Raw genomic sequence first — 263492 nt, forward strand, 5'->3', positions numbered from 1 at the left:
TATTCTGACTGGAAAATGAAACAGAAAATGCTTGTGACCAAAACTGGGTTTGGTATTTATTACCCACACTGAAAATGTATTCTGCTGTTCTTTATGAAACATTCAAAACAGCATAAAATAAAACTTCGGAGATATGAAACAGCAATTTTCATTAAAAAAAGGTCCTCTAGTGACTCATCCATCCATCCATCCATGACTCAGTTTTCCAACATACAGTGTACTGGAACAGTGACCTGTGGTGCCTGTGCAGGATGTTTTCTGCTGAAGGACCTCCCCATTCCGACTCCTCACATGAAAGAAGCCCAGGCTGAGGATCTGCTGCAGAGGAGGAAGCTCTGAAACAATTCCTGTAAATAAAGGCCTCCTTCAGCAAAGTGCTAAAACATCAAAGTTAAATACACACTCAATGACTGCTCACTCCAGGCAACATCAGGGGTGCCAGACACTGTCCTGCAGGTGAAAGCCACTGCACTGTATTCATGGAAAGGATGGAAAGGAAAGCAGGTGGTGGGAGCTGCAAGGTGATGAGTGAATGAGAAACCTGGGTGAGATCAAGAATCTGGCTGTCATTTCAGTCCCCACAAAGTATTTTCTCTCAAGCCCCACCTTCACTGTTTTTTAATTCCTCTTGTTTCCCTCTCTCCTCCTCTGCACCCTTCTCTCACTGCTTTCCTCCAGGGCCACCCAGTTCGTGGTGAAAGCCAGCAGAAATGAACTCATGCTCTGATGGTGAAGCTGAGTGAGAAGTGTCAGGGAGGGCCCCAAAGATGGGCATTTTAGTCACACACACAAGGCATCGATGGTAATCCTGCAAGGGAGAGAGACAGGAGCTGTGGAGCCAGGGGCAGGCACAGCCTCAACACGACTCAGCTGAGGTCAAGCATCAGCTAAATAAAGAGAAGCTGCAAATTCAAGAAGAATCTGCAGGGGCCAGGATTCATATGATAAAATGGTCGCTGTGGAAATAGTGACTTCCTGTGTCATGCCACGATTTCAGGGCTTACATTCACCTCCATGGCCTGATCCCCTCCTCCTGTTTGCCTTGTACAGACTCAGATAAACTTTAAAAAGAAGGAAAACCAGCCTATTTTGCTACTTTGGAGCCACAGAAAACATCCAGCGAGGGTGTGTGTACACACGACTGATGGAAATCAAACCTCTGAAGTGCAGATTATGTTAATTATAGTCAGAAAAGCATGTAAGGTCCAAGTTTCAGCCAGATAGTTTCCATTCTGAGCTTTAATTTTGTAGTAATAAAAATACTTGAGTGCCTCTGTCTAGCTGAAAGAATAACAAGTTGTCTGGCTTGTTATGTCAGCTGGGACACCAGTAAGAATATACATAAGGAGAAATTATAACATATCTGTACAAAATAAGGTATTGCCAGCTCTCACTCGTGTGCTCTCTCCACGTGTCTTTCACTGTAAGGCAGCCACTGAAGGGACAGGTTTAGTGAACAGTGCTATTGATTGTTTTTCCCCCCACTACAGCCTGATTTTATTTGAAAAAGAACCAAACTTCTAGAGGTTTCTAAGAAGTGCTTGTGAACTTGCAAAACACACTTGACAAAAGTCTAGCAAGCGATCCTTCAAATTCCAACAGATGCAAGCAAACTACATTGAAAATTGGCTTTACCCTTTCCAACACGTTACACTCAGTTATAGTGAGAGCTCAGGGTATAATGAGTATTAGTAGCTAGATCACAGATTTGTTTCCACAACATATTCATTCTATTATTGACCTAGATTAGTGAAATGATGCAAGGATTAAGGCTTTGAACATCTTCAGTGGAAAGTGCTATTTTAAAATCAGACACATTTTGACAGTTTCAATTGCAGCCAAGATCCTCCAACCCTAATATGGTGTTTGACTGCCTCTCTTTCTACCCTAAGTGTTTTTTATACATATAAATGCTACTAAAACCACACCTTTAAACTCCATATAATGCTAGTTATTTTATACATATAAAAGCCTAACATACACCAAACTCTTCATATAGCTGTTTGCATAGATGGTTTATATTCCTTTCTGTTCTTCAATCTATTGTTCAGAGAAACTGGTGTTTCCTTTCACAGTTAAAATAACTTATTTACTTGAATTGTATGAAAGGCAAGGGAAGGAGAGAATACATCTTTCCCATTTTAAACTCATCTTCCACAGGCTAATTTGATAGTGTCATGTGAAAGTACAGAAATCTGAAATCTAGTTCTGAATGTCTTTTTACCTCTCTCTCAAGAGATATTACTCAGATTTAGTGTGACATTTCAAAATGTCACCACGCCTATCTCAAAACGAGATATTTTAACACAGAATAGATACCTACCTGCTTTAATTCAGAACCCAATCTATATGTGATCATATTCTAAGAACCTCTTCTAAGCAGTTCCTACTTATAAAGTAAATACTCATCATTCCATGACAAAGATCCTTATTTAGCTGGAAATAAAGACAGACTCAAACTTTGTTTTATTTTTTAATAAAGTTTAAATAGTTAAAGTAAGAGGAAAGAGTACGTTTTAAAGCCAAGCTATTTCTTTGTTCCATGCTAGGCCTTAAAGTCAGATTTACTGGCAAATACGGGCCATAAGAAGAGCTGTATACTTAAAATGCTGGTGTAGAATATATTAAAATAGCCAGTGACTCACTCCAGATTACCTTAAAACAAAGGAAACACAATCTTCTACAGTTTTTGAAATGTATTGCCTCTTATCCTGATTAATGGAAAAATTATCCCTACAAAAGATTTTTTTTTAATATGAAGACTCTACAAAATATTTGCTTTATCCATTGGCAGGACTTTGAAAATCTCCAAAATATTTAGATATGTGTGCCTAAGGAAGTTTATAAATGCCAATCCAACACTATAACAAAAATTCCAAACAGAACTGGAAATTAGAATAACTTAACCAAATCATCCCACCATAAGAATATTATATTTCAATTCTGCATAAACACAGACCAGCACGGTTTGTTTTGTTTTAAAAATTCTTCATGTCCTGCAGAATACAGCATAGGTTTGTTTCATTAGTACCTTTACCCTTCCATTTCCTTAATGCTATTTCCTCATTAATATTTAAAACAGTATCTAATCTGTCTACAGATTTTTTTCTGCCCTCAGGGCTCTTCTTAGCCTCAACCCTATCCTCACCCATGGAGATCCTTCCCCTCTAGCTTCAGAAAGAGGTTTTTGTTCATTTGGCTGATTCTCATTTTCTTCTTTTTCAGATACAGGTAAGTATCCTGCCATAAAGGGAGCATGGGAACGAATGGGAACAGCACTGGGAATTACCGGGACATTTACAAGCCAAGTCTGTGAGTAGGAGCTTCGACAGCCACTATTTTTGAAAGAAAAATATCATGCTTTCTTTATATTGGATAATATTTGACAGATTGGATAATATGTCTACTATAAACATAGTTTTGTGCCACAAACAGCCACAAACTGCAGACAAAGCAATAGAGCACAGTTTGATGAATTTAGTGTAGCACAAAAAAAAAATTGGTAGAGTTCGAGTAGCATCTGCAATAGTAACAAACATTTAGAAACCAAAATGATCCAATAATCTAAAAATATATCTGCTACACTAAGAAAAAATGTGTGCCATGAGATAAGACGATTCCAAATTCTGGACTGATTGCACAGGGACCACAGATATTAGAAAGTATTAGCTTGGAAAAGCCTCAGCTTTCCAAAATTCAAAATCATTAAAAAGCAATCTGTTCATCATTCTACAATTTTACTGTTTCCTAGTCTATGGGAATAAGCAGCAGGATACAATCCTGTACACAACATCCATGTAGCTTTTTAAAAAAAAAAAAAAAACTTTTAAAAGTAAATTAAGAAAATATATTCTTAAAGAAAAAAAAACTAGATGAGCACAAAGAAATGCCATGACGAATCCTGAGACAAATTATCCTACATCGTTGCTAGTCTATGAAAACTGGTTTGAATAATAAACACACTGGAGTATTCAGTGACAGCATACAAATCAAGAGTATTTGTAATTATTAAGTTGTGCATGTTTTTAACTGACAAAACATGCTCACGGGCTTACTTTAAAATCTCTCACTGCTTGTTATCAAAGTCAAAAGATCATTTGCATACCAATACATATACTGTAAACATGAACTTCTCATTAAGGAAAGATGGATTTACAGTAATTTGATCTTTTACAAAAAGCTATTGGTAACCAAATCTCTCAGTGTCTAACTTTCTAGAAAATTAAACCAATGTTTCCACCCTCAAAGCTGAAACACTACCTCTTTAGGAAACAGCCCTGTTTATTTGTTAATCAGAAATACAATCAAGTGGCATATTTCCATTTGCTCTTCGGCTGACAGTTTCAGCTTCATTATATTTTACAAGAAAACAGCAGACTTGCAGAAGTCCTGTAAATTCTTTCATATCGCAACTGATTTAATTACAGCGGTGAACAAACGCAGCAGTGATGCAAAATAAGATCAGCCCAATTGCCCTTATCTGATGATAGGATCTCTCTTCCTGTTTGGCTTACAGCAGTGAGGACTTCTTGTTTTGTTTCGGCTTTTTGTTGGTTTCTTTTTTTCTGGTCAGGCTGCCTCTGTCAAGACTGACAGAAGCAAGAAGTTGACATGCCCTTAGAATTCCATCTTCCAGAGAATGATCCTCATAGGAATATAGCTGAGTTTCAATCAGTAGGTCGGGGAATGATACTAATGTGGAGAAAATTATCTGGATAGCTCATATGTTCACTTAGCCACTGAATGGGTGTTTCCAGCATTGGCTCAATTCCATGAATCATCACTTGAGTCTTCTGCTCTCCATCTAATTCAAAGAAAAAGAGAAACCACTAGTATACCATTCAAAGTTCACAGGAAGATTAAACATTTACTTATACTTAATTTACAGTAGATATAACTGGTGTTACAGAGTTTAACATTTAACAGAACAAAAAGTAGGAAATATCAGTGTGGAGAAAGCTGAGATTTGTATCATCTACAACAGAACCTTTGAGTTAAAATTAATTCCAAGACAAAACTTAATGACAAAACTTTAAGTAAAACTTAATGAAAGTGCCACTTTTCTTTACTAGTTGCAAGAGGGGTTTTTTTTAACCCTACAGTGATCACCACTTGTTGTCAACCCAGTTAAGGCACATCCATCTCACCCAGCTGTAAGGCATATGAATTTTACACAGATCATGCTTAAAATGTTGAGCTTCCTAAAACATACTGGTAAGTTGTATTCTTAATACTGTGATCTCCTGAAAGAGCTGTACTATGTGTAATATAATACATGTATTATTCCTGAATTAAGTTTGTTTTGCTAAGAATAATTTACATAAATTACTAGCAATATTTCAGAGTTACTCCAAAGGCAGAATTGGCACTGGCTTTTTCTCACTTAGTTTCATCTCTTGGAAAAGCAAAGTTCACAAATTATTCCCAGTATAACAAGAGAATTTTCTAAGAATATTTCAATTCTTTTTATTTATACTTGTCCCGGAGGATGCAAGTACTTTGATCCTTTGATTCAAATGATGGGAACCAGCTAAAGCAACTGACATAACAGTCATGACATGAAGTAAAACAACAAAAAAAAGAAAATTTTTTCAGAGACAAGGGATGAGAAGAGCATATGAAATATGCTTCAAATAATGGTTTGGGGGGAAAAAGTAGGCAGTGACCTTTCACTCATTTTATTCTATACTATGACATTCTCACACAGACCTACCACAGTGAAATCCCCATTCAGTACTCAAAAGTATTACTGCATTCGCTAATTGGCATTTTATGTCCCCCTCCAGTGTTTTTATTACAGAACAAACCACCGTCCTCACCAAGAGGTGCATGGAAGAGAGCAGAATCTAGAAGTGTAGGTACCATTACTGGTTCCTGGTTCTTGCATTCAGCAGCCCCAGTTGTAGTGTAATTGCTATTTTATAACACAGATGAAATCACATTTATTTGGTAGTCAAAATGATTTGACAGCTGCCTGAAGAAGTTCGTAGTATAACCAGCTATCTACACCCACACAGCTGGTAAAAAAATCATCCTAAACATGTAGCTGACTTTATGCCAGTAATAATTCTTCCTGCAAGAGCAGACAGTTATGTTTGCTTAAAATAAAGCATTATACTTTTGTTACTTGTTACCTACATATGGTATATTCTGTTCAAAGTCTTGATTCTCTAAATGGCATAATACACACATTATCACACTAAATTAAGCATGAACACTTACTGGTTTCTGGTTTTATTGCAGACAAGTCTGAAGAACAAAGCACATTATTTAAAAACCAACTTCTGGTATTTCTAGCCAAAACAGGGTATTTATTGGGCTGAAACACTACCAGTCAGAGTGTCAAAAGAATTAACTCCCAAAGAAAAGATCTCAGAAAACCAGTTGTGGCAGTGCATTCATTCATTTACAACATCAGTTTTCCTTCTTCTTAGAAGTTAGGGAACATCTAAATATTTTTAAGTAACCTCCAAATATATGTATTTAACACTTTAAAATGAAAACCTACCTATGTCATTCCTTAAATTGGTGTGAGTTAGTGACTTTTTCTTAATGTTTCATAGTATTATTTAATTTTCAGAAACAACTAATTTACATAAAACCAGATGACAGAACACATCTTACTTTTTTTAGCCCAAACTTGCAAAAAATAAGATTAAAACTTTAGAACCCCAGTATAATTTTCTTGCCATTAGAAGAAAGGCTTATAAATGATAATAAACATTTTCTTTGGCTCTTCCATTACTGTGCAACTGTATGTGTGTGCATGTGCCTACTCTTGCTTAAAAATGAAGTGCAGGTAATCTTGATGTCTCCTTCCTTGTTCCTTACCCAGCTTTGTCCCTTTCTCATACAAGTCTTTTATTCTGTTCCTTGGCAAACTGAGAAAGCCTCAGAGGTCAATGAAGAATTTACCAGTTTAATTAAAATCTAAATCTCTGCATTAGCATTGTTTGTGCTTTAGTATTATCTCTGAGAAAGCATCACTTCTCCTTAATTCCTTTTCCCCTTGAGGCTTGACTGAAGAGATCTTATCTCCCAATTCTGTATTTACTGCAGCCTTCTTTCACAAAATCCATTGTTTTTACTTCAACATTCTTCTCTCCTTTTGTTACTAGGAACCACAAACTCTCACTTAAGGCACATTTACCCAAACTTTCCTCAACTTTCATGTTTTCCATCACACATCCGATTATAAATCAGTCTCTCTCATATAGACTCTTGTCTACTTTTTGTAGCAAAAAGTTGCCAACAGCAAATACACTAAAACAATTACTGAAAAATATTCTTATTTTGTCAACAGCTAATTATTATCCATTTCCACTGTGATCTGTGTCCTGAATTGTTTGCTAGCTATCATGAAAACTTTATCCACCTGTTTTAGAGCTACAATAGATTACTAGATTTACAAAATATTTTCTTTCCATGATTTTAGATGCATCTTGACACACCAACTCCTGTCCTCTTCTTCCCCATCCCACATTCTATGACCACAAGAAGCTTTCTTAAACTGACAAAATGCAACTACAAAGTGTACACGTTGCTAAACACAACATATACTTAAATTAGTGGTATAAAATTTAAACTACCTAATTACAAAGTAATGCCACTCTATATCATTTGATAATGCCTGTGAAAATTAGGATAAACTCTGTTAATGTGCAGTGCACATGGTCCAGATCTGATGATATCATTACTGTCAATACCCATTCTACAATGTTCAGTAACATAGTGAAAAAATGAACAGGATTTCCTCAAAAACATTAAATCAGATTTCCCATTAACCTAATCAACTTTTTTAATCCTCTTAAAATCCTGTCAGAACTGAGTTACATGTTACTTATCACATGACCTAATTTTTTTTTTTTTTTTTGCTTTGCTGCAAATTACTCTAGGGAGTAAGATTAAGTGGAAATACAAGAAAAATAAAAGCATAGCAATCTATGTTTTATAAGTTTTCATAGTGCTACTTAAAATCAGAGTGCTTCTATATTACTGAAGTGATGCTCAAGTAACAAACACTGTTTTGGCATTTACAACCCCCCCCCCCCCAAAAAACCTAAACTAAACAAAACAAAAAAAAACCCAAAGAAACCCTTAAAAAGTAATTAAGTAATCTATCAGAGAGGTCGTCCCAAGATTAAATTATTTTTTACTGCTTTCCTTGTGGAGCTGTATCAATAGAGAAGGTACTGTACCCCCCTCAAGTTACTAGAGGCAAGCTCTAAGCACAGATGGTAATGCTTTTTGGTAAAACTGAACAATATTCCATCTCCAGAAGGCAAGTAACTATGCTTATATGTTTTGTACTAAGACATTTTTTGAGATATTCACCTCACTTAACTTAGACCCTAACTCAAGGCTGCAACACTTAAAGTCTTGACCAGACCCACGCTAATTAATCATATCATGTAAAGTCAGAAGGGTTTTCCAGATTTGTACAGATGATGGAGAGAAACAAGAACCTCTGAAGTAAGGGCTTAAGAAGAGATTCTGTCACCTATAAGGTGGCTCCGTGCTCCTGATGAAACCACTACAAGAAAATATTGGCAAAGGACTCTATTTTGCAGATAGGCATCTGCTGGAAGGTAGCAAGAGAGAGTGGCCTGTTGCATCTCAAGTGAGTCCTTGAGAGAGTGACTCAAAGCCCTCCTCAACCTGAGGCAGCTTGAGCCCACTCTCTCTTCTTTAAGGGGAATGCCATAACTACAATATTCACTGTTGCTAATCCCCAGCTTCCTTTAAAACCTCTCAATATCCAGGAATCAGCGAGACACAGTGGAAGAACAAAGAAGAAAATCTGTCGCCTTCAGAGAAGGTGGGAAGATGTGCCATGTCATGGTATCATACAGTACATTTTTCTCTTTCTTTCAGCTATATAAGTTGTTGCTTGTAAACTAATCTACTCAGTAACAGGAAAATTAGCTTATTCAGCACCAATTCAGATTGTTGCACATGAGCACTGATGCATCTAAATAAATTTTTCTACTGAGTTACGTTATTATTTGAAAGAACTGAAGATGACATAAAAGATTGGTTTAGTTTTGAGACAGATTCAAGTGCCTGAGAACAGAATAGTAGGAACACACTACCTCTGTCACAGGTACTTGCTTCAGCCAGTTTTTACCCAGGTAAGTAACCAGTGTTGCAAAGATATACTCCCTTTCACCTACATGGGACAGCTCCTCTAGCCAGACTATGTGATGTACCACTTAAAATTCTTTAGTGGATGAAATACCTCCCTTCTGATTTGTGGCCTCAAGCAATCACCTGAAGAGCAATTTAGCAGGCTTAAATCCCTTAACCCATTGACAATACAAGATATTCAGGCTTTAGCAAAAGTGTCCCTGGAGTACTCAATTGGAATCCTCAGCATGCAAGTTCTCTGCATAGCAAGTCCTAGAATCTGCCTGTAGTCAGGGGCAGCACCACTTATAAAATTGGCTTTATAACCCTAAAAAAGGAAATCAAACCCGGTACTTTAAATTAGGGGCAAACAATGCATTTCTTCTATGCTACAAGGCCACAGGACTATAGACAAGGACACAAAAATGTATAAGGAGTAAACACAACCAAGTTTCATGCAGTAGCAGCATTTTAATAGTGTAACAGTACTGGATGCCAGCTTTTCCAGCTGTGAATTGGGCCATAGACATTTGGTTGCTTATCTTCAGAATATATCATATACTCTGGAAACATGATACTAAAGGTATTCCTGACAATAGGCTATGCCATATTGTAGGAAAACTCATCTTGGGACAGCATTATAAGGAGCAGAATTTTCTTTTTGTGACTATGGTGTGGCTGCTTTCCTCCCCATTTCTTCTGCTCCTCAGATTATCTGGCAGGAGAACAGCGTGTGCTCAGCACCTGGTGCCTCAGACATCTCTGAATCTGAAGAGACACCAACACCTTCACTGAAAGATTTTTATCTACCTCTGTAGGATCTCTTAGGAAATTACTTACAGAAACATAGCTTTCAGTAATGTGCTCTGGGTGAGTAATGTAGTGTGCAACCACCAAGTTTGTTACTGAAAGATATTGCTGACCCAATTTTGAAAGCCTGAAGCCAAAGCTGGGCAAGGCTAAATCTCCAGTAAGCAAAAGTGAAAATTTCCTGCTTGGAAGCTAGGCCTCTGGTCTGGCACCAAGGATCCCACATGCAACTGTGCACTTATTTACAAAAGATTATTCTATATTAGTAAGCAAATTCAAAGACTGTGTTCTAATTTGTAACTACATGTGGTAGGAAAGCACTGGACAGTGGCTGAAGTTATTCTTCCCTTCTCTAGGCACCTCAGGTTGGAAATTCTAGGACATACAGAAACAAGACAGCCCCTGACAAGCCTCATAGTCTAAAGAAATTCTCCACCAGTGACTTCAGCACTGGTTGCAGAAAAGAAACAAACAAATATTTGATGAACGTACTTCACTTTTTGCACTTTTAAGTAAGTAGCATCTCTAAAAACCCTCAAACCTCAATAAAGTCAGCAATGGTTTAATTTGTTAGCCCTGAAACTTGACAAAGAGCATCTACCTCATTTAACAGTAACCTCTCCAAACAGTTCCAATGTCTAATATTAAAACTGACAAAGACAAGATACCATTTACAAGAAAATAAGCTTCAAAATTATTTTCATTGTGTGTGCTACAAAAAAACCATGTGTTCATAAAATGCAAAAAAAAAAAAATTACGCTAAGGAGCATTTATGAACATTTTCATATCACTTCTGTAGTACTTACGATAGGCAGATACCATATATTTTTTAATTCATGGCAAAAATATTTATTTGCTCAGTGAGCAACCATAGCTACAGAATAAATTAAACTCATGTATATATTAAATATTCATGCTTTACTTTTCTCCAGTACCTTTAAAAAAAGTATTAGAAACTAACACATATTATTACAGGTTTTCCCATTCATAAACTCCAATCTAACTGGAATATCTGCAGTTTCTGGCATATGTATGTGTAATAGTGACCAAGGTACAGAAATACAGTGAGGTGCTCTGATTCCACAGTAATGACAACCTCAATATAATGGGATCAAATAGAAAAATAAATTTGTACACTGAAAAAATTGTACTTAATCAGCTGAGTACTAACAAGAGCTCAATACCTATGTAGTTTCATGGGAAGCACATAAAAAGTTGATTTTGGTGAAATCTCATGGTCAAATGATATTCTGCTCTTCGAATGAACCCAGCACAAGTACTTCAGACAGCAAACATGTTCTCTTTACTAAAACCAAGTATTTCATACTTAAGAAACTATAACTTCAAGTTCTAAGTTTACTATGTGTTCAACTGAGCAGGTGTTTTTTTTTAGTTAGCATTTAGAATTTTTAAACTAGGAATAAAATCTTACGAGCTTTCAGAAGCTTCACACTAGCCTATTTCAACCAGCATATCCCAGGCTGTCCTTACTATTCTGTGAATTCCATCTTGTGCTCAAACAACCCTGCTTGCCACAGCAGTAGGCTCTATTGCTTCAAGTAAGTCATTTTCCATAGCAATCTTAACATGCTTTTAACCTCACTTCAACCACACAAAGTACCAAAATCCTTATTCTCTTCCTCTCCCCAAATTTGGAATGATGATCAGTTTCAGGAGACACACAGATGATACACTGGATCACATCACCAGATATGCTGTTCAGTATCCTCTGACCAAGAGCAAGAACACACAAAGCGTTCTGCAAAGCCAACTCTACAATAGCCTAGCCACAACAAAGGTTCCTCTGACCTCAAAAATTTTAGATGCTGATATGTGACATGAAAGCATAGGACTGACTTTTCCTTCCTGCCTACATATCTCACCAGCACTGGGGAAAGCCACTGAAGCTGAATTCAGGAGAATAACTCACCCACAGAAATACAAGGTCAGTGCATTATTCAGTACAAATTTCTTTCTCAAAATGATTCTGTGTCTGATATAAGAACTTAACTATCAGCAACTAGACAGTATCACTCATTTTAACCACTTAGTAGTAACATGAGTTCAATTGCTCAAACTGAAGGTCATTGTTTTCCTAAATGTCTGTTTCCAGTTTGGGGTATGGTAAATAAAAGCTACAACTTTGTATTTTGTTTTAAAATCTCTTCTAAAATTAATATTAATTTTTAATACTTTACTGAACAACCTACAGATAACAGAACAATAGTGTTCAACCTATCTTTTCTAATTAAGTTGATTCTTTAAATTCTTCTCCAAAATAAAGAGTTAGAAACATCAGTCTCTCGATCCTGAATGTTTTGTCACTCATATTTTCTCAATTTAATCTTTAGAGTGCCTTCATGTCATCTTACCAGAGCCCCTCATGAGAACTCCTTGTCTAAAATGCTATGATAGAACTAGACCTGTATCAACTTCAGTGAACTCTATTCTTGCAGAGTACCTGACTATAAAAGCCCAGCTCCAGGCAAGATATAAATATGGACTGATATTAAATCCACATCCACTAATTTAGCTGTAATTATTGCTCTACTTCTTTACATGGCTTTGACACAGGCCAGTTGGCTGGTACCTTCGTGATCTTCTCGTGGTATAAACATCTCAACTTGAATTTAGAGATCTGTGATTTAACGGAGGGGATAAAACTTTCTTTGTCACAGTTTTTATATGATTACATTCCTTGGATTACCCCAGGCACCATCCAGCCTTCTCTATCCCCCAAACAGAAGTGCAATATTATTAAATGCAATATTACCACCATACATTAAATATCACTAAATACTGAGATTAATCAAATACTTTACTTGGCATCACCTCCTTCATAATTTTCTTTTCCGTGCAACTTTTCTCTTTTATTTCCTGTTATCTTTTACCTCAAGTCTATCCCCAGGTTAGATAGCCACATTTCTGAAACACGGCAAAAAAATCAGATTAAAGTAATCACCACAAGTAAAAGTTTATGATGCTTTAGAGCAGCAGCATATGAGAACTTGCCTTACACTTCTAACCTCATATAAGCCAGAAAGCACGTAAATGAACTAGAAAACCTTTATTCTAGTGCACTCAAAAAAATTTTAGAGAAAGTGAATTTGGCCTGAAACACCACTAAGCAGACTAAGCCTGAACAGACTATTTTTAACAATTTCCCAAAACAGTTAACACTGACAGAAACACCATGCAAGACAAGGGAACTTTTCCTTTTGTAAAAGACTTCACGCAACTCAATGGAAAAGCAGATAGAGGGTGGAAATGGGTTAAGCTTTACTTAACTAAACTTTGTTGTTGTTGCTTTTAAATTATTTTATTCTTGTATATTTCATAGAAGTTTTTAAAATGGGGTTCTTGGAATAAGTCCCAAACTAATTTATGACAGAGCCCTAAAATATTTTTCTTAAAAATCTAACATCTTATAGAAGACCTTACAAGGCCAAAGATGCTTCCCATCAAGCATCTAGCTTCAGGCAGAATAAAAAAAAGGTAAGACTAAACTCCCAGGGAATATTCTTATAACACTTCTTCCTTAGCATCAGTGTCTCAGCCTCATCTTTGAACTAGCAATAAACCTGTGGTAGTTTATAAAAGGCTGGGGTTAGCAGCTGAGGCTTATAAACCCATTTTCTTCAATGCATTAAATTTGGCCATTCACGTGTGAACAAAGTGAGAAAGTTCAGTGTAAATCGTGCTGCTTTTCCATGTAACAAGCAAGCACACATCACATTTAGATACATGAGGAACAGGCAGGGTGTGCATTAAAAGATAAACACTTGAATGTGTGACAAATTGAGGCCAACTTGTCCATTATATGTTTTCCATTGTTGAAGGAGAGCTAAATCACTTTTAAGAGTTGTGTAGCTTTTTTGAACAGCAGGCATCTTGACTTACCAGAAGTTAACCCTTTTATGCACTATGCCCTTAATTAGATTTGAGGTTGCCCTTCCCTCCAAACAGTGTAAAACTGACCTTCAGAAATTAGGACTCTCTCTCTATAGAGAGCAAAACATGATCAATGTGGTTCTTGGGAAAAAAACCCACAATGCCAAAAAATCACATTTGATAAAGATTTATTGCTACAAAGTTTGGTCTAAAGCAAATCAATTTGCTGTAAAAGACCTTGTAACTAATAGTTTGTGAGAACTTTTAAAATGTCATTGTTTTCAAAATGCTATTATGCCAAACAATTAATTAACAAATTCTCTATGCAATCATATTATATATCCCCTAAGCTTATGCACATTCATACACTTTTAAAGGTTTTTAATGACATTCTTCAACTTTCAACCTCAAGTTTACTTCATTTTCAAGTTACTATAATTCACATCATGCCTGCAAATATTCTGTGATCCTAATGGCTGTCCATCTTTTTATAAAGAACTTTTCAGCTAATCAAATGATGACCTATTCCTACCAAAGCACAGAAGGATTACTGTTTCTGAAAAAATCACTCTCAATACAGAAGAGACCAGCACATTCACTTGTTTTCAAGCCATAATGCTAGTTGCTAGTTTATTTGCCCAGTTTAATACATCAAATTCAGAAGTGGACATTGGGACATAATTACTGTTTAAAACCATTTGGCTGAAGAGTGATAAGTGACACATACAGATTCAAGGCTTAATGGCTGTTATTTCATGTTTTGTGCCTTCCCCTATTTAACTAGAGAAAAATAAACTGGCTTTTCCTTTTTAAAAATACTACTTCAAAGAATACTATTATAATATTTAACAAAGTAAACAACTTCACAAGCAAACTACATGTGAAAATTGAGATGAGCTATTCAATGATATTCAAAGTATGGACAGTTTTGTTCCATGTCTGACAAATTCTTCAACCTCTGCTAAGCTGATCAGTAAAAAGTCAGCTAATTGAATCCATTGATGTGAAAAACCACAGGCTCAAGTCTGTACTGCATACATCAGGCTGAAGGATTTCTGCTCCAGCCATGGCGGTAACAGTCAGTGGGGTCAGGTCAAGGAGGGTTAAAGTGAGTCAGGATATAACCAAAGGAATACATCAAACACTGATTTTAAAAGGGCAATTAATCTTAGACAGAAATGCTTCCTGGGGAATGAGATCTCAATCTTAAGAGCACACTACATGATGTAGCAGTAAAAATGTACATATACAAGCTTAGAGAGCTTTCATCCTGTGATCACAAACAGAAGGGGAGTGCTGTTTATCAGAGAAATACAAACCCTTGCTACAATACTTAAATTAGTGTCTTCCGGCCCTTACTCATCGAAAAATAAATTCTGTAATGAGCACACTGTAGAATTTGCACACATGAAATACCTTTTTTTTGGTACATGTACTGTAAGTTCTTTTGAACAGCTAGTAGACTGAAGTATTTAGAGATCTCTACCACAGTAAAATCAAAGAATCTAGCACTGAAAAATTCAGGAATGAGTGGTGAAAGGAGTAATGGATTACCTGGAGGACTATACACTGAACACTAAAAAAATGAACAACCTCTTCTCAAAACAGCTACGTGGTCAGACTTAAAATTGGAAGAAAGTTTTCATCAAAAGTTCTTTCTAGCTTTTCAATTCCAAAATATTAAGACAGTTAGCTGCAAAGCTGATAGACTATAATATAATCTTTATTTTTAATGAGAATTTGACTCATAACCTAAATATTTTTAATTTAGAGTTCAGAAAGTATTTTTCCACTTTATAGTAGAAAAATCGATCCATAAAGCTTACAGCACAAACATACAGCATTTACAAACAAAATTTGCTACATTAGTATCATTAATTAGTTAGCAAGATTACTAGGAATCATTAGCTGTGTAGACAAATATACACAGGCCTGAAATTAATTACCACAAATTTGGCTGCATTAGCTCGCAGCACTAAAGAGAACTGGCTTTGCAGCCATCTCTCCATCTGAGGATATTGATGCCCAACATCACAAGTGTCAGGAGGGCATCTATTTGTGTATCTGGTTCATACATTTATGCCAAGCTGGCTTCTTGGCTTAAATGGCTGGTGACAGCTTGCACAAAGATACTGAACATAGTGAAGTCTGGCAAAGCGTGGAGATCTGCTGCATTTTGCCATTGTAAATGTGGTGATGATACCATCTGGAAAAAGGACAAGGAGTACAAGCGCATTCAAATCTTCACTGACTGTAGCACCTCCTGTGCACAAGCCAAACCACTGCATAAGACTTTAGCTTCAGCATAAGGAAAAGTTTCACTTCTATCTTTAACAGATATTCTCCAAGTGGCTACAGGTGCAAAGTAAAATATAAATTTATCCACTGTTAATCCACTGATTGTTAAGTTATTAAAATTTCTGATTAAAATGGGGTATTCAAGCAGGGGACAACTACTGTTAGCAAGTACTCTTGAATCCTTAGAGAAGAGAGTAGGACACATAGTGGATTATTCTCCTTTACATTACTGGTAAAGCTGCTATTTTCCTCCTGATTATTTTTGTAGTTATTTTAGTTTTGCAGGTTCTATTTTTTCCAGCCCTATAAGAAGTTCATCTCCTGGAAAAAACAGGTTATACTTATACGCATGAAGGCAAAATAGAACCAGACTAAAAGAGAGAGATGCAAGGAAGACAGGAATGCTTTTACTCAATCAATCCCCAAAGACACAGTATATATACCTAATTTAAAGGTATAGATATAGTTTTTAAAATGGGCCAGAACCTACTCTTTGAACTTCAGGGCAAATGCCAGGGAACAGCTCAGCTAAATTATCTGCCCCTTTCTACTGCCTATTGAGAATAGACCCCAGACTGTTAATCCATGAACCTTGCTCAAATTTTCTGGTAGAATATTAATATGCCTTGACCAAAATTATGCCAAAGAACTGCCAATAGTCTTACAGCACAAACAACACATGTTCTAGCCCACTTCTGGTTACTAGTATAAATAAAAACTCCGAGACCACATCATTTAAATCTGTTTGCAGGCTGCAGCGTCCTGGTTGAGAACTTCACATTGTGGATCTTCACAGAGGTTTATTACTGTCTCCTGGAAGTTTTGAAAGACCCAGATCTCCAGTTACTCTTGCACTAATTACAGCACTAAAGGCATTGTCAAATTTTCAGTGAAACTAACCATAAGAAATATCCTGTAAATCTATGTACTTCATGTACTTCAGCTATTGCTGACATGCTTATTTCTGCGAGCAAGGATATATGAGAAACAAGAAGGAAGGTTTGGTTTGGGTTTCTTTATGTTCTTGATGGCTCACTCATACTGAGTGACCTCTGTGGTCTCTCGAGTAAGACAGACTAATTTAGATCACAATTCAAAAAAATCCAATTCTTAACTCTGCTACTGACCTCAGTGTGACCAGGTACAAGCCACATCACCCCTCTGTGCCTCTTAATTTCTCCTTCTTTTTTGTCTCTCTTCACTCATCTTTTATCTAAGTGATAAATTCTGTGGGAACACACTGCAATGTGTACAGTGCATAAGGAACCTGCGGTCTCCTCCTAAAACACAAAAAAAACCTCATTTTAAAACTGAAAATTCAACACAACCAAAACACACTGTCAAGACGCTTTGATCCCAACAGTTCTCCTAAAACTCACCTACATAGCAGATGACTAGAAATCAGGCAGATTTTCTGTCAGTAATTTTCCACAATCTTTTCTTAACTGCCTAGATTTCCAAATCTATATAGCACTCGGTCAGGAAATTGGTGGTAGGACACTGATGTTCCTGGGAAGAGCAGACTATTATTCTAGGATGAAAAACCTCAGCTCTCTTCTGGAGAGCATTTTAAGAAATGCTGGCTTGTGATTTTTAAACAGAATAAGCTAAATTTTGAAGAAGTTCTTTTGCTCTGTGGAGGATTTTACTTTCTCCATTTCATACTACTACTGTTAATGATAGACTTAAAAAACTTCTTCTTGTGTCTGAATAAAGTCATTTGCCTTCTGACTAATTTAAAGAGAATAGTCTGGAGTCTGATACTAATAAAACTTATTGGGTGGCCGGCAGAACAAATTCAGCTGAAGTTGAACAAATTTCCAAAGGCTTGTCCGAGAAACAGGATTATTTCCCTATTTGCTGTACCTCTTCCTACAGTCTACCATTCTGAATGTGCGTGCCTGTGCATGCCCAGAAACCACTTCTAAGTCACAAAGAAACAGCACATTACTCTTGTGATGTTAGCAAAGTTGCTGGATGCAACAGGAAAGAGTAGACTAGAATAGACTGTGGCAGTTGGAAGGGACCTATAATGATCACCTCATCCAACTGCCTGAGAAATCTAGGGCTGGCCAAAAATTAAAGCATGTTATTAAGGGCATTGTGCAAATGCCTCTTAAACACTGACAGGCTTGGAGCAATGCCCACCTCTCTAGAAAACTGTTCTGGTGTTTGACCACACTCATGGTAAAGAAATGCTTCACAAGGTCCAGTCTAAATCTCCCCAGTGCAGCTTTGAGCTATTCCCACGTGTCTTATCACCAGATACTCGGGGAAGAACTTAGCGCCTCCCTCTCCAGCTCCTCAGGAAGCTGCTCCTCACAGGACATGCCTTCCAGCCCCCTCACCAGTTTTCTTGCTCCCCTATGGAGGCACTTGAGTACCTTAGCAGCCTTACATTGTGGGACCCAGAACTGCACACAGCACTCCAGGTGAGGCTGCACCAATGCTGAATACAGTGGGATAATCACCTCTTCTTATTGACTGTGGTGTGCTTGATGCACCCCAGGATGTGGTTTGCTCTCTTGGCTGCCAGGATACACACCACAGCCTCATACTGAGTCTGCCACTGGCCAGCATCCCCAGACCCTTTTCTGCAGGTCTGTTCTCCAGCCACTCCTCTCCCAGTTTATATCTGTGCTCCACGCTACTCTGTCCTAAGTGCAGAATCTTGGCATTTGGACTTAGTAAATTTCATACCATTTGCCAACAGGAAAGGAGGAAACCAGTCATAAACTACCAGATGGATAATCCTTGTAGTCAATTGAGGTATAGTTAGAGAAACCCTTAAAACCAAGCTATGTTTAGTGTTTCCCAAGAAACTGTACGCAGAAAGATCACAACTAGCCCCACACACCCACTACGTTTCCTTTTAGGAGCAAGTGAGCCAGAACATTCTGCACATAACAGAAGCCCTCCCTGATTACATAAAGAGTTTGTTTAGAAATGAAGATGGCTAACAAGAAGCACAGTTGCCACATTATTCTCAGATTATCCGCACCTTTCCATGTGGTAATGACAAATTAAATCTGAATTAATTAATTCTGTAGTCATGACTATTAATTCTATAATCTCAAGCCAACCTCTGGACTTCAACCCCTTTTGATCAAAAAGGACTACTAAATCAAAAGGTATGCAATTTGAACACAGAAAAAAAATGTTTCCACTTCAACTTAAAAAAAGGCAACTGGGGCAGGTAGGTGTTTGTGGGTATAAAAAAAAAAAGCAAAAATCAAGAAGTCGGCAGTAAGATGAAAGTCAGATGCAGAAGGATAATCCAAGCAGATGGTCTAGTTAGGAAAACATAGCAGGCACAAATAATGACTCACACCAGAAAGGAGAAGTACAGGATGACCTCCTCCAACACGGAAAGCACCACTGAGTCAAGGACGCAAGGAGGGCGGAATAGCTTAAGCAGTGGTCTGAAGGTCAGTTGTGGCCTGCAAGATGACACCCACAGCAGAAGAGTGGTCTAGAATTCGTATCACTAGCAAGCTTTTAACCATCTTTTAGTACACCCCCACTCTACAAGACCTCTAACCCTTCACAATACTCTCATAGACATGTGGGATGAAAGTGTGGCTAATAAAGTGTCTAAAACTGCCCAGGGCTTGTTATATTTTTAAATTTAGGTGGCCTGGGAAAGTATTTCAACACTGTACCTCCACAACACTGAAAAGCAGACCAGTCTGCAGAGAGCACATGCAGTCAGACTTACTAGTTAGACATGGGGAGCAAGACTTCCTCAGTTTGCTCACCATAGAAGAAGCAAGGAATGGGATAGTGCTGTGCTGCTCCAATTCCCATAGTAAGCCCCACATCAAGCTAATTCTGACCTCAGGCGGAGCAAGCCCAGTCATATTTCATGTCTATCCAAAGACATTCACACTACATAAATTTACCACCTTCTGTTGCACAATTTCTCATTTGTATCAAAATTAGGAGTCTACATGGCAAATCTAATCTAAATTCAATTTTCTGTTTAACTAATTTACTGGAAGTCAATGCTTAAAAAACTGAGGGAGAACAAAAACAATTAATATGTAGTCTCTCATACATTATACATTAAAAAAAGCTGAGAGTTAATTGAAAACAGTTGATCCCTAATTTTACAAAATCATTCAGTACAGCAAGTCTTAAGAGAAAAATCCTGAAAGTCTTTTTGATCCTTGTTTTATTTCTGAAAGAACTAATGACACTGCTTTAGAAAGAGGTCAGTTCATGCAGCTTTTCTGAATGAACAACAATGCTGTGAAAACTGGGAATGATTGATAGCCTACTGTTTGCGTCATTATGTCCAAATGTTTACCATTTGAGCCTTCAAGAAAGCATGAGACAAAAATCAAAACAAGTTTTATGAAGACTTCAACAACACTAGTAAATTAAAATTGTATCCAGAATTGTTTAGACATGATAGCAGTGCAAGAAAACTGCTTTCTTTTGCATTACACTGTTTTTATCTTCGCATTATGCCCAATGTCTGAAATTTCTGGTGGGGAAGAGGAAAAGTCTTTCCCTCCCCAGAACTCTGTTTTCTATCATTTTAACCCTTTGCCTCTTCAAAGCATTCTGTTGAACTCCACACTGTTTCCCCTTGCAGTTGCTGCTTTGTAGTTATGTAAGATTATACTGTGTTCCTCCCTTTCTCCTAATAAGATGAGTCACTATTTCTAAATGACCTGTTTACAGTATTAGGATGTTCATTTACAGGAACTTCATAAATGTGCACTAAGCAAAATATTTTTTTTTCAATAGTTGTGAGTTACTCACTTTTTTTTTTCCAATTTGATAAATGGTGACATTCAGAACTGATATTACTTCTGGAAAAAAAGTCCCTTTAATTGGCAACAGGAATGCTATCACCAGATACAGAACATCATAGGGAAACACAGCATGGCTTCTTTGAAGCAACACATAGATAACACTTAATTTTATTATCTGTCATAAACAACAATGTTGCTGTAAGCAGGTGGCCTAATCCACCTAATCTGAGTAAAACTAAGAATTTTAGACAGTAGGGGAGAGTAACCATGGCACTATCTCTTTCAGGGATGGATAATTTTGTTATTCATCAGTTTAAGGAATAATACTTATAAGTAACATGTTCTATCATATCAGGTATGTTTCCTTATGCTATAGGTGCAGGCAACAACATGGTCTTAACATCCACTCTCCCTCACCTGCAAAGAAACTTCAACCACACAGTATAAGAGACCACAAGCAATATCAAGCTTCATCTCAGCATAGAGATAAATATGCTGCATAGTCCACTAAATCTTCCCACCAATAGCAATAACTCTGAAGTTATTTAAATGACTGCCTAATTTTCTGGAACTGGAACTACTGCAGACAATTGCACTTCACCACACAAAACTGTCCAGTTAAAGAACCAACTTTTCTCTGTGCAAGTGACATCCACAAGCATAGGAAAAAAGATCAGGCAATGAGTTTATAGGCTGCAGCATGAATAATCAGAATAATCTGATCCTAACCCCGATTCTAAACACTCATGAATGGGTGTTTCATATTAAAATAAAAAAGCCATCTGTCATGAGCTTAGATTCAAAACTACATGATGCACAGTCTACAAGAAGCAAAGCTGAAGGATTTTGGATTGTTGGCTAGAAAAGAAATATGTAAAATTTTTAGAGTGTAAAATGGTGAATGACAAGGGCGACACTGGACAACTTTATTCTGACTTCCCTGAGTAACTAATCAGGACACTGGTCATCTTGGAGGACAAATGTAAAGCAGGAGAAACTGGGAAATGGAATAGTGCTGATAGAGAGGCACAGTCCCCTAGGTATCAAAATATTTCAGATTTTTGTATCCAGTGATACAGAAATTTGCTGGTAAACTCTAGAATACTGAAGTCTAGCTAACAGAACACCACAGGACAAAAAGATAGAAAGCAAAAAGAAAAAACTAACAGAGTAGAAGTGACTGTTGACTACCCCAGAGAACTAGATCTATTCCTGTTAGGAAATCAGCTAAGGTCTGCCGCCTTTAGACAAACTGAATTAAACAATAATTATAGAAATACAGTAAATAAAAGTATACTAATACACAATATAGGTTTATCCATAGTAAAATTTCAGACTGAGGTGACTCTAATTTATGAACTGCTGTGTAACTGATAAAATACAGTTCAGTGACTAAACAAAAAAATATAACATGCCTTAAAGAAAGACTACAGCAGGCTACAATACAGAAGAAGTGATTATTGAATTAGTTTGAAAATACTGGTTTTAATATTTATTAAAGAAGACAAGAAGAACTTCATTGCTTCTCAAACTTTAAGCCAACACAGGAAGACCAGAACAAAGAAAATAACTGAAACAAATGAAATGTATCAATGTTCAATGGAAGGCGGTGACCTGCTCTTACTGTTCCTGTTGCCACATAACCACAACCACTCCCTATGAAGCAGCTAAATAAGGATCATGTAAAAAGAGAAAATATTCAGCTGATGAGAAAACACATGATTTAACACACTTGCTGTCTAAATACTTACTCAGACACAAAATTAGAAAGGGTTATATTAGATCAGTTCTAATCTAGCTTTCTAGAAGAAAGTGCTGCACAGTACTGCAAAGTGAAAATAAGTGCATCTTCCTTGAAGGTTCTCTGAACATTTCATTATTCTTAGAATTCTTAAACATTTCCAGTACCTAAAGGAGACCTACAAGAGAGCTGGAGAGGGATCTTTTACAAGGCATGAAAGTGATAGGAAAAAGGGAAATGGCTTTAAACTGAAAGAGGGTAGGTTTAAATTTGATATTAGGAATAAATTCCTCAGCAGGTGGTGAGACAGTGGCACAGGATGTGCAGAGAAGCTGTGGATGCCCCATCCCTGGAAGTGTTCAAAGCCAGGCTGGATGGGACCCTGAGCAACCTGGGATAGTGGAAAGTGCCCCTGCCCATGGCAGTGGGGTTGGAACTAGATGAGCTTTAAGATCCCTTCCAACCCAAATCACTCCATGATTCTGTGTTTGCTACTAACAAAGACAGGTATTCTCATTGTTGCTTTAGAAGAACAGGGTATCCTTTATAATCAAGATAATTAATGTAATTGCCAATAGTTTTAAGAACTACACTGGCTTCTTAGTGCTTGTTCTAATTCCATTGCTTTTCTTTACACTTTCTGACCATTACTACTAATGTTTGAAATGCTTGAATATTTTGACAAATGGGTTCCCAACTACTGTGCACAGTGCTCCAACTCCACTGCAGTGATTGAGGACAAGAGAAGATAAAGCCAACAATCTTTGCAATCTGAAGAGTCAGAGGATGGACTCTAAACAGAAGCCACTCTTTGCTTTTGGTATAACAATGCCCATAACAGTCTTTTGTCAACCAGTTTTTCTCTGATTAACAGCTTAAGTAGATGAAACTATTTAGCAATCCAGAAAGGTGAGCACTGTACAGAACTCATTAAGCAGAAAAAAAAATTTACAGACACATATATATATATATTTTAAAAAAGCATGATTATGTATATATATAATTGAATAAAGGACAAGTTTGAGGAGAGACAGAAAAGTATGGGTTGGGATAATAACAGTTCAAAGTTTTCATTTTTTACAGTACTTCAATGAACAATAAAAGCCTTGAATAAATAGTTTCATAAGCTAATTTAAATAAAATACAGTATTCTAAACAGTTACCCACAGTCTATAACCGTCCAAAATAATATTGACACAGCATTTTACAAAGACCATTTTCACTATCAATCTTTTAATGTCATTATTCAACCTGTTCTTTTGACGGTGCTCTTTACACCATGTTTCAACAGCTGGTAATCAATGCATATATTCAATCCACATATATATATAAAAATACATTTTTTAATTGAAACATTTTTCTCAGCACAGTTAAAAGGAAGACTTAATTATATCCATGCTTCCTAAAGCAAAGGCATATAGACACTGTGGGTGGTTCTTGAAACCCTTCCCTTCCCTCTTCTTGTGGTGGTCCCTAAGAATCTGGCAGCAGGAACAGCTCAATATACGGCTACAAATGCGGAGTCTGAAAACCATATATTCTCTGTGTTCCCACGGCACAAAGCTCAGTTATGGATGTCACCACAGACAAGCAACCACACCACAATTACCGTGAAGCTTCCAGTTGAATGAAAAGTCATTGGAAAAGAGAAAACCATAGAGGAAAAGGGGGGAAAAAAAGTCAACAGATGGAGAAGAAATGAAAGAAAAAACTCATATTGATTGCGTTGCACTGAAGAAAAGATGCAGTTAATGTCACCAGTGAATCAATTCACTAAAGAGGGAGGTTAAATACAGCTTGGAAAATTTTGAAAAGAAGAGTAAAAAGAATTTAAAAAACCTGCTTCACCAGTATCTATTATACCTTTAAGCATACTTTTGATAAGATACTACTTTTATCTCCTTTGTTCAGAAAAGTTAAGTAAATCTAAACTTCAATAACTGAATAGTCTGAAAATCCAGACATGAAAAAGTTTTTAATTATTTTCTAATAAACCTTTGATAATGTATTCTGCTTTATTATTTTAATGCCTCCACCAGAATAAGGTGTAGATTAAGACAAAACATACAAGTTTACAAGACAAATATTAGAAGACACTAGGTAAGGTCCAAAAAGGACAATTTTTAGTGTCTGACTACAATCTATTTTTCCTTTAGAAACCATTTTAACTAGAGTTTCCTGAATTATCATCATTTTAGAGATCACAAATTGAAGTTAATGTGATATTATAGCCAGAAATATTAATTTTTTGGAGGGTGGGACAAAAGAATAGTTATGAGAGGCCTAAACTTTACTTCAGAAAGTACACTTAAAGGCTCAGAGTTCTCACTGATTTCAAGTACAAGCAAGCAAACTGGTCAGCAGAGCACTCACACTGATCAATGGATTTTTCTGATGCCCCTTTCTATGCAATGGATGGATTTGTAACACTCAGCTTGCCTGTAATCACATATGAATGAATTCTCCAGGGAAAAAAATAATTAAATTCTGTTCCCAAAGGCTGTATTCAGCTGTCTAAATTATAATACTTCTTGAAGCACATTCATTCTTGATTTATCCTTTCAAGAACCAGGACTGAGATTTTTCACTACACACACCTGACACTAAAACATGCCCAGCCCGGGCAGAAAGAGAATAGTCTCACAGAAGACAAAGAGAGATGAGAGGCAGAGAGTGGTTATAAGCTGAATGGTAAGTATGTAAGGAAATTATGATTGTACAGCCAGTCTACAACTCTGACACCTTCTAAACTTCAAGTATTCAACTTCAAATGGAGACAACTGCTTTAGAAGTAAAACCTTTACATGTAGTATCCCAGGTTTTCAAAACATGCTTGCAAATTAAACTCTCCTATACCCATATCTCCTCTGTATTTTGAAATGATGGAACATCTGTTGATATAGGAAATTTGTTAAATTCTCAGTGATCCAGCATCAGAGAAAATTATTTCACTGAATGAGTTTCATGGAGACTTCAATAGCACAGATATGCTGTGGTTCCGCAGTCTTGGGAGTTTAGTCTACTTGATGGAAAAGGGTGACTCTTTTCCTGATTATGGCTGATAACACTTCTACAGGCAAAACTCAAAAGTGGCACTAAACAGTCTGGTGAGTTAGTTGGTTTTTTAATAGTTCAAAGCTGTATTAGGGCATGAACATTTAATATAGTGCACGTTACATTTGAATAATGAATGAGTGGATTTAGTCAAGCAAGAGAATAATCAAATTCACTTACTAGCTAAATTGAATAATCAGTGAACAGAGTATGATGACCTCTAGCAGTCAAGCCTAAACCAGCACTGTCCTCCCCTGTCCATGATCCTTAGCAGTAGAATCACTGCTGTCATGGGCATCCATCTTTTCAGGTCAGTTTCCTTTATGCCTGAATCTTTCTTGATCATCCCTCCATTTCGTTCTAATTCTGCTTCTTCCCTTTTTTCTTTCCATGTTGCCATGCCTAAATTTCTGCTTTGTATTCCTGTCTGCAGTACAGCAAACCCTGAACAGGCTTTCCTCAGTCCATTATCTGACAATCCCCAGCTCCACGTGACCACTTCTTCACCTGAAGCTTGTCATTCTGCCAGTACAAACTACCCTTCTGATTCAATTTGCTTCTCCAAATCCCTTCTTTGAACCACTCGGTCAGCAGGATATCTACTCACCATTCTTTCACAGATGCCTTGCACAAGCTCTGTGCATACTCCTCAAGCAATACACTTCTTTTTCTCCTTCATCCTTTTATCATCTCCTATCCCACTTACTCTGTCCAGGTGTTCGCACTTATTATGTCAGGTTTTGGCTTTTGCCCCAGTCTCTTTCATTCTGCCACATTGTTTACAGTCACTCTTCCAATCACATTTAATGATTCCCAGATCTGTCATTTTCTTCCAAATTACCTGCTCAGACTCTCACCCCCCCTCCACAGGCTCTGTGTATGTCTACCCCCACATCTCCTCAGAAGCCCACATTGTTTTCTGCATTTAGCTCAGACAGCTTCCCTAGCTTTCCAGCATACCAGAAGGGGAGAACACTCACAACACAAGAGGAACAACTGAAAATACAAAGCTGTGTTACAGGTGAAAATGTGCTGAGTTCTGGATAGCTCACACCCATGTGAGGGACCAGATCTATTAAACTCTTAAGTTTGCAAGTTCCTCAGTAAAAATTGGGCCAAATTTAAGCAGATGTATAAAGGAACAGACAAGCATATTCCAACACTTCAAAACCCAGCAAATTTCACGTCCCTCCTCGTATGTGTAAGAACAGTACCTGAGTTTCTCTTCTTCCAGCCTTTTTTTGTCCAGGTTGAATAAATGTAGGTTTTTTTAGCTTTTAACAAAAATGAAGCAAGCAATTAGCACAGCATATTTCTGTTCTGCTGTCCAAGGTTGGTGCTTTTGTCAACATCTGAAAAGAAGCCTACTGATGGGAAGCATCATCACTGGTATTCAGATAGTACTGTATTACATTCACACTTTCAATAAGGGCAGTTAACGAGCACATTTGCCTTCTGCAGCTTTGACAAATCTACATAAAAATTGTCATTCCTTAAATCCTGGAATAACTTCTACATAAATGCTTATGAGTTCCTCTCACTTCATTTATGCTCCACTGCCTTTCAAATTAAAATGCACCCATCCTTCTCACTGATTTTTTAAAATTCCCTCTGTACCTTTTCAGTAGGGTGTGTATGATACTGACAGTTAAGTACTTAAAGATGGTTAAACTCGCTGGTGCTAACATTCATGTATCTATCAGTATCTCCATTTATCTTTTGGACAGTTAGTGGAAAGCATTATTTTAAATAATTCTCCAAAATTAAAAATAGCTTTATGAAAAATGGACACATGGTTAGCAATATTCCATATTTTTCTCACCTTCTGTTATTTTTAAAATTGTTCCCACGTGTTAGCAAGTATTAAACAAAGGTAAAAAAAGTATTTTGATATTTCAGTGAATTTCTAAGATCCTGATACTGGGAGAAATCTGTGACAACTGTTTAATTTTGAATCAAGCAACTTCTGTGTATGACAAAATATTGCAGATTTTTGTATTTATTTCCAATTCAGTACTTCGCTGTCAAAAGATGCTGATACTACACCAGTAAATTCTGTGCCGAGATCTTCTCTAGAATATCACACATTCCTCTTAAGTTCCTCATTTACAGGTATTGGTAAGACAACAGCAAGAACAAATTAAAAACCTTTTGCATTAAATAATTTTGATCTTAATTTGCAGAGTACATAACTGTTACACTTATCCCTCCTAAAACGTGTATCACAGTTCCAATACTAATAAGCTTTGAAAATGACATCCAAAAAAGCCTATTTCCTGAATAAGTGCAGATCAACAAATGCTATTGTATGAAATAATACGCTACATTGATTGCTCACACAATACTAATTCGTAATCATACATAAACTATGATAGACTTATTAAAATCTCTTACTGGTACATTTTAAAAGGTTAGACTTCAAGAACAGAAAAAAGCACTCTGAAAACATCTTCAATTTCTATCAGTTTTGTAGTTTTACATATAAAAAGTTTTTGTAATACACAATTAAAGGTAACTTAAAATCTGCTGACACTTTCATTTATTTCTTTAGTGCAGAAAATAACGTGAATATTTTTACTACGACCATCATAACAGAAAAAGAGTACAGGAATTTCTGAATAAAATTTCTAGAGATTAATTTTTCAGGAGTGACTAAGGACTCAATCTTACCTTCTTGAAACCATGCAGCACACAGTAAAGAGCCAGGAATGAATGAAATCTGAAACTCTGGTACTGACATTTAATTCTCCCTCCAAAAACCCATATTAAAAAAAAAAAAAAACAAAAACAAAAACAAACAAAACAAAAAAAATTATACCAAAAAACCCCAATAAATCATCAGAAAAAAAATTATCTTATTGGACAAAATGTTATTTCTGCAGTACCTTCAGGGGTGATAGCACTAGGACACACATCTTTTAGCAGGTCTCCCAAAGTATGTAACTGTCCTCCTGAAGCAATTGGTCGAAATAGCTTCTGTATAAAAGGTCTCTCTGTTGTTGCCTGTTTCAATAAAAAATAATCAAACCAAACAATTTGAGGACCGTGCAAATATGTAGTATTAGCACTTGAGACAGGTACACGATAGGACAGAACTAAAGGTTGCACCAGAAGAAACATCTGGTATTTCCACATTCCCCCTGCCCCACACCTTGCATCTCATTCATCTCATGAAATGCAGGGAAGTTTTTGTTCACTAACAATTACAAGTAAGCTGTCACTCCCAAAAAACTGTGAAGATGATTCATAGATAGGGTCATGGATACAAGTGTTAATTTTTTTTTTTAAAGCCCCATATCTTCTGTTATGGGAATACAACCTGCTTTAATAAAAAACATTTTAATATATCTTTATTTAAAAAAAACAAGCAGTCATCGCAAACTTAGGAGTTCAACATATTCCTATATATTTTGCTAAGCCAAAGCAATATTCTACCCTTAGAGCTCAACAGGTGATTTTTTTCTCAGTACATTTCATATCAAAAATTCTAAACTATTTCAGCTGCAAGAACCACTACCAACTTACAAAAGAAAGTGTTGTGCTTTGATAGGCAACCTAGAATCTTCTACCTACTTAAGGAATCAGTCATGTGTAAAGAACATATATAGCCCACTTCTGCTGCAGATATGCAAAGGACTGCAGAATTTTTTCAACTATGCATCTTTCAGTTTAAAGCCATTCCCTTTATCCTATCATCACATGCCCTTGAAAAAGTCCCTTCCCCAGCTCTCTTGCAGGCCACCTTCAGGTACTGGAAGGTCTCTTTGGAGCATTCTCTTCTCCAGGCTGATCAAGCAGAACTCCTTATTCCCCATATGCATTAGCATAGTTTCCAGGACAATTTGCTCCATGATCTTTGTTGGGCACTAAGGTAAGACTGACTGGCCTGTAGTTACCCTGGTCTTCCTTATTTCCTTTTTTAAAAAAATGGGGTTACGTTTCAGTAGGAACTTCACTGGACTGCCACAACTTCTCAAATATGATGGATGGTGGCTTAGCCACTTTATGTGCCACTGTACTCAAGATATGTGGGGGTGTCTTTCGCCCAGTCCCATAGACTTGTGCACCTTCAGGTTCCTTAGGTGTTCTTGGATCTGATCTTCTAGAGTGGGCAGTTCTTTATTCTCCCATTCCCTGCCTTTTCCCTTTTGGGCAGTCTGGCTGGAATACTTGCGGGAGAAGACTGAGGCAAAAAAAAAGACACTGAATACCTCCACGATCTGGGTAAACAGGTCTCCCATTTCTTCTGGAGAGGGCTCACAATTTTTCTAGTCTTCCTTTATCCCTGACATTCCTATAGAAGCTTCTCTTGTTGCCCTTAATGTCCCTGGCCAAAATTAATTCTATCAGATCTTCAGCACTTATTTAACAACTGTGGTTCTGTTAAGGTAACTCTCTTCTTTGGGTATCTGTAAAAGCAGCTCCACGGCAGCAAGAACCTGACATTGCAAAGACAAGCAGTTCTTTTTCCTGATAACCTGACATCTCCACCAAAACTCAGCACCTGAGGCAGAGACTCTTATTCAACCAACCCAAACATTTTAATCTAGCTCCAAATTGTTGCTGACAATTTTCTGCTAGCAGCTAACTCCCAAAAGCAGCTGATGTGCCCTGCATTGAGGATGAATGGGCTCCAGCAAATGAGATTTTCGTCACATATTATCTTAATTGGAACAAGAAATACAAACTATTGCCCCTTTCAAATTTAGTTTCCTACCTCTCAGAAAGCGTCTCCCATCCTACTATGGTAATTAAAAAATAGAAACAACTCAACATCAAGAGGTATGTTATCTCCCAGCGTGGGTTTACATGCAAAAAAGCAATCACTCAAACAAATTAAGAACAACAACACAACTGTCACTCACAGGCAGGCAGAGTCTTTGCCAAAGAGTGGTACTCTAGCTCAGAAGTAATTCCAGGGCAGTACAGTGCAGAACTGTTCACACACAACTACTTGTTACTTCTTGCTAACAGTCTTCAAATATGGAAAAATAGTCTTTTCCCAGTTTTTCTCATGAAGACTGATCAGAAGTAGTTTCCTAGCTGCTCTTGTCAATTCTCTATGTCCTCAGGGTACCAACATGGGGATATCATCAGTCCTAGGGAAATATCTGAACATTTGAAAAATGATGGAGGCACACAGCCAGCAGGATGCATCCAGCTCAGACAGATCCACACTTGAAAAGTGAACTCTGGCACATTGTGTTTAAGAAACATACATGCAAAACATTAAAAAAAAGGAAAAAAAAAAGACAATCCCTCTAAAATATTGTTTTAGTCAAAACAATTTTGTACCAGGTTTAGTTTTTAAAAATAATTGGATATTCACATAAGGCCAGTCATAACTCCCAAGTGCTTAATGCCTGAAGTAGCAGAAGTGGAAATAAACAGAAGTATGCAGTCAAAGGTTGTTATCATCAACAGAATTTTAAGGTAAGAATTTCCCAAGTGTGTACTGCAGTTTCTCATTATTTATTAATAAATTAAGAACAATTTTTTCCCTAGCTATAATAATTTAATGCCAAGAGGGAAAAGACAAAGTTGTATTTTCTCAAGTCTCCCACATAGCTGCTGACTGCTGCAAACAATATCCTTAGCTGCTATCATGAAACATTATAGAAAATGAATTCAATTTTGCATTTTAAGTGTTAAGCAACACAGATGTGGTAAAGTAAATAAAAATCACTGGTCTTCATCAATGTTAAAATCATAAAAGTAACTGCATGTTGTTTATACAAAGGCTGTGGTTCACAAATCTAATCCTACAGGCAGAGTATTACCCCAGGATGCTTACACACTTCTTCCCTCACACGTAGCAGATGCTTTATGCATTAAAAGAATCAAAAGAAAAGTCCCATCCTACAATATTTATAGGATAACTTTCCAAAGTATATTAGTCACACAGGAGCATAGTTTTAGAAAAACCTTGCTGTCACCCTTTTTGAAGTGTAGCAATATAAGACCAGCTTGACTACAACTTTCTACTCCAGTATTGCCATCCCTGCAAGTCCTGGCCAGACTGCATGGGGCTTTGAGCAACATGGTTTAGTGGAAGATGTCCCTGCCCATGGCAGGTGGGTCGGACTCAATGACCTTTGAAAGGCCCCTTCCAACTCTATTCCAAACTATTCTATGATTCCATTTACTACAACAAGACATGAAGGAACAGCCCCTATGAATAGCTGCTGTGTTTTGTACAATATTTGCTTAAAAAATCATGAGAAAAGGTACTACCTGCAATCTATCCCATAAAGATATCACTACATAACTGATAAAGATTTTAAATAATCTACACCAGATCTAAAGTAAATATTCATACAATGTCTATATTTTTCCAACTAAAATGATTATACCTTCAACAGAAATTTGGAATTTAAAAAATTATTTTATTTTACAGTGTAGCCTCCATGTAGCTGTGAGCTGTTCAAGATTGTGGATGCAAAACAGGTGAAAGACAATCAGCAATTGCTAACCTCTGTAGAGAAAATGCCTTCCAAGTATATGAGCATATGAACACAATCACTCAGCCTAAATCTCACGATTGCAGAACAAATGAAGATTTTTTCTTTTTAAAAGAAAGTTTAAGCCCTGACATAATGATAGGAGAGTGAGGGTGAAAACAAATTACACCACAGTGAGAAAGATTAAAGTTACCTATTCAGGAATACTGGCATTGGAGAAGAGTTATAGGTGAGGGCAAGTTTCAAGAGGCCCTTTAATGCAGTGCAAAACCTCACAGGATCACAGACAAGCTATACAGTCACATACTATGCTAACAAATGTAACTCTTTCTTCCCTATCATCCAAGCAAAAAAAAAGTTGTCAGCTTGCCTGGTCCTTTTCAGAATCAACACAACACCAAACACTGCATGAAATCCACAATTTAATTAGTCAGATACTTTATACAGGATGCATCTTAAAATGAAAAACATAACTCACAAACCACTGGGTTTTAATCTGGAAAAATCACAGTTACCACTATTTTCATCAAGAGGAAGGGATTCGGATTTTCTGCCTAAACACTCAGCTGTTCTTCAATAATCAAACAAATAAAAGTTACCATACATACTGAACCCACAAAGTAATAAAAGTATTTCTTACAATTCCCACATGTGTATAGGCTGGCAACCTAAAACAATAAAAGCTGAGACCTCCCTACATATTCCATCATATTTTCAGTAACTTGTCAAATTCATAGTCTGAGCTGTTTTGTAATGAACAACTTTACATTAAAAAAAGCTCTCTTAATTTCATAGAACCATTTTGTTTAAACTCAAACTCAACCAAGAAGCTTTAGAAGTAACAAGAGTTTGCACAATGATGCAAGTTATTTTATATAAAAAAGAAAGGACAGGAAAATTAAATAGTCCCTGAAAATAAAATTATGCAAATATTTGCTAAAATATATTTTCCCATATATTTTAGATGTCTTCTACTTTGTAGAAATGTTTTCAATTAAGAATCTCAATGCACAATGTAAAAGTGACTAACTGAATAGCTGATGAGTTGCTGTAGTCACAGAACCAGCACAACACCATGCCTGTCGAAAAGCAAGATACTGCAAACCCCCATCTGAAATACCGTTCTTTCACTGGTGCTGAAATGTTGGGGTTTTGTTGGAATTTCAGGATGGGTACCTTTGACCTCTTTTTGCTTAATATTAGACCAGACTCATTGAGTATTTGATTCTGGAGAAGGTACAACAATGTTTCTGGGTGGGTGTTGATGGGTTTTTGTTGTTTTGTTTCTTTCCTTTAAAAAAAAAAAAAACTTTAAAAACCCTTCAGTCTCTTTCATAAAGATGATTTTCAGCTCAACAAGCTAAAGTACACACAAAAATGATCTTGTTTTATCTATCTGAAATCTGTCACCTTTCAAACTTCATTAATATTTTTGAGCTCCTATTACAAGAGGCATAAAACATGACTGTGGTATGTCTTTATCCTGCAATCAATTGCTCCTCTCCTCTGCAAATCTTCCAAGAAATAGAGAGCTTCTCCCGGAGAACTCACTGCTTTATTTTACACCTTTGATAATTTTTCTATTTCACTTACCCTTTAAGATGTTGGGACCAGAACAACATTCCAAAAAAACAGACTATTTCTAGTATTTCTTTAGTCTCTGCAAAGTCCACCCAGTAGATCTTCTAGTTATGATTTTGTGTACTTTGAATAAGGTTGGCATTGCTTTTGTTAGCATTCAAAATTTTGAAATGCTTATCTGCAACATCACATCATTGTTCAGAGAAAATGTACAACTCAATATAAAACAAAATTAATTAATTATTTTTAATAAAAGAAGCAAGTAATGCTTTTATATGTCCAACACATAACTAAAACCCATAAGGCAAAAAGAATAACAGACATTCTCAACAGACCTACCCAGAATTATCACAAAAATTGAGTAACTAACAGGACATGCTGTGGGTTGCAGGACTAGCTGCAAAATCAACAATAAAATCAACAAATGTGTTAAATCAAATTACCTGTTTTTCCCATACTACATTTAAATTTCTCTAAGAAATTAAATATTTTCAGTGGTTGTAAAAATTACAACATATATACCTGAGTTTAACCTATGGAAAAAAAAAATAATCCTTTCACTATTCCGGAGTTTGCATCAGAATTTCTAAAGTTATATGTTGTAAAAAGTACTCTTTAGTTTCCTCATTGAATTGAAGGCCTTAATCATGATGGACAGGAATTTTACACTCCCTACTATTTTTGAGAGGCCTGAAACAACAACGACAAAAAAAAAAAAAGATTCAATGAACAGGCTACACTTTATACATTTATTTAAATGTGTAAGTCTATAATGATACCTCTATAAAACTCCTTAGATGAGGAGGTAATCATTATATCAATCATACGTGTGGAGGAATCACAACATCAGGTGAAGTGAAAAATCTGTTATTCTTGAAAGCACTCCTAACAGTATTACACAAACTGAAAAACATTTAGGTGGTGTTGAACATAAATGATCACTGGTATTAAAAGCAAGATGAAAATAAATGATCACTGGTTTAAAAGCAAGATTAATTACATGATGTGTTTTCTTGGTGGAAGCTTTAACAGACCTTAACAATGACCCCCATAACATGTGGCAAGTATTATGTCAAGAATTGATGCAAGTAATAATGCTAAAATTATCTAGTATCTTAGCCAAAACTGTAGTCAAATTAAAGCCACAACTAGAATTATAAACACATCTGGAATAAGGGTAAAATTTTATGTAGTAGAGCTTATTACAGTTATGTCTAGACAATAATATTGAACAATTTTTGTTCGTGAATGGTTAAGGACTATTCTCCTAATCATTCATGGACAACAACTCGTGTCTTGATGCCTTTCATTAAACAAAGCATACTTATGAAGCAACTGCAGTTCTGTCCTAACTTTTTGCATAGCTAACAATAGTTTAGCATTATAAACCTACAGAGAAATATGGCAACTATTTCAGTTAATTCTCCCTTACATTGTTGAGGGCAATTACTTGCTCATCCTTAAAAAGATTAAAGAACCATTTAAAATATCACCCTTCTCCGTATTATTTAAACTGGCAGAGAATGCTTCCTTACAATCTTTTAGAAAAAACTTTATGTAATAGCAACAAAACGAGTAATTAGAACCATATAAAACATTTGAAAGTTAATGTCCTACCACATGTTCTAGTTATCTGAAAAAGATATGTGTAGTTAGAAAGCACCCCTTAACAAACCGATTAAAAATTTAACAGCCTGAGTGCATTGTGACACTTCAGAATTAGAAGAAGAATTGCTTAAGTTTCCCTAACTGTTCGTGTAGATGCATCATGTTGTCTACACTGATTTTGCACTCAAAATACTGTCTGATGTTCAGACAGATATTTATACACATTGATGAGATCTCCCCATCCCCAAATCTTTTCTTCTCTAGACTGAACAGTCCTAGCTCCCACAGCCTTTTTTCACCTCTGATGTTAGATTCACTAGTTCCTCTCAGTGGTCCTTTACAGTACTCTCATCCCATAGCTCCATGTCTCTCTTGAACTGGAGAGCCCAAAACTTGATTCCAGGTGTGGTCTCACCAGTGTCAAGTAGACTGGAGGGATCATTTCCCTCACGCTGCTGACACCTCTCATCCTACAGCAGCCCAGGATATCATTTACCTTCACTGCCATAGGTCCCACTGCTAAGGTCCTTTTATACCTTGTGGGTCATTTTTAACAAGAGTATGTATTGCCAAAGGTTCCAATTCCATACAAAAAGTTGCAGAAGTATCACTCAAAATGCCTAACAAATATGGCTGAATCACATTCTGGCTGTTGCCTGGTCTTTCAAATTATCTATTGAATTTTATTGTGCAGGGAAAGTAGCACTGTATTCTCTGAACAACTGGATTTGCATTACTTAATGTCAGGTGAATTGGACAGGTCCTAGAAGCAGAAGAAAGTCAACACTTGAAACACACAGAGCAGACAGCAGGCAACCATCATATACAGCCAGAAATAGCAGAGACTAAATACAAAAAACAGCTTCAAGAGGCAGTTTTCTTGAGCCTTGAGAAGACAAACACACCTACAACAAAAGCATGGCCTCAAAGTAATATATTTCCTTCCCAGGAAAGAATTTGTATTTGTAACTGGTAAAATATCAAGACATCTGAAGAGTCAGGGACAACAAATCGATAGTGCTCTTCACAGCTGAAGCGCTTTATGTGCACATGCAGACCTAAGCCTCACTTAAAAATTGAGCAATTGAATACTGACTGCCTATCAAACAACTTTAGAAGTGGATTTACATCCATAAAAACAAACACTTCATTACTTGCTTAAGAGCAGTGAAGAATACAATCTCTTTCATAGCTACTTCAAACCATTAAATCAAATAATTTGCTGTAGCTTTGTCCACTAATGATTAACTAAAAGGAGCTCCTATAATCAAGGGCAGCAAAATTTAAAAAAAATTGTTTGCTAATTCATATTGTATTTCTAGAGTGTGGTGTCATATCCCACTTCCTTACAGGTTTGTTCCATTCCACATTTGCCTGTACAGAATTTGCTTTTAGTCTTCTGGAAAATGCAATAGAAGTCTTGGTACTTTCCAAAAAAGAGAACACTTTCTGTATTTTCTAATGCTCAATTCTGTGCAAAAGTTAACATGTTTTAGTCACCTATTTTATTTAAAAATAAGTAAAGCTGGAATGCTGATATTAATAAGTCAAAACAGGTATTGTCAGTGGCTTTCATCTCTGCAGAGTTTTGCATCAGCATCATAGGCTAGCTAGGCTTAGTTCTTATAGGCATTGCTTATGTTGCAGAGCCACTGAAATAACCCTTGAAGATGATATTTCTCATTTCTCTGAAGAAAAAATTACATATCAGCTTTCTCCCTTTTTCTGAGGAAAGCAGCTCACCAACTATTTTTTAAAAATTTTGCTACTACCTCAGAGTACAAGAGCCAATCTCTAGGGAATACAGCTCCAGGTAAGCTTCAGGTAGGCAAAGTCCCTTTCCCCACAACATAAGAACCTGCCCACATTACACAGTATATGATGAAAGTGGCAAATCAGTTTGCGTTGACTACAGCAAGCGAAACAGAAAAGTAAAGTGATCAGCTTTAATGATCAGAGGAAAGGCAGCAATATACTAAAGAACACTGAAATTAAATTATAAGATCTGCAAGTAAGTGTACAGAGACCCAACTGAACTGAATTAATGCTTCATTCATTGTCTTCATCACAGCCTCTCAATGTATTGATATTCTTAAGAATAAAGATTCAAGGTTGAGATAAAAAGTGCAATTTTTAAAAAACTGCATACATACACTAAGTTTCCTAACAAATTTAGGATGATATATAAATCTACAAGGTTACCACTTAAATGAAACAGTTTAGGGAGCCACATTCTCATGGTTTAAATTCAAACTTGTAGCATGAACACTTACCCAAACTTATTTACACTCAACTCCATTATCATAGGACAATTCAAAGAAAAGACAACAATTGAAGAGTTTTATACAATACCAATTAGTTAAAAAGTTGCTACCAATTTGTAATTGGGAGGTGCATAAGAAGTAAGATTTAAGGTATTTTCAAATTGCCAGTGGACTTTTTCCCCTCACACAAAGTGTTTATTCTTCCATTATAATTCAAGATGTACTTTGACTTAATTTATTAACTTAATTTAGCAGGATTCTACTGTTTTTCATATGCTTAGATACTTCTGGGATTTACGGGTAACTTAAGTATTGCAAGACAAAAAAAGGATTAAAAAAAAAAATACTACCCATTTTACCCCTAATATGCAGAATTCAGTATATCCCTATTTTTTTTTTATCTAGGTATAATGTAACTCAGAACCTCAACAAACTCTTTCTCATACAAGCAAACTACTTTATTCATTGTATGCAAGCTACATCTACACTCAACCTGGAAGAATTACTGTAGCACCTAGTGACAGGCCTAAACTAGCTTAAAACCATCCAGAGCTCAACCACAGCTGAGAATCAACCCAAATCAAGGTTTTATAGCTCCATCTCCTTCCCTGAGCACTGTGCAACTTTTACAATAGCTTTGAACTAGGCAGATTGACAGTTTTACAGACTACTTGGGCATATTTAAGGAAACTTTAGTCACGTTTTGACAACAAATACGCTTTATCGTCTCAGAATTTTTCTTTGAAACTCTGATTGACAGCTCCCATGCTGTACTAAGATTCTTAAAGGCACAAAGCTGAACTTGCACATGGGTTCCTGAAGTCTTTCAAGAGAGCTGCATGAGCACTCCTTAACATAGAATATGTTTAAAAAGTCATCATTGGCAGCACTGTTTTGAGCCAGCTCATTTCAGTGTTCTCTGTGATGCATAAGAAAAGCTTATGCAATTACAGAACCTCTGGTGGAACTGTGGTGACAGTGACCTTCAACTCAAGGTGAGAACTAGTCAAATTGCTATTACTTTCAGCCCAGAAAAAAACAAGCCAGTTCAGAAAACGAGTATTTAAGGATCACACTGCCCCTGTGCAATACTCAGTAGAAGTACTTCTTTCTCTTCCCCCCTCCAATCATGAGGCATGAGGAAAAATATTTACCTAATAAAGCTTTTAAACTTTCCTATTCATAAAGCTTTGATTTTGAAGTAATTTAAAACTGGTGAAAGTGCGCTACTGTTTCTTTAGTACTGAACCATCAGTTATTAGAATAACTCAGAGTCCATTTGTTTCTCTTCAGCACAGAAATTCAGCTGAGTCCAGCTGTTACACAAATCACCATTTCACATGATTTTCCTATACACTCAAACTTCTTCCTTGTAAAAGAAGTTTTTAATAAACAAATTGTCTATTTTCAGCAGGTCCTTTATGAAAGCATCATTTTCAATAAATAAGAAAAAACTAAGATATTGCACACAGGTCTGTTCAAAAGCATTCTATACTAGCCAACAAAATGCTGAAACTTGCTGTGTTGTGTTGCCCTCTTCAGGTCAGCAGCATATTTTCTAGTTCTTTTCCTTGACGAGGTATTATTGTATTGCAATTTCTTTCATAACATTTTTCAGATCTGAAGTTTCAAGTGTAGCAGCTAACTTCACCTGTATTTCACCAATGCTTGAACCATTTTTGGTTTAATATCCTATAAAAGTTAACTTTACTTTTACCCTTTATGTCTCCCTAACCTCAATGATAATCTTGAGGATTATCAAACTATCAGCCAGCATTTGAAAAGATGACTAAAAGCCAACTTCAGTACTGATAAGAAAGTCTCATGACAAGAGGCTTAAAAAGCTCAATTGATTCAGCTTAGCAAAGAAAGCTGCTGATACCAATCCATAAGTGAATATGGGAGGTCAGAAAGTCACATGACTTTAAAGTGGGGTAAAGCAAAACAGAATCTAGAAACTGAAGTCAGACAAATTCAGACTTGAAATGCAATGGAGACTTCTCAACAACAAAAAAATTTAAAAATTTACTAGCATTAAAAGGTAGATTTATTATTACTTGAAAACTCTGCAGGTTGACCCAGTATCTTTCCAATCTCTTTTGACCAGTTTTTTTAATAGTTGTCATAATATGGGCCAAATTGCGCTGTTGATTTGCATGCTTGCAATGGGTTTTGCAATTGCTTATCTGAGCTCTGCCAATTAATGTGGAAATATGGATGAAACAGTCTTCAATTACTTGGAAATGGCCATGCTTGAGCTTCTGATTCACTTATTGCAGCAGATATTAATAATGTCTTAAAATATTTTATTTCTCACTCCCACTTTTAGAGGACAGGTCATGGTAAATATTTATGTTGACTTAGACATCTCAATACTGCAGCTTTGACATAAAGAGCAAAGTGCTGAATTTAACTACTATATTATTAAGTACGGAGAACTTCACTTGTTACAAAGGAAGATAAACATCCTCACAATTTGTGACTGTACAACTTAATCTCAACATCTTAAGGGACTTATGATAGGAAAATCTGTTCAAAGTTAAGGCCTATTATGTAATAATAAGCAATAAAATCAATAAGCTAATCAAAACCCTTAGAAAATGGAAGCAAAGGAAATGCTTGTTCAGTACCAAATAAAGGGAAACACAAACAATCGTAGATCATCCCTCCTTGGGATGGCAAACACAAAACAGCCAGCCTGCCTAAAGCAATTGCAACTCTAAAAAAACTCCAGAGAACTCGGCATGAAGAGTTTTCATTCACTTGCTTTCCAATACTTTTGTAATTTTCATCTCAAGAATGAAATACAATATACAGCTTTAAATCCCATGCACTCAGAGGGCAGATTGCAGAGAAAAGCACAATGAAGTGGGTGAGCATGACATGGGGAGAGAGCAAGAAACAAAAACTGGGGAATGACTACAAATTAAGTGCACAACAGCTGAGACTCAGAATGCTCCCAGAGCAGGCAGCAGTTCATCAGAGCAGTCTCTATCAGCATGTAGAGACTCCTCTCCTGACTAATATACCCTGTCACAGTGCCTGGAGCCAAAGACTGATGAAAACTTCCTGCCATCTATCAGCCATTTTGTTCAATTAGACTGTGAAACATCAGCTGGTCTTAAAAATAGGGGGAAATTCCACAAGACAAACTAGCTCTGGACATAAAAAGCTTGACACTTTGAATTCAAAATATACTCAAAACACTTGAATTCAAAATATTCTCAAAACATTACTATTATTTTCTTTCTTGCCATTAAAGAACAAGTACAAAAAGAATTCAATTCTACAGTACTATCAGATAAAAAGGCAAAAAAGCTTTTGTGCACATGTCAGTTGAAGACAAAGCAGCTTACACCTCTGAAGCGATGAAGTGGGGAACTTCTTTTTTGACACATCAAATTAAAAGTACCACAAAAATACAATATTATTTTTAAACTGACTCTGGTAGAAAGTTTCCACCTATGTCAAAGGTTTATCTAGTTCAAGTTCCCTATGACACAGCTAACAGAATATGACAGACAGCTGGCAATAAAATCGCCAGGATATCTTCACTAACTTTCAAAATTGCCAACAAGTTGACCCTTAGTGATTCTCAACCCTTTTTTTTTTTCATTATCTACTGTAGATTCCAGGATTCTGGTCCAATCTTAGCTGCTATACTTCAAATAAGAGGTGCTGGACAAGGGTTTTTAAAATTACCTGTGGTTAGTTTAATTCTGACTTACCCAAGTATGATGTTCATATTTTTGCCATTTCTTTCTCCCACACACTCCATCAGATTTGGTCAGCACACGAGGTATTATTCATATTATTCTTTAGAAATGTATTTTAGTAGACAAACTTTACAACTGAAAGAGTTTTGAGTTCTTAAAATAATGAATTCTTCAGTGAAAAAGATCATGAAATCACTTTATTGAATGCATTTTTTCTGCAGCAACTTTGCCAATTCACATTTAATTGCAGCTAAGACTGATTTGTCTTACTTGGTATCATAATCTAGTACATCTTTTAAGGAAAACAAGTTCATCTACCTCCTACTGCTAAAAAGAAGAAAGTTCCCTTCGCAGAATTTCCTTCTAATAATTTGGCATAATAGAAGGAATGGCGAATACAAGGAGGAACTCTCCCCATTGAAGGCAATGCCTCATCATTTCCTACCATCCACTTGTGTATCCTTTAGTACCTACAAGAGCACTGTGTGAAGACACACAGGGAATAAATATCCACTGCAAAATAAACTCAGTTTAAGTCAGGTGTTTCTGTAGAGATATACAAGCAACCAATTAGAATACCAAGAGGTCTCCTACCGGCACTAATGTAAATTAAATGCATTCAGGGTAGGGGTTAAATACATCTGAAGAACACTTTAGAATCAGTTATTTTTCCATATGCAAGTTTGTCACACTAACTCCTTATTTGGAATTAAATTATAATCTCGCCCTTTCTAAGGCTTTCTGAAAATTCCTTTAAACACATAGAGCAGTTATCAGTACACACACTAACAAACCAAATGAAAAAGCTACAGACATTTGCACCCACATTTTTAAAAAGACTGGAAATACTTAGAAATGTTAAGAGCAGCATTACTGAAAATAACATATACCAACCTTCTCAAAGGTTGTCTCAGCATCATCTTTATTTGTGTTTGGTCTTCAATTCTTAGATATTTTGGGTTTAAACTACAGCAAGTAAGGGTTTCCAATCGAAAAAGTAATGGGAATCAAGATAAGTACTACCGGTTCAAGTGATAGATGTTATTGATTTATGTATTTTTAAAAAGTTTTATTAGCTTGAAATCATGTGGTATCATAGAAATCTTCCCTCGTGCCCTAAAGATCTGAAAACTATTCAGAGAGCAAAACCTCTTTTTTGCAAACCCATTTACGTGATTTCTATGAAAAGACTTTAAAAAAACCCCCACACCTATCAGAGAACAAGAAAATAACTTAGTCACCAACCAAACAAATGCTGTGAGTACTACGTTTCCTGATACATATTTTTTGATTCTTATACAAACCTTGCCATCTGCTGTGATCTCTGACAAAATAACTGACTTCCGTTCTCAATCTACAGTTTCATTATGACAGTAAATGTCTTACATCTAACATTAAAAGCTAGTCCAGTCCCACTGTAAAACTGTATAGGCTTCTGTGGTCATTATAACCTGTTACGGAGTAGTATCAGAATATTCAGTACTACCAATAAAGGACTTTCTTTTCATAGCTATTGGTGCAAAATTTAAATATAAATAGAGTGAAATATTCCAACAGAGCACAAATGTTTAATTAACAGAGAGGTTACACAAATTTTTGTATAAGCTTTTAACCATACATAATTCCAATCTTCATTGTGACTATAATGCTATAAAAACTAATGAGATGTCCTTAGGATAAGAAAAAATTGTAAGGATTCCAAGGAATATGTCCCCAAACAAAATGCTGAGAAAAATAAAGTGCTGGTCTATTAAAACAGGAAAAAAAACCACATTCAAAGCTAGTTTTGGGATGTAAGTATACAACTAGAAGACAAAAGTAAGAACTAAATGCAAGACCTTTGCCATTACTTCCACCTTAAAATGCCAACAAAAAAAAGCCCATACAGTGGTTGAGGGAAAAGTATTGCTCCTAAAGTGTTTGGCTCAGACCTTTCACAAGGCATTTTGCATCCAAAGCATTCTTCATAGCGAGTAGCTATTTTAAATAACAGAATTAGGTTGTTGGACTGTTTTTTTAAAAAAGGACAACCATCATCTATATCAGCTGTAGCACATTCTCAAGTATTACACACTTGCAACATAATAAATGTTAATTACCTATTAGAATAAGTACAGTCTATTTCGTCTGTTAATCCATACAACTCAAGGGTCCAGCAAAAATGAGCATGCAAAGTTGGGCCATAATGCTAGAAAAGGAAACATAATTCTGAAAACAGATTATAATATATGACACCTCGGTGGAAGAGTTTGATTTTATTTTATTGTCTCATACCTGATAAATTCTAAATGGGATGTATCGAAATCCATTATCTTCTGAAGGATACTCCATGAGTTTTCGATTTATTGCCCAAAACTGCTCAAATTTATCTGTGAAGGTAAAATTAGACTTTGTCATTATCAATAACATTTTTTTTCAGCTTAAAGAGGTAAATGAGACACAACTGAAACAACATGCAAACTTTTCTTACAGAAGTTTAACCTGTATGAATTAATTTTTCCCACATTTCTCATCCCTATTCAGCCTGAAGCCAAAGGTAGGTCATCTGCATTCTCCTATGAAAACAGTGATGTAGTGATTTATTGAACTGAAAGAGAAAGCAACTTTAACTCATATCTTATCTGCCACTGTTAAGGAAATATTGGGCTATAAATTATGGTTTTCATTACCTCAACTAACAGTGCCTATATCTCCACTCCCTGCTGTTACTGGTCCATACTGTCTCACAGTCTGCTAAAAACACCTAATTGTTCTTAGCTATAACTGAACAATGGGTGTAAAGTATAAAGAAACTATAGCAAGAGAAATACTTCTTCAGTGGTTTACATTTGGCTATGTAGATCTTAAAATAATCTGCAACAATGCATGATATGATCAGAAAATATACTGCCAGATTCATGACACGACCTAAAAATAAGGGTTTATGCTTGTAACACATTTTTGTTATTATCCAAGTAAGTAGGGTAAATAGCCTGCACACCACTGCATGCTGTCCAGACATTACAAGAACTGAATAGTTTATTACATTTAAAATGTACTAATGATAGCATAGGTTTAAGAGTAATAAAGGCTTTTATACATGCAAATCAATTATTCAAATGAAGCAAATAACACCACAAGTGATAGAAAGAAATACAAAGAGCTAAGATGAATAAAGCTGCTGCTAGCCTTACTGAAGAAGGCAGCTTTAGAAGGGGAAGAGCAAGAGATCAAATTCCTCATAGGCCCTAACTCTCCCAAGATGCCAAATACAGCGGATGTTTCCACAGAAAGAACACACAGTCTCCAATTTTCTCTCCTCGAAACAATGTTCAGCCAAGTCTCAAGAAGCTGCCTGTTACAGAATATACCCATTACAAAATTCAGTCCCAGTGAAGCCAGGTAAAATTCAGAAATGTGTTCACAGGACAAAGGTTCTTCCTGCTTCCAAAAGTGTTGATTACACTTAAAGCAATTGCAGCAAATGAGTTTGAGATTTGCTTCACTCCAGCATACAGCACAGATGCCTGTCAGTGCACTAAAAGGCACAGGTTACTATATACTGCAGGGTTTATAATGCATTGCTTTTCCTGACTGAATGCAACACAAAGCAGGAATTTCCAAGAAACTGGGAACAAACTCCTGCCAGGTATGCTGTAGCAGCATTTCCTGATACTTATCTGAGAAAGTACTTCCACACCCTTGTTTCCTGATTAGCAGCAAGTGCCTCTTGACAGGCACTTACCTGAGCCACAGTCAGCACCACCAGGCAGGCACCTGCCCGGCATGAGGAGCTGCTTGGATGCAGGGTGTTAACCCATCATTCACTGGGCTGGGAGTGACAGCCTGGAGCAGACTGTAATCAAACAATCCCACATTTGGGAACCCCAGTCTACAGAGTCAGAGGTTTAGTCTTAAAACGTCCGACACAAAGGATGACTGTCTCCTCCTCAGAACTCTTTCAGAGGTAAGGTGAAGATTTAGCATGCTTCCTTCTTCCTTGGAGGAAGCACTCAGAATGACTTGTAGCTTTCACTACAGATGTGTGAATAGGCATTCCACATGCCTATCCAGGCATAGGCACTGATAGATTTATACTTAAATTACCACTTCTAACTCACTTGAGAAAACTGTCATGGTGATACACAAAACAAAACAATTCAAACTTACTTAAGCTAGTGAGCTTCACCGGACTTAAATAAGAAATCTCCATATTTGGAGACATCTGTCTTGGACAGAAATAAATCAAACATTAACTTGATTTACTTGTTTAATGCTCATATCACTGTAATTAGGAATGCTGGGTGAACAGTTTACTGTTCTCAAAATTCACCAGAAATAAGCAATACATCTTAAGGATCAGAAGAAAAAGAAACTATGAACAAATAAAACACTTATGTCAGAAGATTAAGTATATTAACCCTTGAGGCATGCAAATATGGCAAACAAGGTAGGCTCTGGATGAAAAGAAAAACTTTAAACAGTGGTAATGTGCAGTTAACTCACTTCTGTTCTTCATTCCCACTTCCTCAGCTCCTACAAAACATGCCAGAAACCAGGTAATCTTATTTAAGGCAGTTAAAATTAAAAATGTATACCCCTCTGACCACTTAATTAGAGCTTAAGACAATCTATTGCTCAAAGTTCTGATAGTTTCTGTGGTTTCCAAATATAACAGCGATAAATCTACAACAGTTGAATTATGAACTTGTTGCATTTTGTAATCAAGCATGTTCTGTCAATCTGATATTCCAGGAATTTTAGCTAGACATAATGGAGTCAGATATCTTAAGATCTCCACTGTGTACAGCACTGTCTGAAGACCTCTAAACAATTCCTCCTCACAACCTTATATTGCTGTCCAACAAACATCTTTCCAGGGATACAGTATTTTCACCACAGTAAACAGAGTTGGATGTAAGACAAATTTTTAAAGCAAGCAGGAGAAAACAAAGTTATCCAGTTTGCATATATATGACCTGATATATATATGACCTGGCAAGAGGTTTTATTAGTAGAGCATTGGCTGAATGCCAGAATCCTAAAGTTCCAAAAGTACAAAATCCGAAAGTGACTGCTTTTTAACAGAACCCTTAAGACTAAAAGCTTAAGTAAACAAACAAAAAACTGACAAATATCCACCCCAATCTCCTTAAAAACCTAAGTGAAAGGATTCTTCCTTCTCTAATTTTTATGTATCAGTAGCCCCTATTTTTGCAAAGTCTCGAGGAAGCTATTAGTGCTACGCTGAGCTGGAAGAACTAATTAGTTTATTGGCTAGACAGGACAAAGACAGAAGGTACTGGCCGGAAATTTAACAATCAAAACAAAACTGAGTTTTCATCAAGCCAGTAAACAAGGAAGAGTTCTCTACCTATCAGCAAAAGCACTTTACACACTTGTCTCCCTCCCTCTTAAAAAGCTTATGCAGTCTGCATGACATCTAAACCACCGTAACAGTCAAATCTGATTCCTTTTGTTTTTCACAGCTTGCTTGAAGTGTTAGAGAGTTTCTGTATTAGCAAAAAAAAAGAAGTACTTGCACAAGGCAGAAATCCCTATCTGAATAATATTTAAAATAATGACAATAAGATTTGAACAGAAGTGAGATTAATGACAGTATAAAAGTCTAATGATTCTACTAATCGTATTTCTTAAACAAGAAATGATGCTTCTACATAAATTTGCCTAAAATAAAATATAAAAACTTCTCTATGTATTTTATGTCAAAGATCAGAAAGTTAATGACCAAATAATTGAGAAATGTATCAGCCAAGTTGCTAATCTTTATAAGTATTTATTGCTTAAAATGCAGTTACAGAATGCCCAAAAGACAGACATCAGCCTTCAGTACTACAGAGATGCACAGAATCTATGAGTTGGCAAAACTACAAAGAACTAATGTCACCCATGATAATAATCTCAGTACACAAATTCATTAAGCAACAAAGCAAACTCAAACATAAATTTACAAATACAGTATGCCACATTGTGCATGTAGGGTTCAGAAACCTATCAGTAAAATTATTAATTCATGCCTTTAAAGTACCCATTTAAACTGCTGAAAAAATTAATGACATAGGGAAACACTGAGAAATGTTGTTTCCTCCATTAAACCAGATTGGAGAGCCTTTACCAGTCATTGAAATTAATCCAAATTTATACCTCGTTATGTTAAAAAGTTCTTGATAATGCTTTGTTGTAATCATACTTTGTTGTTAATAGACAGCAACTTCTGAACCTCTTACTGTTGAGTAGTGTTAACTAAAGATTAGTTCAAGCTAAGGGATAAAAGGCTAAGGTCTCTTTTGCCCCTGAGTCTCAGCCTGCAATGTTTTTCAGGCAACCAGAAAAGTTAGTTTCACTCATACTAGCCTCTTACAGTCATTTTCTGAAACTCAAGTGCTGTCACACTTCAAACAACTTAAAATTTCACATGGATCTTGAAGTTAGACACGTCCCCTTCACCACATGAGGCTCCAACACGATGGATCACTGAGAGGGTAAAGGGCACTGCTCAAGTGCTCACCATCAACATGTGCATTTCACTACAGCATAGCTTTAGAAAACAGAAAGAACTAATACAAAAATGAGGGAAAGACTTGAAATTCAGAAAGGAAATACTAATTGATGGCTCTTGCATTTCAGCATCTTTTTAGAAAGTCAAAGAAGTGAACAAACTGGTGTAGCCCTCAGGGTAGCACATATGCACAATTTTGTCTGGACTATTCATGGTTTCTTCTTAAGACATTTATTGGAATAAATTAAACAGAAAGCTTGAAATTAAATTGTATCTAGCTCTATGCAAGCAATACCAATTCGCAGCCTGCACACAACTATGTTCAATAGTTGAAAAGTTTAAAGTTTAAAAAAGACAAAACTTGTCCATTCTCAGTGGTTCACTACTGTCTAATAACCACATGAACCATGGAATACTTGGGGTGAGCACTGAGACCAAAGACTGACGTACAAAATGTACAAGAACGACAGAAAAACTTTTGTTTGGAAGTGTCTTTGGAGGTCAAGCTTTGGAATAACAGCTCCTCACCCTGCCCCAAAACAGCTGCCTTCACAAAGTTAAATGAGTTTGCTCAAGGCTTTGCCCAGTGAAGTTTGACTGTCTCTGTGGGTTTCCACTCAACCACTTTCACTCCACCAGCACACCCCACCCTCCCTTCCCCACGCACCATCAGACTTCCTGCTGTAAGTAGAAACTGTTTCTTATTTGGTAATTGGAAGCTCCGCTGACAGTGGAGACAAGAGTGAGAGGAGTCTGACTCCATCCGCTCCAGGGGCCTTCCTTTCAGGTAAAGCTGGTATTAAATCCACCTTCAGCTTCCTCCTCATCTTCAGGCTAAACAAGGCAGTTTCCCCAGTCTCTAATACAGCATATGCTCCAGTCCCTAAGAATTTTACCAGCCCTCTGCTGGATTGCTTTCTGTTTGCCCACATTCCTTTTGTCTTGGGGTCCCAAGAGGACATGGCACTCCCAGTACAGCTTTACAACTGCTGAGCCAAGTGGGGGGCCCCAAGAGCTTCAGTAGGTCCTCGGTTAATCTTCATTTGTGCAACACCACACAGGCTTTCAACTCAGTTTCTTGTTCACCATTACCCACTTCCAGAAAGCTGCTTTCCAGTCAGCTCCTAGACTGCCATGGACTTTTTCCTGTCTCTGGTGCAGGACTTGTGTCTCAGCTCTGAGAGGCTCCAGCCCATCATGACCCCTTCCAAATGGCAGATCTGCCCTCCAATCCACCAACTTTTCCTTTCACTCACAGGCAAACTCACTAAGGGTTAATCTGTCACATACATATAATCAAACTGGAGGGTACAGATAGCTGCAGCTGAAAGTCAAGGATACAAAGTGTACTTCCTTAACCTTAAAGCAAGCTTATTTTCTACTGACTCATGTTTTAACAAGCATTGCTTTTAACTGCTGTAGCCAAAAAGAAGTCTTCTCAAAATTTAGTATAAATACTACTTCTACATTGTTCCCAGGAAGATTAAGACTCTGCATGCATACATAATTCTCCTCACTGGTATTTTTCTAACCAATTTTATAAAAAGTTAAGTTATTTTGTGGTATGCCTCAAGCATGAAGGAGTTTTTGTTGATGAAATGACTATTTTGAACACTTTAAAACTAATTTCTGTGCTATTCAGAAGCATTGTTTATAGCTGATTACTATAATTTCCCAGCTATATGACGACTTGTCTCTAAATTACTTAGTTCACCTAAATTCATCATTCACATTCTTGTTTTATAAAAACACCAATAATTACAACTATCAAGGACTTCGGGAAGACTTGGTACATTTCTTACTCTCAATGACTACTACAGTTAGTGACAGCCTTTCTGAGAGCACAGCTTGAAATACTGGTATGACATTATTAAGTTATTTATTTTTCTCTTCCATTTTACACATTGCCACAGTTAAAATATTCTTGCTATTAAACACCTAGTTTACTTGGGCATTTTGAAAGACCATGGTATATTATACAAATCCACCACTGAAAAGGGAACACAAGTTTACTAAACTTTTTAGACTACCTTCATAAATGAGTCACTATCAGATACAGAGAGACAGGACCTTAGAACAGTTTTGACTTAATGTAGCAGAAGCCACAGAAATATGTGAAAATATTCTTCATGTCACAGACAGCAAAGTAACAACATTCAACATAAGAGAACATTTTGAAGACTATACATACAAGAAAGCAGCATGTCATTCTTCAGATTGTCTATCAGATCAAAAAGGCTTTTCCCTCCGCTCTCTTATAGTATACACAAGGGAGCCATACCTTACTAAGATTCTTTTCATTTACTAAATATACTCACAAACCAGAAGTTTCACTTTAAGTACTTTACACTGTTTTCTTATCACCACCTCCCTTCATTTCTAGGTCACCAGTTTACCTGGAAAAAATTTAGGCAAAGAAAGTCACCAAGATAGACTACTTCCTTTCTTTTATTCAAATAACAAAATGTATACATCCTACAAAATTTAAGCTTTCTCTATAGCAAAAAAGCAGGTGATTTCAGAAGTCCTGTCACTTAAACTGAAAGGAAACCTCTGATGACAAACAAGTGTAAGCCATTTTTGAAACACATACCCCACAGGTTGTATAGGAATCAACAGCAGGGCTTGTTTCAGACTTTCCTGAGTAATGGAAAGTAAAGGGAAAAGGAATCCTGACAATTTTATCCATCCTCCACCTCTCTGCTAAATGTCTAGGATAGCCTTGGAATTTTGATTTTTTCATCTCTAATTATGCTCTCTCTATATATATGAAAAGAGACCAGCGTAGCACCATGTAACTTTCTAACCCACGTTGCTTTCTCTGCACTATGTTTTTCCTAAAAAAAAAAAAAAAAAAAAAAAAGCTTTTCTTAAAAGTTAAGGAACCTTTATATAATGCATATTAATAAATTATTAATAAATTCAGGCATTTACTAAGAGAAAGTAACTTAGAAGCATTTCAAATTGCAAAATAAGAAATCCTCAACAACTAAAAGAATTTAAATTTAAAAGTGAAGTCTATTTTTTACAGACACTTTACTCTAAATTTTAATTAGACCATACAGATTTTTCAGGAAATGACTTCTTTTGAGAGGGAGGGGAAGAAGAAAAGCAGAAGGCAGCAAAAAGAGACCTTGAAGTTTGCTCCTTCAGAATGTACTGGTTTTCATTAGGCACATGGCCATCTACTACAAGAGGATGAAAATGCTGGAAACACTATCTCTACCTCATCTCTAGGCAACCTCCTCTCATAGAAGAGACCTCAGTAGGATGGGGAATGCTGTGTTACCTTTTGCTTTCCTTCCTTCTCTGCCTTCATATAGTTCTTGCCCTCCTTTGAAACCCACTGGTTCTCATTGGCATCAAACAGACAGACAGACCTGCTCTGCCCTCCTGTTTGAGAGCAGAGAAAGCCAAGGGGGGAAGGTAGGCTGGCATCAATTCCCCACCTCTGTGCCACAACAAAGGGCAGCTATTCAAGTAGACACCAGGCTAGCACAGAGGACAAACAAAGCCAAAAGCAGTTTCAGGGGGATGGCAGTTTAGACTCACAATACTTCACCCATGAGTGGAGCATTGGCTTAGACATTTGTGCAGAAAGGGTAACAATCCCATAAACAGATTACAGTGAGGTCTAGGTCACAATCCGTTACCAGAAAAACCACCACAACTAACTAAACCACAAACAAAACCTGCTGCTATGGAAAGAAAACCCAAAAACATCCCCAGGAAGGCCTGTCCTGATGCAGCTGATTCATTCTGCAGGTCCAGCCTGCTTGAAGCCAAACCCTGCTCAACACCAAACCAGCACTGGGCTGACTTTGTGCAGGGCTATCTGAACTGGTCTAAATTACATTCCCTCACTTCCATGGTATCAGCAACACCAATGTTAGATGTATGCCATGCTAACTTAACTCCAGAATAAGCAGGTACTGATGCTAGTTATAAAGCAACTTGATGCATTTTGGGACATTTTTAACTAAGGAAGCCCAGGAAGGTAACAATTGGGTTTTTAAAATCAATACACTTATTTTCAAAGTTCAAATGAATTATTTAATCTTTCTTCACAGTTAACCAAACCTTTACAGATTGAACATGGAAAGAACTCCCCATTTTGGTAGCAATACAGGGAAGAAGTAAACAAGGTAGCTTTGTGATTTAAAAACTAGTGGCTTTTTTATTAATTCTCCTGATAAACTCGAGAAGATTTTCTAAGCAAATTTCAAATGATGAGCTGAGATCACAGAGATTCGTTCAGCTACTAAAGCATGCTCACCATGGGGTAAAGGACAGCATTGCTTCCACCAGTTCTCTATGAGGAGGAGAAACATGCCCATCAAACCTGAGTGGGTCAAGTGTAGGCAGCACAAGAAAGGCTGTAGGAGACTCCCTTTTTTGCAGTTTTAACATTTCTAAAAAGAAATGTGGTAACTGAGAACAAACACAACTTCTGGCTCTCAAAAACCCAAGAACAGTTTAGATAAATTTTGGAACTAAATGCAAGACAACACAGGCCTGATTCTGTCAGTAAGGCAAGAAAGAGGTCAGATGCATTAAAAGCTAAAATATTGTATATTCTGAATGCTTGCAGGATTTTTCTCCTCTACTAAGAACAATTCAATATGGCCACTTAAGTTCTGGTAAGCCCTACAGCATGAATGCGCATTACATTCTTTTTCCATAATATTTTCAGTAAAATAATGACTTCATTATATTTTATAATATATAAAAGAAACCTTAAAATAGTTATGAGTTCTTACTGTTTATTTCTCCCACTCATGTATCAGAAATACCAAGTCTATTCTTCATTGGTTATAAATGATGCCTGTGAAAATTTCAGGGTACAGTTGCTTCTGTTAGTCCACAACTGATAAAAAGCAGATGTGCTGAATCTAAAACCCCTCATTTATCAGAACCATTATATACTGAAGTTATAGATATTAATTCTTTGAACCATGCAAAAAATACAGCTCTCCCCTGGAAACAGTTGGGATTTCATTGGTTTGATCCTGAGTCATCAGTAAGCCCATAGAAAGCTGAAAGCCTTTGTTTTTCCATACAAAATGCAAGAAGAAAAAAACCCACCCACTTAAAAATCCTTTTTATCCATGATAAAAATGGCTATAACTCTATCAAAGCAAAAACAGTAGTAACATTTTCCATAAATTCTGACCAAAGAATTTTAACAATTCATACAAGGAACAAAGGTCAGTATAGCTGCACAGTCTGCTTTTATCACTTCCCTACCACAGACAGACATCCATGGCTGGTCAAAAACATACCTGTCCCAAAGAAGAGTTCTACCTCAGAAATATCTGGTTTATAAATCAAAAATTGTCTGTGAAGAACAAGAAAAACCACAGCACAAAACAGAAGAATATGTTTTCTTTCCTGATTTGGTATCAGATCAACATAAAACCAGAAAAGGTGGGAGGAGGGATGTAAAGGTTGATATGAATAACCACCAGCTGTTACCAGCACAAGATTTTCCCACAAATTCACTATTACAGCTCTTCTCTGCCGCAACTTACAGCAACTGGTATGTTTCACGTGTTACCTGTTCAAGTAGCTGCTTCTCAGCAGAAACATTTAAACCAGATTACAAATTACTTGATAGTTATATTTCTCCAAATAAAACTGGATAGGGTTTTTTTTCAAAAATGTAAATTCAGGACATGTCTTCTAAGTAATGCTATCACTCATCGAACAAATAACACTTCCTGTAATTAAGAACCAAGGAAAATTGTTTGAAGTTGCACAGAAAAAACAGTCTGCAGATGTATCTTTACTTACAAAGCAGTTATCACAAATGCTACTTTCTTTTCTTTTTTGTGGTCATTTATTCTGTTTCACAAAGCGGTTTAAAATTATTGTATCTCAAACGAAAGCCTATAAAAACATATTGAAAGATACAATATGCTTAAAAAGAGTTTTCTTGGTTTCACAAGCTTTTCTTGTTTCTCTTTTATGAAGAGTTGAGAAATTAAAATTAGCATTTGAAAGTATTCAAAAGATTGCTTAAACTTCTCATTCAGGTGTCAGATTCCACAGGTGCAATTTCTCAACTTTGCTAGGCAACCCCTGTTCTTAACATTATAGAGCAAAACAGAAAAATTCTCCTTTGCCTACAACTGAAGATATTCTTAGATAAATAGTCAACTAAAAGATAAAGCCTAAGATAAGCACAGAAAACCCCATGCTGTTTATCTGTCCTCTTACCTTAAATATTGCATGTATCAAGGTTCTGTAACTTCTGGTTAAAAGAACTTTAACTTGTACTGTTTCATTTTGGAGGAATGCATGGGCTTCCTCGAGATCTTACCACTCAAATGGCAAATTAAGATAATGCCTTAATTTCTAACTCTCCTCCAATTAAATAAAAAATAGAAAGCAGAGTTTCTAATAACCATTTATCTTCAAAATTATCACTAGAGTACCTTTAATATGAAAGGCTGTACCACTAAACAACAACGAAAAAAAAATGACACATACCCACTAAACACACACATTAAAACAAACTTAACGTGGAACCTTCTGATCTAAACCAAGAGCGTGGTTCAAGTCTTCTTGCATTCTAAGCTTATTTTTCATTTAATTTTTCTTATACGGGAAAATGTTAATTCTAAGTGTTCAGTATTTTGTCTCTCAACACAGAATAAACATCCTCATGCTTACAGTAAAATGCTTTCATAAAAATAAATTTACTAGGGATAATATAAATGACAGCTTCAGGAGATGAGAAAAATGCAATGAAAGTCACATGATCACCCATTCCAGAGAGCAGTTTCTGAAATACTTACAAAAGCTTTTCAACTTACAGGCTCTACACACCTCAGTACAGAAGACACTAAAACAAAAGTTTTATTTTGCACTGTAATATTGATTCATACCATTTGCGCAAAGTAAGAACACTAATTAAAGGTCCTTCTCTGAATTATTTTGCTGACTTTTCCAAGTCAATACTTATGCAGAAGTCTTTGTAAAAACCATAAAGCAATTTAAAAAAAATGACAGAGAGAAGTAAAATTATTAAATCTACTGGACAACTTTTTTTAAAGTTTACTTGTATTGTTCATCAGTGACAATCCATAAGCATTATCTAGAAGACACAATCTCTTATGTATGGTCCAAGATAGCTAATACTGAATACTTACACCCCAGGTGTCTCCCAAATAAAGACCATCCTTTGCACAAAAGTACACTAGACAATATTTATCTCTTTTGATTTGTTGCTAGTTTTGGTTTGTTAAAACAGAGTCACGACCCAATCTAATTCCTTGAATAACTCAGGCACATTTGAATTATCACCAAAATTATTATTTTAATTAAAAAAAACTAAACACTATCAAAACCATCAATGCTTTCCATGACACTAGACAAAAATTTTGCAGAACAATGACATTTTATATCTCATGCAATAACTGAAACTTGAAGAAATCATTTATTAGCTTGTTCAACCTGAATGTAATTGATACTTAATGCATTGTATTTACCGTTCTGTAGTCCCATCCACAATTGCTTATGATCCTTTTTTTGCATTTCATTGATGACTTGACTTTTGTGCTTTAAAGCATCTGCTTCTTTTATACAAGCCATAAAATGAGCTTCAATCACATCCTTCGAATGGCAGTGTAGAAGATCCTTTTCTGGAAAATTCTACAAAGATAAATGATAGATCAAGAAAAATAAATGCATCATATACCTTGTATGATGAAGAATAAATGATAATTTTAAATAGGCATACATTTATGCAAAGGAAGCACACTGGAATCTTCTACTTACAGAAGAATGTAACAACCATTCTCTCACTCTGCTGACAAGGAACAGGTTGCAAGTGAAAATATTTCAGGAAAAATAAGAGCTCAACAACTTTCTGTAAAACCAGAATTTTAACATATTTTCAAGCAGATATTCAATCTCGGACAATACACAGCAGAAAATTATGAGAAGTGACAAGCACCTAATATAAAATGGCTCTCTATGATATTTTATCGACCATTTCTATGAAATTTCTTGAAAACCAAGCAGAATCACCCACATATATGAACTGTAGCATATCTGCCACTTACAAACATTTTCCTTAGAGACACTGGAAATCTTTGTCAGTTCTAGCTTCAACTAATACACGTGACTACTGCTTAGCCTGTGTGACTTGATTTTATACCCCTTTTTCTTGGTTATACTGGCACACAGCATTCAGCATTGCAGATGCACCACTACCACTCCTCAGGTAACTCTTAACCCTTCAGTAAATGACAATTACCTCTCCTAATGAATTTATTAAGGAGTTATAGCAGTATATCTCATTCATATCACAAAAAAGATTTCTTTGGACATTAACTGATCAGAAGTCCAGCCTTGTAAAGGTTGTGGGTTTCCTTCCCCCAGTTTTTCTTTTATCCACACCTACTATCAGTTACCATTTTATAGTAACACAAGCATTCACTACCACAAATCCAGTGCCTTTCATTTTCAGAAGTTTTAAAACCCACCTTTATTCCCTCCTTATTAACTTTATTTTCACAGTTGCTTATGACCATGCTGAATGGAGCAAACCTCAGAGCCAAACCAGAGCGATGGCATCATCAGTACTCCCCTTCCTAACAAGGGCTTGCCACAAGTTTATACTTGAATTCTCATGCTATACCACCAGAGACCCTTTCCTCTTAACCCATTACAAATGGGCACTTTAAAAAGCTTTTGTGAGGGACTGTCAAAACCATTTTTGAAGTACAAGTATATATAATGGGATATCTTTCAAAGGCTTTTACAACATAGTTAACATGTCAAAGTAGGAGCAACCTAATGCTGGAAAAATTCCTACCTTCACTCCCCCACATAACCCCAAGAAAAATAGTGAAGACTGCTTCAAAATACAGAAACCCAAAATATCAAAAAGGGAGCTGAGGATTGCCTTACCTGAAGGAAATTCTGAGGATAACAGTGATAGTTCCCTCCTCATTAGGTTACTGAGAAGAGTTGGAAATTAAATAATGGAATTTCATATAGCGTTTCCTCCTTATGACAGTGAGAACCCAAACTCTGGAAACTGTGGATCAAAAGGATGAGTATTTTCCAAAAACAGGGGCATAAAGAAAAGATTGCCAATATCTTTTCCACTAAAGTTTACATGGTCTGATGTTGAACTTGCAGAAGGAAGTGCAGTTGTTAGGAGTGGTGTATGTTAAGCTGACTTGAAAGCTAAGGACAGAGGTAAATCTAGTTTCTTATATGAGAACGGCCAAGTATAAAGACATTAAAGAAGACAGAACAATAAGGAAAGTTAAGGAACCTTGCTCCTGTTCTACCCTACAAAGCTGAGTGTCTCAACATAATTGGGCCCAAGATTACTAGGAAAACATTACTGGGACCATTACTTGCCAAATGACATCTGCATAGGCCTGTAAAATACTTTTAGAAGTTCAATTTACTTGCCCAAATAAAAATGTAAAGTCTCATAACCAATCCAGAAGAAACAAATAGACAGAAATAGCATACTTAAAGATCAAAAAAGTTCTTTACACACAAGAATTCAAAGTAAGACACTGGCACCCCTCAAAACAAAGGAAGAAACAGTGGTACGTACCTAATGCCAAATAATATAAGAACCTAGAAACTGACTTTCATTGTTAAAAAGTGACGTTTTAGCTAAGTTTATGAAAACAACAGTTTAGTTACAACAACTGTTTCACTACACATGTGTAAATATTGAACTGTGGGGTCCTTTTTTGGACATTCTTCTCTTTCTACAGGTGGACATCTTTCTGCTGACTTTTTTCCTATGAATTTCAAATTGCAGCTAATGTCACTCCCTGAATATGAGTTCCAGAAATCCTACACAGTGCAGTCTGCAGAACAGTATGGATCTATTTAAAATTGGTCAAAGCTAGTCAAGCTAGTGTAAAGAATCTAGGCACAGTAGTAGAACTAGGTGTGGCAAGATTAATTTTCCCAGCTTCTAAGCAGTAACACTGTGAAAGACTGGAAAACACTCCTGAACCTCAGTGCTGTGTGCACTTTTCTTTAGTAGGAAAGCACTGACACATTTCTATGAAGTTCTGTGAGTAGAAGCTGAAAAACCTAAGCATAAAAGTGACAACTTAGAAAAAAACCACTGCACACCTGCAAGAAGTATATGGAACAGTTTCACCTACATGAGACTGTCAACAGAAAACATGGCATCCCAGCAGATTTATCCATCAGAGTACAAAATAGTAAGTTTTATACTTAAATGTAGATCATGCGTGCTTGTATTTTTAAAAAAAAAATCTACTTGCCTTCTTTCTACCTGAAGAAATACTGATCAATCATAAGTAACTTTATTCTGTTCCCTGAAGAACGGGACAGTTGCAACCAAACTGGTTGCCACTCCTGGCTATACAACTAGGAGATTTGCAAGAAGTATTAACAGATGACATGAGTAGCTTTAATACAAATACTCTTAATGGCAGTGTCATACTCCCTCCATGTCCTGCATCTTTGAAAGAACAGTTACTAAGGGTTGACTCTGATTTTCTTAGAAAGCTCAAGGAGTTCTGTTTTTTGTTTTCACATACCAGTAGACCTTTGCAGTATGAACCGGTCACAAAGAAACAGGTACTGGCTGTACAGACAAGAGCACTAAATGACCTCTCGCATAAAACTGTACCAAAAACATCACTGGCAATTTCAACAGTCTGGTTTCATAACTCCATCCCACCCATATTTATCTGTCAGTTCTAGTCACAAAACATCTGTTTATCCTGTGGCAGTCTACTTGCATTAGACTACATTTACAGAGAGCATTAAAAACCATAAGGAATGTAGAATGTATCCAGTGGCAGGGGGTGCATCTATGTCTTTATGTTTAGTTACCATGAGTGGTCTTTTCTTTGAGTAGACTGATTAAAAAAAAAAAACAACACATTTATACTTCTGGCTTCCACAATATCTCCTAGCAGTTCCACAATTTATCCATATGCTACATGGAAAACTACTTCCTTTCCATTCCACTTGACCCAATCTTCACCTAAAAAAACACAAAGATGATGACTGTCACACAAGGACAGATGCTGCCTCTTCTACTACATCAGGTCATGGGTGGAGAGGCAGGCACCAGCAGACAATGGCTTCAGCAGAACCTCAGCATTTCCCCTGGCACACACGATTTCCTCTCCTCCAACAGTGCCACCAGCTTATCTACTGCCCAAAATCTGGAGAGGTAATTACCACACTGAGAACTGAATAGTGTTAAACAGGCCACAGAGTAAGGTGAGATGATTTTAACAGGAAGGGGTAGAATTTCTCTCCTTCCTGTAAAGCCACACCTGGATAACAGAAGTTACTTCCCAAGCCACAGCCTCTCATGATTCTTGGACCCCGGTATGCTGTTCAGCCTCATCCTTCTGCAACTATTTAATGCAACTGTTTCTCAACTTTACAAGGTACAATGCATGTAATTTCATTGCAAATCAGGAGTACAAATTAACAAACTGTTTCTTCTATGCTAAACCTAAGTGTGTTTATGATTTGGTCTGCATACGTAACACAAGAGGACAATTAAAAACATCTATCAACTTGAAACCTTTTGCCGAACACAAATAAGCCTTTTCCATGTTTTTAACTTCAAACAAAGAAACCTGATAGGGGGAGTCTGACTTTTAAAAAGAAGTTGAAAAACGCTTTTTACAGCTGTTTGAGTTATCTGTTGTTGACTGCATGCATTGGTAGAAGAAAGGAGACAGCCACAACAACAAAAGTTAAGCCCCATAAAATCTAACACTGTTTAATTAAGCCAAATAAAAATTACAACTCTTTGAAGAATAACTACACAGAAATGAAAAGAATACTCCAGTCAAAAATCCCACACCTAAACTATTCAGCTGTAAGGAACTGCAACACATGAAAACCTCTTCAATATTTTTACATACTTTGGTATCTTTCAGTTATGTTTTGACTTAAGGATTCAGAGAGGTTTTATTTAAATAAACGTTCAGATTTCATCAAAATAGGATGAGATTATACAGGTGCTAGCTCCACAGTATTATATTACTAAATTACATCAACCTTTAAAATAATACTACCTTAACAGTTAATTATTTCTGCTGATCTTTAATGTACACCTTTCAGAAAAACTGTAAGTAGCTGATCTTTTGGCAAGCAGCAGCATGGACATTGAAGCCAAATTTATGTTGCTCATTAAAAAACACTGTGGTGCTGCAACTTCTCAAGATGCCTCTACTTTGTGATGGCAACATCCCTACATTGCCACTGTTAATATCCCAGAGCTCTCAGAGCATAACAATTAAACCATGGTTTATGAAACTAGATGCCCTACATTTTCATCAGGACATTCTCAAAGTTTCTTCATCCCAAGCCTCTGCCATTTATCAGACAAGTGTACCAATTACAGTGTTTTCAAAAACACCCCAAATTTCAGATCTATTAAGTCAGTCACTTTAGAAGTTTCAACACGTATAAATACATATCATAAGAATGTATGCTTTCAGTGTACACTTCCAAAAAGAATCAGATTACTGTTAGAAAAAGCTTTTCTAACACACGTTTGAGAATTGTTTCAATGAAAACCTTCAACACAAGTGCTTCCCCAATACATTTTCCATTTCACTCAAATCCTTCAGTCACTAAAGTCAAGCCTATTAATGTAGTGTTGTCCTTCAGATCAGTTTTCCTATTGCATTGTTTCTTTTACAATGGAGAAATTAACATTTCAAGTTAAATATCATGATTCGTAGTTGTGCTTTTGACTTCAAAACATACTTGAAATTATTATCTCAATGCATTTCAGAGTATGCAAGAATCCTGCACCAAAGCTAATCTTGTTCCATTCTGAGCAATGATCAGGTGTGCTATTAAGCCATACCTAATGGGTTTACAATGCATAATCAAAATAATGTCTTTCCTGTGACTAAACTGTCACAAGACCAAACTCAATTCAATCAGTTCTCTAAAAGGGACCACCAACATTAAGTACAACAGCATTCCCTGACTTCAAAGATGTATAGAGCATCTCATATCCATGCTCATATATGCCTAAAAGCACAACACTTCTCGATCATTCCAATCTTCAGTGAACTCAAACCAATTAAATTAAAAACATTATAGAAAGTTCTTCTATTATTAGCCTCGTAACTTGTAAAACAACTTAGGATTTTGAGATTATAATAGAATAATTTTCTACAGAAAGTCCAGTAAAAGCACACACAGTCTCATGGAAGATAGCTGCAGATTTACAGAAGCCTTTAAATGCTTTCTGAACAATGGATATTCTCCCTTTCAAATCACACCATTCACATGTTTTATAAAATAGTTATGAAACCTTTTCCCAGCTTCCAAATGTCATGAAATCTCATGCTCACTCTTTCTTAAAAAAAGGGTCTATATCAATTTACCTTGAAATGCACTGTGATGCTCCAAGGAAGGGCTGTATTTGATGCATGGAGATCAAAGAGTAAACCAATTGGGTAATGCCTAAAAATGACAAGATATTAATTTAATATAGGAGCCGTGCATTTAATTCTATGTATCACAGTTAACATACCTGCATTTACACACAAACACACACAAAATAGCTGTTTGACTCCCACAGTTAGCACTCTTTACTTAGAAAAGTTATAGAGGCAAGTTTAGATGACTGACAGGCAGAATTACGTCTGGAATGTGTATGTTCAATATCTAAACCAGTGGTTTCCAAGCTGTGCCCACAAAACACAGCTACTTTTGCAACAGCCTTAAGTGGCCTACAACTGCTTTGTGGAACCTTCCAAAACAGTACTTTTAGTTAAAAAGCATCAGACCAGGAAAAGTATACATGCTTTCAGATGCCTGAGTGTCCTGGGTTTATACCACACTGACCCTTAACATCCTTTCCTTCTTCCATATGTCTAATACAGCGATGCAGAGAATAAGTAGAAGAATGAAGAAATTACCTATCTGTAAAAGGGCTGAAAGGTGATAGATCAAGATCAACTCTGTATTTTTACTATCAAATTAAGAAGAATGAAAAGGAAGGAAAAAAATTAATTGGAGTTTTGTATTTCAATGGCATTACAGGAGTTACACAAAAAAAGCTTTCTTCTGATGGATATTCACTTCTGCCTCATAGCTTTCTCTCCTTTAAATTCATAAGAATATACAGCCCCCAGCAGTATATGGAACACGTATCACACACACAAAACCTCCACAGGCACTGTAAAAAAAGCTCTTTTTTCAGTTTTCTCACACACAGATATTGGCAAGATTTTTGATAAAATACTTTTTTTTTATATTCAGCATACCAAGACCCATTCTCTTATCTTTCAAAAATCATAACCCAAAGAGCCTTACTAGCTTTTCATCCTACAAAGAGAAAAACACACGCTGAACTGTAAAGTCAGTAGTTTCACTGAACTAAATGGGACTGATCACAGGTCACAGACCCAAGCACGTACATAAGTTTTGAAAGTCCCAAGAGTACTAACCAAGAGCATTGCTTTAACAGCACCTGTGCCTAACCATTTTCCAGATCGGTGAAACTCTCACACAACAGAGCTTTAGCACCCTCTACGGGTGAGCCACCCCAAAGCTAAGACAAATTCACCGCAACAGCAAAATAAAAGACAAAATACTATTACAATTCCTGTGCTTACCTGAGAATAAAGAGGATGCATATCCAGATTTATCCTGATTCACTGCTAATGCTCAAGTTTTTACTACTAACTGCCAATAATGTCCTAAACACTTAACAGGGATTCAGCAAGAGTTCCATGAAAGAGTGGTTTTCCAGGTGAGATAAGTAACAAAAATAAGATTTGATAATTAGATGAACACAGATTTTCAACATGAACAATGATTTCCAGCTACTTTCAATTTATACAACAAAACAAATAACTAAGAAAAAAAAAAAAAACACAACAAAAAACCCATACAAAACCTCCTGCATCAGGTCTTGGCCTACATCCATATTTTCTAATCAGTTAAGATTACATAGTGAAGTCCATGTAATCAAATTCCTTCAGTAAAATCTCTGTGCTTTGCAGAGTTAATAGATACCTGATTAAATGGCATTTTGACCTTTTGTCTTCTGCTAATTTATGAACAGGAAGGGTCAAGCACCCATTCAGTTGGTACTAGAGAGCCACCTTTACAATTACCAGGGCTATAACACAACCCACACAAAAGAGACAAAAACTCCACTGAAAGCCATGTGCAAGTGCTCAAACAGGATGGAAACAAGCTGCAGGTGTCATCCCCTAGCATCTGCTGAAGAAACTACTCCAGCACAGGGGCATCACTAAGAGCCCTCCCTTCAGCACATGGAGGGCTCCTGAGAAATGCTGCAGCTCTCCAGGTTTCAAGCTGCCAGGAGAGCTTGGAACCTCTCCTGAGGGTTGGAGCAAGCAGAGGAAATGTCCTTGCCTAGAGGAGGTGCACATCAGTGAGGAGCTATGTCACCAAGCTAAGAAGCTGCAGGAAGTCAGGGGGCTGCACAGCATCAGGGAAGACATGGAGATTAATAGCATCTTCACCAAGATCGCACAGAGATAAGAATCTGGAGAGAAAGTGTCAGCAGTCATTGAAGTGGTCAGTGGAGACTCACAGGATGGGGAGAACCAGACTTGTGTGAACTGTGGTGTTGAGGAATCCATTCAGTGCCAGTAGCTCAGAGTGCAGCTGCAGAGGGAGCTGCAGGTTGAGCTCTGGGTGATGGGAGCCCCAAGGAAGAGGCCAAACCTGGTGCTGACCCTTTACACAGGAAAGGGCACAGGGACCTGTGGCCCTGCCAGGTGACTGGACACTCAGGGACACAGCAGGAGCCAATGACACAGAGGAAAAACCCCACACTATCACATACAGACTGTGAGGGTATAAAAGCCCAGGGGTTCCTTGGTTTGGGTGCCACCAGCTCAAGCCATTATTCTGTGGTTACACCGTGACTATGCTCTTTTAAGGATCCAGGTGCCTGAGGCTCTGCTATGGGAAACCGAGGGTCGAGTGGGTAAGGAAACCTTGTCTGGCTGTGTGGGTGTGGGGTGTGCAGGGAGTCAAGCCAGGCACCCATCGGTCCCTGGAGCCGCCTGCTGCAAAGGGGCCTCGTCCCAGCTCAGGTGGTCCAAGTGTGTGACTGCCAGAGCAGCTCCCGAGGGACAGACAGAAAAGCTTCCTTAACCTCTGGCCAAGAGAGAGCAGGCCTTCTTCAACCACTGGCAGTGCTTCAGCGTCAGACAAGAGGCTGGACGTTCTGAGGAAGCATCAGAGCTGTCTGAACTGCACATCCATCCACAACCAGAGGAAGCAGTCATAGCACTACGAGACTCCGTCCTACAGGAGAGAGAGCCTCATCTGCCAACTTCACCTGTTAACCTGAAGAGGTTTGCTGCTGGGTAAAAAGTTGCAGATTGGCAAAGTTGTCCTCTGCTTGGATTATTAGTCCTTGCTGTTTATCCACATGGGCACAAATTTTAAGTGCTGCAACAGAACCCCTGAGAGTATCAAAAGTGACTCTACAAGTTCTAGGGGCAAGGAGCCATCTCTACAATTTTGCCATTAAAGGAGATAGGTTCAGAAAGATGTCTGCAGGTCAGGAGCTGGTTATGCAGCTGGTGCAACAACAAGGACTTACTTGGCTTTTACAGACATAGGATCTCTTTAGGGGTAATGGACTGCTAGGGAGAGATGGAATCCGCCTAAGAAAGACAAAAAAGTATCTTTGCCTTAAGATTGCCCAGCCTGGTGAGATCTTTAGACCATAAACAACAGAAGTGTAAACAACAACTCAGATAAAAATAAATTAATGGACATGGGTGGATAGCAAGTGGTGAAAGGTGACAGCTGCAAGGGAGATGTCAAAGTGATAAAAGAAGGTAGGAGAGAGCCCACCACAAGTATCTACAGAAGTGTACATAGCTTGGGAAACAAGCACGAAAAACTAGAGTTGCACATGCTGTGACATTACTGGGTGAGTGTTGGGCTACCTGAGGTACAGTGAGACAGCTTGCACAACTGGAATACTGCTGTGGAAGGACAGACATAAGCTGTTTAGTAAAGGCAGACAGGGCAGATGAGGACAGAGAGTTGTTTTCCATGCCAGGGAGCAGCTTAGATGTATGAAACTTAATAGGACAGACAACAGGTTGGTTGAGTTCTGGTGGTTCAGGAACAGAGGAGGGACTAGTAAGGGGAACAGATCGTGCAATCCAGGTGAAAAAAAATTAAACAACTCAGTAAGTGTCTACATCACAGATCCTGGTTCCTCTTTATCTCTCACATCTGCTGGAAAAGCAACACAGTGGGATACAAGTAGTCAAGATTTCTTGATACAGACACTGTATGAACCAGAGATAACCCAAAGCTGAATCTGTTACTTATCTGCTAAGACAAAAGAGTTGTGATAACCAGTGGCAGCTTTAGCTGCAGTGACCATGAAATGGCAGACTTAAAAGTCCTGGAGAAAGGACAGTAAGCAGAATACAGACTTTTGACTTAATTTTTCATTTCCTCCTGGCGCCCCTACACAGTTCAGGCTCAGCCATATCAGATGCATGACTGGTCAACACTTTCTGTCCTTCACCTGCAGCCAGAGCACTGAACCTATGCCGTACTTGCAGAAATGCAGGTGTAGAAGGAACATTCATCCTGTTGCTAGAAGTCATAAACTTCCAGCTCTTCCAAATCTTAGGAGACAGTTTTCTAATCCAGTAATCACAGTCTTTGACTGCATCTCCTTCAATGTGGTTGCAGGTTTAGTCTCCTGTACCTGCAGGATGGTCTACAGTTTCATCCATTTCATTCTGTAGTCTCTAATGCTGCACAGCCTGATAATCTCTTCCTGAAACTCCTTACCTTGGTGACACAGACCTTCTCCCAGCACACACCTCCTGCAGGCAAAGAATCCATCTTCCCCTGTCCCAACACTCTCAGCAGGACAAACAACCCAGGCCCATGTAACTCCAGGCCTGGAGAACTTCATTCTCCTTTAAGACCTGGACCCATGTACTGCAGAGCCTGAAGTAGAAACTGTGCTTCAGACTTCCTCCAAAATCTCACTGGAAAATGCAAGAGCTGCATCTGAACAGATAGAGACTTCATCCCAACTAGGTATGAAACTGCACAGACTAAGCAATAAGACCTCACAGTGCAAAGTAAATAATTAGAATAAACATTGTTATTAACAAGTTCTATTTGATTCTGAATGCACAAGGCATAGCTTAAAAGATAAAAACATTAATGCCCTCTGTTCTCTCTACCAACTACTAGCTCAACCTAATTCTCAGGTCTGGTGTTTGGGTCTACCCCAGAAGAAGCTTTGGCTCTTTATGGGATTACCATTCTCCTAAAATACTGGTTTGCAAATAACACTTTCCTTAGAAAAACAGTTCCACTGAAATCAGTGGAGCTGTTCCTGGCAGAATAGGCTTCATTTTTCTGAAGGATGAGAGCCTTAATTAGCAGATCACCAGTATTCTATTTATTTTTCATTTCTACATTCAATGAATTTAGTAAGTCTTCACTTTATTTTAGAATTACAAACTACATTTTTAGTCTATACCCATATTGTACAGTTTTTTTATTCTAGTTTAAACATCATAGTATTTGAAAACTTACAGAAAATATACATCTATTTGTGGTTGAAGTACAAAGCCTCTCTTTCCTTTCTTGTTACAACTTCAGTGAAAACTAGTTTCCCCCCAATATTTATCTGGGATGAAGAACACACTGGGATGAATGCGGTACCTTGCTGTTTATTTCGGTAGTATCAATGACTCAACATTTACTATGGCATATAAGACACCATTTCTTGTTAAATTCCACATAATTTATTTGGATGTCTAAAGCTGGTTTTGCCAGTCAGATATAATAAAAGTTTAAAGAGATTGTTTTTATGGGTTTCTATTTACATATTTTCAAGGTTTACACTAGGTTGGTCTCAAAAAAACAGAAGACTACAAGACATCTACTGTATCACCAAATCTACAGGCACTCCATGATGTGATGCTTGCTAATCACAAAACAATCCAGGTTGAGTAAGATTAAAAAAAATCACTAGTTTTCTTTTGTTTGATGATACAAGAAATAAAAAGAGATAAAAATCTCTTCACCATTCAAAATACTAAATACCTTCTGGATGGCTGATGCTATCTTTACAGAACTAGGAAACACTGCAGCTCTCAAATTATTTTCTTTAAAACTCTTTAACAGCAAAAGAAGTAGAAAACCTGATGATAAGTATTTGTGAAAATTAATGAAATGAAACAATATCAGTCCAAGTCCCTAACCTCTCACAAAGAAAACCCAACAAACTAAAAACCCAAAAGAAGATAGTTTTAATAGACTACAGGACAAAATAAAAACAGAATCAACAGCAATTAGTTCCGTACACTTGAACTAACTGAATTCAGCAGATCAATATTAGATTTTGACAGTGCAAGCACATATGACACAGTGAACAGTGAAGGCTACTCATGTTTTATTATCATGATGCATATAAGCTATTTGCATTCAGATTCCAGAACTATTACTTGCTATCTGTGTTACTAGATATCTTTTAGGAAGGTGGAATACATTAAAGGAAGATTTATTTGGCAATTCTACTACAAGCAACGGTAAAGCCAAAACCACAACAATTCTGAATTATGGTAACAAGAAGAACAAAACCAGTAAGTGCAGCACAACACCTCTGCCTTATGCATACAGTAAAAATTCAAGCAGAATAAGAAAAAAATACGTTCAACATTAAACCTTTTGTTTTGCCCAAAAACATGCATTTCTTACCCTCCTCCTCTTTTGCCATCTTTGAAACCCAAGGGAGTGATCACTTTAGGAAAACTACTGACACTGTGCTGAACCTGGGAACTCTCTAAGTGATAAACTGCATAAAGTACAAAGTTCAATAAACTCACCATTTCAGTGGTGTACCTTCGTATTCAAACCATATTTCACTAACTTCCTCCTGTCTCATAACTTTCTGAAAGTGTTTCTTCACTTTGTCTGTTACCAGTGTCAAGTAGCTTATCCTTGGCAAAAGCAACTGAAAAAAAATTATAGAAGCTTTAAGTGTAAATAAAATACATTAAACTAATAAAAATCTATAACAACTATTTTCATGACCAAAATTCAGTTAGCATTCTTTTCTTTCCCTTTTTAAGGTGAGACAGTTTACTTTTTAATGGTCAATAGAAGGCTATAAAATTATGTACTCAGAAGATGCAGAATCCAATACAGAAGATTAAGTATCCAATATATTAACACCAGAAAAAGTAAAAAATTAAGTTCTTCATTCTTTCAGTGGGGTGGGGGGAGAACAGTGGACTTCAATTTCTGCTTTTCTGTATTTAAATAATGAAGCTTTAAACCTTTTTATATAAACACATAAGAAGACATTTATAACTTCTTATTGAAAAGAATGAGCAACTGTGTATCAGCTATTATTTCAAAATGGAAATTCCTACACAAGGAAAAAAAAAACCCAATGAAAGCTAGATGCTTAAAGGTTTGCTTTCCAAGTGTTTTGTACTTCCAATAGCTGTAAATTTCCATTTTCTTTGCACTGGGTTTGCCATTTTAACCTATTAGACAAAACTACTATTCTTCCACTATTTAACCTTCACCCAGCAACTAAAAGCAGAAAGCAAACTGTAAATATTTTATTAGCTGAAACAAGACACATTCTTACAGCTTTGTCATATACTATCTTCTTTTCTCAACTGTATACTATCCAAATCAGAACGCTGTGTTATTTTTATTTGCAACATCTTCCCTACCATTTTTTTTTAAAGATTTTTGCCCAGGAGTGGTTAGGCACTCTGTACCAATCAGTGAATTGACTGATGACTGTGTGGCACATTCACTAGCGATAAATCAATTCGTAAGCATTAACAAACAATGCTTTTCAGTATCTCAATGAGTAAAGATTAACCTCCCTCTAAAATATCAATTCACTTTAGAGCAGACATTTTAAATTAATAGTATCCATCCTGTAAAGTTCTGCTTCATAATTATTAATAAAATAGATGGGCCTAAGGTATATATAGATCATATTTTGCATGTTTAGAGAAAGATTTCTTTTCCAGCGTTCCTCATAACCAGTGTTGTTTCTTAAAGTATTCTCTTTATAGTCTATGAATAATACCAGGCCCTAAATGAATGTCTGTGGTACAGACATCCTAAACCATGTAAGGATATATTTTGCCTGACAAAAAACTTGATCTCTGCTGCAACATTCTTCCAGAATTTCTCTAATAACTAGACCACACTTTGATATATAAATCAGATAATATTTTGGCCATGATACTGCAATTTGTAAGTATCTAATTCAAAAAGAAGTATGGAGAGTACATCAAGTTCATGGAAGAACAGATTCATTCTTTTCATAATGCTACATTTGGTTAAATCTGTGACACAGGTAAATTTTACAATTTTATAAAATTACATAAGGCCAAGTCTCACCCCTGTCACAGTCATCATATCTGTTAACACTCCATTTTTCATGTACCATATGGTTTTCTTTTTCCAACTGATGCTTTTATTACCATCATCACATTGTTTCTACTGTGTTTCATAGGAGCAATGTAATCAAAACACAGCCTTCATTTTTAAAAGGTAAACAAACTCAACAAATTCAATGAAGTTATGTACACATTAAAGTAAGAATTGTTTGGTACTTTAATGAGTTGAATGACAACATAAGCTATACTTATTTACCTAATTCCACATATCTTCACTGATTGTTCTTGAAACAATACAATCCAGGCTACACCAATCAAACCCACCTATTTTTGGTAATAATTTCGTATTATTTCTGCATGATATGTACAGTTAAATTAATGCTGGTGTACTCTGATGAGACTTACTAGGACTCTTACAAAAGCCAATTTTCAGCAAATTGCATGTAGCACAACCATGCTGGAATTTATAAATATATTAAAGCATTATTTATTGCAACAGTGTTTCACATAACCCCTTAAACTGCATAACTTCCTCTGTAAAATACTTCCGTTTATATTGTGAAAGAACAACCCAGTTTCTACTTCAACACAATTAGAGAACACAGACAATAACCAAACAGCATTCAACCAAACAGCACTCTGAATTTAACAGAACGTGGCCAGCACTCCCAAAAGGCTTAAAAAAAACCCTGTACAACTGTACAAAACCCAACAGTTTATCAGATTAACAGGAATTACTGGTTTTTCAGAGATGCTGAGCATTTGTAGAACCTAATGAACTCTTTTTTTGGTCCCCTCAGTTCTTTTACCTTGATATAGTTATCCCCTTCCATAGGAGTGATGAAAGGATCCAATTCTACCACTTTTCTAGCTTTAATTTATCTAGATTTTATTAATCTTCGAGATTTACAAGTATACTAAATCTCTGAAGTGGGATCTTTAGGAGCAGTTTAAACACATTTTCACCTTGTTGCCCCTTTTAACATCCCTTTCCCACCCACTGAAAGATAACAAGATCATGGGTTCTCTTCTCTAAATTAAGAAAAGTAAATCTCCAAATACATCACAAAGCAGAATAAATCCTTGCAGCCATCCCTAAATGTTATCCCCAAAAACTACACAAATCGTAACACCTTCCTTTTGAATATTATATATTGCTACAGTATTTAATCACAGTAACCAGGTATGTTTTCTTATTAACCAGGAGGTTAAATGAATACCAAAGAGCTACTAATGCCTAAGTAAATGCTTGCAATATAACTTTGTGTAAAGACTACCTCTCCAGGTATATCCACAGGTTTTGTTGCACAGCGTGCAGTATTTTTACATGCAAAGCACTAAAACAGAAAAATTACAGCTTTAACAAGAACTGGACTGGTCAGATCACTAAAGTGTCAAGGGAGATGAAACAAAATATCCTAACGTGGAATGGCTTCACATTGCTCTCTCCTACAGATATCTTAACAAAATAATACTTTTGACACCAAGCAAGCTAAAGAGTGGTCCGGTTAAAGACCAGCCCCTTGGGCAGAGCATCATTCTAAGACTATATCCTGCTGTAATTTTGTTCTTTCTATATCTGACAAGTCTCAGCCAATGAGTCTCTGCTTCCTGTATACTCTTTCATCCTTTTCTTTCTTACTGTTGCTTGCACCAAGAGGCAAACAGTATATAATTTTAAAATAAAATGCATAACAATTTTAGGATGAGAGAAAAATCAGATAAATCAGCAGCAAAGGTAGTTCAAGCAAACTGTTCCTAAATGTGCTGCCACTCAAAACATAACCATCTGCATGAAAAACGCCTAAGAAAATTGATGTATCCATTTCCAGCATAACTGCAGAAACCTACCCTCCATGACTATATTAAGACACAGGACAATGTTTTACCAGAGCTGCCCAGTCTTTATGTCACCACTCTTTCCAAAGGACAGATTAAATTACTTGTCCTACCCCTGTGCAGTGCCAGAAGGTGATACACACGTGCTACAACTCCTGTGCTGCACTAACCCATCTGACAGACAGGGCTCTCCTGCCACACCACTCACAAAAACTGAAATCCATCCCACTGCCTCTAAATTGTTTTTCTAACCCCTCACCCCTCAAGTCTATGTCATCTTCATAAAGCAAGTTCCTCAGAGCAGAATCCTTTATTCTCTATCAATTTAATGATGTCAGTATTTCCTTCTCATTTATGAAAGGCAGTCTGGAATACAGAGGTTGTATCTAGACTAACAAGTAAGAGGAGACATGTAAAGCTGAAGAGCTGATGTCAAGGGCTGGAAATGTTAACTACATATACTTTTCTACTTTACCCATAATTTTAGGCATTTTGATGTTCTTTTCCTTTGATGTAGCTCAAGTTTACTCCCATACACCAAACATCCATTAGCAACTGAAGCCCATCTGCTCCTTCAGCTTCACATGAAAATTATTCAACCCATGGGCTGACTGCTCTGTGATGCCAACTAGGGCATAGGAACTGGAAAGGATGAAGACTTATTTCAAATGCACTCCAGATCTGAACAAAAGCATTAATGCAAACACACTCTGAAACTATCAGAACTATATCATGACTTAAAACCTTGACTGCTAGCCTGCCTTATACTATTATAAATCCTTGGTCCCTCCAAAGACACAAAGCTGTATTACCAGCTCCAATATGAACTGAAAAATTAAGAAGCTAAAATTTTAGAACTGTCATCTGTGATTAATCACATTTTGCAGAAAGAAAAAATTAAGCATTGAGAAATTTTGTGCACACTTTACATTGAGTAAATAAAAGAAATCCTATGACCTTAAAACTACTTCCTTGATTTAGAAAGGTGGCCACACCACGAGGATAACATGGTTTCATTCTTTCCAAGCCAATGTTAAATAGATCAAGGCTCTAAGCCTCTAAACTGAAATCCATAACTTTCAAGTAGCTCTTACACAAAGTGTGCAAATATATTTTAACTCATATGTTCTCAGACTTTTAGGTTGGATGTATTTGGCAACAGGTCAATAAATATGAAGCAAAGTGATTACCTTTTAGCAGTGATGAAAATAAAATATACAAAGATGAGCACTTTTTGCTGAACAAAAAGCACCAAGTTTATTATGTTTCAAAACAACACATGCAAATGAGAAACTGATGACCCAAAGATTCTATTGAAGACAGAAAAAAGAGATCTACCCAGTGTGGAATGCGATACAATAAGGCTTAAGAATTTCAGAATCCCATAAAAAATAGAAGTTCAAGATTTACCTCCCATATACTCGTTACATTTCAAATTTGCATTTCACTGAATCAGCTAACATTCTTTCTCAATTACATGTCTATTAGGTGCTGAAAGAATGAAAACTGATGAGAACACTATAAATAAAAACATCATTATAGAAGGCACTTCCATGTTATAATTCAAATACATCCATCATCCCTATTTTACCATCAGGTAGCCATCCCGTTCAGGTAGTGTTTAGCCATTATAGTTGCTTTTCTCATTTGTAAGCTAGATCTCTCACGGCTGCTGGACTTTAAAGAAAAGAAAATGCGCAGAAATCATCCACAGAGCCAGTGTTCATTAGGAGTTTGTGTTATACAGTGACCAACCTTAAACATTAAGATTTCATAAGTCTGACTAAATTATTTCTGCATTAATGGAAGTTCTCTCCCTTTGACTGGTCATTATCCAAGAACATACAAACTCACATCCAGCCTCCTTTACCTAGTCACTTACTGACTTTCTACGAATTTTTTCAAAGATCTTAATTATCTGTGAAAAGTTTCTCTCACTACTGACACAATTTGCTGTGAAGAAAGATGAAGTCATGCAGCATGGTTATATGTTTACTTTCAGAAGCTACCAGGCATCAGAAGAAAAGAAGGTTTTTTTTTCACAATATGCAGTAGTACACATGAAGAGACTAAAGGAAACGAATATAACCATGGCATTGGACTATTTGTGACTACCTCTGTCATACTCACATAGTAGGGTTCAGCTTCCCTTTCAGTTATCTCATCCTGATACAGAGTGAAACAGGTCGGTATTCGCCCAAACCACACATCTCGAAGTACATCTTTGTCATCTGTCATTCTTCCAATGGACAGCGAAGCACATGTAGATCAATTTGTTTCTTCAGCTACAAATGCAACCCATTCCCCCCCAGAGAAAACAAGTCAGGACAACTGCAAATAAAATACATCTTGTTGAAGGGTCTCCCATAACTACGTTCCCGCAGGCTGACCAACGCTGCCACCGGGGCATTAAATGCATCACTTGGTACAAAGAACGGGATGAATTAAGTTCCCACCTACAAACACATGGTGGATTAGGAGTGAAACATAAATGAGCATTTCCTGAGACTGCATCACGCCCCAGCAGCAGAGCCAAAAGGTGCCTTCCCGCTACCGCCCGGCAGCTCCCGGCACCCGAGAGGCCCCGGTGCCGGGGCAGAGCCCGTGGCCGCAGACGGAACACCGAAACGAGCCGGGCTCTCCGGCGGGGGCGGGGACCGGGCCGGGGGGTCACCGAGGCCGCAGGATGGGCCCAGCATCGCCAAGCGCCGCGCTGAGACCCGGGGGCATCCGGAGCCCGGACGGGCCCCGCGGGGTCCGTCCGTCCGTCCGTCGACCTCCCTCCCTTTCTGCCTCCCTCCCTGCCGGCAGCCTCCCGAGGTGAATCAGCGGCGCTCCCGCCCCACGGGGCCGGACCGGGCAGCGCCGCGGCGGCAGCGCCAGGCGCGCTGTCCCGGGCAGCGGCCGGGCCTGGGGCGGCCCCGCCGAGGGGCGCGGGCCGGGCCGGGCCGGTCCGGGCCGTTACCTCTGCCGCGACCGGCGACACCGGCCGCCCGCGCGCGGGGCAGGAACTGAGCGGCGGCCGCGCCCCCGCCGCGGCCACGCCCCCGCGCACGCACCGCCCGCCGCGGGGCTTCCGCCCGGCCCGCGCGCCCGCCCCCGCCGGCGCCGGAAGCAGGAAGCGGCGGGGCGGGGCCCGGCCGGCCCGGTGGGAAGGGCTGGAGCCGGGAGCCGGGAGCCGGGAGCCGGGAGCCGGTTTCGCAGCTGGTCCGGGAGCCGGTCCCGTGCCGCTCCGAGAGCGCTGTTGGTGCTGCAGCGCTGGAGAGGGAGAGCCGCAGGGCCGCAGCTGTACCGGACCCGGCCATGGGCCCCCTTCTGAGGCATCGGTGGGGCCGCTCAGCCGACGCACCGCGCATGTCAAAGTTTTGAGCACTTAATCTCTCTGTTTTCTCTTTCCCGAGTGTTCTTTTTCCTACTTCCCCGAGGAAGTAATCATAACACCAAGCCTCACAGAGTTCAAGGAGCGCTTGGACAATGCTTTCAGGCACATCGTGTGACTTTATGGGGTGTCTGTGCAGGGCCAGGAGTTGGACTCAATGAGTCCCTTCAAAACCAGAATATTCTGTGACTTTTTCTGTAGTAGATCTTACCCACCGTGATAGAGCGAGCAAGACCAGAAGAGGCCACAAAGTGAAGGACTGGAGCCCCTCCTCTACAAAGACAAGCTGAGAAAGGTGGGGCTGTTCAGCCTGGAGAAGAGAAGGTTGTGTGGAAACCTCATGGCAACCCTCCAGTATCTGAAGGGGCTTACTGGGAAGCCAGAAAGGCACTCTGCATCAGGAACTGTGGTGATAGGGCAAGGAGGAATGGGCACAAACTGAAAGGTGGGAAATTTATTTCAGGTATTAGGAAGAAATTCCTTACTAGGAGGGTAGTGAGGCACTAGAATAGGTTGCTCAGGGAGGTTGTTGGTGTCCCAGCCTGGCAGTGTTCAGTGCTAGGTTGGATAAAGCTTTGAGCAACCTGGTCTACTGGGAGATGTCCTTGTCCACGGCAGGGCAGACTGGGACTAGATAATATTTAAAATCCCTTCCAACCCTTCATATTCTATAATTCTGTGATTTTATACCATGATCACAGGAGGATGAGAAGTACCAGTTGCCACCAGTGACACCTCTTGCATACCAAAGCATCATTCTGGATTGGTTTTTATCAGCTCAGTAGGTGCAAGTCCACAGTAAATTCTACCTCTGCACTTCAAAGAACATCTTCCACAATTCTGTTGCTGTGCAAGTCCCCATCTCAACGTCCTACTACTGTAGGAGTGCAGGGGAAGATCAACACTCGTGGCAGGGAGCATCATAACTCCCAAGGAAGATATGTATCCTATTGTGCTACACACTAGCAGTTGTCAAAGCTGGGTTGTTCCGTGGCAAAATGTACAACTGCAGCGAACATCTCAGAGCGGGTGTTTTGGCTCATTGGGATGAGAGCTGACACCAGGTGGTTTCAGCGGATGCACGGGCGGCAGTTTCAGTAGTGCCACGTTCTGACCGTGCTGCCTTGTGGCCACCAGATGTCATGCAGTGGCCACGGCTGCTGAAGGAGTCTTCTGGCATTCGGGAACTAACTGCAGTTATTACAGACTTTCAGTGGGGTTTACCCAAAGATTGGCATTTTAATAAGTTTGTGTGTTGCTGAGCCAACAGTATGATTTGCAGAACTCTAGTATTTTTTCTGTCATCTGAAGGATTAAAAAAGTCTGAAAGGCTTATTTTAATTTTTTCCCAATTAAATAAGCTCATCATGTTGACCTCTTTTTGATAGAACATCATACTCCAAACATGAGGCCTAATGAAAAAATTATCTCTTTTACTACTGCTCTATAAGCAAAAGTGGCACTTTTGTGATTTGGGACATACACAAGGAAGCTTTCCTTGCCTTCTCTCTGAATTTTTCTGTGACACATTGATTTAAAAAGGAGGTGAACTGCTGTAAACCTGGAGAAAATGTAGTATTTGTTATGGCCTATCCCAAGGACAGGGAAAGAAGGCACAGAGCACAGGTGATATTGCAAGGGCTTTATGCTTTGAAGGGACTAGTTCCCTTACTCTCCTGAATATGGGCAACTACACTCACCTTGCACATGTTGGACATGATGGTGGAAGGAGAGAGGTTCCTCCAGAAGGAACTGCACTCACAGCAGTTTTAACTAGTGTGGATGGGGTGGAAATTATTGTTTTGCAAACCTGGAATGGCAGGAGCCGTGCACAGAACTGATCCCACAGTTACAGAGACATCCAACCCACAAGCATTGCACATTTACTAAAGATTTCTCTGTGTTTCTGCAAGGCACCCCCTTAATGTTGTTAGAGGTCAGCTGGAACCAGTCTCAGAAGGATGCTGAGATGCCAGCACCACTGGAAAAACAAACGGAAAACCCTGACCAAACAGACAAAAATACAACAAGATTTTTACAAAGATTTTTCCTCATTACATAATTTTCAAGCTTTCAGAAAGCTTTGCACATGTGGATGTCCCTACAGGAAATCAAGGAGAACCACAGGGTTAGTCTTTGCCCTTTCCTCCTATGAGCTCCTCAGAGCTCTCCTACAGAAAAGGGTGGTTTTGGTAGGATCTGTAGGCTGGCTGAAGGGTTTGACTGATCATTGTAGCAGCATCACAAAAGGTAATGCCAGGCCATTTCTTTTTGCACAGGCAGGCAGGAGTCTGCAAGTTATTATCAGTGATAGTGTTAGGATGTGACTCGATGCTGCCTGTGTTCACCTCCTGAGGTCTGTCTTCACCCCACTACTGCAGTTCTTGAAGCACAGCACTGGGCCAGCTAGACTGTGCACTCAGCATTCTGTTGATTACTTATGACGACTACTAAGCAGATTAAACATTAATTTTTGCATGTTTCTCTTGTGTACAATATAAGGAACATATGCACCTGACTCAGGTATATGGGTTCCACTTCATAGGCTGAAAACTGAACTCCATCGAGCACCCAAGGCTTTTGCTGGATCTAGATACAAGAAGCCAGGTGGAGAATAAAACTCAGTCAAGTTATAAAGTGAGATAACTTGCTACTTAAATTATCTTCCTATTTAAACATCCTGCTGGTGTAGTTACCAGACACAGATACAGCAAGGTACATTGTCCATGTGAGATTTTAAAGACAGTAATTCTGTAGGTGAATGAGGCTCTGCTACTGAGACAAAGTTGTTGTAGATAAACACATGAGATATAATGTGACTACTGAACAAATAAACTAAACCTGAAGTGAATGCTAGCTTTGCTGTTATTATGACTACAAATAAAGAATCCAAATCTAACATTAAAAATAACTGCTAGGATGTAATGTCAAAATAAGTACAATAAAAAGAGAATTACTTCTTCGACATATTGTTTTCCACATTGCTATCTAATGCTTCAAGTTGCACCATCACTCGTCACAATGGACTGGTCTAAATTGGAAGGGAAAAAGCTCAACAAACATATTTCCAATTCCAAAGATCCTCAAGCAGTATTCCCTCATTTTAAATGTCATCATCAGACAACACACAGTGAGTCATTGCCTAATGGCAGCTGAATCAAAATACCTGTTATTGAGTACACATGGAATGTGAAGATGCTTGTAACAAACAAGATTATAATTAAAGATGTGTTAATTCTAATAAAAATAAGAGAAATGGAACAGATGGTTTACATATTTGTGGGCAGTTATGTTTTTGTGTAATGGTAGTGCAGATGAAGATTTGTAAGCAGAATCAGTGTATAATTTACATGGTAAGGGACCTCTGGAGTTCTTCCTTGACATCTAAGCCAACACCCCTTCTCAGAACAGGAGTAACTACAAAGTTAGAACATATTGGTAAAACCCAGACTCCATTAGATCATTGGCAAAACACACAGATATGTGAAACTTTACTTGTTCCAGTGTTGTTTTATTAGCAAATGATTAGCAATCACTATTGCTGTTTTCCTTTCTCTTCCCTAGCAGTTTTCAGTAGAAAGCAAAATATACTTTAATTTTCTAGCTATTGTCTTTTGAGTGTGTAAACAAAACCACGTTGTGAGAATCATTAATGTACACCTTTTAATATGCAACAGTGAGTTAGAGTCAATTGAAACTCATAAAGCTGCTATTTATATCTAGCTAAATAGTTCATTGTTGCCTACTCCCAGTGAAGAGTTAATTTGATTAATTACATGAGAAGGTGATTCATTCATCTGACAACTTCCTGGAAATATTACAAGATATAATTTTTTCCAGATATAATTTTAATTTGTAAGTTTGTGAAAGCAAAAAAAAAATCACTTATCTAGATATAATTCTCCTTTCATGCTCTCCTCACTTACTAATATTTGTCTACTATAACAGCGAATGTATTTGTAAATATTCTAGACTGATTTTAAACTCTTTCTTGTCTAAATAACTGAGGTGTGCTGACAACTGTCCTAGCTTTCCCTCACAGTTGTTAACTCTTTTTTAATTTACTGATTTCATAGAATCACAGAATGATTTGCAATGGAAAGGGACCTTGAAGATAATATAGTTCCAACCCCCATTTCCTATTTTAATTCAAAATTAAAATTCCTAAATCATATTTCAGACTATCAAAAAATCTTTTACTGTTAAATCAAGTGAATGGACATTAGGAAATCCTAGTTCTAGGTCTGCCTCTTATTACTTACCTTGAACAAAATTTCTTGGTTTTGCAACTTCATTGTAGATTCATGAAGACATCTTGGTCTTAGTGAGGAGGAAGGTAAATATCACCTTTTAAAATTTCACAATATGTACATGTGGAGATTTCTTATGAACATAGATCAGATCATAAGCTTCCTTTTTTAAAATATTGAAAATGCCAACAGCCCATTGTTCACTTAGCCCATTGTTCACATTTTTACCCCTCTGCATGTTAATTAAGTAATACCTATTCTGTCAAGTATTCTCTCTTATCATAGAGGGGAATTCAAAAGGTGCTAGGATGATGATTCCCAACACATCTGTTTTTTCTGTTGGGAATACTGACAAAAAAGTTAATGGCTTTGTCAGTACTATCTCAGTATGGGACAGGTTTGGCTCTATCTATGTTTGATACATAAATTTAGCCATTTATGACTAAGGATCAGCACTAACTTAGTGCTGAATCACAGCACAGCCAGAAAGTAACACAAAAGTAGAAGGAAGTTAATACAATAATCCTGTGCTATTTAGAAATTGGAACACACTTTAGGTTGTTTACTTTTAGGCAAGAAGAGGTTTCACCAATAACCTACTTTGTTAATACCATTGAAATGTCAGCTGCTGAGACACGGGCAGTCCAGCCCTCAGTACAAGAAGACACTAAGCACCCATGTGTCACCCAGCACTTAGGAACTCCTAGAAATGAAACCAGAATTAACTGCTGCTTGTTGACGAGTAATATTTTATACCTTGGTAAGAACACTTCTTGCTGCACAGATCTATATTAAAATCATTTAATAAGGACTTCATTCCTTTTCTGTGTTACACTGTGTAATTCCAAGCTCTGAGTTAGACTCGTTACAATCTAGTATATTGGCTATATTATGAAACCTGACTTACTCTTGCAATAAAGTACCAAATATCATATGTGTCCATGGATAAACACAGTGCCAAGTGTGACACAGAGACGGCAGCCCATATTCCCTGCCCATCCAAGTCATCAAGACTTCAGAAAAGTAATTTTCTATTCTCAGTAAACATATGTGTCTTATTACATCTGATGTAGACCACAGTTTTTTCCTTAGATTTCTGAAAAGAAATAGTACTGGTTTGTAATAAAACACTGAATTTCTCTTTAAATTTTTTTTTTTTTAATATGATTGGATGATCTTCAGTAGTTTTACCCACAGAAAGAATTTTTCTAAAGTGATTAAAAATTCACTTTGATAATTTTGTAGTACTAAAGTGTTGATAACTCCAGTTCTGAAGCTCTGATATATCTTTGTTTCTCCACTAATAAAGTCTGTTATGAAGATTTAAATTTACAAAGACCTTTTAGTGAATTTAAAATCAATACTGGATGTAAGTTTTTCTGGTTTTCTTCTCCTCTTGGTTGTATTTGTACAACATTTGTTATGTGAGTTAGCTATTAAATCACGGATTTCTCAGGGAAAAAAATAAGAATAGGATGCATGTAAAATAGGAGTATGGGTGTTCAAGTTGATGGTGAAAAAAAGAAAAATCCTAAAGTCTATCTTATTCCATGAGAAGTATAATTACCAGTGGCCTCATCAGTGCTGAGGGAGCTGAGGGTTGTTGGAAATCTCTTCCCTTGAGCTGCTGTTAGACACTGTGTCTAACAGCCCAGTGAATGCTTGATCTCCTTGCTTACACAGGAGTATGCATTTGCCTCTCTTGAACTCCATGATTCTTGCACCCTCTTGTTTGCTGAGATTCCTGTGAATAACAGCTCAGCCCTCCAGCATACGAATCACTCCACCCTGCCTAGTTTTTATCACCCAAAACCCAAACAAATGTGTGTTTCAGCTCCTTGTCCAGTTCAATTATAAATGGGTTACATGGCTTTGTGATGGGTTGACTGTGGCTGGATGCCAGGTTCCCACCAAAGCCACTCTATCACTCCCCTCCTCAGCTAGACAGAGGAGAGAGAATGTAAAGAAAAGCTCATGGGTCAACATAAGGACAGGGAGAGATTGCTCACTAGTTACCATGAACTGCTCCTGCATGGGTTCCTTCCGTGGGTTGCAGCCCTTCAGGAAGAGGTTGCTCCAGCATGTGTTTGCTACAGGGTAACAAGTCCTGCCAGCCTTCCTGCTCTAGCATGGACTCCTCTCCACAGGACCACAGGTCCTGTCAGAAACCTGCTCCAGCATGGACTCCTCTCCATGGGACCACAGGTCCTGCCAGAAACCTGCTCCAGCATGGACTCCTCTCCATGGGACCACAGGTCCTGTCAGAAACCTGCTCCAGCATGGACTCCTCTCCACAGGACCACAGGTCCTGTCAGAAACCTGCTCCAGCATGGACTCCTCTCCATGGGACCACAGGTCCTGTCAGAAACCTGCTCCAGCATGGACTCCTCTCCATGGGACCACAGGCCTTGTCAGGAGCCTGCTCCAATGTAGGCTTACCACAGGGCCACAATCTCCTTTGGGCGTCCTCCTGGCATAGGCTCCTCCACAGGCTGCAGGTGGGGATATCTGTTCCACCACGGATCTCCATGGGCTGCAGGGAGACATCCTGTCTCACCATAGTCTGCACCCGGGGCTGTGGGGGAATCTCTGCTCTGGCACCTGGGGTACTTTCTCTCCCTCCTCCACTGACCTTGGTGTCTACAGGGCTGTTGCTCTCACATATTCTCTCTGCTGCTGTTTCTGCAATGGTTTTTTTCCCCTTCTTAAATCTGTTATCAACATCGCCGATAGGCTTGATCTTGGCCAGCGGTGGATCCATCTTGGAGCTGGCTGGTGTTGGCTTTGTAGGACATGGGGAAAGTTTACAGCACCTTCCCACAGAAGAACACTGTAGCCTCTCTGCTACCAAAAACCTTGCCATAAAAACCGAATACACATTGAATCATTAACCACTACTCTCTGATCCCGGCAGTCCAGCCAGTTTTTCACTATCCTTGCAGTCTACTCATCCAGTCCACATCTCCTCAGTTTAGCTACCAATACACTACAAAAGACAGTGTTGAAAATCTTGCTTCAGATAAGCTACATCTGTTACTCTCTTTTCATCCACAGAGCCAACCATTTCATCATAGAAGGCAATCAGGTTGGTCAAAGATGATTTAACTTTGATAAATCTCTGCTGGCTGATTCCAGTCATCATTCTGTCCTTCATGTGTCTAAAATGGGGAGGACTTGTTCCTTCATTTTCCCAGGAGCTGACCATGCTGTAGACCTTCCTTCTTGACTTTAAAAAAAATATTGGTGTGATACTTGTCTTTTACCAGCAACTGGGGAGTTTCCCCCAGTTGCCACAGTCTTTCAAAGATGACAAAGAGGAGTCTCACAAACACATCAGCTGTCTCAACTTCCATGGGTGCATCTTGCCTGATCCTATGTCCAGAAATACTTAAATTATTCCTAATTTAATCTTCCTGTAGGATGGGTAGTGCCTCAATGCCCACAATTTGCTACTAGGCTCAGAGACCTGACCTTGTCAGTAAAAAACAAGGCAAACAAGCACTCCAGTACTTTTCTATTAAGTCCAGTCTTTTCCATGCAATTTGTCACTATATCCTTTGCATCTTGCTTGCACTATTTAGCAACAAGTTTATATTTTTCTTCACCGTTCTTTCAGGGCTGCTTATCTGTAGAAGCTCTTCTTGTTGTCCTCTATGTTACCTGGTGGTTTTGACCCCAGCTGTGTGGCTTTCCTAGTTTGACTATTGAATGCCTGAGTGATGCTGCTACATTTCCTGGTAACCTCCTTTCTATGTCTGAGCTCAATTAGAACTTTCCTCTTCAGCCAATCTTCCCACTATATATCTGCCCATCTTCTTGTGCAATCACAATGGGCCATTATGGTGCTTCACAGAGATTTGATTTGAAGACCAACTCCTGTTTTTCTTTCTTGGTTCCCCTATGATTCCTGCCGACCCATTGCCTGACCAAGCTGAAGTCCATTCTCCTGAACTTCAGGTTTTTGCCATGTACCTTCCCTGCTTCCCTTAGCATCTTAAATTTAACCTATTTTCCCACTTCTTTTTAGGCTTTGATCTGCATACTTTGATGAACCTGCTTAGAAACCTTTCTCAACAGCAAGACTATTGGGAAAGGTGCTCTTGCCTTTCTTTCTTATGCTGGTGCCATCACTTCCCACTAGTTCTCACTCCCAGAAAATAATCCATGGACATGAGAGGCTCTCCTTGTGACTCTCCAAAGGCTCTCCTTGTGACACCAGCTACACTGGCTTTGATCTGCACAATACATCCTCTCGTATTAAGCCCATGTCCTTAATGGTAGGGTCAAAGAGGAACACCACCTTGGCTCTTTACCACAGCTCAGAGCACAGCAGTTACCTTTGATCTGCTCAAGTTCCCTTTTGGCAACAACACTTGTGTCCAGATGGGTAAGAAGTACACAGTAAGGGTGAAAAGGCAGTAATAGATAGCAATAACCCAAAGACACTCTTGGTCCTTCTCTTGTCCCGCACCAGGGCCCAGGACAAGCAATCATCCTCCTGACAGCAAGTCTGACCTGCAGATGGGTACTCTGGCCCCTAGAGAAGGAAGTCTTTTAAATAAGAATAATCTTATTAGAGAAGTTTAAGGAAGTCTATTCCTTGTTTTATCTCATATTGATTACTCTTATTCTTACTCTTTCTGTCTTTTTTTTTTCCTGAACCCATAATAGTGTAGTTTCCTTGATAACTTATTGGGAAGGGCATGTTTATAAAGACTTAGCTTAGCTTACGCATTCTCCCTCATCTATCTTTTTGTGGAACAGCTGATAGATAACTCCCTAATTATTGTTTATTAATGATAGAAATTCACTGACCCACATTCTCACAGTCACTCTCTGTGTTTGTTTTAAATATTACATCCTTATTCTCTGTAATCACAACTGATTATCCTGGGAAAAGCAAATGCTGACAAACAGCTCTACTACTTCGTGCTTCTCCTCCCCAGGACTCACAATAATTGGTTTGCTTCATCAGGCCGTTTCAACACCTCCTCTTTGGATAACTTTTCATGGGACAGTGCAAGGTTTATATTCATCTGGAAAGAGGGCAGAGTTGATGGCTGCACAGAGGCTGATGGTGTTCCCAGGATCTGTATTATAGACCCTGTGTAATATACAGGAGGAAGAAGTGACTGGTAAACACAACTATGAACAGACAGTTTCAATTTCCTAGTAATGCTCCTGCATTATCTGCAGATACATAAGTACAGTTATGCTTTTAATTATATCTGGTCAGCTTAATATTTAATTGCAGATTCTTTAGTACCCAACTAGGTTACAGAAGACTGGATAGCTGTTGGATTTGTCACAGGATGCTCATATCCTATAGCAATTTAATCAGTTGTGCTTACATTTCATTCTTTTAGCACATTGGCTCTAGACTGTAAATTGCTGAAGATAGAGAGGGACGTACCTTCCTTCATGCTTGTCCATTTCCCAACTCATCTGTTAGTCAGTATGAGCAATAATACACAAAAGGCAATTATGTATCTAATTTCCAGGGCTATTGATTTAGTAATATACCTACAATCTCTATGAAATAATTAATTTTAAATTTTCTGGTAGTTTCTGCCTTCCTTCTTAAAAATTAAAAGAGAAAGATCCTATCCTAACTTAAGCCATGCTGGCTGATAGATCTCCATGAGAATATGATGAAAATATAATAGAATGGCATTGCTGATTTAGTCAAACAAATTGAAAAATATTCTTTAAGGTGACAAATTAATTTCAACTTAGATAATAATCAAAAATTTAAACCAGAGAAGAACATGACCTATAGCTTTGCTTTTGGCTAAGCATGAAAGTATAACAGTACTATATGCACACTAACCAGTGCAAAACCAGAAAGCAAGAGAAACACAACCATAAAATATTAGCCTGGAAATATATACATTTCAGCCCAGCTGTATCTATTCAGGAAAACATATGCAAATCTTGATATTAAGCAGTAAATTAACAATTTGTCAGTATTATATTCCTAATGCTTCATTGTTATGTTAATTTGTGGTGTTTTTCTAATTGAATTAATTTATGGTCTTACTAGTATACCTTTAAATTGTGACTACAGGAGAACTGAGTGCTAGAATTCACACACTTTTTTTTTTTCCTTTTAATCAAACTCCAGAGGAGGCTGCAGCCCCTGATGCACAGAGTGGCACTGATGATGCTGCCAATCAGTGGCATTCTGCTCCCATGAGGAGCAGCATATCCCACCTCCCTCCTCCTTTCCCACTAAGATGGGAAAGAAAAAAAATGTAGCCACAACGTGGAATGTTCTCTCCTCTGAGTAGCATCTACATAATTTGTTTCAGATTAGTTACATAGCCTGTTTTCTCACAGCTATTTTATCTTCCCCTCTTATAGCTTTGAGGAGGGAAAAAATACTAACTGAAAAACTTCAGATGCCAAATAAACACCATATTGAACCAACCCTGACATAGCATACATAAAGTGTTTTACAGATATTAGTGCTCAGCTTGAGACCAGGCTCAAAATCTTTATTTTAACTCTTTATGCAAACTGGTAAGTCCAAAGACTGAAAGCTTTCAAGAAACTTTAAGTTGAAAAATGCACAGAGGAAACATTCATCTTTTACAGGTGCACAAAAGAACAAAATACTTGGATACTCAGAGCAAGAATGAACTGATTTGTAGGTGAGTTGTAGGTGTTATGTTGGCTTTGCACTGACACTGCACTTCAGTGAAAGATAGTTATTGTTAAAGAAAAGTAACATTGGATTGTTATTAACAGAATGAGAAAAGCACCTGGCAGGCAACAGAAAAGAAAACCCCTGAAAGAAATGGTTTTTTTGGGAGACTTTTTTTTCCCTGTCAGCTGATTGGAGAAGGAATGAAAACTACTGACATAGATGTATTAGAAAGAAAAAGAAGAATATTCAACCCTGGGACCTTCCGAACATTCCATAACTGATATCTATTTGGCTATCTGCCTGGACTTATGGGCTGAACCTAGCTGGCATTGAAACCAAACAGGGCACTCTCACTGTTAGCATCACAACGGGAGTCTTATGCAGCGGTAGTAACTGATGCAGAAGTAGTTCACTTGTATTAAAAAAAAACCTACAATGGCTCTGGCTAGCACTATAAAATTTCATGTTAAAGTCAAAGACCACATGCTACACCGTGGCATCGCTGTGAGACACTTCTAATGGGTCAGCACAGAAGTTATACAACCCCATGACTTATTTTGTTTGCTTCCCTTGAGCTGTAGGATTGAAATGCAAAGGACTCTTTAAAGGCCTGAAGATGGGCTGTATGACTCTTCTTTGAGTAGCTGATAGGAGGTGTGTGGGTAGCGAGGAGGTCTATATGGCAATTTTCATCTATGTGGATATATAAGCAACTCAGATAAATTTTTTGCATTCTACATAAAAAATAATAATAAGAAGAAACCATGCTGTTATTGAATTGATTAATTGAACATGCTAACTTCCCATTAAAAAATCTATCCACACCTATCTGCCGTGGAATACTCAGTTTACAGAATAAAAATCTTAGAGTATCAAAGAGTTTGGCAGAACTATTCATGAATAAGGGGGTTATAAATTAAACCCAAGCTATCAGAAAAATGAAGGTGAAATCTTAACCCTGGTAAGAGTCACATCCATTTTTTACTTATCTGATCAATAACTAGCACCTAGGAGATGGACATTTCATGCTTTCAAGAGAGGTATTAGCTCACAGATGAACCTAAACACCAAAGATCCCAAACTGAACCATGATGGGAACCAGGCAACTTAAAACAAGACCAAAAGCATACAACACGGAAATATAAATTGCTGCCTGAAATAATCGCACAGTGTGTACAAGATCAAATTCAGAGCATGAGGTTATGTAAATTCACCCCTGCTCCAAAATACCCTCAGAGCCTGAGGTGTTTCCATCTACTTGAGCTTCAGTGCCTGTGTGCTCCCCTGTGTGTCTCCCCAGGCAATCCAGCCATGCGGCCACCAGAGAGACCAGGGTAAGTCATGGCAACTGGCACACCAACAGTGATTGCCCGTGGAGCCTGAGTGATGTTTTGCCCCACCTACCAGCTACATAAGGCAGTCCCAGAAATGCTTGAGTTCCAAATTTACTTCTTGGTGGAAGCTCACATGACTATCTCTTGCTTCCAGATTTCTTAGTCCTATTCTCAGTCACGCTATTGCCATTTTTTCCAAAGTCCTCCCCTGTGACATGGAATTGCTCACCTTTGAGCAATTTGCCCTCCTATTTGTTTTAAGGGTCTCTTTGCTTCCCTGGCTTCCTACATACTACTCTTGCTACAATTCTGGCTGCCATATTCCTGAATTAATTTAGTTCCTAGCCTTGGCTCTTCCTGGTCCTAATATTTAGTTGCATTTTGCAGGCTGTCTTTCATCCCCAGGGGTGATCACCCACATCTCGCCATGTCTGATAATTTACTGAGGATATTAATTTATGCCTTTTTTTTCAAGGCATAGAATGGGACTCACTTCTCTCTTCAGGCCTGACCAGGGAACCTCTAGTCTCAGGCCAGAAAACAAACATTAGTGGTGATATGACATTAGTGGTGAGATATAATGTATTCTTGTAGGTGGGATATTCCTAAATTAAGGCTACCATTTCCATCACTATTTCTACAACATACGTGGAACTCCTGGAAAAAAATGGAAGCCAATATGGCATTTTGTATAGAGCCTGCTGTTACTGCATGAGTTAATTAAGATCCAAATATGCAACCACAGGGAGTCCCAGCAGAGATTCAGGCCAAGCAATACCTAGTTTTTAGCTCCTTGTCAGACTTTGGCAAGAAGCAGGCACCCAACACTCAGTCCCATGAAGACTGAGGCAACTTTGAGCATGTGAGGAAGTGAATCCCTAAGAACCTGGGGCACTTTCAAGACAAACAGGGAGGCAACCCTGGAATTTAAGTGCCCACAGGGTTAGGTGTCAAATGAATGTGGGATTTCAGGACCATAGTTTGGGACTTACGTGTTATATGTGGGACACAGGGAGGATTTTGGCCCCTGTGTACTTTATTGCTTTTTTACCACCAACTCCAAAGTGTGGAAATCCAAAACAGTCTTTATTCTGACAGTGAATAAGATTTTAGATTCTTTATTCAGATTCAGTGAATCTGAATCTCAAATGTTTGCATGCATGCACCATTTCTGAAGGATATTTCACACCTCTGTAGTATTGGAAAAAAAGAAAGAATATTTGATGACAAAGTTGATGATAGTCCATTCATATTTTTCTGTAATTAGTGTATGACCTTCAGATTGGAGGTTTGTTTGTTTATTTCAGAGCTATTGTGACATATATTGAAATAGTTTTATGTTAGAACAGAGATTGTTTCTGTTTTGAAACAATAAAAAGGGAGAATCAATTATTTAATTTAATAGTATTATCTCTGTGTGTTAGCTGATTTCTATAACAACTTCAAAAGTTTTGAGCCTGTATTTACTGGATTATCTTTGTACCTCCAATATTAGCATGTTTCAGGTTTAGGGTGGTTTTTTGTTCTTTTTTAAATCTCACATATAATTTGCAGTCAAGCAAGACTATTGAGTACGGTGAAGTCTAATCTAGATACTCAATCATCTTCTTTTTCACCATGCTGGAATGATACCAAACAGGAGAAGGATAATTTGTTGCATAATACCTTTCTAAGGTATGAAGTAGCATGAACTGTTGCAAAATTGTGTTGGTTGAGATAAAGCTAGACCGACTTGTTCTGTTGCATGTGTCTGGATTAAACTGACATAAACTGGCTGCTGACATAAACATGACCACCATTTAAAGTTTTCTGAATGACTGGCTAATTCTTATGAATGTCTGTCTTAACTAATGGCCTTAAAAATGCCTTTCCCAACTTAAGGTCCAAACCTTCTACATAAGACTGGTACAACTAAAAGTATAGGGCATTGACAGATCTGTTTGGATTGAAATCACACATTGTTCTGACACTGCCATATTTAACAACCAGACTTTAATTTTACCTGAAGTTTGAGAAACAACCAAAATAACCAAACCCCTTCACTTAAGTTTGTGTATCAGGATTTTTTAAGATATGTTAGCACTGAAGTACAAATGCTGGATACCTCAAGGCTTATGTGGAATGCACATCTCTTATATGTGTCTCTCCAGAGAGATATACAACTGCACATTTTCTGGGTACTCTATGGTGCTAACACTAATCCAGACCCTGCCAAAATAATGAAAGAGGATTTGAAAAAATGTGCACCTTGCATTTTTCCCTTTTCTTGCTTATGTCAGTTAAACTGTATGTTTTCAGGCCAGACACATTTGTTTTTTTGGAATGAATAACACAGGTCTGCTGAACATACCCTCATCTGCCTGGTCTGCTATCAACTCAAGGTATCTAATGGGTAGAGTGGCAGGGAGAAGACACACCATGACTGCAGTGGCCAAGACTCCTTTCTCTCCAGTGCTGTTTAGGTGAAGTGGTTGACCAACACCAATTAATTTACCTTTGCTCTGGCACAGCAGAATCCCAATTATAACTGACACCTAAATGGAAATGTAGCACACAGACACACTAATGTATTTATCTGGCTTCTTCAGTGGTTAATGTCAGAAAATGCCATGGTTATGTCAGTTGTGGTTCTCTAGTCAAGGAAATAGAAAGGAATAATTTTAGGCTAAAGTAAGAGAACAGGTATAGCTATTTGAATTTTTACAGTATCTACCCAGTGTCCAAAAATCCTATCCAGCTATAGAAGGCAGGACTTTGTTTTGTTCATAGCCATCCATAAAGGAGAGCATCTACCTGCCATCAGGTATCCTGTCTCTGTCCTCGGAGATACTTAAAGTCCACATGGATATGGTCCTGAATTGCCTGCTCTTGCTGACTCTGCTTGAGCAGGGGGCGGCACTAGACAACCTTCAGAGGTCCCTTCCCATTTCAAGTGTTTTGTGATTCTACAATTTTCATGCTGATATAGCTTGCTTTACTGAAACTGACTTTTATTCTCAATCCTTTATGTAGTTCCTAAGAGTACAACTATCTTTCCAGTTCTGCCCAATTTTGGCATGACACATACTTAATTTTGGGAGAAACAACTTTATTTTTAGGCTATTCTGTTTAGCTAATCACTAACCAAATAAATTACAATTCAAAAGAACTGAATCTGCTCCTCAAACAAGTGTACATATTTCTTGGGGTTAAACAGTAGCATAGGTAAGACTTAGCTGCTCTGACAGTTCCTGTGTATTTTGTGTTCTTCTGCCTTTTCTTCCTGCCATAAAAAAAAAGCATTACTTTAAATTCATAAATGTATGTAGTGTTTGTCAATTATTGGCTGAATATGACCATTGCATAACACACAATTTAAAGTTTTTCCAGAATACAGACTTCCTACATTTTCATTATGTCATCTTAGTATTTTAGCAGAGAATTATAATATCCAGGTTCCATCAGTAACAAGTAAAAATCAGAACCAAAACCACAAGAGCCCTAAAAGCTCCTTACATCAGACAAACGCATGCTTGTTAGACGCAATTTAGGACAGACGGTATCCGTCAGCGCACAACAGCGTTTCCTAAGGAAAGCTGGACCTCAGGGTTGTTTAAGAGAAGATTCCTAAAAGCACCGAGGAACACATGGGATCACGAAGTCCTGGCAGGGGCTGGTCACGATGCGACCCGACACGATCCTCCCCGCTGCAAAAAGTGTCTCAGCCTGAGCCTTCCCGCGGGAGCGGCTCTGCCTCCCTAGGGAATCCCTTCCTCGTTCTCCTCAGCCGGATAACGAGCCAGCAGCGCGGTCAGAGCCAATTTATTCCCAGGGAGAGGGATAAGCAGCTAATTAATTAATGTGGCGGGCACCGAGACAATAAAGCAGCGCTGCAAGGTTTGGGGTGTGTTGGCTCCTGAGCCCCTCGGCTGTACAGCTGACTTTCTTGATTCATGTTTTTCGCCTTAAATGAGGAGAGGCTGGGGGGCGGCCGCAGGAGGATGCGGAGCCCTCGGCGCTGTGCGGACGGGCGCGCAGCCTTTTTCCGCGCCTTGCACAAGTGCCCTGGGCACGGGGCACACCTCAGGGTTAGCAGAAAACAACAACAAGATAATGGCCCCTAATGCGCACCTGGGCACGGATCACACGTGGGCCGCTCCCTTCCTGTGCGAGCGGCGGGGAGCCCGCCTGCCGCGGCGCGGCGCGGCGCGCTCCGCGGGGAGGGACCGACGCGTCCGGCGGTGGGCAGGGAGGGAGGCAGGCAGGGAATCACCTTATTAAACGCATACACCGGGGCGGGCGGCTGCCACCCCCGCCCCGTCCATGCCCGCGGAGAGCCCGAGAGCGCCGCGCTCTCCCCGCTGCCGCTGCCGCTGCCGGCGGGAGATCCCCGCGCACAGCCCCGCGGAGCCCGGCATGGCGCGGCGCGGCCGCTTCCAGCGCCTCTTCGGCCGCAGCGAGTCGGAGGACTCGGAGCCCGAGGGGGCGGCCGCCGCCCCCCGCCGCCGCCCCTCCGCCGCCGCCGCGCCCAAGCGGCGCCCCGCGTTCCCCCACTGGCGCCCGAAGAAGAAGGAGCAGCATCCCCGGGAGGGCGGCGGTGCCGCGCCCGCCTGGACCCTGCCGCCCGCCTCGCACCTCGAGTCACCGGCCCCGAGGTAAGCGCGACACCCGAGCGGGCGGCGGGGGGGACTGGGGGCCGGACACGGCTGGAGGCCAGGGGTTTTTCTGTCGGGGAGGGAAGAGCGTGTCCCGCAGCCGCCTTCCCGTCCCGCGTTCGTCCCAGCCTGCTGGCGGAGCGGCGCCCGAGCCGTGTTGACAAACAGCAGCGCCCGTGTGAGTAAGTAACAGTCAGCCTGTGCCCGGAGCAGGAGGAGGCTTCCTGGCCCAAACCAGAATCCTGAGGGCGGCTGGCGTGTGTGAATGGCTTTTACTTTTCTGCAGCAGTGGACTTATTCTGTGCTCGCGCTTTCTGGACATAATAGAGGAGGACGATGAAAGAGAAGGACTTGACAATACTCTGCTACAGCGCTCCCCACAGCTGTTGCTCCCATAGCTGTAGCTCCCCAGTGTGGTCCAAGTCTCCCATAAGTAATGACTATCTAGTGCATGCTGGCTTCTTGGGGACGCAGGTAAATCCCGGGGGATGTTTAGAGCCTGTGGCCACAGCACAGCGAACCTCAGCGAGACTGTGGGGTTGCTGAGCAGTTATACCTCTAACGTGAAGGCAATTCACAGTATTATCTGGTAAAATTGAGGCTAGGTCAGGAAAGGGTTTAGTTAATACTGCTCAGATCTGAACATCACAAGCCAGGCAGTGAGAAGCTGTCAGTGCTGCCTACATTAAGAAGAAAAAAAAAAAGTTGTAAGCTATTGATCTCTCAGGTGTTTGCTTCAAACTGAGAAATCTGTAAGTTTCAGAAGGTGATTCTGTATGAAAATGTTAGTACTTGCCAAAAAATAGACATCAGGTAGAAGTTAGAACTTGACTGAAGTATAGTCTAATTATGTTTGTATTTGGTATTGAAATGTATTATTGAAGACTATAAACACCAAACTTTTCTATAAAAGGAAAAAAATGCTTATGTTTACATATTTTTAGGAAAGAGAAAATGAAGTCTGTTTTTCAGAACTTTTAAACCGGGGAAAAGATGTATTTCAGAATGCTATTGAGTGGCCAAGCTCAAGGTAATGCTGCAGGTGACATCAACGAGGAGCAGATCCCTCTTTTGCCTTTCAAAGGCCAGATAAAACAGAAGGGGATGGGATCACAGTGTAGCTCAGGGTGGAAGGAAGCTCCAAACAAGGCTGACTCTGAGTTCAGATCCCAGTTGCTCAGGACTGTGTCCACTTGCGTTTTGAAATCTTCCAAGAAGAGAGAGTGCACAACAGTTTTGGCCAAGCTGTGTTACTACTGCCTTGTGTGAAATAGTTTCTTCTGGTAGAAGGCTGGAACGTATTTCAATTCATAGCTTGTGCTGCGCCTGCCGTGCACTACTGAAGAGCCCTGTGGCTCATGGTGACCCTCTCATGCATACTAACAGGCAGGTGATGGGCTCTCTGTGTGGTCATCTCTTCCCTAGGCTGAACCTGCTTGCCCAGCCACTCCTCAGGACAAGATTTCCAGCCCCTCAGTATCTTCTGGCCCTGTGCTCTTTTTATCAATGTATTTTCTATTGAAGGGCCCAAAAGTGAATAGAATATCTTGATGTGGGCAAATGAATGGTGGCATAGGAGAAGTGGCATAAGTCTTTAATATAGGTGTGGGTTCCTTTTTCTTCCAGACACCAGGATGTTTTTACTGCATAAATTTGTTTTCAAGTTCTTTGCTTAAATTACAAGAGAAGTCTAATAATTGCAAGTCTCCTGAAAGGACAGGGTTGTAACTGCTGTTACAAAACACTGGGGGGTTTGGGTTTTGGTCAGGGAACCAATCCTTCTGCTATTGATGGCAGGCTGGGTTTGTGCTTCAGCACATGAAAATACACATGTATGTCACCATTTTTAACTGCAATTGGTCATCTTCAGAAGGCACAAACTTCTCGTTTGTGTAGCTTTCTACCACCCTTGCCTTTAAAAAACATGGAACAAGCTAAGCTTTTAGTATACAGCCAAAACACTAAATGCATTTAAAAAAAAATATGTTGAAAATTATGATAGCACTTCTCAAAAGACATGGTTTGAAGTATTTTATTTTTATTACATGCATGGTAGGCTGTAATGCTTGGTCTCAAGAGTACTGTATAGGACAGATAGAGTGTCCTGTTAACAAGGATGACTTTGAAGATATGAGATGCTTAATTAGTGGCTATGGTTTGGCATATGGCAAGCGTGACTGCTGTCAGTTTGAAGACACCTATTTATATGGTACTTCACTTTAAAAATTATCTCATCATCAGCTGTTTTGCTTATGTTATTTTTTCAGGTAGCCAATACTTTTCCTTGCTGTTAGTTATATATCTGGAAGAGCAGAACCCAGCATGGCATAAAAAAATCTTTGATAAAAACCAAATAAGCATCCCAGCTCCTTAAACTTGAAGTTACAAGTGTACATTCTCCTACTGCTATGAAATTTTTGTTGTACTGCCTGCATTCATGGGTGTCAGGGCAACCAGATGACCTCCTCTAGTTACTTTTTCCACCAAAAGCTTGTAGAATCTCTTTCTCTCAGATAACAGCTACAAGTTTGAGCCTCTTAACAGAAGAAGGTGCAGTGAAAACAAAAAAGAATTACAGTTGTCACCATGCTGTAGGTAACTGCATCATATTATGAAACCAATTTTTACTTGGTCTCTTGGAGGCCATGTCCTTATACAGCTGTCATGGTTTGGACTTTGAATGACCTCCACCCAATGGCAACTTTAAAAATGAAGAGGATGGCTTGGAATTGAGCTTTGTAGCAGGAAGTTGACTGCAGGAGGACAAAAAAGCCTGTTTATCTTTGGGTGTGTTTGTTTAGCAGTGGTTCTCACAATGTATGCTACCCTATGAATCTGGAGCTTTTTGTATTTGATGGTCAAGACCAGACAAGTTACTTGGTCCAGTTATGAGTTGGCTACCATAAAAATTACAGTAGTTAGATTATTGCCCAAGACGTGTCAGTGTAATCACTGTGAAAAAGGAGGATATTTTTACTTCTTATTACTTCCTCAGTTTCAAGAGACACAGATATTAGATATTGAGCATGTTAGAAACACTAACACCAGCAACATTCCTTGTTTTTATTACTTTTCTCTCCCCTGATTAAATGAACTCAGCTCACCTTCATCAACATGCTAAATATGTGAAGGCAAAGAAACCTGTGTGACAGTTATTCTACAGTGATTTGGCAGGGAAATAAAAAATATTAAGGCTTCAGTAATAGCATAAAAATAAGGAGAGGGAAACAGCATTAGGCTGCATCCAAGGAATGTTAGACTGTGGAATTATACCTTATCTTGGGGAGGAACATGCACATCTACGAGATATGTGGAATGTTAAGAAACATGTTATTGGTGGAGAAACTGTCAGTGAGCCCAAGATCTTGTATCTCTTCCCTACTTCCATGTTTTTACTCTAAGTTACTCTTCTGTGATTTCTGTGTTAGAAGAGGTGAAGGCACTTCACAGCCCATGTGTAACATCACATTTTGCAAAAAGATGAAGGACAAATGCTTCATCCTGTGAGAAACAAAGTGTGTAATAACACAGACTATTAGTAGCTCAATTGATTGACAAGAATAAAATGCAGAAAACTGTTACACAGTTTGCTTTGTAAAGTACATACCCTCAATTCAATGTACTTTATATATGTAACTTCACATTTGTGCATTGTCTGGTTGAAAAAAAGAAAAAGTAAACATTCACCTGTGTTCTTTTGTAAGACTGAATATGGATTTCTGCAAGTGTTCCCAGTTGCACTTAGTGGGAGGTAGAAATGGAAAAGGGTAATTCAGTTTGATGTGTAATTCTTACTAATCTGTAAAGTAAGCATAACACATTAGGAGTAAAGACTTAGTATTTTAATTTTTTTATAAGGGAGTGAAGATCTTTTAAGATATCATGATCAAAAAATTAAAAGCAGAACTTTTTTTTTTTCTGAGTTTTTTTTTTTTTTCTGTACTGTGATCTGATGAGGAAATTGATCCTTAGGAAAAAATACATGTTTCTAGAAAGATACTAAGATAGGAGGGGTGACATGCTAAAACATTCATTTGCTGATTTTGTATTTTTAAGAAGTAAAAAATACTGTCCTGTGAAAATGTAATAACATCTCTGCCATGAAAGTAGTAGTTTGTCTCCTGCATGAGTTTAACATCAGCTGCTGCTTCTGTGTTGCTGATTACATGGGTTTGGTGCCTATGTAAACACCAGGGTGAAGAACACTCTTTTTCATTTTCTCCTTTTCAAAATCAAATGACAGTCTGAAAAATATGAACCAGTAAGACTGCTGATGCCTTCCTGGTCAGCCTGCTTGTATGTCAGGGTATGAAAGGTAGATCCTGGCAGAGAAGAGTGGCGCCTCATTCCTGACTGCTGTGGTGCACAGAAATTGCCGATTTTCTTTGCTCATGCTTTTTCACTTAAATTAGAAAAAAAAAAAAAAAAAAATGCGAGTTAGTGGACTCATGCCATTCACAGTCAAAGATTTTTTTCCTTATTTTTTTGGGTGTTTCTGGCTTTGTTGGATGATGATTTGAAGAGATGGTGTACCTTACTGTATCCAGGTGAATCTGATCCATAGTAGTGCTGAGTTCCATTCAGATGACAGGAGTTCTGTACTGAAAATTTAAATGCCTGTTAAAACAGGGACTGTTGTGAAAAAGCAGGTTCTATCCTACTCAAACTAGGTGCCAGTCTTGGCACCTCTGGTTTTTCGGTGTCAGATCCACATTTGGAAATAGTGACAAATAAAAATAGAAAGGCGTTTTGGGAAATGACTATTATAAAATACCACTATAGAAACCACCCAGGAAGGTGCACAAACAAAAAGTTCTTACTGAATGCAGGTACATACAGTTGGCACTTAGTAATGCATGGAGTGCTAAAAACAATGTTAAATACTGAATGCATACCAGTTCAGTGAGTACCACTTGTCTGAATGAGAAAACAGCAGTTTTCAGTCTCTACCCTTTCTCAGCACATCTGTCTCTTGTCTCTTCCTTTTCTCCTTGTCTTGGTCCTACAACTCTGTCCCATCTTTCCCTCCCTCTCCATCTTCTCAAGATTTATATAACGCAGTTTATGCTGCACACTCTGGTGAGTTCCTGCTTGCATGGAACAAGGAGAAGAGTGGCACTTTATTGTACCTGTGATGATCTCAGGGAAGAGGCAGGACAACATTTGTGGATAGAAATTAATATGTTATAGAAAGGGTCATTATAATTAGTTTCATTTACTTCATATACAAGATGACATCCATATCCTCTAATTTGAGATATCTGCATCTGAAATAGTTCTTCACTTTATAATTGAGGAGGGCAAATAGTCATGTGTGGTGTGCAGTGCATCTCACCTTAAGGTGAGTGTCTAAACCAGGGTAAATGAATTGCATCTTAGAAGTACAAGTTTTGACTCATTGACTTTAAAAGCTGCCTGAAGCTTCCACATCTAAATTTGGGCATCTGAATTCCATCAATGTTACCCAATATGGGGGAGTCCATAGGCTGAGTCCATAGTCCCCTACTTCCATGTAGGAGATGCTACGGTGCAAAGTCAAACAGTTGTGAGCTTCAAAAACTATGTTCTGGTTTTTCATGTGCAGCTCTAAGGCACCTTCTTTGTTCACAAGCAGTCTGGTTTGAGAGACTCATTTTTGCATAATTTCTGTTATTCAGTATATTCTGTTATTTGTTTCATTGTGGTTAAGATTTTCCAAGTTTCTTTAGGGAACTGGGATTGATCCCTACTTCTGCATTTTCTTGGGATGGCTGGGAAAGGCATGGGAAACAAGCCTTTCCCAGACGGCTTGAAAAAGAGAACAGGGGAAACAGGAGAAAAGAGAGAGGACACTACTACACCTATGGTCTGATTTGCAGTTTAGCCAAAATAGTAATGTTTAGGAAAGTTAAATTCTGCTGGAAGTATAATCCTGTGATAGGAAAGATGGGGAACTGTAAATACTAGGTGGTTCTTCCTTTAACAGCTTGTATTTAAAAATTGAATAAAAACATGAGGACCTGTTCTGTCAGCAGAGGTTCCTGTGCAAGGGAAAAAAATGCCCTCCTTCAACTTTCAAAACAGAGAGAAGTCATCAGTGGTTTGCATGTGTGCAATGTATCTGATAGTGGTGTGTCTTTGTATATATGACTCTCGTATTTGTCACACCAGCAGACTTTCTGCTGTACATCTTATCTGCACACGTGTTTGTTCATGCAGCCACATACTGTGAGCTCCCACAATCCGTCATCAAATATTTCATCATTCGGTGCTCCCTTGAGACAAGAAGGGAAAGATCGGTAAAGACTGATCAATATAAGAGACTGGCCTCCTTTAGTGCTCTCTGAAAAAAAACCCAAAAAACCCTGTAGTATTTATTTAAAGAAAATAAGATACCATCTATTGTATTATTCTGGAACTGTACTTGAAAATTCTGAAATACAAATTTTAAAAAATTTTAGTTGGATAAAATTTCTTCATGGTACCTGAATCCTTGATTCATTTAGAATTTACAATTATAAAGTCAACCAAACTAAAATTTAAAAATCTCCTGAGCTATGAAACTTTGTAAAACAGACATGTTTAATGAATTCCCCAAATCCTGAGTTTCAGGTAGAGCCCAATGCCAGAAGCAAAACTACTATATTTGTTGTCCCAAAATAGGTTCTTTTATTCTGTGTGTGAGGGGCCAATTCACACACTTAGTCAAGGTATTTGATTTATTTACAGTTCTGTGCAGAAAGGGGTGCTGGGTGTCAAACCCACAAAGCCAGCACTACCAAAGCATTTCACTATACATTTTAGCAAACAGAAGCCTTCATTCATTGGCTACAAGTTTCATAGTTCTCATATTAATTAATATTCTATCTTCTATTAGTTAATGATTCTCTCTTCTCATGCTAATCAGTCCCATGGTGTTTCTCTTCTTTTGGGCTGATGGGTTTTTGGGTCAATGATCTGTGAGTTGGTGGTTGGGATCTCCCCCTGCAGAATTACCTTTTACCCACTCGGAGCTGGTCCAGCACAGGTGCTGGGTAAGGTTTATTAGTTTCTTCCTTATCTTGGGGGTTCTGCCCAATGTCCTTGTGGCCCATAAATTCTGCATTCCTTGTGTCTGCTGTCAGTGGAACATCCTTCTCCCCACTTTGTTAACTTCCCTCTGGGTGTGACATCCCTGAAACCTGCCAGGCCCTAAAGCTTAGCAAGACAATTCTACCAACCAGTAATTTGTCTTTCTAACACCTGCACATCACTTAGAGCTTGTGGGCTGCTATCTGTTTCAGACTAACTCTCCTTTCTTGTTGATTAGACTTGAAAATATGCAAAGATCGAATATCAAAAAAAAAACTTTCTTAAGAAGGTTTTTATGTATTTAACATTTTCCAGCCTTTTGACAAAAGAAAATATAAAAAATGTAGTAAGGATACCTTATTACAGTGCTCCTTGTACAGTTGAATCACTCCGTAAGCACTCTAAGAAATATAGGCAGGCATAGGGGCCCCTGTGCATCCTTTGACCTTTTTATAGTTGGTCTTTCTTCTTTGTAAGCTACTTCTTTATTGTCTCCTGAGTATTTTGAAACGTTGCTGGTGCCACATCTGTGGTACTGCTGTTGAGGCAAGGCTGTAGGTCAAGAATACTGTCTGATGCCATTCAAATCTGGAAGGATCAGTGCCCAAGTTCACAGACTATAAACAGCTAAGCAGAAAACATTTAAGTTGCATGGCCTGATGGAAAACATAATTTTCCATATATTCCTTCTTTATGGTCAGGAGCAGGTGCCACATGGGCTCTCTCAGGGCTCATGGAGGGTCATGTAGATGACTTCTAATTAATGCTAGGAAAGTTGGAGAGAACCTCTAAAATCAGTGGACTGGTGAGAAGAGGCTGCTTTTTAGGAAATGAGGTTTTCTGTTTTTTCTAGTAGAAGGCTAGCAGAATTTCTCATGCTGCTACTTCTCTCTGTCCCTCCCTGTGCACCTCCAAGCACAGACCGACTCCTGTAAAGCAGCTAGTTTCTACTCTTCCAGGTGTTTCTTGTACTTCATATCCCAGCATCTAAGCATCTTGGTGGTCCTTCTCTATACTCACATGATTTGTACACTTCTCATGTACAGGAGATGTACAGGTAGCCCCCACTGTCAAGGGCATGCTGCTGATAATGCTTGATGGTAGAATGATATGAAGACTAAGTCTTGCAGAGACTTGGCACTGAGCAGTACAAGGTAATTCCAAGTGTCACTGTGAACCTGTAGATTTCTGTGGAATACCTATAGTTTCTTATTCTTTGACTTTCAGAAGGTCTTACTGATCTGTTTGATTTGGTTTCCATAATTTTAATTCCTTGAAAACCACCAGTGGGATTTCACGGTGGGCATTCCACAACAGCCAGGGAGGTGCTGTGTGATTAGCAGTCCTGACACATTTTCCTACCCTTGGCTGGGAATCCTGTGCCACTTATGAATTATTTAGTGAGTAACCAGTAATTCTTGTGATAAAATATATATTTAGGATTTTGATATAGTATAAACACATTTGGCATAAAATAAAACCATATAATTATTAATAAGATTCTATTACATTATAGTGCCATCTCCATCTTTAAGGACAGTGTTTTGATGATTCACCCATGGTTATACTGTTTTACAGATTAAATACAAATAATTCATTCTCCATGGTATAGAGAGGAGACCTGTAGATACATGCTGGAGCTTCCTTGTTGTCCCCTGTTGAAGCATCTTTGTGACCCTTAGCTATGTGCAAAAGCTGAAGGAGTAGGGGAGAAAATAGGGATGGAAATTATCTCTATTGGAAATTAAAAGGTTATGTTCTTTCTCTTTGAAGATTTGTGCACTTGGTGAAGAGGAAAAAATTGTTGAGTTGGGCAGGCTGCAATTAGGTCACCCTGAAGCCTTCTTTTTTCCAGCTAAACAATCCTGATTCTCTCAGTATTTCCTCAGAGGAGAGGTTCTCCATCCCCCTCATCAACTTGGTGTCCCTTCTCTGGACTTGCTCCAACAGGTCAATGTTGTTCCTGTGCTGGGAACCCCAGAGCTGGATGCAGCACTGCAGGTGGGGTCTCACTTCCCGGACTTAGAAGTTGTCTAGGAGCAAGGTACCTTCTGTTTGGAAGCAACATAGCTGGGTTTATCTACCATTAACAAAAACAGCTTTGTGCAATCAGGTTCTGTAGAGAGGCAGATTGGTTGATTGGGCTGATGGATTGGTTTTTGCAGCACTGAGAACAAGCTCACATAGTCAGCCTGGGAGAATGAAGGTGCAGACACAGCACCCAGCTAACACAGTGACATGGCTTGTAAAGTACAGCTGCTTTTTGCCTGGCTGATTTGGACTTGGACACATTAAACACAGACATCTGTCTCACCCCACTTTGTAGATGTATTCTGAGTTACCTTTATGAGATTCTTCTGATTTGTGGCTGGATTCCTTAATTTATTCAGTGGGAGGTTCCCTTGTCTGTTTTCAGTTTAGGCAGGAAATCTTTTTCTCACACCTTTTGTTTGTGTTGTTAGTTTACTGAGTAATCTCTCCCAGGCCGTGGTGGTTTGGGTTGTGTGTTTATCAAATGTCTAGAATAGTGGAGTCTGATTTTGACTATGCAAATAGTAAATAACAGCACAAAAGACCAAAAAACAGTTGGCATCTTTCAAAAGCTCTGAATGAGTTACATATCATTTGCAATTTCAGAGCGGAACTTATCAGGCTTTTTAGTCCTTGTGTAATTTAATGGGTGTGTATGAGGTGAAGAATTAAAAGAGAGGCTGAGAAGCCTATGAACATTCCACAAGGGAGTATTTTAAATACAATCTAAGTGACAGTCCTGCAGGTAATGAGTGTACTCACGTGAAATGGACTCCCTGATTCTTGATGAACAGCTCAATGCCCATTCCTGTCATGTTTCCTGTCAGAAATTGAGTGTAGCCAGAGCTCTTCTGTATTTGGATTGAAACATCCTGATGTTTTCAGGAAAATGCCTGTATTTAAAGTTCTAACAAACCAGAATTATGGAGGTTTCTGTGCTCTCTGATGGAAGAGTAGAAATCCAAAGGCAACCAGAGCTGTACTATTACTCATATGAGTCTGTCTCATTGTCAGCACTATCTGAGGCCATGTATCTGTGGCTTGGAGCGACTGGTAATTGAAATAACCAGTTCTTCAATGAGATCTAGATGATATCTTCTTCTCTTGGGACGAGTAGAAATCTTTACTATATAGCCTTTGAGTTAAAGTAAAGCTAGTCATTTTAACACAGGGTTTTCAGTGTTCCATATGAAATAAATTTATGAGTAAGTTAGATTCTGTGGAAGAGACCTCGCATTTTCGCTATAATTCATTATGAAAGGACAAAAATGAGTAGAATTACAACAGTACTGTCTACTGGTTCATTATAGTTAATAAAACAAACACAAAAAAAATAAAATTAACATAAAAATTGAGGCCTAAATGCAGCTTTTCCTGTTAAGATAATGAGCTTCTCATCTTGACTTTCAAGAACTATTTTTTTAGCGCAAACATACTGTCTTTGCATCAAAGGATAGTTTAGAAGATGCTCTAATTTTCATAAACTGAAGTTCAAAACAAAAAGGAGTCTTATCCCAAAAAACTTCTACATGTGTGCCAGGGTGCTAGGAATATTTTGCAAAGAAATAAAAAATTAGAAAATCAGCATATACTTAATAATGTAAGTTTTTGTCAGAAGTAAATCTAGTCACATGATAAACTAGTCTGTTTTGTTATGTGAAAAGTCTCCATTTTTCCCCCTGTAAGTACTAACCACTGTGTGGTAGTGAGACTTTAATACAAAAACACAATCAAAAAGTGACCTCAAGTATAAACATTGTGAAACAGTGTTGTACTTTAGTCCTGAGTATTTTCATGAATCCTCTGCATCCTAAATGAAGCTAGATTTAATGGGCTTGTATCTCTTTTCTCCCTACTGCAGAATACAGTGCTCAGAAGCTGTGTGTGAGCGTGGCAGGAGCTGCTGGAGGGCTGGTGGCACTGGAAGAATGTCCCACTAGCTGCCAAACCAGTGGGGCAGCATTGGAGGCAGTAATAATAGTTCAGGGCTCACCCAGAGGTATTCGAGGGAGGATTGCATCTTACAGGGGTGCTTGCTTTGGCTGCCGGGGAGGAACTGAACAGGAAGTGTCCAACAAAATCTTGCCAACTTTAAATTCTCAATTTCTCTGTCTACATGTTCTCTAGCAAGTTCAAATATTGAGCAGAGTATTCTGTCAAGTATCTTCTAAAAGTACAAAATATGGTTAGGCCTTGGGAGATTGTTAATTACTGTTAGGTATTTGAATCACTTCTCACTGTTGAATGCCTATTTACCTGATTTGTCTTCAAAGATTTATTTGTCAGTTGCTTTCCTTGTAATTGTTTTAATTATTTTTTAATGATTTTGCTAAATATAATAATGATTTCTTAATATCACTGGCATTGTGATTAACTTGCCATACGCTACAGTTTAGTTTTACTTAGCTTTGCTTGGTTTAAAAAGAAAAAAAAAGGTCTGTATACCTGTTTGGACATGTCTAATCTCTTCTAAGTTAGATCTAGTTACTTGACAACCTTTGACATATTTCCTTGTGTAATTCTTCTAAACAGTGCTTTCCCCCTCCCTGCTTGTTTTCTGTAGTAGTGCTTCTCCTGCATCCAGCTTAAAGCAAGTCCTTTATGCTCTGAAGACTCCACATGTTGATAATTGGTTAAGGTTTGTCCAAGTCCAGAAGTCTTCTGTTCCCACAGAAGACTTTATTATGTTCCATGGAGTTTTTTCTCACCCAGTAATGGACTGGATAGGCTTTTCCAGTTGAAGTGGAACTCCCCCGTTACCGTGGGACAGCTGCCAAAGCAATGTGCTATTATGTATTAATTTCTTCCCACAGGGAGATGTATCGGTTCTGACTTTGTTTCACATGAAGTAGGAGTTAACAAGAGTTCACAATTTATTTCCTGGTCGAGACTCTGCAACCAACACAGAAGGATTTCTCTCTCATTAGTAACACTACTTATTTTTTTCCAACATGAATTCCCTCAGTTCCTTTTTTTTTTTTTTTTTTTTTGACATACTATTCCCCAGACTATCCACCATCTGATCTGTTTCTCTTGTAATTCTGAAATATATTTTTATTTACTTCCACACGACTCACTGATATACAGGCTGTATTGCAGCATAGGTGTGTAGAGTAAATTTGATATAAATTTAAAAAAATATAAATTAATTTTCTATACAAGACATATGCAACAATTTTTTTTATACAATAGATATACAAATAATAATTGTTTTCATTCTAACGTGTGCATTTTGAGTTACTGAGTTTTTTTACTAGCAGGATGTCCATTACATGTGCAGATGATTATAAATAAATTTTGCTGCTTATGACAAATTAAGTGTCCATGTCATCTAATGAAGCAAGTGTGAGCACCTAGGTGTTGGCAGCAGCAGGCCATGATGTGTGTGAGATACACATGCTTCCTTTTTTGTACTTTCAAAAGAAATCAGAGTGCTTCTTCAAGGGTAGATTTTGTTAGTTGGTTAGCTGGTGCTTTTCTTTCATTTTTTTTCCCTCAATGTGTGTAATATTCCATCTAGTGTTTGAGTCATTTTTACTTGTGAAAAGACTTCTGAACCCCTCTTTCAAGTAGCCTCTTACTCAGTGTGTGGGAAGAATACATGCATTTGCCTTTACCTCTCCAATCACATTAATAGTGTCAGGGGAAACAGCTGTGAAATGAAGGCTATTGAGAGTTAAGGTCATGAAAATAAATACTGTCTAACTGGATACTGAAATGTGGACAGACTTACTTGATTTGGCATTTTTTATGTCTTCCCTGGATTGCCCTCACTTGCCTCTATTTTCCTTGTAATTTTAGCCTGTGAATACAAAAAAACTTGGAGAGTCTTTTGAGTATGCCATTTTCTGAACTTTAGTGTCAGGTTTTTACAGGAGATATTAGAACTTGGTCAAAAATAGAGAAATTACTACTATAACTCATCAGAACAAGGGTTTGGCAGAACCTTTCTCTGCACGAGTATTTTAAATAGTCTGTTTAGCTTTTGAGCAGTGGTCCTCATTTCAGGCTCAGGGATGCATGTGTGTGTGGTTGCTGTGCTCAAGCATAAGGACTTTCTAATCTAGCAATATCCATAAGGATCCACAGATTTGCTGCTGCCACTTGTGCTTCCTCTCAGAAGAACACAGGGCCAGACTTCTTCCTATGTTTCAAATACTCCTCAGCCTGAGTGCAAGTTTCTTGTTCTTGTGGAGCTTCTAATACTGTTAATAAGCTGGGGTTCATTGGTTTAGGTCCTTTGTCACCGAGTTCACAAAGCTGAAGAAGGACACGTGAACAAACAAGGCAGTGATTGGAGGCATCTGGGGGAGTAGTGAGCACCTCCCAAAACTGTGAGCATGAATATTTTCCACTGGTGCTCATGCAGCTTTGGACGTTGGTGACCTGCTTCCAAAGTACCTGGGTGAAGAACAGGTGCTGTGGCACTGCCAGTGCCTTCTGCATCTCTCCCAGGGTCGAATCACAATCAAGGGAAAATAAGGAAAAAATTTGGGCCCTACCGTCCCTGTGGTATTTTATTGTGTAATCCTTATTAACACTGTGGTGTCCAGTACCATTGCTGGCACAAGCCAGGATGCCAGGTTATATTTGGCAGAGAAGCCAGGGTATGTGAGCAGCAGCCAACACTGACTAATGCTCCAGCACTTGAAATAGTGTTGCTGATGCCATTCAGTTCCTGTCATGACCCTGCTGCCTTTGGCCCCGAAGTTACCTCTGTGCAGAGGAAGGGTGTTGCCTTTCTTTATGACTCCTCACTAAATGCAGGAATTTAGGAGGATGTGATGGGTGTAAATATTCTCGGTCTTTGGCAATATGAGTACATTCTGGAAGGAAAAGATGGTTTCTGAGATGGTCTAGAGATGCAAGGCATTTGTGAGGGGACAGGCTGGACCAATTAGAGACTCTTCAGCTCTACCTCTACCCAGGAGGAGTCCCCATGGCAAGAAAATGTTTGAAGACAGTAATTGAGCTCACAGGTGTTGGACATCCTGTTTCCAGCTCATCCTCTAAGATGAAATGATAAGCACTCCACAGAAGATTTCAGAGTTAAGGTTTAAGATGTGATGAACTGGCACCATGCCACCAAATCAAACAGCCTGTCAGTATTGTTGGTAGTCCAGCAGACAGCCTTGGGAACAGGCTCTGTGCCTATAAACAAGTGTCCTCTAGGTGATGGATTTGTTGAACAGACCTAGGCTGCTGGGGAAGTAGCACCTCCAGCATGGTCAGAAACTGTATTTATCTTATTTAGGAGGTCCAAAGGACAGTTTTACAGTTCCACGTTCATGAAATACTACATATTTTCTGAGGGCATCCAAATTTGATGGCATATTCAGCAAAACACTCCTTGATGTCTTCCTTTCCCTTCCCACTTGTGAATTAACTGATTATTCCTTTGTTATTATTCATGTATGTGCCTGTGAACAACCACAAATAGACGAATGGGATTCTTTTAATGTGTTACTTAACTTTCCTGAAGATATGTAGTGCGTAGGTACCTTCTGCAACCACTTGCTCTACACATATGGCAGAGTGGGATCACATGCTCATGAGAAATGAAATTTTGGGTGTGTTGTCTCCTTTTTGACATCAATGCAAAGAGCATTAAGCTACACGTGAAGAATATCAAATGCATAGGTACTGCTACAAAAAGCTCATCAAGTATGTACGCTTCTACTGGAGTGTCTTTACGGTCAGTGCTGATTTAATTCTGGTATCTTCTTTTTTGTTCTGTTTAGAACAGTTACACGGGATTGAATTAAAACATTTTTGCTTTAAGTGAAAGAAATAGTCCGACATGACGGCATAGTAAAGTTAAACCAGAGCAGTGTACATTTTTGCATGATAACAAAAAAATGGTATGAATTTCATAAATAGGCCTTGGAACATATGTAATCTCCTGAGAACATCTTATTGTGGAGGAATCCCAATCCCAGCCCCATGAGAAGGATTTTACTTGGTGATGGGTTGACCTTGGTCAGCAATGCAGCACTCACCCACTTTGCTCATTCCTCCCTGTCGGTGGGATGGGGAAGAGAATTGTAAGAACAAAAGCAAGAAAAAACTCAGTGCTCAAAATATGGATATCTTAATAAGGAGAAGAAAACCAATCCAAATTGATGCACAGTCCCTCAATAATTCCACCAGCAGACCAGTGCCCAGCCAGTGTCTGAACAGCAGCTACTTTGGAAAAACATCACAAAGACAAAGTTTGTATTGCTGAGCGTGATGTTACGTGCTGTGGAATATCCATCCCTTTGCTCAGTTTGGGTCAGCTTTTCTGTCCCAGCCCACTTGTTGGGGAGAATCTATGAGAAACTGATAAACCCTTGGTGCTGTACAAGCGCCATTCAGCAGTAGCTGAAACTTTGATGTGGTGGGTTTTTTTGTTTGTTCGTTTTGATCTAAAATAGAGCACCATATAAGATGCTATGAAGAAGATTAACTCCAGTCCAGCCAGACCCAGTGCACACCCTCAGGTGCTTATTTATAGTTAATGATTTATTATTCACATTCAAATATGAAATATTTGTTGTATCACTTTGTGTTTGGAAAAATTGGTGGAAGATCCTTGATAGTTAAACATATGGTGAGTTTTATGCACATAGATAATCTGGAAGACAGAGGAGAGAAGAACCAACTGTGACTTGGAAGATCAGAAAAGTCACTATGAAATAATCCAGATTGCCAGAAAAAAATCTTTTCTTATATAAAGCTGATTAACAGTATCATTTTATATATCTTTAAAACCCACATAGGATCTTTAATGTAGGAATTGCAAAATTAATAAAGGAAGTATAAGGCTGATTTTTTTAAAGGAATTTTAAAAATAACATTGAATTTTGAAAGCTCTTGCAATTAACTGCATGGGGTGCACATGAGTCAGAGCTGCAGCTTAGTTTTAGAAAAGTCCTTGATAATTCTTACAAATTAAAACATTTGTAGTTAGCAAGCTTAGAGCAAGGAAAAACAAATCCTAGGCTTCAGAGCTTAATAATATTGCATAAAAAAGACAGGAAAGGCTGTTTTTGCCCAATATGCTTTATCACATAATTAGAAAAAAATTTGCCCTACTTTGTTTATAAAATAAACTAAAAAGTGACTTTAATGCTTTAATGAAATACAGATTTAAACATCTATCATTATTTCACTGTCTAACGTTTTATTGTATAAGTTTTTTTTTTTCCTTGTAGGCTTTATTTTTGAATACTTGTTGTTGAACTTCCCTGTTTCTATTTCTTAATCCACGTAAGCATGAATTTGGACACAAATCCATGTCCAAGCAAATAACTGATCATATCTTGCTGCAGTGTGACATTCCCTGTTGCCCTGCATTACTTAGGTAGTAGAGAAATGTTATCACTGATACATCTGCTACCCTGGAGGTTACTAGAAATGTCACTATTGTCCCGTGATCTTGATTTGGAAGACCACAGAGGTACAGATGTTGTGTCCATCTCGGATGACTCCCAGGAGCTTGCTGATGTCCTCTGTCAGTGGCTTTGGTGTTCACACCAGCTGTTTTATGGTGTTGGTGCCTCCTGCCACAAGTTTTCCCTGGCAGGTGCTGGGTCTTGGTGGTGATAACTCTGATGAAGCAGCTGCTGGGCTGAAACTGTTAGGATAATTGCAGATGTTTCAGTGTAATTTTGTCTCCCTTCCTTCTTACTGGGCATACCCAATTTTTGGTACAGCACTTACCACAGTGAGGTTCAAAAGATTCTCAGCATAATTGCAGTGCAAATAGTGCTAGATTTTACCTTTTTTTTTTCTTTAATGCAGTTTACCACCTGTTGATTACATTGTATTACTTGTTATTTAAGTTTGATTTTTTACATGGCACCTACATAGAACAAGTGCAACAGAAGACAACAAATTGCAAAACCTTGAATCATTGCAGACAATTTTTTAATGTTTATACAAAATAATTTTTCTTGAAACTTTTTTCCATTTCCTCCAAGAAGAAGAAATACATGATTAAAAAATGGCTTGAGAAGTCCTTCTTCTGTTAATTGTTGAAGAAGTCCTCACACTCCTTCATCTCTCATATTTTCAGAAGTGTTTTAATTCTTCCACTCTGATTTCTTTATGTCTCATATGCTGGAACAGTCTCATTATTTACATCTGCTCAATAATCTGTCCTAAATGTGTTTATTTTGGTTAGTTTTGCACCCTTCCTTTTATGCTGCTCTACTGTCCTTTAATCTAGCCCAAATTACAATTTAATAATGAAGGTGAGTGTTGAGGAGGACAGACAGTTCTAGTTCAAAAAGCTAGCTGTGAAACAAAACCCTTCAGTCCTCTCGAGTCTTCTGGAGTTGCAGTCCGTGGTTCAGTCTGCCCAGACTTTCAAGGGCAACTCTGCTTTCTTGTCCCTGTGTACAGAGTGCAGTGCGGAACTGCTGCTGCATGTGGCTAACAAAGCCAAGGAGGAACTGAGGCTTTTCTTTAATGAAAACTGTGTGCCTTTTTACTAGGAATGAGAAGAGCCTTTTAACAAAAGTAGTCTGCTAACTGCCTGCCAAAGTTTCTATAGCAAAACTGACTTTTGAGCCAACTCTTTGAGTATTTGCCCAGTAGAGTGCTAAAAAAGAATGACTAAGGACATAGAACCAAGCAAAATAGCAGCAGAGTATAACATAAGCAGTTTTGTTTGCCCCTTCTTGTATGTATCTATATTGTATGTATCTATTTATCTTCCATTTATTTCCATCTTTTCTTTTCCACCACGACTGCTCTTATTAGTTTGTTTTGTGCCAATTATGAGAGGGAGGCATTTGGCTATACCAGCTATACTTTAGCTGGAAATTTTTCAGTTAAGAGACTGATATTTCATTTTAACCTATTTTGTGCGTTCTGATCAATACTGGGAGGATAAAAATGGATTTGGGGTAATACTTACATTATACAGACTTACGTGGTAAGAAAATAAACTTTCAATGAACGAGCTGGTTTCACACCCATAATGAGATGGGTGTGTAAAATAAAGGTTGTTAATTCTAGATTTTTGTGCTGAAATCCATAAAGCTTGAGTCGTGTTCATTGCTTCCATTTTCACTACTCTTCTGACACATCCTTAAGGAAGATGAGTATTGGGAATAGTTGTCTAAGTTATTTTGAGCAACTGAACTTACCTCATAGCCTGAGAAGGATATGGGGTCTTGCTTCCAGGTACAGCTGTTTTTGCTCTGAAGATCCTAAAAATGTTATTGCATGTTTTAATTAGTGAGAGCTGAGTTATTAAAATTATGTTGAACTAGCTCTCATTAGGGAAACCAGGACTTCAGTGTCCTCTTGTTTCTGTAGCTCCTGGTTTTTTTTTCCCTGTTAATTAATGGAAACATTAATAGAGGATGGTGAGTTTCATTTTCTTTTTTTATTTTAAAGATTTGTAATTAACAGACTTACAGACCAGGCTGCGGTGCTGCCTTCTGATGGAAACAGATCAGCTGAGGTCTTTCAGTAAGTCCATTTCCTTACGACGCTTCTGCAAAAGCATGCCATTTTATTTTTACATCTATAATTTACTATTTTATACCATTTAAACTAATGAAATGATCTATCTCAAAAATAAATGTCAAATATTTACAAATTATTTGTCACCCTTAGTTACCTCTTCCTGATCCTTGACTTCTTTGAAGTTGGTATTATTGCATTTGAAGACAGAACAATGTACAGTTCTGCATTATGGTTAATGGATATCCCTTTACAGAGATTTCGGGGTCTGTATCTTTGCTGGAAGAAACTTTGCAGTCCAAAGCTCTCCTGCCAGGCTGATTGCATCTTCAAGTGTGCATTTACTGCACACAACCGCCTAGAGGAGGCTTTTAGAATGCTTGAAGGTCTGGGTTTGGAGTCTGGGTCCAAAAAATTTGAGATTGTCCCTTGTTTCACTGTGTATGTAATACAATGAAAACACAAGGGCTTTCTCTCTTTTCCCTTGCATAACTGATTCTAGTAAGATAGTGTTGATTTCCTCAGTTGTTTACTCATGTTCCCTTTTGGAGCTTACTTAGGGTTTTGGAAAAGAATCTGTGGCATCTTTAGCTGTGGGAATATTGTTAAGAAAGTAGAGGTTTACATTATATTTTGAAAAATCACCAAGACAAAATACTTTGCTGTCTCAAACTGAGTATCAAAAATGTTTTTCCCCCCGATCCTCAGGCTTTATCTGTGGGAGATTCTGATTTCTTGTCCCTTGGGAATGAGTTGCCCCATCTGGGTCACAATGATGAGATTAATGCCTTGTTAAACTGGTTCCAACCCTCAGAGGGTTGAAAGTAGGCAAATGCAGAAATTAAAATAGAAGGTTTTAGCAGGTAACTACAGAGTTGCAGGCAGATGACTCTGTAGTCAGCTATTGTAAATAGGACATCCTAGATGACTTAAGTCAGTCTTTGAACTGGCTCCAGAACAACTTGCATTTCATGCAAGTGTAAAGTCCAAGGCTCATAATACCGCATGATGCTTTAGGATAAAGTTTACTGTGTGAACTGTTTTAAAATTAAAATGTGATTGAAATGGTAGTAGAATTATTTTTTGTAATTCGAGATGTTTACTTAATTCCTCTTTGTACTCAACTGTCAATTAGATGTCTTGTGTAAGACCCAGAGCCAAAGGGAGCTACTCAACCTACTGAGACACTGGGATGGTACAAACACCTTTAGCTCTGAAAGAGCACCAGAAAACTTTGTGTGTGGAGCTTTTGGGTTTCTGTTTGTTTTTAAATGGTCATGTGGACATTTTAAAACTTGAGGCTTTCAGCAACTTGCACACTGAGGGCCTGTAAAGCATCAGAATTCCTTAGATGGTATTCACACACACTTGAACAATGCAGCTTGTCACTGAGTGCTGTACTGAAACAATTCATTTCTTGGTGACAAAGAGCTGAAGCATGACATTTACTGCAATGAAATTCCTTCCTTCAGCGAGCACTGTGGAGGCTACTCCTGCTTGGTACAGACCAGGTCAGGTACATATAAGGATATGTGATGCTGTAGCTGCAGGCTATTGAGAGCAAGTTCACTCTCTTAAGTTTTTATTCTTAAATCAGCTTCAAACACTACCATAGTAATCTTATAGTTTTATAGATGGCATCTTTAATCAAAGATAAGGGAGATTATATAAAAATTTGCTTGTCATATGGAGAGGGAGCTTTCAATAATTATAGACTTGACCCTACAGAAGAGTAGGTGTGGCTGAAAGTTAATGCTTGTGGTGGACAAATCAAACTTGTTTTCACACAGAAGTGCCTGTGCATTGAGATTATCCACCTCTGCTCTGGCTGTTCGTTAAATCTAAGAGACAAGATAAACTTATTTCTTTTACAGAGGTGTGGCCACAGATCAGTGCCAGAGATAGAAAGAGCTTGTTGTAACCAGCTTCCTCAAAGTTAAGACCTTGTTTAGTTTTTTCTGAGGATTTTTCTTTACATGTAATGATTCTATTATAGGAGCACATTGTTTTTACTCATCACAAAGTCTGTGCCTGGTTTACTGTGTTCAGAACTGCTTGGCAGGCTCCAGCTCAGACATTTAATATAATTAACATGGAGGAGTTTCCTGCTCAGGAGGTATTTAAGCATTCTAGGATGATCAAGCATTGAGGCTGGAAGATGAGCTGTTCAAAACCAATAGTTGAAGGCCTTGTAGATTAGTAATTCAGAAGAGAGCTGTTAATGAACAGAGTGGAAGCAACATTAAGTAAGTGTACTGAATTGTAACAAAATGTTCATCATTTTAAATAACAAAGCCTTACACAAAATTACCTGGGCTGTCAGTGTCCCAGTTAAAAAAAATATTCTCCCTAGTTTGTCTGCACCTCCTTTCCCAGGAGCCTCCCATTTTCGTTTTTCATTTCCCCCTCTCGTTCCTTCTTTGCATCCTTTCTTTTTTCTTCTCTCACTGCCTGCAAGATCATTTTTGGTAGCTATGGAAAAGAGAAGGGGGTGAAACAGGAGAGTGGTAAATGGATTTGACAAGAGGCAAAAATACTGTCAGGAGACAACTCATTCCTCAAAAGGTGAAGCAAAACAAACTCTGAAGGTGAAGCCCGTGGTCTTCTGGCTCTGTAAAGATGCAGAGATGCAGGTAGGCTGCCTTCAGTGAGCTTGTATCCAGAAGGAATCCTGAATTCTGCTGCTATTTACTCGGTAAGCTAGTCCTTCTGGAGAAGCCAATATGACTTCAAAGAAGCTCTTCGTAGTGTAAATCCATGTTATGATGTCTGTTTGAGCTGGCAGAAAGCCTGAACTCTGTGGAGGTATGTAGAAAACCCATCCACATCCATGTGTTTATTTTGATGTGTAACTTTTGACAATTTAAATAACTGTATTAATGGCATTTAAAGGAATGTGAGAATGAAGAGCTCCGATAATAATCAGTAGGGCTTTGGAATGTACTGTGAAATGGTATCTTACATTGGTGCTGTGCTAGAATTTGTGACAAAAATCACTTTCTATGATGCATCTGTGACTGCAATTTATATAAGTTTTTGAGTCACCTTTTCATCTTCTCTATTGTTAGCTTGTTGAAAGGTCTAATACTTTTCAGGATTTCCCTGAACTACTTCTTCTGCTGGACACATGACTAGAAAAGCCATAAGAAGTATGAGAATAGATTTTACAAATTGTATCTAAAAAGATGTCTGTGCTAAAGCATTTTTAAATTGTTTTCATAAATGTAACTGTACATACACATAAAAGATGAAGGTTGTTTGCTCCAAGACATGAGAGTCACGGACCTGGCCCATTAAACACTCTCACAAATTGTGATTCAGTCTTGTCATCTCTTAAGAAATGATGCTTCACTCAGATACTCCATATTGAAATATACATGGAATTTAAATGGAAGTAATTAATCTAGGATTTATATTGAAATCTCTGCAGATGTATGTTTTCAGGCAAATGAGAAAATCCATGGTGAAAACTTCTGCAATAAACCTATAATTACTTAAAGCCTGAAATAATAAAGTGTATTATTAAGTCAGGAAGCAACAAAATATCATATATTACACAAGCTGACTTATCTAAGTATAACTCTATGTTTTCTGGCTACTTCTTACTGAATATGTCATTTCAATTCAGTTTTCCATTCCTGACATCAAAAAGAAGTTATTTAATAATTTTAGTAAATTGTTCTTCCTTTCTTCTTAAAGCTCAGTAAAATTTTAATTGGCCAGGTTTCAAAGCTGAATTTGCAAAGCTAAGTCTACATTCTTAATTGGTGCCTTTCTAGTGCCACTTAAAAAAATTGCTTTTTTTCTGCTGCATGTTTGTGACTGTAGGTTATCTAGGTATTTAGGCTGATATTGATACTGATATTCAGAAGTGACATAATAAACCTACATTAATGCAATTTGTAACCTCCAGTTAATGTAAACCGCTGTGTTATTTTGTGAGCAAAAGGTGGCTCAAGTGCCTTGTTGCCAAAAGTCCGAGTTTCAATTGTGTTCAGCATAATTGATGCAAATGTGGAATGGCTGGTACCACACTAGATGCTTGTCTTTGTTCTAGACAGTGGGCTAATTTAGCTCATGAAATCAACTCATTTTAGGTGAGTTCCTTTGCTGAAATTGCAGGGTGTGGTTTATGAAGAATTTGATGCATAGATAAATGGATGAGTTTATGCAGCACCAGCCAAGCCTCACAAGTCCTGGTTGCATCTCATTCATTTGGCCCTTCCTTCACTCTCAGGCTGTGCTGCCAGGGGCTCACCCTCATCCTGGGCTCAGGGACCTGCACAGGGTCTCCTCACTGGCCCGATGAGTGTAGGAGAGGCTGGAGCAGGGGAGAGCAGTAGGCTGCAGAAAGGCCACAGAATCTTCTGGGATCTCGTGCTGAACAGGACCTTCCTGTGAGCTGCAGTCCCCAGCTGCAGCCTGGAGCTGTGGTCATTCATTTCCACGTGACAAGCAGTGTCCCCAACACGAGACCTAGCACTCAGGTGTGTGCAACAGTGCAACCCTCCCTCCCTGCTGCCTCTGTACCCATCTTGCACGGCCTTTCCTGCCTTTGGACAGTGGAAACAGGCTTATTTTGGTGTATGCAAACCTGTTTTATCCCTTCTTGTGGGCAGAAACATTCTTCCCAAGAATTAAAGACTTTCCTACTTGTTGCTGGAATTGCACTGCATTTAGAATTGTCCAGATGAATTGGACTTATTCTAAGTTCCACTTTGTTTCCACTAAAGTGGAACTTTAGTCCAAGGCAGATGACTACATGCTCACAACAAACTTTAAAGTGCAAACTTTGCTGATTTTTTTCAACTATCACTTTGAACCACAATGCTTAAACATAAAAGAGCAAGTGGGGAAATGCTGCGAGTCTGTATGTTCAAAAGCATTTTCATGTCCCTGGATTTGTAAACACCCTTCTGTATCTCCCAATGGAGCTGCAGAAAGTAGGAAAATGATGCAGTAACGTGATGTTTCTGTTCCTCAAGTCATGGTGAGTCAATATGAACAAAGGAAGACAAGCATCATGTGTTTAAAGAAATGAGTGATGCTGGCTTTTTGTCTCCTCAGTCAAACTGCTTCATCTGGTTCTTTGAGCTTCTTACTATATAAAATGAGATATTACCTGTGTTAGGTAATTCAGTGTGATGATTATTGTTTATACAATGCTTTAAAGCTAGGCCAGAGTATAAATATCAAGATGAGCTTTTTCATTCATTGAGATAGTCCAATGCAGCATAGTTACAATTGACCTAGGGGAAGGGACATTATTAGTTCATTGCCCACCAAAACTGGAATTCAACTTTGCTTGGGGTTGCTGGATGCTACTGTAATATTGACATGATTTATTTTATATTACTACAAAGCAACAAAGTTCATTATATATTTGCTCTGGCACAACTGTCAAAACAATTTCATAGGCTATCAAAAGTTTCCCACACTTACACATATTCAAGGAATCAGGTTTCCCCTGGCAGGTTTCTCTGTACAGATTCATTTTTTCCCAAAAGTTAGGAGTTGGAAAATTACAGCAGAAAATTCCAGGAATGTTTTACAAAGCCAATTTTTAGTAACCAGCTTTAGCTGTCTCCCAAACATGGCCGTGTACACAAAGCTGATGTAATGTCAACACTTGGCTATGGGAGGAATGGAGTGGTTGTTGAAGGCATCATGGGTTTGTTGGGGCACACCTGGCATCTACGTAGAGGTGCCACCCAGTGGCTGGATGATAACAATGAGCTTTTCTTATGAATAAAAAAAAAAGGCCAAAAAATGGAAAAAAAATACTTAAAGGAGTACATCTTATATTAATATTGTACAAAGTTTTGGGATTTTTTAAAACATCACTATCAGCACAGGGAGTTCAGTTTCACAAAAAGTAGTAACTGACAAAATTTGTCAGTGGTCTTCAAATTACAGAATAAAAAAAGATCTTCAGTAATTTTAATAGTCTCCAAGTAATGAAATGACAAAATATATTCCTCCTTTGAAATGAGATTTTAGAAGGTGGATCAGTACATGTTCCAGTTATTTTGTATCAAACCAAATTTTTGTTTGTTCTTAGATTGTGATTTTTCCTATAAAAATGTGGGCTAGAAATACAACTAGAGAGAAGTGATTGTTTGTGGTAGGCATTAACTGGAGTTTATGATGTATCTCCTCATAGGAACATCAATACAGAATGATAACCTGGTTTGTAGATATAAAAAGTGAGTGGCTGTGAAGATACTTAAGATACAATGATACTTAAAACAGCAAGATACAAAATTAAATCTATTACAGTTAATTACATAGTTGAGAACATCAGGAGACAAAATAGTGAAAGGGTGATGAGCATCTGGCACAAGCCTTGTATAGTTCAAGCTCTATGCTACTATTAATGAATATTTTAACTAGTTATATAATGGCAGGGTTTCTGGGCTGCTAACTCCATTATTCATTAAATTTCCAGATTATCTAGAAGATAACCTTATAATTCAACTTTCTTGTTGGATTTTATAATCCATCTTTCTGAAGTGTCTTTACTGGGTTTTTTCCTAGCTAATAGAGGTGCTAAAAAAAGTTAACTTTAAACATAATTAATAATTGCAGTAATTTCTATAACAGAGGGCCTTTTTGATTTTGTAAAACGGAAGAAGATCACTTGGAATAAGAAACCAGAAGCTGCTTGGATTTACTGTATTAAAGATTTGGCAGAGCAGCACTGTGTCTGTGTTTGCACTCAGAAAAACATGTTTTGAAGGCCTAATGACTGTAGCATTTCCAGCTGCATGCTGTTTGAAGTGCAAGAAAGCCAGGAGCTTGGAGCCATTTCATCTCATGATGAAGTTGCTCAGAGCTTCAACAAACTGCCAAATGCAAACAAATACATTTAATGACCTGAAATTAATATATTGTACTGGGAAGGCGGTAAAAAGAAAAAACAAATACACGTAGGAATGGAAGTGGACAACAAGTACGACAAGTTTGTGGTATGAGAGTGGCTCAGAAAAGCTCTATGAAGACTTTGTGTGAGCAAATGTATCGTGGAACAAAGCAACGAGGCAGCAGACCTGTTCTTTGTGGTTTTTTGTGTGAGTCGAGCAGGGACATTGTGTGCAGCTCTGGGCACATCTTTGCTGGAGAGGTCTTGTCAGAAGGAAACAGAGAGAACATAGGAATTCCTTTACAGAATGGAAGATGATGCTAAATAATGGTTGTGAGTGAGAGATACAGCTGAAACCTGCAAGTATTTAAATGGCGTGAATTTGCCAAACAAAGAAAGGAATTATTTGGGCTGAATTAGTAAGGCAGAGTGGAGTAACTATAACAAAGGGTACTTTTAGGTGAGGTATTAACCCTGTTATTAAGACATATGAGAAAACACCTCGAAGTAAGCCAGTAGGAATACTGTGCTGACAAGATGTGACCTAAGGTAGTTTAAATAGACTTTTCTATCTCTAGGATCTAGAACGGTGGAGGCAGAAAGACAAAACTCGATTCACCTGTGAATCTGAAGCCTGGCCATTAGATGGCAGGGTGCTGGCACAAGAGGGTGTGTGCCTCCCTGCCACTTCTCAGTGCCATGCCCAAGGAGGAGCTCTGAGCCATTCATCAGTCCCAAGGCCTGGGAGAATTTTGAAATGCTTTTTCCCTATAAAAATAACAAACACACACACACACACACACACACACACACATCCTGTCACTCCCACAACAGAAGGCTATGCAGTACATGTCCCCCAAGCATACATCCCTTCAAAGACATGTGTGTCTGCTCCACATTTCCACCCCTTGAAACTCTGTGTGAGTAGGTAGGTATGTGCAAGAGGTGCCTCAGTGTAGCAACCACTTTGTATAAGAGCTGAAGTTGGCTTTTCTGTTCTATAACCAGGGACACAGAAATGGGACTGCTGAGGCAGTGGGAAGGAGTGATATAGATGTGGTAAGTAGCTTGCTGCAGACTGTTCAGGGAGTCCACATACTGGTTCTGTGGAAAAGATGACAGAAAGAATAACAAGCAGTGGCTTTGTATGGAAAACTTCAGCCCAGAGCAGGCTGTTTGAAATGCTCAAAATATAGTAAGGCTGTAAAGACAGCAACTCAAATAATGCACAATTAAAAAACCCTTGTTTAAAATAGTCTACACTGCTAAAGGATCTGCCCCAAGGAGTGATCCTTATAGATGTATCCACACCTCTTTCGCCTCTGGAGTGAACTGTTTGTGTTTGTGCTGCCTAACATTTGACCTGGGTCCGATGCCCCCATGGCTCTAAGATCGTAATTATATTTTTGTGGCTTCAGTTCAAAGTGTTGGAAGTAATGTGAAGGTTGCTTTGCTGCCTGCAAGACTGGTGTTTTCACAGCATTATGCCGCATGCTGTGGGGTGTGGGGCACACAGAGGCTGTCTGAGGACAAGAGGCTGGTTGGGATGGTGGAGGGCAGAAGAAGCCACTACTGGTCTAGTCCTAGCCTTGCTGTGACATCCTCAGGGCAGTCCGTCCACAGAGCTGGAAAAACCTTGGCTTTTCCTCCGAGAGAAGCAGTCAGTCTCCTTCAGAAGAGAGTCCAAGCACACGGTGATGCATGTGTGGTACGGCTGACAAGAGCACCAGGACCAAGGAATGAACCAGGGAGGTAAATTATTTGTCAGCATAGGCGCATCTATTATAGTCGTGAGCACTGAGGTGGTGGATGAACAAGAGAAGTGTCCCTTACTGCTCTTCATATTGTTCTGTGTTTTGCAGTAAATCTTTAGCCAGTCATTTTGCTGATCAAATTGATATTTGCTGGTCCAAGGGAAAAATTCCAGTCTTGATATGGTGTGGGAGGGGGAAGACTGGGTAGATGATCTGAATAAACAAACAAAATATCTTTCCATTGTAATCAAGTTGCTCTTGCTCATGCATGCTCTCTCTTAAAAAATGATCTCATACTGTGTTGATTGAAAAGTGAGAATTAATAGGCAAGAACCATCTACTGGATACAGACTGCAGAAAAACAGCAGATGGCAGATGGATTGCAGGGCTGAATATAATGGATTATGTGGGAAGCCATGTCTGTAAAATTTATAAGGATGCTAGTTTAGTAGGCACTGTTAGGTTAAAATGTATGGCAACCCACTCTTTTCTTCTTTTTCTTAGTGAGTTGTTTGCTCATTGCTCCTACATTGTCTTTACATATTTTTGTCTACAAGCTAGTTCCCTTCAAAATTATTTGTAATTGTCATATTTCAAGTCAATATGTTAAGATAGTTAATAAGATAACATGTTGCTACTAAGGATTAAGGCATGGACAGGCAAGAGTGATGAGGCCAAACTGTGTGGTCTGCAGCATAAAGAGAGCACTGCCAGGTCAGTTCCCATCTGGTGGTTTCCTTTTCCAGTCAGTAGTTCTGCTGTAAATCAGGTAAAGAGAAGATGTACATACCTACAGAACTTCTCCTTCCTCCTTTTCATGCCTCATGCTCCCTCCAAAAGCTTGATAATTTTCAAAGCCTCCTTCTTTCTCTTCCTTTGCTTCACTGTAAAATTAGTTATTACTATAACTAATAGCTGTATGAAAATATGTGTGCTGGTTTTGGCTGCCATAGAGTTAATTTTCTTCATGATAGCAGGTATGGGAGTATGGTTTGGATTTGTGCTGGGAACAGCAGAGGTAACATGGGACTGTTACTGCTGAGCAAAATGTCTGGGGAGGGTTTCATAACATGCTCAGTGTGTTGCAAGCGCCTTTTCCCCCTGGAGCCTTGGGGCTCTGAGCAAGTGGGTATGGTTACACAAACATGCCTGGGTGAGAAAAGCAAGGGTGTGGGTTGACAGTGCCTCAATTTCTCTATGGCGACTGTCCCCCTACCCGCCCTTGCCCCACAGTGAGTTTCTCTGCCATGCATTGGGGTGAGCTGCTCTGCATCTGAGCTGGAAGGAGAGAATTTGGCTGGGCAGCTGGGGCAGAAGAGGTGCAGCCCTGTGCCCTCACACCCTGTCTTGCCCTCAGGAGGTTGCGTGCCTGCCCATGCCTTCAGGCGGGAAGCGTACTGCAGCGTTTCCCTGGAAAACTGCCCGCTGCCATAAAGAAAAACTTGGAGGCCCTGGTGAGCTTAGCTCGTCAGCAGATTGTTAGGAGGATAGACTTCAAACCGTGAAGAAATTCAAAGAGCACCTTTTCTCACCTGTTTGGAAATCTGGAGCTGGCTGTTTTCCAGTGCAACATCTTTGGGTTGAAACCTCCCAGGCTGCTTCTGTCAGCTCTAGTTTTTGGTGTGAAATTGTGTCCTATAAAAAAAAGGTGCCTGAAAGAATCAGTGCTGCTTCACTGTATTCTGAAAGCAGCAGCTTTCTGGCTACTACACTGCAGACATGCCAGCGCCCTGAGGTCTAAGGGTGTCTCAGGGAATGATGGTCATCAGGAGTGGGCACGTGGGGCAAGGTGTGAGATGTCCCCAAGGAGATGTCCCCAGCCTTCATTGGTGGAAGGGAGCCAGCAGGTGCCCCCAGGTGGATGTTGCTGGCTTGCCTGGGGACCAGCACAGCCCCCTTCTGCAGCAGGACAAAGGATATCCTGGTGAGATATCCTGTCTTCCTACCTAGGAAGTGTTTGCTTCCAGAGCTTCCTCTGGCTTCCTTTTGGCATTTGGGACTAGTGGTGTGTTATTTTCTGACACAGGTTCATTGTATATCACTTGGGGTGCAGATGCTTGTCACCAGCCCAGCAGCACCATGGCGAATGGTAGCCTCTTGCAGAGCATCGGTGTCACCTCTACAGTTGACAGCCCTTCCATCCACTTCCCTTGGTGTGCTTTCCTCCTCCTCACCCTGACTTCTTATCTAAACTTCAGCCAAATGCCTTCCTGGTCTCCTGCCCATATCATGTCACTTATTCCATTGCTCTGAGTGATGGGCTTGACAGTCCCCAGCCTACTGTTACTCCCTTCAGCAGTATCGACTGTAGACAAGGTAGGAAGGGTGCCAGAGAATCTTTCAGCACTACCTGAGCAGCTTTTTAATATGACTTGTGAATTTTCTCACATGCAATGTGTGAGGAACCACCCCAAAAGCAAGCTCTATCAGTGGAGGCAGAACATGAAAATCAAGATGGACAGCTCAAAGTCAGCTATGTCCTGGGGAAGGTAACCAGCTATTGAGAGTGATGCAGTTTCTTCCTTAGAAATAGGTAAATAAACAAAATAATTGCACATGTTTATTGGGATATGTGTTAAAATGTCAAAACATTTTCACCACAATTATGCAATAAACTGAACTTTATAAATATGCCTGAGGCTTTTCTGCTCACTTATTCACTCTTTGAAAACTCTATATGAAAGTCAGTTATAAAACTGAATTTGCAAATAAAGCTGTACAAACCGAGCTGGATTTGGGACAATATGATGAGTCTGGAAAAGAAGCCTGTGGGAAAAAGGTAGTTTTGTTCCAACCAAAATGGAAAATATGCATATTTTAAGGACAAAATAAAACAAGAGCATTTTGAGACTTTTTTTTTTTTTTTCTGTGAAAGCAAAATATTTGATGAGGGTATTTTTTCTGCCTAGAGAGCTCAATGTTTCAAACTGGGGGGAGTTCCTTGGATGGCTGCCAGTATGGTGGTTGCCTGTGAGGCTCCATTGCCCTGTGAAGAGAGAGTGGAGAACTGGGGCTTGTTCAGTTTTGGAGAGGAGGTAGCTTTGGGTGTTAATGGAGAAGAACCCAGACTTTTCACAGTGGTGCATGGTGGGGAGACAAGACAACAGTGAGAAGTTGATAAAGGAGAGTTTCACATTAGATGTAAGAGAAAACATTTTCACTGTTGTCCAGAGAGGTTGTGATGTCTCTGACCTTGCATATTTTCAAGAGTTGGTTTTGTAAAGCCCTGAGCAGCCTGCTGTGTTCCCACAGTTGACCCTGCTTCGGGCAGGACATTGGACCAGAGACCTCCTGGGGTCCGTTCCAACCTAAATTATCCTATGATCCTATGAAAAATTCAGTCAAATTTTGAAACAAAAATATCAAAATACATATCATTTTTAAAAAGCTGCATTTTAACCAATTGTTGAATCATCTAAAGGACAAAAATATAGAAACTGTTATATTTATCAACCTTTTAATAAAACTGTATCTTCAGAGAATTCTGGATTCTTGCTATTTCAATTTTTCAGACAGTGAAATGGAAGAGATTTTATAACTTGGTCAGTTTTTACTATTTTATTTCTCTCTCTCTCAAGGAGACTAAGTGAACTTTTTCACATTCTTTGGATTGAGAATTTGAAATTTGCCACTGTAGAATAAGCATAAGCAAAATTAGGTTCCTTAAGGTTTAGGACTGACTTGCTTAAAATGAATGTATTTCTTTAAAGATTGTATATGTTTCTATTGGGACAACCTCTTCCCAATAAGTGACTTGTTCTGAGAATTCAACTAGTCCTTTACTGAGATGGCTTCCAGAAGGAAAGTGAACGGAACATGTGATGTAATGTAGAACTATAAACTCCAAATGTTGTAATCTGCTGTCTCTGAAGAGGTGGAGAGACAGGAGATAAGACAACTAATTTTTCTGCCTTGTGGCTCTGATGTGGTTATCCTGCTGAGTATTGTATTTGGATTTTGGTTGTTTCATTATCAGAAAAAAGCTGACAAGTTAGTTTCAGAGAGCTAAAGCAGGTGGGATGAATTAATGTTTAAGAAGAAGAGCAAGTAGTTTAGCTAAAATAAAGCAGTAAACTTTGGAAGTACCAGAAGCCTGGAACCACCGCAACAGGAGAAAACATCTTAGTGTTTTGTCAGAAATATAGCAAACACTGACTCAGACTTTATTTTTTTCTAGGATGCATTAACTGAGCCATGTTTCCTCTCCTTTCAGGTACTATGATGTATCAGGCAGATGCTGCACTGTTCAGGAGAACCAAGCACCCTCAGTAATCTGCCCCCACTCTTACGCTCTCCCAGCGATATCAATGTCTACTGCCTCACTACCAGCAGCACTTAGAAAGGTAGGAGAAAACTAAATATGTGTGTTTATATAAATGTAGATATAAACACGCTTACATATATCGTGAAGATGTCTATTCTGAAACACGAGGTATAAATGTAATCTTCCTTTAAAAGACTTGTGTTTGAAGTACTGGAAAATTTTCAAATTAATAACATGTACGGAAATAAGGAAGGTACATAATGACTTTAGCTGCCGTCCGTAAAGAGACAAAAAAGAAAATGGCTTGAGGAGATCTTCCACATGCTCTCACAAACCATATGGCTTTTTCCTTTTGTTAATAAAAAATGTGTAAGCCAAAATAATAAAGGAACAACACCTACATTTCTACAGTTCCCCACTTACCCCGTACTGTTTTTCTCCCAGATTTGCCCTAAACCAGGATACTCCGTAAATTTTTTTCCCAGAGAAGGATGAATGGCTACACATTTGTTTCTAGTGTTCATTTACCTCATGTAGTGTTACTCATTTGCTTGGCAGTAGTATTACTGTATGGAAGCAAGCTAGGGAAAATGCTAATTACTCCTGTTCTAATGTGAGAACTTAATTTCAGATTGCAGACAAAGTTGTGCAATGCCATTCTTGTCTTAATTGTAATATTTCCGTGGAGAAAGAAATACTACTTTTCCACATTAACAGAAGTACTCAGCAGGCCAGTAATTGAAAAAGTTTCTTTCTTCTTGGTTGTGGAACTAATATACATCTGAATATATTTGATGAAGGCTTAAAATATTCTGTCTTTAAAACAAACACATTTATTTTTCAGTTTTCTCAAGCCAGCAAATCTCTTCTACTAACTTCTGCATTTAGAAAAGACTCATTGGTCTTTAGCTGAATGCACAAATAACACAAACCCCAAATATCCCTTTTGGTCTGATTCGGGATCTTAGTTCTTTTGATACTGTTGAAACATCCTACAAAAAGATCTCAGTTCTTCACAAAACAGCAAAATGGCACATTTACTTTGCTGGGATGACATTCCATTGTAGTAGAGCTAGCTGTGAAATTGGCTTTCCAACAGAAAAAAATTGCTGTTCACCCTATTGCTGTCCTGTATATTAGCTTCTTCCAAGAGCTTATAGAAAAGCAAGTAGATGTTTGATATTTTTCAGTGGAAAGAATAGGATGGTTCAGCTGTTGCTTAGAAAGCTCTGAGTTGGCATTTAGTTCTTCTTTTGGAAAAAATTTGTTCATACTTACAGCTAAATTAAACTGTTAGGGTGTCATTTCTCTAATCTGGAATCAATCCATTTTTACTAAGAACATTTAAAACCTTTTAAATTAAGCTTCTGAAAGTGAGTGAGACTAGGCCACATAATTTTCTACTTTGATGTATAATGCAAAAGTCTGATTGTTAGATAAATTATAAAAATCAAGGAAATCGCCTGGGGGGATGTTTGTGTGTGTGAATTCAGCAGTTTCTTTTGTATTGGGATAATCTCCTAATGTGTGTAATAACACAGTCACCTGCTGATGACAGATGGTTTATGGGAATTGGGATTTAAGGAAGCCCTGCCTTCCCTCAGCATTTTTTGTGGGAGAGTGGTAGAAAATGGTGGATTAGAAAACGTAAGCTTGCATCAGGCTCCTCTCTGTTGCTGTTCTTTCTATGGAAATCTGTTCATAAGCCTTTCAAAGCTAAATGTACTGAGTAGAGTCTTGCAGAATAATGTACCCAGACTAATTTGTTTTATCCTCTCTTTTTGCCTAATTCATATTATTCCCTTTACCTTGGGTAATTAAGAACTGACTCCAGCAATGACTAAGACAAGCTCTCCTACATTCTTTTGTTAATTAAACAGTCTTCCTACAAAATCTTGCTTATCACTCTTTGGAGCTCATAAAATTTAGTTTTGTTTTCTGGGGGAAAAAAAAGTGATTTGATTTTGCTGCTTTCCTTTTCTATGGTTTAGTGATTATTAAATGATGGTGTTCACTAGATTGCCTTTCACTCTCAGCCAGTTCGTGCCCTACTAGTCAGCAGAAGATCTAAAATAACCACTCCCTTAATGGTTTTCTTTACCTTCTAAAGAAAAAGCTGTCCCCAGCATATTCCAAGAACTTGTTGGACTGTCTCCTTCTTGTATTTATTTTTCAACAGAAAAAAAAATTAATTTCAAGAAGTAATTAAAGCCATCAGGTTCTGTCCTTTTGGATGCTTCCCTTGTGTGATCAAAAAACATGACTTCTCTCCACCCAAAAAACTAGTCTATAATAAACTTCTATCTTAGTATACCCTGGTTTTCCCTTTTCATCTTCTTCCAGGATTGTTTAAGAAATCTTCATCTCGCCTCCTCCTGTACTTCACAGCAACTGTTCTTGATGTACAGTGCAACTTTATTTCTCTTTCTTTTTGTTTGACTTCCATAAATAGTGACGGTAAAACAGCAGGATATTAAAAAATGTTTAAGATCACTTGCTTGATATTATTACTCAAAGAGTAAATGTTGTGTTGCCCAAATTATAAGGCAACAATACTTCTTTTCACTCATCATTTTCTTTGGAAAAGTGAGACATCCTTCTGTAACAATATTTCTTTCTCATCAAATACTTCTGATGTTGATTCAGATGTACTTCTGGTTCTGTACAGATTTCCACTTTCCCTTTGCAAGGCCATCTGGAATCTATAAGTTTGTTTATTGTAAGCTCCTGATTGGAACAACCAAAAATGTCAGTTATATAACAATGAAAGAGAGAGTTCAGAGTGCTCTTATAAAAATACAAATTGTGTATGTTTATTAAGTCACTGCAAGTAACTGGATCTACAAGAAATTAAAAATCATACAAATCTGAGTATATGTTTCATTTTTGGGTTTGATCCCCTTATAGGCCATTCACTAAAAAGTTGGACTTGATTATCCTTGTGGGTCCCTTCTAACTCAGAATATTCTGTGTGATTCTTGACTTTGCTAGTCCTGTGCTATTTAATGTGCAAAACATTTGTTTAATGAAACCGAAGATTACCTTCTGGTATTTTGGCAAGCTTTCTTCTGGTATTTTGGCAAATAGACATTTGATAACACATTATTAAATATTAAAAAGCCCTTAGAAATAATTTCTAGATGTCAGATCCACAAAATACACTATTTCTAGATTCTAAAACTCAGCTGATTCCTTTTCCCAAATAATGCATTACATCACTGGTTACATTTTCAAGTTTTGCTAATTGAAGCTAAATAGGAGCATTTGGTATCCTTGAGTTTGTTTACAAGTGAAGGGAAAATAGCTTTCTTAGATTCCTGTTTATATTTACAATGTCTGTGTGGATTGCTTGAGCTGTCATACTGCATGATGTAGATAGCTGTGGCCATGATTTCATTATCTGGTTTTTATATCTTTTAGACTTATTAATAAAACAATGTGGCCACTGTTCTCCCTATGAATAAAGGAACAACTTTCCGAATGTTTGACTCATTTCATTCTCTTTGGATAAATAATAATTCAATATGAGAACCAATTACAAATAAAATGTGTGTTTTGCAGTCATGCAGCTTCAGTAGTGACAAAATATTGATACCAAGGGTGAAGCTGTCCTACCTGTGGTATGGCAAACTCAAATGACCTTAAATTATGTAGTTAAAGACAAACATGTGTTATGCCAATAGGTTTCTGTATAGTTACACTGAAAGGCATTTATTCCCCTAGAGAACAATTTCAAATTTAGATTGGCTTCTGCTGATAGTAAAATGAATGAATGAAAATAGAGTTCTTATTGCTTCATTATTTATATATTTCCTCTGCATTAGGAATAATGATCACAAAAATATAGACTTTAAAATTCCATGAGAGATACTTAGGTTTCAACATCTTTTTTTTCTAAATCACATCTGTGTGCTCTAATGCTGTCTCTGCTCTTATATTCAGGTGTTGATTAGTCATATTTTCAGATTCATAACCAGGTACCTGTCCAAAGGTTTCTCAGGATTCTTCATCTAGATAAGAGTTCTCACACCTACTTGCTACCTGAACACAGCCACTGTCTTTCACACAAAGATTCAGTTCTATGACATGAATATTCATTGAAGGAAACTGGGTGGAGTATTTCTAACACCCAGGTGTGGCTGTGGAAGCCCATTTTGATTCTGTGTCAAATTACTGGATTAAATGAGTTTATTCTATCGTTGCCTTTGCCATATTCCTGAGACAGCAGATATGCAGATCCCTAATTCCTCCTGCTTTTTAAACTCATCTTTCAAGATGATAGTTCATCAAGGTCTAAGATATTTTCATGTTGGGATTCCTCATCTACTTCTTTAATTTTTGTCTGCCTTGCTCAGAGAAATGTTAGCAAGATATTCAGCCTAGCTTGTCATACTGCTTTTTCTTACAGTTGTTTATTTTCTCAAGAAATAACAAAGCCTAAAATCTGTTTGGGATCCATGGGGCTATTAAATTACCTCCCAGAGTGATGTTTAAATGGTAGAAACACAGCATTTTACACAGTCAGTTGATAAACTTCCATAGCAAATAAGGGAAAAAACAGATGAGTCACTTCCAAAATAACAGACAACAAAATTATCAGTTCATGGATAGGTGAAAGGAACTTGTCCACAGGAGAACAAGTCATTGCCTTAAGGTTTGCCCCAATTTTTAATAGATAAGGCCTTTCAGTGGTTAACAAATCTCCTCCCAGAATTTGAGACCAAAAGAAGAGAAGGCCTCCTTCTCCAGCTTGGAATCAGAAAGCTAAACAAAACTTGGTAGCCAAGGTCCTATGAAATCAGTCATGCAGGGGCTGAGAATATTTGCTGGTGCTGGCTTTCTCAAAAGGAGAAAAAAACTCCACAATTTCAGGAAAACACAAATCTGCCTTGTGCAAAGACTGAAAGGAGAAAAGGAGGGGAAGTTATATGACACTGTAGTATCTTTTTCTTTTGAGATGAAGAAGAGTTATAAGAAGGCAGTCACCTAAGAGAGGCCTAGGTGAGGCAGGGGGCTGAGCTTCTCCTTGGTTTTGTTTTGTTTTCTTTTACAATCTAGATAGGTCCTCCCTCAGCTGTTTGGAATAGGTTATGTCTTTCCAGATAATTAAATGCTGCATCAGGACAAATTTTTATTGTATTACCTGGAAAAAGGCAGGGAAAAAAGCCTGCTCAGTGCTGTGCCGCATGTCTGGATTCTTGCCAGACTTTCTATGTCCTTGACTACACTTATGCTCAACTTTTTTTTTTTTTTCCCTCTTCTTTGGTATAACTGTTTTGTTCCTTACCTGGTAAAATTACTGTTATTCTTTGTGTGAGAAATATGGTAAGGGTCACTCAAGGTGGTTGTGCACCTCACTGAGAATGTGTTCAGTGCAGACAGGTCATTTGCTACCCAGTGGTGGTTCCAGCCACCATCCTTCCCCAAGTGTAACTTGTTTCCCTGAAATAATGGTCACACCTTCTACCTCCCTCCCAGGCTTAACCAGTTGAATAATTTTCCTGTTCTTCTTTCTTTCTTTTCTTCCTTTTTATTTTTTTTTCTACTAGGAATTTTTCCTTGCTAATAAACACAGATTCAAAAATTCATAGATTATCCCTTGATAATCCCTACACAAAGCTGGCATTCACTTACTCCCTTTTCAGTTACTCATATTTGTGCTCACTCTGCTAGGGCTCCTTTTTAATCATGTTGCTCCCCATAATCATGCCTACAGAGGAGAGAGTAGCTTCCCATGTTTTAAATTTAAAGTATAACTTAAAAGTTCTTTATCTAGACAGGTCTGCTTGTGAGAGTTACCTACATGTGATGTGCCTCTGGTTCACTATTTTATGGGAAATCTGAATAAATACATTTCTTTCATTTAAATCAATCAAAAATACAGCAATAAATATTTTATAGGCTAAAATGGGTGTAGTAATTTTATTTACATTTTTATTTATATACATACACAGATATGTATGGGTGTATATTTAAATGTAGATATGAACTGAAGGATCTTGGGGGGATATTATTGATAAGCCATGGCTTTGAGATTGCTATCCTGTCGTATTTGTATCACTTGAAGAAAACAGTACATAGAGAGGATGGAAAAAGAACAGATGGGGTGAAGCATGGATCACATGAGAGTCCTTAGACAACATTCAGAACAGCTACATTATTCCTTGTCTGTATGGTTTTAATAGGATGCTATAGTGCTGACCAGCACAGTAATTCCTTATTGTCCTTTCAATGCAATTTGTTCCTATTCTTGTGCTGCAACCATTATGTGATTTGGACAAGAAAGTGATGTTAATAGGAAAAGAACACTGAAGTCTTTACTTTGAAATTCATGGTGGGGAAGTAATCAAATTCTCAAACCAAACCAGTTGAGTAGGGTGGAGAAATGTGGGAAGGGAAACAGAATGCTTCATTTTGCCCTGGCCATACCAGCATTTCCTATAGGGTTGACAAAGCATTTATAGACTTAACAAATATTTAATTTTCTCTGTCCCTTAAACCTTTAGAGTTTTTTAAGATGTTTAGCTCTGAGTCATGCTCTGTTTTGCAAGAGCATGAGGTAATTAATACAGAAGTATTTTTTCAGATTTATTTATTTGATAAGTATGTGATTCATAATTAAAAATACAACATCACCATAAAGATTAAGAAAAAACCCCAGAATTTAGGGAGTACAGAAATCATTACGGAAGCCAGGAAATGTAGAACTGGGACAGAATTTAAATGTTGACAATTTAAGTCACAGTGATGTCTCCCACAAACACTTGTGTTCCAAGAAGCCACTGTATATTAATTTACAGTTTGGTGAGTAGTGTCATAAACCAGTAAACTGAAATGGCATGGCAAATGTTAAAACCCACAAAGCAAAGGGGGAGTAAGAGCATGATCTACAGAGACATAATGGCACTGTTGACTACCATGAGTATATTTAACTGAAGGGGGTGCTCAGGATCATGGAAACAAAGCAAAATTAACCCCAGCATGTCCAGACAGTCTTTGTGTAATACCACCTGCCAGCAAGAACCCACACATATGTGAGCTCTTCCTAAAGAACAGCACTAAGTAAGAGTGGAGGACTGAACTTCGTTTTTGTTAATTCTTTCAGTTTTAATAACATATGGTTATGTCCTTTAACATAGACCTTTCTCAACATTAACGCTTAAAAATATAGAAGTAACAGAGCCCTTATATTACTTTTAATAGTGCATGGGTGCTGTTGTAACTGTAGGAATCCTGAATCAGAACACTCAGGCAGCCAGCTGCAGTTGTAACTCAGCATTCATAAGGCTGATTGCGCTGATAGAACCTAGATACTATGTCTGTTTTTATGGAAAATAATAAAGATAAATGTGATATGAATTTGTGTACCTCAAGCCCATTTGCTTTTGGGCTGTGATAATTGCACATCCTTTGCTTTACCTGTGTCTGCTCTTTGTTAAGGACTCGATAGGAGGAGGGAAGAGGAGACAAAAGGAAAGAAAGGCCAGAGAGGAGAAATCAAAAAGATGGCACAAAAGCAAGCTAAAACCACAAATCAAGAACAAGTAATTATTTTTAGATTAAATTCACAACAGATAGGAAAGAAAGCTATCCCAAAAATGAAAGTAGGAGTGTTCAGAAGACATAACAAGCAGTTTCTGTCATTTAAATGCAGTTACATGATAAAAGGTTTGTGCTTTTCTAGGATTCTGCTGTAAGTCAGGTTTATTTTATGTCTCTGCTTAAAGAACTATAATTCTGATATTTGCATCCCTAAAAGATTAAGCGATTCATAGTAGAATTGCCTTTCAAAAATTATTGATCTCAGACACATGACAGAATTAAGGATTCCTTAGTTTAGAGTATCCATAATGATACAAACCTTTGGTCAAGCATCATTTTGCCAAGGTTTCTCAGGACACAGCAAGCATTCATAACACTACAGCAGAGATGCTCTGGATACAAAGATATGATTCTTTAACAGAAGAAGATAACAGGTGTCCTCTATTCAGCCATGTTTCCTAATATTGAAGACAGAAGAATCAAGCAACTAGTTACACATGCAGTGTCATACTTACTGTGTTGGCAGAGAACCAAAATTCTGAGAAGTCACGATATCAAAAAGCTCGGGCATCAGGTCCACTAGAAAACTGTCTGATTATTGTGATTTGGCTTTAGCCCACTGAAGACATGCTCTTCCTTTTATCTTCCAAAAAGCCTGGAAATCTATGGCTAATTACAGCACAAGAGAGGTTCTCAGCTATCCATGACAAAACCTCTCTGAGTATTGCTCAACAAAATTACTTCTCTGCTTAATAAAATACTGTGTTGCTGACTAGACTGATGGCATCATGGTAATTTCCTTGTTGGTTAACTTTTTTCTATATTCCCAGCTCATTATTCCTCTTATCCCCATTTGAACCACAAATTCACTTCAGTATTAACTTACTAAGGCTTTCATTTTGTTGTTTCCAACATGGCTAAGACACCAACTCTCTTATTTCCTAAAAATAACATCTAGGTTAGGTTATGTCCCATTATTATGGCTGGTTCAGAGAGACCTTGAAAACCTCTCTTATATTTCTGCTGCATTTGGTGAGGTTAACAGGAGAGCATCTAAGCTGTGGTTGATTGTAGGTGTACAGGACTACAGCTGACAATGAACATGGGCCTTACAGAAGGGCAAAACACAGGAGGGAAGATGGCATGAAGTTATATATCTATTTTCGTAGAAGGAACATAGGTCCTGGAATATTGATGCAGGAGGAATCTGTGTTGTTGTCTAATCTCTGGCATTCAAGATGGCAGTGGATGTACTAAGTCAAGAAGGATCCCTTCACCCCTTAAGAATATATCTGAAGGCAGGGATACCAGTAAATTCTTACTCTGATAGACATCTTTCAAGTACTCAAAAAGTTTATTGAAGAGATTGTTGGAGTTTTATATATACAGTTAAAAACAAAGTTGAACTTTTATCAGACAACATGCATATATTTATTCTTGGCTGGCAACTTAACACAGCTGTCACTTGGATAATTCTCCTTCTGAGCAATTCAATACATTCACCTTGATGCAGATGAAGTATAAAAAGGTTATGTTCAACTTTACATTGGATCTGAATCCTGAATAGTATTCATATTCAGCTCTGTTTGGAATTGAATTTCACCTGTTATTCCATGCTCCATGTAATATTGTGAACAAATTTAGTGGAAGGAGTGGGTGAAAATGTGTTTCTTTTGGAGAGGATTAATGATGGCCTAAAGTCATGTGAGCAGTCTTCCTGGAATGTGATAGTGCTGAGGTCTTCAGGGCTGGGCTGCTGAATAAACTACAGTCTCCCAGGCAGGGACAAAATAAAAGGTCTATCAAACCAGCACACGTCTGCGCTTTGCACGAGTGAGATAATGTGGGCAGCCACATCCTCAGTGTGGTATTCTCCAGGGAAGGCAATGAACCCTTCATGCATTGCAAATTATTTAGGAGGTCTGTCATCAATGATCAAGCATTGACAGTACATAATGACTCTGGTAATGGTGACATGGGAGTGTGCACCAGGCAGTCTGGTATTATCAGTGACCATCCTTTATCTGCCCCACCTCTGTGTATCATCATGCCAAACATGCAGCTACATAGTATTTCAACATTTCACAGATGTTACTTATGCTAGTATGTAACTTTTCCTTAGGATGACAGCCGGCACTTTACTGCTTTCTTCCCAAGGGTAGACTCCTCCCTTCTCTTTCCCTTGGTGAGTACAGTCCTGTTAAGTTGCTCATTGAATCACCAGGGATTTGTTTCTGGCCTCCCTGCTGGGCTGCTGTGCAGTGATCTGCAGTCTGGAAAGCTGAGGACTTGTCCTGCATCATGCTTTTCTTGTACCATTTCCACACTTGTGCAATGTGTTGGAATGGTTTTCGGGACCTTGGCAGCCAGCTCTGCTCTCTCCTTGGGTGTGGCCCTCTTTCCATTTTGCCATGCTACGTGACCAGGTGGCTCACGCTACACCTGAGCACCCTCAGATCTGAGGAGGTTGCGACACACAGATTTTGCTAATAGTCCATTCCTCCTGACCAGGCTTTTGCCACTTTTTAAGCTATATAAGGTGTATGACAATTAGGAATGTGTGTTTGCATACATATATGTGTAATTTATTGCTCTGTAGTGCCAGCTGCAGTGTAATAATGGGTTTGAAGAGGGTAGTCATGAAAAACTTAATCTTTCTGGTTTTATTGTCTCAAGAACTGAATTAGAGTGAATAAGCTGGAATGCTTCTTCCCTTACCTCTTTAAAACAAGCACTCGACCTGCCATGGCTCAAGATCTGCAAATGCAAAGCACGACCCACTTAAAAAATCAAACTGCCTAAACTATTGTTTCAGTAAGATTTAGAGACTGTAAAAGAAATCTACCATTCCTACAAACTAGTATTGTTCATATAATTTTCAAAATCCCAGGAGGGTAACATTTCACCAGATAAGTTTTCAGTTTGTTGTGGTTACAAATAATATCTAAAGATTTAAATAGAATGTAATGTTTTCTACTACTGACTTTGTTTTTTATGATGGAAGTTTGACACCTTAATTTCCTCTGAATCATATCTTATGACATGCAAATGAAAATTTATCTTCTTTTCCTCTCCTATCTTTACAATTCTCCTCTCCCTTTTACCATTTTGCTTTCTAGGATATATTTCCTGGGGAAAAAAAAAAAAACAACAAAAAAACCCACAAAAAAACCCTAATTGTCTCAGAGGAAAATAGAGATTAAAAAGTTTAGCTTCTGAAAAGTCTGAAAAATCTGACAAACTACACCATATATGTTTAGCAACCAGAGTTCAGATAAAAAGAACATAAAGATCTGTTTAGTTTTTTTATGTTTCCTCTGGAGAAATCTGTGATTTTAAAAAGTTCATCAGAGGTAATTCTGGATATTTCCCCTCCCTCTTCTCTGAGGGAGTTTTGGTGGTTTTACTTCTGGAAACACAAAGGGTATCTTTTTTGTCTGGTGTGTCAGACAGTTTTTATTACATAAATTTCTGACTCTTGGACCTGAAAAAGACTCCCACTTTCCAAACATGGGAGATGTGTAGACAGTTTGTGAGGGTTTTTTCCCCAAGTGTCTGCCAAGCAAAAGAGAAGCTTTCCCTGCTTGTTGCTGGCTGCTGTTCAGAGCCTTGTGCATGGCTGGGAAACTGAAAAGCTTTGTCAGGTTCACCGTGTGGCCAGCTGGGAAAGCCTAGGTTACAGAAGAGAAAAACAATGGAGTCACCTGCAGAGGAAAAGGGTCAGTAGCTAGAGAAGAACCCTGCAGAGTAGGAGAGATTTGAATTCCCAGCCTTTCCCAACAGGTGCCAAGAAGGTGTGGGAGGGAAGCGGTAGATAAGGCGCAGGGGAGAAGACTCATGCCTGCCTTCTGCATACAGGAAACACTTGTTGTCTTCCAGGTTTTAATGGTCGACAACCACCTCCCTCCTGCATTCCAAAGCACCAGCGAATAAAGGAGTGAGTTTATCCAAACGGGACTCCAGGAGTTGCTAATGGAGTGGTTTTGCTATAATTTATTTAGAAAGTATCTAAAATAGTTTGAGCCCAACACTAGAACTGTTGTAGCTAAAACTATGGTTAGTTATGATGCTTTTAAGGGTTAAAAAGTACCTCTGTCAAATCTGTTGTTCTAAGCCACAGACACCAAAGCTAGTCATAGAGTATGTTGGATTGGTCTATATCCAAACTAACAACTTCAGAAATTCAAGTGCAAAATCAATAACTCTCTGTATTTCTTGACACTTACTGGAAATTTGGGTGTTTCTGAACTGTACAGTTTCAACCAATTTAATCTAATTCCATCTTACATTATTGTTCATCCACAAAATATATTTTAGAGGTAAGATATTATGTGGGTTTTTTAATACCAAGTAGGAATTAGAAATTTCATCCAATTATCCACCAATAATAGTAGTGTGATTTAAATGCTGTTGTAGTCGTATCTCTTTAGTAGCTAACATTTAGCAGTTGAAGTGCACAGTAGCATAATTCAGCATGACTGTAGGAATTAATCTGTAATAGCAGGAAAACATGTATCTCTCTTTTTGCTTCATAAGTAATAATATATCTGTTTTCTAGACAGATGCATTGTTTATTTTAATGCTTTCTACATTAATTAGTTCTGTTTGGAGCCTAAAATAAACACACCTAAGAATAAAAATGCCTTTAATGAGAACATTTCCTCTTAGAAGCTTCTCTTGCTTAATGAAGAATATTGCAATATGGAAGTAATTGTGAGATTATAAGCAAAGAGTTGGAAGGACTATTCCACTTAATTTACATTTTTGCCCACAACACTATAGGGAACCAGTGGGTTTGGAGTCATTCCCATTTTCTTCATACTGGTTTTATAAAGTTTATTCTAACCAATACTGAGGCACTTCTTTGTAATAATTATCATAAGAAATAATTTTTGTGAATTCCGGAAGCCTTACGTGAACGCTGTTATTTGGAAAAAATGCTAATAAATGCCATATAGTTTTATATACATAATACTGTAATTCAGATGTAAAATGAGGTATCAAGCTGGTTTTTATGAAGTCAGGATAAGGTATTTTAGTAATACTACTTCCTTGTACTTAAAACTCTTCAATTGAAAATGATGGAAAATCTGTACATCAAAGAAGTTATCAAGGAGTGTAAACACTTTATACCTTTCATAAAAGGACTTTTTGAGGCACACAGGCTATCAAACCCAAATTTTCCAAAACAGCTGCTATGTTGGGCACCTCGATACTGGGGGCCTGACTTGAGACACATTTTCAGTTGAAAGGTACCAAATGATACCCTGGTATAATGTGTAATAGGATTTACATTGCATGATTTGAATCTATTTAATGAGAGCTTCTGTGGAGAAGAGAGACTACATTAATTTCATATTTAAATACAGTTTGTTTAATTATTGTCATTTTTCATTCTGCTAAGTAGTTTTCAGAGTCAGAACCATACCTTAATTTTTTTCTGTCACAGGACCATCACATCAACTTTCCAAAGCCAGCATGTTAAACATGGAGTTCACCTTGTTTATGAAATTTGGCTTTGATCAAATTAGCAGTCCAATTTGCAGTTCGTTTACTGTCTTTATTCTTTTACACCTTAACAGCCTCACCTTAGTAATACAGTGCTCACAAGGATGGCTTTCTGCCTCTTGCCCTGTGACAGCCTATATTCTACTGTGCCTGACCTGGGAAAAGTCCCTGTGTTGCTAGCAAAAGGCTTTTAGTTTTCCATTTATAGTTTCAGACTATCTGCTACCCAAGAAAAAAATCTCTGGTTTTATAAATTTCAAATTACATAACAAGTTACTTTCAGGTGTATAGAGCTAGAGCTACTGAAGGACACTTGAGTGCTTTAGTTAAACTAACTCCTGGGCATCTCTTCCCTAGACTGAATTAAAACTGCAGGTGAGACCTAGGTTTCCTACCTAGTAGTGTAGGACAATCTATACCTTCCTCTGCTGAGCACTTACAGCCAGCTAAAAATAAACACTGGGCACAGGAGTATATCAGAAATTCTGCCTTATTCTTGAGCTACATAGTATCATAGGGTATCCTGAGTTAGAAGGGCAAAGTCCAACTCCTAGCCCTGCACAGGACACCCCAAGTGTCACACCATGTGCCTGAGAGCATTGTCCAAACACTTCTTGAACCCTGTCAGGCTTGGTGCTGTGACCACTTCCCTGGGGAGCCTGTCCTGTGCCCAGCCATCCTCTGGGTGAAGAACTTTTTCCTGATATCCAACCTAAACCACCCCTGACACAACTTCAGGCCATTCCCTCAGGCCCTGTCACTGGGCACCACAGAGAAGAGATCAGTGTCTGTCCCCCTTCTTGCCCTCACAAGGAAGTTGTAGACTGCAGTGGGTCTCTCCTTAGTCTCCTCCAGGCTGAACAAGCCAAGTGACCTCAGCCACTCATCATACGGCTTCTCCTCAAGATCCTTCACCATTTTTGTAACCTTCCTTTGGAAGCTTTCTAACAGCTTAATATCCTTGTTACGTTGTGGGGCCCAAAAATGTACACAGGACTCAAGGCGAGGCCATGTGCAGTGTCATGCAGAGATGCCCAGGAAAAGCCAGCTCAGTTAACCAGCACAGAATAGCCACATCAGTGCCCTCTTTGGCAAAGACTGATAATATATTTGGCTCTGTAAGATTATTTCCTTTTTGCCACATAATCATTTAATGTAATGCTGCAAGTCTTTTTCAAGTGCCATAGGCTTCCCAGACTGCTGAGCTCCTATTCACTTTTGTGTGAAAGCATGGGGAAGAGATGAAGATTGATGGTCCTTCAGAATGAGCTGATTTCTGGAGACAGATCGCTCAGTCTGTGGTACAGATACTCCAAAGTTCACAGAAAAAGAATCGTATTTCTTGTCTCTGGTAACTATACACAAATACTTAATCTAAAACGAGTAAGTGTTGCAGTAAGCTGTAGATCTAAATTAGATAATTTATGTTAAATCTATACTAACCAGTATACACCATTTAGAGTTAGTGACAGGACACTGTACACTCTCATAAAACAGACGAGGGACCTACAAGCATAGAAGAAAGAGACCTGCTAAATCAAAACTACTTACACAATAGATTCTTTATCATTGTGAATTGCATTCAGAAATGAAAAAAAGGAAAGGGGTTACATTTGTTAATTGTGGCTTCTGATTAGGGGAGACTCAAAATTAACTCCAAGCCACTGTCTTCCTCTCCAAAATGCTTTTGCCATTTACCCTTTATTGCTTAACAGAAAAAGTACTTTCAAGTTCCTATCTCTTAGAACAAAACATACATATGTTTATTTTCACTCTTTACTTTGAAAGAGATAGTTTTGATGAATCTTTACACTAAGAAGAATATCTAGTGATACAGCTCTGACCCAAGATTCAAAATCCTGAGAGTGAAAATGTGAGGCTAACTCATATCAAACCCCCTCACTTTCTCTTGTACTGAAACAAGAAGAGTTGCAAGTGCAATCATTAATGTTAATACTATTTTTTTGCATATAAATTTTTTTCTGGATGTCTTTCAGGTTCAGGAGAGTTTAAATGTTCCTTCAGTTATTAATTGAATAATCCCTGCTCCTGCTTTTGGTGCTAGTTCTTTTCTGCTTTTTCAAGTCCCTTTTTAGTACCATTTTACCATGAATAGCTGGAAAAAGAGAGATTTAATATACCAATCTAGGAAGGTGAAGAACCAAGGATGCTGACATAAAGCAGTCTCTTTCTGCTTTAAGGCACAGGTGATGTTTTTTTTTTCTTTAGCCGTCCTAAATTTGGATCAGAAAACAGTAACTACATCTGTGGGAACCAACGTGTGTGGTATATTTTCTCCTACTGTTGCATATCTGTGCTCTGGTATTGCATGTTAATTAATACACGTAAGGTGTTTGCCCAACACTAACTTTGTAGTTCTTTGCAACATGTTCTCTGCTTCTGTAGAGCTGCTTACTGAAGGACTTGCTGCCACCCTTCTGCAGGTCTTTCTCCTATCCTCTAATTGAGCCCCTTTCATAGTTCTAATTTGTCTGCCAAATGACTTATCAGTTGGAAAGGCTCAAGTCAGATACTACTTCCTTTTTTCTGGCTTGTTTTTACCTGAGTGTTGCCAGAAGAAAGAAGGGGTTAAAGCGTGGGAGGATTGCTAAGAAAAAGGGCTTGGTTAGTGACACACAGGACTGCATCTCACACACGATAGTTTGTTTATTCTTCTGTAAACAGCAGAAAGAATTATCATCATCATGGTAAGGCAAACAACACTCTCTTTTATTCCCCTTTTAAACCTCACCAGAAATCTTCAGGTTAATACACACTTACTTTTTTTAAATCAAAAAATCAACTGATCTCCATTAGTTTCATAGAGCATTTCTTTAACGAACAGATGCTCCTCTTGACAGAGGGGAGGGGGGAAAGATTTTAGTTTATGGAAATAACTAGCTCTGGGGAAGAGGAGATGGGAGCAGACATGCCTTTTTTGACATGCCTGTTCTTATTTAGCTCCCTCCTCTCCTAAATACTCGTTTAAGGATCTGTTTCATTTTATCAATGCTTCTTTGTCTTTCCTGAGCTTTTTTGAAAGATTTCTATTCATTTGATTTTACATGATTTGCTCCTTTCAGTTTTCCTGTTCTTTTCTAATACATACAATATCTAAATCTTGGTGTTTGTCACCTAAGAAATATTATGGGATAAAACAATTTATATATGCATCTATGCTTCCTGAGCTGATTATTTCCTTTCCAAAAAATCCATTAAAGATGTAGGCTCATTAGTCTCATTAATCTATATGCTGTTGCAAAATAGTCAATTTTCAATGTATGTTTGAACTAAAAATCTACTTTTACAGTGAAAAAATAAATTGGAAGCAGACAGGTCTTGTTCTCTTGAAGATATGAAATGTTTCACTAAAATATCCTGACTTACTAGAAAGTACAGTATGTGTAAAAATATGACTATTAAGAAAACTTATATTTGTTTCACTTCACTCTGCTCAAGTCTCGCATTTGCTTATTCAGGTAAATTCCTGAATCTAAATAAATGTATTCCCTGCATAAATTGCTCAGATAAAGCTGAAATTGTTTAAAATCCAATTATTGCTATTTATATCCTCTATCTGCATAGCAGTCAAAGAGCTGGAAGAGGCAGAGAGTGAATTCCATGCTAGAGTGGACCTGTTAAATTTAAATTGTGATTTTTTTTCTCTAACTCTGAAGAGGACACTGTCAACCTGGAACATGGTATACTTAAAATAAATGCTAAAAAAAGTTTAAAGAGTGTATGCCAAACTCTTCGTATTCAGAAGAAGGCAGTTTGGGAGTTAAAATAACATAAGCAATATTTTTTTAATAGTAACCCCCGCTTTGTGTCTTTGTGAAAGGTCAGTATAAACAATGAACAATGAATTGAATAGTGAATTGAAGTGATTCAAATCCATTTGATTGACAGCAAGGTCAGTTAAACTGGTTAAGTTCAGAGATAATTTAGATTAATTTAAAATATAGCTGCTTTTTTTCCTTCAGTAAATTACAACAAGAATTGACTCAGGTCAAATGTTTTGTTAGGTATATTTTCCCCTCATGCTTTTAAAAGAAGAAAATAAGCACCAAGCCTTTATTTCCATCTGCAACTCACTCCTTCTCTCTCTGCCAGTAGCTATGGCACTCACCTGTAGTAGAGTGGTATGAAAACTCCTCTCTGTAGGACTTGAGTGGGTCTTGTGCTTCTCAGACTTTTCTCTCTCTTAGCTTTGATTTGTACATTGTTCCTTCCTGTTATTTTCAGAGCACGTTGAGCCAGCAATACTCCAGAGCAATTTCCAGCCTCACAAAGCCCAGCACTGTTAGTGTGGGATATTTGAGTCTCAGTCTCTGCAGAATGCTAAAGCCTAAAGAGTAATAGTTTATTTATTTAAATGTTTTTGGCTAAAGCACTTTTTGAGATGTCATGTGACTGCTAGAACTTCAAGGCTTTCTGTTTCTCATGGCTGGGTGAATTACGATAGTGTGATTTAAAAATCTTTGACATTACTGGCTTTCCAACATGAATTTGTAAGGGTCCTACACTATTAGAATTGCTGAAGATAGAAGGGTCTCAGAAGTTTTCATTTTATTTGAAATCCAGTCATTTATGACCTTCTAATGAATGATAAAGCTCAAACTTACTCTTCACCAAATGGTTTGTTGCTTTTTTCCCCTCTGAAGATGCTGGAAAATAAATGTTTAAACTAAAGAACTGTCCACACTAGATATTACCATCTATTACCACAAAGTTGCTAATGACTAGTAAAAATACTGCTTTTTTCTCTAATGTGTGCTCTAAGAAGTGTTTTCATTTATGTTCAGCTGACTCAGATGAACTCATCTCAGAAAATAACATCCAACTGATCCCTCAAGACACATCCTGAAGTTTTGATTCAACAGATCACAGTAGCTTATGCTCTCTTTTCACTGGAGACCAGCAAAGCACATGTTTAATTGCACTGTTAAATTAGGGGTTTGGCTGTGGCAACTTAAATTAGCTAATGAGGAAGAAAAACCCAGCCGAAAACAGAGGAAATATTTTAATGCTAGCATAAACAGGTATGAATATAAATACAAACAAAATTTATATTTCTTGGTTAAGAAGGCAGCAGCATTTTGCTTTCAGATTAGAACATGGCTTTCAAGGTTCATGCAGAGTGCTTGAAATGGCTTCCTCCACATTGTCCAAGGAATGGATAGGCAAGTCCTCTAGATTTTTCAGTTGCCAATGCCTTTGATCAGGTATTTCTCAAGCAGCTAATGTTTTAAGAGTAAGAATGCTTGAGCATAAACACATTGAAGAAGCCAGATTTGCAGAGCAAGGGTATTGCCCTCTGAAATCAAACACTTCCATGCTGTTCTGTGAAGTCAAGCATTCTTGTGCTGTGCTCTGGCAGGCTGGGTCCCACTTGGGAGTCCCTTGAGATGCTCAGTCTCTGTGCCCTCTTGCACTGGCAATACTGGCTCACCTACATTTATCTGACTTAAAATACAAGCTCTTCAGGGCAAGTACCTGGTCTTTTATGTGTTTTGAAAGAGCTGTATATAATTAAGGTACTTTGTATGAAGAAATTACTTCAAAACAGTTTACATAGGGCAGCTATTTCAAGATCAAGGAAAAATCTTTAGCCTTGTTCCCTGAGGAAACAAGGCTTATGTGACTGGACTGGCTGGCTGTCCCTCCTCACTTCCATTCAACACCTTTTGAACTTGTTAGTTGTAGTTTAAACTGCATTTGAAAGGGGGAGACATCTCAATGATAATTAAGTTCCCATGGACTTTATGAAAATCAGTGGCTGGGAAGAGAGAAATCCAGATCCCCAGTTCAAATAACTAATTTTTCCAGGTGTAATCTTGCAAACTAAAAACTTGACAGCAAGTGTAATAATGATGGTCAGGTTGATAATGTAGTCCCAACTACTTAAGAAGACTGACAGCTCTTTCCATCCAATTATTAATATGATGGTTGACACCACAATGAAGTTAAGTTTCCCCTGTTTTGGTGTTCCAACAGTTTTTAGCATGAACAATATAGTCATCCTCCTCACACTTGTAGTTATGAATTTTCAGAGAAATCAATATCATTCCTTATTACCTTGCATTAAGTGTGAAAATCTTGTAATTTTGCTTCTTTTAGCTGGCAATGTTCATTATTGTCATTTCATCCTTTCCCTATAATTAGTTAGTACTGGCAATACATACATAGAATAAGAAATTAGTAATTGGGCTGCATTACTTATGATCTGATAGGGAAATTTATAGTTGGTTTTGTTATCACTAAAGCACTTTACCTGTCTGAGCTGTATGAACTTAATGCAGCCCTTAATGTTGTTCTTTACTTAATTGTGTTGGTTCTACTTGTTGAAAAAATCCTCAAAGGGAGGGGAAAAATACAGGCATCGACATTCTCATTTGTAGATTATTTCACTGTCTAATAAAACCTGAACCCCAACAATCCAAAAACTTGAGCTTAAGGTAATGACTTAGACTTGCCTATTTGAAGGCCACTGGTGGAAGATCGCTGTGTGAGAACACAGGTCTTGGTTGGTGGTACACCTGCTTATCAGTTCAGTGAGTGGCATTGGTTAAGAGAGGTAGGCAAAGACAAGGATTCCATGGATTTCTGTTAAGTTGCACCGTAAGTGAAATCTACCTCCTCCCCAATTTAGTCTCTGTGTTTTTCATGTTTTTTGGTATTTTTCAGTTGCTTGGGCAAGCCTTGCTGCTGCACGTTCACTGGCATTAGATAGGTTATATGTGGCTCTCCTGAGCCAAGACTGTGTAGGCTGTTGATTAAGAAAAAATAACTAACTTAACACTTTTCCAGCTGGAGGAGGAAGTGACTCCATAAAAAAGGTCCTTATTTTCTTCAATAGCCAACGGGCCAGACACACCGCAGGCGGGGCACCCCGGCCAGTTGCAGGCGGGCTGACCCGGTGTCTCCCCTGCCTCCGCGCTGGGCCCTCAGATGCTCCGAAGCGAGACTTGCGTGGTCCTTCCTGCTGAAGCTGTTCCACTTCATAAAAGTCATTAAGCGTTAATTAGAAGAGGAGTTGTTGAGCATTCATTAAACATTAAATACTAATTGAGCGCCCGGGGAGAGCGCCGGCACCATTCGGCCGCGGAGTCGTTCTCACGCCGGCCCGAACGGGGCCGGGGGCAGGCGGGGCAGCCTTGGCCGCCTGCAGCCGCGTCCCCGGCCCGGGGGCGGCGTGCCCGGGGCGGCCAGGCAGGGCAGGCACAGTCAGGTGGCACAGACGGCAACCAGCGGCGCCCGCCGGTGCGAGGTGGAAGATGCGTGTTCATCTCCCCGCAGGGCTTTGAGCCCAGATGTCCCGCGGGGATCCCGGCGGCTGGACGGTGCCGGCCCTCGCACACTTCTCGGGGTTGGGGGAAAGCCACGCCTGCTCCGGCACCTCCGAGCGGACGGCATCGCGGGGCGGCCGGGTTGCGGCCGCTCCACACACTCCGTTGTCCCGCAGCCATCGTGCCGGGCGGGGACGAGCCGGTGCCCCTGCACTGCGCTGCCCCTCTCCCGGCCCGGGCGCCGGCTCACTCCGGGCAGCCCGCACTGCAGCTCGCCGGGGCGGCGGCGGCGCGAACCGCCCGCCTCCAACCCTCGGTGCTTTTCCCTCAACATCAAAGGCCGTCGGTTTTGCTCGGGGCGGTGTTTTGCCCTCAATAACAAGGCGGCAGCCGCAGCGCGGGCTGCTGAGGCACCTACGGGGCGCGGCACCCACTCGCGCCCCGCCGCCCCCTCGACGGCCTCACCCGTGGCCAGGGGCGCCCGCGTTTCCAGCTGCCCCGGGGCCCTCGCTGGGGGCCGGTCCGGCGCTGCCGCCGCCCCTCCCTCCGCAGCCGGGAGGGGCGGCCCGGCCAGGTAGAGCCGCTGCCCGCGGCGGGGCGGTGGCTCGGGGCGGGCTGCGGGGGCGGGCCGAGGCGGAGCGCACAGACGGCCGGCGCCGGGGCAGCCGCGCGGGTAGCGGCGGGGTGCGTGGGGTGGCTTCGCGCAGGGGCCGCCGAGCCCAGCCGAGCCGGGCGGTGAGTGTCGGGCGCTCGGCGGGGTGGGGAAGTGAGGCGAGGCGAGGATGCGGAAGCCCGCCGCGGCACACTCCTCCTGCTTATCCCGTTTCGGGATGGGGGGAGGACAGCCGCAGCCTCGGGCGGCTTCACCCTCCTGGTAACGCGGGACGGGGGTCGCGACTCCTCCGGTGAGGTGGTGCTGGGCTGGTTCTCTGCAGCCGTACCTGCAGGGAAGGGATCGGCGGCCGCGGAGCTGCGCGGAGAGCGCGGGGGCTTCAACTCCGGCCCGCCCTGGGCGGTGGTGGGGCGCCGGGCACTGGCAGTGCGCTGGGTACTGGCGGGCGAGCCGGGCGTCTGCAGCAGGAAACAAGTTGGAAACTTGCGAAGCAGGGTCCGTGCAGCCGAGGGAAGCCGCTCTACTCGAGAGGTCTGGTGCGCCGGGGTAGAAAGTACTCGCGGTGTTTTGAAATAGACGTCTCAAAACAAGTATTCATCGTACCGGCATGTAAAAAGGGCTAATGTATTAAAATGTAAATATGCATGTGTACTCGGCGGTGCTGTTGCGTGTTTCCTGTTTACCATGTTAATTAGAAGTTGTAAGGCAGAACTTCGCCAAGAGTAATCCAGGGCAGTGTTTGACCCAGTAATGCTCACTGAGTGATGCAGTGGCTTTTATAGTTCTGGGATTTTTAGCCCAAAACACAAGCCAAATATTTACTGAACTTCATTAACAAGAAAAGTATGAATTTTAAGACAACGTACACCTTTGAAATTATTCTCTACTGGCACAAGTGTGAAAACTGACTCAGCCATTATGGAGAGAAAGTTAAACTCCCCACTCTTGTTTTTGTAAGAAAAAGTTTGACCCCGGTCTTGCAGGCACCAGGATGCTTTTCTGTAAAGTTTTGGGCTTCGTTAACAAATTGTGCAAAATTTTGAGATTTCGGATATATAAAGCTGCCATTATAAGGCAAGATGAGCACACTTGTAAGCAATTGGGATGCCACGATGCTTCTGTATGCTTTTGCCTGAGCACACTTGTAAACAACAAGTGTGCTCAGGCAAAAGCATACAGAAGCATCATGGAGTCCCAATTGTTTTTCCTAATTGTTTTTTGTTGTTCCTGTTTTTTTTTGAGAGCTAGTATTGTTCAGTAAACTGTTTTGTTTCCATTCACTGTGTCCTTTTAATTTAGAGGTAGTCCTAGAACAAACAAATGTATTATAGAAATAATTTTGACATTAACCAAATGTTTGGGTTTTTTTTTGTTTTTGTAGTCCACCTCACACCTTCCAGATTCTTCCAGAGAAGAAAATAAAAAGAAACCTGTTTTGGAAAGACTTGGAAATTTGTTTGGTACAGGGAAGAGGAAAAATGTCAAAAGTTCACTAGAACACACTTCACGTCATAAGGGTGAGAGGTCGGGTTCTCCTCACGGGGCACAGGCAGTGTACTGTAGGCACTTCAGAGAAGGACACGAAGCTCCTCAAGTAGAGAAACAAGTGAGAAACGTAGGTGCCCTTTCTGAGGCACAGGAATACAATTTCAGTGGGGAAGTAAGACCGCTGTATCACGACACGATTTCAGAATGGAGCAGTAGGGGAGTCTCTTCTGACAGCGAGTGGTCAGCGGATTGGAGCGGCAGCAGTGAAACCATTAAAAACTCTTTCTGTGAGAGCAGCCTGAATGTGGAAACACTGGGGTTGGAGAAAGAATCTGTCACAGATATAAATAATTCCACAACTCCAGATTTCATACAGAGCTTGAGAAATCTGTCTAGTGAAGACTTAGAAAAGAGTATCTTAAGTCACAAGCAGCTTGTGAACACGTGGGTGTCTGAGGAGCCTGGGCATGCAAAACCAAAGGATTTGCCATACGAGTTGGAATCTGCAGCGAGTGAACACGCATATTCTGCTAGAGTGTTAACTGTTGACATCTATTTAAGAAAAACAGACGAACTCCTTAATGAACCCGTGACTCTTAAATCAGAAGAAAATTGTAGTGATTTGGACACAATGGATAAAAAAACTGCTAGTAAAAGATCTGGAAAACGGAGAAAGTCTCAGTCATCTAGTGACATTCCAAATGGAGAGAGAAACCAGACTGAGAATACTGCAAGAGAAGAATCTGGTTTTGAGGATGATGCACATTCTGAGGTGTTTTCAGACAAGATAATAAACCCTGAACGAAAAGTGAGGTCTCTTCAACAGACTCCTGAAAGAAATTCCTCTTCCTCGGGTAATAATCAGGACCTAAAAGTTGGATCTGCTCACAAAGGGGCATCTAAGGCTGAAGCTGACAAGGGCAAGCAGCAGATCTCAAACACAAGCTCTGCAAGGAGAAGATCATATAAAAAGAATCAGTCAGATACTGTACCCATTTCCCCTACTGGTTTGAAGGGTCAGGTGAAAGATTACTCTTCAAAAAGACAACCTTTAGCATCACCAGAGACTAACCCAGTAACAAAAAGAACTTCAGTGGAAAAGGGAGCAATACCTGTGGCTTTTGGGGAAGACAGTTTGGAGTCTCCCAAAGCTTCTTTGGCTGCTAAGACAGAAGACTTGGTGTTTGCTGAAGGCAGAAATGATATGAAGGCAGTGAAGAATGGTAGTGGTCCAGATGGAAGAGCTTTCTTGCATACTGATGGGATTAAAAATGGAGACCTGTGTCTGTCAGCTGAGAGACAGACAAATTCTGATTTAGACACCTCGAAGCTGAAGAGTTTGGATGCTTCCAGAACAGTCATGACAAAGATTAGCCTGTAAGTAACAAACTAGTTTACCTTGTCCTTGTAGCTGTAATTTTACTTGTACCTGTGTTTAGAATTCTATGGAAACACTGGCTGTGTATCTGTTATCTGTCTAAATTGTTTTCAGTTAAGAATTGCCTTTAAAAAAAATAAGTTACCATAACTAAAGCTACTACTTAACAAGCACTGTAGTCTACATGTATTAGAAAAAGAATTATTTTTTTCATTTTTAATTTGATAGGCAATGTCTTTGTCAATTACACTATATGGAATAATTTAATATATATAAAAACTGCTCAATCATCATAATTGTGGATCAGATTAATTCATCTATCATTGACCTTAATTAATTTTTCTCTCTGTAACCAAATCAGAATGTGGTTGAAGATTTTGTATGTGAAAATCTTTTGAATAAGAAAGGTATTCAAGTTTTCTGTGAAACAGCCTAAGTTCTGCTATTATTTTATGAAGAAATGTAGGATGCAATGTAGAACTTGATTGTTCAAATGATATGATTGATCACACTCCAAACGTTTGAATACATACGGTTGCTTTCTTAAGTATGTACAGGATAAATCACTTATATTTTGGTGCATGTTAATAACATCAGGTATTTGCAGAATTATGCATATATTAGTTTTCAGTTTTTTATTTTACACTTGAAGAAACTGTCTCTGTCAAACAGGTGGTCAGAGCTTTCCTTAGGATTATAAAGAAGTGGTGGTATGTATAAAGTTCACTGTTGTCACTAATATGAGACCAGTGATTGATTACTTGGATACTGTTACATTCTCATCCACAGGGAATGACTTGTTTGCATTATTCATTTCTGTTGTTTGGTTGCCACGGCTGTGTGCTGTGTGCTATTGCACTCCTCATTCTGGCATGTTCAGTTGTAGGCGTGGGGGCACACTGAATCCCGTAGGCCCACCCAAGGTACACTGAGCGTTGATAATGGTCGTTGTGTTAGAGGCATGTGGACGTTCAACATGATGGTTTAAGAGACGTGTCTGTTTGCAGTTACACTTTCCACATCTGAGAAGCACAGGAGCAATTTTCTTTGCACAATTTGTAATACTCTACATCTGAGTTGTCAATGTGTAACTTAAGTTTAAAAAGCCTCGTACTGAAAATTAAACTGTGACAGTTTTTGTACTTGGTGATGGTTTGCCATCTAGCAGTAGAGATCACAAATCTTAAACTCTTGGGTTTTTACCTTCACAGCTTCAAAGGAAGGGTAGCTTTTATATTGTTTTTTTCTCTGTTACTGTCATTAGTGATGATGAAGTCATAAACACTTGCATAGCTGGATTTCATTTTTTCTGTGTATCTCCTGGGCTTGTTGTATAGTGAATTATCTTCTACTGTACTCATAAAGTAACAGACAAGTGGCTGTTGACCAAATTTTAATGAATAAACACCCTGTTCTATTTCATCCCATTTTGTGGGGTGTGTGACAGTGTGTCTTGGCCTTATCTGCTGCTATAAGAACTTCAGCCCTGAGTGGGGACTGCTGTGTTGCCTGCAAGTTTTCTGATGCATCTGATAGCTGTCATTGCACAGCACCACACCATTTCTTTAGCCAAAGTTACATGCTCAGGTGATCTGGTATAATTTATAGTAATTCATTAGAACGTATCAACTATAAACATGGATGTGGATTAAGGTGCTGTAAATAGGAAAGCGAAAGATGGTGCCATTACTAGAAGACGGTGTGGTTTTGTTCTCTAGTTATCACTGTGAACAGACAACTTTTTCATTTTTAAAGGTAAAAAAGTTATTGTTAGATAGTTCACATTAATTCCTTTCTGGTTGAAAAATACCCATTTACTTAGAGATTCCTTGGCCCCTTGTAGGATGGATTTTATATAATACAAGTAGTTCTCCCTTAAAAATGCATGATATCTCTTACTAATGATCTTGTGCCAATTCTGGGAATCAGGTTTCTTTAGAAACAATTTCAAAACAGGTCAGTTTCTCCAGTCACCTCCAGAAATGCAGGTTTCTTGTAAATAAAGATAGCATTTTATTTCTTTTCTCCATTTATGTCTATGTACTGGATAACCTGAAAGTCACAGGTTACTTTACTTCCAGCTTTTGAAGGGGAAACGTATCAGATTTGAGACTAAAATGAGGTTGATGGTAAATCTTAATTGGCATATAAAACCTCAGGCAGTAGTCACTTTGATGTGCTTAGCGGAAAACTTGGCTTCAGTTGTCATAGTTTATGTTCAGACATGGTTTTGTAGTTGCCTTAACATTTAAGCCCACTTGTGGAATTATTCTTCTCTTTTCACATGCCATTTTTCTTTGCTCACCTCAATCTGATATTTTGGCATCAGTGTTTTTTTGGCACCACTTGCAAGCTTGATGTGTGACTCACCTTCCATTTTTGACTGTTGGGAGAGGTTTAACTGCTTGCTTCCACAGTTTAGCTGCAAGGTGTAGCCAAAGACAAGGACATTGGTATTTCTCTTGTGCCTGCTTGTTCCTGGCGTTGCAGATCAGGAATGGGTAGTAAGAATCAGCCACACTGGACTGTTTGTAAGAAAGCATTTGTGCTGTTAAGTTTTTTTCCCCATACAAGATGAGATACTTAAAGAATACTCAAACAACATTTCCTTTTAAATAAGCTTGAAGACTCAGTTCTTGCAATAAAGTGCATCTTTTGGCTGTATTTAAAACCAGGATTTTGTAGTGTGGAAAAAGGTGTAATGAAAAGATTAGAGGAGGCCAGCTATAGTGAGTGGAGCTGCAGGGCTGAGCTGCCTCATGCTCTTTGGTCTCAGCTGTTTGGCTGCTGCTGCTGTGCAAAAATACTGCAGAATACAAAGTGTTGAAGTAGTTGTTTCTGCATAAATTTGCAAAGCTTGAAACTATACCTTTGAGCGGTGAGCTCTTAATTTAAAAAGGGTTTTAGGTGTAGCTGGTAAGTATCACTGCTAGCCATTAAACTTGCTTGTGTCAGGGTATACAGAGAGACACAAATTTTATGGGGAAGATATGTGTTATGTTGAAATAAATGTGTGTAGTACTGCAAGTGACAGGCTGACGAAAGGGTGGTATGGGAATTAATTTGTTAAGATAATTGGGCCATTAGTGTTACCTCTTGAAAAGACAGGTAAAAGAAAAGGATAAGTACATTTTTCTTCTGCTCAGAAAAGGATATGAAAGGTCCTGGTGAGCAGGAAATTCAGCACATGTCAATAGTGCATCATTGTACCAGGTGAAGGCTAAGCCTGTGCTGTGCTCCATAGGCAGCAGCATAGCCAGCAGGTGAAAGGACAAGATACTCGGTGCTCATGGGTCTACATCTGGGTCACTTTTTTGAGTTGCAGCCCTTCCTCCCCTTCCAACTCTCTTCTGGTATAAGAGAGGTGTTCCCAAATTGGAATGAGTCCAGCAGTGAGCTATTAAAGAAGGTGACAGCTCTGGAGCAAATCATGTATGAGGAGAAGCTAAAGCAGCTTGGTTTCTTCAACTGAGCGAAGAAAAGGATACAGGTAGACCTGAGTCATCTCTTACTACCTATAGAGAAGGCAGAGCCAGATTTGTCTCTGAGCTGTGAAGGGACAACAGCCGCAGCTGCAAGCTGTAACAGTGAAGTTTTAATGGGATATAATAAATAATTCACAGCGGCAGTGGCCGTCTCGCTGCAGTGCTTCACTTGGAAAGTTGTGAGATCTTGACCCTTGAAGTTATTCAAAACTTGGTCAGGCAAAGTCTTCAGGAACTTGACCTAACTTTGAATCTGTCCTTGTTTTGAGTAGGAAGTTAGGCTAGCTGATTTTCAGAGCTCCCTTGCAACTCGTATTCATTTTCCAAAGAGAAAAGTCATAGAATAATTTATCTTTTAAAAGTTTAGGAAACAACAGTTCAAGTGAAAAGTAGTACCTCAATATATTAAATTTTATAGTGTGTGATAGTTCCCTTCATGCCTTCCCTCTTTCAGGAACATTTTGTTTTTCTGTTATTCCTTAAGTTTTCCAAGTGTGTTTTATTAGCACCTATCTGAAGTATGGCCAGTGGATTTTAAGTTTGCTATTTCCTCTTTTATTGATCATGCATTTTTCATAGTTCTTCATAAAGTTGTGAACTAGCTTCAGTACCCTGGTAGTTAGAGGGAGCAGTGTTGGGAGGTTGTCTCTGAAATGACATTATAAGAAGGACATGGAACTGTTGGAGCAAATCCAGAGGAGGGCACAAAGTTGATAAGAGGACTAGAGCACCTTTCCTATGGAGACAGGCTGAAAGAGCTGGGGCTTCACAGAGAAGAGAAGATTGCATGGAGACCTCATAAAAACCTTCTAGTATCTGAAGGTGGAGGTCTACAGGGAAGCTGATAAGGGACGCTTTGCCAGGAACTGTAGTGATAGGACAAAGAGTACTGAGTACAAACTGAGAGACAGGAAATTTATGTTGGATATTAGGAAGGAGCTTTTTACTGTGAGGGTGGTGAGACACTACAAAAGGTTTCCTGGGGAGGTTGAGGATGCCCCAACCTTGGCAGTGTTCAAAGCCAGGTTGGAAAAGGCTTTGAGCAACCTGGTCTAGTGGGAGGTGTCCTGCCCATGGCAGGGAAGTTGAGGCTAGATGATCTTTTAAGATCCATTGCAGCCTCTTAATAGTCAATGATTCTATGATTAACAGTTGCTCTCTGTATAGATTTGTAGGTAACTATTTTTAAATCCTCCTGTTATTTCAGTAAGTATTTGTTCCTCATGGTATTCCCAAGAAATAAAGCTTGTACAATGGAGAGTCTTGCATTAGAAGGGTTTAATTTCTTACATGGGATGTATCACTTGAGGAAGAGCGGAAAGGATCTCACTTTTGTGGTTGTTCCTGTATCTCATCTCTTTCTTGAACTAAAGAGTTGCCTGAGAACTTAGTGAACACAGTTTATGTAGGTAAAAAGAGAAGAAAACACTTAAATACCAGAATTATCCATTGATTGGTAGAGCATTTGGCCTCGTGGAGATTGGTGCAAGCTATTTCATGTGCCTCCTTTGTCAGTTTTCATGTAGGGCAGTTTCTACCTGTCCTTCTAGTGCTGAATGTCCCCAGATTTCTCTTTGAAGAACAGGACTCTCTTGGAGGTGGTGGTGGGCTTCTTGACCCTCCTTAGATCTGACTGATTAATTTTGAAGCCATCTGCCTTGCATATCCACAGCTGTTCATACTGTACAGTATGCAGTAGCAAGTTACATGGAAAAATAATTTTTCCTGGTTTGTAGGTATTCAGAGAAAAGAGCTTGAAACACTCAGCTGTGCATCATCAGCCTTCTGCCATAGCACAGGAGTACTATGTGCATGTACTTGTACATGCCTCTCTGTCCACTCTGATAGAAAAGATATGTGTTTCCAAATTCAATTCTTGTAAAATTATTAGGCTTAGTTTATGCAATTTAAATTGTTAGCTAAGTTTACCTGACGGAAGTGGAACAGTCCTCATATGTGGTGTTTGCTTAGCCAAGGTGGTGATGCAGTGCTTGGGGACAGCTAACATTTTCTGCAAGCACTCATGGGAGTGGAAGAGTTCTTTCACTCAATTTGAGGTTGCTTCTGCAGTAGATGTAAAGGCTGCAAAGAATCTGGGCAGATGTCTTCAAAACTCATCGGAGAGAATATGAAAATGTTAACCAACTCATTATCACCTTAATGAATTGGGATTTGTTTTCTAAAGTCTGTAGGGAATTGCATGTTTATAATTTATTCTGCCTATTCACTACTAAATTTTAATGTCTGTCAGTCATAAGTAGTTGAGTTCTCTGCCTCAATTGCAGATGCTGTAAGTTGCTGCATTTGTTTTACTAACCTTAAAGAACTAAGTACATGTTTGAAATACATACCCTTTATTTAGTGTCTAATTTTTAAAATTCATATAGTTACTTCTCTTATAGTTGATTCCTTTTGAGATATCAAAATTTGAATTAAGTCTGTGGTTTATAATTCTACATTTTATTGTTTTGAAAATTGTTACAAGCTTGTTCAAGATTAATTAAAGATGTCACTCTGTGTCACTTTGCCTCTTGTAGTCCAGCCAAACCGAAGAACATAGAGCTGAATTTTAAAACACCTATGAATCAAGATAGTTTAGAAAGTGAGCAGGACACTCTTGAAAAACCACTTAATAAAACTAACAGCAACATTGCCAACAAAATTTCCTTATTTGAAAACAAATGTGCCAACCAGAGCCAGAGACCTAATGACATCCCTGCTTCAAAAAATAATGCTGTACCAAGCACATTCGTTGGCAGAGCAAAGCTGAAATTTGGAAAACAACCTAAAGAAAATGAACAGCCTGATAAAACATTAAATAAACAAAGCAGTCGCCAGAAGTTATTTGAGAATGGCACATTGGAGAAAGAAGGCTCTGCAGAGTTAAAAGGCAAAAATGGAGAAATCCTTACCTCTTATGAGGATATTGGGAAGACAACAGAACTTAAAGTAAAAGCTGCCATATCCCTTTTTAACCAAAGTAGCAAAAGTGATGCTGGTAGTGTCTCTCTTAAGCAACCAGAACCAGAATTAACCACAGCAAAGAAAGAAAGTTCACCTTTTAAACTGCCTTTGCACTCGCCTGTAAAAACTGAAAATGCTCAAGATCCTTTCTACCAAAGAAATTACCCAAGCTCAGAATTCCATAGAAATGAAGAAAAAGTGCTGCCAAGCACAGAGGCTTTATCACCTTGCAGTGATGATAAATATCCTCTACCATCTCAGGTTTCCAGATCAGAATTTAAGAAGATGGAAAATGGAAATAAAAAGGTAAAGCCAGGAGATTTGAACTTTGCAGCATTGCAGTATGATGACAGCAGTCAAGACAGTGTATTGGAATCAGAGCACAACACCAATACACAAAAGAGCCCAGGGAAAACCTGTAATGGATCTGCTGAAGATGACAGCATTTTTGATTCCCCATCTGACATGAAGAAGTTTGCTGAAACAATAAAAAACTTAGACAGCTCAGTTTGTTTACCGCAGAAAAAGAAGAGGTCAAAGCTTCCCAAGTCTCCAGCACCCCACTTTGCAATGCCTCCCATTCATGAAGACAACTTAGAGAAAGTATTTGATCCTAGTGTATTTACTTTTGGTTTGGGACTGAGGAGGGAAAAAACACAGGATCTGTTACCAGCACAACAAATTAAAATGCAAAGCCTGGACACAATAGCCAGAGTCAGGCCCAAACGTGCATCAACGGAGCAAAGTATCATATTCAAAGCTCTGCAGTCATGTAGAGAGGAACCTGCCTTTACTCAGGAAATAAATGGAAAAGAGAATATTGATTGTACAGATGGTGAAATTAAGCGATCACGGCTTGAAAAAAGCTCCCTCTTCTCAAGCTTGCTGTCTTCTAAAGAGAAGTTTTTTAGCGCTTCTGTCACTTCAGTAAATAACACAACAGGTTTTGCAACTGACTCCTCGGGGATGCCTCCTTTACAACAGGATGTTTCTGGGCCATTCATCATGCCTCAAAAATCTGAGGTAATAAAGATCAGTCAGGAAATGAAACAATGTTTGTTGACCTGCTGAATGATTGTTAATTTTGATTTTGCAATTCAGTCTCTTTCAGATATGAAGTTTCCAAGTTTTGTGGAGAAGTACCTGCAAGCAGATAGTGCAAAAAAAGAATTAAGTTTACAAATGCCCAGCTATGGCAATCCTGAGAAAGGTTTTTCGAGCTGGTTAGGAACAAGCAGATACGAATCGAATGTCCCCTCTGGTTTATTAGATGTGGATGTAAGTATTGTGTTTTTAAAAAGCTGCCTGCAAAGTTATCCAGCTTTTATGTTTTCAATAGACAATGTACATATATTGTTTTGTTTCCCCTCTTTGGATATATATAGATTACCAATACATTGAGGTGAACTTAGATATGGTACCAGTTTTATCTGAAAATGAAAATGAGATTACATCTATCAACATAATTAAGGGGGTCTTTATTTTGAGACTTTTTGCAAATATGAATGGAAAGCATTTTTTGAATATGTCTTCATACTTGATTTTGTATTATACTGAAACAGATCTTATGCTAACTTCAGTATTTTATTGCAAATTAGTAGAATGCTTCCTGTGAACTTCAGAAAACTTCTGTTGAAGTAATGTCTTTTCTCTTCCAACAAGACATTCAGCCATTGTACCGTTAAATAAGCAACAGAGCAAATTTTTTATTTTAGCCCTCTGTTGTACTCCTGTGCATTGGCAGAAACATATATATTCTTTAAGAATACCTTAAGAACTGGATAGTAGTGATTATTGAAAATGCTGCTACAGTGGAGGGCTGTCCCTTGGTCTGATTACAAGCATCTGCTCTTCCTGACTGAAGACAGACCTATGTTTTCCCCTCAAAGCAACTTTAATATGGAATATATTTGTAATTTCTGTTTTTAAAATGATGAACCAGTGTCCTGTAGTATTTGCTATTTCTGTTAATATAAGGCCTTATTGTAACCTGTGAGGAAAACTATATTCAGGAGATCTAAGAACCATGTAAAGAAATATGTTTTCTAAAGATTAATAGCTACATGAATGTGACTGTGGAATTGAAGCAGCATGTAAGAAGTTTGAGAAATACTTTCAGAAGCTAATGGTCATCTTCTGTAGCAGTTCTGCTAAAAGGAGTGACGACATAGAAGTAGCTCCTTTCTTTGTCACCTTGCAGGAGACAATCATCCATGGTACCTTGCAGTTTCGAGAATGTAGATTCTTCTCTTATGGGAAGTTTTCTTAATTAGAGTGGAGATAAAAATTAGGGGGGTTATTTACAGTAGTGTAGATTTTTGTTACTAGTTAAAGAGGCTTTCTTACTCTGATGGTTCTGCTTGGATTTAAAAACTTAAATTTAAAGCTAAATGTCTAGTACTGTCTTAGTTTGGTTTTTGCTACTTAAACTGTTGTTGCATTTCAATTTTGCAGTAGAGTGTGGAGGCCTGATATAGCAGTGGAATGTGTACATTCCTAAAACTGCACTTGAGAGAATCCCTTTAGGCTTCAAAGGGTTTCTGGATTTCTGTAGAATTGTTGCTGAGTGAATTGTTTTGCTCAAGTTAGGAATTAAATATGTTTGTGAGGTGTACCTGCTGTGCATCTTCCACTGACTAAGAGAATGATGATGCAATGGCTAGTGGGTAATGTGAAGGAAAGAGTAAGGGCAGCCCAAAACAATGACTTTGGCATTCCTCAAAACACAGAACAAGTTTTAACTGGAATTGAAGCACAGGCTAAAAAAACCAGTTGTGCTTCAACATGTCTTGATGATGCCTACAAAAACCTGGTGGTGGTTAAGAACTGTCTTGCGACCACTGCCTGCTCTGCATATTAACTTTGTTCTCTTTAATTCCTTGCACGTGTTGCTGGTTACCTATTTAGTGGCAGGATCTGTTTTTGTCTTTTTGTTTGCGTGAATCATTCCTAGAAGAGCAGGACCCTGTCCCAGAATGAGCACTCCCGTCCTTCCTTAGGAAACCAAACACATAATTTCAATGCTTGCTTTATTTGTTTGAAGGTGACGTGATGCAACCACAACTTTCCTATATATTCTATATCATACAGTTTACTGCTGACTTCAGCATTGTTTTAGATTTTGTATACCTCTGTGTGTTTTATTTGTTCTGAATATTTTTAGTTTATCACTTAGTGCGCAGTCTCATGCTCTTTGAGGAAACCTGTTACAAGGTGTTCATCACAAAATTGATTATGCTAGTTTGCTCATACATGTATGTGCCATCATGCATTCTCAGTATTTTCATATATTCCTTCAAAATGCATCATGCTTTATGGCTTGAAATTTTTACACATTTCAACTCATCTTTATCATTGTACAGCATGTACTGTATCAGTGGCAGTTTTTAAAGTAGTCTCATGGTATTGAAATCCTGGAATATATAGGAAGCTGATCAGGATGATTTTAAAGCATTTCAGATCTGAGGTTAGTCAACTTCAGTGAGATGATAATTCAGAGTTTATAAAAAGCGTATAAATTTATACATTTGTGACTAGATGCTGCTCTGCAAGGGGAAGTAGAGATTGAAGTAGTAAGTAGGTATAGTTGAAAGGTTACCAACTTTTACCATTCAGAGTATTTTTTATTTTGTTCTACTAAGCCTTTTTTCTAGCTGAGTATCTTTATTGAAAATATTTTTGATTTTGTGGGGTTTTTTGTGATTTTTTTTTCTCTTCTCATTGTCTATTAGACACTTCCAAGAAATGGACAAAGTAAAATCAATCCCAGACCTGGCAAGGTAAGATCAATTTTAATAGTTTTAGTGTTCCTTTCTATATTTAAAGCTTAGACAGATAGAACTGTATGTTACTGCTGTGTTTTTCTGTTTTGTTTGGTTTTTTTAATGCAGCTGGTGATATACTGTGACTCAGACTGTCAAAAAGCTGGCATTGAAGTTTTCCATGATGTTCCAGATTGCAGTTCTTGGGTTCTGTCACCAACAATTTTAGTTAAAGTCATCAGGGGATGGTAAGAGATCAATTTTTACTCTTTATTCAAAGATTTTTACTGTATCCAAAACTGTTTTGAAACAGAAGTGGTATGTGATTCACAGTAAGTCTGCCTTGTAAATGGCAATGTAACATGGATAGCTATGAGCAAGAAATAGAGCATTTTACCTCTGCAACAGGAAGTTCTGAGCTGGAAAAGCTATTTTGCTGACTAATTGAGTGAGTGTTACCATCTGATGGGGTGCGAGATTTCACCAGGCATAGGTGTGGGATGGAATGACAGATTCTGTTCAGCTATTTTGCCCTGCTTTCTTCATCGCATCAACAGAAGGGCCATTAGTAGTGTGGCTAGCACAGCAAGTTATGCTGTGGCCAGGCTATAATGCAGTCAAATAGCAGGTTCTCAAAAGTAATTATCTGATAGTAAGGTGCAGACACAAGGGCTAGCCACAGTAGGAGGTACTGGGAAGCAAACTGATTGCTGTTTAGCTTCAGAAAACTGGAACAAAAACCTTTTGATCTCTGTAAACCAGGTTGTCTTTTGTAGCGTGGTCTACAGGGACTGGGTTTGGGGTTTTTTCCTCCTTCCATTGAGAGCCTGAGTGAAGAGTTTGTATTTGCAGATGGATGGAGTTCTTAATTAGTTATATATTCTGTTCTGCCATTAAATATGAAGGTGTCCTTGTCTTCTGAGCAGTCTTATCATCCTCTGGCACATCTACCCCAGCTCCTGTGGAACTCCAGGCTGTTGTTCACAGGATCCAAGCAACTTGTCTGTTTATACATGATGTAGCAGACTGCAGTGGCATTGTTTTCTCTGATGTACAAATTGGTTCTGATTAGTATCTCATACAAAGTCTGGTATTCAGAGACAGTAGTTTTTGCTGCCCCAAATTATCAATTTTAGAAGGTGGAGGAGTTTTTTGTGGAAGTACAATTGAGCAGTAGACATTTTTGTTTCTATTATTGTTTTTAAACATATCACTGAGACTAAAAATGGCATCAGCAGTGTTGGATGAATAAGCTGTATTGGGGAAATGGCAAGGGTTTGGAAACAGTACTGTGTATGAAATGATTTGTTAAGTGGGATCATGATTTTTGTAAATCACACTTGATAAAGCACCATGAAAAATTAGATTTTTTTAAAATTTATTTTAAGCTGGATACTCTATGAAAAACCAAAATTTGAAGGCCCCTCTATTCCATTGGAAGAAGGAGAGTTGGAACTCACAGATATTTGGGGTGCAGGTGCTTCTGAAGAGCAAAGTGACTGCAAGTCTCAAAAGCCTGCAGTGATCGGTTCAATAAGACATGTTGTTAAGGCAAGTAATATAAGTCAAAAAATTTTTTATAGATCTTAATGTATAGTGATGTTTTATACTGATAGAGGTGTGATTGGTCTATTAGGACACAAGTGTAACATGAGTTACAACTGCATGAAACAATATTCTATGTTGAATTTCATGTTTAATCATTTTATGTTTAATCACATTTTGCACAGTGTGGGTTGTGGTAACATCAAGAGGAAGGACAGCGTAGGAACAGAACTTGGTGGGCTTTATTAGAATAGCCACCAAAATGCTACATACAGCATATGCTTTGTAGTCTGGTGAGTGTCAGGAAAAGCATCCCAGAAAACCATCAGCAATTTGGTATTTTCAAAATATGTTTTTTTCTTTTTTTTTCCAATACAAACCAAATTTGTACTCAATACAGACTTCAACGTGAAACACCAAACTTTGGTTTGCGTGGTATGGGCAAATTTACCAGTGAGTTGCACACATGATGGAACATCCTTTCTACATGCACTTTTAACCTACCATTAAGTAGTTACAATTGCAGGTTGCCAAAAGAAGCACAAGCTATAAAGTTATTTGACTAGGAAAGGAAAAAGGAGGAATATATATTGCTTGTAACTACAATTTTTGTTTAAGTTGCAGTTCTCTTCAAGGATGGCTTGTTTGGTATTATCTTAGTATTTAATTTGCTAGAGGAGATGCTAACTGATGAAAGAAGATGGATTCCTGCCTAGATGGCAGAAAGTAAACAATGTAAATGCTGATTAGAGATTGACTGGCTGTCTTGGTTCAAACAGAGACAGGCAAACTGGCTTAGCTATACTTTTATTACAGGCATCTAATAGCAGTAGTAATTGACAAGGGGGGAAACAATTTAAAATAAGCAGGTGTTTCAAAACTGATTTAGTTATGCACAGTAATTACAGAACTCACAGCACAGATCAAGTGATCATGGCGATCTTCATTTTTCAGGATTACAGGGTTTGCCGAATTGATTTGTATACAGAGCCTGAAGGGTTAGGAATCGTGACTTCCTTTTTTGATGACACTGAAGAAACAGGGGTGTTTGGAACCACTCAGAAGACTTGTTCTATTAAAGTGCATTGGGGCATGTAAGTATGCAGCTCTGTATGAATGTGTAGTGTGATGACTGGAATTTGGTTTAAACCATTGGTTACACCTGTCAGACTTGCGAGCAGGCTATATTTATTCTAGTCCTATATTTTGGCAGTATATTTGTTGACAGTAGTGTTAGTACATCACTGTAATGCTTCACTCTTGGGGAGTCTGACCTAGAATGTTTTGTTAGAGACAGATTTTCTTCTGCTTGCGTGTAGTAAATTCTAAATAACCCTTGCATATTTGTAGCCAAGGAATAAGAGTTTGCCTCTCTTGCTTTTTCTTATTCAGACAAGCTTACCATAAATGAGGATGGGGAATCAACTGTTATAATAAGACCACATTTCCCACTTGCTTTCTTCTAAACTTGAAATCATCCTGCTAAAAGAAGAAAATTTTTGAAGTCCTTCTGTTATAAACTAAGACTTAGTGCTTTAGAGAGTCCATATATGACATTGTTGTATTTCACAGTGCATTTTGATCTGGGCTTTTATGGTGATGTGAATTACAAAGATGTTATGTCACCTGAAAATATCTGGCCATCTGAGTTAGGAGGGTAATATTGTGAACCAAGCAAGCTTTTATGAGAGAGGAGATCACTAAGGAGCAATCCAGGTGCTGTACCAATATTAGTTTTCATGGCTTAATAAACAAACTAGTAAATCGTTATGGAAAACATGCTTCCAAGTAGTACTGGGAGAAGTATGCAGAAGAGAGAGGCTTCTTTCAGAAAAAGTGAAACTGGAGCCACTTCCAGTCATCCTGCAGAACTTACAGTGCACAGACCTTGATTGTTAGCTCTTATGTTTGGGCACTGATAGCACTTGCCTTGCTGCAAATAGTCCATCAAAAACTGCCCAGCTGAAGGCAGGTGTTACATATCACTGCAAAGATACTTCAAATCTACCACATGATATATGGACATTTTTGTTGTTAGGTGAAGGGTATTTTATCTGAGTAAATATTTACACTTTGATTTGTGGAAGAAAAATGAAGCATTTTGGTATGTAGGCAAATTTGAAGATGTCCAGGTAGGTGGTTCTCTGACAGGAAGTTATTTCTGGTGAACTGCAACCTCAATACAAATTACATGTCTTGCAAGAGTAATGAAATCAGATATGTTATTTGGAGGTTGACTGTTAATTCACTTCATCTATGTCTCCACTTTATTTCTGTCTCACTTAAAAGCTATCTGTGATCAGTAAAATTACATTTTTTGGAAGGAGGCAGAGCCTGTGCACATCTGAGTCGTCTTTATTTTGCATTAGTGTAACAGCATTGTTTTACTAAGTCCACGTGAACTCCTTCTGTCTTAATATCTCTCACTTGCATTTGTATCCCTGAAGGAAAGCAGACTAATATTTTCACTAGGAAGTGAAATATATTATTTTTCAACTGTCTTTCTCAGATATCTGTTTATTAGTCCAGTGTAGAAAGAAGTCGCTTCTATGAGAAATTCTGCAGATGGTTGCTGCTTTTTCGCATGTTGCAGGGTTAGGGGATTTTTTGCCTTTAGTTTACAGGTATGACACAGTTCACTGTGTTGGCAGGTGAGGGAGGCTCCGATTCTGAGTCACCTTGCCATGTGGGTGTGGTTGTATCATCTTAAAGTTTCCCACTGTTCATGCTTAATTGCTGTTTGTTAAAAGCTGCCAACAAAAATGAGTCAATGCACCTTTATCTTCTGACTGTACTCTCTCCTTGTTCTTCCATGTGTGTCAGTTCTTGCAGTGAAGTTAGTCATAGAATCCTTTAGGATGGAAAAGGCCTTATAAGACCATCCAGTACCACCATTAACCCAACACTGCCAAGTCTACCACTAAACCATGTCAGTAAGCACCACTACTGCACATCTTTTAAATACCTACAGGGATTGTGACTCTACCACTCCCCTGAGGAGCCTGTTCCAGTGATTGACAACTCTTTCAGTGAATTATTTTTTCCTAATATCCCATCTAAACCTCCACAGGTGCAGCTTGAGGCCACTTCCTCATGTCCAGTCACTACCAGCCTACTACCTCCTTTCAAGGCAGTTATAAAGAGCAGTGAGGTCTCCCCGGCATCTCATTCTTTACAGACTGAGCACCTCCAGCTCCCTCAGCCACTCTTACTAGATTTGTGCTCCAGACCTTTCACCAGCTCCATTGTCCCCTTCTAGACATGATCCAGCCCCTCAGTGTCCTTTGTGTAGTGAGGGGACCAAAACTTATCCTGAAACACAGGATTTGAGGTGTGGCATTGCCAGTGTTGAGTACAGGGGGACAGTCACTACCCTGGTCCTGCTGGCCGCACTGTTGCTGACCACACTGTTGCTGATACAGGCCGGGGTGCCATTGGCCTTGTTGGCCACCTGGGCACATGCTGGCTTAAGTATAAGCCACTCTTCCCCAGTCCTGAAGCACTCCTTGGAGTGTGACCTGGCACTTTCCCATGTTGAAATGTTCCCAAGGTCCCATTGACCTTGGCCCATTGATCCAGATCCCCCTGTAAAGATTTCTTTCTCTTCGGCAGATCATCTAACTTCTCCCACCCAACTTCTTGTCATCTGCAAAACATCTGAGGGAGCACTCAAATCCCCTCATCCAAATCATTAATATTAAGGTATTAAACAGAATTTACCCCAGTACTGAGCCCTTGGAAATACCAGGTGTGACAAGCCACAAGCCAAGGGCTTACTGAATGGTGTGATAGGGTGCACACAGTGTATGAAACATTCAGCTACAGACAGCAGTAAAACTACAGCCCCTTGTCTGTTTCTTGGAGCCGTGTGTCTGCAATGAAACTATACCAATTTGAGCCAGTTTATATTAGCTTGGAATCTCTCTTTAAAGAGAACAATGATTTTGTTCCTAAAGTAAGCATATTGTCTTGTTCTTTACCGTTCAGAAATGTTCTGGGGGTTTTATGTTTTACTTTTGTCCCTCCCCCCCTCTACTTTTAGATGGCTTCTTTATGAAGAACCTGGTTTCCAGGGAGTCCCTTTAATGTTGGAGCCTGGTGAATATCCTAATTTATTATTCTGGGAGAAGAAGGAAGCCTACATTAGGTCCATGAGACCCTTGAAAATGGTAAACTGCTCTTACTTAGAAGTTAAATGACCTATGTTTATGTGCTAGAAATAATGTATTAAGGTGGTTAGATTTTTCAAGCCTTACAAAAATCTCTTAAAAAAAAAAAATTTTTTTAGTCTATGAAATTCTTGAACTTAAAACATTTGATTGCATCCATCTCTGCCATTAATCTGCTGTTTATTTTCACTTGCACTCTTTAAGGAATATTTCACCTTATTTTTGTAAAGAATTGATGACTCTTAGAGACATCTACATGTTATCTGAGTCATGAACAGCTTAATTTTTTCTTTTTTTTTCCTTTTAACAGGGTGGTCGCAAAGTTGAATTCAGTGGGGAGCCAAAGGTAAAAGTCAGTACTGATTGTCAGTGTTGATTGTCCAAAGCTATTTTACAGCACATGAACTACATGTGGGTAGATAAGTATGCTTTGATTGGATACCAGCTACTGATGGTTTACTGGGTAGTCCTTTTGTATGTGCCCACACTGTGAAAATACAACTTCTGTTACATTTCTGCATCCTTTAGGTGCATATATGACAGTATTAACAGCAATCCAAATAATGCAGATGGGTAATGAATGCTCAAGCCTTCATGTTGCATCTCTAGTGGAAAGGCCTCTTGTAGAGGAGAGAGAGATCCCACTAGTTGGTTTCATCATTTTGCATTCTTCATTTATGTGCCCATGCAAAAGAAACTGTCTATTGTCAGAAATCATCATCCTCCCTGCAATTTTTCTTTTCCTTCATTTCTGCTCCAGGTAATTGTATATGAGAAGCCTTTCTTTGAAGGAAGACAAGTGGAAATAGAATCGGAGATCTTTATGCTTGATGACAAGGAATCAGAAGACAAGACAAGACTTCCACTTACATCAGTGGGATCCATGAAAGTACTGGGAGGAGTGTAAGTGTGGAAAAGTGGTATTTACCCTTCAGCTGAAATAGTAACTCCATAGGCTAGAAGTTGTGGTGGACAAATCCAGTCCCTGTTTATTTTGTTTTGGGTTGAGGTGTACACCAGGGTTAAACTTGAAAATATTCATAGCAAAAGAATAAATATTACCTATGTATATCTGCTTCATGAAAACATGGAGTGGCACTTGTCCGTTTTCACATGCAGACTCTGTTGTTGTTGTTGTTGTTCAGCTGGGTTGCTTACGAGAAGCCTGGGTTTGAAGGCCATCAGTACTTGCTGGAAGAAGGAGCATATCGGGATTGGACAGACTGGGGTGGCTACGATGAGGAGGTGCAGTCCCTGCGACCAATTGTTGGTGTAAGTTCCAAGAACACATAGTAGGCATCTCCTGAGTGCTCTGAGATGTCATGTGACACTTTCCTTATGGTGCTTCTCTTTGTTTTAACAGGACTTCACAAGCTCCCATATGATAATGTACAGTGAAAAAGACTTTGGACCAAAGGGTTCCAATATCAACGTGTTAGGTATCATTTCCAATTTGAAAGACACTGGATATGGGCTGAGGACACAGTCTATAAATGTGCTAAGTGGCGTGTAAGTGATAGTTTTATTCACTCTTTCATTTTAGATATGCTGGTCTTCATAGAAATTGGTGGTGTTTGCAGATGTTTTTCAGGACTCTGACTTCTATGTAGAGTCTTCAGCTAAAATTTTCTGCCCTTGGCCACAGAATGTGAAAAGTAAAGTTTTGGTGAATATGTACAGTAAATCAGATAAGATGATCCCAGAAAGCATTGCCTTTCTGGTACACAGAGTATGAAAGCATGAGATTTCATCAAGAGAGGAAGAAATAGCTTGTTCTTGTGGCTGCATTTGTTTGAAGCATTTCAACAGCAAAATCGTTATGGAAATAGATTCCAGTTTTGAAACTAATTTCCAGGCTTCTTGCATTTGACCAGAGGTAGATGCCTTGCTCTTGTGTTTTAAATAGAGATAACTTTTACTATGCTCACTTATACCTTCTGATATTAGGGAGAGTAACTGTTCTGAAAATTAACATTGTTTTTGCAGTGAATCCTGTAGGTTTAACAGTGGTTTGGTGCTGCAGTGTTGGTTTTTATTGTTTGTTTGGGTTTTTTTTAACATATGATTCCCAAAAGTCTGTATTACCCATGGCCATTACCAAACCAACTCTTAGTGCCACGAGTGCTATCACATGCAGTTGATCAGCTGATAGACTTTGCTGTTTGATTAGTTGAGTCCATCAACTTCAGACTGAGTTTCACAGCCTTACAGACCATATCAAAGTATTTTGGAAATGCCAATAAGTATTAGCAGTCATGGCTGCAAACACACAAAAAATTAACTAAAGTAGCAGAACCAAAAAAGCACGAGATGTACAGTCTGTCTCCCTGGCTGGTATGCATGCAGGTGACTTGCTGGAAGCTCTGCCTTACCCAGCCACACCCAAAATCTTTCCCTGTGTTATCTGTGCTATATCTCTGCAAGTTTTGTCTGGATAAAGGTTGCAGAATCAAGCTCAGTGCATTCCAAAGGACTGCTTTTAAATTGTATATGAATATGGTGTGACAGCAGCTTTTTTTTTCTGCCTGGTGACCTTTGAAGCCACTGTGCTCTTTTGTCTTCTGTAATATGCAAGAGAGATTCCTGGGAAAGAGTCGCCTCTGAAGGCTGGGAAACAAATTGTGGGTTACCTATCATGCCCTTCATGTAGTTGCTCTAGTAAATGTGTCTGTTGCATCTGAGATAGGAATCATACGTGAGTTTGAGTATTCTAGTAATTAAGAGTGACTTTTAAGACTCTGATGCAAAGGTGGCTAGAGGTCTTTGTGAACAAAACTTGTCCCACAGACTCTGCTACCACTCCTGTAGACTTCAAAAGATGTAATTTGTAGCAATAAGCTTTTAAAAAATTCACATGCATTGTTCGTAACATGTGGCTAGCACTCAGCTCTTAAGAGTTTTGTACAACCCCTCTGTTTCCAGAGAGGTTGTGAGTGTTTGGGGGTTTCCAGAGAGGTTGTGAGTGTTTGTGAGTGGTGATCTTACTAAATGTTAATGTGTCAGAAAGCTTGAGTGATCTGTGTGAAGTTATGTTTGGCAATACAGTGCTTTATTTTAAGTGTTAACCATCTGTTCAGGTAGAAGATTTTTTTATATCTTTCCTTCCAAGAATTCTGTGACAGAGCAATGAATAATCCATTGAGCAATTTCCTGAGTTGTTTAGGCTGTAATGCAGATGAGGACATAGGTAACTGTGACAGATTCAATAAAAGCTTGTCATAATATTTCAAAGTAACCTTCCTGGTATTATATTGAAAACAATTAAAATAAGTCAAAAATTTAAGAAGCCCTCAACCTTTCATTGCAATGTTTTAACTACAGGTATCTAGGGTAGGCAGTTAGAGCAGTAAGATAACAGATGATCAGTATTTCCCACATAATTAATTTGATTGCTCTGTAATTTAAAGGGTATATCAAAGAAAAGAAAGCCTGACACTCTAGTGCACAGATACTATGGAACGAGTTCTGAGCTCATCTGCAGCTCTGAACTGTATTGCTGGAGGCAGGCTAGCTCTGCATTTGGGGAGTGACTATTCCATTTTGGGGTAATTCAACACTAGCTGCATTAAAATTTCTAAATTTTTAGATGTTTCTAAATGTGTTTCCAAGCAATATTTTCATGTCTTTGCTAAATCCATTGTAAAGACATCCTGAAAAATATATCCTAAGGAGATGAGGATTAACTTCTTGAAGAATGAAAATGCACTTCTTGAAAAATGAAAATGTTTTGCACTTGAGCATTTTTTGGGGACTAGCCAAACATAAAATTCAAAAATTATTTTTCTGCCATCAGGGTAGGAGAAAGCAATCCAGGCTGCCTGAAAATAGGAGGGGCCTTTCTTCTTTTAAGTAGGGTTTGAACTTTACTTCCAAACTGTCAGAATTTGAAGTGGCGGAAAATGGAACTATTTACTAGCAACAGGTAACACCCTTTACAAGTTCAAGCAAGTACTAAAATCAAGTGTTGTACTATTTTGATTTCCTCTCTGCTTAAAAACTTCTTCAAGCTTTTATTTAATAGTGATCAAAATCACAGGAACTGCATGTTTGAAATGTGCCTTTTCTTTATCCATAAACACACCAAACCTTGCCAGAACTCCTGAAGAAGCTTTTGTCTTTTAGTTGATTCCCTTTGAACTTGCTGGAAGAATTTTCCTATATTTGTTTATGTTATGTAGTCATCTGTTTACTGTGGTCATGTTATCAGCCAGGTTTTCCCCTAGTTTTCAAATAATTAATCCACAATGTAGATTGGGATTGCTTCTAGAGTATGTATGGATAGTGAGTGATATTAAGGAAATAATTAGGTAATGAGTGGTTCATATACAGAAACCAGAATGTAGTAAATTTAACCTAGATGCACTCAGGAAGGTAACATGAGTGAAACTGGAGACACAAGGTACAAGAACAAACCTCCACTGTGAGCTGAAAAGGACATGGTTACCCCCTTGGTTACCCCATTAGAGAACACTTCAAACAAAGCTTTAACTTCTCTGTATACCTGAACTGATGTTCAGAAAAAAACCTTTCAAGGAGTCATAAAATTAAAGCTTGTGAGTCCCTGGGATACTAACAGTCACAAAGGAGCATGATGAACCCATTTTCTTTCTCCTATAAATAGAATTTTATTATCTCATCCTATCTATTAATTATGGTACAAATCTGCAAGTGCTAGTTAACTTTCTGACCTCCCTCCTAAAGTTAGACAAGGTGAGTCCTGGGCTAACTGAGGGCAAATCTGATATTTGGTGAGTTACCCATGTCTGGATTATTTTCTTGGCTGTACTTTCAGACCCTGTTTGGAGCTGCACTTCCTAGATGTCATACGTAGAGGTTTTTGGAGAAAGATTCTCTGTGTGTAATAGTACTAACAATGTATAATCAAAGCTTTATGCTACTTCTGGTTTCAGGGTCATGGATGGTGCCCAGGAGGAAAGGTCTCCAGCACCCTCCTGCCAGCAGCCTAGGATGGAGCTGTTGCTCAGCCTCACTAAGGCAGTTTGTGCATCTGGGGATTACAAATCTGTTGTGCTAGGAGAGCTCGCTCCCTGTGGGGCAGGATGGTTGCTGCCATGCTGCAGAGCAGCCCTTCAGTTTTTGTTGTGCCTGGCAGCTGGAATGTGGCTCTCTTGCTCAGCTGTGGGGGCAATATCTTGCTCTCCAGGCCTTTCTGTGAAGTCAGAAGTTGGATTAAGGCAGTACTCCTTCCTAGGGATAATATTGAGGTCTGGCAGGTTTAGCTGGTACTGAATTCAGCTGCCTGCCCTTGATGATGTTATTACTACTTTCAGCAGATTATATGGGCTTCTGAATGAAGTGGAGAAGCACAAGTATTTCACCATTAAGCCCTGACTCTAGGAACTGTTGAACTGCATGGTCTGACTTACATAGAAGAGTGGCACTTAATGATTTAAATCCCATTTATTTAGATGTAAACACATGCAAGTGAGATTTGTTGGTTACTTCTGCATTTAGGCTTGTTTTTAGATGGGGGGGACTAAATAACTGCTATGAAGGGGTTCTTATGAGGCTGCTGTTCAGTTCACTTACAGTGAACTGTTCACTTACAGTGCTGCTTACAGTTCACTTTATATCAGAAACACTTTTTTGCATAGATCTCAATCAAGTAAAACTACCATGCACCATATAGCTGTATCTTGGCACTTGTGCACTGAAAAATCTAATGAATGCCTGCTGAAGAAATTGTTTAAGGAAACTTCATTTTCACTGCTTTTGATATATGTGGTATACAGGTATAGACACACCTGAGACATTTGAACTCTGCTCAATTTATTGTACATACCAATGTCTCTTTGATGAATTACTCTGAGGTGATTTTGAAATGGACCTTGAAATATGCCGTAAGTAATTAGTGTGTAACAAGTTGGAATAATTGATTATATCTGAGGCAAACCAAGAGATGTGAATAATGATGTATGTGAATCACTGTTTGAATGTTTGCCATGGACAAGTAAAACAAAGTTCATACTTCTGGCACATACATGCTGATGCACCTTTATTTCAGTTTGAGGTTATCCCACTTCTTGTATCTACAGAGACTCTGGCATTTGTACTTGGAATAAAACTGCAGCTTAGTAGAATCCAATTGATTGACATACATAAATTAATGGGGAATTTTCGTGTTGAGAGTTATCTTTCCCTGCAGATTTTAAGATCTGTATCATTTTACTGCTTTATGATATTAAATTTTTGTTAGTGTAGAAACTCAGTAAGTTTCTGAGTCCACTGAAAGTGGATTTTGGCATAATCTAGCATACACTCATTATGAACTACAGTGGCTAAAATTAAAAGCAGGTTGACTCTGAGTAGAAATTTTTCTTGTAGAATCAGGAACCAGCAAGTTGTCCGGATTCCTGCATAAATATAATGAACGAAACGCAGCTGCTGTGGTCTGATGTCATATGGGCACTCAAAAAACAACCAAACAGAAAAAAAAAAGAGTTGTAAATATGGGAAAGTTTGGGAAGTATAGCAGCAAAAAACAAATCAAGTTCTACACAAAATTATCACAAAATCAAAGGTAATATAGATGCAGGAATGGCTCTGTTTGGGCTTTCAGTATGGAACCAGGGTTAGAAGAACACTGTAATAGAAGATTTATTGAAGGTAGTAGACTATTCTTAGCAAGACAAACTGATAGCAGATATTTAAGATTGGACCTAAAGACTGCAGGAGTAGTTTGGCATCAGAGAGATATATGTAGTGATTTTGTTGTTTTTCCAATACTTCAGGTGTGTATCATGTCAAAAGTTGAAAGTCTTTCAAAAAGGCATATTCTGACTGAGACAGAAGACTTGATGCAGATCTCTGAGTTTGTGGCCTATGTCGAGCACGACATCCAACTGAGTAGTTACAGTAACAGCTTTGCATTGAAATACATTGATCTGGTCAAATTTGTGGTGGTTTTAATGCTTAGCTTTCAAGGATATTCTTCTTGCTCTGATTCCTAGCAGGGAATAGTCTCCTCTGCTTAGCATATATGCCTGTTGTTGCAGCTCAGCATCCTGTTGGGGTGTGTACTTGCTTAGACACAACTGAGCCGTAGCTACAGGCAACATTAAAAGTCAGTATTGCTACTGCCCAGATTACTCTGAACATTAGTGTTGTTGAAAAAGCTGTATTCTGATATCTGTCTGGTGTTCTTGGTTCTGGTTTTTTTTTTTTTTTTTTTAAGAAAAGAACTTGACCTTGGTAAAATAATAGAATTGTAAAACATCTTGAAATATTCTTACTGGAGATAACTTTTAGGATATGTGATGTGTCTGAACTTGTGCTTTGCTTTAGCTAATTCACTCTGATTTGTATCAACATAGTGCAAGAAGGTAGTAAAATTTGCATAGGGTTTGCACTATCAGATACACTGGTTTCTTTAGGGTTTTAACAGCATCATAATTTGGCACTTCAGAAACTTTTTATTTGTTCTTACATTACGATAGTAATGAATCTTTATTTTAGTAAAGTAGTGTGACTCCTACCAACCACCCTCCTCTTCTTTCTCTTTTAGATGGGTGGCTTATGAGAATCCTGAGTTTACAGGGGAGCAGTATATACTGGCTAAAGGGATGTATCCTAGCATTGAGGCATGGGGAGGAAAGAATTGCAAAATATCTTCAGTTCAACCCATTGTTATGGTAAGGAGCTAATTTTCTACTTGTTTTGCAAGTTTCTCAGAATTATTTGGAACTGTACTTTTTCTATCAAATTCAGTTTATTTACATTATTTAAATGATAATTAATAGTACATTTTCTATGTTATTTTATTACTGTTGAAAATATTTTTTTCCCTTCTTTCCCTCAAAACTTTTGCAGGATATTGTTGGAAGCGAAAGGGGTAAAGTCAAGGTAAGATACTTTTCTAAGCACATGAAACATACTGTATGGTGTTTGTAACACGTAAATAAAGAAGTGGCTGTTTGTCCAGGGGAACACTCAGGTATTTGCATAGATGTCTGACTAGTCAAAGAGTGAAGACTGCAGGTGGAAGAAGGCTACTTTCCAAACCTCTTGAGTAAGGCATGTTAAGACCCAAGGAAGGTGGGATTTGATACACAATTGCCATCAGAACTTTCTTAGGGCAATGGCAATGTCTTGGTTCAGCAAGTGAGGTAATTTGGGGTATCAGTGATTGTTTTATAGAGCTGGAGCCTGCAGCCCTCTATGCAGAGGTGCAGGATCTGGAGTCTGTTGCTGAGGTGAGGGCTCTACAACAGAGATGTTGTTTTGGTGAGAACACTACAGGATAGATGTTGTTGTTCTTGGTACCGCCTACATAATTCCTTTTGAACCGATTTCTTTGGTTAAGAGTTTTGCTAGTGGTGGTTGCACTTGAAAGGAGTTGTTCACTCACAAATACTGCTGAGTTGTGCTTAAAAGTTAATGTCATCTTTGTCAATATCATAAGGGAAGGAAATGGCAGGGAGAACTTGTCTGCTCAATGAGTTAGTATATTTCTACATTGGATTGTCTCCTTTGTGCAAGTACTGATATGTAGCTTTGGCAGTGAGGCTAATGGGCAGCTTTTTTCATCCTTCCTAATTTCTGAACCTTTTCAGGTTTTCAGGTTTGTCCCTGTACAAAGTTATTGCTATTCTTATTTTTATTTCAGTCAAAGTAGTGAGTATATCACAGCCCTAAAAACTAAGGAGGCAATTCTTAGCTGTCCTGGTTTGCTACTCCTGATTAGTAGCACACTTCACTAGAATCTCCTGCATAGGGATAATGCATAAACTATGGGGAATAAAAATCTCAAGGCTGCTTATTTTCAGCTGTGTGCATGAAAAATTATTTGCATCTTCACATTATGTGCCTACTAAGACCCTATCCTAAGGAAGACCTTATCCTAAGGAAACAAAGAAGTAGTGGCTTGCAGCCAACAGCCTGCATCCATCATCAGCGTGTTCTTCTTTGGAGAATGCTGTACCTGCCCACACTCCTATCTCTATTAAGAATGAATAAAGCTGGTAGGCATGTTGTAATGTGAATGACTTTGTGTGATCAGGGCTAATTATCCTCTACCAAATTAGCATGTTTGCTGCTTAGGATTTTTTTTTTTTTTAATAAGGGCAAAACACTCTAGGGGATGTATCCTCTCTTATCCTTGGAGCAGGGAAAGAACCAACATGAGACTGTGTCTGTAGCTGTAACAGGCTCATTAAGCCCATCTACCCTGCGAATATATACCATGCTTCTTGGCATATTGTCTGAGTCCTGTGCAAGGATTATACACCAGTAGTGTTCTGAGAGGCAGAGAGTTTTAATTTCCTGGGAAGAGTATGCATTTTGGAGATTAAGCAGATTGATAATGTAAAAGAAAACTTTGTTATGGCCTTTTAATAAATGTGTGCCTATTCTGGTCACTGTGGGAATTTAAACATCTTAACCAGCAGACAGACCAAGAAGCTATACTTGTTAGTGTTGTTATTTTGTATGTCAGTAAGTGATTTACAGCCAGAATTATTTTTTGGAGTTGTTACCTTGCTCTCTTGAGCAAGGATTGTAACACTGAAGAGGTGACAAACATAGGTAACCAAGGAAGTCTGGGTGTTATAAGTATGTTTTTATGTAGTTATAGAATTAATGGTAGAGATGTAACTAAAGGTAGAAGAATGAATTTCCTTAAATATGTTTATAACTTTTTAAAGGTCCAGTTATTTTCAGAGCCTGAATTCAAGGGTAACTGCCAAATATTTGAAAAAAACACAAGATGTATTGACTCATTTGCTGTGAAGTCTTCAAAAATTTTAGATGGCAGGTAAGTTATACTGAATGAATACTGCCAAATCACTAAAATGGTAGAAGTTTTAGAAAAGCAATGAGCTTTCTAACACATGAGGTGGTTTCATATATGGGGACTTACAGAAAACAATGCTTTGCCGTTTGCACATCAATCTTTCAGGACAAAACATTGTAAATAATGCAGCTGCATTTTACTGACACAGATGTCTTAGGAGGGAACTTCTCCTTCTTTCTACAGCTGCATAGTGTATGACGAGGAGGAATTCACTGGTAACCAGTATGTGTTGGAAGAAGGGATCTATCCTGATCTGAGAGCAATGGGTTGTTCACCCCAAGCAGTTCTAAAATCTTTACGGATCATAAATATTGTAAGTAAAACCTGTGTGAAATATTGTAAAGATAAGGACAGTGATGACTCCCCATTTTTTGCAACAGTAAAAATTCTATGGCACACATACAACAGAGGAGGGTTTGGAGGCAGCGGCATGGGGGGTTGGTTTGTTTCTTTTGGTTTGGATTTTTTCTGTGCAGTAGCAGTTAAATGTCCTAGCTGCAGTTAGTCAGGTTTTCTTGACCTCTGTGCTATTTTTGCAAAGGAGAAGACATTACAGAAGCAACTGCCTGGGATGCCTGTTCTTAATAACAGCTTATAAAAGAACTTCTGTAAAGAGTCAAGCCTATTTTCTGGTAGGAGAGACCACTTAGAATGGATTGAGAAGGTGTTAGGATGGTGTGAAGAAATATCTGTACCATGGACCTTGTTTATGATGCATATTTAAAAAGCAGGCCTAATTAAGCAACTTTGCATGAAATACATGTAATTATAAGACACTGTTGTTATCATCAGGACAATGGAATTTGAGTTAATCACAAAATAATGCACCCTTCTAGATAAGGTAAAGCAACACCCCATAGTATTTGGCAAAATTGAGCAGTGTTGTTATGTGTGGTGGATACAAGATACAAACTAAACTACATTTACATATTTTGTAACTCATCAGTGGCCAGGAATGAGTTTGCTCAAGCTTATAACCAATCATTATGATGGATCACTTACAGAATCTGCAAGTATCTTTTAAGATCAAAGTCATTACTAGCAAAATGTGGTCAAGATTCCGGGGACTAACAGCAACATGAGATGGTACTCCTTTTAAATAAGGAGGAGTTCACTATTGAATCTCTTCTTTGAATTTGGCAACTTTATTGCACTCCACTGTAATTTTGGCAACCTGTCAGTGGTGTAGAAGTTGATGGAGAGCAAAAATGTGTCATCCTCTTTCATGGCTCTGGAGAAGTTTGATGTACTCTGTAAACTGCAGCAAGTATGTCAGCCTTCTGAACTCTTTGGCTGTCTAGTAGACAGATCCTGTTAAAAACAATAGAATTGTTTCTAGCCAAGCTTGGTGGGTGATTGCCATTAATTAAATACATTTCAATAGTTCCTGGCTTTAAAATGCTTATTTCATTTCATTAACTCCTGGGTTTAAAATGCTTATTTCAAGCTGGAAGGATCAGCTTACTTCTAAAAGATTTGCTATTTGTGACAGAGACTGAGTTAAAACAAAAATGCCAGTTCTGTGCTTCTTTAACTTCTTTATACTTGTGAAACTTGTTCTAGCCCTACATTCTATCACACTTCAGAGAGTAGCACAGAGCTTCATCTGTCTGCAAATCATGTGCTGCTGCTTCCTTCCTCAGAGGCTCCCTAGCTGCAGAGGAGGATGGATTACTTTGATTATTGGTTTAGTAGCAAACCAGAAGAGAAAGAATGATCATTCCTATCTAACTACTTACACTGTTTGTTTTTCATGATTTTCCAAAAGCTTGAGCCTTATTATTTTAGCTCCAGGTTTCACCTGTCAGGCATATTTTGGGAATGTATTTTGGCAGTGCCAATCTTAATTCCTCCCTACCATCTGCCATTTCTATAACTTTCCTCAGGATTTTTCAAGACATTTCTATATAAGAAGCACCTTTGCTATTTTAATGTCATGTTACTATATTTATCTAGTTAAACACCCCTCTGAAGGGATCATTTTTTAAGGGACCATAAAAAAAGGAAATTAAAGGGATATTTTATACATCTGTAAGTGAAAGCTAAAAAGGCTTTTTTAAATAAAGGAACTTATGAAACTATATTAAGGGCTGTTTATAAGCTCTAAGGTTTTGGGGGGTTAGATTCCACTATATCTTGGTTGTGCTTGCTTTGCATGCTCCACATGGTTGTGCTGTAGATAGAAAATAGCATTTTTCCTTCTTGAATTTGACTCATGTTCTTCTTCCTGAGCATACTATAAAAAACAGCTGTGAATGTGGCTTATACTTGAACAGTCATCTGCAATGAGAAACCCTGTGGAATAACTAAGTGTAGATCTGCAGGAACACCAGCTTGGTACAGTGCAGTACACAGAAAGAACAGACAGCAAACTCATGAGCTGACCTTATACTTGTCACTGTTTTATATACCAGTGTCGCTGCTGAACCAAAAGAAATGCCCAGTGTAAGGTGTGACAGAAAATTGGAGGATTTCCTTTTCTGTTTCTGTTTTCTTTGCAAGAAGATTATTTCTAAAGCATTACATGAGGCTGAAAGGCTGTTGTCTGAGAAGTTGCACGTCTCAAAGGGCAGGTGCCAGTCTGTAAAAGGACTTAGAGCTCAGAGGCACTGGGACGTCATCACAGTGTGACTGGTGCTGTTGGGCTCTTTAGCCGTGGTGGTGCATGACAATCTAGCTGGTGTTGGCTTTCATGGTGGGGCTGAGCATACTCTGATTTTGGAGTATAGTGAAAAGGCCTCTCCTGGCATTTTCCACAGCCTAGCAGCATGTGTGCCATCAGGAAGCACAGCTCAGCTGCTCTGTGATAAGTTGGACTGCTGCGCAGGTAATGGTGACGCTCATGCAACGCCGTCATCTGAGCCCTTAAACATCTAAAGGAAGATAAGAGAGGAATTTAAGCACTGTCTGGAAATGGGTAGATGGGAGGCCTTGCCTAATAAGTTCACATGGAAGCATGCATATATGAGCTGCCACGCATGCATGGAGCCAGCTCTGCCTTGGAGGGCCTGTTTCCATGCCTGAGGTGGGATGGGAGTCTGTCGAGACTTTGCGTCATGTCAGGCGTTCCCAATCCAGTTGATGTGTGAGTGCGCTGAACACATGCCAGAAGGAAGGAGCTCTTCTGGCTGTGGCGTTGGTGTTATGCAGTCGTTGGCTGGAGGATTTGTGAGAAAGGGAGTGGCAGTGTCATTTCTGTCTATGAGTGTACACTGTAACACCAGGACACTCAGGCTTAATTGACTGTACCCTGGGGAATTTCAAACCCTACCTCCCAGCTTCCACAGGAAGGCCTTCATTATGACAGGTTATTTTCAGTCCACAACACAAATACTTTGCCCCACAGAAAAGAGTCCAAAGTCCCTTTTGCAGAAGACATTCAGATTGGATTCAGTGTTGCAGAGAGCTTCATGTGGGCAGAATCCCTCTGACACCAGAAGCATTTTGACAGAGAAGAAGAATCATATCCCCACAGCAATTTGGAGGATTCCAGTGTTACAGTTTTCACTTATAATGAATTTTTACCTCAGTAGTATGAATCTTGAATCTTTTGTCTAGTCAGAGATTGAAGGTGCTGTAACCTACTGTAAAAGTTAAAAATTAATGCAGTAAGCGATAAGCAGTGCTGCCAAGGCCGTCATCATTTGAAGCTGTAGAAATCAATATTATCTTACTGTCTGTTCAGCTCTTTGTGTGAAAATTCCCATGAGTGGGGGTCAGTGCAATGGAAGAGAGATATGGCATTGATTAAAATGTATTTTAAAACATACTTAAGGTATTGTGCAAGAACCAGCCACAGAGGTCTTTGTGCCTGAAGATGAGGCAGCTTTATGTTCCATGCAAGCAGATCCCTTGTGTATTTTGTATGAGGGTTTTTCATGACTTTTCAAGTTTAATTAGAGAGTTGAAGAGCAGAAACACTCAGAGTTTTTGATCTTAAACAATCAAGAAGAAACTTCTGAAGGGGTTTGTGGAGTACTGATCTTCACAGTCACCATCTGGAATTCCAACATCCTATAAAAGCACTTATCTTCCTTTTGCAGGAGCTGTCTGAGCCCTGCATAGCTCTTTTTGAAAAGATGGGTTTCCAAGGAAAGAAAATCGAGTTCAGTACAGAAATCTTAAATCTTCAGTTCCTGGGATACAATCCTCGAATAGCTTCAGTTCAAGTCCTTGGTGGCATGTAAGTTTAAAATCACCTTTTGATTCTTTAGAATGAAGTACTTACTCAACTTTACAGGTGTAATGGAACTACAGACTGTAAAATTAGAATATCATAATGTGTGTAGTGCATTAATGCCATTTCATCTTACAGAGCATTTTCATATCCTGCCTCAACAATATGTTATCACTAACTCTGTCCTTTGCTAGGAGTTGAAAGGAATTTGAATAAAGCTCTCAGGGAAACACATGTCTTCTCTCATGCCATATTATAAAAATCAGCTTAGATAGCATTCTTAAAACTAACTTCTGTGCTCTTAGTTTAGCCGTAAAAAAATAATTTGGTTTGGGATCTGTGTCATAAGTTCAAAATTATTTTTAATAAGTCTTCATGGTCATCCTTTAACCTCTGCTGTGGACACAAAGGTACAATCAGACCATGATCTCACCTCTTTTGGTGTTAGTAGTAATAGTCCCTTTTACTTCAGGAACTGGATGAGAATCTAGCAGTTAGATTTGGTAGCTGTTTTTAAGCAGTTGTGTTCTCTAAATGTACCTTTGAAGATCATGTAAAAATAGTCTGATAGGAAGTTTAAAAGCTGCTTGGAAGCATTTTTAAAACTACTGTCCTATATTCTAGGATTCCAGCAGATCTGTTAATTATCTTTTTGTTTTTTTCCTTGTTGTTAACCTCTACTTCTAAGATACTTGCCCCCAGTTTTGGTGGTTTTTGTAGTTTGGGGCTTTTTGGGTTTTAATGATAGATCCATGTTACTATTGCTTTGCATTTAAATGTGTTCTTTTGAAGAGGTAAATTTCCAAGGTGTGTGCTAGAGAGATGCTGTTGGGTAGCTTAAGGCTGCCCTCAAGTGGACAGCTAATAAGCAAATCTGTAGAGCAAATCATTTTCCCCATCAGGATAAGCTGGTCAAAGAGTTTCCTTAGCACACTGAACTGAACTTTGAAACAAAGATTGTAAGAAAAGGTACATGTTTGTATTCTGAAGCCTCCCAAGGTTTCAGTATCTTTCACCATAACCACAATATAGTTGATTCTCACTTTCCATAATATGAAGTCAAACATCAAGTTACTTCTTGGCAAATATCATTATTCCAGGTAATGGAATTGTGAATTGTGTGTGTTTCATATATATGTGGGGTTTTTTTGTTTTTGGTTTTTTTGTTTTTTTTTTTGGTGGATCACTGGAAACATAGAATATAATACGAAAATTCTGATTTCATTATAGCAGTGTCAGCTGCTGAAATGTGTAAAAATACAGGGTTTACAGTTTTCTTGCCCCTGCTGCCTCCGTTATTGAAGAGGATTTCATCTTCTCTTCCTTTGCTAAGAGACCTCCATTTATAATTCTCTTAATTTCATACCTGGGGATAGATGTGTATTAGGCAATGAAAAAGCACCAAAATTAAAGTGAGTTTGCCTCTGGGTGGAGAAGTCTGGTGAGAAAACAGTCAGAGGAAGGAGGTAACCTGAAAATGAGCATATTGAGTGTTCATGTACTCAAACCCCCATGGGCTACTAGAGAGTCCCAGCACATCACTGTGAGAAAACTCTAGAAATTGCACTGTATGGCAACCTATTTTATTCACTGGCTGTGCCAAAAATGGAGAATCAGAACTTGGATTCTGACAGATTGCACTCAATGTGTGGTTTTAAGTGTAGTTGTGCACTCTTGCTCTGTCTCTTCCCCACCCCCACTACAGGTATTTGGAAAGAAGAGAGATGTTATGAAATAACATCTCTATCAAAATACCCAAGAGAACTTTACCCTATTGCAGTTTCCAGTATTTTCTTGTTCCAGGCAGCATCCATAGTAGTTCTTTCTCACGTGAACCAGACCTGTCCAAATTCAGATACACAAACCAGCTGGTTCTACACCTGCAGCAATGTAGCATTTATAGCATATAGATCTATGCTCCTTGAGGAGTCACAGGGCCTCCTGAAAACAAATGGTATTTAAAAGTTGGGTTCTCCCAAGAAAATGCTTTGCTTCATTCAGCTTGTAATTTTTAAATAATAGGACTCTAAAATTTGAACCCATCTCAGTGTGGCTGACCTAAATCAGGATGTTATTTTATTATTTTTTAAGGCTTGTTACAAAGAAGGTAATTGGCTTTCCAAAGCTAAACACTACTATGTTGTGGGACAGATTTCTATTAAACTCGTTTATTGATTCCAAAGCAGAATTTGGCAGTTAAAACATTGTCTTATTTTTTCTCCTCATAGATGGATAATTTATGAACACAGTAATTACAGGGGACGTCAGATGTTGTTAACACCAAATGAAATTCCAGATTGGTATAAAGCCAGTGGCTTTTGTCAGATAGGTTCTCTGAGACCTTTACTGCAGGTGAGTGGGCTTTGACATGAGCTCATCAAGCACTAATTTATATCTTCTAATGGGGTTGGGGAGATACTATGCAGTTCAAAACAGCATTGCAGCCTTGTCACAGGCATGTGACAAACTTTAGCATGGGCAATTGTGTAAAAAAATCCAGAGTTTTGTGTATAATAAAAGCTGTTTGAATATGCAACATGGCTTTGCAGTTACACAGCTTAAACTGTTAATTAAGCATCCTTTAAACCAAAGTACATAAGACAGCATATAAGGATTAATTAAGGATTAATAAATAATGGTTATAACTGCAATATATAAAAGATTGCAAGTTGTTTCATAACTAGTACCTAGACTGCTTGCTGGCATATTGTCTGTACTATCTGCATTATTTATGGAACAAGAAAATTGGTAAAAAAAAAAGATACTTCAGTTAGTAGTGATTTTGTCTTGATTTAAGAGGAAAAATCCCTCCCTGGTTATTAATTGGTAGAATAATTTGGAAATCTAATGCAAAGTTTATTCTTGTCATGCAGTCTTTATTTTGTTCTCTATATAAAGACGTCGGGTCTTGTCCAGTGGTGCAGCAGTCCTGGGAGCTTTAATATTTGAGGGTCTTGCTGAGCCATATTTCATTGGAGAAACAGCTTTTTCTAATTCATAGGTTACTTGTACCTGTAACCAACCTCATTTGCTTGCTGTCATGGCTTTGTCTTTGTATAGCCTTAAGCAGAATTAGGAATAATGCATTGTGACTGCCCTGCTGAGAGCTTGTCTGAACAGAAGTGTTCATGTGGAATAGGCCACACAAGTGCACCCCTAATGAAAGCTAAGAGCACATGTGGAATGGAATTAGCAGAGAGAAGTTAGTTCTGCTCTGAATTAAAAATTATTTAGCTTTCCAGTGTGTGCTGATTTCAGTGCACAGGAAAGCCTAAAACTCTCCATGCAGAGTGGCGAGTTCTCACAGCTTGTCTTGTCCAGATGTTTATGGGCTTCTGAATTAAGTTGTAAATAAGAAAGTTAAGCTTTCAGAAAGAGGGAGGTTTGGGGTTTGGGGTTCAGCACCGACAGTAACTGCTCTGAAGATAACTCAGAGCAGGATGTGTTCTCTGCTGAGATTGTGGTTAAAGAGTTCTTTTGTTTTGTGCAGAAACGTGTGTACTTCAGGCTTCGAAACAAGGAAACAGGAAAATTCATGTCAGCTGATGGCAACCTAGATAATCTGAATCTTCTCAGAATACAGGTTGCAGAAGATACAGACTCAGATGATCAAATCTGGGTTTATCAGGATGGATTCATAAAGTGTCGGGTAAGGTTTGAGTTCAATGTGCATTTTCTCTTTTCCTCTCCAGTAGTAGAGCTTTATGAATTTAATTCCTACTGCAGCATCTTCATTTATTTTATAGACTTAATCTGTTTCAAGTATAATGTAATCTTTCTGTAGGGAGTTGGTTTTTTGGGTATTGTTTTGTTTTAATCAAGTCTGCCTTTTTCAGATGATACAAACTAGTTGTATGATACTTTTTGATTTAATTGAAATTTTGAGAGAAAGTATTGCAAAAGTATCAAAGCAGGGGAGACCCTTCCTGATAATATTTTGAGCTATGCATACCTTGCAGTAGGACAGTTAGTGTAATGTAGGTTGGTATTTGCACCGGTTTATGGCAAATTTGGGAGGAAACAGATGATTAAAAATACAAATATCATATAGTCACCCTAGGACAATATCCTCTTCTGCATTTAGGCAAGCTTAAAGATAAAGTCCCACTCTTTTGAGCCATTTAGGGGTGGGATTTTTTTGTTTTGGGTTTTTTTGTTGGTTTTCTGGTTATCCCTGTATTTGTCAAATCCATCCTTTTTTCTTTCTTCTGTACAAGTTTCCAAATGAAGCCCTACTTTTCTCACAGTCCATAAAACTAATCATGTGCAAATTGTCCTTGAGGTGAGCAGAGGTATGCACAGTTCATATAATGTTTAAGCATTAACAGTCTTAGGTAGGGATGCTAGCCAAAAGAAAATTAAGTTACTTTAATTCTGTTAAACAGCTTGACTGCAAAGAATCATGTGAACTTTTTCTATAGGATTGTATAACTTCAAAGGAGCCATTTATAACTATGTCATCTATGCTGGAGGGAAGAATCTTACTGTTAATAAGCTAAGGCATTGTTTGGACATGTTTAGAGGACACATGCAGTTGTAAAAGGGATTTATGCAGACAGCAAAATGATGCAAAGTAAGCTAAAAGCTTTAATATGACATAGAAAAGACTTCTCTTTTGATGGTGCTTCTCAAACATGTCAACAAGTTTTCATACTGAGACAGTGTGATATTATATGGCTTTGGATAAATGCTTCTGGTTTTTGCCCTTTTTCTGTATCTCATAAAGCAATTTTTCTGTGCACAGAAAATACACAGCTTGTGCTGTATAGCAATCAGGTAGCTTAGTGCAGAGTGCAAGCTGGCAACATTGATCTTAAGTGACTGAACTCTTACAGAGCTCTGCCATCCTTCTGATGAATGGCAGTAAATCCATTTTGCACAAACCAAAAATTGGGTTTTACCATATATTACAAAGAAAACTGAGCTCCTGGGTGTGTGGGTAGCTACCTGCATGAAGGCAGACGTAGGTCACTGGAAGAACCTGCACCTTCCTGTAAGCTTGGGTCATCTCAGTGACTGAGTCATGAGATGTGACCTTGAGCTGTGCCTGAGGTTTTCTAGGAAGGGCTGTTTTGAGTATGTGGGATAAGTAGTAAGCAAGATATGAAAGTAATTCTGCTCTTTTTTCAGAAACAGATATGAATGCAGGTCTCCTTACTCTTTATGAGTTTCATGGAGATGGGTGAAGTTCTGGCCTGGTGGACCTAATGTCTAAGCTCAGAGTTTGCCTAGTCCCACTAGAGAGCGCTTCAGATACAAGTGAGAATTTCACAACCAGATCAACTTTATTTAATTCTAGGTTCTGATAGTCAGAAGTATGACTTTTTCAAGAAAAAGTGCTTTCAAAAATACTTGTAAAATAATTTAGGGCCATTTCAACAATGACAGATGAACGTTCAATCTGCCACAGAAGTGCATTCAGTAGTTAAAAGGCGCAGTTTATGATGCTCTACTGAAAATCACTGTTTATCTAGAAAAATTAACTGTTACTTAGTAATACAGCCTTAACACTCTTTTGACATAAGCTTGATTTTTGCCAGCTCTTTTTTTAACCAAGACATTTGCAGATGTTTGGAATCAAGTAATACAATTGACTAGGAAAAGAGTGTAGAACAAAGAAGCAAATATTACTGTGATACCCTGTGAAATTCATACACTTGATACTGTGCAGTTATGTCCTTTTCATGAAAAGGTTACTGCAAAGCTAGAAATGTTTGGAAAAAAAATATGTTCAGAGGAAATGGGGAGCCTCTATGCAAGGAAGAGACAAAATAGCAAGGACATTTTAGCCTACAACATGTACACTGAGGGATGATGTGCTCGAAGTCTCTGCAAACATAGCATAGATAACACATCCTTTAAAATAATCGAGGGATAAGGAGAGCATCAAATAAAACCAGTTGCATATCAAATTATTTTGAATTTGTTTTTAAAAATAGTGGTACTCAGGATTTGGAACTGCTTGCCGCAGTATAGAAGGGTTACATTACACAAGGGTGTTCACGTTAAAGGGTTACACTGATCTTGGTGGGTAGTGACTAATAAATTCACACATGGGACAGAAAATGAGCATTAAAGATTCCAAGATGCATGGAAAAGTCTCTGGGCTGGCAACTGCTGTAGCCTGGGAGAGATAACCAGGAACATAGTGCATACAAGAGTACAGTCAATGTAATCTTCCATGGTATCAATGTAATCTTCAGTTATTGGCCACTGCTAGAGACAGGTGCTGATTGTTCCTTTTGATCTGATACAGCATAGTTATTTTAATGTTCCCATGTAGTGGAGAGTATCAGCATAAACAGGACCAAAAGGAAGATGAGTCTTGAGTTTGGGGCAAAAATGGATTCCTGGAGGGAACGTCATTTCTGAATTCTGTTCTCACCTGATTATATCTCTCCTATTCGATTAAAAAAATAGTGGACAGTAGAAGTAAGGCCATTCTGAGTAATTGCTGTTGCCTTTCTGATGACACAGATGGCAGAGGATTGCTGCTTGACAATTGTTGGAAATCTTATAACTCCTGGCTCTAAACTCGGTCTGTCATTTGAGCGGAATGAAGACAAACAATATTGGCATATTAGTCCCGATGGCAGAATTTATAGCAAGATGAAACCCAAGCTGGTTTTAGATATCAAAGGTAAGCAAATGTTATCTCATTACACTGGGTCTTAATTACATGGTATTTGCAGGGGGATACACACTAAATGCTCCTATAAATTAAGGATGTTGCTTCAGATGCTTTAATCTAGAAGCAAAAAAGACCCGATCAGCTAGTTTGACCTCCTGAATTATACAGGCCTTAAGACTTCATTTCATTTCTCCTACGTACGATTTAGTAACCCACAGTACTTGCTTATCTTGTATTCTCAGTGTCCACTCGCTGTAGATAGCCTCAGTTAATTTTCGGGCAATGTGAATATGATTATTTAAAATGGTGAAGCAAGAACAACCTAACTTTTCATTAATTTCTGTAAGTGCAAATGTTCTTATATAGTAGTTGTAGATGCAATAGCCAAAGGATATTAGGAAAGCAAAGGCAGGCTTGTATACTGATGTGATTAGATGCAAAAGGTGAGGTTCTTTTGTTTATTAATGGCTATACCTATATGGCAAGCGTGAGATTCTGCCATAGCAGCCTGGGATCTGTGAACATTTGATGTGTATTTTGGAGTCACTTTTGTCATAGTAATTTGATTTGTGTAGATATTGTTTCTGAACTTCATTTTCAGAGCTTCACAAAAGGTCTAAAAAAGTAGCAAATTGAATGATTAGCAGAATTAGCATAATCAGATGTTCTTACATAACTGCTTTTTTGGGTGAAGGGAGTAAACATTTTCTGTATCTGTTCTATTAATTTTTTAGCTGTTTTAAAATTGATTTTAAATTGATGCTGTGACATTACAACCACCATTATCCCCAAAAAACCCCAAACCAACCAGAAAAACAGCATAGTCAACAGTCAGCACTTTAGAACTAAACAGGTCTGAATGCCTGAAATAACAGAATATCCTGAGCTGGAAGGGACCTATAAGGATCGTCAAAGCCCAACTCTTGGCACTGCACAGAACACCCCCACCAAGAGTCTCACCATGTGTCTGAGAGCATTGTCCAATATCATCTTCAACTCTATCTGGTGCTGTGACCACTTCCCTGGGGAGCCTGTTCCAAACAAGCAGAAATACTACTGCACTGCCTTTTCTTCAGTTAATCATGTTAAAAGCAATTATGTGTTCTGCATTTATAATTGAAGAACTTTACAATTGATAGGTCTGGTAGTGGAAGTATAGATGCACTCTTAGCTTTAAAACAAAGTAAATCTGTACAGTAAATACAAAATAGTAGATGCATTTAGCTTTTATTTGAGAAAGCCTAGTAAGAACATTGCCTGTTTCTGCCAACTCTCCTGCTCCATTCTGGACCACAAATTGCGTGTTAAAGAATTCCTCAGCAAATGAATGCAGTTGTGTAACTGTGCAGTTGCCAATGCCACCTTGTGGATAAACTGGCATAGCACAAAGCCTTGTCCAGAGCAACATGCTATCAAAGTAAATAGTGTCTCTATCCACTGAAGAAAAAATCCCATCTTTTCCCATCTTAACATGTTTACATTCTATCAGACACCACTTTAAAAAAAATTTTGCACTCACAGTGATAACTGAACTACAAAAATATTATTAGCTACAAAGCTCAATATGTTACACTCATCATAAGCTTTCAGCTGCCAGGCTTGTCTTCTGCTCAGTCAGGAGGCAATTGGGGTGCAGAACAAAAAGACAGTGTCCATGGGAGTGTCCTGGTGCTTTGTATAAATGGTTGGCACAGATGGCTACTTCCAGTGGGAATACCAGCTGCTTTGCAGGTGTGTTGTACTACAGGAAACGCATGTGTCATGCATTTCTGCAGTACATACTAGATCTGAGGGAAAAAACATCAATTCTGACTTTCAGCTCCAGTCAAATGTGTCTTTGCTTCCCAGTTTCTTAACTCAGAATAGTGCTCTTCTCTGAGAACATGTCTGGCATTATATCACATAAGTAGATTAAGCTTTTCTAAGAAACGTTTCTATTTTGCATTCAGATACGTTCAGCTGCCGTGGAAACAGCTGAACATTGGGTCATATATTGTGCATGGTGACTTGTGATTCATCTGGTTAAAATAAAGGATAATAATGGCAAGGAATAAATGAGTGCCAGACCTTGCCTCTGACTTGGTCACGTGTGTATTGTCTGTTAGCAGAAGGACTTAGTTCATCATCTAAACATCTTCACTCTGTTTTTAGAGCCAAGTGACAATTGACAATTGTTGCAGGAAAACTGAATAGTCAAATGTGACTTTAGGGAAGTGACAGCCTTCAAGGAGCTGCACCTGACTGTACTGCAGTGTTTCTTTCCTTTTCCATCCAGGCTGAAAAGGCTGAGAAACTGAATTGCTAAAGGGGTGGAGAGAATAAGGCAGACTGATCCTGGTTAATTGATGAACTGTTTCAAAAATAAATTCCAAAAGCAGGCAGTGATAAAAATGCGTTTGTCTTCTTAGAGCTATGGGTAGAAGAGAAATTGTCTACACCAGCTCTTACAGAGCTTTTCTGAAACCTAGAGTGTTTGTCTCTTACTTCAAAGATAACCTCCATTCTTTGACATTTCTCTTTACAGGAGGCACACAGTATGACTGTGACCATGTCGTTGTCAACACAGTCAGTGAAGAAAAGTTAACACAGTGTTGGGAACCGCTGGTTATATAAACCCAGTGAAGCAGAGGTGATGTTTGAATTAGCCACTATTCTGGACACTGGAATTAGCACTGCCATCTCTGAAGGATACAGGATCAATGATGAGAATTTTGTCTTTTCTTCACAATTTAAAAAAGAACAAGCAACAGAATGATTTCGCCTCCCTAGCCAAGATTATTTTCCCTATAAAAGCTTGAGTATCTCAAAACCTTTTTTTTTTCTTTTTTTTTCTTTTTTTTTTCCTTTTTTTTTTTTGCTGTTTTTAAATCCTTACAATTCCATGTTGGATAGAGAGTGGCAGTATGCCTCAGGCTAGAAGAGAGCAACTGAACATGGGAGAGACTCCATGGAGTTACTGTCATATCAGTGAGTAGTTAACCCAGAATAGTCAGTAAGTGCAACTTATTTTATAAAGGACAGGAGTGCAGTGTGTATGTGGGTATAGCAACTTGGACCTGTGAGCTGTAGTATAGAGAAATATTCACTACAGGAAATTAATATATTTGGTTCACTGGAACAAACTTATGTTTACTGAAAGTTTAAAGACTGCTAGTACAGCACATCCAAAGAAATTTTACTATGTGGCTTCAAGTATAGTTAGTATGCTAATATAGTAAGTCCTAAATTAAGAAAAAATTCTAGATTTTCTCATGTATAGAGGATGTAAAGTAGCAGATATTTTGTTAGAAAAACAGAGGACAGGCAAAAGGATGCACTGGAATGTGAAGAATTTGCCCATTTCCTAGGTTGCTTAACTTCTTGAGTTGTGGGTATTTTTCTGCTTTGCCAAAACACATTTGTACCTTCTAAAACAGTTTCAGTAAGTAGAGTCTTAATGAACTCCAAAATTGTATCGGAAACAAGAATTCTTACAGAAAGAATTACTAAAGATGACTGCAACAGCCTGTAAGCACTTGAGGTTACCGAGTTTTCCAGCCACCGCTTGTTGGGCTTACCATAGAGAATGCCCAACTCCCCAGTATTTCTGGAGATGTTAGAGAGCAATGTTAGTGGTGGGCTCCTGGCTTCCCGTTGGATGGAAGTGTCAGAATCCTCTAGGAAGGGGCACAGCTAAGCCTGGATACATGCCCAGCCCCAAGGGCTGAGCCCATTCCAAGTAAGTGTTACTGGTTTAGTGAGCTTGTGACATGGAGGATGTTCTGAAGACTGCAGGAAGTCCTTCTGTTGCTCTGCTTTGAACCTGGTCATGTTAGTTTTCTTTAATAATGTTGGCAAAAAGGTAAAATACAAACTCTGGTACTATGCTGCTGTGTTTTCTTCTGGCTTGGACCAGTGTTATTACAAGCTGCTCTGAGGAGCATCCAGGCCTTTGTCTTGCATAGTAAATCTGTTTAAAATTAACATTTTCATTACTATTGTATTGCCTCAAAGGATACTGGTGCTTTTGCTATTAGCACCCTAGAGGAAGTGCCTTACTAATTTTCTTCCTTTTGTAAAGACGCACTGAAGTTTTGTTGCTCTGAAATGTGCTGCTTTTAGTCCTTAACAGAAAATATGATGTTACTGGTTCCAAACAGTGGTACTTTGTCATATTGATGTGCTCTTGCTATATATAATATAGCATTTTACAAATAAATTAAAGTTAGGTAATGTTTTTATTGAAATTATTTTTAAAGGTAGAAAAATTACATTTTATGATTAGTTTTGCTTTCATCTTGTGCCCATCTCTGTCCATAATTCTTCTGTGACAGCCAGCCCCTGAGGAGTGAATACATGCTGTGGAATAGCTACAGGCTCTGAGGAATGGGTGTTTCTTCTATACAAGAAGAATCTTCTGTACATTTTTGTACACGTACTTGTATAAGCATTTTTGCACAGGGCCACCATTCACACGGCTGCCACTTCTGTCCCCTGGTGGAAGTGTTGCATGACATGGTTTGTGCACCACCACAGCTGCACTGCAGTAAATGGACAGCTCTCACTTAAGAAGTTGCCACTTTTCTTCAATCCACCTGCATAATTGCAGGGGAAATTAGCCCATCTGGCAAAATGTCAAGTTGAAAACAGCCCACCAGACACAAACACCCCCTCCAGCGCTTCACTAGCACTGATGAGACACAGACAAGAACAGGGACAAAAATCATGTCTACCCTACTTGCACAAACACTGCAGTCAGCTAAATCTGGGCCAGGAGTTGGGCAATTAGAATAATTATCAGTTACAGACTGATTTTGTTCAATGCTTCTATTTAGATTAGCTGTGTCATGAGAGAGTTGCCATAACAAGATCAAAGTATCAGTCTTGAGAAAGTGATGTGACCATTTATTCTAAGAGTGAAATAGCTTAACTAATAATCTGCATTAATGAAGGTAAATAGAAGTAGGAAAGCCAAGGAAAAACAGCACAGGTTTCATATAGACAAGTAGATAAGAGTGTGCCTCACCATTTCAGGACTTGCTTCTGAAAAATAAAAGCCTAAAATATACAAAAGGAAAATGCTGCAGATTGTTCCTCTTATCCTAAGAGTGAGGGGTGTTCTGCAAAGTCACAACTACATTTTAAACATGATTCTCATGTAGAAATGCCTAAGAGACATTACTATGTCTTGTCTGCTTATTAAAAGGCAGAGTATGAAGGAATCAGAGGCTTTTCTAAAACAACATTTTTAAGTTATGCATCCTGTATGAGCTTTTAAAAAAAAACACTTGCTACATACCAATTCATGTTCAAGGACTGACTGCAGGCAGAATAATGATAAGGATACTTTATTGTCTACTAATTACATTGATCACTGTTTTTCCACGTGCATGTCCTCCTTCCAACTTCAGAAAGGCCTCTGGAACTTCAGAAAATGAGAAGACTTCATCAATAACTGGTTGAATCTACAGAATAAAGAAAAAAAATGTCACTATATTAGGAATAAAGTATAAAGTAATGTATCACCCTCACACTTCAAAACTGTATGAAGAAGGGAGGGAGGTTTCTTTATGGTATTTAGATCAGAACTTGCCATGTAGCCACTAGCTTTTCAGATCTTTCAGGGATACCTCTGCATCCAGAAGAAGGCTTTCTGCTGCTCTTTGCCCAAGTTTTAAAACACCTCTGTGTGTAAGGGCACAGTTTGGAGCCCTTACCACAAATGTCACCATATAAGGCTCTAACTTCTACATCCTTTCAAAAACTGACACTGTGGTTTAACTTTTTGTTGTCCATAATGATATACTTACAGAAAGAACATTTTTTTTCCTCATATTTCTCTACCGGTTTTCTTGTTAAACTCAATTCTCACAGTTTCAGATCTTTTAAAGATACCTATAAATCTGAAGCCTGACTGCATCAGTACATGGTTCAGTACCCTCAAAAGACCACAAATGAAGTACAAAAAAATGTCTACCAATGTTTGTTGCTGAATCATTTAACTGCACTTGAAAATTCACCCACTGTGTATTCCAGGAGGCATAAATCATTATTAGGCCCAGCTTGCATCAACTGCTATTTTGACATTAATTTTGTAGAGTGGTCTTCTGGATTGTTTTAGACTAATTTCTAACAACAGTTAAACTACTTATTCACTCTCCCCATTATTAATTAAGGAGCCTGAAACCCCTATAAGCATTTTCTTTAGATGTCATAGTGTACCAATAGAAGCAGAAGAAATTTCAGCTCTTCTGAAAAATAGTTGTCACTGCTGGTCCAAGGGAAGAGATTATTTTCTACTGTCAAGTTCTGAGTCAGCATTCCAAATGCCAAAATAAGATTTGTCTCCAGAAGTACCTCTCACACCTCCTGCCAAAGATCTGCCTACCCCGAGGTTGGTTCTTTACCTTGGATCCCATAACACCAGCCCTGTGCATGTCCTTGCACTGATCCTAATCCTCTTATCAGACCAGTACATGAGTCTGCAGCTAGGGCTTGCAGTGAGGAAGATTTGAAGTACCAAAGATCCAAACCCACTATTTACAGTGCTAGAAGAAGATCCTTTTCACTTGTGTCAGGGAAAAAATATCTTCTGCATTTTCTTTATAGCTGTAAGCATGCACCCTCTCTTGTTGCACCCTCTCTTGTTGAATAAGCCAGAACTGGTAATTTCTCTCTGCTGGTAGGATATGCATCATGCTAGACAGAAAAGGAATACTGCAGCAATAAGGACACAAACAATGTGCCAGCTTTGGAATGGTGCTGGTCCAAAAAGCTGCCTTGCTTTTAGCACACAACAAAGGTTTTGCTTTCAGATGCTTTCAGAACTGCTTAGAAGATGAGTGTGCAGCACCATCAAGAGAATGTTTTCATACACACACACACACACTTTCCTAGCAACAGAACTGACCACCCAGCACCCTCCCCAACAACACAGCAAATACTCTCTGATAGTTGTCCATGCTCAGGAAGGTCCTTTTCTTAGATCTCCTCGTTTCTTCTTCATTTATACATTGTGCCTTACCTTTATGTCCACTCCTTAAATAACTACTGGCTTTGCTTGTATGATAACAGTAATCCAAGACATCAGTACTCTAACTTGCACCACAGTATCCCCTAATATCACTAGATTTTCCTTTTTATTTTGTCAATGCAAGCTTAGCAATAGTGTGAAACTTTGCATGGCAGAAAATGGGGAATGAATGAATCCCTTCCAAAGAATGCATTAGAATCTGCAGACTAATCACTTTGAGAAGAACTATGCAAATAAATATAGTCACTAAGTGCCTCAAAGTTGCCATGCAGCAAGGTACAAGGCTTTAGTACTTTATTTCTCTTGTTCTGCCTGGACAATGTCTGTAAACCAACCCCTAGCAAAGTGAGTAGCAAAACACAGCAGAGGAGCCACAAAGATAGCCCAGTGTGGAAGAAATGTTAGATATAAATGATCATGTTCAAGATAAACTCGTGTCTGGTCAGCATTCAGCACAGAATGGAAATGTTGTCTTGGACATCAGCAAAGTCAGAGACGTGGACTCAAGGCAGCAAGAACACTGAATTAGACAATGGTTTGGGGTAAACTGAACATCTGAGTGCAGCTGCAGCTGCTGTGACCATCAGCAGGAGGAACGTGCTGCTGATCAGTACTGACTGTTTTGAGGAAGACCAACCCTTGCTTTCATAGCAGATGCTTGGGAAAACACAGTTCAGGAATTTTGTTGAGCCAAGCACTTGTACACTACTGAATATTAGTGGCAGTTGTGTACAAAGCTGTGCTTCAATTAAGAGGGGAAAAAGAGATACAGAAACCCAGCCTGCTGGTGCATGGACACCGATGACCCTGATGAAGCAACAGGCTAGGAGGAGAGGAAAAATGTTCAGGGAAGAAAGCAGAGCAGCAGCACAAGGGATGTGAAGTGTAAGGAATTCTGGGGAAAGGCAGAAGTTAATTTCAGACACGTGCAGCAACTGAGAAAACATGAACAAGACACTTCACTGTTCTGCTAATCCGCAGTCCCTTACTCTAGGTTGCAACTTCTAACTTCTGTCAGAGTGAGGTATGTTGCATCCTCAGCCTGTTGGGTAGAGTTTAAAACATTGCATTTGAAAAGTGGTGATGCAGTGATTAAGAGGAGCTCTGAATTCAGCCTCACAGTTCAAAACACCATGTGTATTGCAGCCACATGCTCAAAGCCCATCTGCTACATTGATGTAACCTCTAGCTTCATTTAAATGCTGGCTTTAGGCAGTGCTATAGAGAGACATGAATACCAAATTGATGATCCTGGCAATCTAGAGCATTAAACATTTTATCTGGCTGGCTGGACAGTCCCATTGTTTGAATAACCCTGAAAGGGCTGACCGTGTTGCAGCACAGTGATTCACTCAGCCTTTACCATAATCCACTGACTAAGATAAAATTTCTTCCTGTGAACAGACAAACAAGCAGGGGAGCGTCTGCTGTTTGTTGAATATGTGATAATAAATGGAGATTAACTGGATAATAAAAACATTGCCTATTTACAGCCACGCATCAGTTCCTTGCCAGAGGACACCTATTTGTTCAGGGAAAAGGGATTAAACTAAAGTCTGTGAGAGAAAGGATTACACGTACCCACACTGAAATGTTTATCTGAAAACAGACTGGGCCTGAAAGGTATTTTCTTCCTCTTCATTCTCTCCAATGCAGGACATACTATAGCAATGAATCTCAGGTCTCTTGAAATGAACTCATGTGTTTGGAAAAATAAAAAAAGTAATTGCTGATGTTGATTAAGGCTATCCTACACACATCACAGAGGGGTGTCCCAGCCACTCCAGCTCTGAATGCAGTAGGTAGTGAACAGCACTGGCAGGAGTTAACTGGTCAGCAGGAACACACTCCTGCTCATGGCAAATTCAGGCTTACCCTTGGAGGTCCCACTTTCTACGGTAGCAAGGACACAGTTTTAGTTTATCAGGAGGGGACAAGTGAGAAAACATGAAAGGAAGGGAAACGGCTTTGACCCTCATAGCAGCAACAAGTGACTCCAGTAATTGTGGAGCTTTTTCCTGCCACTGGAGGGAGAGCGAGAGCCTTGAACTTCTCAGGAGAGCGACGAACTGAGCGCAAGCCTAGTTCAGAGCGCAGAAGGACAAAAGTGACGTCTCTCAAAGGACAGTGACAATGCACTGGCTCTCTTCCAGGTCTGCAAAGGATAGCCGTGTCAGAACTGCCGGGCAGCCTTGCCTGGGAGAGTGTCTCCCTCCCAGCTGCTGCCTCCCTCCTTCCCATGCCTTGGTGAGGCTGCTCAGGCTCCCATACACCACCCTCCAGGAAAAGAACAAAAACTGGGATGTGCTCCACCAGAAATCAAAGTCCTCCCGAGGGCTTGCCGTAATGGAAAAGACCTGCCCGCTGATTTGACTAGCTGAGTTAAAACACAGAGACCATCTTTCTCCAGAAATTACCACCAGGCCTAAATGCAGTCCATGAGCACAAATGCAGAGTTTTACAGTCTCCTTTGGTCGTTAGTGAGTCTCTCATCAATGTCAAGAAGAATTGTGAAGAGAAATCATTAAAAAGAACAGTCCTTGTCCTGGAACTAAACAATTTGTTATCTAATTTATTATCATCATATGGGGAAAAAAGATGCTGTTTTGGGACACTCCTACTTTAGCTGATCATCTTCTCTGCTGTACTCATGTTCCATGCTCCTTGGATCCTAATCTCACTCTTTTCTTCAGTCTTTCTTCCCCCAAAATGGCATGCAACAATATGTGCCGAGCCTCATATTGCTTGCCAACAGCAAGTTCTAGGGTCAGGCCTCACTGAAGATAAAATAATGAAGTTCTTACCTTATGCAACAGCTGGCTCGGGTCACATCTTGTACAGGTAGCTTTGCAACTGCACAGTACCAGCATAGAATCGTAGGATGGTTTGGGTTGGAAAGGACCTTTAAAGGCCATTCAGTCCAAATCCCCCAGCCATAGGCAGGGACACCTTCCACTAGACCAGACTGCTCAAAGTCCCATCTTTGAATGTTTTGTAAATAGCTTTCCTTGCTGTTTTTAATTAACTTGTATTTCAGAGAATATGCACTTTCATCCTATGCACATTAAAGGACAGCACATACATGACATTTCTGTCCCAAATACCTAAGAGAAGTAAAACTGATCCAACAATACACCCATAACAAAAATGGTACTGCAGTGGTTAAGACATGGGAATGGAAGGCAAGTGTTCCAGGGTCTAATCCCACAACTTCTTATCAAGAACTGTATTATCAGGTCTTATATGTTTGGTTAATAAGCCAAAGTACATTCTTTAATATCAAATCTCTAACAGCAGCCCACAGGAGCTCATATACATCATGTACAATTATTAAAATGCTAGCAGACAAATCCCAGTTAAAGCAGGCTATCAGGGTACAGTTCAGAGTGTGGAAAAGGCCTCAAAATCTCTTGTTTGTTAATCAGCCCTGGCAGAACAGCTTCTACAGAACACAATGAAGAGCAGTAAGAAACTCAGACTGGCCCAGAACTGCAACATGTGCCAGCCTAGCCCAGGCTTAAATCAGTAGAAATAAGGAAGATCCTTGGTTTAGTTATGTACTGGACCGTGCTAAAAAACTGTTAACTACAGGAAAGCACAATTAATCTCTTCTAGAAACCCTGGTAATGCACATTCTTAGTAGTTGTCCTGATATTTATGCTGGTAATTAAAGCAATCTAGGTCAATGTTACCATATACTTAAGACAGAACTAACTTTGGTACAGTTAAATATAACTACATATGAAAGCATATGATATATAGAGATTAGAAGATTAGTCCTGCATGATCCACATCCTCCCCCTCTCAGCAAACTAAACTCACACCAGACAAGGGCTGCCTTGTCTGCACTTCAACCCTGCACTAGGCACAATTCCCTCCTGCACCTGGAACTCAGAACACCAGGACTGACTTACCACACAATTTACAATTACATCAGGTTAAGGGAACACAGCTGATTAAATGCCTGGTAAATGATGAAGAATTTTTTCCTCATTGTGGTATAAGTGAATTTACATATTGAAACTGTATTTCCCCACAGTATACAAAATTTCCATTGGTGCCCTTCACATATACTTTGCGATGTATAACACACAGCTCAGCAGACAAGCAAGCTACCATGTCCTGGAGGAAAAGGAGCAGGTATGTTTTAATAATATCACAGTGGCTTTTTTTTTGGTGGCCATGACAAAAGGCAGATAGAGGTTCTTTTTGAAGGAGAAAGGGCTGAACAGAGCTTTTGGCAACCCCTCCTTGGTCAACATCTCTGTGCCCTAGCCAATCAACCTGGCAAACAAATGCACTGCAACAGGAAAACACAAAATTAAAAGCAAAAGAAAAAGGTGCAAGCTTTGCAATTTAGCATGAAGAAAGATGATCATCAGAACAAGCATGATTGACTAAAGAGAGTGGGAAGAAGGACTGATCTCTAGTTAATTGAGATATTTAACTGTAGAAACCCCTACACTTAGGCACACTAGTGCCTTTTTTCAGAGAGACCAAAGCAGGTACCACACAAGGGCAAGTTCTCAGGTATCTTAGGATACCTTAGCACAGTCATAAAGCCTGGAATAGAGAAGGCCACATCTATAGATGCCATGTTTGGAGAACATTAAAGGACTCCATGTTGCATTCACTGTTTGATATTCATAAAGCTGAGAGAAATGCAACAATAGTAAAGGCCAGGGGAAAAGTTATTTGCAGAACTGTAACAAGATGAATTGGAATCAACACACAGGTTAGGATACAGAGTCCAGAAGCTGTGATGACCTACATTAGCAGTAGGTGCAAACCATCTTAAATCATGGCCATCCAAACAACTCTCAGAACCCATGGCATGTCAAAGTGGATGACCATATCCATCCATTTGTGTTATTTACTTCCTGAATAGGAAAGACCAGGAACAGAAGACAATTCAATTCCTCATTTTAACAAGGTATCTTAAGAGAAAATCACCAGAGGTGAATAAAGGGCATTAGCCCTCATTAGTAGATCAAAAAATTATGGTAGCGAAAGGTTATGTGATTTGTTTAGCATTGTACGAGAAGGCAGCAGCAGGGCCAAAGAACAGTCAGCATCCTGCCCCCTAAACCATAGCAGCAGATGCTAAGTCCAGAGCATCTAGCGCCTTCAGCAAAATGTATAATCAACACTACTCACAAATTACATTAATATAGGCAGGCAGTTGTTCTTCCTATGGGTGCCTGTGCTGGAACACCTATCTAAAAAGCAAATATCAGAAAGAACGATCTATTCATTTCATGATTGGAGATTCTGTTTGCCCTTTAGCCTTCCTTCTGCAAGAACAACTTTCACCCATCAGCCCATTTGATGCAACAATGCTCTGAAGGAAAGAGTATTAAGTCACCAGAAACACTGCACTCACGCTTGTACTGCATTTAAACAGCACTGAACTAAAATGAAAATGTCACATTTCTCTTGGGCTGCATGTTAACCCACATCCTATTATGGTCCTGCAGGAGCACACAACACACTCAGTGCTCCTGCTTGTGACACCAAGGAGTCTTCTGAGCCTGTTTTCCTCCACCATTCTTTTAAAAAAGGCAAAGTAACTGCTCAGTTATGACTTAAGAGGCTTCTACCAACCTAAATACTTACATGAATTTGGCCTATTTTCAGCAAGGAATATATGACATGTCCTTAGGAGGAAAATGCTGGGCAAGCAGCAAAAACCAAAATTGTCAATGTTAAATCCACAACACTGACCACAAATACACCAAATTAATTCCTAACAAGCCTTTCAGTGATGATGCATCACTGAACAGTGTGCCAGAAGATCTGTGTCCTGAATTAAAGGCTCTGTTGATTTCAGTTGTCTTAAGATGAGAATTGTAATGCACCAGGAACATTCTACCATGGAAAGAGATACAGAGCTTCTGACATGGGCTTCATCAACTCATTTGGTGGAGCCCACATTAAGCCAGTCCTTACTGGGTCATAATTAATTGCTGCAATTCAAACCACAACAGGGATTCTCCAGCAGTTTAGAAAATAGTCAGTTTCTCTAAAATTTGTCAAGGAAATACTGGGTTTTCTCCATGCCCACAATTGTTGGAGCAGCCTCCCAGCCCCTCAGTCTTGCAATACTCTCTTTTCAAGATGTCCATCTGCAAGGCAGAGAAAACACCTCGTAAACTGAAAATGGTTCTACAATTCCTGGAACTGACTGATGTGCAGGTAAATTACACAAGGAGAATTATTCTCTTTCCTTGTACTACCAACTCATCAAATCCTCTCCTTAGCTTCCCCATTAAAAAAGGCTGTTAAAGGAACTCCTCCTCAGAGCTGACATTTTGCAAATCTCTATTCCTTGCTGCAAAGATAATCCAGGTGAAATCTGAACCAAATTGCTTATTCTTCATCTACTGAAGGATTGAGAATCCTTTTGCTTTCACAAAGGAAGATGATGAACTCATCAAAACTAAAAATCTCTGTTGGTGCAGAAGGACTGTAAGGAGAAACACTGTTAAATCAAAATGATCTGTAAATGTTTCAGAGATACGCTCTTCAATGCTTCACTTACTGTAACATCTCTTTAAACCATCATCTCTTTTTAGTTTCTTACATTTAAATCCCCCATATAATTTATTCCTGAAAAAAAGCCTCTCATTATCAGGAGCTTTCTAATTGCTCTCTTACTCACTTCATACAATCTCAAAATTAAGATGTCTTTAATAGAAAATACTAAAATTTTTAAAAAAGCCCTGCATTACTCAAAAACATTCACTCAAAGGTAACAAGTTCAACTGCATGAGCTCAATTTGCTGGCTTCCCCAAGCTTCTTGATAGACTTCCTTGCTTTCTGCTTTTTTTATTTCTCCTTTATTATTTCCTATCCAAACACAAACATTTATTTTCACTTACTTATAGGAAACTGTGGTACAATTTCTCCAGTGAGTCTCTCCTGCCTTTTTTCACAAACACCTACTCTTCTGAATGGATGGTCTGTCCTCTTACGAGAACTCTTGTGTCTAAACAAGAAAGGTCATAGTCTTATTAATATCTGTCTAAATGGAACAGAACTGGGTCTTATAAAATCCTGATGACAGCTCAGATGTTTACAACATTGCACAAAATAGAGTAAAATCCTGCTAGAATAATGCCTCTGCAGACAAACAGTCTGACATTAGGATATGTTTTTGCACAGAGAATGAAAGACCAAGCAAACATCTTTGTCCATATGATCATCTTACAACCAGAAGTACATCAGGACATTCATGTATGTATGACGTACATTTTAAGTGGCATTGCAATTCACCTGTCCAGGTTGTTAAGCAAAGAACACTGATTAAGCCCTATCTCTATTGCATAAACAGCTGTTTCCCAAGAGGCTTTCATGAGCATAGTCTGCATTTGTTTTGCATACAAGGTTGAAGCAGAACAGAAAACAAATTGCAACTGGCTGAGAACAGGACAAATGGTAAGAACAAAGACAAGGGCATTTCTTTTTCTTAGACACTTATAATTTAGCAGTGTGATTGAATGCAATCACAGGATGAGGACCTTCTACAGCTTCTTTCTTGACCACAGGATTATGCCTACAGCACTGGACATAATGCAAAGCAGAGAATTTTTTATTCTTAGCAGCAGTACTGAGATGGCAAAACAGAAGCAATCAGGTCTTCAGTAGAACAGCAGTTTATTGACTCTTTTCCAAACTCTGGAACATATTGCATACCAAAAAAGGGAGATCAACACTCAGACTTTGAGAGATCTAAATTTTACTAATATGCACAAATTTTGAGCACAAGATGGCAGTTCACATACTGGAATTACCAGCAGTCATGACAGACTCCGCTTACTCTTCTCCTTATCTACCACATAGAAAGATTAACAGCAGTTGTCCATATTCTCTACTCTTGGATAATTTCATGTTGCCAAAATTCCCTAAAGGGACACTGCTAGGGCCTATATCACCACACAATCCAAAACATAGGAAATCAACTGTTCACTCACACAATATATTTTGTAACAAGCTCATAAACCTGAAAAGATCACAAAAGCAGACTTAATCTGTCTTGGCTTTCCCCCCCAAGTCCACTAATATTCCCCAGAAGCTTATGAATGCTCACAATATTCCAAGTCCCTGTGCTGAATTAGCACAAACATCAGAATCTGCAGCACTGAAATAATGAAAAACAAGATTCTTGTCACTACTCTGCCAATGGAGATCATCTATTACCTGCAATAACCAGAATATTCTAGTTCTGTGCAAACTACGGGCAGGACGCCTAACCACCCAGGCTAAGCAATTTTGAATATGCAGATACACAGCCATGTTTATTCTGCCCAAAAGAACCAAGTGAGACCTCTTAAAACACAGTTTTCATATAGAGTTCATATTCAATGATTCCCACTGGCAAAAATAAACAATCACTGGACATTACTCCTTGCAACTTTGTAAGCTTTGTGTTTTTAAAAAGTATGCTTAAGAAGGAGAAGGCAGAACAGTCTTAAGCATTATGAACTCCTAAATTCCATGCAAAAGGCAGATGTTAGAAACTGGAACAAGTTGATTTTTAAACAGTTTTCCTTACCATGACTCATAAGATTTTATTTCTCAACAGTGAACTACAGCATTTTTGAATCCAAGGAGCCTCTCTTTCAGCACAAACACCCAAGTAACCATTACTGACATACCTTTCCAGAATCAACCAGTTCTGCTATTTCATCCAAACTTGGGCCACTTGGCATAAAAAATGCCCACCGATAATGGACTCCTTTAAGGAGATGCTGAAAGAAAGATCACAAATCTATTAAAATATTATGAGAGCAAACTGAAATGGGAACTAAAATTAATGACAGAATCTCTGAAGAAGTAACTTAAGGAAAAGACATGGAAATTATATGCTAGTGTCTGAAAAAATGGCACCTAAGCATGTGGATTAAATGTACAGACCAGGATGTAGTGTTACCACAATAGGGTCAGAGTGAATTGTGCGTCCAATTCCATAAGTCAGCTAGCAGAGAAAAACAATTACCTTGTCTCTGCAGCTAGAAACAGCATTGTTTGTTGCATAAGAGAGAAATGGTGTTATGTGTTCATGTACACTCGAAACAGGGGTGAAATAAACCCAGCAATGTGATATTTAGAACCTTCCACTTCAGTATAAGTGACTTCATTTTCCACCATAATATCTGCCAAAGTCATCATTGTCCAACGAAAGATGGCAGCTCACATGAAAAGCATTTTGGGAAGATCTCACATACACAAGTTAAGAGCATCTCCTCTGAGTAAGTCATTACAGGAAAAAAAGGTATCATCTGCCAAAGAGAGATGATTTTTATATACAGCACAGAACCCTCTTCAACATGGAAACATGCACACTGAGAAATAATATTACATTATTTCTTCCCCACCTTTTCATTTTGTCTTTGGGCTTTCTTGAGAAGGTACTGCTGCAGGACTTAAAATCCCTTTCAGCCAAGCCTTTGCAGGAATACCATAGCAACTGCCTAAAAAGCATTCATTTGGAGAGCAAGTACACAAGCATAAGGAAAAAAGAGAAAAGTTCTAAAAAGCCCCACTGATCTGACCACAGGCAGAATGTTTTAAGATCTACTTATGAAAACTAGAAAAATCAGTATCACCATCTAGACACATGAACATGAAAGAGATTAAAGACTTCCTAGCCACCCTCGACCACGCTTATTACTCTCTGGTGCTGGAACAGGATGAAGAGAATCAGTCATGAAACAATGTTCTGAGAGAAAGCCTGACCAGCCTAAAGCAAGTAACAAAGCTGCCCTCACTTCAGTGAGGCAGGGATTTGCTGTGTTTACTATGAAACCCTGGCTGTCAGCAGGACTCACTAGGGAGGCCACATGGAAAAGGCCACAATGGAAAGCACAATAAGGAATCAAACTTCAAAGCTCCCCAAACTACTACATACACCCAGAAGCACCACCCCAACACATTTCAGTGCAAGAAAGAAAGAAAGAAAGAATAGTATACTTAATGACATATGAGGACAATGCAACAGCTGCCTCTCCATGAGCTCTGTGACTGATATCCAAGCCACAGAAGTGGTCACTAAAGTACTACAAAATATGAAAGTACATAGGATTTTGTCAAATACCTTCAGAGTTTTGGAACCAACAGTGACTCCTGTTTGCAACATGCCATCAGCCACTCCAAGTTTGTCCATATTGATAAGGAAAGGTGTCACTAAAGTAACATACGTTGCTCCTGACCATTTCTTCAAGAGATCTAGTGCCCATTTCTCAGTGGATCCACCAACATTATCTAGGATAAAATCAAACCTGCAGACATACAAAGAACAGGTTTAAAATCTTGATATGGGAAAAATAACTTCACTGTAATTAAGCTAATGAGTAGCAGAAATCAGCTATACTTCACATTTTTACATGTCACTGCAATGCAAAAAAAACCAGTCTGCAAGGTAACAGCAAGGAAGTCCCAAGACTTCAGAAAAGTTCCAGCTTAATGTACAATGGAATTTAAATTTACAGGTTATTGCCTATTCACTGTGCAGCAGACACAGGCTATTTAGGAAGTACACTTAAACTCCAAAAAGCAAACTTAGATGCACAACTACATTCTCTACTTGCTTAAAGCCTTCTAGAGCTCTATCTCTTCAGCCCTCCCACAGAGACTACTGGAACGGTCTTGAGGTCTAGCACTGAACAATATGGTATGTACATGTAAAAACTAGTCTGGACTCGTGCCCTCAACTAGGAACAGCTCTTGTACATGCTGTACTCAATGAAAATCAGTTCCAGTGGCTAAAATTACATAAACAAATTATTCTACTAACCCTTATTTCCTCACATCTTTTCTGTGACTCAGTTCTCAGCTTCACTTCTCCAAGTTTTTTGGTTTTTTTTTTTTTTTCAACCTCCTTATTTATTTAGGGGCCATTTTACCCCTCCTGACAGCTCTTTTCTTCACATGTACCTATTTAACATTGAAGCTAACAATGCAAAGGATCTAAAACCTTCCCCCCATGGAATGAGTTTATGCAGCCTCTGGCAAAAAGCCACAGTTTCAGTGTTCCTTCTCATTATAATACCAGCATGTGAGCCTGTAAAGGCTGAGTAGGGCAATAGGGAGCTATGCACCTGTTCTGTTAAATGCACAACTCATCTGTAAATTTCCATCAGACTACAGATTGCAAGATATATATATATATATACATATATACACACCTCTAATCTAAATAATCTACAAATATGAGAGAAAATACTTTATGCAAATTAAATAGAAAAGTTCTTATTTCTCTGGAATATTGGTTTTCCTGCCTGTCTTCCAAGAGTGTAATTTCATGTTTAAAGTTCAGTTCATGTAACAGTTAGCTGCCAACAAGAGATGATCATGAAAACTAATGCTCTGGAAAGAGTAGCTGACTGTGGGTTCTGAAGAGTCAGTACAACTGCAAAGGGGAGGGAAGTAGGAACATCCCACTCAGTAGAGCTGATTGATCAGCCTAGTTGCATCATTAAACTGCACCCAGGACACTGTTGTTGATGTCTCTTAGCAAGGGTCACTTGCTAGAATGGGTGTTTTGCATTTAAAGTGTTCACAAAGGCAAATTTTGCACCAACTGCAAAGTTCATCCTGCTGTACAGACAGTGTCACTGCCCTCACAACTGCCCTCAGGCCTGCTGACAATCACACTACATTTAAAGGGCATGTGGCTGCGTTACCAGTAAAATTCTTCCACAGATCAAGTAGCTTCTATTTCCCCACCTAGAAAGTTAGCTCAATCTAGCTAAAAAGAGCAATGTAAATACCATATTCAAATACAAGTCACAGTAGACTACGTTTAAACAGATGGAAAGATTACAAAAGCAAAAAGTACTTCTGTTCTAGAGAAAAATTCCAGGCTAGTTTAAACATAGCTGCTGTGACAAGATAAATGTGACTGTTTTTCAGAGGCAGCTGTATCCAATGTTACAGAATAGAAATTTACTCCCAGTTGAGTTGCACAGTGGCAAGTCACTACTTTTTCATGATATAGTTCTTTCCTCTACAAGATCAATTTTATATTTACCAGTTTCACTCAGGACTTCAGAGATTTCTTTCAATTTATTAATGCATTGTATATTCTCCAAGATACTTGGATGGAAGCTACAAAACTGTTCATATTACAATCACTGAAAAGAAGCACATGGAAGTGAGCTTGTCCCCCAGTTAACTGGCTTAGTGTTACAATGAAATCTTTGTTGGGCATACTCACTTGCAAACTGCGTTCAAAAAGGTGAATCTGCTTTACAAAAGAATGCTTTAGAAATGGGGAAAAATTTAGGGAGTTCTGGTAGAATCAAGCAATCAAAAGGCAGAAGGTCTGACCACCAACTCCTTCATCTCAGTATTAAAGCAACACACTCACAAGGGTAATGCTTTAAGCTGCTCTTCCAGATTTCCAGATTTATAATCAATCACATCGTCTGCTCCAAGCTTTTTCACCAGTGTGCTGGCATCATGAGAGCAAACTGCTGTCACGTGAGCATCCCAGGCCTTCATTAGCTAAAAACAAGTATAAAAAAAGAAGTCCAAAGATTAAAATTTAGTAAAATATTGAGAACAACATAAAAAGCCAAAGTCTCATTATATTTATATAACAAATGAGCACCTTTAGTAGGGACTAGGAAGACTGTTGAAATACAGGATAATTTCTCAAAAATCCCACAGACAAAATAATGGCTAGAATTTATCAATATTTAAGTTGGTTGTGGGGAGGGAGGAGTTAGTGTGAAGGAAGGAGTGTGGAGGTTTTCTAATGCCACTGAAAGATAGCAGGTCTCATGAAAAATAAGGCTCTCAGTTTGCCATCTGTATGTTTAGTCTACCAGCTAAACATACACCAAGAGATACAGTCCAAGTTGCCAATCTACCAAACTGGTACCAGATGTACCATTAAATATTATTAAATATGCCCTTTAAGTATTTCATACTACTGCAAATAGGTTAAGTACTAATAAAAAGAAAAAGAAGGAAGTAATCTCTGATTTAATCACAGGGACAGTATTAGGTTATCTTCTACTCCAAAAGCTATAGCAAAGGACTTTTGCTAGTTATTTATCTCTTTTTGCATCTCATTTTTTTCATTCACAGTAACACTTTTTACCTTTATTCCAGGTTAATTAACTTAATTTATCCAGGATTGATCAGTTGGCTGGTCAGTCTTTCATACTGAAAGTCGTCACCTGCTTTATCAAAGATCAGGCAAATAGCATACTACAAAAAAGTTCTGCTGTAAACCTCTTTAAAACCACTGTGATTATGGCCTAGTAACACAGAAAGCAGTGATGCAATCACCCAACTTCTGTATTTTTTTATAATCTTGAGAGAAAGATTTTTCAGCATGAAATGACAGCAATTAGAATCAAAACTCCCAAATTAACTGAGAGCTTGAAAGAAGATGTTCCACAACTAAGGAAGCAACAAAAGAGCATGTTGACTTTCCAAAGTTTAGAGCTACTAGAACAGACAGACAAAAGGGCAGCAGGGCAAAGACAGTGAGGGAAAGTAAATCTAAGCCTCTGTGCTTTACAGCCACTGCACACAAAAGCTTGATGGCCTCTCACATCATTTGACCAAGTACAGCAGTTGTGGTAGGTGACATTCTCCATCAGTTTTCCTACTCATACACCAAGTTCCACTCATGTTTAGAGCACGGAGCTGAATGAAAGATAATGAGAATAGGCTACATATTTCAAGTTACACCAGTCAGCAATTTCCTGCACCCAAATTGTGAAATGTGATCTTACACACAACTCCTTTCTTTGACAGTCCCTGCTTCCTACTTTAAAATAATACAACATAATAAATAGAAAGCAATAAATCTGAAAATACTTTACTTTTGGAAATATAAATCATCTCGATCAGGCAGACTGATCAGTAGCTTGCTATTTTTCTATTCCTTCTCTCAATTCCCTTCTGTATTTTTTTTTCATACTGAAACACTTGAAGATTCATCCTGGGCATGCTGGATAATATTACCTGTACAGCAAATGTACCAACTCCTCCTGAAGCTCCTAATATTAATATTCTGTAAAAGAAAATTAAAATATATTTAATAGTTCTTTAAATAAACTCTGGAGTAACTATATATTCTAATGTTTCTTATACATCTCTGACACTGAATTCTTTTTAGCAAAAGATTGGTTTTGTCATTCAGTGTCATTCGAGAGTGGTTAACTGTTCAGATAGCCAAAAATGTCACTTAACATTGCTGATCACGTGTCCTGTGCCAAAAAACATTATCTCAGCACAGTCAAAGAGACTTCCTCATATGTACTTTCCACTAAATGCAGGCAGTAGAGCTGTCAGGTAGTAGCACTTACATCACTCAAAAATCCTGTGCCTGTCCTCACTTTCCCAAACATAATTGTTTAGTTTGGGACAAAATCAATTAAGAGTCCTTTCTGTCTCCCAGACTCCACTGTCATATCTCCCACAGAAAAAAAAATCCAATTCACCAGCATTTTACACAAATCAGTCTTATCTAAGAGAAAAAGTAGTTTAGTATCTCATTATTTAAGGAGACTGTGAACTGCAGAACATATGGAACATAATTTTCCCATATTGCATAATGTTTATAGAAAAGACAAAAATACAATGAAGTACCCTCACCAGTAACAAGTTTAATTTCTATTAAATTAAGATAGGTATCATTTTCTTTAGAAAAAAAAAGCAGTAGAATTTTTCTAGTACCTTCCAGTACATCTCAACAAGACCCTGTAAATGCCAGCTTGTGGGAACTGGCACACAAGCAAGAAAATGAGAGAGTATACTGCCAAATTATTAGCAACTGAGAGTTCATTTTAATTCATAACCCAAAATTTCAAAAAAAAGTCATGCAAGTTTACTGGTGTGTGGACCTTACTGCTAGAAGCCTAATAACTGTTCAAAAATTTCATCCAAATATTTTATTAAATAACTAAACATCAGGAAGTGAATTAGTAAAGCTTGCAGCTCAAATTGTACACAGTGCTTTGACTTTGGATCCATTTGCTAACTCTAGGAGAAAAAAAGATCCAAGATGAAATCCTGGCATAGGATTGGGGAACATCATGTTTCTCAGAGCTTCCGTTTGCCAGAAAAATCTCAGAATCTTCAGAAGCTGGTGAAATTCCTGTTTTAAATCTCACAGTAAAATTGTTAAAGAAAATTGCTTTTTACAGTACAAAACTGTACTATACAATCTGGAGTCTCAGCTTGCAAAAGTTTTTTGAAGTAGCTTAAGAGGCTTGGCTTTGGTCACACTATCCATTTTAAAATGCTCCTTTTGTAAGTGGTCAGATTCTGTTCCCTTCCATTTCACTGATCCAAGCTGCAAAATTAAGATTAAGGATATGAAACCACAATACCACAAAGCCTGCAGCTTTTAAATCTGCCAAAATGTACTTATCCTCAGAACCAGGCTTCTAACGACAGATGCCCGGAGCAACATGCACATTTTGACTTCAGTATACTTGAAAATGCTCTGGGATCCTCCACTCAACATATTGGGTTAAGCCCATCTTTATCCTTAAAAAGGACAGTCAAAAATTAAATCCTTTCAAAAAAACCTTTTCAAACCGCCTTTACAATTTCACTCCTTAGTTAAAGGGCACTTCTACAAATATGTATTTGGGGGAAAGCTGTCATCTTAAAATGTACAATTTGCTCAAATGATTTAGGTAACATTTTCAGTATGGGGAGCAGCTTGGCTAGGACTTTTTTGAATTCTTCCCTTCAGTAGAAGCTCTCAGGATCCCTTCAGGTAGAAATACTTTCCAGATTCAGTTTGTTCCTATGTTACATGGGCTATTTTCTACCACACCCAATTATTAGAACTCTCTCCACACATTGTGACTTCAAGAAAGCTCTTTGTTTCTGAGACAAACTACATCTGCACAGGAGATCCACGTGCAGCAGCTCAACAGCACTGACAACAGCAAGACACACAAGTAAGAGGGGAATGTTTGAAGGTGCAGGACCTGTTAGGACAGTACTGAATGACAGATGGTGGCAAGTGCCAAAGCAGGAACAGTTTTGTTTGTACTGCCTCAGGAAAACACAGCCAGGAGAAAACACATCATAGAAACTACCTGTTTTCACTGCAAGGATGAGCTTAGGAGTAAACTAATATATAAGAATGTGCACCAGGGACCAAATTAACAAATCTTCTGACCTGGAGAGAGATCCAAAAGAACCAATTCTTTCTAAAGAATAAAAAGAACATTGGTAGCCCGGGCTTTCCTCCCTTCTGACAGAGGCACAACATTCACCAAGCCCTCCACGGGGCTCCAGCAATTCAAATTATCTTAGGGAGCAGATCTCTCCAAATAAGCACACCTTGAGATTTGAAAGTTTAGCCCACCTATCTGGGCCCTGCTTGGAGCTATGGTGTGGTCAGAAATGAGCATCAGAGGCAGTACCTGTTTCAGCTGTGTGTGCCCCCCACCAGAACATGCAGAAGGTGGGGAGTAGGTGTACAGTTCGAGCACTAATATTTTCTCCAGATTATAAACAATTAAAATTTTCAGTTACTGAGTTACACACAAGATAACTGAATAAATGCATCAATTTTATATAGTTGTAAAATTAATTTATTGACTAAATATTTCAACTTTATTTAGATATAAAATTATATTTCATTTGATCATGCCAACAAAATGTCCTCAAGAAATTTATTCCTGGATCAAGCAGTGTTTACCCTATCAAGAAGTTTTACAACCTACACTCAATTTGTACTTCTCAACAGACAAAATGATGAAATAACACACAGACACTGAAAAAAAGATTTTCTTGAGGTGTTATACCATCCAAATTTTCACTGTAACTATATAAACCAGTGGTGTACGTTTAGTAACTTACATTAACAGAATCCAGCATCTCTGCCCAACATACATGAAAGTCTAAGATACTGCCTCTGTATTTACATAATGACTTTTACTTAAAAGCAATGTAAGCACTTCGAACAACTTCTCAAACTGTCAGATTTGTTTCTGTCATGCATTTTTTCAATACAGAAAGCAAGATATTTAACAGCTAGTGTTGAACAAGCATATCCCCTTTCTACTGAAACAGGTCAGTGGCACATATGAGAAGCTCCAGGTATCCACAGAGAACTTCAACACAACACAGTAATTTTGAACATCTAGGATAGTAAGAACATTTAAACTTCTATTTACAGTAATATTGACATTAATTAGGGTGGTAAAGAATAAAAGCTATGGAAAAATAACTGGAATTGCAGGAGGGCTCACAAACAATGAGAGCACACTTCAGGAAACTTGTAAAAACATAACCTGTGAAAGTATGTGCAGATGGAGCAGATCATCTCTCAGATCATTGCACAACCAGACACTGGACTAACAGCGTTTCTGGTTAGCCCATGCTAATGCCTTGAAAGAGGCAAAGAAAAATCACGCTGCTTTTAAATGTCTTAACATTGCACTAAAGCACCAGAGAAGAAGATTTCATCAAGGAATACAGCTGCTCTGCCAAAATAAGACATTCTTGTGTGCATGTACACCCTTCTACATAGCTATTTACTTACAACTACAGGAGACAAAAGACTGACATAAAATCACACATGTGATTTCTCTCCAAATATATGATCTAAAGAAATTAGGAAACATGGCATAAAATGTTGTATTTTTAAATTATTGCCCTGAGAGTTCATGGAATATAATTTTGCACAGCCTCTTCAATGCATTTTAAACACTTTCCTACAAGTAATATTTCAGGGGGAAAAAAAGGTACCATCACATAATCACATAAGTCATTCACTGCTGGTTTTACAGTTCAAAATTTATAGATAGGAAATACAACATTTTAAAGTACATTAAAATGGGTTTTTTGCTGACAGTGTAATTAAAAATTTATTTGGAACATGAAAGTAAATATTAAATGTAAAGACACATTACAAATCCAGTTTCAATTTTACTGTTAACAATCTAAACGCTTACCTGAAGATTGGAAAGACAATTTAAATACAGCTAGCCTATCAGTGTATCTTTAGGTTAATTCTATTTACATGTGAAAGTTAAGATAATAAAAAGTCTACATACTGAAAAATAAAAAGTAACGTGATCTTATCTAAAATTTTATTACTAGCTAGAAGTTAGTTTCAATTATGTCTTTGAAACTTCTTTAAATTTTGCAATTCACCATCTCAAAACATTGTTTATCTTTAGAAAAAACAATTACTCAATATTTTCATTATGAAGTTTGCTGTGACACATGAATGACCACTCACTCAATTGTCTTCTAGAGACATGGGTGAAGAACTTCAATCGATCTAGTGTCCTTTGCAATGTGGTGCAATACAAAGTATCAGCCAAGATAAGAGGTCAGGCATCCAGACCCCTGCTGCCCAGTAATTACTTTAAGACCTAAACCTGTGATGCAGCACAGTAATTTTAACTACTGTTTTTCAACTCCCATAGTTTTACTTTTGCCCTTATTTCCATTCAGAAGATCTTGTTATCAATTTACTCAAACATTCAAAGGTCAAAAAAACTGAAAATTTCAATTATCAGGAGAAAAATGGTATTTGCTCCAATCTTTCACTGCATTTTTCCTCATCTGCCATTGTCAGATCAACAAACTGATAAACAAAGTCAATTTTTCTATTTGATTGGCTGCTTGTCTTGTACGTTCTCCTTTTCTTGTCTGCATTCCTGACCTCATCAAAGTTCTGGCCTGCAGGTCAAATAAGAGTCAGTCACCTGCTCATTTTTCTCTAAAAAGCTGGAAAACCAGTCTGTTCCAAATGGCCCACACATGCAGGAAGTGAGTGAACCACATCTCTGTCTTTGAGAGGGCTTTTTGTGAGCTGCCAGCATAACAGAGAGGATATTACATTTGGCGAGCTGTCTTAACAGGCAGAAAGGCAAAGTCCCTACAAATTCCTGGAGGTAACATCCTCAAATTCTCTACACAGCCCATACATTGGATATACATTGGATTATGATAGAATCATAGAACAGCCTGGGTTGGATGGGATCTCAAAGATCATCTAGTTCTAAATGCCCTGCTGTGGACACCATTCACTGGGGCAGGTTGCCCAGAGCTCCACCCAACCTGGCCTTAAGCATTTCCACTTGTGGATGTGTGGGTATCCACAACTTCTCTGGGCATTTATTTCCTCTATACAGGGACCTCCTCTGAGCCTTCCTCTAAAGAAGCCTCTCTCAGTAGCTGTGTAGACAGAATCCATCATCCTCAGATAGCTCTTAGGAATCCTTAGGAATGTCATGGTTTAACAGTCTTTATTGCTGCTGGACGTGTCTTAGAAGCAGCTCAAAAATATAAAAATTAAGAACTTTAGTTTTAGCACCAGAACTGTTTACTTACCTTTTCCCACTACAATTAGTTTGGTTCAGTCCTCCCACTTGGTTAAGTGCAGACCACGCAGTGAGACCAACATATGGTAAGGCAGCAGCTTCTGTGTGACTGAGAGACTTTGGCTTAAAAGATACCTGAAATAAAATCATTACTAAGTCACACAGCAGCTCCCATATGACACTGCAATATTTAAAAAAGCTTTACTGAATTGCAGATTGTGTATAGCACATTTTTAGCCATCTTCAAAACTAGCTGGAGTACAAATCAATCCAAGCACTAAGAAATGAAGTTACTTAGATACTGAAGTGGAAAAATGCCAGTCTTTACAACTTTGAGGTTTTGTTAGCCAGATTTTTGGAAGTTTACCTCGTTTCCACTAGCTACCACAAACTCTGACAGAGTGCCTTGTTTCCATGGAGGAATTGCTGCCCACACCTAAAACCAAACAGGAAACAACTATCAATTTTTGTAGCTTTGCACACAATTGTATGTACACAGAAGTTTCCTTTGTTAAGGAAATCTTTTTTCTAATTCACAGAATGTCTTCACTGTTTATCAGAAGCCAGTTTTGGCTTATTTTACACACAAAAAAATCCCCACAAAACTGACTAAATGAAGGACTGGAGGGCTATGTAAATAAATTGTACCATTGCATTGTGTATAAGGCATTATTTTCAACTGCCCCCATACCACTCCCATGCCAGGAAAGCCCAGATTAGAGGGGTGAATATGGTGCAGAATCAGGATTTGCTTAGCTAAAACTGGTGAAATGTGAAAGCAACTGGTGAAGGTGAAAGCAAACAGTATCAGTATTTGTATGGGCACCCATGAAGTGCTTCTTGGATTGAGCCAAAGTTCCTACTCCAAGTTACTCAAGAAAAAAAAAAAAATCCCTTCTTGTTAGAATTCTATCTTCAATTAAAAACAAAGTGGCAGTTTGAGTGTGCACTTATAAACAAACAAATTCCACTCTTGCTACTGCTACAATAGTCCAAAAACTAAACCACAGAAGGGAAATTAACTTGCAGAAACAAGTCTCTGAAAGACCATGTTTTTCAGAGAAAAAACAAAGGGAAGAAAGTATTCTAGGAATTTACTGTCAGATAGGCCTTACTAAGAGTGCAACAGCACTTAAAAAAAAAAAAAAAAAGAGAGAATGAATGCTGAACATCTCATAGTATATTTTAACTATACATTTTCAGAAAAAAAAACAAAGAGATTGGTGGTATCACCTCATCTCCAGGTTTGAAATAGGACACACCCAGTCCACATTCCATAACAACACCAGAGACATCTCGACCAAGCGTTAGAGGAAATTCAGTCTCGCCCGTTTTGAGTTTCAGGGGATCCCGCTTCATATTTAACGCAGTTGCACCATAACCACCTGTAAAACATGGAATCAACCACAACACACCACACTGAGTGTTCATTTATTAATTGTGCAATTCCAGTTAGAAAGCACTGTCTATCCATAACATGCCTCATTTCTGTTATCACTGATCATGCAAAAAATCTGCAATATTTCACACTTTCACAGATTTTAGAAATAAAGAGCAAGTGTAAAAAATAATAAGGCATATCTCCTAAGATGAGTAACCTGGACTTCTATTCAGTAAGCACAGACAAATGCTGTGAAGTCTCAGAATTACCCATCTAATAACAGTGCTCTGCCTAAAAATAGCCTGCATTTGGGCATGTATACCCACTCAAGTGTTTGGACAAGTCCACCTAGGGGCCCTATCATGCCAGAAAGTGTCTTAACAGGAATCCTCAGATAGGAAATATCCCATCACTAAACCCCCAACTATATTCAAAGGTTTTTAAAAATTCATTTATTAGAGACCCAAAACACAGATTACAGCTGTGTCAGCAGGCTTCCTGCTGATATATTTGCCAGTTCTACTGAATCTGATTTGATATGCAAGCACTTCTACACAGGAAATATAAGGTATTCTACTATTACAACTTCCTTCTTGTGTTTCAAACCCAGAAACGGAGGAAGAAAATCTGATTAAATGTGTCAAATACAACGAGCTGGGTAGCGAAAAAGACAGATTTCCTGGGCGGGATAACAGCACGTCCCCTGATGCCAGTTCAGGATGGGCATGGCAATGAACACCACGGTTTGCCTTAGCTCGCACATGCCGACCGGGCAGCAACTTGGACCTCCAGCCCCATTCACCTCAAGGAGATGGGAAAATCCAGCATCACGTAGCGGGAATGCTGCTCCTTGGCCGGGCATCTCTCTGCCGAGAGAGCAGCACCACAATCACTCAGGTAAGAGTTCACCTTCACAACACACACACGCACACTCTTGTCAGTGGCTTTTTGTATCGTTCCTCCCTGAGACCTTGAAAGAAGTTGCGTTTCCAAGAGGCGGCGGTTTTCCACAGGGCTCGGGGAAACACGTGTGCCGAGGCAGCCCTGGACACCGCCGGGGCAGGACGGTGCCCTGGCTCCGCTCGGGCCGCCGGGGCCGCGGGAGCCCAGCCCCAGCACAGCCCCTGCCATCCCGGCAGCCCGCCGCGGCTGCCCGGGCTCGGCACTTACTTCTCATGCTGAGGTCGATGGGGTTCAGGCTCGCAGCGTGAACCTTAATGATGACCTCGTTCGGGAAGTGTATGATGGGGAACATCATCTCCCTGGTGAAGCGCAGCACCTCGTTGCTGCCGTACCGGTCTATGACCCAGCTGGGCATGGCGATCCGCGCCCGCGGAGAGGCGCGGAGCCCGCGGGCCGGTGCTCGCCCGTTCGCCCAGCGCAGCGCCCGCCCGCCCGCCGCTCCCCACGACAGCATAGCGAGGGCAGCCGGGCCGGGCCGGGCCAGGCCGGGCCGCGGGTTCGGGATCGGGATCGGGATCGGGATCAGGCCGGGACGCTCCCGCACGCCTCGAGCTCTCAGCCCGGCGGCCCCCGCAGCCAATGGGCGGCCGCCTTCTTGGCCGCCCTGCCAATGGTGCCGCGGCGTGTTGCGGCAAGATGGCGGCGCGCGGCTGCCGCGCCGTGGGAAAGGGAAGGGTCGCTCGGCAGGCGTGAGGAGGCGGCGAAGGGCAGGGCGAGCCATGCTGCGCACCTCTCTACGACAGGTGAGTGGGGTTCGTCCATCTGCTGAGGATGCCAAAGAGCGGAGTAGGGGTGCCGAGGAGGGGAGCGGGTTCGCAAGGTGACCCGGGTCCCCTCGCGTCCCCCTTCCCCGGGGCGGCCCGGGAGAGCGCTTCCCGTGGGCTCCTTCCCTCAGCGGGCATGGCGCTTTCTTCCCGTTCCGCCCCGGTGCGGCCTCTGTCACCCGGCTGCTCTGAACGACGGGCTGCGCTCTCAGGTGTCGGCGGCGCTGAAGGAAGGACGAGTCACTCCCACGGAGCTCTGCCAGCGATGCCTGGCCCTCATCAAAAGCACCAAGTTTCTGAATGCATACATTACCGTAGCGGAAGAGACCGCTATGAAGCAGGCTGAAGAATCAGAGGAAAGATATAAAAGAGGTATGTTGGTTTGTAAGTAATGGCAGTCCTTAAAAAGCTGCTGTGGAGGAGCTGTCTGTGCTAGACGAAGCGCCTTTGCTTTTTAAAGGGGGTGTCTTGGCTTGTTTGACTGCTGGGGGATGAGGCTCACGCTTGAGGTTTCCCTGGGTGCTCGTGGATGTACACTTGGCACTCAGGAGAGTATTTAGGCCAAAAAACAGAGGCAAAACCTGGATCAACAAGGCACTGCAGGCTAAATAGGTTCTGTGCCTCTTGGGCAGTATTTCTACTTGGTATCTGCTGCTTCTTTCCCTCAGCAGTTCATTTAGAAAATGTAGCCAATAGGTGCCATGAATAGGCAGATGCAGTGGTCATCCACAGGCCTCCAGACTGTAATAGACAAACAGCTGGCACAACCTATCGCGTTTTTAATTAAGAAAGCAAATTAAAATGAAGCAGCTTTATTAATTGGAGAACAGAACAGCGTTCTGTACTGTTAACTGCAGCATTTAGAAGATTCCATCCTCATTTTCCTTTGTGTTTCAAGAAAGGCAGGATAGGTAAATTTTCACCCAATAGAGTACAGGTTTTCCTTCCTGGGTGACACTTGCTGTCCTCTGGCAGCTCAATAAAATTGTTAGCCAGGTTGATTTGCTTCCTGATGTAGGCCGTTTCATTTTCGGGTTGGGGTTTTTTTTGATGGTGGATAATCAATTACTTGGGAAGGATTTTCTCTGCTTCAGTAATTAATCCACTGTGTATATCAGATAGGTGGTGCTTATGGCTCTCAGCCTAGTGATGGAGTGGATTTAGTAGCACCTGTGGCTGAAATAAGTACTGTGTGGTCCCATTGGAATGCACTCCTTTGGGATAGCCAGCCTGGATGAAAGCAGCTGGAGGGCTTTGACATGAGGTCTGGTTTGGGCACAGTGCTCAATGCTTGAGTTGGAATGGAAGATGGCTCTTGAAAATGGAACAGACAACCATCAAATGCCAAGTGGAAATCTTGCTTCCAAAAACCACCCAAAGCGACATGTAAAATAAACAGTAATTGAAGAGAACATTATATATATAGAGCACATTTTGCTTTAATCTCTTTTGTTTTACAATCATTTCTAATGCAGGTCAGCCACTGGGCATTCTAGATGGAATTCCTGTTGCTGTAAAAGACAACTTTAATACAGCTGGCATTGAGACAACATGTGCATCAAATATGCTAAAAGGTACAGTAAAGCTTTTAAAATAAAATCAGATCTTTTGCTCTTTAGAGGGTTTATGGCCTGGAGTCTTGCAAAAATCCAGGTATTCAAAAAACGAGCTGGTGTCATTTGAGGAAATACATTTATCCAATTTCACTAGCCAAGTTCATCTGGCATTACAGATGAATCTTTTTCTTCTTCTAAGCACGTTATCTCTATATTTGTATGCATTTAACAACATTTATAATAAAAACGTGTATACTACAAAAAAATGGTTCCAAAACTCGCATTTTCCTTCACATGGCTTTTAGGTCTAGAGGAGACCAGTCAGTTCTGTTCTGCCTAGTGAAATCCAGAGACAGTCCTATTTTGTTGTTGTTGTTCTGTTTATAATTGATGACTTAAATAGTTTTTTAGTATGGCTGCAGGAAAAGTAGGCATTAACAATTCCAACATATAATCACGTTTTATGTTTTTAAGGAATTTTTTTTTAATTTCCTAAACTCATTGTTTTTATTAACAGTTCATGAATGTTTTCAAGGCATCACAATGCTTTTATAGTTAAAAACAAAAATAGGAAATATTTCTTATATCTGTTTTATTCTGCACAAAGTAAAACTTTACTTGTGCTATCTTCCACAAGGATTAATATAAATTAGCACACCTCTAATTTGGTTGTGGTTTTTTTTAATAGCAGAAGAAACAAAATATGACTTCACTGTTGTAAAAGTTGTTTTATTTCCTGAGATGCTTTTCCTTAAAGCACATTCCTCAGACCTGTTGTGATTGATTGCAATGCGTATTAGGAGTGATGTCCTTGTTCCTGATATAAGTGGGAGTGAAGAAGCCCATGTCATCATTCACAAAGTGAATTGGTTACTACTTGAGATCTTGTGTCACTGTCATAGTTCTCATCCTAGGTTATGCAAGGTCTGAGTGGTAATGTTCAGAGAAGCTACTTGTAAAAATAATTTGCATCTCACCAGTTGCTCTTAATTGTTCTGCTTGTTTTCAGGTTATATTTCTCCTTACAATGCTACAGTAGTTCAGAAGCTACTGGATCAGGGAGCTGTGCTTTTAGGTAAAACAAACCTAGATGAATTTGCAATGGGGTGAGTGATGTTTATTATTTTTTTAACGTGCTGATTTTACATAAAATAGCATACATACCTTCTGTTCCAGTCTCCCTGTAATCCTTAACTCCTGTTTCTGTGAGGCAAGACAATAATGAATACTTACTGGAAGGGTACACAGAGCTGCATGAACTTCTCCCTGAGTGTTTATAGTGTTGTGTAAATGATACAGACGCTGAGTTTCCTGAACACAGTGTTCAAATGTGCTTGAGAGGCAGGAAGCGGTCCAGCTTTTGCAGAAGGCAGAGGACAAGTGGCCTTCTTGTGGATTCAGTAGTGTGTTAATAGAATTGGTTACAACACAGTTAATTGCTGCCTTTTCCTCTCTCCTTACTGATGGCTTTGTGCCCTTAGGTAATTGTTACCGTGCCCCCAGTGGCAGCCACTGCCTCTGCCAGTCAGCCACTGGGGTAATTTATATGGGTACTCCCTGACTTGCTGCACACAGGCTAATCGAGAGCAAGGCTTTTAAGTTGCCTAAGCTAATGTTGGTGACTTTTTGTCAGGAGCACATTGAAAAATGCCCCTACAAATTGATTCTTCTGCAAATCAGTGAAGGCACCCAAGCTGTAGCAGAGAATGGCATCGGGCTGTTAGGGATGGGAATTACTGCTAGGTTTGGAAGGGAAACTTTAGTTACCCATGAAAAAGAGTTAAATGCAGTATTTTGGTTTTAATATACTTAAACCAAAGTCCAAGGTTTGATTGGAAATTCACATAGATGGGGTGGAAATACTTAGACAATATTGTTTTGAACGAAGTAATTTTTGTGTAAAAAAGCTATTCCTCAGAGGAAGAGCAGGCAAAAAGCTTGGAAGAAACCTGATAATGCAGTATTACAACTGGTCTAAGTTGAATAAAGCACAGGATTTTCCTAAAGAGCTTATCCCAATACTTGTTTCTCATTCTGGTCTGTGTGTTTGCATGATCTCTTGATCAGGGAGTGGATCCAGCTCTAAAGTAATCATGTCTCAATAAGGTTGGTTTTCAACTACTGTCAGCTGTCTGTTCTGTCTGATGATTTAGCTGGTAACACTGGCGCCCTGCAGTCAGGGGAGCATGGGGTAAAGGGCCTGAGGAAGGAGGGAAAGTATGCCCTGCCCCTGCTTCTGGTGTCAGCTCACACTTGGCGACACAAGCTGACTGAAACCAGTTTCTGAAAAGCCAGTCTGGCATTCTGAACCAGTGAACTGTGCCCTCTGCAGAGGGCTACAGGGTGAATAATAGTGTGGCATTTCAGAGAAATGCATGTTCCTGGTATTGTGGAGCTTTTTCTCCACCTCTAGCAGCCCGTTTTTCCTCACAACAATGATCTTGCATCAAATGCAGGGCTGGAAAAACAGAATACCTTGGTTTTGAAAGAGATGTGCTCCTGTACTTTTACAAAGCTTAAATCAGTTTTATGTCTTTGTGACTCTGTTTGTTTCAGTGACATTAACAGAAGTTAGAAAGAGGTACGAGTTCAGGTTCTGTGTCAGAAACTGATGAACAGCTGTGAATTTTACAATTGTCTGTAATGTTGTAAAAGTTGCCTCCTTAAAATTTACGTACACCAGTCTTCTTGTGTTGAAACTGAATTTGCAAGGATGATGAGGAATTGGATTAAAAAAATAAAATCGTTTGTCATTTGTCACTTCTGTCTGTATTTGTCCTGTCTGACTATCTTAGTTCTGGGAGTACGGATGGAGTATTTGGACCAGTCAGAAATCCCTGGAGTTATTCAAAGCAGTACAAGGAAAAGTCTGTCCTAAAATCCCATTCTGAAGAGCCTAACTGGGTAATAACAGGAGGGAGCTCAGGAGGCAGCGCGGCTGCTGTGTCATCTTTCACATGTTTTGCGTAAGAGGCTTTTAAAGTTGTCTTTCCCTAAATGTCTAAAAATATGTTGGAATGCTTTAATTTTATAATTTTCTCATAAGCTAGTATGAAATAGGAAGCTCATTGGCACTTGCATTCAGAAATTTATTTCAGCATCCCCAGGTTACTCATGGCGTATCATGAAGCCAGAGTTAATCCATGCAGGCATATTTAGATTTACTTATTTCAGGCATTATTCAGTGGTATGACCACTTTGCACTGCATGAAATAAAATTATGATGGCAGTAAGGGAGTGACAGTTTTATTCTTATTCCCACATAATCTCTTAAGAAGTCTTACAGGGTTTGTGACACATCCTCTTCCTCACTAATTGCATTACACAAATACACACTGAAAATGTAATTCAGCAAACTAAGAGATCCCTTAATTTGTAACAGTATAGTAATCTTTCCTCTGCTCCTTTGTTTTTGTAGCACAGTTATGTAATAGTACATGAGATTTGGGACCTAAAAGCTTTCACATCTCTAATTTAACAAAAGAGTACAGAGTACTTACTACATAGATACTTACAGACATCCCTGTTTTTAAGTTAGAAGATAGTTTTAGGGTTGGGATGTTTTTTTAGGCAAGTGTGTGTTTATGGTTATTTGGAATTTTTTTCCTAAAGAAATTTAAAGAAGATGGACTTTTTAAAAAGTACTAATTACTAACTGCATGGAGTATCAACACACTGTTTAGCAAGTCACTTGTCAATACTATCTTCCCCATCTGACTGTTAAAACTGATCACAAACCTTTGCATTTTATGCAATTTTTAGAGCTGCATGTTGGAGCATGTTTTATAGAAGATTATTTCAATTGCGCTCCTAAATGGAAGGTGTTTTAAAATGCTCTTTATTTACTTTATCCTTGGTTTGCCCATAGACTACATTACAAGCATCCATTTTGTTGTTAAAATATTCTTGCAAATGTTGATTGCAACTTCTTAAATTACTTTTTTTGAAATTTTATATATCTCTTCATCTCCTTGCCCTTTACTGGGATGTAACCTACTCAACATTTAATACTGTTGAAATTGAACTCATTGCAGCCATTCCCAACGACTGCTGGTCCTCATCCTGAGCCAGAATGGGCTGATCCTGAGAGGGTCTGGCGCCTTTTCTTATTTTGCTGGGCTCCCATTTTGCACTACTCAGCCTATTGTCAGATGAGGGAGATTTTTTGTCCAGCTATTTTATTGCATGTAAGCTACTGTCTATCCATCCTATTAGTGCCTTTCAAGCACCCGGAATGCTGCCAGGCTATACATTTTCAGTTTGAGATTTGGATGTCCAAAACTGCTATAAAATTGAGGATGTTTTACATCAACACAAAGGCTTTGAAAAAAATTCCACTTCAGGAAAGTCATTTGAATTGGTTCAGTTATCTCACAAGCAAATGGCTATGGGAAAAGTCATATACTCATTTCAATAAAAATTATACCTGTTTCTGGAGTTTAAATTGGTTTCATTTGAATGAAAACTGCTTCATCTTTTTAATGTTGATTTAGTTAAATTTATTAAAAACAAGAGAACAGCATGTTTCATTTCAATACAATTTCCAAAATAAAAATTTCAGTTTAGAAAGAACAAGGTTTCATTGTGGATATAAAAAGAGGAATTCAACATAATAATATACTGTGTTTTAATTGTACCTAAGCTACTGTAAACTGGGAGTTCTGATCAATTTTTTTTACATTTGGAAACAGGAAAAACATCTTTCCAAAGTATGCCCTCTTGTTAGGGGCAAGAAGTGTCACTCTTCATTTTTATCCTGGAAAATGCTGACTCATGGTGCATTGGCTACCCAATAAATAAGATAGCAGTGTTGAAAATTGTTCCCTAAATCACATAATGTGTATCAGTATTGGAACAGACCACAGTATTGGAACAGAGAAGGCAAAAGAAGATATTTGGGGCCATTTTCAGATGGTTTGAATTCTACCTGTCTGCCTCTGCCTTGTGAAGAGAACTGGACTCTCCTAATGGCAAATTCAGAGACCCTAAGAAAAATCAAAGAACAAATGAAAAACAGACATAGATAGCAGTCTAGAATTTAAGCTGTGTGATTATGACTTCTGATCTGGAAGAATTCACAGAGTTATACATCGATGCATCTCAGAGCCACACATTGTTATGATTTGGAAATGTTCTGAATTATCTTACTAATGATGATCCTTTTGAAACCATAGAGCCTTAGGGTCAGACACAGGAGGATCTACCCGAAACCCTGCTGCTCACTGTGGTGTTGTAGGTTTAAAGCCAACATATGGACTGATCTCTCGCCATGGTCTCATTCCTCTAGTGAACTCCATGGATGTGCCAGGAATCCTTACCAGATGTGTGGATGATGCAGCAGTTTTGTTAGGTATTACTATGTCATACATCTTTGTTTACAACATTTTCTCAAAAACTGAATTGTGACTGACTAACATACGTTTTCCTGGTCTTCACGTGTCGTGCCTTATTTCAGGTTCACTTGCTGGACATGATCCTAAGGATTCTACCACAATTCAGGATGACTTTGAACCGTTTGAACTACCTAATTTGACTGATGTCAGCAAGCTTTCAATTGGAATTCCAAAGGTAACGTTTAAATCCTGTTAACAGTTATGGACAGGAAGAACAAATAAAAGACACATAACAAAAAAATACTTGGGTCTTGCCCACCACCTCTCCGTCTCCCCTGATTTGAAACAGTGAAGACCGTAAAAGCAGCTCATGGAAAAGAACAGTATGTGTTTGCTCTGTTGCCTGTCCAGGCAATTTGGAGTAAGCATACACTAATTCATAGTCTAAAACATGTTGTCATTGTGGTGGGAAGCACTGTCAGGAGCTTGAGGGGAAATGGGGAACTTCAGTTCTTGGTTTTCTCTGTTGCTCTTACCTTAGTCTACTCTATAACTTCCAAAAAGTTGCTCTTGGTGCCTTCCCACACAGGGAACTTGGTACTGGTTTGTGCAGAGCTTTGAGATCCTTGCCTAAATGCCACTATATTAATATAGAGCAGAATTTTAAAGGCAATTGAATGGCACAAGGAGCTGTGATTCTCAGAGTCCTAATAAGAACTGAAAGACATCTGTAATTTGGCACCTAATGTATGCAATTCAATCATGTTTGTAACTATAAGAGTACTTGAAATTTAGTAACAAAGTTTGGGACTTCAGCCTGTTTTTAATTTAATAAAGGCTCTGCCTTCAAAGAGACAATATGAATAACATTTATTAATTGGATTCTCAGTATTGGAGCCTAAGCTAGAACAGGCAGGCCAAAAGTTTTAATTTGGTAAGCAGAGATGTCCACTGACCAATTATTCACAATCTGTGAAATGAAAAAATTACACGCCTAGAAAATTGATCAGCTGCATACTGTTTAAATCTTGATAAATCTAAAATTGTGATATTGGTTAATTTTTCCTATTATTTGGACAGTTTTTTCTACTGCTTCAGGTTATTCTAAACAGATACATGCATTCATTGAACATGGGTCATAGCTACTCAGAAATCAGACAGTATTATGTCTCTGATATTATGGGTTAGAACTAAAGCAAGTGTCTTCAAAAATAGGGAATTTTAATAGAATATCTATAATTTGTCTGTGAAATAGGAATGTAACTAATCTAAGTCTTCTCCCAACCCCTTGATTGTAGTTCTTCTTTGGAGTGTGGTTTTATTTGTTTCACCAAGATGTGCCAATTGCCACTGATAACATTGTTAGCATTAACAACAGGGGCTAACAGCCCTGGTTTTAGGATTTAGACCTGAAGAATTTCTACCTGTGACTGCAGAGCAGTACAGTATAGTCTTGATGGATAAATAAGGGAATATTTGGGCGATTACTCCTTCAGAAGAAACTGCTGAAATTCCATGATCTGTGATACATATGTTGATCCTACTGAGATGAACATAATATTCTTAAGAAGACTGAATCCTGTTAATTTAATACTCCTTGATTGTGTAGGATTTAGTAGATGCAAAAAGCTTTAATTAGTACTTTAAAGCATATAGTGGTGAGATAATGATTTCAGTGTATTTTTAGCAAGGAGTATTTGTGTTTTGGTTGCTATTAGAAGTAAACCAGCGTGTAAAATAACTCCTCTTCTTGTTTTTCCTCTAAGGAATATCGTGCACCAGGGCTGTCTAGTGAAATTCTGGCTCTCTGGTCAAAGGCTGCTGACCTGTTTAAGAATGCAGGTGCTAAAGTGGTTGAAGTGAGCCTACCACATACTCGTTACTCAATTGTCTGCTATCATGTGCTGTGCACAGCAGAAGTGGCATCAAATATGGCCAGATTTGATGGACTGGAATATGGTAAGGCCTTTGAAAAAGCTTTTTTTGCAGACATAGAAACATTGCTGTAAAAATGTTAGTTTTCATAGATTTTCTTTTCATGGTTGGATGCTTGATATTATTTCTCCAAAATGGAATATAGTAAAAAACCTTGTGCAAATAAAGATGTGTAAATAAATACATAATATATTTCACTACTAGGCATATCAGTGTCTGGGCTCAAAATCTAGTTTAGTATTTCCATAATAAAACAGGACTTGTTTTGTTGTTTTTCCAGAACAGCAGCATGTCAGAGTGCAGCAAACAGTGACCCATTGTACTACAATGATGTTATTAAATCTTAAGGATTACAAGAAGTATTAATACTCAAAATGCCTTTTCTTTTCAGGACATCGTTCTGACATGAAGGATTCCACTGAAAGTATGTATGCTGCAACACGGCGAGAAGGCTTCAATGATGTCGTAAGAGGAAGGATCCTATCAGGAAACTACTTCTTGTTGAAACAGTAAGCAGAACTTCTTGAAATTCAGCTTTTCTAGGTTAACAAATTTTTGAGCAAATGGTGATTAATTGTTCATCATGACATGAAAAAGAAATTGCCCTTACACTAGTAGCTGTTTTATTTTTATTATTAGTATTAGCTGTTTTATTAGTAGCTGTTTTATTTATTATGCTGTATTTTTATTATTGCTTTAGCTCTATAATACCCAATGGACTGTTAATAATGAACAAAAATGTTTGCCCTGAGTCTTACCAGTGAGCATCCTAAATTAAATAAGTAGAACAACTTAGTGATACTTTTTTTTCCCCTACCAGAGCATTATTGACATCCATTAGTTAAATTAGGCAGAAATCTACCCTATGGTATGACATTGAAATCATACTGAAGTCTTTACTGTCCTTCAGTGTTAGAAGTTCTGTAGCTGTTAATCTCATTAAAACTGCATAGAAAAACTGCTGGTACATTTTAGTGAGGTCTTCTAGAGAGAGACAGAGACATAGCAATTAAATTAACTGCAGCTCTCTGTCTCTGTGTACAGGGAAAGAGAAGCATTGGCAGAAGTATTGAACTGAAGTCCTTACAGAAGTCAGGGTTTTATCCAGCTCACCAGTAGAGTTTTATCCAGCTTCTCCAGTAGAGAAGCTATCGTGTGGATTAATTTTATGTTTTTAGTTTTCAATCCTTATCCAGCAGTCCTAATTTATGTTAGTAAAAGTGCTGTTTCTCTTTGTCTGAATTTGTTCAGATACTAACAGACATTAGACATGTAATCAGTCTCTGTAGTGCACTTGCTTTGAAAGAGCTCTGTCAGCAAGAGTATTCATCAGATGTGACTTCCGATTGCTCTCAGAGACAGGAATGTTGTCAGTCAGTCTGTAACAACCATCTTTTATGGAATGCTGATATTCCTGCCAAGTGTGCTCCCTCTGCTTACAACTGTCCAGATCAGCTTTCCGAAGGCTGCTTTAAAATTCATGTAGTTAACTCTTCTGTGAAGGAATACACAATTAGCTTCCACCAGGATGGAACAGGAGAGCTGTGTTCCTATCCACAGTAAATTACTTTTGAAGAACAGAGTGCGGGGTTCAGAAAGCATTCTTAGAATAAGTAGAAAACCCATCTGTGTCTCCTGCAAGTGTTGCCTTTTACAGCTTATTTTTATCTTGTTTTCAAAGTTTTAAAATGACTAGGTGATTGTTCAGGAAGTTCTGTTTAACATCTTTAGAGACAGCATGGACAAGGGGATCAAGTCCTCCCTCAGCAAGTTTGCAGACAGCTCCAGTTTGAGTGGTAGTATTACTGGGCTTGTCTTTTCCACAGTAACTAAGAAATAAAGTTCTGTATTTAGGGAATTGAAGTGTCAGGTCTTTATGTCCCTATTCCTTTCTAGGAACTATGAGAAGTACTTTGTCAAGGCACAGAAAGTGAGACGTCTCATTGCCAACGACTTTGTGAAGGTTTTCAGGAGCGGTGTTGATATTTTACTCACTCCCACCACTCTGAGTGATGCAGCACCATACACAGAATTCATCCAAGAAGACAACAGGACCCGCAGTGCTCAAGATGACATCCTGACACAGGCTGCAAACATGGCTGGTGAGTAGGGACAGGAACTCAACTGTTTTCCCCTGCCTAGTCATTTTAAATGTCCAGTTCCTTTAGGTATTTAACCTTCTCTTTAGGATCAAGGTATTTCACCCCCCTGTCATGAATGTTAGAGTGGTAACTGAGTCTAAGGACAGTTTATTAAATGCTTGAAAATGTAAGACTAGATTTTAAAGTAAGGCGCCTTGGAGCTGATTGTGGGCTGCAGGTAAGACGAATCTGTTCCAGAAAAAGAAATCTCTTTCTAAGGAGAGCTTTTTCAGAGGATGCTGACCTCTTAAATCTCTAGTTAATTTCTTGTGATCATCTAGCATTCACTTCATTGAATCAAATTATTTTAGTTAGTCTTTTTTCTCTACATAAATTTTTCCGGTTCTCTTGAAATTTATGCAAAAATTACTCTAAGATTTAATAGTAAATCTTTGCATGTGTATTTTTTTTTCAGGACTGCCAGCCATAAGTGTTCCTACAGCTCTTTCAGAGAGAGGCTTGCCAGTTGGGCTTCAGTTCATTGGACGTTCATTCCAGGAGAAGCAGCTTCTCACTGTAGCCAAATGGTTTGAAAAACAAGTACAATTCCCAGTGATTCAACTAGAAGAAGTAAAGAGGCATGACAGTGGTGTCTTTCAGCATCAGAAATCTGCTTCTTTTTCATAGCCTGGGACTTGCTAGTCAGCTAGAGCAAGAAAGCTGTGGGGATAGTCAAGAAATGAATTTCTACAGTTAATTGTCTTTTGCAGAAGTAATAATCTGTTCTAAGAAGATGTTATGCAGTAATGCTCGATGGAATCACAACAGCTCGTTACAGTGTAATTAAGGCAAAGTGAATCATTAAGTAAACATTACTATGTTATTAAAAGCCATTTCTTACTGATACTAAAAACACCAAGTTGAAATTGTGTGTGTTATGCCTGTGAAGCTGATTTTTTAATCCCTAGATATCTGACCAATTAAAGGACTAACCTGAACTGTTGTGTGAAAAGTTCATGGTTGCCAAACGGCTTGGTTTCCTTCTGGAGTGTAGACTTCTGTAATGACAACAAACAGACAAGCTCTGTTGGAACAAAGGTATCAAGAATCTGTTCACCAAGAGTTAAATACGAAGGGAAACAAGGGAATAACATAGAACCATAGAATCCTTTAGATTAGAAAAGACTTTTAAGTTCATCAAGTCCAACCCGGCACTACAAAGTTCACCATTCAATCATATCCCTAATGCCACATCTGCATGTTTGTTATGTGATGCTTATTAAGGCCATTGTGAGAAAGCTAAATCACACCTGCATTTAGATCCCTGTTTTATCAAAATCCAAGATGCGGAAATGTTAGTTAATTTTAAAAACCAAGATGTTCCCTACTTCTAGTTAACTTGTGCAGAAGGTGAAACTAACCTCTGGGTTTAAAAATCATGCATATTACTCTGGTTGTATCTGTGTAAGAATGATGAATTCCAGAGATCTTCTGTGGAAAGATGTGTAATAGTAGTACTTGAGTAGTTATTTTCTTCTTCCTTCATCACTGTTCTTTATAGTCAATACTTAAATACTTATTAAGAAAAAGATCTTAGTGTGACTCCCTGTAGGAATGCCATCTATTCTTTCACGGACAGTCATTCAACACACTAGTAATTCAAACTGAATTTCCAAACCATCATCTTGTAGACTGGAAGACTTACTAAACAACTATTAACCTGTTTCAAATGTTGCAGTTGCCATTTCTTGATAGTTAAAACATGAAGGATAAAATTTGTAGATGTTTTGCATCAGGTTCACTTTGAATCAGTCATGCAGAGATGTAAAAGGTATAGAGGGAGAAAAATTACTGAGGTGGAATCCCCTATGGAAACAAAGAATCTTCCTGAATTACATCTTGTCATATACCATGTTGTCACCCATATAAAAAAGAAAAACCTTATTTCTAATAATTGCAGATGAATTTTCCATATGCCAAAGTGAACTTTTTCAATATCTTTCCCACGCAATTAGAATGGTACACAACTGAAAACCCTACATTTAAAAAGCAAAATTATATTTTAAAATACTAAAAATCAAGGTACAGCCTATTTGCAGCCTCACTTTAACTTTTTCCATAGAACAGTCTTTAGGGAACTTGCTTTTTCTGTTAGCGGGTGATGATGAATTGAGAATCCTAATAAAATATTTTCACTCATGACTTGTTCAGTAATTTAGGTGTGCTGTAATCCTGCAGGTGTGTCTTACAGCTGCTTGCTGACCAGAGCTCTCAGTGAGGTTATCCAAGATGCTGTACCTGGATATATACTTACAATAGTTGCTCTTTGATGTGCATATCCCAAACCCAGACCTACCACTCGCTGTTTCTAGAAGTAAGGTCAATGTCTTTGGGCCAGAGTTTGAGATAAAATCCTAGCTGTGCAGAGCATTCCTGGAGAGATATGAAGCACCTTGGAGTGTTGTAGAAGAGAACAAGCTGAGGACTGTCCTTTCCCTTGGAAATTCATTCTGGACTGACTTCTGACCTACTGGAAGATCACTGCTTATGCTTGGCAGTCTTTCTCTTAAAACTTCCTCTGATGTAGAGATACCTGATGGGAAAACTGGATCAAGGCATAGATCCCTACTCTGTGTTTCCCAAGCAGTTAGAGAGATAGGTGGAGGGTCTCTGTATCTGCACTACCTTTTTTTGAAGTGGGGCTCCAATTCCAGTCTGCAGAACCCTCTGAAGGAGCATTCAGAAAATCACAGTGATAACCTATTCTAACACAGGTCCTTCAGAGTTTCTGCTGCTGGCAGATTTCTGGGCATAGAATGGCTGTGTGGGGAGATACACAGTGGGGGAGGTACCAACCAACCAACCAGACGCCCATTCTGCCTGGCATTTATAACTGTATGTTAGCAGTTGAATTAACACTTGCAGAGACTTAAAAAAACAAACTCCTGGGTGGATACTTAAATTTCTGGCCTATCAGATTCACAGCAGCCCCAACAAGGTTTCTGTCCTCCTCCCCCCACTCCTAGCTGGTCTGTATTTTTGGGGGCCATATGCCTCTATGCTCTTTCTACCTTCCCCTTTCTAAAGCTGGGATTTCATCAAACCATAGGAACCAGTTTGGTCAAGCTGCTAAAGGATGTAAGCAAGAATTCCTTACACTGCAGGAGAATAGCCAAGAGATTTCTGCTGTCTTCATATTAGAAAAACTGGTAGTTGACTCTGGAGCCCCCAGCAGTTCCCAAAGGAGCTTTAACACCACAACCTAACTATAGGTATTGTGGTTGTGAGCAGGGCTTTGTGCAGCTGCTCCCAGTGCCAAGTTACGGCTCCAGAGTTATGAACAGAAAAATTGCTATGCCAGATAATTAAACTCTCAAAACCCCTTGTTACTGAAGCACAGGAATTCCAAGGAGCAGGAAAGGTCTGGAGGTAAAAAAAATAAAAGAAAAAAGGAAAAACCCAAAACCCTGCCTATGCAAACATTTTGTACAGCTGTCTTGAAAAACAATTCACTGAAATAATAGATTTGGAAGTTTCATGGCATTGCAGCATGGTCACAGTGGGAGGTAGGTGTAACCTTAGCACACATTGAGCCCAGATAATTCCAGTGTTTCCTGAAAGAAACAAAAGCTAGAGCTTTAGCAAACAAGCAATCTGGGTTTTGGTGCAAATTGTTTTTTCTTCAGGTAATGAGAACCTGTAAGGACACTGTATAGCAGAAAAGGTTTTTTTTAGATTAAAATTGTTAAGAGCTTCTGCTTAAGATGTTTTTAAATACAATTGCCATCTGATATTGCACTTTATGCAGTTTCCACATATGAGTTTTCCCCTCACCCTCTTTAAGAGCACTCATAAAAAGGAGAAATTCAAAGCAAAATTTAACCTTGTGCTGCTAAGTGCTTCTCCTTCTCTGTTCCTGCATTTCTAGTTTTCAGGTATCAGGCACTTAAAAGTAGCGACAAATTCATTATAACTTCCAAAGTGCTAGTCGTTTCTCCACGAGTTTCATGATTCACCCAGAAATTAGACTGTGGAAAGCTGCAATTGGGAATGGGCTTTGTACCCTACCTGGGGAATCCCACAGGCCTCCCCCTCAGCTCTGCCCCCCAGAATACTGAGAGCAGTATCACTCACACTGCATACAGATGGGCAGCTGAAAAGGGAGAAAGAGGTGTGCACAGCATGCCTAAAAATCTCAGCTGGAGTTACATGGCAGTTGTACTTCACGTTAAATTGATGCCCACAATGCCACCAGAGAGAGTACAGAAATAAGCAAAAAAGCCAGAGGGGCAAAGGTTTATCTAAGCTTGTTATTTTTCCATCTGTCTCTCCAATAAAAAAGAAGGTATCCAGTTACAGGAATGTTAGAGAAAAGCAACAAGTGAAAAACACAATCTTCTTAATTAGCTCACCACACCTCCGATTGACTAATGTCCAGATGCAATTAAGCGATTCCAAGCTAACCATTCTTTGTAAGCAGAAGAAACGTTTCTTTCCCACCCAGCACAGGCATCGTGTACTTGCTGTTGAACAGCTGTAAATGTATCTTTAGCTCAGGAGTGCAGGGCACTCAGGGAAAGCAGCAGGAATGCAGCCAGGGCACTTTGCCATGTCCTGTGCCATTTTACAGCCTGGGCTATGGTCTGATACCCACACTGCAAGGGTGAAAGTGCTGTAGAGAGTCACAAGCCAAGTCTGCAGCACAATACATCATGAAATGGACGTCAAAGAGCTGGAAATTTAATATTTTTCAGCTGAAGAGACTGCTCTTGTATGTCACTGTGTGTGACAGGCGGTAGTGAAAGGATTTGTGTGTACTGCATTGCTACACTGATAGTGACACATGGTGCACAGGGTACTGCCATGTGTGCTAGATCAGACACCTGGGGCACAACGGGGACTCCTCAGCTGCAGGCCCCTTTCAGGATCCCCAAGCGCATTATGGTGGAGAGGAAAGGGCAGAGGACAGACTGTCTGAAAGGCTGCTGCAGGAGGGTGTGAGATAAGGACAGGAGCAGAGGCAGTAGGTGGTCAGTACTGTTTGGCAGCAACTGGGCACCTGCCTGAACTGTACCATGACCTGGGACAGCTGCTGGGTTGTAGCTGCTGTCTGCTAGCACCACTTCCAAAGGGGAGACAAGATCCTGCACTGCAGAGTACGGAGGAGAAGCAGTGGGCACTTCATTGTGCCACCCAGGAGGGGACGTTTCAGCTTGGGAAATGACACAGAGAAGTACAAAAACATTGTCTAGGCAAGCTGAAAAACATCAGGAGGTAGAAAGCACACAAAAGAGGGAAAGGATTAAGTGTCATAAAAGCTGAAAACTCATTCAAGTAGCCAGACTTGGGAGAGGAAGATTGAAGAGATAAAGAATATGGAGTTGAGGAAGCACGCATAATCTCAGAATATTCTGAGTTGGAAAGGACCCACAAAGATCATCAGAACTATTCTGGTGAAGTAGGAGCCCAGACTTTGTGTTCCTAAGTTGAAATCTTCGAAGGTGAGTACCTTTTATAAATTGTACCTCTCTGAACAGAGAGACAACTTGATTTAGTCCAAGACCAGAATATTTAAAATTTTCATTCACCAGCTTTTAATGCCAAGGTAAGTGTTACTCAGACACATAAAGCATCTGACATAGACACACAAAATACATGTTTAACATGTTTTAACAAAGATTAAAACATGTTATTAACAATGTACTTCAGGAAGCCTAAGAACAAACTGCAAAAGGGACCATGTGGGCTTGATTTCTCTACATAGATAATGATTTTATACAGTCATCTCCATTATTAAAATCTAACAAGTATTTTTGGTTTTTTTCTCCTATTAATATTCAAGAACCTTTTGTTTGGAAACTTAAATCACGGTCAAGCCACACCCACCTATTTACTCAAGGCGATAGTGGTTGTTTTGTTTAAACATGCCTTCTCAATTTATATGTTTAATTCATTCTTGTATTTATAGAGCAGTTACATTCTTCCTCAGCCTTTATTCTGCTAGAAGAGTTTATTCCTGTATATTAGAGTGCCCTGTGCTAATCCCTGTAGCCATTCACTGCACCTGCTCCAGCTGAATCTATGTCTTCCAACATAGGTGACAAGCATTGTAAAGGCAATTCCAGGTGCATGTTTATGAGCACAACAGCATTAATATTTCCCTGCCACTCCTGAAAAATTCTTCTCCAGAATCCTCTGGAATCAGACTTGTCCTTTAGCCACATTACGCCACACTGTAGCTCAGAGCCAATCTATGATTAACCAGTGCACTACGGGCTTGCTCTGCCTCCATGGCTTTCAGGGGATAACAATTTCCTGTATGACCTGGGAGCTCATTATTAAGCCTCCAGGTTCATGACCTTGCACTCCTCATCACTGCTATCCAGATTATCAGAGTTTTCCAGTTTTTCCTGTAACAGTCCAACTCTCCACTGTTTTGACAGTAATCCCAGCTTCATGTCATCAGAAACAAAGAATGTGTCCTTCAAATAACTTTCCTTATCACCATAACTTTACCCTCATAGCAATAATTTTCCAAGCCACTGCTGCCAATGGACTTAGAGGACAACAAAATCCAGTTTCTCCTGTGTGGCCTCTGTAAGTCTCACCTGTGCCCTGATGAATCATGTAGATGCAATCACCTATTGACAAAGCTAGATACAGACTGAGGAGCTGCAGCCTTTCTTAACAAAAACTTGGGGTTACAGCCCTCACTCTATTCCATGACCGGCTTGCTTTGAAGGCTAAAACCACATAGAGTCCCATTGCAATAAACACTGTTCATGGGTATCAAGAAAAGAACTTGCCCCTGAAAAGAGCTTGCATCTATTATGCATCTATCCAAAACCCCCATAAAAACCCCAACAAAAAAGCCACCCCAGGATAATGAGCTATTGTATCCACAGCACTGGAAACATAAGAGCCTGAATGATCTACTCTCAATTGTGGACAATGGAAACACGCTGAATCACTAAAACCAAACCTTCAATAGGCAAAATGCAGCCTTGTCACTAAGACAAACTGCTAATGGCAACAATGAGGCTTGGAACAGCTTGTATGGAGACAAAGTGGCTCTCATACTTCAGCTGAAGTTCATCCAAAGTTGAATGGGGAAGTCTCCAGATGGTCACTGCTACTGGGGTTGGAAGGAGGGACCATTACGTTACTTTCTTGTTAATACACAAAGTGTGGAATTTTGTTTAGTGGTGAAAATTAACACTTACCCCCAAAGGAGTGGGAAGTATAAGCCACGAAAGAAAATGGCATCACTGACACAGGGAAGATGATACCACTTTAAAAGGATATTGTAGTCATATAATTTTGGTGGAAAAGCCAGGGGAAAAGCACAATTGTGTCACAAAGTTTGTGCTGTGCTTTTTTCATGCAGCGTGTCATTTCTATGTCATTTTTTTAATAGAAGTAAATATCTAACTTCACAGTATTTAAACAGAAAAGCAACAAAACCCTCAATTGCAGCTCCAGTCAGAAGTGTGACAGGCAGAAAGATGTCCACACTGTTGAACTGAGCTGTAAGCTATGCTTCATCCCAAGTCTTCCATTTAGGGTTGTGTTTGTGTCTGTTCCCTGTGCTTCACAACCACGCTGATGATGTGGACTTTGCCAATACAGCCTGGCTCAGGGAGAGCACAAAATACCTCAAAAGGCCCTTCAGAAAGAAGCATCATCTCTGAGCCGATCTGCCCGCTCCCACAGACACCAGCTTGCCTGCTTGCAGACAAGTGGAGGTGGGAAGGTGCTGGACTCCACCTGCTGAGTTACACAAGTCAGAGAGCATACTTAGGAGGAAAAGTTGACCTGAGAGTGCTGCCCAGGACACCAGGGCAAAGGCCGTCTTTGGGGATATTTGAGAGCAGACCTGATGCCTCTCCAGAAGTGTTGGCTTCCAAGGAATCATGGAGAAATTTGTGTTTCTTCATTTCCCACCCCACTCTTGAATCTTAAATCATTTACAGGATTCTCAGAGCACCATAGCAGCACGCACATGGAGAGTGTGAGGAACTTATAAAAGCTCCAAGGGCTGTGTGAAACACTGACTGTGCAATCAGAGAGATAACATATCCCAAGGCCTGCCATGGAGAACATGCCTAAACTTTATCAGGGTGGAACAAAAACCCAACTCTGCTCATGCCTCTTTGATTTGGGACTTAAAGCATCCATCTGACAGAATCACTTACAAAGCCAAAAAAGCATTCACTCTGTGTTGTAGCCAACATATTTGCCACAATACAATCTCACCTGAGGGCAGCCCAGCAGGACCACAGCACATCCTGGCAAGAGAGACTCCCTCACAGAACAAGCAAAGAGGCTGTCCTGATCTTCAGCCAAAGGGAGAGGAGATTACACCTCCTAGTATCTCTCTTGGGGAGGAACTTGGCGAAACACACTACTCTTAAACTAAACTACTCTTTTTTTGGTCCCCAGAATATATACTGAGATATTGCAGGCACCAAGTGTATTTCTCCCACACAGCATGTTTTCCTGTAAAATCAAATTTGCCTTTTCGAGTACATGGCATGGGAGGGAAGAATAGTGGTGAGGGATTTGTAGCATGCCTTAAAAAATGGGGGGAGACAAATGGAACACCAAAGGAGGAAATAGTTTTTGCAAGCAAGTCAGCAAGATACTCAAATGCATTTGCTCTTCAAGCACTGTTACATTTACAAACAGCCTGATGAATGGGAAGTGTGTTGCTCCAGTTCTACTGCCTCAGGAAGAGCAAATTGGAGCACTGAAGGATTAGGACTAGATCTAACACACAGATCTAAAAGACTTCAGATGAACCTGCCCTAGCAACATAACTGAAAATAAAGAAGATAATTATTTTCATTTCTTCTTTAAAAGTGAGACCCGAAGACAAGCTATAGAGGAACTTTAGGTAACTATTGCCTTTCTCTGTTCAGCCTTAGCACTTTTCATGTAGAGCATTTCTGACTCCTGCTCTTCAATGTCACTTCATTTGTTCCATTCAAACCCAAGATTTCCCAATGAATTTGGCCAACAAATATGAAATTCATTGATTGACCTGAGATGGTGGAGAAAACCTTTCAGAACTCATTCTGCTTGGTGTAAATGGACTGGTCATGCTGTTATTGAAAAGAGACATCAGTGAATGTAGTAATGGGTACTCCTCCCTAGAGACTTGTCCAAAATTTCCTTCTCCTGGTATGCTTTACTCTGAAAGTACAGACATTTCCTAAACCACTGACTCTGGCTCCCGTGATCAAACTCACTAAACAAACATCACATTTCCATGCAGTCTAGTAATACCAGAGTGAGTGTGCTATTGAATATTTTAGAGCATTCTCCAATCTTATTAAATACATGAGAATTTAGCTCATCTTAAGCTCCATTTCTTACAGCCAGAAATTGCTGTCATTGCCTTAAGTATCAGCACAATGTATGGAGTGGGGGACAAGAAGACTAAATACCACTTCATTATTCTATTGATCTATTCAATTTTTAAGCCTTTTTTTTCTAGGACCTGCTGCAAGCACTAACCTTTTTTTATAATTGCCACTAAAGAACATTGGAAAGAAACATTTCTGAAAAATTATGAACTCTGAAAATTAGTTTCATTATTCATGAATAGCCCTTGGAGATATCTAACTGTCTCTATAAGGCTAACATTGTCAAGTCCCTACCCATATGCCACTTTTAAAACATCTGATGTATTTTTCTGTTTTCAATACATTAGTCTTTACTGATAGCTGGGAAGGTCTGGTTTTCTCTGCTTAACTGAGGAAGACCAGCTGCACAGGGACACTGAATACATAATTTTCAAACTGAACCTTTTCAGAAGTGACTTCTCTCTCTACTCATGTCACTGCTTCACAAAGCTTGGTCAGGCCTCAGAGTGGAGGTTGCCTTTCGGGAGTTTGATGAAACATTACAAGGAAAAGGCCAGTACCCAGAAACTGCACTTGAAGTAAATAGTTTTTATTACTATCCAGCTGGAGGAGGCTTTACTTATGTTAATGTGCTGTACTGCTTTTGTGTCACTCCCAGTTTCTACACAAGTGTCAAGTACTATCCAAGAAAAAAAAAAATACAACTCTAAATATACAGTGGCAACATTATAATATATATCAGCCACCTCTTATAACAACATTACAAACTTCTCAAGTTTGATAGGAAAATGCTTTCCATCAATCTGTTGACACTCATTACATTGTTTTCAAATTGTTATCAGTCCAGTCCCCCATCATGGTTTCTGCTATTTTTCCTGTGACTAAGAGCCAACAGACTTATGGTTGGGAGTGCCCACTGAAATCCTAACAGCTCTGAGATGTAGCTTCCTCCCCTTCTTCCTCAGGGCTTCCCTGGTGGCCACAACAACACTCACCCCAACAGCCTCTCAGCCCGCTACGTTTCCTGGAGGCAAGTTATCCATTTTCAAATGTTTAGCTGCAGCTTAGCACCCTCCCAGTTTATTACTAGAGGGGAAGGTATACAGTCATATGAAATAGCTATGATGTCTCTGTTTTGTATCTATAAATATCTCTAAGTCCCTTCTCTGCTGTTAATGACAAAGATTTTGTTTTGCCAACAGCACCAGTAGGTGACCAGGAGCACAGCTGGGCTGAGAAGAGAAGGTGGATTTTTATTCTTAGGAAAGCCTAGGGCTGAAGTGTTTAATATCTTACCTTATTCCATGTAATTAGCATCTTATCCTATGGAAAGAGCTGTATCAGCTTTTCCAGCTAGAAATTGATGCCCTGTATTTGTTTTTCTCAGCTTCTCCATTCTTGTTTTATATTCACTGAGAGGAGGGTTATTGTTTTAACAGCTCCTTTTCAGCCAGGATGTTTTTGTTTTTCTTGAAATGAATCTACCTGTAATTTTTTTCCCCACTTACGGCTTATTAGGCAGCCTGGAAAATATTCTTAGACATTTTACCATTACAATTTACATTTTTCCCCCAAATGACTTAGTTCAGAATTGTTTTCCACTTTGTGAAATTGTATCAGCTAAAATTACTAATTTGCATTTTGTTTTCCTTGAACAAACATAATTGAGTTATGAACATTCTTATTTATTGCACCACTAATTTTTACTACTGTGCTTCCTGTCCTCTGCTGAGGCAAAATCTGGAGTTTTCTTGATATCTGGAGCAATTATTTTAAAGAAAAAAAAAATTAAGACTGTTATATAGTGAGTCTGAAGATGTTTCAGTGCTGGCAGCATGAGATTGCCAGCATATGACATTTGGATCAATGTCTCCACAAAACCCACAATTTTCCTTTTCCTCCTATAAATTATAAATAGTAAGTGAAAGAGCCAGTCACCTATCCCTCATAAAAAATAGGGTTTTTTTCCTCTCACAGAGAGAAGCTCCTACTCCCTTTTGCACTTTTCACAATGGGAAATCAGTCCATGAGATAATTTCTTTGTTGTTTGTCACTAGTAAAATATGCATATCCTATCCTTTTGTTATTCTTGGTCATAAGAGTGCCATTTCTTAACCCCTTCTGTCCACTAAACCTTTCTTAAGAGATTTTTACCAGTGATATAAAGATTTCAACCAGCAGAAAATTCCCATCAAGTTCCAGCAATGCCATCTCTATTGAATTTACATTCATAAATGACCAATTCCAATTTCTCTGTTTATTATCTAGGACCCTCACATTGGCTCAAGCAGCTAAATTATTTCCCCTCATGTCCCTGGGCATGTAAGTTGGTTTTATTCAGCATGGCATGGCTTGGAGTTAAATGGGTGCTCATTTGTTTCCAGGCAGTCCCTTTATCACAGAGTAGAAGCCTCAGAGTTTTCCCAGCCCGCTCAGAGGCTGCCTGATCACCAGAAACCCGCCAAGAGGAACTTCCCGTCTGCCCTGCAGCCAAAGGCAGGAGACGTTAAACAAATTTATGCCTGCAGCCTTTTTTCAGTGTGAATAAGTGGTTTCTGACATTGCTGTGGTTAATACTTGACCATGTGCTGCTTTGCCTACCCTCCCCCCTTTAAAAAAACCCAAAGTCTTGCTCCATGAGTAGTTTTTGCACTTAAGAGGAAGGTAGAGTGAAATGAACCTTTAAAGCAAACACAATTTTTGTGTGTATCCATATCCTTACTCTTAATTTTCATTCCTTTATAGGAAATGCTACTTTAAAAATATTAAAGGGCAGGTAAAGGTTGAAGTTGTTTTATTCCACATAAACTCAGGCATTAATGATGCAGTCCTGTCTTTGATTTCTAGTATAATCCCGAATTTCAGCAGGATGTTATTCTGAATAAATAATCAAAACCACAGAAACTCATTCTTGAAATTGGTACTGTGTCTTACCAGAGATATATTGCACACCAAACAAGAATGGATTTAGCACTCTCCTATCAATGCCTTGTAACATGGTTCTTTTATAGGATGTGCTTTAAAACAGGACCAATTATTCTTACAGATTGCAGTACAAATCGTAGTGTAATTAGTCCTTAACAGCAATAATGAAAGAAAGTGAGAAATATAGCGAAATAAAAGGAGACAAAACCCAATTTATTTTAAGCAATTGCATTTCCACCTATTTAAAATCTGGCACTTTCAAATATTGTCATCTTGCCAGTGCAGCATCACAATGTTCTGCTGCTAGCCCTTTATATATCTTTTTAGAATAAAAATCTCAGCTGCAGTATTCCCTTACTCTCAGAACATAAATGATTCCTTCCTAATCCAAATCTCCTAATGGCTCAGGATCTTGTGCTGAGAGATTTTCCATCTTGTGACATCAAATAAGCAACATTTCAGTGAAGTGTCCTAAAAGAACTATTGTCTATACAGCCACTTTAAAGGCCAAGACTTTTTTCCTCAGATATCTGAAGTATTCTCTTGCTTAGGAGATGTTTTTTTGCCTTCTCTGTAACCACTTCTTAGTTTGCTTAGCCCAATACCAGCCTCACAGTTAATGACCTCCTTGCTATTTCAAATGTATAAAGAAACTAGATTCAATTCAAAGTCAATACCACTGAAATATTTCCTTGCCAGTCTGTTGGAAGAAAGTAAAAGAAATTTTTTAAAACTCTGGAAAATAACCCCCGAGAACAAAGGTACAGTCTGCCTTAACAAGCATGGCTGAATGGCATCCAGCATTTTAGTCTTTCATCATTGCTTCGTGGAGTTCAGTATTCCCCCAGTCCTCCCAAATTCAAGGACTTGTTTTTGATTTTGGACCTACGTCTCCAGATTGACGGCTATGAAAACATGAAACATGCACAAATGGCTACAGCATTAATTCCCAAATTTGGCAGCCAGACTAAATCAATGGTGTTTGTAAAGCACAAATCACCTCACGCATTTCAACGGACTCCTTGATCACCAAGCTGCAGACAATCAGTTGGATAATGAAGTTTTTCATCTGTTTCATAAATAACTGTGTTACTAAAACATATTCCTCTCTGAATGCCAGTAACATTCTAGCCAGTGGTCAAAACCTTCCAGGCTCATCCTTTGTAATTCCGATGGCATATCTATGAACTGGCAATATGGACATTCAAGGTAGCATGAAATCCAGACACTGCATAAAACACTGAACATACAAGAAACATCAGGAAAACAAATGTATGAACATGTTATTCACAACTGTATGAAACTCATCAATTTTCAGAGTGACTGCTTGGACTTTCCAGCCTGCCCTGACCTCACGTCATTGCAGCCAGGAGCACTGGCGGAACCTTCAGATCCCAGTTATCACCAAGCATCCAGGTGTATGTGCCTTGTGTACCCTGATCAGTCAGCAAAAGGAATTACCAGCTTTACAGTGCAATGGAAAAGCTTACACTTTTTTCTGCTCTGCAGAAGTGGGCATGGAAAACTTGAACTTGTTTGCAAAGTTGTGTTTTGGTAATATGTGGCAGGATAAACTTTGCCCTAAATCCTGATTTAAATCCGAACTGAGCTGGGAAGAATTCATATGGTTCAGTTAAAGTGGTTTGCTTTGGAGTTTTTTCTTGCTTGTGGGTTTTTTTTTCAGTTGGTTGGGTTTTTTTTTTTGGGTTTTGGGTTTTTTTTTTTTTAAATACAACCACCCTCTGCAGGGTTTGTTAGCTGTGTATTTCCTTTTTCACCTGAGAGCAGCTGTGTTACTACAGCACATCTACAGCATTGTAGTAACCATGTCTGTACCTTGTGCAAGGAGCAGACAATCTGGAAAAAGGCCCAAGTACCTGAAATCTTCACTGTTTATTTTCCAGTACACTGGTTGCTGTAACAAGGGCTAATGCTTTTCTTTACAAACTTTGCTCTCTTTATACTGTACCCACTTTAATGAGCTTGTACCACTTTATCTACCTGACAGGTCATAGCAGAATAAGCTGTGCTCTGTAGGCACATCCTAAGGAGCACTAAAGGTAAAACTAGAGCAGATTCCTGCATTTTGGAGCTGCATTTTAAACAGCAGTTACTCCCTGCCTCCTCCACAGCCAGATCAAAGATAGGACAGTTTCTTTCCTAAAGCTTTCAATGATTCCCAAAGAGCTGCTCTGACCAGCCTGCCTTGCCCACATCCTTTACCACAGTTACTGGGGACTGCTCATGTGAGGAAACCTGCTGGCACAAGTAGTGAGTGTGCAACCAGGTCCCAGCAGCCTCCATGGATGCTGTTCCTGAACTGGAATCATAGTTACTGGGAATTCATTTAAGAGCTCATGCCTTAGCAAGCACCATGCATACGGAAAGGAAGTATTTCCCCCAAATTTGACTCTGAATCCCTGGGCCCACTCAGGTCCATGTCCTGAGAACAGACCTGCCCAACAGCTGCAGCCCTGCAGCCTTCTCCCAGCAGCACGGTACCCCTGGCAGCAGCACTGTGCCACAGCCTCTCTGTCCCACTGCAGCAGCACTCATCACTGAGCTCCACGTCCTTTGCCAGGAGAGCAGCCACACCAGCCGGGGCCTCCTCGTCTCATCCTCCCACAAGTGACCAGTTGTGCAAGTGTTTTGCCCTTCCAGATCAAATAACCTGACTCAAGGTGTCTCACATGATGGGACACAGGGAAATTGAGAAGTCTGAATTGCTGTGGTTTCACCTTTCTGGAGTGGAGCACCTGAACCAACATTTTTATGTTTTTGAAGCCTAGGTACTGCATTTCTTGATCATCCCACTGTAAAATATGCAGTAGACCTCTTCTCAGAAACAAATGGATAGCCAAAGAGACTGATACCAAACCTGAAATACCAGTATTGGGAGTATACATGTATGATTTGGCTGAAGGAGCAGAAGGAGAAGGTCTAACAGAAAATACCATGCAGATAGCAGATTAGCTCCAGACTACAGTCCCAAAGCCACACTGATGTGTAAAAGATTTCATCTCACCAGCAAATGAAAAAAACATCCCTAAATGCCCATGGCATGCTGCAAGTTAAGCAAAACTGAGCTGCTGACTTTGTGAACGTGTGCTCAACGTGATGTAATTATCATATCATTTTGCAGTGCACCATCAAGAATTTGAGCTGGAAGAACTTTGTCTTCTCTGCTGTGTGACTTAAAAGCCAGCAAAGTACATTGTTCACCTTCTCTAAGCAGCACTGCCACTGTGTTAATGTGACAGTGACTAAAGGAATTAAAGCTTATTTATTTTTAAAATCAATGCTTCACATTTACTTGGATTAATGGAAGAAATAAAACTTCTAATCTTCCAGCAACTCACCCAACTGAAAAATATAAATATACTTGAAACATTTTGAGAGTATAAGACTGAAATATGCTTCCTTGCTACCTCTGATTCTTTTCTCTGCTATAAAATAGAGAAAATAATATCATTACTGTGATCACGGTGTCTTTATCCAGGGTGGGAGGAAAATTCCCTTGCTCTCATCGACCTGCTGTACTGCTGACATTCTTGATACCCGAGCAGTTGTGATGAGGTGACAATTTTAGAACAGCAGCTAGCTGCTTATATCTCTCAAACATACATTTTCTGAGAGAAAATTATATATCTTCTGAAAGTCCAGAATGGTAAATTAAGTCAAGCCTTGTTCAGAATGGCTTTCAAAGAAGATATCCTACAGTTCCCAGTATTGCCTTCCCATCTCAGTCTCAAGGATGAAAGATGTAGTGAGGAGTGGCTGCTATATGGGAGCACCAGCAGCTCCTTCAACTTGCTGGCCCCCAACAGCCAGAGAGGGCACAAGCTCCCGCAGAGAGCCCGTCTCCCCCGGGAGCTGCAGTGCTGCCAATGTCACCTTACCCCTTGTTTTTTTTTCCAGATCATTAACTGTTAAACAGGGAGAGAAAGCAGAAGTGAGTCCTGCTGCCCTGAGAACAGCATAGCACCAAGAAGGGAAGGCTACATTTCATCAATCCTCCACTAAAGCAAGTGCGGCGTTTACCTTTGCCAAAATAAGCAAGAAGAAGGGTGGAAGTAAAAATAAACATCCTTAAAGCTCTTTGGCTTTCTTCTGCAAGAATGTGCCTGTGTAAAACAGCTTTGGCTTGCTAGTCCCCCATGCCTGACTGGGCCCTGCTGTGACCAGCCGCTGTGTGCCACAGCTGCCCAGGGGCAGCAGGCACAGGTGGTGGGACTGGGGTGACAGATGGGATAGGGCTGCTGCCAGAGAAAGCCTGGAGGCAGGTGTGGGCAGCACAGCAGGGTGGCTTGGTCTATAGCTGGCTCCAGCTCCAGATCTCTGATGGACTGCACTGAAGCCTCCAGGTACCTTTGCCATTTCACCTGCATCACAAAATCTGATTTTCCACCTTCTTGAACCCTCTCAAGAACACGGGGGTTTCCCTGCTGCTGGGGATGGCTGTCTCTCTCTACACCTCCACTATTTTTTGGCGCAAAACAGTTTCTAATTTTATGTCCCATTTGGGAATTTCCAGCTGTAACCTGGCTGCACTTCCAGTACAGCAAGCAAGCAGGCTGACTTGCAGCCACATGACTTGCTCTTGACATTGAACTGTTTGTTCTTTTCATACCCTGGCCATTTCTACTATCCCTAAGCATGAGCCATGAAACGTAAGAGCTAGAAAATGTTACCTACAAAAAGCTGCAGAGCTGCATGGTTAGGACTCCTCAACAATGAGAGCCTTTTCCACACTGCTAGTCCTGGTTTCTGAGAGTCTGTGTGACCCAAGCACACCGTGCTGTTGTATTCTGGTCACACAGCTCATTGAGATGCATAAGCATCCCTTCCTCCAGGTACCAGCAGCCTCTAATGCACTTGTATTGAATCAAAAAAAGATTAAACCAGGGGCATTCCCAGCTGTCAGTGCTATATGACCTGAAAGAAGTCCAATTATAATTTTAGAAAGTTCTAGGCAGACTTTTCATCAGTTCCCTTTGATTTTAAGGATATCAAAGGATTCGGGTGGAGGTGCAGAGGAGCAGAGAAGAAGAAGCTGGACTTCGACATCTGCTTTAGTAATGCCTTATTCCCTCCCTTGAAGGCCAGCCACACCTGGGTTAATGCTAAGGGTGACAGTGCCACCCCAGCTCCACCCCTTCCCTGAACCGTCTGGGTGGTGCGTCCTCCTGGACCAGCAGGAAGCAGCCTCTGTACTCTCCTTTGCAAAGACCGCAATCACAAGGAGCTGTCCGGACATTGCAAATAAATTTTTTGGAAGTTTTATTTCCTTTTGGACTGGGCAAGTGTCAGAAATTGCTTCCTGAAATGACTAAGATACAACTCTTCTGGCACTATTCCAGGCTTAAATAAAGATGAGTTATAACACCAAGCTTTGCAAAAAGCATCAAGAAAAATGCTGATCAGGAAGTTTTGTGTAACATCTTGGCAGAACTTGAGAAGGGAAGGATAGTTTAATCTTCATGGATTTATGGTTGCCTATAAGAAGGGGAAAGGCTTGATGTGGCTATGGTTCAAATAACTAATTGTTAATGATTTTTTTTCTGCAACCTACATCTGTTTGATCCCTATATGTCCATCTTGAGTCCTTCAGACAGTTTGTTCTCTCAGACAGTGCCAGATTCCAGTATGCACATCCAGAAGGGAGAGAAAATATAATATAAATCTAAACTGAATTGAATTTTGCTTTAGTGTAGCTTCCCATTAAGACCATACCAGCAGCATTTGCGGAAATCCTCAAGTTATCTGCACTAGACCCTGCTGCCAGTCAGAAGGCAAGATCAACCTCTTCCTTCTCCTCTTTAAGCACTCCCTAGCCAGCATGAAAAGTCCTACATATGTAATGTTGTGCAACATGCTTATTTTGTTCTTACTTCTGAGCCACTGGTTAAAAGAACCAGAGTGGTTGATCAACTAATTCCTAAACATCTGTATTATATTTTTAAATTTTTCTATTAACACGCATATATTCTCATTAGAAAATTAGTGCCTACATTCAGTTAGAGATTAAATAAGTAATTATACATCAAATTTTATTTCTTCATTTCTAAATCAAGGAGTAAACCTCAGTTTATTCTCACTTATCCTGATTTTTTCAAAGAGATTGTTCTTTTTCTGACTTTGCAAGAGCTATTATTTTAAATAGTGTTATTGGGAATTAACTTACATTGTAAAGGAACAAAGACGATCTTGCAGGCACCACTGATTAAATGCAACATAAATTGCATCAAGCACCGAAACAAAGTCTAAAGAAAATCAAGATACCATTGTTTAAAATAGTACAAAGCAATCTCCAAACCTTTAGCAAACACACAGAAAGTAAGTGTGTTACCAGACTGCCAAAGAAGGCTACTAGGTATGTGAGAGGATTATAGTCCACTCAGCCTAATTTCAAGATCTGAAGTGTCCAGCAAATGACAATATAGCTATAATCTGACAGAACACTCTCAGTAAAGACAGATACCACCTGGTGAAATGTGGGTGAAGCACGTTGCACTAATGAATAACATAAAAATGCTTTAGAATGCATTTTAAAATGTATATTCTTGCCCTGGTTACCCCCTCTTTTTGTTAAGCTCTTTCAAAGAGAGAAAAAAAATGGATCAAAACCTGACCCTGAGGCAGAAAGCTATAATTCTAAGAATGACATGTTTTCAAAGACAAGATACTGTCTGTCAGCCATGAGCAGTTCTCTTCTGGAATTGAAAACCACCTGAGGACAAGTTCCTTGCAGAAGGGTATGCCACACTCCAGGTAACTCAACAGCACACATTTCTGTGGCTAGTTAAGTACTAGTTGAATTCATCTTGCTTAGTCTATTCCATCTCAAATCCAGATGGCTTTTAAAGGTTGGTTTCTGAATCTTCTTTCCCTGTCAATAAGCCAGTAGTTACTGCCTGGTTTGCCTCGAGGGAGCTGCTCTTGAGTGGCTTTGACTCCACAAATGGGCTGGGGAGGAAACTCACATTTGAGGGGAGGAAAGTCCATATCTGGGGATTTCCATGCTCAGTCTGACAGGGAGAGGAAAACATACCCACGAACAAAACAAGAACCAGTTTCATGAGGTGCTTTAGTACCTGACTTAATTGTTGACTCATTGCTTGTGACACAGAAACCTCAGGACTATAACTAATGTAGCACAGATTTTTCAGGGATGCCTAGAAAAGCTCACCCTTTTTTTGAAAAGGACTAATGACCAGATCACTGGTGGGGGATATGGAGAGCAGCGTGGGTGGTGAGGTGATGGGAAAGAATGAAAAACACAAAGCAAAGCTAAAAGGATCCCAGGAAATAGTTTATCAGCTCTCTTCCAGAATTCAACTCAGTACATGTATTTAATTATTGATACGAGTTGAAACTGCTGAAAGTCTAGAAACTTTGATGGAAAGCTTTTGTTGTTGCCTAAACTTACTGTGAGGTGAGATGCCCTTTTTGTCATATCCACCCCAGACAATAAATTATTCATTCTCATTCCCCTACAAAAATCTGTTTCATTGACAAAGTTTAATTTAAGAAGGTTTTTTAGGAAAATGTTTCTCCACAGCTCAGGTACTTTTCTGGCAAATGCAAGTTTTATATGCTCAAATACAATTATCCATCACTCAAAGTAACATTTACCCATTTTAGATTTTTTAAAAAATCCATTTCTTAGACATGTAAAATATATTAGTTAAAAGTTAGAAATTATGATTGTACTGATTCTAAGTTTTCCACAGATTGTCTAAGTCAGTTTACTCAAGGGAAGTAGTTTTTCAGCTATTACAGCAGTAGATATGAATATAGTACTTGTAGACTTTGAATAATCAAGCAAATATGGTTTTACAGGTCAGAAAATAATATAATTTCTGAAACCAATACTCTCACAGCATGTAAACACATTCTCCTTGGTCTGTCAGTACACAGCACTGCTCAGACAAACACAGTGTCCAACCTCCAAAGAATCTGGAAGCTCTAGTAAACAGCTTGCACTGTTTTCTCAGAGAAGGTGGTTAAATTAACCTAACGTGTTTGTTTTCTGAAATCAGAAGAAAGATATTCCAGAGGTAGTACGGATGTGGGCAATAATATGTTTTTACATAGCTACACTTACAATCAAAATATTAATCATCAGATTTTTAATGGTCTAACATATTTATAGAAGTTCTACCGACATATCACAGTCAGGATGTGACTATTTTAAGACTATCAGAAAACATACTATATGCTGTTGAAGAGAAGCATTATGCAATCACTGAAAGAGTCTCTTCTTCACCCTTAATAAACAAAGTTTAATTACTGAACCCTTATCTAGTAGACAGAAATAACTTACAGGAGCTGTAAAATACTTCCTGATCCTGTTCACTGTAAGTTAAACATCTTTCTTACTAAGGTGTACCTGAACATTTCCATGTTTTGAGAGATGACAGAATGATTTCCAAAGCTTTTTTTTTTTTTTTTTTTTTTTTTTTTTTTTTTTTTTTTTTTCAGATAGGCAGGAAAATAAGCAAAAAGTTTTGCCAAATCTACTTCAGGAACATGTTTATCCCCTGATTTTAAAATGCCTGTGATCTAGAAGAGCAGCTAAAACCAAGTCTTGCTTCTCATTGTCTACAAAATCACAGGAAAATGGTGTTTTCTAAACAGCATCATTAGCTGTAGCAGCTGCAAGCAGAAGTAGGTCAGGTTAAGGTCCAGTCACCTGTTCACAGTGCATTTGTTACTTTTTTGTATATTCATAATGCTGCTTAAATGAGGTGTTAAAATATTCTTGTAGAGAACATGTTGCTCTTTTCTATCTACCCAACAATAAATGTTGGAAATATTTGGATATTTCCAAGGTTTTGATGCATTAGTAGCCACTATCTTTAATTGTTTTCTAAGTTGAAACATGTTCATGTTATTCACAGTAAATGGAATTCTTAATCTAAAATCTTAAGCTGCTTCAGAAAATGAGTAGAAAATTACATTGAATTTGCCATTACAGTAAAGAGATTTATGGGAATGGCTGCAGAGAGTCTGATTCCTGTTTGCCACTTTTACAACATTAATTTTCATTGTTCTCTGTAAAACACTCATTGAGTTTTTATTGTACAAGTTATATTACAATTATTTTTTCTTATCTATTCTGCTTTACCTGCTCTTTTACATCTGACATTACCCCATCAGTCAAAGAAATATTTTCTGCATTTGCTGGTAAGCCTTATGTTCACACACCTAAACTGATCTGTGCAAAGTCATTCCTCCTCTCAGGAAGGTGTGAAAGAGCATTTCTTCCAAAGCAGGCAAGAGCAGATATATTGGGGGAAATGCAACCTTTGTACTCCTGGTCCTAATCCATGGACACCAGTCAAACCAATAATACATTGCTAGTATTTCAAACTGGTCTTGTTTCGCAACCAGCCATGGATGTACTTTATTTAGTTAATATTTAAGTAATGAAAAATAGAATTAAAGTCACTCCAAAATCCCAGAAGCTAGAGCAGTTAAGCATAATCACAGGTTATAGTGTTTTACACAGGCTATAGGTAATTTAGAAATGAAAATAAATGTAAAGTGTATTTCAATGTGGAACTAATGATGTTAAGATCCTTTCCAATGTGAACTCCTGTCTGATCAAATTCAAAAAATTTGGAGTCTCAACAAGTAAGGGCCACCCAACCTTCTGGCATTGACTCTGACAGGAATTCAGAGAACCTTGCTGAAGGAGTAAAAATCTTTCTCTGTTGTTCGCTTAGCTGGGCTCTCCAGCCTTCAAGGAAAGCCTTCCAACAGCACCCATGGAGCCTCCACTCCCAGTCTTCTGAAGGCATTCTGCTCCTCATGCCTTTTCTGAATTCTTACTCAGTTCTCCTCCTCAGTTCTGAAAGCAATGTTTTTCTCTTTCCAGTTACACAACCAAGTAATGAAATCCTCATTTTATTACTTCCCTGCCTGCCCAGAAAGTGCCAGCAACCTAGTAACCCTTTAGGGGGCTGGTGGTCTCACCTATTTATAGGCTGTGAAAGGAAAATTTCCAGAGGGTCTTGTTATGATTTCTACACAGAAATTTCCATGCCATGCCTGAGTGAAATGGCATTCCATCACTCTCTAGCACAGCACACTTTGCGAAATTCTGAACTGACTTGCCCAATAAAGCTCATTATATTTACATAGTCACTAATGTTAAGTTTTCAGAAGTTCTCCTCCTCACAGATTTCTTTACCTGGGGTAGAGGTACAACATTTAATGCATAGTGCAATACAGTGATTTCATGGGAAAAGTCTGTCATCTTCAGCTGTGGCTTAACACCTTTCTCTTTAGAAGACAGATTTTCTTGTTCTTATCCAGAGTCTGGGGCTCCCCACACTAAAGTGCCTACAGAGAAAAGAGATCCTACTGAAGGCAGCTCCTTAAACCATAACTACGACACACACACCACAATGCAAGTGGAGCAAGGGATGCTCCTGAAAATAAGCAGTAGCTGATCACACCCCCTCAGTACACAGAAGTACAGACCCAAGCCCTTCCAGCCACGTTCTCCTGATCTGCTCTCTCCACCCACAGCAACAACTGCTGTCCATATCCTGAGCTGGACACACAAAAATAGCACTGCGCCCATCTTTGCTCAGCAACGCTGGTTCTGTGAGCAAAGAAGAAATGGTGCTACACAAAGAAAGAAAAAGAAAAATTAATCTGTTTTTCAGAAGTTATGAGAAAGTGAGACTCCAGATTTTCAAAGTTTAAAAATTTTTAATTATTTCTGAAAAACGCAGCTGAGCTCTTTTATAAGAGTTGTACAGATTCTAAAGAACCTATTTGATTTCCTTAATTCAATGAATTGTTAATCTAAGAGTTAATATATTAGTGCATTAGGGACACTTGAAAGTAGAAGATTCTGGATTTTAAGACCTGTTTTTTGGTACATTAAACCAATGTACATCAGAACCTATGAGTCAATGTCAATAACATTTACCACAAGTAATTATTCACAATAATTTTTAATAGATTTTAAGTCCAAGAGCAACTTTTATATGAATTCCTGCCTTTCCTAAACAGCAGATATTTTATTAAATACAAGGCTTTTTATAACCAAATAACCACACACGCTTGTGTAAGCATTTTCAATGACCTTATGCATTTTATTCCTGGTATAATTCTTCTAGTTTCAGCACTAAACTGTCTTATGACCACCTTCTAAGATGAAGAACTGTAATATAACAACTCATGACTCCACAAGATAATGGAAGTTTTTGGACAGCACACTTGTATAAACGAGCATGCCAGATGCAATGCTACCAATAGCTTAGCCAGTAATAATTAATTACTGGGTTTTGACCAACTTTAATAACATTATATTCTAGTTTCATTCAATTTTTGTTTCACTGCCCCCATTCTCCAAGAATGGCGGTTCTCCTGTTACACTGTGGAATCTGTGACCATTCCTGTCTTTTGAGAAACAAGGTACTGAATATATGTACATTTATATATATATATATATATATATAAAGAAAGCTCAGCAGGTGAGTAGAATGGTCTAATAATTGCAGAGCAATCTTCAAAATGTTTATGCATGAGGCAGATAATGGTTAGAAGTGTATCACACCAATGTACCCTGGAGGTATGAAAAGATCCAGCATTGTAAGAAAGTCCTCAGTAACTAAAGGACGTATATATAAAAAGTTAATACAGGCTTGGTATTACTTATTCATCTCCTTTTCTAGCTTAAAATAAGATTCATAACACAGAACAAACATTTTCCTGACATCTTGGCACATAAGACAAACTATTCTAAGAGAAAAATACATTATGAACAAAGCAAAAAAATACAGATATAATCAATCATACTCAGTTATAATTTAATTCTCCAGCAATCAGTCTTCTTCTTTCCCTCTCCCGCAAAGTTGGGATGATTATAAAAATCTCTAGCACATTTAAAATCAACAGGAGATACTTTGGGTTGTATCTGACCAATGTAGGGTCAACAAACCCAATTCACAGAATATTACTGTTGAAATTCTAACTAACCCTGTGTTCTCAGGCAATGTTGGATCTCTAATAAAAAAATCCAGCAGACGGATTTCTTGCCCAAAGTCCCCTTACTTTTCCTGTGATTCCATACTCTCTCCTGGCCAAATGATTTGAGATCAACAAACGTTGTTTTAGAGAATATACAAAACCCTAATTAATAGGTACATAAATCAAAAATCAGAAAAAGTAATTAAAGAAAGCAAAAAAAAATTAAGACCACATTTTACTGAAAACATAGAATTAGGAGACTAATGCATTTTCTTAGCTTACATCATTTAATGAATTTAAACACAGATTGAAAGCACAGTTCTTTCTGCAATTCTTTACAAGATTCCAATTTTACACCAAAACTCATAAAGTTTCCAGATTTCAAAATCTGAATATCTAATCTTTTTAATTATTACCACCAATGAGAGACTTGAGGATAAAATCATCTTCTGCTGGCCTTATTCATGATACACTACTTCCTTCATATAGAAGCCATACGCTACCATATAACCACAGTGTGGGAGACCCACTGCCCTGCTGGCACAGCAGAGGAAGGCTCTGTATTTCAAATGCTCTTCAGTAATAAAGAAATTGAGAGGTGTCATCACTGCATTTCCAGCCATTTCATGGCAAACTGGTTTTCTATTGCTTCCATGCAATTCTTTGCCCCAAAGTGCATTCTTCACAAAGGTTTTGAGAAGATTACTGCATCCTGAACCTTCCTCTTCCTATTTCAGAGAGATAACACAGGAAGAAGAGGGGTGATAGAGGGTACCAGAAAAGTCCGTACACTTTTCCAAAGCTTGCTGACATTATTTTTCCCTGAAGGGGGTTTCCAAACTCATCTCACTACCCTTCTAGTTTCCTACAACACTATGCCAGCTAAGTAGAATTGCCTGTTTTACTCAGGAACCACCAAATAAAGCACCAGTTTCCAGCACTTTTTGAGCCTGCCTTTTAGTGCACTTTCAGTCAAAATAGCATTTCAATTTCAAAACAGTCAGAGACACCTTGGGAGACCAGACTCCTCTATGCAGAAGACTTCTGCCTTTTGAAACTATCTCCAGTGCAATTCAAAACTCTACCAGCATAAAAAATATCTAGCATGTCCACCAAATACTACCAAAGAACCAACCAAAGTGCCCCAGAGATGTGAGGCTTGGAAACTCCCAAGGTGGGAGTAATACTGGGTACCTGACAGAGGAAACAAATTGTCTGGAGTCAAAATAAAGACAAAACCAAACCTGGTTCATGGACACCCAAGTGTCACAGGCACTCAGGGTGTTCTCTCTCAGCCATACAGGGAGAAGAGGATCCTGTTTACCAGGATTTTCCCACCTGAGTACTCCCTCATTCATTTAACAGTCAAGCTCATTATTCCCCCTCCACCCCTTTGATTTGCCAGGATTGATTTTGCAGGATGGGCCTTAGGGAACACTTAACCAGGAGCTCAGCTGGGGTAGAAGCCTCTGGCAGAGGAGCTGCATCAACCCCTTTCATCAAGCACAGGGGTCCCAGGAGAAAATACCTATTTGTGGCTTCCACTGAATCAGAACCATCTCTGCATAACATTTTCGTTTTCACTAAAAATCAATAATTTCTGCTGAGTAGGTGTTGTATTGATTATTTTTTCCCTAACCAGCTGTACAATTGCTAAGAAACTGATGCACTATCAGACATTTCGGTGACTAAGTAATGAATAATTGGCATTTAATTCAAGCAACTGTCACACTAGACAGTCTCTGAAAGCCTGTTCACAGTAAATACTGGGTTTGAGTGGGAAGTTGAAGGTACAAATATTCCCAGTGTGAGTTTCTTGATTCTTTCTGCTTCAACGACTGCCTCCAAAAATCTCACCTCTCCTTTACCTATACTGTAGCATTTTAGTACTGTGACATTTAAATCCTGTGAGATTTTCAGCCTAAAATTTAAAATCTTACCTGCAGAGGTCTTTATAGCAATACTTAAATGTTTGATTCTGCCTAGAGAAACATCTAGTAATAAGCTTATCATGTGACAAATTACTACCTGTCAAGTCTCCTCAGATTGAGTTCCATAGGCTATAGCCATTGATTTTTTTTTTCCACAGCTAGTGCCCGCAACCAAATTTGTGGCATCATTTGAAACTTCCATCAAAGAGCAAAGAGACACAGGATTAGAGTTTTGGCCCTCTGAAGCCTTCAAATTCACTTTCCCAGGAATATATTGGTTTTAATATTCCTTCTCCTGGGGGCACCAGAAAAATTGTTTCATGACAAAAAAGAAGTAGTATTGTATTTGAATATGAGTCCAAATAATTATGTGAATTATCTCTCCAGTTATGGACTTGAATGAAGGAAGATATGGAATGGTAAAGAAAAAAAACAGAAACAAAACCACCAAAACCAACTGAACTTTATATCTCTTGGTTGGAATGATCAATAGTTCATTTTCATGTAAAATATTTAGAATTAAATAGTCCTTGTATGCAACAGAGCAAACTTGGTAAGGAAGAAGACCCTCCAAGTTTCTTAACCCGAGACAGCTCTCTGCCATATATATATCCAGTGTATCTTACAGCATGAAATTTGCCTCTCTCCAGTTTCTCTAAGGGTGAACAAACCTGGCTACCTAGAGCAAGACACTGGCCTCACTCCGTGCACACCTCTCATCTCCATTATTTTTACTGCTAATGTTTGCAGCAGTTCATTGTAGAAAAGGCTATTAAGGAACTGCTTCTCATTTCCTTTTAGCTTGTAAGGTAATTAGACTGGCAAAGCAGTTACAGTGTTAATTTATCCCTGGCAGATAAATTACTGGTTCTTTGCAGACACTGGAGGAATGACTCACATCAGGAACACAAGTTTATTAACCAGAGTCTTTCCCTCTTTCCTGCCTCCCACCTTCTCCTTTGCGGATAAAATTGAGACTGGAAGGTCAGTTTCACTGTATTTCATAGTGTTTTCACAGATTGTTTTCTATCCCCAGTCCCAGAGTTCGGCCTTACCAGCATTTGGGAGCGATGTCTGCTCCCAGTGCAATTGGATCAGCTCCACTGAGAGCCTTAATCTGTTCATCATTTTCCAGAGTCATAGCCATCAGCTAAATATCAGCAATACTTTCTACACCACAGCAGCAAGGCTGCCAGGAATGTTATTAGGATCTGATTTTTAGGTGTTTTTACACAAAACACAGCTAGAAAATTTCCCTACAGACTGAAATTAGAGGGCTGGGTCCTTCAAGCAGTCATTCACACAAGCAGCCCTTACCTGCAAGCTTCATCAATGGCGCCATTCACGTGAGATTTTATGGTTTAGAGGATTAGACACTGTATGTAATGTCTCAGGCTGAGGCGCAGCCCCATGCCCACATCAGGCGGAAAACAGGCCACACATCACAGTTCTTCTACCTGCTCTCCATCAGCAGCAGAGAGATTCAGAAATACAAATGTATTTTTGAAAGTTGCCCTTTAAATCCTCAATTTCATAATAGCTCAGAAAAATCCAACTGCTTGGGATATGTATGCAGACTCCCTTTAAGCCCACCATAATGAATTCAGCTTTCAAACAGGCCTGTGTTGTAAATTGTGGCAAATTAATTGCTGCTAGCCCTATATAACCAGTGAATTCATTTTCTAGGCTTGCCAATATGACCTGTTTCAACAAGACTCACATTCAGTTTTTACAGGTATCGTGTTAATATGTTTGTATAATTTTTTTCTTATACAGTTCCCAGCATATTTAAGGACCTCCATCATTGCAAATTGCCTCTTTATCTTTGTCACGGGATCCCTCTTTATCTGCAGGCCCTTCAGCTCAGCAAAATTAACCTCTTGCCACATCAAGAAAATTTCAGGTTCTGTTGTTTTTTTTAGGTTAAACAAGCTGCTATGGCAACTCCAGGTAGAACCTGTTATGCTGGCTCAGGTCTGCCGGCAAGGTATACAAGTTTCAGGTGCTCACTTAAATTAACAGGGATGATGAAGGAGGCACTTGTACCTTAACTCTCTCTAATCCTTGTGGGAATAAAACTCTTAGAGCCTGCATTTTGCTGGTGGTACTACCATGGAATAAATATTAATTCTCAATAGTTAAAATCTTGATTGCCATGTCTGTTGAATGACGTCTGCGCCTCATCTGCTCTTGGACAAGCTTCTGTAATGAAGACACTGCAGTGGGATTCTCTCAGTCCACACACTGCTCACTGACACCAGCGCCTTGGGTGGTGTCTGACCAAGTCTGACCAAACTGCCCCACCCTAAATTAGTCCAAGGGAAGGGAACACAAAATCCCCTTCATTATTCACAGAAGAGCACAGGGTGCTGGTGTAGGCAGTATCCTTGCCAGGAGAGCCCTTTCCAGACCACCTCTGGGGCTCTCTGGGGTGCAGTAGCAAACCAGTCTCTTCAACACGTAACAACCTAACTGCAAATCCAAACTTCCTTAAACTCTCATCACTGCCCAGAGATACTGGTACAACCAGTGTTAAAGCTTTCTGCCCTACTCTGACACCTAATTCCACCCCCAAATTCTAGTTCTGTTGACCTTGAATGCTAAAGGAACCCCAACCCTTTAGTCTATGCTGTTAGCATAACGCGACTGCTAACTCAGCCTACATGTGCTTTTTATTTGCTCATTAGCATCAACAGAAGAATTGGCAAAAAATGAGAAAAGAAATTATACTGACTAAAATGACCTACAGTTAAATTAAGAAGAAACCCCACACCATTAAGCAACAGGCTCCAAAAAGTCACAGTCATTTGGCATACCAGATCATGCTGGGGTGACAGGATTACTGCTTGCACTGGGGTTAAGGATAGGTTAAGATTTATTATTTAGGAAAGCAGAGAGTGAAGGGTTTGATTTATGCTAAAGAGAAGGTCATACAAATAAGGCACGGGCTGGAAGGTTTTACTTTAGCTTTTAGGTTGAGAAGGATTTTAGATTACTGCCAGTAAGGTCCAAACTTTGCAGGTGGCTCTGAAAATTGCAAGGGGTAGTGTAAGACCTGTATGTAAGGACTAAAGCTTAACTCAGGTGTAAGCAGGTCTCATTTGCCTATGTGCTGGCAGGAGGTAACAGGGGAAGCAGGGACATAGGATGAGAAGCAAAGGAAAACTGTTGTTGTTCCCAGGAGGGATGAGAGAGCTCCCCACTGGCTAATGAATTAGGAAAGGTTCAAAACATAGTGTGGAAGATGGGTGGGGCGGTGTATTGCCTGCTGCCTTAAAGTAGCAACATTATCACATCACCCCAGGACATCAGGACAGAGAAATTTTGTATTTGTGCTGGTCCGAGTGGGGCTTACTGGAGCAGTTCTGGGGGTACTAATGTGGAATTCTACAATAGCTTCTTAAATCAGAGCTACAACATGCTTTTAAAGTCAATTCACTAATCATTCCCACATACCATGCATTGTGCTGTGCCGTAGGCAGCTGTGGTGCATGCAAACTCCTTTCAAAACAGGCCTGGAAGCCCCCCTCCAAGTGTACTCCCACCTTTGAAGAGGCTTTTGGGTCTGTAAATCTGTTTTGCTAATGTTCCAAGGTCTGCAGGACAGTCTGTTCTTGGAGATTCCAAAGCAGGTTTTAGCAGCTGGTTGCCAACTGCAATGGGAGGCATTGTTATTCACGTGGTATTGTGGGTCCCAAAACAACCTGGCTAGATAAACTGCTATGCAAGGACCTGAGAAAAAGCTGACCTTGTAGGAGAAAAGGTCTTACTTGTATTTAATCTATCTCAGTAAGAACAGAAACTGGATAGAGTCAGTTCATAGACTGTAGCAAGTTAAAAAAAAAAAAAAAAGCAGAGTAAGATATCTATAGTAGATGTAATAGAACCTCTGACTGGGTGTAAAAACCAGTTTTGGATAGTACAAAGGAACTTGTAAAGAGAATTTGATGAGAAAAGATGAGTGGTGAAGAAAATTAGAGAGATTATCAGCATCCGACTTCATGGAGCGTTGCCAGAGCCTGAGAAACAGCATGAGAATGTGGGATACTCTGTGATGGTGCAAAAAAACCCCCACCTTATCAGCCCTCATTTATGTATAGTTTGTCTGTTTTCTGACAGATACAAAGTTAATCTAGTCCCCCATAATCATGTCCCCTAGGTAATAAAGTTACCCCCTAGGTGACAGGTGGCTGTGTGACACTGTATTTGCACTTTGGAGTGTGAGGGCACTGCACCAGCTCTTCTTCCCTCTAGGGATTCTCTTGCCCCCTCTCCAAAGAGTTGGCAGCTCCTGGCTCATCTGCCTGGCCCAGCTGGTGAGCCACAGAAGCTGCAGCACACAGGGACATGGATGTAGCTCTGCTTGCCCCCAGCCAGGCACCACGTGGACTGGATCCCATGAGAAGCACCATTATTTTCCAAGAACTCAAGGAAAGCAAATACCTGGATAAATTCTTACTCGTTTTTCCCTCTCTTTACCCAGAACTAGAGAGTTTGAACAATAGCTTCAGAGATCTTTAACACAAAGACTACCAAGAACTCATTGTCCTTTTCTTCTTCCTGAAACAAAAGGATGTCCAGGAGGTCTGTAACTAGTTAATCTTGGTTGTTTTCCTGCAACAACTGCTGTGTTTAAAGGATTGAGCCCACCATTCTCTCATGGATCTTTGGCCAAAGGAAAATTTAGAGGTAGGGAAACAACTATGGTGCCACTTGCAGGGCAGGAAAAAAAATGAGCTGGAACAGAGATAAGGCATGAACATATGCAGCAGTGGAGGCAAGGCTCATTTCTGCATGGTCCATTGATATGGGAAAAAATGTGGTCAAGCAAGGAACAGAAAAACTTACACTTTTTTTTCTTGTCCAGGTAGATATTTTTGCATTATTTTTAGGTTTACAGCTAGAACTGGTGCTGCAAAGAGGGTTGCAAAATGCAGGTGATGAAAGGTTAAAGTAAACTAGAAAGCACTCTGAGTTGGAATAAAGGTGAATACTTAAATTAGATTGTTGTTGCGGTAGCAGGAATCTCTCTGGCCCTAAACAAGTCTAAATTCAGGACAGGCTTAGATGTAGAGCTCTAAACTGGAAGGATCAAAGTGGTAGGACATTTGCTGGCTCTTGCTTGGTTTTTCTTTTATTTTCCAATTTCTAGAACATTTGTAAAAAAAGGTTAGGCTACTTCATATGGTTGCAGTTACTGAGAGCAGGAGCAGCTTTGTCATGTCACATGCAGAGGAGTGGGATAGAATTCACTTTGGAAAGAAACTAGCTTGAGGTTAGTAAGAAGTTCATCTCTGTAAGTAAAATTATCTTCATATTTCTTGAAAAATTATTTACACCTAAGATTAAGACTGGCGAGGACATGAAAGTTATGGTAAAGGGGCTGAAGATCTCAAATTAATGATGCAAGGGTCACTGCTGAGGATGAGATGTGGGGCCATGTGTGGTTACTTTGTTACTCCAAGTTAAAGGGAGAACCACAGAGAAGAGACAGCTCTGGGCGGTATAATTAAGACAAAATTCAACTGAAGAGCTAGTTGGATTCGCAGATACTGAAATGCCTGTGGACTGGACTGCTACTAGTAGGAAAGTATGACCTTTCTTCTTGTTTGGATAAGTTGTTTATTAATAATAATAAGCCTGTGGCTAGGGTTTGTGGTTAAGGTTCATTTACAGAGTCCTCATTTACTGGAGAACTAGAATTTTGTCAGGTCTAGCACATCAGGATGAGGATTGATACCAAAAGGAATCAAACTCCTTATACTCCTCACCCTTCTGCTACTGGGATGTGTCTCTTGATACAACTACTGTCAGGAGTGTGGTTGCTGCACAGCAGTGGTGGGGAAATGATTCTCCTCTGCTATTCACTGTAAAAGACTCACTGACAAGACTTTGGCTTAGACTAGTCCTGCTTACTAAATGTATATAATTTGAAATACCAAAACTTTTGACTTTATTCCCAACTCATAAAGTTAGGTTTTAGTCTTAACACAGAGAAGCCTAGCAGGAGACAAACGCAAAGGCATTCCTCCCTTCTAGCAATGGTTCTTGTTGTAAGAGATTAAGCCTTGAAGACTGTAGTCATAAAACCTCAAATCTTCAGGACCTGCTGTTAATAACTGTACCAGTCCTAGCACAAGGTAGATTATTAACCCTTTACACAAGCACAGAAAATCAATTAATAAGGTATATATATGTGTATAACCTTCTGAAGAGGTCAAAGCAATATGAAGACCATTCAAAGCCAACAAGATTTTGCACAGCCCTTTGTCCTAGACACAGACTTCATGTTCTCGGATTAAGTCAAACTTGTAAGGGCCTGGTAGCCAAAAATCCAAAATTTGGTTGGAATAGTTATAGACTGGATTATGAGACTACAAAGCTGATATCTGCTTGACTCCTAGACACAGCACCTCTGAGGAGTCAAATAGTCAAACTAGTATTTCAGGATCTGCCGTTTCCAACCGTAAAATTGATCATATCTTTGAAACCCTTCTATAGACTGTAGAGAAGTATGAAATATTCTTGCCTTCTGGCACAAGCATATATCTTAGTCCATAGTGCCTTCTGTATTGCACCTTTAAACATTGGTCTTCTGGCCCTGCTGTCTATTTCCCTAACATGACACCTGGCCATATTTAGAGTTAGGTTCTTATCATAGCTTGAAAAGAGAATGAGTTCTTACCCTCTGGCTACCGGTCCCAACCCTAAACTGCCACAAAAATATCTACTTTCCATCAGGCCCTGCTAGCCATAACCTCTGCTTTAGCTGAAGGCCACAAAAAGACACAAAATAGTTTTCTCTTTTGCAACCAGCCCATAACCAAGGCCAGAGTAACATTCCTTCTGCAGATTAAAGCCTGGTTGTCCAACCCAGCTGTCCATCGCCTTAAGGGGAGGCTAAATTTAGCTATAACCCTTGAAACTGTTATTGCAGCCCCACCCCAGTCTCCCTTCAAAAGTATGCTTTGACACCCAGAAATACCTAGCATTTGTATCTCTGATGGATCTGAACACTAAACAAAGCCAAAGAAAGCCTCAACTACACCCCAAGAGATCACTACCCCACAGATACTTTACATCATTTATCTGTCTGTTTCAGGCACTGTTCCTTAGTTCCAAACTTGAGCACTTGGCCAGACCTAGTGATAAAATAACATCTTCAGCATTCATCTTCCAATCCCAGACCCTGGTCTCATTTCCAACGCTGGCACCAAAGTTCAGTGACTGCCAACATCTTCACAAGGGTTTTTTGTATCTGCTACCTCATAGAACCGGCCTTATATACATCACTGTAAGCCTTGTAAAGTCTATCAGTGGACACAAACTACTCTGCCTCATACATCCAGAGACACAGACTGGCAGTAATTTTAGGTTATGAAGATGCCGTAAACTATATTATGAAAGCCAGCAGATTCTAACTTGCACCAAAACCAAATGTAAATCTGTGATTCTCTCAGTGTCACCTTCAGCAATAGTTCAGTGAGTTTTGCAGGGTAAGCAATAAAGCTGAGCATTTGTACTTTATAGTTAAAAACCTCAAACCCAATACTTACATTAGTGTAGTCTGAGACCCCTCACATCAGATATGCTCCAAATGAGGCCTCCTGGAATAAAAGGTTTCTTGTGGAGGATGATGAGGAAACAGATGTCCAAACACAGTTGCCTACTAGAGGGATTCTTTGCACTTACACAAACTGGCTTTGCTTCTCTTGAGTTTGCAGTGCAAATATAGGCAGTACCACAGGGCATCTCAGCACTATCACCGTTTAGGGTTTTTGGGTATTTGAATCCAGAGTGATTCCCAAACATTTTTGTTATTGTGGTTGCAGGCAAAAATTTGAAGTCAAGGATGATGAGACACAATTCACTCTAAGTCAGATCTAGATAATTATACTGCATATGTCTAAATGCCCTGGAACTCCTTTGTATCTGATGGAGGGCAACAGGTAGTCAGAAGGAGAAATTCCTCTTGAGCTACATTTAAAAATCTACTCCAAGATGGCATGAACCATATTCATCATGAACCTATTACATTTTCAACCGTATCTCTGTGAAGACATCTACATTTAGTCAGATAAATTTTTTAAACTTTCTTAGTAAGCTGGAAGATCAGGATCTTGAATAATCAGCAAAAAGACTGGCCTAGCAAGGCTAAAATTCATCAGAACAGTGAAAATTTATAGTGTATGAGCATCTGGCCTGGCTCTATTTCCTCTCACCTCTCAAGAACCAGAGGTAGGAAACTAGGAAATCACCATTACCAGTAGTGGTTATGTTTCTTAAAGTTACCTTTGGGGAATGCTCCAGCATCTGGGAATTGTAAAATTGCTCCCCTACTCTTCACTAGGGTTTAGTCAACTGCTGTGTGTAATACACACTTCTTACATATTACACTTAATTACTTAGCTGAAAAGAGCCATCTGCAACACCAAGATCAGGGCTTCTCAGCTGATTACAGAAAGTAATTTCTTTATGCTCATCCCTTCCCAGACATGGCTGATTAAATGATGAGATTCAATATAATGTATGGGGGGAGCACTGACTGCTCCTCCTTGCAGAGTGTCTGATTACAGGATACGCAGCTGTAAGAGCGAGCAGTTTGTGAATATAAACTTGGTGCCTATTCATTTGCCATGGACCATTCAAGAGGCTGATGCACAGAAATAAGCACGAGTAAGACAGCGATGTTTCAATTCCATTATTCTACCAATGGCATGTAATTTCACTGCCAGTGACAATTAAGCTAGCCAACTGTATTTTTATTTAGTCTTTAGTACCCCAGCACAGCTTTTTGCTTACTTTGCTTTTTTGCTTATTTTGCTACCAATTTAAAATCCACATCCTCTCCAAAGATTATATTAATATGGTCATACACAATACTCCAAGCTATATTATCTTACTGAATATTCAAGGGGGGAGGGTGTTTGTGTAAGTGATTGCCTGTCACTGAAGCCAAGACTCACACTCCATGTAATATCCAAGAAGCAGAATTAGCTCCCAATGAATATTCAAAATGCTACCCATAAAACAAATGCTATGACTACGTGAGTTGCTCAAGTGCAGCTTGAGTAGATGTGCCTAAGCTGGCTGGATCAGGCAGGTGCCACATGTAAAACCCTTGAAGTAATATTGAGGACAGTACAGGCTTCAAAACCTTCTTAAGCCAGGGATAAATGACTTTACTTCAATTCCATGCTGCCTTGATCGTATTATCAGCTATGCCAAATTAGCTACCCTGAAGCTGAATTTCTCTTATTTCTGCCTTCCCATCCCAACCTTCTCTTTTTTTTCCCCCTAGTTTAAATGAATTAAATGAAGAAAATGTGAACTAAAATAATTGAAGCGTTGCACCGTTAAATCAGGGCCATTGGTCACTGCGGAACTCATGTCCTCTATTCTAAACACCTATGTTTTTCCCTTCAGAGGAGAAATCAATCTGTTAAGGAGAAATCTGAAGTACCCTTGGAGATAAGGTGAGCTTCTCCATATTTGCTACATATGAGAGAAATTTCCTGGCTGACAATGATAAGCAGGAAACATTTCCTTTTCCCAAACCGTTATTAACCAATTTCTACCTACTCTCTGAAGGTAGGTACAGACAGAGCCACTTTGAGATAACCTGTGGAGTACAGTATGGAGCTTGTGGACCTGAAAAACAGACATTATCTTATCTTTTAAGATTACCAGAAGGATTTTAAGTGATAATTACTTTAAAAATCACTCAAAGGAAGGCAAGGTTAAAATAAAAGCAAACAAAATCAAATAAAATCATCTGTTTACAAAATACAAACAAGGAGTACAGGTGAACAGTTTGTAGGAGAAAGTACAAAGGAGGAAAAGAATGTAAATATTCACCTAGAGTTTGGATGATGCTTAAGGATGCCAGGCCCTCCTAGAGGTGTATGACAGCAATCAGTGATGGGTGAGGAGAAAAGCCAGGGCACTTCTTCTATGGGCCAGAGAAGGAAGTGTAAACAAAGAGAGGAAAAAAGACTAGAACACAAGCAGCTGGCAGAGACCTGGGCTGCAGAGGAAAATCCTGCTTCCCTTCTATAAATGGATACTGAATGATATCAGAGTACTGACTACTCCTCAGATGGAGCTGCTGTGAAGCAACCTCCAGATTTTCTACCATATTACAGAGACTGTGAGGCCTTTAGAGTTAGGTCTAAGTACATTGAGATGTTACAGTAGTTATTTAGGCTGGGATTTTTCTCTGTGTTTGAGTCCCATTAGCAAACCACTTCTCTGTTTTGTTCTGTGTATAATGGAAATTAAATTACCATAATCACATCATGGTAACAAACATTTTAGTTTACAGTAAGTGCTGAGGTAGCAAGTTATTAACTTCTCCAAGACAAAGTTCCACAAACATTTATTTACAACATATTGATTATAATTTTTCAAGGAAGTGCTGATTACAGGTTCAGCAGGTCCTCTTTATTTAATGTTGTGCTCTGAAGAGACACCTTCTATTAAAACTCCATGCAACCAGCTTTCAGTCTACCAACATCTTTAGTGAATGCATCCCATTTCAGTTTCCCTACTTTGGGGAAAGGCAGTGAATTGCCAGGGCTTTTGTGTGTTTCGGAGATTATAATGGAAACCATGAAATAACTTGATGTTAACTTATATCTCAAAATCACTCTTAGCACAAGCCAGGATAAATACCTTCATTTTCTTTTACGGTTATTTGCAGAAGCCAAAAGCAATAAGGCAGTTCAAAGGTTTTTTAAGTCAGAGACAAAAGAAACACATGCTTAACTGTATTAATGTCTATATATCTATTAGACAAGCTGTACCTGAGTATTTGTCATTTTTCTTGCATCCCTCAAGATATGAGCTCAAGAGCGACTCAGGTTCTTGAGCCTATTATTTCTTTTCCTTTCAGTTTCCAGGGCCCTTTTAGAAGTTCCCCTGAAATTCTGTTTGCAGATCTCTCCCTTGCACTGGAATGATGCTATTCTGCACTTCATTCAAGAGGTAGCTTTGGTAATGTGTCTCCCAAACCCTCGCCTTGATGATAATCAGAGCAACAGCTGTTTATAGCCTGATTCAAGACATATTTTCACACCATTACTGTATGGTTGTGTAACCACTTACCCTGCAATGTCTCTGTTGCCAGCTATTTGGATAAGCCCATCTCCTCACATCAGTCAGGACCATTTCTGCTGGGCCATGCTTCAGGTCCCATACTCATATTTTTCTTTGGTCTATGCATGGTAGGATCTTCTTTCACATAAAAGTATTTCCCCCACTTTAATATGAGCTTTATCATAGCTATTCATCTAGGTCCTTTTTACATATCATTTTAATAAAAACAACAACTTAGTAAGTAGTATCAATTTAAAATTCAAGAAGGGTGTTGATAAAGAAAAAGCAGCACTTAAAGGCAAAGTGGCAAACTGCCACTGAAAGTTAGAATTTGCATTTACTTTCTAGAGAATATAATTTTTTAACTATACAGTTTTAGATCCTGCTTTAAAATCCCTATCCCTTCAAAATATGTTGGTTGTTAAATTCTCTCTATGTTTCATTGTCTTATTTCAAGTATAAAAACTGAAAGTATTTGAATTTGTGGAAACACTAACAATATTAATTTTCTTTTTTCCCTGCTATTGATTTTCTTTTTGCACTACTACATTGACATTTAAATATGAGCTTTAAACAAAAATGCATTGGAAATGAAACACAGCTGAGCATTCACCCTTGAAAACTGAACAGAACTGCTTATAGATAATTTAAAAGTGCATGCATATTATGTTTGGCTTCCTTGGGACTTATCAGAGAGATGCCAGCTCGTTTGCCAACTATTTCAAAGTAATTTAATACATAATGCATTCTAAATGTATGACATAGTGTGTTGGAAAATTGGCATTTTGGTAGCAAGTTACTATCTAAAGGAAGAGGAAAAAGAAATTATGACAACTGCTTGTCAAGACATTTATTCCCATGGCATCTGCCAGTGTGGAAATGAAAAAAGAGCAGCATCAATGGGGTGTTCTTAAGATGTGATTTAGAGTGTGGGAAGTGATGACAAGTAGTAGAAGAAATTTGCTGCCATTAATATTCCTAATATTTTTTTTTAAACCCATGATGCGCTGACTTTTACTTTAAGCTTGAATACATTTTATTGAATAAAGTTTTTTGCAGGCTTCAGATGAGATTTTCAGTCATGCACACTGACCACCAAACCATCCTTCTGACCAGCTGCCTGAGTTTACTCCACAGAGATTGCTTGATAGGAATTTTCCAGCACATGGCAAAGAATATCACAAATGTTTCTACACCATTAAGGAAAAAGACACAATCCCACAGTATCTCCTGCCTTGTCCCTGCTTGGTGTCTGTGCTGGTCCTGATGATGGCAATGACAATGAAGAAAACCCTGCCTGAAGAGGTGTCCAGGAAGTGACTGAAATAATCTGCCAAATCCTAGAATATTCACCTGTGCAAGTAAAGAGCAAATGGAATATATCAGCCTTTGCATGGAAAATACAAGAACTGACCTCTAGGAAATGATGGATGGGTGAAAGCTTTGGATGAAGTGACTGGCAGGTATGAAGAGTGCAGCAGTCCATGATAAGTCTTGATGCACAGAGCCAAATCTGGCATTAGCCATGCTGTTTATTGTGTGAGAGTGAATGCAAGTCAGCAGATAAAATGCCAAGGTAGAGGGAAATGAGAAAAACTGGACCTGTTCCTATTTCTTACTCTATGCAAGTTCATAAACCTTTGTGACACAATTTCTTTTTACATCAAAATGGGGGGAAAGGAAAAAACAAACAAAAAAGTCTTCCCTTATGCTTTATAAATCAATGAGACCTATGTAGTATCTCAGCAGTCATCTCAGGGTAAGAATCATCTCATACAAAACATTTAAAAAAGAAGAAAGGCAGGAAAGAAGGAGAAAGTACATCCCAAATGGATCTGTAACAAGTTGATATTCTAGCACAGCCTGTGGCTATCATTTACAGATGACAGCTCTGTATCAAGACTCCAAAATCCCCATGCTCAGTTGTTTTCTGCAATCTTCCTAGGTTGCTAGAAATTATGAAAACATTTGTTGTAGAAACCCTTTTTGCTTTTGCAAGGAAAACTGCACCTAACACCTAACTCGGACTCCTCTCTTTTGTTGCTCCAACAGGAGAATGAGCCAGACCTCCAGTCCTGCTGTACTGTACCAAGAATCCTCCATTTTTACTCTGCAGCAATGCCACAGCCACTGAAAATTGTGGCCCTGGTCTTGAACGAGGATTTTAATCCAGGTTGCTATTCCTGCAGCAAAGCTTAGCTGTACATGGGGACACTAAAGGGGAAAGCCTGCCCTTTTCCCCAGGGTATTGCTTTCATTTGCAGTTATGGGGTGCTCTTTTCAGGTTTGTTTTTCAGCCTATGTTTCAGGCTTCCAAGAAACAGATACCCAAATAAGTAATAGGGATGTAGACTTCAACTTGGTGTAGCCTGTGTGTACAGGGAGTCACAACGGTGAACTTCATGCTGCTGCCCTCAGAGAGTGTCTGCTGAGGAGGAAATGCACATTTAGGAACTTGGAAACAGCCACCTCAGCTGTAGAGGCTACTCCATAGGAAAAACTTTCACATGTAGTATGGTGGCATGTCGATTTTAAGTCCAGCTTGACTATTGGATGCTGTAGCTCAAAACTGTAAATGTAAAACTGCAATGTAAAACACGGGTCTGAGGTTAAGTTTTTAAAGAACTGCTGAATTTTTCATTCTTCCACACCTGAAAGTATAAGAAGGCAGATCACCACCAGTTTGGTGGGTAAGGATAAGGTAAGGAGAGAGAGGGGGAAAAAACCTTTA

The 263492-nt window shown here is 39.0% G+C and overlaps 4 protein-coding genes across 7 annotated transcripts; 2 read left to right on the plus strand and 2 right to left on the minus strand.

Annotated features, from left to right (window-relative positions):
* Nucleotides 1-2460: 2460 nt before the first annotated feature.
* ATG5 (autophagy related 5) lies at nucleotides 2461-73610 on the minus strand. 2 transcript variants are annotated; one of them, XR_010997162.1, is made up of 8 exons: nucleotides 73205-73610; nucleotides 67691-67818; nucleotides 61205-61283; nucleotides 55307-55469; nucleotides 43589-43683; nucleotides 28570-28687; nucleotides 17254-17406; nucleotides 4637-4804 (listed from the first exon to the last, which is right to left on the minus strand). XR_010997162.1 is itself a non-coding variant. In XM_068184178.1 (7 exons), exons 1-7 carry the CDS (start codon nucleotides 73310-73312, stop codon nucleotides 4668-4670), a joined length of 828 nt encoding a protein of 275 aa, XP_068040279.1. In that variant the 5' UTR covers nucleotides 73313-73604; the 3' UTR covers nucleotides 2461-4667. The 2 variants fall into 2 exon arrangements, 1 of the variants encoding a protein (XP_068040279.1); XM_068184178.1 differs by lacking the exon at nucleotides 17254-17406 and having other exon boundaries at nucleotides 2461-4804; nucleotides 73205-73604.
* A 17363-nt stretch (nucleotides 73611-90973) lies between these two features.
* Nucleotides 90974-187319, plus strand: CRYBG1 (crystallin beta-gamma domain containing 1). The gene is given in 26 exon segments (XM_068184179.1): nucleotides 90974-91320; nucleotides 143197-143242; nucleotides 143245-143574; nucleotides 143577-143647; nucleotides 143649-143814; nucleotides 145074-146557; nucleotides 152581-154030; nucleotides 154109-154285; nucleotides 156739-156786; nucleotides 156898-157016; nucleotides 158157-158319; nucleotides 159268-159407; nucleotides 162356-162482; nucleotides 162793-162828; nucleotides 163243-163385; nucleotides 163628-163754; nucleotides 163846-163991; nucleotides 170008-170134; nucleotides 170313-170345; nucleotides 172145-172254; nucleotides 172477-172606; nucleotides 176337-176476; nucleotides 178699-178822; nucleotides 179961-180119; nucleotides 182948-183110; nucleotides 185626-187319. Coding segments are annotated over 26 exon segments (6180 nt in total). The 5' UTR covers nucleotides 90974-90988; the 3' UTR covers nucleotides 185715-187319.
* A 1063-nt stretch (nucleotides 187320-188382) lies between these two features.
* Nucleotides 188383-212323, minus strand: RTN4IP1 (reticulon 4 interacting protein 1). 2 transcript variants are annotated; one of them, XR_010997163.1, is made up of 10 exons: nucleotides 211988-212323; nucleotides 210670-210821; nucleotides 209804-209872; nucleotides 209447-209571; nucleotides 204098-204146; nucleotides 202485-202621; nucleotides 200211-200394; nucleotides 198772-198864; nucleotides 196996-197102; nucleotides 188383-188545 (listed from the first exon to the last, which is right to left on the minus strand). XR_010997163.1 is itself a non-coding variant. In XM_068184181.1 (9 exons), the coding sequence occupies exons 1-9, from the start codon at nucleotides 212232-212234 to the stop codon at nucleotides 188429-188431; spliced, it is 1173 nt and encodes a 390-aa protein (XP_068040282.1). In that variant the 5' UTR covers nucleotides 212235-212323; the 3' UTR covers nucleotides 188383-188428. The 2 variants fall into 2 exon arrangements, 1 of the variants encoding a protein (XP_068040282.1); XM_068184181.1 differs by lacking the exon at nucleotides 196996-197102.
* Nucleotides 212324-212397: 74 nt separating this feature from the next.
* Nucleotides 212398-224381, plus strand: QRSL1 (glutaminyl-tRNA amidotransferase subunit QRSL1). Of its 2 annotated transcripts, XM_068184182.1 has the most exons (11): nucleotides 212398-212523; nucleotides 212757-212916; nucleotides 214020-214118; nucleotides 215110-215206; nucleotides 216896-217066; nucleotides 219275-219450; nucleotides 219556-219668; nucleotides 221200-221392; nucleotides 221760-221877; nucleotides 223265-223470; nucleotides 223925-224381. In XM_068184182.1, the coding sequence occupies exons 1-11, from the start codon at nucleotides 212500-212502 to the stop codon at nucleotides 224134-224136; spliced, it is 1569 nt and encodes a 522-aa protein (XP_068040283.1). In that variant the 5' UTR covers nucleotides 212398-212499; the 3' UTR covers nucleotides 224137-224381. The 2 variants fall into 2 exon arrangements, with proteins under 2 accessions (XP_068040283.1, XP_068040284.1); XM_068184183.1 differs by lacking the exons at nucleotides 212398-212523; nucleotides 212757-212916 and adding an exon at nucleotides 213032-213053.
* The last annotated feature ends 39111 nt before the right edge of the window (nucleotides 224382-263492 follow it).

Source organism: Anomalospiza imberbis, chromosome 3 (genome assembly GCF_031753505.1).
Source record: "Anomalospiza imberbis isolate Cuckoo-Finch-1a 21T00152 chromosome 3, ASM3175350v1, whole genome shotgun sequence".
In the NCBI taxonomy this organism is placed as follows: Eukaryota; Metazoa; Chordata; class Aves; order Passeriformes; family Viduidae; genus Anomalospiza; species Anomalospiza imberbis.

What these genes read in the sequence shown, in the direction of transcription:
- ATG5 (XM_068184178.1), bottom strand. Translation starts at nt 73,312, where the DNA reads ATGACAGATGACAAAGATGTACTTCGAGATGTGTGGTTTGGGCGAATA. An exon ending in GTGGATGGGACTACAGAACG is followed by an intron (nt 43,684 to 55,306) that starts GTAAATACAATG and finishes TTACCTTCACAG; the next exon opens with ATAAATTTGAGCAGTTTTGG. An exon ending in TCCCATTTAGAATTTATCAG is followed by an intron (nt 28,688 to 43,588) that starts GTATGAGACAAT and finishes TTATTGAAACAG; the next exon opens with GCAACAACAGAGAGACCTTT.
- RTN4IP1 (XM_068184181.1), bottom strand. Translation starts at nt 212,234, where the DNA reads ATGCTGTCGTGGGGAGCGGCGGGCGGGCGGGCGCTGCGCTGGGCGAAC. An exon ending in TTGGTACATTTGCTGTACAG is followed by an intron (nt 202,622 to 204,097) that starts GTAATATTATCC and finishes ACTTGTTTTTAG; the next exon opens with CTAATGAAGGCCTGGGATGC. An exon ending in CAGCTTAAAGCATTACCCTT is followed by an intron (nt 200,395 to 202,484) that starts GTGAGTGTGTTG and finishes GTATGTCTGCAG; the next exon opens with GTTTGATTTTATCCTAGATA.
- QRSL1 (XM_068184182.1), top strand. Translation starts at nt 212,500, where the DNA reads ATGCTGCGCACCTCTCTACGACAG. An exon ending in TGCGCACCTCTCTACGACAG is followed by an intron (nt 212,524 to 212,756) that starts GTGAGTGGGGTT and finishes CTGCGCTCTCAG; the next exon opens with GTGTCGGCGGCGCTGAAGGA. An exon ending in TCATCTTTCACATGTTTTGC is followed by an intron (nt 217,067 to 219,274) that starts GTAAGAGGCTTT and finishes TTGAAACCATAG; the next exon opens with AGCCTTAGGGTCAGACACAG.